This window comes from Canis lupus, chromosome 3 (genome assembly GCF_011100685.1).
Source record: "Canis lupus familiaris isolate Mischka breed German Shepherd chromosome 3, alternate assembly UU_Cfam_GSD_1.0, whole genome shotgun sequence".
NCBI classification, from domain to species: Eukaryota; Metazoa; Chordata; class Mammalia; order Carnivora; family Canidae; genus Canis; species Canis lupus.
The window spans coordinates 21,108,431-21,396,788 of record NC_049224.1 but is presented as its reverse complement, the minus strand read 5'-3'; the positions used below and the strand labels follow the sequence as shown (position 1 = coordinate 21,396,788).

At 35.6% G+C, this 288,358-nt stretch overlaps 2 protein-coding genes, 1 long non-coding RNA gene and 1 pseudogene across 5 annotated transcripts; 3 read left to right on the top strand and 1 right to left on the bottom strand.

The window, feature by feature from the left end:
• The first annotated feature begins 11,621 nt into the window (after nucleotides 1-11,621).
• On the top strand, nucleotides 11,622-12,868 carry LOC100685662 (annotated as a pseudogene).
• A 73,371-nt stretch (nucleotides 12,869-86,239) lies between these two features.
• RASA1 (RAS p21 protein activator 1) lies at nucleotides 86,240-194,541 on the top strand. Its single transcript, XM_038532397.1, has 25 exons — nucleotides 86,240-86,709; nucleotides 139,890-140,042; nucleotides 141,039-141,174; nucleotides 141,799-141,869; nucleotides 145,713-145,830; nucleotides 149,127-149,158; nucleotides 154,621-154,673; nucleotides 157,047-157,197; nucleotides 162,039-162,117; nucleotides 167,992-168,112; nucleotides 169,321-169,477; nucleotides 175,261-175,348; nucleotides 177,341-177,418; nucleotides 179,098-179,255; nucleotides 179,730-179,806; nucleotides 181,092-181,264; nucleotides 181,575-181,734; nucleotides 182,853-182,995; nucleotides 184,386-184,501; nucleotides 185,179-185,265; nucleotides 187,477-187,544; nucleotides 189,062-189,150; nucleotides 190,605-190,682; nucleotides 192,426-192,560; nucleotides 193,445-194,541. The coding sequence occupies exons 1-25, from the start codon at nucleotides 86,240-86,242 to the stop codon at nucleotides 193,526-193,528; spliced, it is 3,075 nt and encodes a 1,024-aa protein (XP_038388325.1). The 3' UTR covers nucleotides 193,529-194,541.
• Nucleotides 194,542-196,645: 2,104 nt separating this feature from the next.
• CCNH (cyclin H) lies at nucleotides 196,646-216,238 on the bottom strand. Of its 2 annotated transcripts, none has more exons than XM_038532398.1 (9): nucleotides 215,965-216,238; nucleotides 213,407-213,529; nucleotides 212,238-212,311; nucleotides 210,997-211,207; nucleotides 206,747-206,910; nucleotides 203,196-203,266; nucleotides 200,351-200,462; nucleotides 197,488-197,563; nucleotides 196,646-196,920 (listed from the first exon to the last, which is right to left on the bottom strand). In XM_038532398.1, the coding sequence occupies exons 1-9, from the start codon at nucleotides 216,079-216,081 to the stop codon at nucleotides 196,882-196,884; spliced, it is 987 nt and encodes a 328-aa protein (XP_038388326.1). In that variant the 5' UTR covers nucleotides 216,082-216,238; the 3' UTR covers nucleotides 196,646-196,881. The 2 variants fall into 2 exon arrangements, with proteins under 2 accessions (XP_038388326.1, XP_038388327.1); XM_038532399.1 differs by having other exon boundaries at nucleotides 197,503-197,563; nucleotides 215,965-216,235.
• LOC111095149 lies at nucleotides 216,049-232,690 on the top strand. 2 transcript variants are annotated; one of them, XR_005356758.1, is made up of 4 exons: nucleotides 216,049-216,290; nucleotides 222,420-222,563; nucleotides 224,369-224,491; nucleotides 224,596-224,803. It is a non-coding gene; the product is annotated as an uncharacterized LOC111095149 (long non-coding RNA). The 2 variants fall into 2 exon arrangements; XR_005356757.1 differs by lacking the exon at nucleotides 224,596-224,803 and adding an exon at nucleotides 229,042-232,690 and having other exon boundaries at nucleotides 216,052-216,290.
• Nucleotides 232,691-288,358: the final 55,668 nt, after the last annotated feature.

The window sequence follows — 288,358 nt, the reverse complement described above, 5'->3', positions numbered from 1 at the left end:
CTTCCCCCCTGCTGTCTCTCCCTCCACCCCACCCTCACTGGCATATGAACATGCTGCCTTTCTTAAATAATAAATAAAATCTTTTAAAAAAAGGACAAGATCCAATTTGTGATAGAATATAGGAAAACAGGCAGTCATATGCTTTTTTGTCAATACAAATTACTTCACCTTTTCTATGCAATAGATTCATATTGTGAATAAAGGATGACCATGATATTGTCAAAGAGAAGTCAGATTAAAAATAATAATAATGTGACTCTTTGAAGATATGAAGAAATTGTTAATTTGCTATTGATTGATATTGTGGTTTGTTTTGTGGAAGAGTTCTTATCTTTTAGAGATAAATTTGTTTTTCTTTTAAAGATAAATATTGAAGTGTTTACAGATGAAATGATAGGTCATCGGGATTTGCTTTAAAATAACTCAAGACTGCAGGAATAGCAGAAGGTAGAGATAAAGCAAGCTGGCCATATCTTGATAATTGTCAATGGCACATGAGTATTTGTTAGATGGTCTTTCTCTTTTTTATATATATTTTTAAAATGCCAAAAATATTTTAAGCTGTTTGCATGCTAATGTCCACATTTTGTAAGAAATAAGATTATGTATGCATTATACATTAAAAAAAGATGAAAAACTACTGGAAATCAACAGTGGTTATCTTGAGGGAAAACTTTAGTTTTCACCCCTTTGTTTCTCCATATAACCTGAAATTTTTACAATAAACATAAATTACTTTGATTGCTAGTAAAATAACTTTTTCATGAATGCATCCAAAAACAATTTTTAAAAACACATTCAGTGCAGTCACTTTAATCTTAGAAAATGGAAGCCATGAAAGACAAATTAATATATTTTTTCTAGGAAACGTTTTTATCCCCACATCTTTCACAATCTTATATTCCTTTCCTTCATTACGCCGGCTTTCAATTCAGAAATATCAATCATTGGCTTAGATTCATTTTTCTTCCATATTTTATTTTCTCCTCAATTTCTTTTCTTCTCTCTACTTGTGTATCTTGATATTAGGCCTTCATTTTAACCACAATTACACATTGTTAACTAAATCCAACATTTTGTCCCATCGTGTTTTCATCTGAAACCAATGAGAACTCACTTATAATATAAGGAATAAGCAACATAGAGCAAGATAAGAAATATTCTCTAAGATATTTCAGTTAGTCAGGTAGACAGCATTGTAATTGGGATTGTAAGCAGTAATGTTGCAGTCCACCAAAGTGAAACTGTGCTTCAAATGAGTTTTTAAAATAACAGTGGACTATATTTATTCCTCGCATTTGAGCAGAGAAGAGCATTATAAGAGCAAAGAGAAAAGTGAGTTTTACAATAAAATGAAGGGACGTGGGTGGCTGGGTCCTCTGCCTCCGTCTCCTCCTTCCACCCTTCAAGTTTGCAGGATATTTGTTTTACAATAATAATAAGAATCTGATCATTATCAGTATTATATCACAACACTGTGCTAAGCATATTCCACTTACGATCACTGATGCTCACAACCACCTCCACAGACTTACGTTCATGTAATCTAATCATATTATACAGGTGGAAGAAACTGAGATTCAGAAGAAGGTGAAGTATGTGGCTCAAAGTCACACAGCCTGGATTCAAATACTATTTCTGTCATATGCCAAAGCCTGTTCTTTTGGCCTCCACCACACTGCATTTATAGACAGAGCACATTATGTGGATTGATGGGGAATGAGATGGGGAAGTAGTGGGGGCAGGACAGTATGAGATATAGCAACAATAAAGGGAGAATAAATACTCATTTCAACTGTGATGGTTATTCTTAGTCTAAGTTTTCAGCAGTAAATGTGTACTATCACATTTTGAATTTACAAAGGCATGCCTCTTGCCATTTGCTGCATACCAATGTGTTCTAGGATGATTCATGAATTCCAAGGATGTTAAAACTAGAAGGAACAATAGAGATCATCTAATAAAATCTTTCCCCTCTACAAAAAAATAAAATAAAAAAAGTTTTAAGAAAATATTGTGAAGTGCCCTTTTATCTAGAAACTCAATTGCTATCGCTGTTTATGATACAAAAAAACAATTGGGTGTGAATTTGATACTGTTTGAAAACACCTCCAGTAGCATCCATATCTACACTCTAAGTACAGTGAATGTCACATATATTTGAGTAAATAGGTTACAGTGAAGAAGGGACAGGCACTAGAAGCCCAGGTCTTTGGTTTTACTTGTGTTTCTAACAAAGTGTATGATTTTAATCACTTAAACTCTCAGATTACTCATGAGTAAATAGAGGTAATTGGACTGCATTCCCTTCTCTTGAACTCTTTTAAGGGAATGAACTGTAGAGTTTCTAGCATTGTGGATATACCTCCTTTGCTAACACACAAAGGGGTGTTGTGGTTAGACTTAGAAATCACCTGTGCAAATGTTTTCTCAAAATATAAGTGAATCTATAGGTACCTCTTCTATCTTTCCAATGGTCTAGATTAGTAAATCAATAGAAAATACAAAGGAAAAGTATAGCAATAGTGGGGAAGAATATGAACAGTGTGAGATTATCCACTGCCTTTTTTTGTTTAAAAGATTTTATTTACTTATTTGAGAGCAAGAGCATTCACAGGAGAGAGGTGGGGCAGAGGGAGAAGCAGGCTCCCTGCTGAGCAGGATCCTGAGATCACCACCTGAGCTGAAGGCAGGCTCTTAAGGGACTGAGCCATCCAGGTGCCCCCACAGTCTTTTTATATAAATAGACATTTGTAACTCAGTTAAAATAATGTAAACTTAAACCAAGCAGAAGAGAGAACAGGATGAGCAAGAAACTGACACTTTGGGATCTGAGGTAATCAATACTCAGAGCTGCAGGAAGCTGCAGGTTAAACTGATTTGTTTAATTGGTTGAAGTGAAAGAAAATATGACTATATAGTATTTTCTGTATGTCCTCACTCAGATTTTTAAAAAATTAACCTCATTTATAATAAGTGATGTAACTTTCGTTATTAATATTCTGCATCTACTTTTTAAAAATCTAATTCAAATCGATCCAAAGTGGCTAAGTGAATAACCAAACACCTGATTCATGTAGTACCTGGGGGATTATGGCATTGGCTATATTTCCAAAGTCTTTGAGATAAATGGTCTCAATGTGAAAATATGCTGCTATTTTTACAGTAGCATCACGAGTGGCTAGCACCATTGGCATCTGGAGACCTACATCTGCAAATCTATGACAGTTGTATTTTTTGACCACTCTCACTCACCAATCTTGTTCATACATGCCTTATTCTTGGACTCAAAAAAGCATAGATTGTAGCACAGAGGACAGGGAAAAATTAACAATGACTATGCCTGCTAAGTTGTGACACAGCTTATTTTGTGGACAGGGAAAGGCACTATTTTAAGACCTGTTTACTGTAGAATATTGCATTTTCCTTTTATTTTGAGTCCTTTTCTACTTTGAACACTATTCACCTTATTTTTCTTTGTGTAGTTGCCGAAGCAAATTCTCAGGTGTGTTGTAGATAAACGTAACTAGAAGTCATGAGAACTGATTTATCCACCTTATCTATTGATTAATAGTTATTCATCTATCTAGCTAAGAAGTAGTGGGAGAGCTTATTTTTCAGAGTTTGAAATAATTGTTCAGACTGATCCTCTGAAAATAAAGTCAAGCTCTGAGAAATTTCCTTTAGATCTAATAGATACAAGGAAGTTAAAATACAGATGTAGCCACTTGTTTCATAGATAAACCTTTTGATGTGCCCAGTGAGTTGGATAGCATGGCAGTTCCATAGTCCATATTGCTATACGTTAATATACTCACAGGCACTAATTTATGAATATCTAAGTATAATAACATGTGCTAACAGAGAACCAAGCAGTGCTGGAACTGTCACCGGGTACCAGTGTAGACATAGGGTATAGACAGCAAGGAATGAAAATAGAAGAGATAGAGGGCAGGAAGACAGGTATAGTGGAGACAGAAAAAAGTGGGGTAAGGGTAGCAAAAAGTACAGAAAAGGAATATAAAATTTTAAAAAATATATGTAGTGAGAAGTTTCATGTCCATTATTTAATACTTGGCCATGTGACTTATTTTCTAATACTTAAAATTGACCTGCAGTCTTGCATCATAAAATCAACCCATATTAATGATTTATGTGACATATTTATAAAAATGGTACTTTTGACAGGTTTGGAGGTTTTTTGTTTTGTTTTTTTTTTGGGGGGGGGCTTTTTTGGGTTTTTTTGTATCATCACTCCCACTGAAAGAAATAGACACATGAGGATTAAGATATTTCTGAGTATCATTCAATAATTTTTTATAAATCTGTCTCCTGGCTACAAGAATATCTCGGGCAACTACTAGCATCCTTGAAAGGTAGTAATGTATAAAATAATTATAAAATGAGTTATTTATTAATTACAGAAATATTTCCTGTAAAAATGATTTCTTGAAATAAAAGCCTCTTTTTTGCAAAGGGACTAATAAATCCCTGGCTTATATATTTTTTATATTTCTATACTCATTCACTACATTTGCTAAAAGTATGGTAAACCTGAGTTTTTGCTGAAAGACTACATTTTGCATTTGTTTTATTTATGCATACATTCCATAGCTTGTTGGTTTTTAAATTCGTTCATGCCATAATAATTAATACTAATATGTTTAGTTCCTTTCTTGTGTCTGTACCCCAACGAATACTGTTTGAAAACAAACCTTAATTTAAACATAAAAACATTCTAAAGAGCAGCTCAAGATAGAACCAACAAATGTTCATTGGAATAGTCCGTGTTCTAATAATTAAAATGCAATTGATTGAAAAGAGAAAAGCATTATCTTATCCCTTTTGCGCTGTAACTGGTAGCATTTTAATTGGCCAAACCTTTGTTCATGTCCTTACATGGTTGTTGTTTGCATAGATGTTCACTCTATAATTGAAAACTAGAGATAAAAATCTCATTCCTCCTGGAAGATCCATTCATGTCACTAACCTCTTCAAATTATTTCTTGTTAAAGTTTTGGATGAATAAAATGCAAACACTTTGAAATACATTGTTTATCAAAACATGTATGGTACAACAATATCTCTGCTAAGATTTCTATATATTCCTACTATTCTAAAGGAAATATTCTTTTGATTTTTATGGCACATACCTCTTGGTCAAATGCAGAAATTGCTAGGACATATGAGAAATTTTATGAATTGAAATTTGGATAAAAGCATCTGTCCCAAGTCCCAGAATTGGTTATTTAAAAGAAGAAAAATAGAATATCTGAAGTTTCCAAACTGGAAGAAAACATGTCTATCTACTTTCCTCCTTCCGAAGACATAGAGCATGTTTATGCGGGCCCACTGTTCTCCAGAGCTGTCCTGTACCTGGATCTGCCCTATTGATCAGTTCTTCACCACTAAGAATTTAATTATGTTAAATGGATCTTAAGAGTTTGTTTGGAGTTTTTAGCAAGGAAACCCAGATCCTCCCATTCCTAGGGACCCCTCCTCTGTTAGAATGGAAGTCTGTCTTTTCTGTCTGGGTGTGCAGCTGACAAGAAAAGCATAGGAAGGCAGTGAAGTGGGAAGAGCATAGAGGCCAAGTTATCATCAGTTTGTGAACAGATCACTTTGTATCTTTATTCCATATTCAATCAAGGCCTTTTGTAGTATTAAAAATATAGGATTTGCAAGCATAAGAAAGAATGAAAATAATTTGGGGCAGAGAATCTTTAAGAATATCTTGTATAACACCATGTGAACAGCTACTTCTAGCCTTCCACCTCCATACTCTCAATAACTCACATTCAGATTAGCAAAAGAAACAGAATAGGGTTGTCATTGTTATTTTGAGAGAATGTTTCAGGAGATTGATTTCTGTAACTATGTAATTCCACAAAGGCTATATACACTGAGACTTTGTGGCCATCTTCATACCTGTAAGCTTGTGAAGTGGTATTAACTCCACTTTTATAAATAGCTAGGTAACCTGGCTTCTTTTAGGCCTGCAATGTGTGAGCCCAAGTGAATTTTCTTATCTTTGGTCAGAATAATTCTTTCCTTCAATAAATAGTGATTGACAAACCTGAATAAGACATAGTCCCTCACCTTGTCTACTTAAAAATATTCATGGGGAAAATAAAGATGTAAGCCATAACAGGCAAATAATCTATCTTGATCCTGAATCAAATAAATGGAAGAAAAACAAATGCAGTATCATGAACAATATGGTACTTTAGGCTCTCTCAGACCATTCCACGGAAAATGTAGTTACCTTATTGATGACCTTATTACATTTTCTGAATTAGCTCATGACCAGGAAGGCAAAAAACACTATTAATTCACCTTCTGTCTATGTAATGATAATTCAGACCATATCTCCAGATGCCAGTTCATTTTACTCATAATTACTAAACACACTATTATGTTGACCCAAATTACAAACCTCTTGCTTTTTATTTTTATTTTTTATTTTTTGGTTAAGACTTTATTTTTTTAGAGCACTTTTAGGTTCATAGCACAATTGGGGGAAAGATATAGATATATATGTATATCCCTGCCCCACACGTGCATAGCCTCCTCCATTATCAACAACCATCATCATTTGCTACAACTGGTGAACCTACATTTTGCAACATCGCTATCAGCCAGAGTCCATAGTTTACATCAAGGTTCACTACTGATATTTTCCATTCTATGGGTTTAGACAAATGTATAACATGTATCAAAAAACAAAAATAATAACAAAAACCAAACATGTATCCATCAGTATAGTTTCATGCCGAATAGTTTCACTGTCCTAAAAATGCTTTCCACCTATTCATCCTACTACCACCCCCAACCCTGGAAACCACTGATCTTTTTACTGGCTTCATAGTTTAGACTTTTCCAGAAGGTCATATACTTGGAGTCTTACAGAATGTAGCTTTTCAGATTGGCTTTTTTCATTTAGTAATAAACATTTAATTTTTCTCCTTGTCTTTTCATGGCTAGATAGATTATTTTTTATTGCTGAATAATATTCCACTGTCTGGATGTTCCAGAATTTATTTTCCAAATTTTGGAAATTACGAATAAAGTGGCTATAGCCATTTACATGCAGATTTTTGTATGGACATAAGTTTTCAGATCATTAGGGGAAATACCAAGAATTATGATACTGCAACATATGACAAGAGTATGTTTCATTTTGTAAGAAACCACCCAATTATCTTCCAAGTGGCTACACCATTTTATATCCTACCAACACAGTGAGTGGGAACTCTTATTGCTCTACATCCACACCAGCATTTGGTGTTGTCAGTGTTCCAGATTTTGGCCATTCTAATAGATGTTTAGTGGTATCTAGTTGTTTTAATTTTGCATTTCCCTGATGACATATAACGTGGTGCCTCTTCTCATAGGTTTACTTGCCATCTGTTCTCTTCTTTGGTGAGGTATCTCTTAGAGTCTTTGGCCTATTGCTCAGTTGGGTGATTTGTTTTCTGGCATTCATTTATAAAATATTTATAAAATATCAAATCACTGTGATTTACACCTGAAACTAATAGGATATTTTATGTCAGTTGTAATTCAATTTAAAAAAGAGAGAGAGAGCCTGCTTATATCAACTATTATTTGAGTAGAACAAATACCTGATTTTTTTAATTAGTTATGAGAGTAATGAGTTGGTGTCCTAGAAAATGCCAGTATCTTGGGGTTAGTGTGTTTTGTTTGGTACTGTTGTTCTATTTTTTATTTATTTATTTTTGTCTCATCATGGACTCATAATTTTTTATATATTCTGTTTAAATATTTATGTTCAAGTTGCCCTATCTTAGGTCGATGGGACCTCCTTCAACCTGTATTATGTATCCATTTAATATGACTGACTACATTAGTATTTGCTAGCTTTTTGTTTTCTGGCGTAAGATATCCCAGACTAATCTTGAAAGTTTTCTATTTCAGATTTAGAATCAGCTATTTCTGAAAAGGGTCTTGGTTCCTTTTAGTGAAAAATAGTATTTTGGGGGTTCTCATTGCTGCTAGATTGTCATTGTTTCTAAGCCTTTTCTAAGATTAGGGAAATTAGTAGAATCTTTTATTTGGATGGATGAGTGGGTAGAACCATGAGTGCTCATTGATATTTCCAGTTCAAATTTAAAATAACAAAATATTGGGGATCCCTGGGTGGCTCAGTGGTTTAGCGCCTGCCTTTGGCCCAGGGCGCGATCCTGGAGTTCCAGGATCGAGTTCTGCGTGGGGCTCCCGGCATGGAGCCTGCTTCTCCCTCCTCTTGTGTCTCTGCCTCTCTCTCTCTCTATGTCTATCATAAATAAATAATAAATAAATATTTAAAAAAAGAAATAAATAAAATAAAATAACAAAATATTTTCTTCTCCATGGAAATTTTTCTTTCTTAAACCATTAACTTATTTACTTAATACTCAATCCTATAACATACCTGAAATAACTTCAAAATAACAATATATCTAATAGTGAAAATTGGAACACAATTTTAAATGCCTATTCTCTTGATCCTTCCTCTTTGAGTGAAATAAAATTTTGATGTAATGCCTAAGATTCCCATATACATTGTAGTTATGCACCCCTTTAACTTCTCTTTGCCAAATTATGGCAGCCAAAATATCCTTCTTTATAAATCCTTCTAGAAAACCTAAAACCCAGCTATCTATGCTGTATATGATAACATAAAATTAGTCAATTATTAAAAGTTATGATGAACCCACTATTTGTCAGATATTGTCCAGGGTTCTGAGAATACATTCCTGTCACAAACTATTAATATGGACTAGATTAATAGAATTTAAATGTGGATATGTATGTACTCTAGTATCCAATATCTACAGTGGTTCCTCATGATACCTACCTCATGGTATTAACACCCTTGTGTAATCCCCTCCCACATTATGCTAGAGTTGATCTACTGGTATGACTAATAGAATATGTCAGAACTTCTGAGATTCAGTTATAGAAGACATTGCGGATTTCATCTTGGTTGCTGCCTCTCTCAGATCACTTGGTCTAGGGGATGCCAGATGCTATGTTGTTTATGACAAACATATTTACACACTGAATTTAGTTCAGTAACCATAGGCTTGGTTTAAAAAAATTGTATGTATCCTCATACAAGACAAGGTCTTAGCCTGCACAATGTAGGACATTAAATGATTAATACCAGTACATAAAACTGATACTTGAAGGTCCTTGTGAAAGAAGGGAACAAGTAAAATTTACTCCCCAAATGTGCCTTTACCCTGGTTTAGAGTTTGTATTCAAATTAACTGCAAAGTCCAGGAAAACCTGAAGAAAAAAAGAAAGTAAATAGAGAAAGAAAGAAAGAGAGAAAGAGTGTTGTCCTGGATTATTGGTTCTGACCAATATTACTTCTAAATATCAATGTGTAAATCTTTTTTTAAAGATTCTATTTATTTATTCATGAGATACATACACAGAGAGAGAGGCAGAGACATAGGCAGAGGGAGAAGCAGGCTCCATGCAGGGAGCCCGAGGTGGGATTCGAACCTGGGACTCCAGGATCATGCCCTGAGCCAAAGGTAGACACTCAACCGCTGAGCCACCCAAGTGTCCCTCAATATATAAATCTTAAATAAAGCTTAGGTTTAATAGAAAAAAAAATAAAAGATGAAGAAACCCTACCAAACTCATGTACAAGCCCAACGTTATCCTGGTAGACAAAGTTGTCACAAGAAAAGAAAATTACAGACCTATATCCCTAATGACATAGATCCAAATGCTCCCAAAAAAATGTTAGCAAACTAAATTCCATAATACATTAAAAGGATCATACACCATGATCAAGTGGGATTTATTCCAGCGATGCAAGGATGTTTCCACAAATGAGTCAATGTGATACAGCACATTAACAAAATGAGGGATAAAAATTATATGATCATCTCAATAGATGCAGAAAAAGCATTCAACAAAATCAAACATCTGTTTATGATAAGACCTCTTAACAAAGTTGGTATAGAGGAAACATACCTCAACATATTAAAGGCCATAAATGACAGGCCTACAGCTAATATCATATCAACATTGGATCAGGCATAAGACAAGGATACCCACTCTTCTGCTTTTATTCAACATAGTGGTGGAACTCCTAGCCATGGCAATTAGGCAATAAAAAGAAATAAAAGGCATCAAAATTGGAAAAAGTAAAATTGTCACTATTTGCAGATGACTTGAGACTATACACAGAAAACCCAAATACTCCATCAAAAAAACTGTTAGAATTATAAATTCAGTAAAATTGCAAGATACAAAACCAATACATGAGAGATTGCTGTGTTTCCACACACTTACAGCAGACTATCAGAAAGAGAAATTAAGAAAACCCATTTACAACTTCATCCAAAAGAATAAAACACCTAGGAATAAATTTAACCAAGGGTATGAAAGGCATATACAGTGAAAACTATAAGACATTGACGAAAGAAACTGAAGATGACAAAAAGAAATAGAAAGGTATTCTATTTTCATGGATTGGAAGAATTAATAGTCTTGAAAACATTCATACTACCCAAAGCAATCTCGGATTCGATGCAGTTGTTATCAAAATTCCAATGGCCTTTGTCACAGAAAAAGAACAAACAATCCTAAAAATATGTATGGAACCACAAAAGTTGCAAATAACCAAAGCAATCTTGAGAAAGAAGAGCAAAGATGAAGGCATCATGCTTCCTGATTTCAAACTTTATTACAAAGTTATAGTAATCAAAACAGTATGGTGTTGGCATAAAGATAGGGACATAGATCAAAATAACTGAATAGAGAACCCAGAAGTAAACCCATGCATATACAGTCGCTTCAGCAAATGGTGTTGGGAATAGCCATGTGGGGAAAAACAAAAAGCAAAAAACAAAAAACAAAAAACAAAAAAAGAAGTTGGGCCACTATCTTACAACATATGCAAAAGTGAACTCAAAATGGATGAAAGCTTGAACCTAAGACCTAAAACCATAAAACTCTGAAGAAAACACAGGTGGTAAGCAGCTGACACAGATCTTGGAGAAGATTTTTTTAATCTGACACCAAACACAAAGCAACAAAAGCAAAAATAAACAAGGGAGACTACATTGAACTATAAAGCTTCCGCACAATGGAAACTATCAACAAAATGAAAAGGTAACCTACTCAATAGGAGAAAATATTTGTGAATCATGTATCTGATAAGAGGCTTATGTCCAAAATATATAAAGAATACTTACAACTCAATAGCAAAAAAAAAAAAAAAATTCCAAATAAAAATGAATAGAACTAGAGATGGCAAACAAGTACATGAAAAGAGGCTCTGCATCATTAGAGAAATGCAAATCAAAACCACAATGAGATATCACTACACACTTACTTGAATAGCTATAATACAAAAGACCAGAAATAATAAGTGTTGGTGAGGATATAGAGAAAAGGGAAGCCTTAATGCACTGTTGATGGGAATGTAAATTGATGCAGCCACTATGGAAAACAGTATTAGGTTCCTCAAAAAATTAAAAGTAAAACTACCCTATGATTCAGCAATTCTACTTCTGGGTATTTATCTAAAGAAAACAAGAACACTAATTTGAAAAAATCAAAAGATCAAAATAGCTTTTCCATAGGAGTCACAGAGTTTGAGAGGATCATGGCTTTCTCTCCCTGCCATGGCCTGTGCACGCCCACTGATATCAGTATTCTGCAAAGGGGGAAGTCGTCTGGCAAAAATGTCACTTTGCCTGCTGTGCTCAAGATTCCCATTTGACCAGGTATTATGAATTTTGTTCACACCAACTTGTGCAAAAACAACAGACGGTCCTGAATTAGCAGGTCATCAAACCAGTGCTGAGTCTTAGGGCTCAAATTTCCAGTGCACATGGCAGTAGGACTCTCTAGCCAGGATACTTCTGGAAATATGTGTTGTAGGGGCTGTATGTTTGCACCAACCAAAACCTGGCACCACTGATGCTGCATTGTGAACACGACACAGAAGGGATATGTCATCTGCTCTGCCCTGGCTGCCTTGGGCTTACCAGCACTGGTCATGGATAAAGGTCATCAAATTGAGGAAATTCCCAAACATTTTTGGTGGTTGAAGATAAAGCTGAAAGCCACAAGAAGACCAAGGAGTCTGTTCTGCTTCTTAAGAAACCTAAGGTCTGAAATGATATCAAGAAGTTCTATGCCTCTCAGCAAATGAGAGCTGACAAGAGCAAATGAGAAACTGTTGTCGTCTCCAGCACATCTATAATGAGGACAAAAGTATCATCAAGGTCTTCAGAAACATCCTTGGAATTGCTCTACTTAATGTAAGCAAAGTAAACATTTGGAACCTTGCTCCTGGTGAGCATGTGGGAAGTTTCTGCATTTGGACTGAAAGTGCTTCCCACAGGTTAGATGATCTGTATGGCCCTTGGCATAAAGCTGCCTCCCTCAAAAGTAACTACAACCTTCTCATGCACAAGAAACTCAATACGGATCTTAGCAAAATGTTGAAAAGCCCAGAGATCCAGAGAGCCCTCTGAGCACCACACAAGAAGATTCACCGCAGGGTCCTAAAGAGGAGTCCACTGAAAAACTGAGAATCATGTTGAAGCTAAAGCCATATGCGAAGACCATGAGCCTGAATAACCTTTCTTCACGAAAGCAAGAATCAGAAACTCCAGATGGATAAGGCAGCAGCAGCGCTGGAAGCCAAATCAGATAAGAAAGGGGTTCCAGGCAAGAAGCCTAGAATAGGGAAGAGAGGAAAGAAGGCTGTTGGCATTAAGTGGAAGAAGCCTCTGGTGGGGAAAAAAAAATTGCAGATACCAAGAAAACAAAAGATGAGAAGCCTGCAGAAAAGAAACCCACCACAGAAGACAAGAAGCCTGCTGCATAAACTTAAATTTGTTTCTTCCATTAATACCCAATCACTTTGGACAGCTAGTTTTGAATAAAGATCTGACCAAAGGCAGTGAGTGGGAAGAAAAGATCAAAACAGTATGGTTACTGGCATATTCCATCCCTGTGTCCATTGCGGCATTACTTATAATAGTCAAGATATGGAAGCAAGCTAAGTGTCCATTGATGGATGGATAAAGAAGTTGTGGTATAATATACAATATTATTTAGCCATAAAAAAGAATGAAACTTTACCATTTGTTACAACATGGGTGGACCTGAAAGTCATTATGCTAAGTGAAATAAATCAGAGAAAGACAAATACCATGTGGTCTCTCTTACATGTGGAAGCTTAAGTAAACAAACAAACAAATAAAAACCCAAGCTCATAGATATGAAGAACAGATTGGCGGTTGCCAGAGATGGAGGGTGGGAAATGGGAGAAATGGGTGAATATTTTCTTAGTTTAAATAAATTGAATTAAAAATAAATTACCAAAGCTTAGCAATTAAAATCCAAAAGCCGATTTAAAAATAATATTATCAGCACCGAGAGAGAGAGAGATTTCATAAGCTCAAAGAAGGTTGAACATTAGAAAAACAATGAATAAAATCCAGTACATTATAAAATTTAAAAAGGATCATATGATCATCTTCATTGATGTAAAAAAGGCTTTTGATAAAATTCACACTGATTCTTGCTCAGATCATTCAGATGCATTTTTCTGAAACATTGTTAAACATAAATAGAGTACAGGCATATATGCACATGTCTCATCATATATATACAGACATACATATATTTACACACATATTAGTATATAAACATTTATATGTATATATACTTATATGTGCATATGTATATATCCATATATGCATCTATAAGCATGTGTCTAATTATATTAGTAAAAAATTAGCGGGGTGTCTGGGTGGCTCAGTTGGTTAAGCACGGCCTATGGTTGAGGTCATGATCCTACAGTCCCGGGATCCAGCCCTGCTGTGGCCTCCCTGCTCAGCAGGGAGCCTGCTTCTCCCTCTCCTCCCCACTTGTGCTCTCTGTTGCATCTGCCTCTCTCAAATAAATAAATCTTGGAGAAAAAAATTAGCATTTGTGTCAAATAACACTAAATATTGCTTAGAAGCGCATATATATGTAGTAAACATATAAAGATATAAATGGGAATGGAAAATACCAATTCAGGATTCAGGAGGAAAAGAGGCAGAATGAGATTGCCAAATATAATTAGGGTCCAACTTGTTTATAATTTTCTTTTCCTTAAATTGGCAGATGGGTACCTAGATTTTCATTTTTCTCTGTACAGTTTTTGCATGTCTGAAATAGTTCAGGAGAAAAGGAGATAAAAAGAGAACACACAAGGTTTTTGAAATAAAAATAAAACTCAATTCCGTTCTCATCTCTGCAATTTCCTAGCTGCAGGATGTTGACTAGGTTATTTAACTTCCCTGAGCTTTGGTTTCCTCAACTGTAAACTGAGGGTTGTAACAAGTTACTCACTTCTTGAAAGCATATTTCAGCATTTAGCAAACTAATAAATGCCTAGTATACACTGAAGTATTTGATAATTTTCCTGAATTGTTTCAATAAGGCCAGCATTAATTAAGTGTGTATATATGCATTCCAAATGTGTACCTGTGGGTGTGTTTACAGGGCATATACATTTCAGTTTCTTGGAGCACAGCACTTGGATCCTTATGATTTTACCATCCTTTTTCACATATAACCTTTTCTATTTTGCACTTCCTGTTTTAATTTTAAACATAGAAGGGACAATTTCCAGACAATCAATAGAACAGCTGCTAAGGGAAAAAATAGAAATGAAAGAGCTAAATGATTGAAGGTTGACACTTAAAAGAATAGTTTTGCAGTTAACAGCTGTGTATCCCAGAAATAAAACATCTGATAAATACATGATAACAAAGAGCAAAAATTGCTATCTAACATTGAGGATTCATAGCTGGAGGGCTGAGACTACTGAAAAACAATGACAAAATTTTAGTATTGACCTTAATTTTCTAAATGAGTTATAGTAACATGATAAGAAACAAGGAAAATATAATAAATCCCCTGACAAAGTCTAAATTGTATGGCATTTAAGCCATAAATGAGCACTGTGAAATATACTTTAGATATCATTTTAATCTTTTAAAACATGTTTCGAATACTGAGCAACAAATATAGGTCATCGTCAATGACAATGTTCTCTTTTGATTCTAACAATTTGTCTCTGTTCTTGTCCTCCTAGCCTATGTGGACAGACATCACACCACACCGTGGGTCCCCCTCCACACACACCCACACTTACCCCAGTTGCTTGTCTTTCCTCCTCTCGGTGGGGTAGTCCTTTGTCTTCTGTCTGTGAAGACAGCTTGTGGAATTGGAAAGCCTAGATACCCAAATATGAGGTCACATTTACTGAATGTAACAATTGGGCAAGTTTTTGCCTCTCTGAGCTTTAGTTTTATTATAAAATAGGTGTTAAAATGAGCCAAAATATAACACAGACCTTTAAGAAAAAATTTTGAAGCATCATTCAAACGCAAGATATTACTAATCTCAGGAAACTCTGTAAACTGGGTGGTAAAAAGGACCAGTTTCTAGGTAGTTCTTCTCCCAGGAAACGAAACAAAACTCCCTTAGACTATTTGGCTTCCTGTTTCTGTATCTCCCAACAACTGCAAAAGCAGATGTATATGAAAGTTTCTCTGTTGTCTTCCTTAATTTATATGTACTTTGAAGTTCATGTGGATTACATAAGCTTTTGTTTATTCATTTAGCAAATACTAATTGAGTACCTTTTACATGTCGGGTGCTGTACTAGGTGTTTTGGACACGTCCATTAAAAAAAACAAAGATCCTAGGGGCTGCTAGGTGGCCCCTTGGTCAAGCCTCTGCCCTCAGCTCAGGTCACAATCCCAGGGTCCTGGGGTGGAGCCCTGCATCAGGCTCCCTGCTCAGTGGGGGGCCTGCTTCTCCCCCTTCCTCCGCCCCTCCCCCCCCACTCATGTGGCTCAGACTTTGTTTCATTGAATTAAATTTGTATTTATTAGATAAAGCTATTTAGTATTTTGGCAGGTTTGCACTAGGAAGGGTTCAGACTTTTTTCTGAGAAATTTTAATAAAACATAAACTGGTTCCACCAAGATTATTTTTAAAAATTAAGACTATCTGATCTTTAGGGCAGGATTTTTTGAACAGTTGTAATTATTTTCTAATACCTTCTGTAATACATCATTGTGGTGTTTTATAGCACATTTGGGTAATAAATTTTGCATTCATTTTATCCAAATTCTGACATCCTATAGATCTGGCATTAAATTATTTTGTTTAGGATTCTACTTTTAAGTAGCTGAATGTCAAAATAACTTAAAAGGATGTTCCAAGAAAAATGAACAAAGAGAAAACAACCCTCCTTCAATTCGGCAGGCCTCTCTGGACGCACTTCTGTGTATAACAGAAGAGCATGTCATCATGGGATCTAGTATAAAGAGGGCATTTTAGAGTTTGCATTCTTTGCTAAGTAGGGGGTGTTAATTGGTACAGTTCAAAGAAAGAATCCTCAAATGTATTGTATTTTTATATATTCTTACTTAGTCTCTACCAGTATGCTGCGTTTTGATTTACACATTCCCCTGCTCCACCGCCCATGTACTCGCTCTCACTTTACTGGAAATGCTATGTTCTCTAATAGCAGTGGATAGAATCATTGTCACTTTCCCAACCTCTAAGCAGTAGACAGACATTTTTTCTGATGCCTTTCTTCCCTCAGAGGAGATCACGCTTGTTTCCCCTTCTTTGGGACAATGCAAGGCTTACACTGTGTGAAGCTCATTCCTCAGGTTCCCTTGAGAAGAGTTAAGTAAAATTGACAAACACAAACACTAGAAAGTTTTCTTCTGCCAGTTTTCAAGATTAATATAGTTCTTCTTTGACCAAAATAATTGTACTAACCAGTCATTCAATGACAGAGAATAGAGGAAAAAAAAAAAGTGGGGTATCTTGAAAACCATCAGAAAAAAAAAATCATGAAAATTATTAGCATATTGGACTGTATAATGAATTTGTCTTTATAAAATTAAATACATTTCCATATATCACAAAACTATTATAAATACAGATAGTATAACCCTGGAAAGAAATACAAGAAGTGTTTCATTGGTTGTCTCCACAGAAGGGAATGGAAAGATCAATTTTAAAGACAACAGGCTACCACTCTGATAGTAGCATAGTGAAATGAGCACTCTCATAAATTGCTGGTGAGTGTCTAAATTAAGCATTCTGTCAAGAAAGCAATTTGCAATATCAGTCAAAGACCTTGAAATTTTTCATGCCTTCAACCTTAGTAATTCCATTTTTAAGAATTTATTCTAAGGATATAAGCTAAAATGTAGAGGAGGGTTTTGGGCAGGTGTTTTGTTTTTGCAAAATTTGTTACTGACGTATTTTGTACAGAAGTGAAAATGTAGGAAAACTTAAAATTCCCAAATTAGATAGGATTAGGTGATCCTTTTCCTGTTTCCCAATTATTTTGTACATACATTTATTAAAACAACCAGCATCCTGAGATCTCTTCATTTGCATGGATACCTTCTCAAGAAACTGAGCTCTCAGAGTGAGACAGAATTTTCATGTCTGAGATCCCAGAGCCTACTCTAATAACTGGGGCTCACTGGGATCTCAGTTAATACCTGCAAATTAGTAAAATTTTACTTTATCTGTCATGCAATCCATGATGACCACTAAGATTATTATTTCTCTCCACCTCTCACTGCCCACACACCCATAAACAGAATAATTCATTCCATTTTCACAGTTTAGCAACTTAAGACTGTTTAAAACAAACTGAATTTAGGTTTGTCCATTTGTACATACAGATAGAGCTATTGGTCTGGTCATAAACAAACTGAGTTATATCTCAGTATATTATCATGACAAGTATTAATATAATCAGTAAGATAAGAGAAAATATTTCTCTTTAAGTCAGATTTAAGATTTTACATGAAATTTTCAATGCTTGGAAAACCAACCAATTCAATGTCAGATGGATCCCAGAAGTTATGTGAGGCTCATACAATGTGGAATAAAAATTACAGAGTTTAGAAAATCAATGTCATAGATGTATATATGAAGTTTCAGGCCATTTTCTATATCTTAAAAATAATTTTAAGCTGCTTCAAGAGGCAGTCTATTGAGTGTAAGCCTCCTAACTCAGCTCAATTACATCCCAGTACAATGAGAAAAATTGTAGGTGAGTTCACAAAACACTGTGGGAAAACTATTTTAGACTGTTATTGGGAAGTTGTCTGTACATAAAAGTGTAATAGCTGCACTTCAATCCAATTCTGGTCTTTGCAATTTACTCTCAGATGTGCCAATCCTCGGTAAATTGTAGGAGAAGGGAACAATGAAATGATTATTTACCTGAATTGTAATACATTCCTATCTTACTCCAGGAGTAGAATTAAATAAATCAATAAATGGAAGGGATCATGTGTAGAAGATTGAAGTGCTCACACATGCAACTTTTATTTAGGGTTTGGGAGTAGGAGGAGGTAGAAAATGATTTCAGTATTAACAGATTAGAATACTAGTGGAACTTTTAAAAAGTGTGAAGAATTAAATCCATTTAATTTCTGATTATCTCTTAATGTCATGTAAATCTGGATAACATTAAAAACATCATACATGAAAAAATAAACAGCTAAATGTTGGGCAAGAGAGAAAACTCACCTTAAACAACTCAAGCCATTCCTCTAGAAAGGAGAGGAACAGCAGAGAGGGAGGGAGGAATGAAGGAAAGAAGGAATTTAGAGCTTGTATAGTACCTAAGCCACCTTCTCATAGGGTATTGACTACCTCCTGACCAGATGGGCAGCAAACAAGCTCTTGGCAACCCTGAGGCAGAGACAATATGGTACACCAGGAGCATGTACTTTAAAGTCAAAGCTCCAGAGTTTTGACATTCAGTTTTACCATTACCAGTTTAGACAATCTGATCAAAATTTCTTTAAGTCCGTACACATGAAAACAGATTGTCTCTGTACTATAATATCTTATAAGGTAAAGTCATATATTTTCTCCTTATTCAGTGTTTTTCTAAGTGCTGCTCAGTAAATAATACCTTTCCTTCTTCTCAGAGCTGTAGGGGGGGAAAAGGATACATACCAATCAAAACTATATCTAATTGCAAACATCATTTTCTGAACTCTTCAAATATTTATTGAGTATCACATGTGAACCAACCACTCCACTAGGCACTGGGGGTATGATGGCGAATGAAAGTAGACATGGTCTTTCATGTACTTTAAAATCTGGGGGAAAAAAAAATCTGAGAAAAGCAATTGAGCAAATAGCAAGTAAGTTTTACCTAGATTTGGTTGCAGTTAAGACGGGTGTCCCTTAGGATGGAACGCTTGAGCGGAGTTATGATATATTACCTGGACTTAACCAGGTAAGAGGAGGGGGCTCAAGGTCAGGAAGAACATTAGGACAGAGGCAATTGTTGAAGGGGAAAAGAGAAGTTGGTAAATAAAGGTCAGGCTTGATTTTCATCTTAAATGCAGAGAAGTCATCAAAGGATTTTAAGCTAGAGAAAGGTGGAGAGAAAAGAGTAATAGGATCAGATTTGCCTTTTGAAAAATCCACTGTCCTAAGGTACAGAGAACCCATGGTTGGAAGGGAAGGGCAAAGGTAGATGCATTAGGAGGCTACTGCAGTAAATGGTGCAAATCTAAGTCCACTGTAAAACCTTTGGCCACTCTTTCCTCCTTAGGAGGCTAGGAAAAATATCTTATTTCCCGGAGAAAACCTCCCTTCTGTAGTGGAGATGGAAGTCGATTAGTTGAATACTTAGAAGATAAAATTGGCAAGACATAGTAGTAGATTGGATATGGTTACAAGACGCAAGAGCTAGTTGAGGATTTGTACAACTGGACAGGTGAAAATGCCATTCATTTGGGGAACAATGGAAACTTTATAGAAGTGAAATGGGTAGTGTTTATTGAGCACTTACTATGCAACAGTTATTGTTCTAAATGCCTTGCACATTTTATCAAATTCAGTTTTTTTTTACAACTCTATGATGTAGGTAGTACTACTGTGTTCTCCATCTTACAGATGAAGAACTGAGGCAGAGAAAGATTAAGCAACGTGTTCATTTACACATTGATACAAGTAGTGGATCTAGGTATTGAGTCCAGAGCTACGCTTTTCACCACTTTGCCATGCTTCCTTCCTGTTCAAGATGTGTTTCCCTTAGCTCAAACAAAAGGACCTATTTCTCCTTCCCAGCTCACCTCATGGCTTTCATTTTCTTTCAGCAGTCACCTCCAGTGCTTATAACAATAGCTTTCTAGTAGCTAAATTGCTATCAATTCTCCAGACTGAAAGAATTTCCATCTCCGCATTGGTATCACCTCACTGGGCCATAAGTTATTGCTGTAATTTGAAGCTGAGGGACACAGAGAAAAGGATTCCAATTTGCATTCCTCATGGTCCAATGCAGGTTCATGGACAAATGAATTTTCTTAGTCTGCTCAGACTGCCATAACAAGATATCATAGACTGGATGGCTTCACCAACAGAAATTTATTTTCTCACCATTTTGGAGTCTGGAAGTCTACGATGAGGATGCCAGCAAGGTTGAGTCCTGGTGAGAGTTCTCTTCCTGACTTTGAGATGGCTGTTTTCTCACTGTTTCCTCTTGAGGCCTTGCCTCAATATTTGCACATTGACAGAGGGACAGGGGGAGGGGGAGAGAGAAAGACTTAGCGCTCTCTCTCTCTCTCTCTCTCCTCTTATAAGGTCATTGATTCTATTGAACTAGTATCCCAGCCTTACAAATTTGTTTAACCTTGGTTACCTCCTAAAGGCCCTGTCTCCAAAAATAGTCACATTGGAGGTTAAGGCTTCAACATATGAGTTTGGGGAAACACAATTCAGTCCGTGCCATGGACCCAGGGATCTTCTTTAAGAAAGATAACACAGAATTGGGATCCCTGGGTGGCGCAGCGGTTTGGCGCCTGCCTTTGGCCCAGGGCGCGATCCTGGAGACCCGGGATCGAGTCCCACATCAGGCTCCCGGTGCATGGAGCCTGCTTCTCCCTCTGCCTGTGTCTCTGCCTCTCTCTCTCTCTCTGTGACTATCATAAATAAATAAAAAGCACAGTATCCACACATTTTCATTTTTCAAAGGTACTGTTCTATCCCCTCTGTTCTAATGACCAACTGTCATGGTTCACCCAGGATTGAGGGATTTTCAGGAATGTGATCTTTTCATTGCTAAAACCTAGACAGTTTGAGTAAACCATGACATTTAGTCACCCTAAATGTATCTCCTACCCTAAGAACATAGGAGATTCCTGCTGGGAAGGACTCTCCTCTTCCCCAAAAACAGAGTGCTTGCCCCAGCAGGTAATCTTTATTCTGATTTCAGGCAGAGTTAGATCTTCCTTCTTCCTCAGACTGAGAAGATAAAGGAAGACCACTGTTTAGAATAGCTTGGAACTCAGAGCCTTTGTGTTCAAAATAGGTGGCTGGTCCAGGGCTATAATTTGCTAATTTTATTTCTTAAGAAAACACATTAAAATGTCTATCCTGGGGAACCTGGGTGGCTCAGTGGTTGACCATCTGCCTTTGGCTCAGGTTGTGATTCCAGGGTGCCGGGATGGAGTCCCACATCATGTTCCCCTGCATGGAGTCTGCTTCTCCCTCTGTCTATGTCTCTGCCTCTCTCTCTCTGTCTCTTATGAATAAATAAATAAAATATTTAAAAAATAAAATAAAATATTTATCTTAATTACTGTGTTTTGGGTGCCCTTTAAATTTAACTCCTAAGGTTAATGACTCATTTACTTTACCCTAGTCCAGTCTTGTCAGTAGGCTAGGAATGCAGGTTGCTGGTGGCCAGGAACAGGTCCCTAACAGTACAGTACTTGGTCTCTCCTATCAAGTGCATCAAACCCTCCAACAAACTAAACTGAGGTCCCACCAGCCTGCCAGGTGAGCCCTATGATACTCAAGTACACAGTAGGTGAACGATATTTGGCTAAGGTGCTGGGACCTTTACCATGTTTGTGTTAAAATCATACAATGATGATTTGACTTTTGGAAAATAAATGTTTTTGTGTACACCTTTACTCCAGCAAAGGTGTATAATCTGATGCAAAAAATAGTGTGTTGTTCAAAAAAGCACAACTTTTGAAATCAAATGAGATCTCTGACATTGGCAGCTACTGTATTTTGGGTTGGTTAACTTTACTGAATCTCAGTTCTAGTAACTATATAATAAAGATAATATCTACTTCACAGACTTGTTTGTGAGAATTATATAAATCAATACATATAAAGCATAAGTCACCTACTTGACACAGAGTGAGCGGGTTCTGATTCAGGTCTCTGTCTCTTCATGTTTCCTGCCTGGTCTCCTCACTACTTCTCACCAAAATCATTTTTGTGACTTTAATGTCTGTGGATCTACAATTTTCTTAAGAGCACCCTGGACATATTTTCAAATGTTTTAGAAAGAAAATAGTTATTTTGTCATTGTACGCTTAGGTTCAAAGTATAGTTTGTTTTGTATTCCCCTGAACTGTTTGATGTCTGAAAAGTAAACAATCAGGCTAAAGGTTTCTAAAATCCAATATGATTAAAAAAATATTTATTGAGCATAGCAGTTTTTCTCTGTGGGTTCCCTTGATAATATTGGTACTCTGCTTCAGATTTTTAAATAAAAGAATGTTAAGTTAGAATGCTGCTGTGTTCTATGTTCTCCCGCAAGAGTTACCCTTGAGCAAAAGGACTTCCTCCCTTGCACTCTCTCTGTCCCTGAGCTCACCGCTCCCACAGTTATTTTTCTGCAAGTTAAAAAATTTCCATCATTATCACCTAGGAGAAAAACATTCACAGAACAATCTCAAGTATTTTCCAATTAAAAACAAACAAAAAAAAACTTGATTTAGAAAATGCATGATAAAAGAAGGTAATAGTGAAATGCTTCCCTGACCACTATTTTATGTGGTGTATATGGATATAGGAACAATGAATTTTTTTTTTCAACCTCTTGTTTTGTGCCTACAACAATATCTTAAAGAACACTAGATCTCAAAACAGACTACCATTAATAATGTCTACATTTCCCTGGGAAATAGGATACATTCATAATCTAGTTCTTTGCTGGTGATTCATTTCTTAATGAAATTCTATTATCTTATAGGAATAATGGAATATACTTCAGGGCCTGGTGCCATCAGATGCATTTTAGAAAATTACTATTTTATATGAGCACTGTTTTGCTTATTTTAATTGATGGGGCTTACATTAAATCATCGGAAAATAGATCTTTTAGAAGAACTAGTGGCAATGATCTTCATACATATTTTTTTTTTCAAAAAGTTCTAACATCATCAACTTTCCAATAACTTTGTGTATGTGTGAGACACGCATAAGAGACTTGGCTTTATCTTCTGACTTTTACTTAATCATAAGAGTTTAGGGCTAGAAGAGATCTTAGAGATCTTCTAATCCAACACATCATTTTAAAGACAATAAACACTTTAATGACTCGCCCAAGGTCAAAACGGTCGGGTGAGGCAGATCCAGAGCTATGGCTCAAGTCTTCTGGTTTCCAGACCAGTGCTTATCCCACCCAACTACACTCCTTAATCCTTACATTGGCCTGGCTACCTCTTCTGGCCCACAAATGTATTCATATGATAAGGAGAACTACTCACATGATAGTCCCGTTCAGGAAAAAGTGGGGCTGCAGGATAGCTTTAAAGTGGAAGGCTTAAAGAAATGAATTCTAATCAAATAGACAACACAAGGTATAAACATTTGTTGAAATTTCAGGCAAGAAGAGGAGCTCATGTCTCTTTTTGTTGTCCTCTTTAAGAAAGAAATGAAAAAGAAAAGAAAAAATTCTAAATGTCTTGAGTTTCAGGAAAAATGCTCTATTAATGAGTCAGACTCTCAAAATAATGTTAGCAAAGGAAGTGACTGTCAATGCGTGGGTGAGATTTTTTTTAGAAGTCACATGAAAAAAATAGTTCTATGTGTACAGTTCTAACATTCTTCCTCTACTCTTCAGGGCTTCCTCGAATGACCAGGCTGCCATGAACTAATTTATGTGTGTTCTGCTTCCTCAATTTCTGCTTCGTGTACCATAGGCCAAGAACATTATTATTTTTTTCTAGTAATCCATGTACATGTCTGTGGCTTTCCTATTTTCTTTTACTTTCCTGGGATGTCATTTCCCTCCTTCTTCTCCGTGTGCCAAAATTTTAGGCACCCTTCAACACCTGATTTGATACTACCTCCTCCTTAGAGCTTTTGGCAATCTATAAATGTATAATTAGTCACTACTTCCCATAGCACTTTTGTTGTATCTCTTTGAGAAATGAATCCAGTCTACCTTGTTCTGAACACCATGTGGCTGTCTTCCTTGTTGGATTCAGACCTACTTGAGACCTAAGAAAATTACTTACCTTTATATGTGCTAGGGACATGTTAAATACCAGGGATTCCAGAGTAAACATGAAAAAGTCCTTGGCTTCAAGAAACTACCTAAAATCTAGCATGGAAATATGATTTGGGTTACATTCCCCTGTCGGAAAGCAGATCTTGACATAAGGATTTGAATGCAAGTAGTTGATCTAAGTAGTGAGAGTGAGGAAATGAGATCATAGAAGGAAGAATGCCAAAAAAGAAGCACATTAATAATGGGCAGGTTTCCTCAGAAATAAAAAATAGAGTGGTGGTTGCCAGGGGCTGAGGTGTGGGGGAAAGTGGGAGATGTTGGTGAAAAGGTATAAACTTACAGCAGGAAGATGTGTAAGTTATGGGGAGCTAATGGACAATGGTGATTACAGTTAATAATACTATTTGTACACTTGAGATTTGCTAAGAGAGTAGATCTTAAGCATTGCCACCACCACAACAATAAAGATAGGGTAACTATGTGAGGTTATGAATGTGTTAATTAACTTGATTGCGGTAATCATTTTACAATGTATACATATATAAAATCATCACATTGCACACTTCACGTATATACAATTTCATATGTCAATTAGCCTCAGTAAAACTGGAGGGAAAATAATAAACAGGTTTGAACTGTGGGGCCTGCTCCTCCTGAAGACCTTCCAAGAATCCATGTAGAACGTGCCTGTGATTATCCCGAGATGAGAACGCTGGGGTCTAAATCTCAATTCTACCCTCTTCGTTCAAGGGTCGCTTAATGGAGGATTAACTCAAAGTCACTGCCTGCCAGATCTATTCTTAGGCCAAGCATTCCTCCAAGTAGTCGGAGAAGGCCCTGAGGCAGAGATAAAAGTGCTTGAGGCAGGAAGCCGTTGGCAGGTCTTGCAAGTGTCCACCACAGTTGCAGATGACCTTCAGGGAGGGCCAGGAGGACACAGGCAGAGCAGAAACACTTTCAGCTACTTAAACTGTTGAGTTTAAATAAATCTAGTTGCTACCCTTAACAAAATGTAAAGGCTGAGAAAGGACTGGCTTTACTTTTTTCTAAGGAAACCGAGGGTATTTTTCTTAAATATGCTTTCCTTACCAAACCAAAATATATATCAGATTTGATTTTCTGTGAATTACTGAGTTACAAAAAAAAATTTACTTTATTAGAATAAATTAGAATTAGATTGTTCCTGATAGAGGCTACTCTCTGAGAGTAGGTTTGTAAACTGCTTCTCGTCAGAAATATACTCTTTATTTTCCTTGACATTTTATCTTTCTTATTTTTAAGAGCAATACATGCTAATTATAAAACATACAAGGACACAAGAAAAAAATAATTCATTGTTTCCACCAAATACTTGCACAGAAAAATAACATGGAATCATCCTGATTGTAGTGCCCAAGCATTTCTGTGAACGAGATTAGCTCTAAACATTGCTTCACCTATGTTAGATGATTGATAAGCTTGTATTATGAAAGGATATACTTACTACCTGCTATTTTTCAAAGATTTAAATTACTTAAGCAGAATCAGTAGCCCAGAGAATACTGTTGCTTATGTTATAGACTCGCACAATTTTCAAAGATATTCATAGGTTATTTATTTCTAATTATTCCATACTTTGGTAAGAAAGTGCAGTCTACCTGGCATTCATATTTGGGACCTGCTGCAGCTTCATCCCTGGCCTAGTACATGACAATTTTAGTGACCATTCTGTAGAATCTGCAAAAGGTTCTATAGTCTCAGCTTTTTGGAAGAGTGCTTGTGTTCCCTTCTTCACACTGAATTTTTGAGGATTTCCTAGGTGAGAGTATTGCACACCATCTTGTATATACAGGTATCAATCAGACTCCTCAGTGGCATCCTACACGTACACCTGTTTGGCCAACTGTGATGCCCTGAGAGAAGGCATAGGTAGACTCTGCTCTCCTGTTTATTACGAACTTGAATCAACTTCTCCAAATGCCACACACAGCACGTTCAGACAGACTTTGCTAGGAGGAAAGCAGAATAGAGGAAACGTAGGTACAGAGTCCATATGTAGAAATACATCCCCTTCAATCCTAGTGCACACTAAACAGACGCAGAGAACACGCTGTGACGAAGGTGCTCTGACGAAGCATTCTCTTCAAAATCGAATTATACATTCACAGCGCACATTCATAAAGCATTCGTCAGTGTTTCTCATGAGGCCAACTGTATTCTTCCTGAAGCTGTCATGCTCCCTCAAGATTTACAGAGAATACAGTATTTTTTTTTAACATTTTATTTATTTATTTACTTATTTGAGATAGAGAGCATGAGCGGGGGGGCGGGGGGACAGGGAGAGGGAGAAGCAGGCTCCCCCCTAAGCAGAGATCCCATGCAATGCAGGCTAGTTGCAGGGCTAGATCCCAGGACCCTGAGATCACCAGAGCCAAAGGCAGACCCACTGAGCCACCCAGGCACCCCTACAGAGGTGCAGTGTTGATAAATGAAGTTGCAAGTGCAAAACAAGACATTTAGTCCTTGCATCATCTAGTAATCACCAAACGCGGATGAAAAAACTTTTTTGGGAACCAATCTGTAACTAAACATGTGATCCATTAAAAAGTTGCATTATTGATAGTTGTCAGTAGATTTCCTGTGCATTCTCTCAAGAACCAAGAACATACAAATCCAGAGATGTCCCTGTTACTATAGGAAAAAATATTAAAGAAGAATTTTTATTTAATTTTTTAAAGATTTTATTTATTTATTCATGAGAGACACAGAGAGGAAGGGGGCAGAGACATAGGCAGAGGGAGACCAGGCTCCATGCAGGGAGCCCTATGTGGGACTTGATCCCAGGACTCTAGGATCATGACCTGAGCCGAAGGCAGATGCTCAACCACTTTAGGCACCCAGGCATCCCTAAAGAAGAATTTTTAATGAAATAAACTTGGGTCTTAGTCAAATGCATCTTCCCTGATACTACTAGAGGCAAATCCAATAGTGAGGTCAAACACAGAGACTTTCAGATCAGAACCCTGTAAGTAGTGATAAAATTCAGCTCCTACACACAAACTACTTTCTGTTCTTTCTAGGAGGAAAGTCTTTGTAAAACTTGACCTTGCTGGCGCTCTATGAATTCAACACTGTAGCTTGCTCAGGGTTTAGAACTACAGAATTGTCTGTAAGGCAGAAAGTCCTGTACTTAATGTTGTTACCTTGGATGCTTTAGCTTTATGTCATGAAAGATCTCCGATTTCATGCTACATATAATTTGGTTTTAATATTAGAAAACTGCTTCTCTGAGGATATATGTTTGCCCCATGTTCAGACAGCAAACTCACAAACTTTTGGACAGTAACCTATGGCTATATTGGAAACTGACTACATTAACTTTGCCAGACAAATTTTTTCACTCAGGATAATGATGAGTTACCAGATGACATTGTTTCATAGTTTAAGAAACTGATATTCCTGTCCTGAAAGAGTTAATTATTACAGTTTACCAAGAAATCCAAATTCCAAGGAAGTAGTTTGTAGGTTAGAACAGCCCTACCATTTTCTAATGTAAACTCTGAGATATCTGTCCAAAGCCTATGGACGTTAGTGTCTATGGGTTTGGGTGGAATGGGAAAACATACCCATAAATTTCTTACGTGTGTGTGTGTGTGTATATAGTTTGTACATGCACACACAGACACACACATGCACACACACATTGCCAAAATTGAAAAAAAAATTCTTTTCTACTGAAGAGCAGCAGCTATTTTTTTTAATATCATGAGAGGCAGAGAGAGAGGCAAAGAGAACAGGTTATAATATAACTTCCCCTCTTTTCCACAATATTTTACTACTAGCATGAATTTACAGAAATTATGCAGTTCTCGTACTTCAATAGTTGATATTCCAAGCAATGTCATATTTAGGAAATAATTTCCTAGACCAAGAACATCCAAAGATAATAGTGTGATTTAGATCTAAGGCATATAAGGCTTACAGTTGCAGAGGGGAAAAAAGCAATTAAAAAAAAAAAGTGATTCATGTTGTCATTTACTTCGATCCAACGAGATAATTTAAAAACATCCTGAATGCCTTCACTTGTTCTAGCTAAGCTTTCAAAGGTTCTAGAATGTTACTGCTATAACAAAACAAACTAATGAACAAATAAAAATTTTACATAAAAAGAATCAAAGTTTCTTCCTGGAAGCTGAGGTGAAAGAATGGTCAGGAGTATTTTCACTCATTAGAGGAAGTATGACTAAAAATAAGAGGTATCAACAATTAAATCCTGTTCTAAGTTTTATTTAGCAGTTTAGAATAACTAAATTCTTAATGGCTTTAAAATTGATACTATTGAGTTGTTAGAGTAACATTTTTTAAATTACCTTTTATCCTTAAAAACAAACTTGTGAATCTACATTACAGATCCTAGAAACTAAAAACCAAGTGTTTAAATAAGTCAGCCTAATGTATCTATGTTCCAGACTATTCAGCTTCAGTGTTTCCTGTAATATTTGAATTACTGTCTATTACCAGAATACATAAAATAATTCATATGCTTTATAAACAGGTATATTAGAAACAATGTGTATACGTATATAAGACATGATTAAATCAGGTATTTTAGTAAAGAAATATTCACTGAGCATCTACTGTGTGCCAGGCACAGTGATCGATTGATTATCTTCAAAATGAACACTTTAAAATTATTTATATTTCATTATGTTTCTGGAAAAGATCTATGCTGTTTTAATATATTTCAGGTAGATAAAGTCTTATTTTAAGAAATGCTCACTTTTCTATCATAAGCATACAGCTGTACTCAATTATTTTTAAGTAGTAATACCAAATTCACATATTATGTTGGTGTGGCCTTTAGACACAAAAATGTAAATGCAAAAAGTAAAAGAACTGCTTATTAATAGGATAATATGTCTAAGCTCAGTTATTCAAGTATTTATTCAATTTGTTCAATGCTTATTCTGTTCCAGGAGTTGTTTTAAGCCCTGAGAATCCAGTTAACAGAAAAGAGATCCCTGCCTTCATGGAGCTTAGATGACGCTGCTATGCAATGCAAAGGAATCCATTTGCAGATTTCCTTATTATCTTCCTTATAAGCTCTTAGAACTTTGATTGCCACATTTTGCAATCAGACCCTATCCTGTACTTCACGAAGTGTTAATAAATATCAATCAAGGGACTAACGTGTCCTAAATAGAGAAAGCTTGCCATTCTGTTTTTAATTAACTCTAGATGGTAATGCAGATGGACAACTGTGAGTCAGATGCATTATTAGAAATGGTTAGTTGATCTTTACAGAAATAAAATTACATTATGGACCTTAGAAGTAAAAGAATATCACCAGTGTAAGAAAATGGGTTTTGAAGGTGTTCCTATGTGGTTGATTTATTTTAGAAATAGGTTTGTAATCTTTATACATAACCATTACTAATTGTTCCACTTGCATAACATATAATTAAGAGAAAGGCTTATACCTCCAACACTATTACAGTAGCAGAAAAAAATGTCCAGCCATAGGGCTAGGAACTGGGAATTGACTTTGATTTACACAATGGTAATTATGGTATTAACATCTAGAAATAATACAGACCATTCTAGTAGCTTACTCTTAGTTAAAATGAATCATTATAATGAATAACATTTTTAAACACCAAATCGCCATACCCTATACATTTCAAAAACATCATCTTTAATCTTCACGGCAGGACTCCCTACAATGGGGACATTATTATTCCATTTTACTGATGAGGGAACTGAGACTAAGGGAGGTAAAGTGACCCATCCAAGATCATAGAGCAAAGACAGCATTCAGCATGAGCATTTTGAATCAATGTATCATTTGTTCCCAGAAGTGCCCAACTCATTGGTCACTATTTAGCCTATCAGCCTCAGACCTGGAGATCAAAGTATAAAGTCCATAGTACCGTATGTAATTCAACTAATTAAAGAAGCATAAATAGTTTGGGAAAAAATTCAAGTATATCAGGGTCTGAGACATTTAGAGATTAGCTTTTTCCTTGGCTTTCTACTTTTCTTTGCATTCATCCGAAAAAGGAATGAGACCAAAAGCACAGATAATAACAACTCTTAGACCTTGTTATTCTACTATGAACGTACTTGAAGAAAACCTTCTCTTGAATTCTTGGAGTTAGGATTCTCAGACAATCCTATACTGTGACCAATGGGCTGAAATAAATAATAATAATAACCATAAGCCAGACATTCAGTATCTTAAATACAACTGAGTGTAACTGAGTAATCGCGAGTAACTAGTTTTGCAAATTCCACTCCTCCCCGTATAATATCACACTTGCTCCCCTAGTCCAGCTGTATTATGAAGAATAATTTACCCATGAAGTGAAATTTAGCATTGCAGGATACATAAAGGGGAAGAAACCACTTTTTCCATTGCCAGTGCCTTTTGGAGGTGATTCTAATACAAAATGTGTATTTTGGGTGGTTTATACTTGTAATGTGTTTCTTAACTAATAATGAAAATGCTCACTCGGACAGATAATGGAGTATGCAGAAGTAGATCTCAGTGTAGTCTCATAGTCTAGATTTTAGTAAATAGTGAGAAACAGCTGGAGTTTAGACTTGACAAATAGACACTTAAGGTAATAAAAAAAAATTGGCAGTAGACTTTGCCACAGTAGATATTCAAGACAGCAATTTCAAAATCCATTTGCCTTATTTTGTAAGCAGCCTTTGATGGAGCAGTTTCAAAATGGGTGAGATTCATTTAAATCATTTCCTCCACCCAAAGAACCTGACCTTGACAGACATGGGCTAAACGAATCTAACCTGTTTTTCAGTATCAGGATCTGGTGGGAAGCCAGCCAACCCAGAAGAAATAACAACTGTTTAGCATTAGGAGAAGCAAAATCACACATAGCAGAGCCAAGGGAAAATATAGTTAAGGGAGACACACTGATCTTAGTTAAAAATAGACTGAATTTGTAGGAATTCTCAGTCCCAAACCAACCTTTGACTAAGGCTACAGAGAAGAGGATAGTGAAATATGTATTTGGAAAGGAAAGAAATGGACTTTTCTTTAAATTGTTTAGTAAGTCCTTTAGAGGTGTGGTTTGGCTGAATGCCAAAAGCAACAGGGAGAATTTCTGGCAAATATTTTGCCATCCTGTACCTGAAAGCTGGTATATCTGTGTGATGGGATTGTGTTGGGGTAGCCTTGAAGTAGGGAGGGTTCCTTTAAAAAAAGGAAAAGAAAAAGTTTGAGACAAAGGTAATGCCAATCCTGGATATTCTAGACTAAAAGTAAAGCAAGAAGAGAAATGATACTTTCATTTCCACTTTCTAATAAATACTGATATATGGTCCTTAATAATATACTTAAATGAAATCTTTCCATAAGCTCACAAGAAATCTGAGCCTTTGGAAAATATAAAGGTATCTTTATATCAACTCTAAAACCATGAGAATAGAGCAGTTAACTAAACAAAGATTCTCCGCCTTCATCTTAAAATGAAAAAGCAGGGACACCTGAGTAGCTTAGTTGGTTAAGTGACTGCCTTTGGCTCCAGTCATGATCTTAGGTCCTGAGACAAAGCCCCACATGGGCTCCCTGCTTATTGGGGGGTCTGCTTCTCCCTCTCCTCCCCTTTGTGCTCTCTCTCAAATAAATAAAAATAAAATCTTGGGGAAAAAAAGGAAAGGCATTGTCTGAAGGAAGAGAAGGTGTATGCTCTACTGCTCAGAACCCAAAGTCTTTCTTCTATTTAGAACCCAAGATCTTCTCAACTCTACTATTGGTCTTCTCCTTGTTTTGCAACAAAATTAATTTGGATTTATTATATGTAAATGACAGAGACTGTTGCTTAAATTATTATTTTAAGAGCGTTAGAAAAGTCTCTCCATGTGACTGGGTGGCTCAGTTGGTTGAGCATCTGACTTTTGATTTTGGCTCAGGTCATGATCTCAGGGTTGTGAGATCCACCCCAATGTCAGGCTCTGCATGGTTGTAGAGCCTGCTTAAGATTTTCTCTCTCTCTCCCTCTGTCCTTCCCCCTAACATGCTCATGTGCTTAAGTGCATGTGCGCTCTCTCTATAAGAAAAAACCTTCTCAAAATTTCTCACATGGGCCTGGAATACCATGGTTCATTGGACTGTCATTCCTAAGGGCACATAATTAAGTGCACTAATATTCTAGAGGGAATAACTCATTAGTCTATCATGTGGCATAGTCTGTCATTGGTTGCATTCAATAGTGGCAGCTTCCTGAGAAGATATCCAATTGGTCGTATAGTACAGATAAACTTTGATTAGAAAGAAAAGGAAGGAGGACAGAAAATGGTCTTCAGTGATTTTTATTGACTGGAGAGACTCTAAAATCAGAGATGAAAATATATTTGTACAGGGACACCTGAGTGTCTCAATGGTTAAGCGCCTGCCTTTGACTCAGGTCATGATCCCAGGGTCCTGGGATTGAGTCCCACATCAGGCTCCACACAGAGAGGCTGCTTCTCCCTCTGCCTGTTTCTGTGTCTCTCATGAATAAATAAAATCCTTCTCTCTATATATGTATATAAAGACAGAGAGAGACAGAGAGAGAAGGATTTTATTTATTATATATATATAATTATTTTGCAAATTTTATTGCTAAAAAAGGCCTTAGAGAGTATCTGGTTCACACTGTTCAAAGAGAGGATATGGAAGCTAAGACCCAGCATGTTAAGTGATGTGCCCAATGTTACCAACAAGTTAGTAATAGAATCCCCTCCAAACAGCCAGGTCAACTTTCTTCGTTTTGTTCTACGCCAGTGTTTGCCCATCTTTGGTCATTTCTATCTCCTCTTCACCTTTTGCTTCATTACAATAACACTAACATTATCATATTTTTTCCAGAAATATGTTCTTTGTTTTTATTCAATATATTTACATGAAGATGAAACTTTATATCATTACCACAAATAGAAAACCAGAATCAGGGCAGTCCGGGTGGCTCAGCAGTTTAATGCCGCCTTCAGCCTAGGGCCTGATCCTGGAGACCCGGGATCGAGTCCTGCGTTGGGCTCCCTACATGGAGCCTGCTTCTCCCTCTGCCTCTCTCTCTCTCTCTCTCATGAATAAATAAAATCTTTTAAAAAAGAAAGAAAACCAGAATCATTTGCCATAAATAGAAAGGAACAGTAAATATTAATACAATGTAGCACAAAGAACAATACATGGTAATTTATGTTAGCCAGTGTCTTACTTGTTGAAAACTCTCAGAAATGTGCTATGCCTTGTTAAAATGGAGGATTTGAGTTTAGACATAGATTAACACCAAACTACAGCTTGATCCTTGATATAATCACAAGGATCAAAAGATGTTTGCAAAGAAAATGAAATGGTTTATTTTTATGATTCGACATTAATTTGTGCCCTATCCATGAACCTCATGTCACATTTCGTGCCTCTTAATATCACCTTGGATATTATCATTGGTAGATGTTGCATACTTCCAGAAACCACCACTTAGTAGTATTTTTGATCAATTAACTGAGTTAGATGATACTTAAATTCCATTGGATAATGCTAACTAAATTGCAGATTCAAAAAAACTGATTAATTACCTGATTTGACTGAGTTGGTGCTGACTTTTAAGTCAAGTGCTGACTTAAATACCAGCAGAGAAAGATTTAGGATAACACAGAAGTCTGGCTTAGGTGGACAATCAGCATTTTTAGGAATTGATCTATGGCCCTCAAAACACCCAGCATGGGGTGGCCTGGTTCTGATGGAGTCTTGGCTACTGACCAGGCCATGGGCTAGTACAGAGATATGCTCACATTCCATGCTCTCAGGATCTGGACTCTGCTGGCCTCCCTTTTCTACAGCTGGGAACAGAGCAAGCTGGTAGATGATGAAATGGAATCAAAACATATTTTGACAACTGAAATACCTATATACTCAAAAATATTTCATATGGAAAGTAATTATTAAATATGAAGCACATTTGATTCCAGTGACTTACAGGATACTGAACTACTTCAAATTATGGACTAACTCCTGACTGGTTACTAAGTTCTGGAAATCAGTTCCTTGGTTCAGCAGTAAGAGCCAGCTCTAGAAGCATCACCCCTAGACTTCAGGGCCAAACACTGGCCAACCTTTCTCCACTCAGTCTGCTTTCTACCCTTGTAGACAAATGAGTACACAGTTATAAATAAAGTGAAACTTTGCCTCCCCATCAAATAATAATAATGATGATGATGATGATGATGATGACAATAATAATAATAATGATAATTGGCATAGTGAATAAAGCATATAGAAGCCTGATTATACTAGTAAGAGCATTTATCTTGTAAATCAGAGATCCAAGTTTGAATACTTAGTTTTACTACCTAATAACTCTGAGAGCTGGGAGAAATCACTCAACATAGAATGTTTCCTCATTAAAAAATGACATATAATTATACTTTACTCATGGATTGTTGAGAATTAAATTGACGTTTCAAGTTAGTGGGATTAGACTAAATATTGGTTTAATTAATTCATATGCTCATTCATTAAAACTTCATAGTTCTCTAAAGTTCTCTATTTTCCCACATAATACTGTGAATAGCTTTTCCATACTCAAGCTCTAAAAAGTACTTTCCTTTAGAAAAATTAAGCACATAAGTAGATTTAAATATTTAGTATTTTAAGTAGGGGAACTAAACTGATGAAACCTACTCTTCAAAAATATGCTTATTGTCAACATTCGTCTCTTACTAAGTCTCATGGCCACTTCTCTAAAATTTTTTAAGTAATTTTTCTTGAACTTTGATAAAATATGACTTGTGAGCAATAGACCAGTAAACAGGCTATGCAAAAGTAGATGATGTTTCAAAATACTATTAAAGTAGAGTAAACTACACAACAAAACAGCTAAATTCATCCTCATAAATAATATAATTCTCAACAAATTTAATCTTCTCAATAATACATATTAAGGGATTAGAGACTCTTCCCAGCACAGTTATAGGTTTTAGGAATAGGAAAGAGTCCTTCAGGATGTCTCATATATATGGAGGCAGTGGGGTGTAAAAATAAATGTATATGGAAATAAATTAGACCAATCAAAGAATAAAGAACATTTAGCCCAGTATATGTTACAACTGAGTAAAGATTTTATTTTCATATCTTAAATTATATACTAGTTGTTTTCCTGATATTTGGTACTCAGACTGTAAAATATTTTTAAAAATTAATTATAGGGACTCCTGGGTGGCTTAGCAGTTGAGCGTCTGCCTTTGGCTCAAATCATGACCCCACGGTCCTGGGATTGAGTCCCACCTCGGGCTCCTTGCAGGGAGCCTACTTCTCCCTCTGCCTGTATCTCTGCCTCTCTCTCTGTGTCTCTCATGAATAAATAAATAAAATCTTTTTAAAAATTAATTATAAAACTCTATTTCCACCCTGTGTTACCTGGGAATAAAACCCCTACAAAAATCAAGTAATCCAATAACTCTATTCCTGTATGAACAGTTCTCACTAGATAATTTTGCTTACTGGAGTCTGATTTAAATTTTCTCTTTGCATCAAATCTCTTGTTTAAACCAACTCTACTGTGTTTGTTTGAATTTCAAAGTTGAACAAATATACATATTATGCTTAAATATCTAGAAAGGTGTTTCTCATAGTGCATTTTGACTGTTTTTATTAGAATCAGCTGGAATGTTTGTTAAAAGGTTGTCCCCCTCACCCCACCCCTTGGACTTCCCCACCCCAAGCTATTGTGTTAGGTGGAAAAATGGCCCCCTAAAGATGTTCACATCCTAATCCGAGAACCAGGGACTATATTATGTTAACATGGCAAGAGAGAATTTAAGTTTGGGGTAGAATTAAATTTGTTTGTCAATGACCTTAAAATATGGAGATTATACTGGATTATCCAAGTGGCTCAGATGTAATCACATGGGTTCTTAAAAGTAGACTAGGAGGCAGAAGAGAAAAATAAGTTGAGGAATATGTAACTACAGGAGAAAAGCAGAGAGATCCAGTATTACTAATTTTGAAAATGGATGATGCAGCCACAAGCCAAAGAATGTGAACAGTCTCTAGAACCTAGAAAGGGCAAGAAATAGATTCTCCTTTAGATCCAGAAAGAAATGTAGCCTTGCTGACATCTTGATTTTAATCCAGTGAGATGATGGTTAGCCTTCTAACCTACAGAACTGTGACATAATTTTATGTTGTTCAAGCTATTACATTTGTGGTAATTTGTTATAAAAGCAATAGGAAAAGAATATATATGCCAAATCAAAATCTCTGGAAATGAGGTCCAGGAATTTGCTTTTTATCAGTCTCCTAGATGACTCCTTTGTACTCCAATGTTCAAAACCCCAATATTAGTTTTGAGTTCTTTTTTAAAAATTGAAGATTTTTTTAAAAGGTTAATTTCCTCCCTTAGTCTTACAGGCAAAAAAGAAGAAAAAGATTGATCAGACTTTTTCTGAAAGACCTACAAACTTGGAGAAGTTAAAAAAAATAATAAGCTAATCAGTTTGTTCAGTGATATATACAGAACATTTCTTACAAAGATTTCTAAACAATTTTTAAAAGGTTGAGATATAATGGATTATCTCGTCAAGTGCTATGGGATTAAAGAAGAGAAATATTAACAGAATATTTGTGAAGGATTAAATGGGTTTTAAATAAATGGGACTAAACATATATGAAGTTTTGGGATGAGAGTATTTAGAAATGCAAAGATGTAATGTTAAGAACTGAGGTGGTACATTTTAAGAGACCATGAAACTAGCTTGATTAACACGTGGCAGGGGGCCTGGTGGGGCTGTGAGGAGACAGTGGCTCTGTAGGGAATTCTGGAAAATAAACTCAAATGGTTAGTGTGGATGCTGAATGCAGAAAGCTTTGTAGATTTTGCCTAAACTGTGGACAAATTGTTGAATAGAGTACTCTTGTGTGTTTCTAAGCATTACTTAATAAAAGTGGTCCTTATCGAAAATTGATCTGTTAGTGCTTTGTATAATAAACAAGACAAAAGTGCCAAGACAACCATTCAGGAAGCCTTAAAATAACTTATGCTTACAATGCCCAAGACTGGATTAAAAAAAATGGCAGATGCTAGATTAGGATTGGACACATTGCTTTGAATTGATGTTTCACTAAATATAGATGCAAAGGGATACATATAGAAATATTTATACATATGTGTATTTACATGAACTGGCATATATACATAAATTTCCTTGCTCTGTCAGTTGAGAGGACTTAAAAGCAAAATACTCCAGCAGCAATGGGCACACCCAGTGTCCAAATTTTGTTTTCTAATACCATTCTCTAATAAGGGAACTAGGAGTCCTTAAAGAAATGGTTGATTCTATAGGAAGAATAATGCCTCCTCCCACCCAAAGATGTCCACATCTAGAATTCCCAGGATCTGTGATTATGTTATTTTAAATGGCAAAAAGGAATTAAGTCAGAGATGGGTTTAAGCTTGCTAATCAGTTGACTCTAGTATAGGAAGATTATCATGGGTTCTCCATGTAGGCCCAACGTAATCACAAGGATTCTTAAATGTGAAAGGGGAGGCAGAAGAGGAGAAGCAGAGAGATGGCAGTATGAGAAGGAACCAAGCTGCCATTGCTGGCTTTCAAGATGAAGGAATGTGAGTCAGGATGCCAGCAGACTCTAGAGGATGGAAAAAGAAAGATAAAAAATCTCCCCTAGATCCTCTAGAAGGAATGCAGGCCTGTCCATATCCCAATATTAGCTCTTGGAGTTTTGACCTCCAGAATTATAAAGTGTATAAGGTAACAAATTTGTGTTGGTTAAAGCCACTAAGTTTGTGTTAAGTTTTTACAGTAGTAATAGGAAATTAACACAGGCAGGAAATATACTGGATGACCCTACAGCATCCTATAGTGCCAGAAAGTAAGGAAGTGTTTAAAGACACACAGACATACACACCAAGGAGGTATGCCAAAGGATATAGAAGCTAAGTGAAAGAGTTCCCAATGCCTAGAGTTGGAACAATTTGAGCAACCAAATAAGTAACATAGTATTGTTATAACCCCAAGTATAAAATAAATATCCATGAAGCCACCTTGATATATATATGTAATATATATATTTGTATATATAAAAATCTCCATGCAAAATTCCAAATAATTCTGTAGATACTCTACCCCCAACGAGAAGGAGCATGACTCCCCAATCCTTAAGTGTGGGCTTCCTTCCAAAGAATATAGTACAGGAAAAAAAAAAAAAAAAAAAAAAAAGAATATAGTACAGGGACGCCTGGGTGGCTCAGTGGTTGAGTGTCTGCCTTTGGCTCAGGGCGTGATCTCAGTGTCCCACACTGGGCTCCCTGTTATCGGAATGACTTACCACTGTTATTGTTAACCTTGATCATCTGGCTGAGGTTGTTTGATAGCATCTACTCTTGATAGGATGTGATGAGAATGGCACCTTGCCTCTGTGTTCTTCAAAATTCAGTATCTTAATCTAATTATGAGAAAAACATCAGACAAATCCCAATGAGAGGAATCCTACAGGATACCTGGACAATATTTCTTAAAACTCACAGGGTCATCAATAATATGTAAAGTCTGAGAAACTGTCACAGCCAAAAGGAGCCTAATGAGATGCAGTTAAATGTAATGTGGTATCCTGAATGGGATTGTGAAACAGAAAGGAAATTAAGTAAAAAAATTTAAAAGTCTGAATAAAGTATGGACTTTAGTTCAAATAATGCTTCAGTCTTGTTTCATTAGTTATGCCGTATGTACCATATCAGTGTAAGATGCCAATGGTAGGGGAGGTGGGTATAGAGTATAATGTAATTCTCTATAATTTTTGTGACTTTTCTGTAAAGCTAAGGCTACTCTAAAATACAAAGGTTACTTAATGGCAGAAAGATTTCAGAAGGAGAAATGTTTTATGCAAGATGTTAAAGGAAGTAACAGCTGGTTTGATGGTTAATTGGATAAAGTAAATGAAAACATAGAGTCATAGAGTGTTGCCAAAGATTTAGGCCTGAATGGTCAGGGGAATGCAATGCTGTGACAAAGAGGAAAAGTGAAAGAGGAAGCTTGCTGATAGTTGAGCAAATGGTAAGTCTGGGACACAAGAAATTTCAGACCAAAGTGGATAATTCAAGTATAAATATAATCAGCAGCTAGAGATAAAGAATTTGATTTTGAGTGAAAGCTCATGAATGGGAATGTAGATTTACATTTAATCAACCAACCAGCAAATATACATGGAATAACTGGCTGTTAAGTTCCCGCATGGAGAAGGGAGTATATACTAAAATGAAATCACTGGAGAGTCAAGGTTTATGTCTACATAAAGATAACAACAGAGGAATCCCTGGGTGGCGCAGCGGTTTGGCGCCTGCCTTTGGTCCAGGGCGCGATCCTGGAGACCCAGGATCGAATCCCACATTGGGCTCCCGGTGCATGGAGCCTGCTTCTCCCTCTGCCTGTGTCTCTGCCTCTCTCTCTCTCTGTGTGTGTGACTATCAAAAATAAATAAAAAAAAAAAAAAAAAAAAAAAGATAACAGAAAACAATGCAGTGTTGACTAACATTTAGGGGAAAAAATGCAGTGTAGGAGTTCAGGATAGTAGCCTGAGTGTCCATGCTGTCAGTATAAATGAAACCATCAAGGAAACAGGTAGTGTTGTAAACTGAATGGTATGGGCCCCTAAAATTCAAATTACTGAAGCCCTAACCCTCAGTGTGGCTGTTTTGGGGGCCACTAAGGAAGTACGTGAAGTTAAGTGAAATCATAATAGTAGAACCGTGATCCAATAGATCAGTGTCTTTATTAAGAAGAGACACCAGAAAACTGGTTCTTCACCCCCCACTGCCCTGAGCCTGCACCAAGGAAAAGCCATGTAAGGAGTAATGAGAAAGCAGCCATCTGCAAGCAAGGAATAGAGGTCTCACCAGAAACCAAATCAATAGAAACCTTGATCTTAGACTTTGAGCCCTGGAATGGTAAGAAAATAGATTTGCTATTTGAGCCTATGATAATTTGTTATGGCAGCCTGAGCAGACTAATGCAGATGGTAATAAGAGGGTAAATGAGGAAATGGGAATTGGAGAGTAATAAAAAGAAAACCAAGACAATGTAGCATCCAGGAAGCCAAGGAAAAATAAATCTTCATTTATTGCTTCCTAACTATTTATCAGGAATTTATCTTGTGCCAGACATTGTATTTGATCCCAAAGATACATAATATACATTTGCAAACAAGAATAATAGACAAATGTAGAGATCATGTTTACTGAAGGGAAATGCAATAATGAGTAACCACGTACAGTATGTATGTCTTGAATGGTCAAGAAAGAACTCTCTGAGGGAGACAACATTTAAGCTGAGACCCACAGAATGAAAATGAGCTAGCTCTGCAAAATTTGAGGTAAGAGTTTTGTGGGCAGAGAACAGGAAGTGCAAAAGCAGTGGTGTCAGAAAGCACTTGGGGAATTTGAAAAATGGAAGTGAGGCCAATGGAATTGGCAAGAGAGAACATGATGTAGCAACTTTGTAAAAGGTAAGAAGCCACATTATACAGTCTTATAGGCCCGCCTAAGAAGTATGGATCTATTTCTAAGACAGAAGCCGTTGAATGAGAACGCATGACATGGTCTGATTCATGTTTTTAAATAACTCTGATTGCTCTGTGAAAAAATATTTTTGAACAAGAACAAGGAAGGAGGCAAAAAGACCAATTGGAGAGCTATTTCAAATAGTACAGAAAAGAAATTTATGGTGGTTTAATCTAGGACAGTTGTGTATAGATGGAGGGAAATGACAAAAGCAGATATTTTTTGGTGGTAGAAACAGGAGAGGTGGATGATGGATTGGATATGGAGAATTGCAGAAAGAAAAGTTTTATTTAAGAAAATGGATGAATTTTCTTGTGCCAAATACCAAGATGAAGAGGAGTAGTGGAAAACCAGATTTGTGAAAAAAAATCAAAAGCTCACTTTTGGGCTAGAAATTTAATTTTGAAAACCATTAGTATATAGAAGGTACTTAAATCTATGCCACTGAATGAGATCACTTAAGGAGAAAATTTCTGATAGAACTGAAAAGAGGGCTAGATCTGAGCCTTGGCAAAGAAAAGGAGCAACAGTGAGATAAGAGGAAAACCAGGAGAGTGAGATGTCACAGAGCCAAGAGAAGAGAAGGTTTCAAAGAGGGTGTGTTTGGTGGAATCAAATGTGGTCAGGCATCAAGTGAGAGAACAGAGAAGATAGTTTTGGCAATGCAAAAACTGTGGGAGTCCTTGACAAAAGGAGTTTCAATATAGGAGTGGAAATGGATGCTGGATTAGAATTGGGTGAAAAATTAATTGGAAGTAATAAAGAGGACTGACACTATATTCAACAAGTTTAAGAGAAAGATGTAGAGAAATTGGGCAATATCTGCTAGTATGTGGGATCAACAGATGTGTGTATACTTCTTTTTTTTAACATGCGACATGCTGGAACGTTTTTTGGTGTGGTCTAGTAGAAAGGGTGAGAGGTAGAAGTGTCAAAGATCCAGGTCTGTGAGAAGGCAAGAAGGGATTAAATCTAGAGAAAACTAGAGGGATTTGCATTTGTTGTTTTGTTTTGTTTTGTTTTTCAGATTAATTAACTTATTTATTCATGAGAGAGGCAGAGACATAGAGGAAGAAGCAGGCTCCTGATATGGGACTTGATCCCAGATGCTGAGTTGAAGGCAGACGCTCAACCACTGAGCTACCCAAGCACCCAAGGACTTGCATTTGATAAGAACAGCGTAATTCTTTTCCTGTAGCCCCAGGGTACTGGTTCTATCTGGTTAGATTTAGGGTGGGAAGATGAGAGAGTTCACTTTTGATGCCTCTGTTTCTCAGTTAAACTCAGGAAAATGGGTGTTAAGGATGAAGAGAAGATTTGAAACAGGCATCTGAGAAAGTGGAAAGCAAATTTACTAGGAAGACATACATGAGTTCTAGGCAGCATTGAGTGGGCATTTGAAATTTTGTCATGAATTTCAAGAATTGTCAGTCTGCCGAGTTTTTTCTACTGAAGTTCAGCTACTGAAGTGCAGACAAGAAGAGGGATGTGGAGATTGCAGGTTGCTATTTGGTTAAAGACCTATAGCAATGCAAGACTAGGATGAGTAAAATAGACTAGGAGGTGATGGTCATAAAGTAGGATACTTTAAATAAAGGCGGGTTGCTTTCCCAGTGATGGGAAATGCTGTTGCTTTCCCAGTGATGACACATTCCAGTGCTCATGTGAGTGGGTGGCAAAGGTGGAGCTGAGGCAGAGAGTGAAGAAGGAGAGGTCAAGGAACAGAGAAGCTAAAGTTTAGTGTGGTTCATTCACATGGTTCTTGCAATCACTAAGAACAATAACAGGAATTAAGATGTACAGGAAGGCAGTGAGTCAGTAGTTGAAGTCTTAAGTGAATGAGGAAAAATGATTAGGAAGATAGTTAGGAATTACCACCAAGGAGGGGCCACAGGTAATAAAACTAGATGGGAACCTACAGAGTACCTGTTCAGCGAAGTTTATAATGATATTGTCCTAAAGACAGTATGGCATGGCTCTCTAAAGAATAATATATATACTATTATTTAATTAATACTTCCAACAATAGTTATCTTCATTTTTTATCACACACTCCTATCAAAGAATTTTGAGCATATCCATATTTATTTACTTGTAAATTACATATATGGTACTCTAAAGATATTTGTTACGAAAGCAATTTTAAAGGATGAAAATTTATATGAAATAACCTATGTTTAAAACTACTATTTCATGTTACTGTTAATATTATAAAATTATTTTGCTCACACTTGAAAATTATTATTAAACACTTTACAATGGAAAATACTTTATTTTTTTTTTAATCCTGTTTTAAATTTTGTAACTGAATGATTTGAAGGTCTGGTACTAAGTTTAGTTTATTTCAGTACATGATTATAATGACTTTTCTAATTGAACCAAAAAACTCACAAAACCATTTATATCCAAATGAAAGACGTATATTTTTTACTGTGTTTACCAAATTCTGATTTCTAATCCCATCTACCAAATATACAAAGGTTTTCAATAACTTTTATATGGTAAATTTTAATTTACCCTAATGTCAATCAGTTTTCCTAAGCCAGTTGAAAGGCATAATATTTTTATGTTTGTAACAAATGAATTTAAAATGCATCAAGGGCAGCCCAGGTGGCTCAGCGGTTTAGCGCTGCCATCAGCCCAGGGCATGATTCTGGAGACCTGGGATCGAGTCCCATGTCGGGCTCCCTACATGGAGCCTGCTTCTCCCTCTGCCTGTGTCTCTGCCTCTCTCTGTGTGTCTCTCATGAATAAATAAATAAAATCTTTAAAAATAAAATAAAATACATTGAAATTCTTTATTTGGATAACTGCGGATAAGTTGGAAAATTATCTTTTTAAGGGTACAGATAAGGGAGTATTTATAGGTGCTGTACTTAATCATTCGCAGTTATAATATTCCATAAAGCTGAAAATTTTATAAATGTTTATATACAAAATGTTTTCTCATAACATAAAGTTCTCTCAAAAACATTACTTTCTTTTTTTAAAATATTTTATTTATTTATTTGTTTACTTACTTAGAGCACACAAGAGCCCATGGAGGGGCAGAAGGAGAGGCAGGGAGCAGACTCCAAGGTGAGCACAAAGCCCCTATGAGACTTGATCTTACAACCCTGAGCCAAAACCAAAATTCTGTCTCTTGACTGGCTAAGTCATCCAGGCTCCCCCCAAAGTGTTAACTTCTTATTACTAAAATATATTTTTTCTTTAAGGAACAGATTAAATATAACCCTCTCCCCCTCAAAAAATTAAAAAGCTACTAGGTAAAATACACACTTGAAACAATTCTTTTTGTAATGGAAAATGATTTACTTATCTTGGCCTTACCAGCCTCTGGGGGCTCTGTACAGTAAAGTATTCAAGCAGCAACATACCCTGTGGACTTCAACCAAATTCATATGGGTACAATTTAACGGCATCTCTCCTCCAGCCTTGGGATTCTCTTTGGGTGTTGAACCATAAAATGCCACAGGACTGTGTAGTGGTCACATATGCACAAGCCAGAAGATCAAGAGAATTAAAGCCCCACAGGGTGAACCTTTATTTTAGATTGGGTTCTCCAGAGAAACAGATTAGTAGGATATGTGTGTGTATGTATATATGCGTGAATATATATATATGCATATATATAATGTGTGTGTGTGTATAAAATGAGGTCTACTGTAAGATATTGGCTTATGTGATGTGGAGCCTAGGAAGTTCCATAATCTGCCATCTGCAAAACTGGACACACAGGAAAGCCAATGGTGTGGTTTGAAATCCTAAGAGTTAGAGAGCCAAGGGTATAGATTCCAGTCCAAGTCTGAAGGCCTGAGAACCTAGAACAGTGTCTCCACTCCAGCAGTCAGACAAACTCTCTGCCTTTTTGTTCTGTTCACGCCTGCAGAATGCCCACCCACAATGGGGAGGAGGGCCTGCTTTCACCTTTCTACCAATTCAGATGCTAATTTATTCTAAAAACACCTTCACAGACACACCCAGAATAATGTTTAACTAGAGAGCTGACCATCTGGTGACCCACTCAAGGTGACAGATAAGATTAACCATCACAATCTTTGATTAACAGAAGAGGGTCAGAAGATTATTACTTCTCTCCATTTCTACCATCAAAGCACCATGAAGTCCTTTATACAGTCTCCTGGAAGATGAGCCCATGAGCCTGAGTTGTGGCATTTGAACCTTGTGGTGGCGAACTTGGTAATGCAAATTTGTGTTTGTCCTGTCTCTCATTCCCTGCCATTCTCCCCTTTTCTATCACTTGTAAACCCAGGAGATTGCATTGCTAGATGCAGATGTAGCACATAAGCCTTCCCTGCAGGCTCTAAACCCAAGCTGATATAAATATTTTTCCCTGACATAAGGTATAAACCTCTTATTGTATAAAATCTGTTCATAGTAATACCTCCTCTAATTATATGATATTTATGATGATATAGGAGATATAATCATATGACCTATTCAAGAACATATACACTGTGTTATGTGGTAATGTGATTTTACACAAATGGGAGTGCCAGTATAAAATCTCCCAACTGTGGGACTCTTTCATCAGTCATACTTCGCATACTGTGTGTGAAGTATGAACATCTGACCAAATACCTGATTTTAGTCAGATCCATATATATAGATTATTAGTCAATCCATATGTTAAACATAAGTGAAGTTTAATATCTCCACTTATCTATTGAATTGAATTGAATTGAATTGAATTGAATTGAATTGAATTGATTGTATGTACCCCTTCTTGAGGACATAGTGACAACTGTTCTAGAAGCTACAGCCAATGCCTATATTGCAAGAATTACCTCCAAGGTAGGGTGAAGTCATCAGACATCTCTGCTCCACAAACAAGGGGAGAGTTACAGCCCAATAGATGGAAAAATAATCATAAATTGTGAAAATTGATTTTATTTGCCTTTTGAAACTATAGAAGGCAATGCTTTAAGGCAGAGGATCCTTTGCTCAAACAGTATTTAATTTCTTATTCAGCATTTAAAAATAAATTAATTGTTCATTTTGAGATAAATTGCTCTATCAAATGTTTGTATATCATCTATCACTAATTTCATATTTTAAGCATAGCTATTTGAACTTCAATTTAAAGTATTTGGCATTACATATGTATTTATTAGGGATTTTTTAGAATTATATTTTATTTACTAGATATGAGTCATCTATAATTATTTAACATTTTAGCATTTAAACTGATATTTTTCTTTTTTTTTTTAAGATTTTATTGATTTAGTTGAGAGAAGAGAGCATAAGCAGAGGGGAGCAGAGGGAGAGGGAGAAGCAGACTCCCAACTGAGCAGGGAGCCCAATGTGGGGCTTGATTCCAAGACCCCAGGGCCATGACCTGAGCTGAAGGCAGATGCTTGACCAATTGAGCCACTCAGGCACTCCTAAGCTGATATTTGTCTATTTTATAAAAACTAATGTTATTCCATAAATTTAATTATTAATAATTATATATGCAAATATATTCTGTAAAACAGTAAAATTAATATTAATTAAGATGTATTCAATTCATAATGTTTTGCAACATTTGTGGAAAGTTTACCTCATAAAATGGGCAAAATTCTAATAACTGCATACTGACAAAGGTCAAAAAAAATCACAGATTATGTAAATATTGTTGTTTGAAGTTATAATTTATTTTATTTTTAAAGATTTTATTTATTCATGAGAGACACAGAGAGAGAAAGAGGTAGAGACACAGGCAGAGGAAGAAGCAGGCTCCGTGCAGGGAGCCCGACATGGAACTGGATCCCAGGACTCCAGGATCACACCCTGGGCTGAAGGCAGGCACTAAACCACTAAGCCACCCAGGGATCCCCTGAGGTTATAATTTAAATATCTGTTATAATTAATTGTATTAGAAAGTTTTTTGCGGGGGCACCTCAGTGGCTTACATTGAGCATCTGCCCTCAGCTCAGGTCATGATCTGGGTGTCCTGGGATGGAGTCCCAAGTTGGGCTCCCTTCTCAGCAGGGAGTCTGCTTCTCCCTCTGTCTCTCCCCCTGCTCATTCTATCTCTATTTTTCTCTCAAAAAAGTAAAATCTTAAAAAAAAAAAAAGGTTTGAGGGACACCTTGGGGGGTCAGTCAGTTGAGCATTTGACTCTTGATTTCAGCTGTGGTCATGATCTCTAGGTTAGGAGATTAAGCCTCATGTGGGACTTTGTACTGGGTGTGGAGCCTGCTTAGGATTCTCTCTTTCCATCTTCCACTGATCCTTCCCCCACTTGAGTGCGGTCTCTCTCTCTTTCTCAAAAAAAAAAAAAAAAAAAAAAATAGGTTTGATGTCTAACTTGACAATAATTGTATATTAATAGATATTTCACTCATAACCTCCAATTAGCAGAAATGTGTAGATCTTTAAAAAATTTTTCATTTTGTTCACTTTATATCCTTCCAGTCTAATATGACTTCCTTAGTGCAGCCAGTTATAGTATTGTTTTTACTAGTAATATACTACTTATTATAATGTTTATATTAACTCTTTAGGAAAGCAGCCTGGGTAGCTCAGCAGTTTAGCGCCGCCTAAGGGCCTGATCCTGGGGACCCGGGATCAAGTCCCACGTCGGGCTCCCTGCATGGAGCCTGCTTCTCCCTCTGCCTGTGTCTCTGCCTCTCTCTCTCTCTCTCTCTCTCTCTCTCTGTCTCTCATGAATAAATAAATAAAATCTTAAAAAAGAAAAAAACTCTTCAGGAAAGATGGTTCCAAATTAGGCCACTCTCTTACTGTGAGTTCCCAAGAAAGCATAGCCTGGCAACATATTATATGCTATTATTTTATTATAAATCCCAATATCAGGAAAGTAAGAGTAAGAAAACAGGGATATGAGGCAGGGGTGTGTTAGGAAGTCTCTGCTTCCTATCAAGCCAAACTGATTACTTGTCAAAGGACCATCTTCTAAGAGGCTACGTTAGTTATTATTTCTCCAGACAGTCCATAGGAGAAAAGAATTTACATGCCAGCTTTTATTTCCCATTGAAAAAATTCTTTACTGCCATTCAAAGTTGGACATGCCTGAGTTCTGAGAGGGTTCTATAGCCTTTCATGATTCAGGGGCAGCAAGGACCTCCTGGAGAAGAAGGTGAGAAGCAAATGACACAGCCATGAGGAAATGTGCTGTTGCATCGTAGCCGCAAGAAACTGGTTACCTAGATGGGGCAAAGCATAGCCTATGCGGTGTTAATTACAGTGGTGGTGGCTGGGATAAAATAAGAATGTCCGAGGAAATACCTAAGAGTTGTCCTCTAGAGTCACCATCTGTATATAATTTTTCCCTGCACTTAAAATTAATTGCAAAATTAACACAGACTTATTATTGAAAAGTTGAGTATTGTAGAAAGGAAAATACAACCAAAAATTACTATTTCTATTGTGTTGAATTCTTTTCCAATATTGTAGTTTGTTTCTTTTTATTACTCACATAACGGATATCTGACTTTTTCTAAAATTATTTAATGTATAGAAGCATACAATTTCGCTATAAAATTTCAAAAAAATAGAGATATATATAGAATTACAAGTGAAGAATCAACCTTTATATCTCAAACCTTCGTGCCCCCAAACCCTAACCCTGTCAGGAATAATAGTTTGATATAAAATTCAGCCAGACTATTTTCTGTGCATACAAATGCAACTTTATATATATGCATGTATAAATGTAAATATATATATCACATAAATTATATATTTTTGTTTTTACATAAGTGAGATTATGTGTACAGGTATTGTAATATGACCTGCATTATGACACTTAATTAGGTCTTGGATATATTTCTATGTGAGAATATTTGGAAATATGCCAACCTTTTTAAGTTTTAAAGTATTACATCATATGAATACATGTGAATTTCAGTCCCTTTTTAATGAGTATTTCAGTAGTTTTCATTTTTTAACCATTGCAAGCAAACATTAATAAACATGCATGTGTCTTTATACACATTATTATTTAACAGCATGGGTTCTGGACACAGATCTCCTGTGTTCTAATCCCAGCTGGGCCACTTCCTTACTGTGTGACCTGGATAAGTAAAAAATTCTCTAGTCCTCAATTTTTTCATTTGTAAAATAAACAATAATAATAACCCTTCATAGGGTCTTGTGAAAATAAGTATTGAGGATTCTAAAATACCCATACAGAAAGCAAACAATTCATGTTAGGTATTATTATGTACAAATATTTCAGTAGATATGTTTCTTAAGGGCAATTGATAGCTAAAGGATATATGCATAATACATTTGTATGGATACTGACAAGTTACTCTAAAAAAAAGGCAATACCTATTTTAACTGCCATTAACAGTGTATGAGACTGCCCATGTACTTACATCTTATGAACATTGGACATTATCAAACTTCAAATTTTTGTCAATAGGGGATCCCTGGGTGGCTCAGTAGTATAGTGCCTGCCTTTGGCCCAGGGTGTGATCCTGTCTCTCTCTGTCTCTCGTGAATAAATAAATAAAAAATCTTAAAAAAAATTTTTTTTGTCAATATAATGAGCAAAAACTTTTTTATTTTGCATATTCCTGGTTACTAGTAAATGTACTCTTTTTTTAAATTTTTATTTATTTATGATAGTCACAGAGAGAGAGAGAGAGAGAGAGAGAGAGAGAGGCAGAGACATAGGCAGAGGGAGAAGCAGGCTCCATGCTGGGAGCCCGACATGGGATTCGATCCCGGGTCTCCAGGATCGCGCCCTGGGCCAAAGGCAGGCGCTAAACCGCTGCGCCACCCAGGGATTCCCCCCCCTTTTTTAATTTTTATTTAAGTAAATGTACTCTTATTTTCATAGTTGCTCATTTGTTTAGTCTTTGCTATTTCTTCTGTGAGTTGCTTGTTCATATCCTCTGGTCATTTTTAGATTGGGTCATCTCTTGTTTACTTTTGGATACTTTTTTATATAATATAGATATTAAAATTTGATATGTATTATGTAGTCAGTGTTTTACATGTTTTATGATTTCCTATATCTTGCAGAAATTTTAAGTTTTATGTACTCAAACTACTGATAGGTCCATTACCTGGTTTCTGAGTCTGACTTAGTAAAGATTTCCCTACATAAGGTTGTGTTCTTCTAATATATTTAAATTAATTGGTTTAATTTAATGCTAGATTGTCTTGAAATTTTTCTATGTATGAGGTAAAATAGCTTCAGGAGTTTTTATCCTGTTTCATAAATCTATTCATATAACATTTTCACATTCGGGTTTGTCTTTATTCTTTCTTTAATTTTTAAAAAAGTTCTTTTATTTTTATTAAAATGACATATTTTCAATATAAAAACTTTAAATAATAAGGGAAATAGAAATAAAAACATCATACTGTCAACAAATTTTCATTGAGCACCTATTTTGTGGTAGGTATTGTTCCAGGAAATAAAGATCTAGCAATGAACAAACCCAACTTTCCTGCCCTAGTGTTTATGTCTCAGAGGGTCATAAATAATACTTTACATTGGAGTAAGTATCACCCCAGACATCTCTTTACACAAATATACAGATGAAAAAATAGTTTGATACAGAAAACATATTATAATGGGATTACACAGGCTAGTTCAGATAAAGTTAATTTTAGTGGCATTTAACAAAGATGAAAACTCCTAATATGACTAAAAGAATAAACATCAGATAAATGTTTCTTCATCACCAAATATGGCTTTAAAAAAAATCACTCTAGCTTGAGGAACTATTATTAAAATCACTGAGTTCAAAGTCACTGGACTTTTTAAATTTCATGTGTCAATTTTAGTCATTTTTGATTGACTCCCTAGTAATAAACAGAGGAAACCAGCAAGCTTAGAAGCTTCCTCTGTCTCCCTTTTATCACTTCCCAATTCCTAGCAGTGTTTACTTCACTTCATCAACTTGAATAATACCTATGCTCTATCCACTGACACAGTATCCACATTGTTTAGTTTTAGTTCTATATTTAAATAGACATTACATTCACTAGAGTTCTTTGACCACAGTCTCCCCATTCCTGAGTTTTATTTTGATTAATTTTTTTTGTTTGTTTGGATTTAATTGAACTGCAACTCTGTCCTGGGTCTCCAGCCTCCCAGCCTATCCAGCAGATCTGGACTTGCCAAACCTCCGTAATCACATGAGCCAATTCCTTTAAAGTTTCTCTTTCATTCTACTGTAGAAATATACAGAATTGCGTTATTCATTCACTCATTAAGGACAATTAGATTGTTTCCAGTATTTCATTATCAAAGTGGCAGCACGGGCCTGGTGCATATCTCTTTGTGCACATGTGCAAGATTTCCTACAGGACATAGAAGTCGATATGGATTTCCCAGTTTTTAGGATAAGAACATGTTCAGCCTTAGTATATATTGACAAATTGCTCACCAATGTAGTTTTGTCAAGGAGGATTGCATTTAGCTACAAGGGTAAAAGAATCTATCACAACCGATAGGTTTGCAATTCTCTTTGTCTTTCCTCCATGGCAACAGGGTAGCTGTTGCAGCTCCAGCTCAGCTATTGGGTACGCTCATTCTTTAATACAAATCAGAAAGAAGGGTGGACAGGATAGAGACAGCAAAAGTTTTCACAGGAACACCCCCAGAATATTTCTCCTTGTGTCTCATTGGCCAGAAATTTTCATATGGAGCTCCTATCTGTAAGCACAGCTGAGAGGGATGGGACAAGATTGCCATGACTGAATTAAGACTAGTCATGAACCATTATTTGGAACCCAGTTTTTTTTTTGTCCTGAACAAAATTGGACTTCTGCTCTTTAGGAAGAAAGGGGAATGGATGTTAGATAGGCAGCTGATGACATCTGCTATAGCAGTTGTACAAATTTATGTTCCTATTAGCAGACTTTCTGGTTTTGTGTTTTGTGTTGTTATGAGGTTGTGTGTGTGTGTGTGTGTATGTGTGTGTGTTACATGCTAACACATTAGGGGTTTAGTGGAGCTTTTTTTTTTCAGTAATTTCAAGTTTTATCTATCTGTTCTGTGTTATATGTAAACCCAATTGTTCATATTGGCATTTTCCTGATACTAAAATAGTTAGGCATTTTTTCATGTTTATTAGTCATCTGAGTCTCCTCTTTTGTGAACTGTGTCTATGTTTTATCTAGATATGAAGTTTTATCTATGTTTTATCTAGATATGAAGCATTTTATAAGTTGTATATATTGTAAATATTTTCTCCCAGTCTGTGACTTATCTTTTAATTTTATTTTGACATCCTTTATGGAACATAGATTTTAAATTTCAATGTTATCAAGTTGACAATATTTTTCTTTTGTGCCTGATTTATGAAATCCTTCCTTCTCGAATTCCTAAATTCTCCTATATTGTTCTAAAATTTTTTAAGTTTTGCTCTTTTCACTTAAATTTCATTCATTTGGAATATATTCTTACAAATAATTTGAGGCAGACATTGTATGTTTTCCCATGTGGCTAACAATTGTCCTGGCATCAGTTTTTTGAGTAGTCTGGTCTTTCTGCATTGAATTCTAATGCCATGCTTGTCATACACCAAGTCCTCACATATGTGTGTTTGTTCTTGTCTCTGAATTTTGTTTTATTGGTGTATTAATTTATCCCTGAAATAACAGCACATTTTTATTAATATATCTTTGGGATATCAGAACCTAGTAGGAAAATATCACATATTTTAAATACTTGATTCAACTATAAGTGTTGACAAACTGTATGTATTTACATGTATACTTATAAGCTTGGTTAACCTATAATTTTTCTTTCTCTTATTTGTTTTTCTAGTTTTAGTATACAGAATATACTAACCTTATAAAAGCTGCTGTATAATTTGCTTCTTTTTTCTACTTTTTATCATATTTTGTTGCAAAGAGGGATTTTTCTGTCCTTTGAAGTATTGGTAAAACCTGCTTCAGTATGTCTGGGCTTGGTGTCTTTACTTTGTTTTTGTTTTTTTTAAGATATTATTATTTATTCATGAGAGACACAGAGAGAGGTGGAGACATAGGCAGAGGAAGAAGCAGGCTCCATGCAGGGAGCCTAGTGTGGGACTCAGTCCCAGAACTCCAGGGTCACTCCCTGAGCAGAAGGCAGACCTTTCAACCGCTGAGCCACCCAGGCATCCTGGTGTCTTTATTTTGGATAGCTTTTTGCCTGCTGATTGAATTTCCTTGACTGCTATATCCTCAGACACAGGTTTATTTTTCTCAAGTTAATTTAGGTCATTTAAATTTATATAGAGAATTTTCCATTTGTGTTTTAAAATTTATTCTTATAAAATTTTAATAATTTTCTTATGATTTTTGATATTTTAATTTGTACCATATCTATAATTATTTTATTATCATTCCTGATACTATCTACCAGTGCCCTCTCTTTGAATTATTGATCTATCTTTCTGAAGATTATCTATTTTATTACTCTTTGAGAAGACCCAAGTTTTGGTTTATTGATCAATGCAGTTAATCAAGGACCTCAATCATCCTTCTTGTGGCACACAATCTTCATCATGTGGTCTCCAAGATCACCCCAGGATGGCAACAGAAAATGGATGATGGAGCAAATAAATGGCTTTTGTGTACCAGGACTGGAAGTGGCATAAATCACTTATGTCCAAATGACTTCAACTCAACTGTAAGACTTCTGAGAGATGCATTTGAATTGCTGTCCAGGAAGAAAAGGAGGGGGAAAACATTCTGTGATCATTTTACTCTTATTTCTACATGCAGAATATACTTATCTCCTCCCCAGATAACTGAATGTCCCTTCCAGTCAGTACCTTCAGCTCAAAATCCAAAATATCCAAGGAATGTGCAGTCTTCTCCAAATATGAATATTTGGTTTCTTCTGAAATGGAATTCTATGAACTGAAGACACAACTTATCTTTACCACCACTCCCAAACAAACATACATACATCTAATATAAAATATTAGATCATGAACTAACTATAATAAAAACTCTGATTAGTAAAGGGGAAAAATGGAAGGCAAGTAGCAGTACCTAGTACATATCCATCTCCAGCAACAGATATCCAAAAATCACTGAAGAATGGGGAGAGAGGGTCTGAAAAGTCATAAATCAAAAGAGTTAACATTAGAAGAGACTTAGAAGTGGCAAATATCTTTTGGACATATTCCAATGGCTAAAGGTCAACTCCATGATCCCAATAAAATTATAAGAAACCTGTGAAAGTATTTTAGTTGTGTGCCAAAAAACAAGAGGAGAAAATGGATATTGATCAGCTCTAGCAGTCTGTGTCATCATGGTGAATTGACCATTTTATCATTAAGTAATCAAGTTTTTTAACCCTAATAATGTTATTGCTATAAAGTGTTTCTTCTAATATTAGTGTTTCTCTGCCAAATACATTTTGGTTGGATTTTTTTGTATAACTGTTTTCATCCCATTACTCTTACTCTATTATTATTCATCTTTTGAGATTGTTAAATTTTAGGTGTGATTCTTGAAAAAAATAGCTTAAACTTAGATTTTAAATCCAATAAAATCCAATCTGAGAATCTCTGTATTTTACAGCTTAATTTAATCCATTTTCATTTTTACAAGTTTGATGCTGGGAAACAAATATCTTCAAAGACTAAACTATCATTAAAGATTTATTATGAAATAAAAATAATTTTCAAAAAAAAAAAGACAGAGGGTTTACTATTTGCAGACCATGCATAAAAGAACTGCTAAAGTATGTGGGTTGCAAAAAGCAATGTCTGTGTGGGAAAAAACAAAAGTTGGTAAATTTGACTAAAAACTATAAAAAAAAATGACTAATTTGAGGGTACTTAAAAACAAAGAGGACCTAAATACAATATAATTAAAGATGAGAGTGGGGTATCAAGCCTGAAATATTTCAAACTTGAATTTGGGGAGAACTGAATATGGGCTATGGAAATAGATTTGGCAGCTACTAATAATGAGTGAAGAAAATCACAGGAGTATTATTGGATGAAGCACTTCCTCAAGTTAATACAGCAAGGTAGACTGAAAACTCTAATGAAAGAACTCAAAGTATACAATGGCTCAAACTCAGTAACAATGTATTTTTCTCACACATAAATAACCTAGGAGAGCTGCAGGTTAGTGGCCAGAGCTGGAAAGGATTCATCTTCATGCAGTCATTCATGGACCCAGGTTGAAGAAATAAACCCTTCCACAAATAACTTTCAGGGTCACCCTGATCATTAACATTCTCACTGAAAAGGAAAGGACTGTCTGAGCATGTTGAACCTTTCTCAGTGCATTATGGAATCACATGATTTAGAAGACTTAGCTCTTCTTCATGATCTTCCACTTACTAACTATGAGTTTTGGAAAACTAATTTCTCTCTATATATATCTGTCAAATGGGGAAAACAAGAACTGCTTTGTCCCACCAGGATGTTATAAGGTAGAGATGAGATGAAATATATAACAATTTTGTAAATAACTATACTGATTACATTTTTACATGATCACTAATGGTCTTAGGATCAGAGTGACAAGGTCTGACCCAGGGTGTTTTCTTATTTCTGACATTACCTCATGCTCTTGGCCATGATTGTTGACCTTCAGGGCACTGCGCCAGAGATACCTTTCTGTGTTTTTATTCCGTTCCTGGTTTCCTGCTAGGATATTTTTTTTTACTTTTGTTTTTTAGTAAAATTTCATTCTTTAGCAAATGCATTTCAGCTTATTGTGATTTTTACTTTTTTATATAACAGAGTTTGGTCATTTATACATCTCTTTTAAATTTGTAAATCATTTCAAAATGACTAATTTAAAAGACTAGTAGAAAGGTTCAAAAGGTGCTTTATCCTTTGCAAAAAAAAAACCAAAAAAGTAAACTATTGCTGCATCTTAGTTATTAAAGTGTCTTTTTGGCAAAATTTTGTTAATATGAAAAGAAGGCATTATTATAAAGGAAACAACTTAAATTTCATCATGGTAATGAAGAACAATATATATAAATCTAATGATTATAATGTAATGAAAAAATATATGAAAAACATTAAGTTTTCCATGCTCATGTATGTTCCTTTATTTTCAGATCCCTGTTGCAGTTACTGGTTTACTCAGACTTTCCCTAGGAAACAGTCACCATCTGCCTGATTAGTCTGTTTCCTTGGTATCCTGCCCATTCTAGCTATTTAAGTTTCTGGTCTATTTCAAGAAATGCACTCATTAGGATGGTCACATCTGTTATCATTTGAAAAGAAATACACATATTCATAAAACATATAATAGAACCTTGATATTTTATTAGCTATAAACAGGAAAGCTCTCCTTTCAACTATCTTACCCTTAAATGCTCATAAAGGACAGTATGATCTTTAAGGTCCCTCCTTTAGTTCCATGAATCTAAAATAAAAAAGGAGTGCTGAAATGATCAAACTATAAATTATATATTTTAACTATGAACATGTTTATAAGAAAAAATGCCATCTGTTAAAAATAGTTAACTGAACACTAGAAAAGAATAATAAAAATGAAACAGGTATATTAGCCTATTCTGGTAACTTTATATCTGGATATTTTCTAAAGCTCCTGAAACAAGAGGATACTAATATCTTACGTATAATTTTTTCCCTTAACTTTCCCTAAACATGCTCCACATGGACTGGTATTTTTAAATATTTTTTTCTCTAATGTGTCCAAGTAATGAGACACATAATAAATAACTGACTCAAGTAGAATTCTACGATGGTCCTCCAAAATTCCTGGCCCCTATTGTCCATATATCTTTTCCACTTATTCACTCAAATAGTAATCTATGTAATACTATGAAAGGATTTTACAGATCCAATTAATGTCTCTAATCTTTTGACCTTAAGATGAGGGACCATCTTGGTGAGCCTGACTGGATCATATGAGTCTTTAAAAACAGGGTTTTCTCTGGTGGTCATAGAAGAAGAAGTCAGAAAGACACATCCTGACTGATCTAGAAGAATGTAACAATCAGACTGTGAATAAAGGCCGTATGGCAGGGGAAAATGGGCAGCCCCTAGGAAATAAAAGTAGACCCCACCTGAGGGCCTGAAAGAAAGCAGGGACCTCAGTTCTGCAGCCACACAGAATTGAATTCTGCCAATAACCTGGATGACCTTGGATGACAACCTGAGCCCCATATAAGAAGTATAGCGCCAGCCAACACCTTAGTTTTAGCTTGATGAAACTTTGAGAATTCAGTCATGTTGTCCTGGACTTCTGACCTACAGAACTGTGAGTCTGTAAGTTTGTGTTGTTTCAAGCTGCTAAATTTGTGATAATTTGTGCTACAGCAATAGAAAACTAATATATTGATCTATAGTAGGAATTCAGTAAGTATTTGTGAAATAAATGAATAAAATTTTGATATGCTACATAGTTAGGGTAAGATAATTTTAATAAAAGGGGCCAAGTGTAAGACTATGTAGATAGAGAATGAAGCCAACTGGAGACTATGGAACAGCCTTAGTGCCCTGATCAGCCTTCATCCTGCTACTTCTCTATGTCACCTTTGTTCCTTAAGCTCAATGTGCTATCGCAGCGGCTCATTCCAGCAGTAATTATGGTGGAGGCTGAGGAGATTGTAGTTAGAGCTGTAGCCACACAAGGCAACATATCACCATAAAATTCTTGTGATTCTAGAACTAAGTTCTTAATATTTTTAATAACCACACATCTTGTCCTATTCATATACACTTATGTGACATTAATATGTCATACTTAAATAGAAAATAAATCCTAAATTAAAATATGAATGGCAATGCAAAGAAAAAAACATGTATAATAATAAATATATCTCCATTAGTATTTTACGTTTAAATGAAAGAAGCTTAGAGTAAATAAGACTACAATCCCATCTCAAATCTATTTTTAATATAGTTGAACTATAAATTTTTATGTATTTGTGGCATGTGAAACAGGATTTATTTCATTTAGAATAACTATACTATTAAATTTAAGGTGAAATTTGCAATCAATATTCTGGAGTTTTGCCCTATCTTTGCAAATATGGCATATCAAATTGGAAAACATTCAAGTAAATATGCAATCCATACTCTTAGAAATCAGTAAAATTTCAAAGAGCCGTCAACAAAAGTTTGACTATAAGTTATTTGAAAGAAACTAAATCAGTGTTGGGTGGCTTGATGTTACATATAAAACTAGGTTATAGTGGATTTTAAAAGATGATACATAGCCCTTCTTAAATATTACTGGCTTCTTAGTATTATAGAAAATTGATACCTGTTGGTCTGAACAGTATTTATTTATATATCACTATTTTTCAAAAAGGATTTGAGGAGAATATAAATAAGTAAATAAAGTTGAATAAACATTAATAAAAAATTGGAAATGTTGAAAAGAAGCCAAATTGTTCATTTCAATGTCTAATATAGTTGTTATAATTGAGTATTAAATTTAGCTCTGGCTAAATATGTTGTAAAGAAGGAAATAAACTCTTATTAAAGAAAAAATTTCAGTGATCTTAAGTTTGCTATGATCTGGTCACTCCTGTGATTTCTTTCATTTCTTTTTAAATTAATATCACCCTTGGCAAGTATATTTTGGGCAACTTTATAGGTAGCTATTAGGAAAAGAAGTCAGAAAACATGTTATGAAAGTAACAAAAGGATAGAATAATAAATGTTCATAAAACACCAAGGCAGAAAGAATTGTTAGAAAACACTCTGATAGGGGTATGGTTTATGTAGTCTTGTCTAATCTGAGCACCAGAAGATTATCTTGATGAGATTATTTAACTATAACAGTGAGTACCTGGCTGAGTTCTTTTACTGTGATTTTTATAAATTTTTGTTAAGAATTTCTGAAGCTATATAGAACAATAGTTATATTCCATTACATAGTTCATGTAAGTGTATATATGATATATATTAAGTTTATATATATATTAAATTAGTGTGATATATAACATATTTAATTTAGTATTACATATATAAATCAATTAAGCATATTGACTTTAAAAGCTAATGTAATGGAGTTCTCTTCAATAAAAAAAACTCATCATTAAGGACAGCTAAACAATAATTTCTATTCTGGTCTTCCCTGGATTTCTCTTTTTGTACCATCAACCTTAGATTGACTCACTTGTGGTTAATTCCCTAGTTTGATCTTATTTCTTATCATGCAAATATCCAAACTGCCTTGATTTTATTGGAATAGGCTTAATAATTGAAGAAAGAATGTTTTAGGTGTAACCTGAACTGATATTTAGTCTATATCTACTAGCATTATGCCCTATGTAACAATATCTGTTTTGATTGGTTGTTACCCATGCATTACTAGTAGTCAAATATACTGACTATAGTCACCTGGATATAAGTATTTTCAAATAAACCTGGCCTACAAAGGTAGGTTATGAAAATAATACAAAAAAATATGAAAGTATTTTGAAAAAAAAATTAAAATATCGTTTAAAATAAGGTATTATCAGTATTACATTTAAATGTATTTGGTTGTCCCCTAGTACCAGAAAGCTTACCTTTCACATTGAGGGAATCTAGTATTAAAACAGCTTAAATTAAAGAGATCCTGAAAGGAAACCAAAACATTCCTAGGATAGTATCAGAACAAAGTGAACATAAAAGCAAGAGTATCGCTAGAGATAAAGAGGGAAATTTTATAACAATAAAGGGACTAACCCATGAGGAGAATATCATAATTCAAGATTTGAATGCACCTAATCACATAGACTTAAAATATGTAAAGCAGGGATGCCTGAATGGCTAGGTGGTTGAGCATCTGCCTTTGGCTCAGGTCATGATCCCGGGATCCTGGGATTGAGTCCTGTGTCCGGCTCCCTGCAGGAAGTCTGTTTCTCCCTCTGCCTATGTCTCTGCCTCTCTCTCCCTGTGTCTCTCATGAATAAATAAATAAAATCTTTTAAAAAATAAAATAAACTACATAAGGCAAAAAGTGGGGCGCCTGGGTATCCAGTTAAGCATCTGATTCTTGATCTCATCTCAGGTCTTGATCTCAGCTCAGGTCTTGATCTCAAGGTCATGAGTTTAAGTCCTACATTGGGCGTCATGCTGGGTGTGGCACCTACTTAAAACAAAAATATATATAGAGAAAAAAGTGATAAATCTCAAAGAAGAAATATATAAAACCACAGACATAATAGGGTACTTTAATAAACCTCTCTCAAGAGTCACTAAAACTAGTAGACAAAATATCACTATGGGTATAGAAAATTTAAACAACACAATGAACAAACTGGAACTAACCAATGTAAATAGAACACTACAACCAACAACATTAGAATACAAATTCTTTTCAAGTGCCCGTGCAGTAAAAATAAATAAAAGGCTCAAAGTGTGGAAATAAATAAAACTATTTGCAGATAATATGATCATGTACATAGAATATCCAAAAGACTACATACAAAAATCAATCCCAGATGAGTTGTAGAGCTAAATGTGAAAGGTAAAATATAAAGCTTCTGGAATAAAACATAGAAGAATATCTTCATGTCTTTGAATCAGGCAAAGCTTTCTTAAAAGGACACAAAAAGTGATAAACTAAAGGCGATAAATGAAATCTTATTAAAAGATATACTGGCCGACATGTGTGACCTCTGTGATCGAATCATCATTGGGGACCGTGAATGGGCAGCACACATAAAATCCAAATCCCACTTGCACCGACTAAAGAAGAGAAGAAGGTTGGACTCGGATGCTGTTGCTACCATAGAAAAAGTATTTCTTCAGACCGTGAGAAAGAGCTTAAAGAGAAAGGATCCCTAGGGCAAAATGAGAAAGAGCTGGAATCTAGTGTTTAAAGAGACATGTCCAGTAGCCTTTGCACAGATACTTTTATAGATGACTGAAGTATTGTGGGCCACAAATAGGGAATTCTGGATTTGGGTGAATGGCAGGAAAGGACCAGCCCCAGTGAGAAGATTAAGTGAACTCAACCACCAGTTCTTGGAATTCCACTGAGGAGAGAAGGACGTGGTCATGACATGGCACTTGAAAACTAAAGACTTTGACATTTTGTTGAGTTCTTCCTGTGTGATAATTACTCTCACTGCTGTCTTTACATTAAGTTAGGAGTCTATATTTTTATTGAAAGTTAAATTAAAGAAAAAAAGTTTCCAAGAAAAAAAAATTCGAGGCTGGGGGACTCGGAGCCACTGAGGCTGCCCAAGCTCAGGGAGCTGCTCAAGTAGCTGTCGTGGTCCGCAACAACTCAATTTTCTATTTATCAGAAGACACCATTATGAAATTAAGAAGGCAAGCAATAGGGTGGGAAAATATATTTGTATATATATTTAACAAATAACTCATATCCATAATATATAAAGAACTCAGATAAATAAAAAAATGACTGACAATGCAATAGATAAATGAATAGCAGACTTAAAAAGCCCTTCACAGAAAAAAAGTATATCCAAATAGCCAATGAAATAACAACTGGAACACATATGTGTCATTGAGAGTATAAATTGGAACACCTACTTTAGAAAAGTGGCAGCTGCTGGGGATTTACCCCAAAGATACAAATGCAATGAAACGCTGGGACACCTGCACCCCGATGTTTCTAGCAGCAATGTCTACAATAGCCAAACTGTGGAAGGAGCCTCGGTGTCCATCGACAGATGAATGGATAAAGAAGATGTGGTCTATGTATACAATGGAATATTCCTCAGCCATCAGAAAGGATGAATATACCATTTGCTTCAACGTGGATGGAACTGGAGGGTATTATGCTGAGTGAAATAAGTCAATCGGAGAAGGACAAACATTATATGGTCTCATTCATTTGGGGAATATAAAAATTAGTGAAAGGGAATAAAGGGGAAAGGAGAAAAAATGAGTGGGAAATATCAGAAAGGGAGACAGAACATGAGAGACTCCTAACTCTGGGAAACGAACTAGGGATGGTGAAAGGGGAGGTGGGCGGGGGGTTGGGGTGACTGGGTGATGGGCACTGAGGGGGGCACTTGATGGGATGAGCACTGGGTGTTATTCTATATGTTGGCAAATTGAACACCAATAAAAAATAAATTTATAAAAAAGTGGCAGCATCTACTAAAGCTCAATATATGCATGTCATATATTCTAGGAATTCCACATTTTGGCATAAACCCAACAGAAATATGTACATATGTTCCACAAAAGACATGGGTAAAAATGATCATAGCAGCACTATTTGTAACGGCTAGAAATTGGAAACAAGCCAAATGTCCATCTACAGCAGAATTAATTATTCTGGATTCGTACTACAGAATACTGTATAGCAATAAAAAAATCAATGAGCTGTAATTACCATAATGTAAATTAATCTCACAAACATAATGCTGAGTAAAAGAACTCAGATGTTAAAGAGAATATACTGTATGTGTCCATTGATTTAGGTTGAAGACGGGTGAAATCAATCTGGGCTGTTGGGAGTCAGGTTAGTGGTTATTAACGGGGTGAGAGGTGTAGGGACTGGAAAGGGGTTTCTGAAATTCTGTTATCATTCTATGTATTGATCTGATTGCTAATCACTCGGGAGTGCTCATTTTTGAAAATCAACTAAACAGTATAGATATTATTTATACCTTTCTGTTCACATGTTAGATGTCCTTGTTACCTTATTAAAAAGCAAAGCCTCACCAAAAAAAAAAAAACCTTCAAAATAATAGCACTTCACTGACCTGTTTCTCCATACCTGAAAATTTAATTTAACTAAACATTGACACTTAAAAGACTGTTAAGGCTGTTGCTAAAAACTACATATAAAACTACTTAAGCACTAAATATCCTTTTGAAATAAAAAAGTATGCTAATAACTTATAGATATCTTACTCCCACACACATGTAGTGTCATTCCTTTTTTGCAGTACCAAAGATGATTATTTATAATTATTTCATATTTGAACCTCAATTTGCATCTCAAACATGTGACTAAAAATATTCCTATTATTTTTTAAAGATTGATTTATTTATTATTTGAGATGGGGAGAGCATGCACAGGGCTGGGGTGGGGTGAAGGAGCAGACGAAGAGGAAGAGAGAGAGTCACAAGCAGACTCCCCACTGAGCATGGAACCCGACCCAGGGACTCCATCTCCTGACCCTGAGATCATGACCTGATTCTAAACCAAGAGTTGGTTGCTTAACTGACTGAGTCACCCAGGTGCCCTGTGACTAAAAATATTATGAATCAAAGTATATGATTAACAATATTAATATTGAAGAGAAGGTTATGGTTTGTCAGTGATAATTAATCTTCCAATAAAGTTGTTCTTAAACATTAAAATGATAATAATCGAGAAGCAATTTAGCTACTAATCCATGACAGAGGCCATTAAAGTCTAGGATTTGGAAAATTACAGATAAAGAAATATGTGAACTAGGGTCATCAGTCTAAAATTCAAAAATATGATACAAATAATGTGTAAGATAAAGAAGCATGGTGATTTATAATAAAGTTATAGGTGATGTGTTAGTTTTCCATTGCTGCATAAAAAATATAAATTTAGCAGCTTAAAAACAGCACAGATTGGGATCCCTGGGTGGCGCAGTGGTTTAGTGCCTGCCTTTAGCCCAGGGCGTGATCCTGGAGACCCGGGATCGAATCCCACGTCGGGCTCCCAGTGCGTGGAGCCTGCTTCTCCCTCTGCCTATGTCTCTGCCTCTCTCTCTCACTGTGTGCCTATCATAAATAAATAAAATAAAAAAATTAAAAAAAAAAACAGCACAGATTTATTATGTCACAGTTTCCATGGGTCAGGAGTCCAGGTACAAGTTAACAGTCTAGAACTTGGGCTCTCATCAGGTTGATATTATGGTGTCAGCAGAAGCTATGATCACTTCTAAATATTTGGGATCTTTTGTCAAGCTCATCAGTTATTGACAGAATTCATTTCCTTACCACTACAAGACTAAACTTCTTGCTTTTTTTTGCTGTCTGTCAACCGGGGACAGTTTGCAGCTTCTAGAGGCTGCCCACCATTCCCTCTCCACAATATGGCAATTCCTCAAGACCAGCAGAAGAATCTGTCTGTTCAGTTGGCATGGATGAAGTCTTACATGACATAACCTAATCAAGGGAATGACTATCTCATCATAATCATAGGTCCCATCCATATTCAAGGTGAGAGGATTCTACAGGGCTTATACACCAAGGAATGGGGATTTGGGAGGTCGTTTTAGAATCCTATTCACCCCCAAAAGTGCACGTTGGTCATATGATGTAAATTCCCAACATATGGAACATGTTTAAATAAAAACAGAGCGGTCTGTTACAATATGAAGATTAGAAAAAATGTGAAAGAGATATTTAAAGGAGGGAGGGAGGAAAAACTGATGATTCCGTGTTAAAAATTACAGAAATAAAACAATGTAAATACAAAACTACATGTACTAAACATTATCATGCAAAGTATAATATACAATTTAAAAATAGAGGGGCATGTGGGTGGCTCAGTCGGCTAAGGGTTTGCCTTTGGCTCAGGTCATGATCCCGGGGTCCTGGGATGGAGCCCTGCATCTGGCCCCCTGCTCCCGGGAAGCCTGCTTCTGCCTCTCCCTCTGCCTGCTGCTCTATCAAATAAATGAATAGATCTTTAAAAAAAATAGAAACACATTTGGTTTACCAGTATTTTTACTTTTTACACTAAAATAATTCATTTTAAGAGGACTCATGCAAGAATAAACTGATTTTTTTTTGGTATTTTACCAAAAAGATAATTCTAGAAATCATTTGCCAAAAAATATGAAAAATTATATTGTAGCCAACATACCTGTGAAACATAAGCTAATATTGAACTTGTTTAATAACTACAAGCATGTACACATATCTTAGAGCTTAAACTGGATTCAACATTTCTAAAATAAAATACAGCATTTTCTTCCCTTAAACAACTCTTCCTTCCTAATTTGTCTATTTTTATCGATGGCATCACCATCCTTCCACTTACTAATAATAGAAACTTCAAAGTCATCTTCCATGCCCTTCCCTACCGTATTCCTATAACAAATAGAGTCACAAAGTTTAATATCATTCCCCTCATTCATTAAATAAACATTTACCAAGGGCTTGCTGCCTTTAGGCACCATGCCAGGCACTAGAACTGCCACAATGAGTAAGTCACCAGTGGTTTTACAATGTTTCCTGTAATTTCCATTCTCATTGCACCTGCTTTATCTCAAAAGCTTAACTAGTTGTCCTGCCTCAAAACTCTCCTTATATTTAATTTGTTCTGCATATTACTGCCAGATGAATCGTTCATTCATTCTTTCATTGGCACCGCTATCAAGCTGTGATCTAAATGCTAAGAAGACAGCAGTGAATAAGACAACTGAAGCCCCTGCCCTCAGAAGCATATTTTCTAGTGCAATAAGGAAGATATATATATATAAAAGAGCATTTCATATAATATATTGGAGTGGCAATTATCCTATAAAGTCTTTTTCTCCATGTCATTGTCTCCATCTTCATTTGCTCCTAATGCTTAAAATAACTTGTTGACATTCAGAGCCTTTCTCAATGTGATTTGTCCTCCTTTTTTATGAAGTACCTTATTAGGCGAGCCTTCTCAGGTCCTCATTTTCCTGCTTCCATGCTCATGCCTTTCTTTTTACCCTCTTTTCTGGCTACCTTCTTCTCCCACTACCTAATTCTATCTAGTTATTCTCACATTTGCTCTGAAGTCTTTCCTGACTAATTTGAACCAAGGTGCTTTCCCTCTTTTGAACTTCCCATAGTATTTTTTAACTGTAATCATTGGGTTTTTTTTTAAACCATATATTTTCTGGTAACACAGTCAGTTGGTTTTTTGCAAGTATGTATGTTTCATATTTCCACCAGATCCCTAGCTTTTATTAGGGCAAAAACCGTTTATTTTGTATCTCGGTATCTCTAATACTAGTTTCAACAAAGATATCAAAAAGATAACTTTTCCCTCTTTAGAATTATCTCCTATTTGATGGGGCTCCTGGGTGGCTCAGTGGTTGAGCGTCTGCCTTTGGCTCGGGTCGTGATCCGAGGTCCTGGGATCAAGACCCGCATCAGGCTCCCTGCAGGGAGCCTGCTTCTTCTCACTGTACCTATGTCTCTGCCTCTCTTTCTATGTCTCTCATGAAAAAATGAATAAAATCTTTAAAAAAAAAAAAGAATTATCTCCTAATCGATATAGTTTGCTTAGATGTTAGTTATTCTCAAATAACCGAGCCATTTTATATACTATTTTTTTCCTCAAAAAGGGAAGAGTACTTCATGTAAAAAAACTAGAATCACTAATATGAAAAAAGAAAAGTTTTTGAAAAAAAGTATTGATAAATTCCTATTGACACTCTACAAAAATAACAAGACATCTGTGTCCAACCTATTTTTGTTCTGCAGAGTGCACTCTTTCTAGAGTTTTGTAATCTTCAAAGCACCATGGCTTTGACATTGTGGTCACTCACCCCATGATAACTATCTGTGTCAAGCACTAACCATACTCCAAGCACTGTGCTGGGCATTTTATAAATATTAGTCTTCAAATATTACCCTTATCCTGTGAAACTAAAACCCCCTTTCACTTCAAAGGAGGCAGACTTCCAGTACCAGCAATATGGCAATCTTTATCTGTAAAACCTCCAAAAAAGATGCACAAAAACCTGGTAAAATATAACAAACATCCTTTGAATACATAGCTGAGCTTGCAGGAAAGTAAAAGAAATCCACAGAGATCAAGTGTGAAGAAAAAACTAAAAATTAGAACTAAAAACTGTGAATTGGTGGTACTGTTGTCTTGGGTTGAGGCATGAGAGGTATTCTCATTTGTTGTAAGCATAGACATATGGGGAGGCAAGCCTCGGATGAGTTAAGATGGGGGGGAGGAGGGTTAGCACTGAGACCCTTTGTGAACAGATGGACTTACTGCAATCCCCCAAAAGGGTGAAGTAGAAAAAAATTAACTTTATAACACCAAAGACAAAGCTTGTCATCACACTGCATTCTGGGTCAGAAAACAAAGTCTCCTCAGAATTTGCCTGAGGATAACATTCAATTTGAGATTAGTGTTTTTCTCTCTAGGGCCTAGAAACCTCTAAGCCAAGAAATTCCCAGCTCTCTTGCCAACATCTTGCCTTTTATTTGACTAAGGCCTACACTCTTCTCCCTGTTGTCCATTAATATCAAAGCCAATAATACTCATGGGGAGAATTGCAGCAAGAGATACCAAATCAGTCTATAAAGTGATTCTCTCTATCCTTGGTAATATTCTTTGCCGTAAAGTCTATTTTGTCTTCCATTAATAGAGCTACACCACCATTCTTATGGTTAGCGTTGGTAGGATATATCATTTTCTGTCCTTTTATCTTTGTATTTTATAATTTGAAATGGGTTTCTTGTGATAGAATATAGTTAGGTCTTATTTTTTGTTCAATCTATCCAATCTTTGTCTTTTAATTAGCATGTTAGATGTGAGGAGACACTCTACAGATATCTGGAATTCTTTTTCTTTGCTGCTCTCCTCCTTGCTATTCTGATTTGTAATATCTAACTAGTTTCCTGGGTCTTCCACATTCCCAATTCCATTTTTTTTTTCACTTCAAAAAACCTTGCTGGGCCTTTTCTGTATGCCCTTTCATTGGAAGCCCTCCTAATTAAGGAGTTTACTTCGTTCATTTCCCATTTCTGAAGGACCATTGTCTTTGTCACTTAATGGTGTTGTCTTTTAAAACTGTTGTTTATATATCTTGTCCAGAACTTTAGTTGTTTCTGGAAGGATAATAAATATAGTTTCCATTACTCCATCTTGCCCAGATGTGAAAGTACAAACCATTCTAGAAGGACATCACACAGGATTCCCACAAATAAAGCTCTGCTTTAATGCATGGGTACATGAAAAAAATCACCGGTCATCAATTAAAGTCAACAAACACAACAAACAGCATGCTTAGACCCCAAGAACTTCAGAAAGTAGAATTATTAGTTATCGACTTTAGCATAAGTATGCCCAAATGATTCAAGATTTGAAAAAAACTTAGAGGAACACCTGGGTGGTTCAGCGGTTAAGCATCTGCCTTTGGCTCAGGGTGTGATCCTGGAGTCCCGGGATGGAGTCCCAGATGGGGCTCCCTGCATGGAGCCCACTTCTCCCTCTGCCTGTGTCTCTGCCTCTCTCTCTGTGTGTCTCTCATGAATAAATAAATAAAATCTTTAAAAAATAAAAATTAAAAAATTAAAAAACTTAGAAAAACAAATGACATTCTCAATAAGTATAAGGCAATTTTGAAAAAAAAAAACCAAACGGAACTTCTAGAACTAAAAAATATAATCATTGAATTTATATGTGTAGAAATAAAAGCCATTAAGTTTGATTTGTCTAAAATCACCCACCTTGTATGTGGCAGATCTGGAACAGAAGCTGTTCTAGGTAAAAACAATACCTGTGATCTTTTTACTAATACTGTATCTGAACTTAGAGGAAAGAAAAATGAGTGATGAGGGTTTCCAATATTTAAGTCTCCTCCCAGTCTTTGATTTAACATTAACTAATATTTGAGTCACTGAAAATAAAATTAACTTAACATCTTTTACATAGTGACCTTATACCCAAACTGCGGAAAAAGCGGAGATGTCCATCAACAGATGAATGGATAAAGAAGATGTGGTTTATATATACAATGGGATATTACTCAGCCATCAGAAAGGATGAATACTTGCCATTTACATTAACATGGATGGAACTGGAGGGTATTATGCTGAGTGAAATAAGTCAATCAGAGAAAGACAATTATCATATGATTTCATTCATATGTGAAATATAAGAAACAGCACAGAGGATCATAGGAGAAGGGAGGAAAAACTGAATGGGAAGTCATCAGAGAGGGAGAAAAACCCCTCTGAGAGACTCTTAACTTTACGAAACAAACTGAGGGTTGCTGGAGGAAAGGTTGGGTGGTGGGATGGGATAATTGCATGATAGGCATGAAGGAGATGAGTGCTATGTACATGATATGATGAGCACTGGGTGTTACATGCAACTGATGAATTATTGAACTCTACCTCTGAAACTAATGATGTACTAAATGTTGGCTGATTGAATTTAAAATTTTTAAAAAAGCAAAAAAAAAAAAAAATAGTGACCTTAAGAAGCAGCATTAACACACATGCTTTATGCTAGTGTAAGTGAAATTCATTTTATTGAATTGAAAGTTGAATAAAACTGGGCCTATTTTATTTCAGCTTCAGACAGACTTATGTCAACACATCCAAAATAAATAGATATGACTCTAAAAGCATATTATACATATTCTAATAATTCTTCAAACTTCATAAAAACCTTCTTTATACATCTTCTTTTCCCCAAAATTTCTTGCTTTCCCTGCCAAAACAAAACAATAACAAAATACAATTCCCTTCCTCATCTTCATATTGTTTTTTTCTCTTATCTATTCCTTCTGTTGCCATTTCTTTGTCATTTAAAATGGGTCATTTCATAGTGCAGGTCTTCTCATTTACATCTTTGTGATATACTTGAAAATTATTTTGATATTTTATGTATCTCAGTCTCTTTCGGCCCAATGTTTTTTTTTTTTTTTTTTTTCCGCTCGCTCTTTGTGTGTGTGTGTGTGTTTTGAGGTAGGGGGAGATGATGAGAATAAACATGATATAACTTTTGGCTTGAGTCACCTACTAGGGGAATCTAGCTTAGGAAGAAATCATATAACATTCACCAACATTTTTCTCTTGTTCTTTTAATTACCATTTTGCAGAACTGAATATTGATAAAAATGAAGCTATGAGATTAGTGGCTCAATGTGGCTTTAATGAATATCAACTGTTTTGTGTTTCATTCTTTATTTCAAATCAAAGAATATTTGAATCTTAGAATTGAAATGGAAATCAGAGGATAGATATATGATATTGAATATATTATATAATTATTATGATATTTAATATCATATATAGTATTTGTTAATTCATTAATTTGGGTCTTTAATAATCTAAATGCCATACCATTTATATTTTAGAGTCTAAATTTGCCTGAATAGCTCAAAATGATAGTGAAGAGAAAGACCTTTTGTTCCCCCCAAAAATAATAAATAGCTACAAAACTATGACATAATGTCCTGAAAGTTGGGGTGTGATGTTGACTCATAACAACCAGTCAGCCACACTCATGGAGTGATGTAATACAACTTTAGTTTAATGGAGAGACATTGTTTTCAAGAATGTTTGATAGTTGTCTTCAGATCCATTTTGTATTACCTTTTGAAGACTTTGTCTGGTTCCCCTTTCAGGCTTTTCCTTCCTCTTGGATGGACAAGAGTTATTTCCAAATGCTTGGAAAATGGTAACTTTATTTCCAGTTGTTAGTTGATACAAATGCATCCCTTTGAAGTGAGCCCTCCTCATCTATTGCTGGAAGCTCCTCCCCCATTGTTCTAAGGATCTTTACACAAAGTAAGGCATAAATGACTAATAAATGTTTAAAATATCATTATTTTCTTTTCATTATGGAACTTATCAAATGTACATAAAAGCAGAATGAATAGGATAATAAACATCCAACTACATCACCACCCATCTTCCACAAGTATTCATGTTTGCCAGTTTTATAAAAAAAATCACCTTTTCTCAAATCTACTAATAAGGGTTCATACTATTTTAAAGGGAATCTTCCTGTAAATATATGTTCCTAACCTGGATCATAACTATGAATGGGTGTATTCTATTTCTGTCTGTAAAGAGAATCATGGTCCATTCAGAGGAAAGGGGGGATACATGAAGCATATCTGCTCTACAGAAAGCAAGAAGTGATTCTTTCCTTTGTTAAAAACACAGCATTTGGGGCATGCCTGGTGGCGCAGTGGTTCAGTGCCGCCTGCAGCCCAGGGTGTGATCCTGGAGATCCTGGATCGAGTCCCACGTCAGGCTCTCTGCATGGTGCCTGCTTCTCCCTCTGCCTGTGTCTCTGCCTCTTTCTCCCACTCTCTGCATCTCTACGAATAAATAAATAAAAGATCTTAAAAAAAATAAAAATAAAAACACAGCATTTAACTACAAAAGGTCTCTGTTTAACTTTTTAAAAATGTAGTGTCAGAAATCTCTTTGACACCCAAAAATTTTCCAACAAATTTTTTGATAAATCATCATATTTCACATATATTTATGGAAGTTTCTTTTTTCCTTCTTGGTATTTCCACTCTAAAGTGGATGTTTACATAAAGTGGAGGAAGGAAGAGGTATTTCAAGCAGGTTGTTCTTGATCTCCCATTATTCAAACTTTTAAATATAATAGAAGCTTTCCCTGAATGCCAAAGATAATTAAAATATGAGAGTCCTAACATTACTTCCTCCTCTTAATAATACCTCACTCTGAGAATGAAAAATATTTTAAACCAGGGTAAGTATGTAATGGGAAAAAAGTAAAGACAATGACTAAGTGTATGAAAGGATGAAGTTATATTTAGGGAAAGAGAAAAAAAGTGGATGACTTTTTCACTCCTTATTCTAAAATAAATTCCAAGTAAGTGAAAGATTTAAACAACCTAAAATTGTAAACCATAAAAACACCAGAAGATAACTGGAAGAATTTCTAAAATTGGCACAATAATGAAGAAGGGCTTTTTAAAGTGACACAAATCCAGAAATCATTAAGGAACCCAAGTGGATCATAGGTCATGTTGGGTTGCAAGGGTGGCTGGGAAATTAAGTGTATGCCAAAGGGGAACAGGATTGCTAAAGATTGGCTTGGCACAGTTGGGATTCATTGCTCAGGATAGATTCATTGCCATCCTAATCAAAATCAAGATTCAGTTAGCAAGAAAGGAGGTAGGAGGAGGTTCACAGATAAACAACAAAGAAGATCTGCCATAATCACAGTGTTCTTTTCCTACAGAATTTATAAGTCTTGTCATAGCATTGCCTGGTTTTATCTTCTAACATTTTATTTTTAAAGATTAATTTATTTGTTCATGAGAGACACAGAGAGAGAGAGGCAGAGACACAGGCAGAGGGAGAAGCAGGCTCCATGCAGGGAGCCCAACATAGGACTTGATCCCAGACCCCAGGATCATGCCCTGAGCTGAAGGCAGATGCTCAACCGCTGAGCCACCCAGGTGTCCCCTAACATTTTATTTTAATTACAGAAGTAAAAAATAAGTGCTGATATATCAAATATTAAACAAAAATATAAATTATGAAATATTGCTGTAACAGAGCATAAGACTAATATAAAGTTTTTAGAAATAAGTACTGTTGTTATAATATGGAAAAACAGAATAGTCTTTAAGAAAATATTTATCTAGTCTATATAAAATGAAATAAAATGTTAATATTTTATCAAGTTATCAAAAAAATTTCAAATTTCAAATCAATTAAAAAATAATTACTATAAGGGACAGCAAATTGTTTTAGATGAAAACAAATCACAAATTTTTAATATTTTAGAACTTTTCTTCACATCAGATGAATGATATGATATAAAGCCTTTGTAGATGCAGAACACAGAAAAAAATAGTAATACATACAACCACGTAATCTCCCAAAACTTATTTAATTAGGTGAATTTATTCCTGTAATGTTATTACAATTGGTTTAGCAGAACATTTCAAAAAGCTGAACATACTATATATCATCTGAGGATGAAGATTATATAAGCAGCATATTGTCCATGATCTCAGAAAGCTCAGGAAATAAGATCATCAATACATAATGCATTTAAGAAACTTCAGGCCAAAATCATCTCATGCCTTGGTTAATGCCAAGTCTTAAAAGACTGAATATTTTACTTGAATAAAGCACAATTTTAAATAAGTCAAGCTATATGGATAGATCACGAATTTGTAACTGACTAGGAAATTAACATGGCACTGTTTTTTTTTTTTTTAACCTAATATATTTGTTTTGGTTTTTCTAATTGAAATACAAAAAACAAAAAACAAAATTTTGATATGTTTTTCTAGCTAGTTCAAGCATTTCCAAGGTATAGAGATTTAATGGATATCCTTTTCAGCAACCAAGACTTAAACAAATTTATACTAAAAACAAAAGTACAGATTCAGAATCAAAATGTATTAATAAAGCAGATGAGGAATGGCAAAACTGAAAATAGAAAATCAACTAAAATACCTCAGACCAAAAGAACAACTCCCAACCCAAACAAAAACCTAATTATCTATGCTATGTATCATGATTATACAAATTCTGTCTATAAATTGCTATATTTGAACCTAGCTGTGGCTATGTAGACAGTTATCTAGATTAATTCAGATTTTTAAAGCCTTTTTATTCTCCAATAATCTTCATAAACTTTTGGAAGATATTTTTGGTTATTTCCAAATGTAGCAGAAGCTTATTAATAATTCAGATTCTAAGCTATATAAACTTGCAACATTCTCTGATCTATTAGCATAATCCTAAATAACCATTACTTTTTACTATATTTGATTCTGTTATAGACCCTTTGCCTTTATTAGTCAACTTTGCTTCAGTAACAAGTGATCCCAGAAATGTGTTACTTAAAATAACAATGATGTATTCCTTGCTCATATTACATGTTTGTCAACAAGTTTGCCTGTGGTTTTGCTCCTATGTATCTTCTTATTCTGGGACTTTGACTGAAGGAACAGTCTTTGTGTAGAACACTTCCTTCCTTCCTTCCTTCCTTCCTTCCTTCCTTCCTTCCTTCCTTCCTTTTTTCTTCCTTCCTTCCTTCCTTCCTTCCTTCCTTCCTTCCTTCCTTCCTTCCTTCCTTCCTTCTTTTTTTGGAGAGAGTATGCCCATACATGTGACCAAGATGGGGGGTGGGGGTAAGGAGGAGAGTGTTTGAATGAGGAACAAGCAGACTCTGCACTGAGCACAGAGCCCAATGCAGGGCTGATCCCAGAACCCTGAGATCACGACCTGAGCTGAAACCAAGAGTTAGATGCCCAACCAAATGAGTCACCCAGGCACCTCTAGAACATTTTATTCTAACGGCAATGGAAAGAGCAAGATTATTGGCAGAAATATCCAATGGTGTATGTCATTTCTGTTTATATATCATTGGCCAAAATAAATCACATGGCCAAACTAAACAATAAGGCTAGAAAGTATATTCCATTGACAGGCAGGTACTATAAGTCACATGGTAATATGTGGGTACATATAATCAGAGAGCAACTCATGATGAGTACAGTCCACCAGTGCTATATTAGATTTAATATGTTGGAGTTATTAAAAAGAAAAAAAAAACAAAAACAAAACAGAAAAAAAAAACTCTGTCTTCGTGGCTTCTCACATCCAGTCATTTACAAACTCCTTTCAATTCCTTTCCCAAGTCAACTCTTAATATGGTTGAGTAAGGACTTGTGATCCAAGGTAAGTTAGACAATACTACCTGGGAACATGGTTGATTTATTTATTATTTATTTATTTATTTATTTATTTATTTATTTATTTATTTATTTATTTATGATAGTCAGAGAGAGAGAGAGAGGCAGAGACACAGGCAGAGGGAGAAGCAGGCTCCAAGCACCAGGAGGCCGATGTGGGACTGGATCCCGGGTCTCCAGGATCGTGCCCTGGGCCAAAGGCAGGCGCCAAACCGCTGCGCCACCCAGGGATCAACATGGTTGATTTAAATGGGCTCCATTAAAAAGCTTCATAAAACTTCCATCTTAGCCTTAGTCTACTGAAAGAACGTATAGATGTAATGGATTCCCTGATAAGTTGGATAAGTTGTTGTAATAATTACAAGAGAAACCAAAAGGTAGATTTTAGATACATGTGATGACTAGAAGAGTACTGTGATATACTGTGACTTTGGCAAGTAGTTTAAACTTAGAAGCTTTGGTTTTCTTATTTACTGCATGAATGTAAATAGAAATATCTATTCCTTAAGGTCATTGGCAGGATTAAATGAGATGAGATGACATATAACACAGAATAGAATTTTAAATATTAGCTCTTCTATTAAAAAAAAAACTTTTTAGAAATGCTTATTAAATACACTAGTGCCTAACAAATCTTTAGAAAACATTATTAACCAGTTGTTTTGAGTGTGGAAACAGAGACAATGGATTAGTTATGATCATCAAGAAGAATTTTATAACAAGACATACCAAGCTCTCCTTTATTTTTTGATAAAGTTATTAAATTGATAGAAAAAAATGCTACAGACATTCTTTTTGAAATTAGCAAGGTGTTTTTCAAAATCACTTATACTAAACATAGGAATAAGCTAAAGGTAGGCTAAGAGGACTTTTTTGCCTGTTGAGCAACTACACCTAAATAGTATTAAATAATGGATTCATGTCCATGTAGAAAGGTTGCTAACTTTGTCCTTGTTCTGTTCATCATATTACTGATTTGGATTGGAGTGATAATATACATTATTTGCTTTTCAAGTAATTGGGGATTGATCAGTCAGGATTCTCCAGAGAAACAGAACCAAGAGGAGAGAGATAGATAATAAATAGATGATAGATAGATAGGTGATAGATAGACACCTCAAAGAGAGATTTTTATTTTAAGGAATTTGCTTATACAGTTGTAGAGCTGGCAAGTTTGAAATCTGAAATGCAGGCCAGCAAACTGGAAACTTGGTAGGAGTTGACAACTTCTATTAACTATTAACCAAATCTTCAAAATACCTTCACAGCCATACCTAGATAGTATTTAATTAAATAACTGGCTAGAATAGCCTAGCCAAGCTGATACATAAAATTAACCATCATAGATACCAAAATGGTAGAAAAAATAGTCAATATATTGTGTTACATAATGTGTTTTTTTTTTTATCTTGAAAGCTGAAATATTCAACCCAAACTAAAACAATGCACCAGATTAAGTACTGAGCTGCAGGAAGATGGCAGTGGGGAGACTTGGCAAATATTCATAGGGAAATGTTTCAATGATAATTGCTGTAAATGCAGTGTTTTCCAACAGTAGAATGTGAATTTCCAAAAATTCTAGTTCCCTCCTTCTTCCTTCCTTTTTTATCTGTTCTTCTTTCCTGCCACAGAGATTTACTGAGCACTTACTATGTGGCAGACACTGCCCAAAGCAAGTGGAATATAGCAGTTAATATAGGCAGAAATCCTATTCTCATGAAGCTTATAATCTGTTGGTGGAAGTAGACAATAAACAAGTAAACAAAGAAAATATGCCATCATTTCAGGCACTGAAAAGCACTAAGAAGAAAAAATCAAACAGTGTAAGTAGAAGGTTTTTGTGGTTAGAGTGGTCAGTGAAGAACTTTATGAGGACATGATATTTGAGCAGTCTTCGAGGAAGGGAAGAAGTAAACCAGGTAAAACTCCATTGAAGAGTATTTCATATACAGGGCATAATAAGTCTAAAGGCTCTGAGATAGTAGGATTCTTGGTAGATATTCAGTGTAACAACACTAGAGTTAAGAAGTGGAGGTGTGTGGTAGGGCCTGAGGTTTAAAGAAGAGGCAGAGGCCAAGGTATGTAAGGCCTTAGAGATCATGGCAAGAAGTTTACATTTTATTACAGGTGATGGTAAGACTTCAAAAATGAATGAGAGGTGATTTGATTTGCATTTTAAAAAAGGTCATTCTGGCTAGTCTGTGTTGAACAGACAAGAGGAGAAAAAGCAGAAGCCAGAACACTTCTGTAAAATCCTCTTATGGAAGTTGAGGAAAGAGATTATGGTAGCTTAGACTGGGGTGGTAGCAATTAAGATTGAAATGAAATGAAATACAGGATATATTTTGAAGGCAGAGTTGAGAGGGTGCACTAATAAATTAAGTGTAGGATGGGACAGAAAGAGGAACCAATGATGTAATCTAGATTTCTGGCCATGAAGAGAGCTGCTGATACTATTTACTACATGGGGATACTGGGGGAAGAAGTTTCAGGTGTAGTAGATTCAAGACTTTCCTTTTGAAGATAAGATATTCAGATGGAGATGCCAAGGACAGTTTGGGATAATAGGAGAGCCTAGGGTTAGAGATATTAATTTTGGAGTCATCTGCATATATATGGTATTTAAAGTCATAAATCTGGATCAAATGATTTAGAAAGAGCAGAAGTTAGTGAAAAAAGCCAAGGGTACTCCCAACATTTAGAATTTAGGAAGATGTCTTGGACGACTTATTAGGCATCTTCAAGTGTTGTAATGGCTCTGGGTTTAACATAAATATAGAAACATGAACTAGGACCAGTGTAAGGACGTCACCAAAAATACATGTCTGCCCAATAAAGGGAATCACTTTCTAACACAGCTAATGCCATATCATATGAACCACTGAAAATGTTCATTTTTACAAAGTCACAGAGTTCTCTAGAAAGACCTTTTGTATTGGGAGGATTTAATAATAGATGAACTCCAATGTCCCTTTTAAGATCTAAGACTTGATGTTCATCTTTAGATTTTCGTTACCATGATAGTCTTCCTTATTCAGGTAACTTCAGAAGCTGCCTATTTGCCTGAGGATGAAATCCAAATGCCTCTGATTGGCTTTTTAAAGCCTCTATAACTTTGCCCTAACTTACAACTTTACCATTATCTTGCTTTCTGGTTACGTATTTTCCTCTCTAGTAAGGCTGTACCCCAACCCCTGTTCTTTTTTTGTTGTTTTTTTTTTTGTTTGTTTTTTGTTTTTTGTTTTTACCACAGGAAAATGTTCATCTTTTCTTCTCACCTTTCCTTATCTCCTTGCCTGGGAGATACTACTACTTTAGTATCTTTTACTACTAAAGGAGTTAACAAAGAAATAGAAGCTCAAACAAAATTTTTTTTTACCTTTTTTCCAGGATACAAACTGATTTGACTCTTCTGAACTACCATTGCAGTACTGTAACATGTTAACCCATGTTAACAATTATATATTGAATTACACTGTAATGTATTATTATGTTACTATTTCATGAGTGTATATCTCATCCTCTCAACAAGACTTTTATCCATTTTAGTGGATACAATTTGAGCTCCTATTTTGTTCCATTATCTGGGTATCTCAAATCCTCATAAATACCCCCTACAGGTAGGTTTAAAAACTGTCAGCACCCCACCCATGTTCCTTTGTCACTCACTATTCTAGTGCATGGTCATGGAATCTACCTAGTGACTGGGAGGTCTCTCTTGCCTGTGAGCATGGGACGTCTCAGAAGTATAGGAAGTTAAAAGAATCTCAGAGCAGCCTTCACCACAGATAGAGGGAGTTGGAGAATAAATACTCGTAGTTTCTTGGGATCACCTACCAAATAACTTATGATCCAGTTCTAGTTGGGATCAGCCTCTGTAGGAACCCAACTAAAGCTAACAGATATTGCTTTCCATACATGTAACAGATGTGAAAACTGAGACCCGGAGAAGTTAAGTAATTTGACCAGAGTTATAGAGCTAGCAGTGGCAAAGGAGGGATTTAAATCCAGTCTCTCTCTCCTAGCATCCCAGTTTGGGGGATGATACACTGTCTGCATTATTATACTGTAACACTCTGTGAACACTCAACAAAGATTCTGTTGAATTACTATAAAAACTATAAAGATTTCAAGTCATTTTAGTTTTTTTTCCCCCTAATATAATTTATATTAGTGTTAGATGCTGCATCTATTTATATGGCTACTTGATGAAATGTCTGTCTCTCTCCAAACTGTATGCTCCATGAAAGCAAAGACTACACCTATTTTGGCTTACCACTGTTTCGCTGGCACTTACTAAATATCTGTAAGTGGAAGCAAGGAAGTAGTGGAAGCCACAAATAAGCAGGAATTAGGAGACAGGGAGGTGTCAAGAGAGGTGGTTGTTAGAGGGGGTATGTTGAGCAGAGAAACAGAATACAGTAGTGACCAAACACTTGAGTCATGGGAATGATGCCATTGAAGGAAATAATAACATGGTCCTCATTCTTGAGGCATTACCACAAGGATTCCTGTTAGTTCCCTAAAACTGCTTCTGGGTCCTGAACAAAAAAGATATTACAGTTCCCTACGAGGTTAGACATTTTATTGTGGGACAGTTGTTTTTTTTTTTTTCCTACCATACTTCCCCAGGCATCCTTATAATAAACCACCATGACTTGAGGTGAATTGACCACACCTTTGGAACTCAAAAGCTTATAGATATGTCAATTGGAAATAACAGTATTGTTATACTTTTCAGAATTGTGAAAAAGACAATGCATGAGAAAGCACTTAGATGACTTTAACATTTTCTACAAATACAAGGACTGAATTTTGAACCACTTTTAATAAAGTAAAACATACTTTATTTCTTCAAAAATGCTATTTTAAAATCCATAATAGTTTTTTAGTCTTTTCCATTATGAATAAGCTATTTTATGTCCAATGCATAATCACCTTTGCTTCTATTCTATAATCTAGATCAAAATACATGTTAAAAAAGACAGGAAATATGTTTAATATTAAGCAATAAATGGAGAATCTTAGAAAACCACTCTCTGGTTAGCATTGCTCTAGTGATAATATGCATTACTGGGAAATGATGAGTTCTCATTCCACCTATGCCATGATTAACACTGAATAAGCCTCTTAGCCAGTTGTGCTAAATAAACTTAATAGGTCATAGAGTAAGATAAATTAAATGTAAAATGGCTCAAGTGTAACAAATAACATCCCATAGTACCTATATTTAACAGAAATAAGTTCTTTATTACAGACGTTCTCAAACCCTGGGATAGTAGGTACTGTCCATACCAACTCCATAGTCCTTGGACACTTACTTTTTCTGTACATTCGATAACCTCTCACTGCAAACACCAGTTAACTCTACTTGAGGGCTTTTTTCTAGCCCTGGGAGACACTCAGCTTGCGTAGAAGGCAGTGTAGAGGGGTTGCAGAGGAGATACTCTCAGGAGTAGCCCTCAATCAATGACAAATGGGAGCTGATGAGCAAAAACCAGTTTCTTTTTTTTTTTAATTTTTATTTATTTATGATAGTCACACACACACACAGAGAGAGAGAGAGAGAGAGAGAGAGAGGCAGAGACACAGGCAGAGGGAGAAGCAGGCTCCATGCACCGGGAGCCCGATGTGGGATTCGATCCCGGGTCTCCAGGATCGCGCCCTGGGCCAAAGGCAGGCGCTAAACCGCTGCGCCACCCAGGGATCCCCAAAAACCAGGTTCTTTGTCCCTTAGGTATGACAAACTCTCAGATGCATTGTGTTGTCTCCCAGGGCTCCCCAGTGGGACTGGGCCCCAGTTACTCACAGCAGTAACCTGCTCGTTAACACATCTTGTATTAGCTTCCTTTCCTTTCCTACTCTCTTTCTGAGGTTTCCTGTGACCACTTCCCAAATAAATGACTTACCACTCAAGGTTTATTCAGGGTCTGCTTCTGGAGAAGGCCAGACTAAGATACCTTGTCAGCAAACCAATGCCAAATTTTTTTTAAAAAAATATTTTATTTATTTACTCATGAAAGACACACAGAGAGAAAAGCAGAGACGTAGGCAGAGGGAGAAGCAGGCTCCAGGCAGAGAGCCTGATGTGGGACTTGATCCTGAGACCGCAGGACCACGCCCTGAGCCAGGGGCTGGTGCCCAACCGCTGAGCCACCCAGGCATCCCCAAATGCCAATTTTTAATAAATTTGTGGGAAAATGAAAAAGGACATAATATTTTATGTACTTTTCATGACAGCTGATTTATGTAATTCAAGACTTTCTTGAATTAATTCCTTCCCTTTTTTTTTCTCCCTCCCCCCAACCCCTTTCTTTCTGCCTTGAAACACTCTTTCCTTTTATGAAATAGAGTGGTAGGAAATAGTATTTAATAGCAACAATAAACCCAAAAGTCAGCAACTTCATAACAATTTGATAGTCTCTCAATTTTTGTTGAAGCTTTAGTAGTTTGTAAACTCCAGATATCTAGAAATCATTGCTCTCCTATGTGTTATATATCACTGTTATCTTAACAATTAGATAAAGAATGAAGAGGGGCACCTGGGTGGCTCAGTGGTTGAGCATCTGCCTTTGGCTCAGGTCCTGATCTCTAGGTCCGAGTATCTAGTCCCACATCAGGCTTCTCCCCCTGCCTATGTTTCTGCCTCTCTCTGTGTCTCTCATGAATAAATAAAATCTTAAACAAAAAAAAAAGAGAAAGAATGAAGAGAAAGTTAAAAAATAAAAAAGTGGGTTAACAGGTGAAATTGATTATTTCTTCAAGGGAAATGTGAATTGAGAAATAACTATAGTTAGAAATATCTAAGAAAGGTAGTTTTAGTTTTTGTGACTTTACTCACAACTTCTTCTGATGTACCTAAAACTCTCACCTTATTTTATCTATAATTAACTCAAGACCACAGTTTACCTTTTCATCATATAGTTATTAAGAAGACTATTAAAGATGCCTGTGTATTTATTGTACTAACTGAACTTAGAGATGGAGGGGGTTGCAACCTGAATTAGAGATTTTGCAGAACTTCTAAAGTGAAGAGGCCAAACGTGAGTTGGATTCCATGACTGTGCTTTAGGTGATAAATTATGGCTGACACAGAGTATGGTAATATAGCAAACTCTGAAACATAGAGTTTGGAAAACATAGACCTAGAGTCCTACTCATCCTGACTTTCCCATTTCCCTTGCCCCAAAACCGTCCACTTCCTTTTTTTCTTTTACTTCTCTCATAGGGCACAATCATGTAAAGGAACCAAGGTATAGTCAGGAAATATAGAAATGTTTCTGGTCAGAAGAAAATTGTAGGCAAAGAAAAACAGATTAGAAATAATGGAGGAAAATTTCAGTTAAAGAATAATGAAAAACTGGCAAAATAAAGATAAAAGCATAAGAATAATAAAAAATAAAGACATTTGTCTACTCTTCTTTCAAGAGAAAGAATATTTAGATCCAACTGCTCTAAGCTCCTTTAGCCATCAGAAGAGGGCTTCTGATGATTTTCTTTGAAGTTTATTTTACAGCCTCAGAGATCAGGCTATTATGCAATTTCTTCACAGTGGTTTTATAATTTTCATAAATCTTATTTAGTTATTATACCATATACTGTAATCTCTGTAGAGCTATTTACTTTTTCATCAAAATAATTTCCTTTAGCGTGTGTCTCCTCAATATTATTTTCTCAAAACATCTCCCTAATAAGGAAATGTGAGCTCTTGAGGACTTTAAGATGAGGTCAGCAAATGCAGAAGGAATATTAGGGCTTAGGAGTAAAAGTTTCTTTTGAAGATTTTTTTGGGTCATTGAAACCTTTTGATAGTATTTAGATGAACTTGGAAGTCTATTTGTATAGCTGAGTATGTACTAGGGCATGAAACACAATTTGGGATTCTTCAAACACAGCTGTAAGCTCTTTGTTACTTCTTGCTTAGTTTTCCCCTCAGAAACAACTCATATATTTGCTCTAAGCCCCCTGGAGTTTCTCTAAAATTGTATTACTGCCTAAGAAGTACCTTTTTACATACACAGGTATCAAGGCTGAAAAAAATAGGTTGGAACGTATTGCATTCATATTTAAGTTGCCAATAAAATCAAAATGAGACAATTTTTTTAATTAAAAATGTTTAGGTTCTTTTCACCAATGTCTTTGCCCAGCATTTTGATTATTTAAATACTATATTTAATTCAATATCTGTATAACTTTTCTAAAATCACAGATATCAAAGATTGTTTTACTAATGGTAAATGCTATTTTGAATTTTCCTCTTTCTTGTATATTGTTCTGTTTTTCAGTACCTCCTTGTTTAATATTATCTGTGAATTTAATTAACAGACTGTTTACTTCCCTTTGTTAACTGATGTTACATAACACCACATCTAATATCAGTTCCTGCAGAATCTCCGTAATGCCTCTCTCTGAATAGATATTTCATAGTTGTTTTTTTTTTTTTTAAATTGTTCTTCAGTTTTAGACTCATGAAACTTTAAGGAGTTTGACTCATGAAAGCTCAAAGAGTCAGGAAGTACAGTGGCCTAGAAAAAGAGAAAAGGAAACACAGAAGTAGAAATTGAGAGAGAAATTAGCAGGAGAAAAGAGAACATGAGACTATAAATGAGAGAAGCACAGAAGGTCAAGGTGAGTAGAAAAAGAAAAAAGGGAACAGACAAAAAAATAAGGTATAAAAATAAAAATAAAATGTCACTGAAGATAAAAGAGTGACTTGAGATTCAGGAAGCACACAGGGATTAGTAAAGATCAAAGCCTAGATCTGTCCAATAAAAGGAGTACATAAGATATTTGGAAGTGCCTCATGAAAGGCAAGTGGCAATCTCTTTGGATAAAAAAGGACTGCACAACTCTAAGACTGAATATATGGTAAGATATTGGTATTAGGTTGATATATGGACAGACACAGTAGGTTTTTCCTATGAGTTGAGCAGTTGATGTCCAAAGATGCAAGCTGATCTAATCTAGAATTAAAAGAATGGAGGCCTATCCAAAACTGTTGGCATAGATGCCTAGCACTGGGGTAGGCAGTAGGATAGACTATATGTTGTATTTGTGGTGTAGATTTGTAGATACATACACCTAAAAGGAACTAGAAAACAATACAACTCAGTATGTAATTGTTGTTGGACAGCATTAAATATTGGCCTTTAATTGCTAAAGAATTTTCAAAAGGGGAAAAGGCAATTCTGCAAATTAGAGTAGTAAGGCCGACCTGGCATCTTTGGCAGCACACGGATGATGTGTGAACACTCAGAGATCAGTGATAAGAGTTGGTGATAACCTGCCAGGCCTACATTCAAAGGCTGATGGTGGTAATTGGGATGGTAGTGTTGGAGGACTGGGATGCTAAATGCACTGTTGTTTTCAACCAGAGGCTACATGAAAATTTGTTGGGAGTGGGTGGAATAGGTACTTTGAAGTTTTCTTCTTACTTTGAGGGTCTAAGTTTAAAAGAAAAAATACCGTTCCAGGGAGGCAAGTGTAAGAAGTAGGACTGCATTATTCTGTTAAGTATTATGAAATTACTTCATTATGCATTTTCTCATTTCCCAACCACTTGTCTAGAATAGTAGGGCTTAGCAACACAATACCTACCTCTCTTATCCACCTACCTAATGAATGGCATGGAGTTGACTTTCTCATTTATTCTTCTTTCTTGAAGTGTTGCACACCTCCTCCTTGATTAGCATACTATAGTACAGTGATTCTTAAGTATGTCAACTTGGAGGGCCTAGTAAAACAGATTCCTGGGTTTTCCGTTTCAGAGGGTCTGGGATGGGGCCAAGAATTTGCATTTCTAACAGGTTCCTGGGATTACAGCTGGTCTAAGACCACTCTTGTGACTAATCAATCTTTGCTCTCTCAAGTGGTACACTGCATAAGAGGTAAGCACAATGAGAGTCCTCAGGATTAATCAAGTTTGTCAATGATTTGGCAAATAGGTTTGTGCAAACTTCTAAGAAAAGGAAATGCCTTGTGTGCACCTTGCCACCTCTTTCAGTGGCTTCCCTTTTTTTCCATGAGCCTGTTAGAGCCCCTACTCATCCCTTATGTACTCCTCTGTTGGTTGGATCATCTTTAGCAGAGAAAACATTGATCTCAAAGACCAATATTCGAAGGTAGTCAATGTGAGATTCCTCCTGGGAGAATTTATTTATTTATTTATTTATTTTTTTCTCCTGGTAGAATTTAAAAGAACAATATATGAATGCAAGGGGCAAATTGCCCGTACTGTAATTTCAAATAATGGGAGTGATTCTTCCACTTACATGAATGAACGCAATCGTTTATACATATTCTAGCATAAAAGAGGAAACAAAACCCATTTCTGGCTTTACTTAGGTTGAGACATCAGTTTATTGATAATTTTTGAAACTATGCATTATTGTCTCTGGCACTTTGCAACGTTGACATTGGCCTTGTTCAAGGTTCTCCATGCTTCACATATGCGTCCTGGAACAGGCCCCCTGCCTTCTGCACACAAGTGTTGTTTGTGGCACCCGCTCCTCTACACACGTCATTAGTGCCCAAGACCTGAGATGGCACAGGTAATTGTGTGTGTGTGGGGGGGGGGGGGCGGGGAGGGACATGACAGAGAGGAGAGATGGTGCTGTGAGTGAGGAAAACAAAACGTGTACGGTCTTAGAAATCAGAATTTGCCACTATTTCTACCAAAATTCTTAGCCCCCCCCACCCCGTAAGGCTCCCCTTATCTATTTCCTTTACTTCTCTTGAGTTTCAGAACGTAGTTTGAATTTTTTTTTTTTAAATACGTAGTGGGGGATCCCCGGGTGGCTCAGCGGTTTAGCGCCTGCCTTCGGCCCAGGGCGTGACCCCGGGGTCCTGGGATCGAGTCCTGCATCGGGCTCCCTGCGTGGAGCCTGCTGCTCCCTCTGCCTGTGTGTCTCTGTCTCTCATGAGTGAACAAATAAAACCTTAAAAATAAAATAAAATAAAACACGGAATAGTCATATAGTGATTTCTAGTATGCGACGAAAATCAAACAAATCGATAGCCCTGCCACTCCCCCTCGGCCCCGGGCCCCGGCAGCGCCGCTTCCTAAAGGCGTTATTTTCCACCAGCAGGAAGCAGGGCCCCGGCTCCGCGGCATCTTCCTTGCCGTCTTCCTCGGCGCTGCCCCCTCCCCTGCAGCGTCCCCGCCGCGTTCGCGGAGCCGGGCCCCCCAGCCCTCGGCCCGCCCCTCCGCGGCGCACGCTGACCCGGGGCGGGGCGGGGCGGGGACGGGGCGGGCGCCCCCCCGCGGCCGGTCCCCCGCACCGCGCGCCCCCGCCGCTTCCTTCCCTCGGGCCCAGCAGCGCGGCCGCCCCCGCGCCAGGGCCGCGCCTGCGCACAAGCCGCCCCGGCCCTGCTCCCCGCCCTTCCTCCCGCGGCCGGCTCCTCCTCCGGCGCCCCGCCTTCCTTTCTCTCTCTCTCTCTCTCTCTCCCTCTCTCTCTAGTCGGTTTCCGCGAGCGCTCCAGGTCGGCAGCCGCTCGGCCCGCTTCCCCGCCCCCCGCCCCTTCCTCTCCTCTCCTCTCCTCTCCTCTCCTCTCCTCTCCCCACCCCTCCCGCCTCCAGCCCCGCGGAGGATGCAGCGGCCGCCGCGGCCCGGGCCCCAGCAGCGGCACCGGCGGTGGCTGCGGTGGGGGTGGCCGGAACTGGGGTGGTGAAGCGGCGGCGGCGGCCGAGCGGGCGGCAGCCGCGCCAGCCGCTTCCTCTGTGCTTCCCTTCCTCTCTGGCGCGGCCAGGAAGTTTCTCACTAGTGTGCATGTGTGTGAGTGTGGGTGTGCAGGCTGAAGGTGCGGGTTGGCGTTGGTGCCGGCGGTAGGTTTTTTGCCCACTCGGCTTCCCGTAACCCGGGCCGCTCCGGAGCCTGGGCTGTGGCCCGAGGAGGGGGCGCGGCGGCGGGCTCGGTCCTTTTGTTGTCGTTTCCTCCGCCCGGGGAGCCGCCAGGGGGACGCGCCCGGGTGGGGCGGCTGGGAGCCCGGGCCTGCTGGCCCCCGGGGCTCCCGGGCGAGCGTAGAGCGGAGAGCGGAGCGGGCTTCAACATGATGGCGGCCGAGGGCGGCAGCGAGGAGGGCGGCCCGGGGGCGGCGGGGGCGGCGGGGGGCGGCGCGGCCGCGGGCTCGAGCGCCTGCCCGGCGGCGTGCAGGGTGAGGATGCCCGGCGCGCTGCCCGTGCCAGCCGTCGCCTGCTCCGGGCTGCCGGAGGCCGGCGGGGCCGCGCTGGGCGCCGGGCCGGGGGCGGGAGCCGTGGGGGGAGCCGGACTGTCAGGGGGAGGGGCCGGGGCCGGGGCCGCCGGGGCCGGGGGAGAGCCGGCCCTCGCCAAGGGCACCGCTTCGCTGGCTGCGGACACCTTCGGGGCGGGCGGCGCCTTCCCCCCGCTGCCGCCGCCGCCTCAGCTGCCCGCCCTGGGCGCCGCCGGCCTGGGAACCGTGGACGAAGGGGACTCCCTGGATGGACCCGAATACGAGGAGGAAGAGGTGGCCATCCCCCTGACCGCGCCTCCGACTAACCAGTAAGTGCACGCAGCCGTCCCGGGCCCGGGGACGCCGGCTCCTGGGCACAAGTGCGAACCCCTGGGACCTGCAGCTTTTCTTGCAGTTGCGATCCGTTGGTGAAAAAGTTTGGAGCCTTCGGGGTTGGCGTGCGTCGGGACTTGATTGGATCGCTCCTCTTCCCTGAGGGCGTGCACGCTGCCTTCGGCGTCTTTTGCATCTTTCTGGTTAGACCCTGGGAAGAAGTGAAGTTTTTGAGCTAGGAAAGCATGGAGAGTGGGGGGGGAGGGGGGGGAGGGGGGGCATGTGTATCCATCGGGAACCGGATACGGTGCTGCCTTTTCCAAGCCGAGGTTGCGTCCCCGGGGCTCAGCTGAGCTTGCAGCTGCCCGGGCCGTAGAGTCTCTCTCAGCCTGTGCGTGCATTCCCTGTTGAAGTCAGGTTATCCTTAGTCATAAGGCTTTGGGTATGCAAGTATTCCAAGGAGTATGGTATTGATGACCATTTTAAACATGCACCGGTCAGAAGGCTTTGCCTTTGTGGTGCTGTGCATCCCCAGCCTTTCGGAGGCAGAGCGATGCAGAAAAGTCTTCGGGTCTCTCCTGAAGATGTGGGTCGGCGAGAAAGGAAAGGAGTTCTGCGAATTACAGGTGTGGTGAAGGGTCTCTCTCCTCTTACGGGGTCTGTGACGTAGGCCGTGAAATTCCCATTTATTGATAACAGCCTGATCTTTTTATAGTTGAGGCTTTGTAAGCACAGTTCTCAAGTAAAATTGTCAATACTTCAATACTTTGTTGGTGGCCAGTGCAGTGTTCCATTTGGCAATCAGTTGCGACGGTATATTGCAGGGCATTTAGGGCAAATGGCTTTTTTCACACGGTGAGTACCTTCCCCTTGTTCCCTCCATAAGTGAACATAGGTGTGTGTTTGTAAAGGTGGACCTTGATGAGAGGAGAGTGTTACTGGGAAGGGGTAATAGATGGCAAAACCGTTCTTACGGATCCTTCACATCAGTTATTATCTGACCTTTAGAATTTCGACAGCCTTGGTGTATCAGAGGAAAAAATATTTGGTTCATATGATGACATTCACTCTGGACAATTGAAAGTATTTGTTTGTTTTGGATAAGCTTTGGAGGATTTAGAAAGGACTTAGAAAATGATTAGAAAAAGATTCTGTGATAATCCATTCTTAACCTAGGGCTACATCTTTTGATATTTAAGGGGGAAAGGTAAAAGTAGCCTGATTTGTGTCAGCCGTGGTATACTGCTCAGTAAGAGTTTAATTTTTTTGTCTAACTTTATTCCAACTTACCATGTTATGTGTTTGTTTTATAGACCTCTGAAGGTGTTCTGGGAGTGTGAAAAATTTGAATTTTACAGCACTGTTTACACACCTTCAAGCCTTTTTGAAAGAATCAGTAAATATTTAAGCGCTCACTACATCACTCCATGCTCAGCACTAGGGTTATAATAAAGTGCAACTTTTCATACTGAAAGAAGGCAGTCTTTTGCCAGTGTTTGTAACTGAGTTATATTAGGCATATTTGTATATTGTAGTTATAAATTTTTTTAAAAAAGTGATTTTGTGGAATGGTTTTAGGTTCACAGCAAAACTGGGCAGAAAATATAGTGTTCCCATTAGATTTTTCAGGATAAACATGAAGGAGTATTTGGAAAAATTTTTAGAAGTCTATTGTGTGAGGTTTCCATCATCATTAATATATATTTGGGAATAAAAATAATACTTGCATGACTGTATATATGAGAATCGTAAATGTTCTGAAAAGTATCCTCCATTTCAAGTATGTTTTTTAAATTTGTCACTGAGGAGTACAAATTACCCTCTTTTCTTTATCTTAGATATCAAACCAGAGTCACTGGAGGCAATACAGTGTAGTGTTTAAGGGTGCAAATTCTGAAGTTAGACAAGATTTGGGTTGGAATCCTGACTCTACCACTTATAACTGTGTGATCTTGGAAAGGTCAGTTTCCCCATCTGTAGAATGGGGATAATAATGGTACCTCCGTCATAGCATCGTTTTTAAGATTTAATGAGAACCCTGAAGTATTCAGTCAGCACAGTGCTTGGCACATAGTAAGTGTTCAGTAAATAGTATGCCAAAGTAACAGTAATATTTTATTGCCATTAAATTGCCTACTGATTCTATTGGTACAGGGAACTCCCTCACTGATAGTTACTTTAGGCAATGGTTCGTACTCCAGAGGTCTAGCTACCATGGTTAGCTATATTAAGAATTATGACTTCATAAAGGTTTCCATCAGGTTAAGTAGGTTTAGAGATGAAGTTCAGATCTTTTCTATGAATTCCTTTTTTTAATTTTTTTTTATTTTTATTTATTTATGATAGTCACAGAGAGAGAGAGAGAGAGAGAGAGAGGCAGAGACACAGGCAGAGGGAGGCAGAGGGAGAAGCAGGCTCCATGCACCGGGAGCCCGACGTGGGATTCGATCCCATCTCCAGGATCGCGCCCTGGGCCAAAGGCAGGCGCCAAACCGCTGCGCCACCCAGGGATCCCTGAATTCCTATTTTTAAAGGGCTTTAATGATTTGGTTAACTAATGCCAAATCTTTTGTAAGGTACTGAAGAAATGTTCTTCGACTAAGTGAATATTTGTTTACTAGTGAGTGGTCACCTTAGTTATTGCATAGCATGATATTAAGGGGTTCAGGTCACAGGTTTGAGTCCACAGTGGTTTGTTAGAGTAGAGTTCCCTTGCACATGGAGTTCAACCCTGTGTCCAGCTAGTTTGGTGCTGTTGGTCACAAGAGCCGTTAAATGACGATATATGGATGGACAAATGCAAATACCTTACTGCCATTAGTATTTTGTACCTTGTTTTTCTGCGTGCATGGTGAGTCATTGTCTCATGTTTATTACCGAGGGTTTTCATTAGTTTGGTTAAGGACAGAAAAGTTTATATAGTTTTAACTATTTATTTGAATATTTTCCTTTTACAAGTTTTGAGGAAAATTCAAAAAGCATAACATTCTTCCTATGTATTTTTATGCTGTAGAAGTTTCTGTATCTAAAATTCCCGCAGATTGCTTTTTCAAGAGAGAAAAAAGTTAAAGGAGTTTGTCACGGGACACTTTCTAATTTTATGAACTTACTTGCTTTTAGTGCTCCTGGTTATTTTTTCTCTTTGCTTTAGAAGTGAGGGTGATGGTAAAAGGAGTGTTTTCCTCTTAATCCACCTTCAATTATATGTAGAGATTTTAAACTATGAGCCTGCAGTAGCAGGATGCCCTTGGACTGAATCCAACCCACAGATATATATTGCTTTCTCTTGGTGTATTTTGGAACATTGAGTAATTAGTTGCCACCATTTAAAAATAGGAAGACTTCACATTTAAGAAGTCTCACTTTCTAGCATCACTTGCAAAATCACAAGATTTGGCTCTACCTGGTTGCTCTTCCTGTTTGTGGATTGCTAGAGCTGAGTAGTGTTGCCCCTTTTAGGTGAGTTCTGAGCTCTAGTTTGCTGCAGTCTTCACTAGGCTTCGTTTGCCTTTTGATATTATCTGCCTGGCAGGTTAGATCATACCCTGGACCTAAGATGAAGGCTTCTCAAGCCTGAAACTTGAAGGAAAAGGAAATAAATAATGTACAGGATACCTTTCTTTTCCTTAAGAAACATGTGACTATCTCTACAAAAATAAAATCATTCTTAATTAAGCCAAATAATTATTAGAGGTGAATGTTAGGACATGTAGCGTTCATTAGCTTTGTTACTAATTGCATTATAACTATGGGTGAGTCATTATTTCTTAATAAACATGGGGGGTGAGGATTGCAAAGATTAGTTGTGTACAGAGTGGTTGCTGACCAGGACCCAGATTTTTTTTTTTTTTTTAAACCATATTTGTATGCATTGTAGAGCAGTATAGTAGGTGCTCGATATAAGGGATAAAAATGAGTAAGATGCCCATTTTCTCAAGTCTCTTTTCTGGGGCAGTTACAGATCTAGTAGGCAGTTAAGTCAACCAACTTCTATAATTCAGGCTAGATTAAGATAAACATCATGAATGAAGTATGAACAAAGGGTCATGGGCTTTAAAATAATACAAAATTTAGGCAATTAGGATCAGTAAGTCTTTGAGGAAAACTATCAAGTATGTTATCCCTGTTGCTTATTTTCTAAATAAGACCTTATTGGTCCCCACGCCCTTTGTCTAATGATTCTATCATGTAAAAAAGAATTACAAGTTAAAGTAGTATAAACTTTTGACCCTGAATGTAGGGTTTGTCCTACTGAACTCCTTAATTATTTACCTGTGATCTGGAAGGAGGTTGAAGGAGATGCCTGTAGTCTCTGGGAATACAGAGCACAGCCAAAGGCTAGAATTGGTTTGGATCATTGATGAGGCACTCTGGGGAAACCAGGCAAACATGATTGGTAGAGATAAAAAGTAAAAGCACAGGAGCACCTGGGTGGTTCAGTGATTTAAGTGTCTAACTCTTGATCTTGGCTCAGGTCTTGATCTCATGGTCTGAATTGGAGCCCTGTGTTGGGCTCCTCACTGTGTGTGGAGCTGGAAAAAGAAGAAAAATGACAGCTGTAAATTAGGAAGAAGAAAGGGAAAGCAAAATGTAGGCCTTTCTGGTTGCTTTACCGGCCATGAGGGAAATGAGAGAATGGCAGCTCTAAAACCCAGAATGTACCTTGGTGGGGGTGAGACATAATAATTAACAATAACTGTCATTACTCCTGATATTTCTTGATTGCTTACTGCCTACCAAGAACTGTTCTAATTGGCCTACATGTGTTGTTTACTTATAACTAAACCAGTGTTTATTTGCACTTAATTTTGAAGGTTGAGCTAGGCTTGATGGGGACTGCTCCATATGTCTTCTGTTGGCTATAACATCCAAGGTGGCTTCTTAATTCATAAATCTGATGCATCAGCTGGGATGGCTGGACCAGCTGGTGGATAGCTGGGAATATGACTGCCTCTGTCCCTTTCTCCCTTTACCCCGTGCAGGTAGCCTCCCCCACTTAATTCGATTGAGCTTCTCCACAGCATGGAAGCTGGGTTTCATGAGGAAGGGAGCATTTCAAGAGGACAAGCTTCACCGGGCCAACACATATCAGGCGTCTGTATTCTTATGTTTGCTAATGTTCTAATAGTCCATGCTAATAACATAACCAGTTTGGATTTAGTATGGGTGAGGACTATACAAGGGCATCAGTACTGGGAGATGAGATTTGTTGAGGGGACCAAAGTTAACAACCTACCTCGTGTGTTATTCATATACATGTAATACCAGATAATACTAGGATAGGAGTGGTGAGGGATGAGGTGGGAGAAAGGGCAAGTACTTACAAGTTCTTTTTTTTTTTTTAAGATTTTATTATTTTTTTAAATTTATTCATGAGAGACACGGGGGAGGGGGGGAGAGAGAGAGAGAGAGAGAGAGAGGCAGAGACACAGGCAGAGGGAGAAGCAGGCTCCATGCAGGGAGCCCGACGTGGGACTCGATCCCAGGACCCCGGGGTCACGCCCTGGGCCGAAGGCAGGTGCTAAACCGCTGAGCCACCCAGGCTTCCCTACAAGTTCTTCTCTTAGGCTTTAACACGGTAAATTGTTTATTAAACGAATCAGATATCCTCACAATAGATTTTGATTCTGACCACCATTATCTTAATTTTAAATCACAGTTATGGAGTATAGATGCTGGTTATGGCTCAATGTTTGAATGTGCAGTGTATGGGTGGTAGGTGTAGCATCTTGAAATCACCTACAACCCATTTCAGTCATGAGCTAAATTAAAAACAGTTGTCAGATACAATTTACTGATAACTTCTCCATATGTCTGATCATATTTCAATGGGATTTGGTGTATGATTTTAGGCATTTCAGTGATTAAGTGATTTTTATGAGTAAAACAGTGAACATTTGGGGGAACAGAAATAGAAAAGAATATACAGTCCACTTGGAAGAGGAAGCATTAATGATAGAGAAGATGGTAAAATTAATCTTACAGATATATTGTACAGATAACATTTTTCAAACTGGAGGATAGTGTGGAAGAGTTTAAAGAATGAAAGTATTTGAAAGAATAAATTGAAATTTCATACTGTAATCCTCTTTTACTGGAGTTTTATAGGAAGTTTGATTAATTTTCATAGTATTGGTGTTTGTTATTGTAATCATAAAAGTAGTATGCATAGATACATAGTATTTTAGTGATGAAGGAAACCCTCATTGCCCAGATGCAGAAGCCGCCTGGGAGGCTGCCTAGATGCAGAAGTAGAGTGGTCTGGCTAAGGTACATAGGTAGTGGTAGAACTGGGACAGAATTTAGTTCCCGTAATTTTTTTTTAAATATTTTATTTATTTATTCATGAGAGGCACGGGGGGGGGGGGGGCAGAGGCAGAGACACCGGCAGAGGAAAAAAGAGGTTTCATGCAGGGAGCCCCGTGTGGGACTCGATCCCGGGTCTCCAGGATCACGCCCTGGGCTCCAGGTGGCGCTAGACTGCTGGGCCACTGGGGCTACCCAGTTCCGGTAATTTTTTAGATATGCTTAGATTTGAGTAATATTTATAGTTAATTTGGCCGGGGCTGGGAGGTGGAGGGTAGAAGATGAAAGGCAGAGGCCTAGGATTGACTAATCCTTTACCATATATGCTAGGCACTTTACAGAGATTATTTTAATTCTCAAAGGTCTGCAGTCAGATACTCTCCTCATTTTTATTGTTGGGAAAACTAAGTGATAGAATTGGAATTCTGATGCCAATACTATACTTTTTCCTTTGCCTTGTCCCCTTCCATTAAGTATAATACACACTTATTATGTTCACTCATAGAATATACTTCCGGGCTGGCCAGCCACTGGGTATTACGGATTGAATTTTGTTCCCCTAAAACTCATAGGTTGAACCCCAAGTCCCATTGTGGCTGAATATGAATAGGGTCTTTAAAGAGGTGATTAAGATGAAATGAGGTCATAAGGGTGGGTCCATAATCCTACTGGACCTTATAAGAAGAGGGAGAGACACAGAAGTGCACATGCACAGAGAAAAGTCCATGTGAACCCCCAGTGAGAAGGTGGCCATTTGAAGCCCAGTAGACTGGCCTCATTAAAAAGTACCTCTGCTGGCCCTTTAATCTTAGACTGGGCCTCCAGAACTGTGAGAAAATACATTTCTGTGGTTTCAGCAATCCAGTATGGTTTTTGTTATGATAGTCCGAGCTGACTGACACTCTGAGTAACCCCGTCTCTTTAACAATGGCTTTGGCTGATTCTGATGCATGTCAGTTGCACATTTACTACTTGAGAAATAGGGTCCTCATGTTTATATTTCCTATCTTCCACTGTAGGAAAGAAAAACTTTCCATGTACTTTACCTTCTTTCCTTATATGCTAGTGGTTTATTTCTCCTTTTTTGGCTATACGTGTGTTGAAAGATGGAAAAATTATTTAAATGCATGTTTGAGTATTATAGCTTGAAAAGGTCTTATATATGACCATGATGGTACCCATGGGAAATCCTGTGGGGGAGACATTACTTCAGCAAAATTTCTGTATTCACTCTGTGTTCCTTGTAATATTCGGTGTTACTTGTTTGTGTGTGTGTGTGTGTGTGTATATGTGAGTATTTTTTAGTATTATTTTGTCTGGATAAGTAAGATAAACACCTCATCAAGGTTTTACCAAGCTAGATTATCAGCTTAATACAAAAGATAGAACTCAGGAACAACAATGGAAGGCTAGGCATTGGACAAGGTATGTGGAGAAGGGTACAGAGCTTCCATGCCCTGTCTAGAGATGCTACTCTTCTAGCCACTCTCCCTCCTCTATGTGTTCACCAACTGGAAGCTCTCTCAGTGTTACTTTTAAAATTCCCCTTCTCTTACATATCTGTCTGAAGCTTAAGGGAAAGACCTAGAGATTCTTAACTCTTTTAAGGCTTCTTTGTAGGTATAACCTATTAGACTGGGTTCACAGCTAAGACGCTTATATAAAGCACCATATCTCTCCTCCATCCATGTCTACCCACCTACCTGGATATTGATTTATCTCTCAGATTTTTAAATTAAATTTTATTTTGAGGTAATTGTAGATTAAAATTTAGTTGTAAGGAATAATACAAAGTATGTGTCCTTCACCCATTTTTTTTCCTCAGTGGCAACATCTGGTATGGCAACAAGAAATTAATATTGATTTAATTTACATCTTCAGATTTCACTAGTTCTGCATACAGTTGTGTGTGTCTATGTGTTCAATGTGGTTTTAGTTCTATGCAGTTTTATCACATTGTGTAATCATCACTACAGTAAAGACACAGAGCAGTTTCATCACCACAAGGATTCCTTGTGCTGCCCTTCTTTCACCTCTCCATTTATCTCTAACTCCTGGCAACCACTAACCTGTTTTTCGTTTTGTCATTTCAAAAAAAGTTTTACAAAAACAAACAACAAAACCCCATGTTGTACAGATGGAATCATAAAGTATGTAACCTTTTGGGGTTAGCATTTTGTAACCCAGCATAATTCCTCAAGATTCATCCAGGTCCTTGCATGTATCAATACTTTGTTCCTTTACATTTGCTGAGTATTTCATGGTGTGGCTGTATAACATTTTAGCCATTCACCACTGGAGAACAATTTGGATTATTTCCAGTTTTGACTATTAGGAAAAAAAGCTATGAATATTCTTGTTTGTTTTTTTGTAAACATAAATTTTCATTTTTGTCAGTTAAATGTCCAAGAGTGCAGTTGTTGGATTGTGTGGTAATTATATGTTCAGTTATAGAAGAAACTGCCAATCTATTTTTTAGATTGGTTGGATGCTTTTACATTCTCACCAGTAACGTATGAGTGGTCCAGATTCTGTATTCTCACGAGCATTTGATACTGTCATAAGTGTTTCTTTAAGCTATTCTCTTGGTGTCTACTGATCTTATTGTGGTTTTAATGTATATTTCCCTAATGGCTAGTGGTGTTGAAGATCTTTTCATATGCTAATTTGCTATCTGTATATCCTCTTTGGTAAAATGTTCATGTCTTTTGTGCATTTTCCAATAGGATTGTTTTATTGTTGAGTTTTGAGAATTCCAAATATTACTCTATTGTCTGCTATGTGCAAATACTCTCATTTTGTAGCTTATCGCTTTTTTTCCTTTTAATGGGGTGTTTCTGAGAGCAAAAGTTTTTAATTTTGTTGTGGCTTAATTTATTAATGTTACTTTTTTTTTGGTTGTGTTTTTGGAGCCAAGTCTAAGAACTCTTTAGCATTGGTCTCAAAAATTTTCTATTATGATAGCTTTATGAAAGTTTTATACTTTAATGGTTTGCAGATAAGTCCATAGTTTATTTTGATTTTATTTTTATAAAAGATACATTTAAATTGAGGTTCATATTTTTACCTATGGCTATCCAATTGCTCTAGCCCCATTTGTTGAAAAGGTAAGTATCTTTCCTCTTTTGAACTGCTTTTGCAATTTTATAAAAAATCAATTGGGCATATATGTGTAGGTTTACTTCTGGGTTCTCTATTGAGTTCTGTTGGTTTATATGTTTCCATCTGCTAATATTGCACTCTTGGTTACTGTAACAATGTAGATATAGATAAGCCATAATACCAAATAGAGTGGTTCCTCTCACTTTTCAATATGGTTTGAGTTATTCAAAGGCTTATGTCTTCATATATAAATTTTTGAACAAGCTTACCCATATCTACACAAATTTTACTGAGATTCTCATAGGAATTGCATTAAACCTATAGATCAATTTGGGGAGAATTGACATCTGTACTATATTGACATGGTCTTCATTTAGTTAGGTCTTTGATTTCTTTAATCAGCATTTTGTATTTTTTAGTATATATATCAAGTCCTATTGTATGCCTCTTGTTAAATTTATACTTACTTTTTTTTTGTTTGTTTGTTTGGAGAAATTTTGTGGATATTATTTTTTTATCTCAGTTTTCAAATGTTCATTATCAATACATAGAAATGCGATTGATATTTTACATTGATCTTGTGTTCTTTGACCTTGCTAAAATTTTAACCTTTTAGTTTTTAGAGGCTTTTTACAGTATACTCTCTAATCTCTTTGCCTTTTATTTCTTGTGTTATTGCAGTGGCTAGAACTAGTACTGTATCGACTCACAGTGGTAAGAGCAGATATCCTTGCTTTGTTCCTTGTTTAGGTGGAAAACATTTAGTGTTTCACTATTAAATATGGTATTAAGTGTATGTTTTTTTGCGGGGGGAGTGCGTAGTTGATTAGATACTCTATCAAATCAAGGTAGATCACCTGTCTTTCTAGTTTACTGAGAGTTATTATAAATGGGTGGTGGATTTTGTCAAATTTTGTCAAATTCTTAGTGAATTTATATGATAGAGTTATTTTCTTTAGTTGATGTGTGGGGTTTTGTTTTGTTTTAATGTTGAACCAAACTTGCATATGTGGAATAAATCCTATGTGGTTATGATATATAATGTTTTTCAGATATTACTGAATTTAGATTATTGATTTGTTGAGAATTTGTGTCTGAGTTCATTAGAGAAACTAGTCTGCATTTTTCTTGTGATATTTTTGTTTTGTTTCAGTATTTGGGTAATACTGGCCTCAGATTGAGGTAGGACTCATTCCCTCCTTTTCTGCTCTTCGGAAAAATTTGTGAAGTTTTGACATTCTTTAAATATTTGGTTGAATTCTCTAGTGAAAACATTTCAGCTTGAGATTTTCTTTTTGAGAATTAAAATTACAAATTGTTTAGTGGTTGTAGGATTATTTATGTATTATTTATTTCAGTTGAATCTTGGTAGAACAAACAGTCCCTGACTTAAGATTTTTTTGACTTTATGATGATGTGAAAGTGAGACACAATCAGTAGAAACCATACTTGGATTTTGAATGATGATCTTCTCCTGGGCTAACAATATGTGGTAAGATTCTCTCTTGTGATGCTGGATGGTAGTGGCAAATCATAGCTCCCAGTCAACCATGCAATCATAAGGGTAAACAACCACAATGTATAACACTTAAAAGGATTCTGTATCCTTAGAACCATTCTGTTTTTCACTCTCAGTATTCAGTAAATTACCTGAGATTGTCAACACCTTTTTTTTTTTTTTTTAATAGGCTTTGCATTAGATGATTTTGCCCAACTGTAGGCTAAGGTAAGTTTTCTGAGGAGGCTTAATGTAGGTGAGGCTAAGCTCTGATATTTGGTAGTTCAGGTACATTAAATGCATTTTTGATTTGTGATATTTTCAGTTTACAATGGGTTAGTTGCATGTGGCCCTATGGTAAGTAGAGGAAGATCTTTATGTGGTTGATTGAAGAGTTGATTCATTTCTTCTAATTTAGGGGCATAAACTTGTTTGTATTATTTCCTAATTACCCTTGTAATGGCTGTAAAATGTTCAGTGATACTTTCTTTTTTTATCTCTGATCTTGGTAACTTGTACTTTTCTTTTTGTTTTGCCAGTCTTGCTAAAGATTTATCAATTTTATTAATTTTTTTAAAGGATTAACCTTTTGTTTCATTTTTTTCTCTGTAGTTTTCTTGTTTTCAGTTTTGTTGATTTTCATTTTTATTTTTATTATTTCTTTTCTGATTATTTTGGGTTTATTTTTTCCTGTTTTTCTAGTTTCTTGAAAGCTAGAAAGGAATTTAAGTAGGAATGTAAGATAATGATTTGAGAACTTTTCTCTTTGCTAATGTAAACATTTAATGCTATAACTTTTCCCCTTGGCACTGCTTTAGTTGTATCCCATGTCTTTTGATGTTGTTTTTTCTGTGTTGTCTTTTCATTTTTATTCAATTCTATGTTTCTTTTTAACTTTACTTGGAGACTTACTTTGAGATTCGCTAGTTGTACTTCTTGATTTCTGATTCGAGTCCATTATGGTCAGAGAATATTCTCTTATGATTTCAATACTTTAAAATTTGTTGATGCTTGTTCTGTGGCCCAGTATATGGCCTGTTTTTGTGAGTGTTTGTTCTATGGATTTAAAAAAAAATAGGTATTTGGCTTTTTTTTGGTCAAATATTCTATGTATGTCAATTAGATCCTTTTGGTTGATTGTGTTAGAACTTTAGAACTTTTAAGTTTTGGCTGATTTTCTGTTTAGTGTTTTAGGAAGTCTTGAAATTCCCAATGATAAAATTTGTCTGTTTCTCCTTTCACCTATCTGTTCTTCGTGTATTTTGTTAGGTGTGTACCATTTAGAATTGTTATGTATTTCTGTTGGATCCATCCTTTATCATTGTATTATGTTTTCTTTTCTCTCTAGCAATTGTCTTTGCTCAAAAGTCTAATATTAATATAGCCATTCTGCTTTTATTTTGTTTCCATGCATCTTTTTTGGTACCTTTTCACTTCTTATTTTAAGTGAGTGAGTTATAAACAGCCTATTTGTGGATCATTTCTTCTTAAGTCCACATTGGCAGTATTTGCCTTTATTTGGTATATTTTAAATTTACATTTATTTTAATTATTGATAATGTTAGGGCTTATTTTTTTAAAGTTTTTATTTTAATTCCAATTAGTTAACATACAATGTTATGTTAGTTTCAAGTGTACAATACAATATTTCAACAATTCCATATTCTACCTGGTGCTCATCACTACAAATGCACTCCTTAATTCCTATCGCCTATTTAACTCACTCCCCCTTGCCTCTGGGAACCAATCTGTTTCTTGGTTCATCTTTCTCTTTTGTTTGTTTTGTTTGTTTTGTTTCTTAAATTCCACATAGGAGTGAAGTCATGTGGTATTTGTCTTTTTCTGACTTACTTCACTTAGCATAATAATTTCTAGCTCTATCCATGTTGTTGGAAATGGCAAGATTTCATTCTTTTTATGGTTAAGTAATATTCCATTGTAAAAAAAAATATACTGCAACTTCTTTATCAGTTCATCAGTCAATGACACTTGGGCTGCTTCCATATCTTGGCTGCAGAAATAATGCTGCCATAAACACAGGGGTGCATGTATCCCATTGAATTAGTGCTTTTTAATTTTTTTGGGAAAATACCCAGTAGTGCAATTACTGGATGATAAGGTAGTTCTCTTTTTAACCTTTTGAGGAACCTCTATAACTGTTTTCCACAGTGGTTGCACCTGTTTACATTCCCACCAACAGTGCAGGAATGTTCCTTTTTTTCCACATCCTTACCAACACTTGTTTCTTGTATTGTTGATTTTAGCCATTCTGACAATGTGAAGTGATAGCTCATTGTAGTTTTGATTTGCATTTCTCTGATGGTGATTATGAAAATCTTTTCATGTTTCTGTTGGCCATGTGGATGTCTTCTTTGGAGAAATGTCTTTTCATGTCTCCCTGCCCATTTTTAATTGGGTTATTTATTTTTTGGGTATTGAGATTTATAAGTTCTGTATTTTGGATACTAACCCTTCATTGGATGTGTCATTTGCTCTTAGAGCTTCTGCCATTTTGTTTTCATTTCCTGTTTTTTCTCTCTTACTCATTCCTCTGTTTCGTTCTTTCTTCTTCTTCTTCTTCTTCTTCTTCTTCTTCTTCTTCTTCTTCTTCTTCTTCTTCTTCTTCTTCTTCTTCTTCCTCCTCCTCCTCCTCCTCCTCCTCCTCCTCCTCCTCCTCTTCTTCTTTTTAACATTTTATTTATCTATTCATGAGAAACACAGAGAGAGGCAGAGACCTAGGCAGAGAGAGAAGCAAGCTTCATGCAGGAAGGCCGATGTGGGACTTGATCCTGGATCTACGGGATTACGCCCTGAGCCAAAGGCATTGCCTTTTTTTTTTTTTTTTTTGAAGATTTTATTTATTTATTTTTGAGAAAGAGCATGCGTGAACTAGGAGGAGGGCCAGAGTGAGAGGGAGAAGCTGAATCCCTGGTGAGCAGGGAGCCTGATGCAATACAGTATTTCAGGACTTCAGGATCATGACTGAGCTGAAGGCAGGTGCTTAACCGACTGAGCCACCTAGGTGCCCCTTCTCTTTTCTTTTTATGTGTCACTTGAGCATTTATTAGTATTTTATCCTGATTTATTTATAATTGTTTTCAAATATATCACTTTGTAGTGTTTTCTTAGTGGTTGTACTGGATATTAAGATGTATATGTACCATAAGTATGGAAACTACCCTTCCATTTAGACCCCTTTACTCTCCCACTTTGTAAATATCACTGTTACGAATATTTTTTTACACATTGAACAGCTGATCAGATAGTGTTAATATTTTTTTTCCTGTTGTGCTAAAACATACATGGCATAAAATTTACCTTTTTAACCATTTTTAAAGTGTATGGTTCTGTGATATAAAGTACATTCACATTGTTGTGGTGCAGCTGTTAACCACCATCCATCCCCAGAACTTTTTCAGCTTGCCCAAATGAAACTCTGTACCCATTAAACATTAACTCCCCATTTCTCTCTCCCCCTGTTCCAGGCATCCACCATTTTACTTTCCGTTTTTATGAATTTGAATGCTCTACATACCTCATTTAAGTGGAATCATACATACAAATCATATTTGTTCTTTTATTACTGATTTATTTCACTTAGCATAATATCTGCAAGGTTTGTCTATGTTGTAGCATTTATTGAAATTTTCCTTTTAAGGCTGAATACTATTTTGGCCTCCTACATTTTGATTATTCATTTACCCATTGATGGACGTTTGGATTACTTCCACCTTTTGGCTCTTGTGAGTGATGCTGCTCAAACAGGGTGCATAAATATCTCTTTAAGTCAGTCCCTCCTTTTAAGTATATACCTAGAAGTAGAATTACTGGGTCATATGGTAATTCTGTATTTAAGTGTTTGAGGAATTGTCATACCGTCTGTGATGGTGCCTATATCATTTTACGGTCCCACCAGCAATGCACAAGGATTCCAGTTGCTTCACATTCTCACCATTACTTGTAATTTCCTGTTCCTTTCTCCTTCTCCTTTTTCATAATAGCTGACCTCATGTGCTATCTCATTGTTATTTTGACTTGCATTTTTCTAATGAGTGAGCAAATTTTCATGTGCTTATTGGCTATTTGTATATCATACTCTGAGAAATACCTATTTAAGTCTTTTGTCCATTTTTAAATCTGTTTGTTTCCTCTTGAATTACAGGAGTTCTTTATATATTCTGGATATCAATCCTTTTTCAGATAAATGGTTTGCAAATATTTTCTTCCATCAGTTGCCATTGTGCTCTGTTGATAGTGTCTTTTGATGTACTTAAGTTTTAAAAATTTTGATGAACTCTATTTTTTGGTTGACTGTATAATTTTTATTTCATCCATCAATACTATGATTTTAAAACTTATTGAGTAGTAGAAGGGTAGTCTGGTGAATCTATAGGTTTTACTCATTCTTGCTTTTCCCATTGTACTTTTTTCTTTCCTGATGTTACAAGATTCGTTCTTTTATCATTTGAAAGACCTTCCTTAGCTCTTCCTGAAGAATACATATGCTAACAGATTTTAGTATTCTGTTGCCTGCTTATGTCTTTGTTTCATTTCTGAAAGATAGTTTTGTCAGATATAGAATTCATGGTTGATTGTTCTTTGAGCTCTTGAAAAATTTTTGTTACTTTTGTCTGACCTTTGTGATTTCAGATGAGAAATCTGTTATTTGAATTCATGTTCCTCATAGGTAATCCTTTCTTTGTGGTTGCTTTTAAGATTTTTTTCTTTGTTTTCAGATGTGAAATGATGTGGCAAGGTATAATTCTTGTGGATTTACCTGTTTGGAGTTGTCACTTGAATCTGTAGGTTTTTGTGTTTCTACAAATTTGGAAGTTTTCATCCATTATTTTTATGAATACCTTTTCAACTTAACCCACTTTTTCTTTCTTTATGGGACTCCAGTGAATACAGAATTGGATCTTCTGTTATTGCCCTATAGATTTTGAGTCTTTGTTAGTTTCTTTTTAGTTATGTTTCTCTTTTGGTCAGATTGGGTAAATTCCATCCTCAAAATCGCTAATTTGTGCCATTTGTTATTCTTACTGTTGAGCTGTCCATTAAGCTTTTTTTTTTCTTTTTTTTTTTTAGCTTTTTTTTTTCTTATTATAGTTTTCCAGTTCTGTAGTTTCTAATTGGTTCCCTTTTATAATTTCTTTTTCTTGGCTTGGATTTCCTATTTTATTTGTTTTTTTTTTTAAGAGAATTTTTAATTGATAAATTATTTGTGATGGCTGCTTTCACATCTTTTTGAAAAAAGATTTTATTTATTTATTTAAAAGAGAGAGAGTGCACATGTATGCTCATGAGCAGGGGAGGGACAGAGGGAGAGGGAAGGAGAGAATCTCAGGCAGACTCCCTGCTGAGCACAGAGCCCAACATGGGGCTTGATCACACCACCCTGAGATCATGACCTGAGCTGAAACCAAGAGTAGGATGCCTAACCGACTAAGCCACCCAGGTGCCCTGTGCTTTCACATCTTTGTTAGACAATTCCAATATGTAATTCGTTTTAATGTTGGCATTTGTTGATTGTCTTTTTTTCATTCAAGTAGTCATTTTCTTGGTTCTTGGTATGATGGGTAATTTTTGGTTGGATGTTGGGTTTTTTGCCTATTATGCAATTTTAAAAAAAATCACTTTTACCCTTAATATTGATGAGTATATTTTTATTGTAGAAAATTTGGAGACTTGGAAATACAAAGGAAAAAAAAATCACTCTTTTTACTACCAAAGGTAGCTACTGTTAAATTTTTTGTAGATTATATACACATTATATACACACACACACACACACACACATAATATTCTTGAAAGGAACTATATTTGCATATTTCTATTTTCCTGCCATATAATTATAACTAGCATTTATATATATGAGCAAATTGAAGTAATGAGAGTTTTAGGTAACTTTCTTGGTTCACAAAGCTACCAAATAATTCAAACCAAGCTTCTGAACCCTAGGTCTGTACGTATTTATTTATTTATTTATTTATTTAAAGATTCTGTTTGTTTATTCATGAGAATACAAAGAGAGGAGAGAGAGAGAGAGAGAGAGAGAGAGGCAGAGACATAGGCAGAGGGAGAAGCCCGCTCCATGCAGGGAGCTCAATGTGGGACTCGATTCTGGGTCTCCAGGATGACACTCTGGGCTGAAGGCGGCGCTAAACCACTGAGTCACTGGGTCAGGTCTGTATTTTAAACCACTATGGAATACTCTATCTTGTTCTTTTTTAAAAAAATCACTTAAGATAAATTGTTTCAATAGGAGAATGAACTTCTTTGAGGAGGAATCATCAATAGATTAATAACATTCTTAAAATATTTTGAATAATGTTTTAGTAGTTCACTATATGTGTTTATAGATAATTTAAGTTTGTTTAGATACATACATAATATATTTTGGTAGTGGAGAAAGGAGCTTTGATATACCTCTGTTTATGCATTCGCATGAATAAATAAATTAAAATCTCCTTAAATTTGAATGGAAAGTATTAATAGGCCTTTTTTTTTTCTTAGAGATTTGTACCTCCTTCTGCTTCTCCCTTTGCCTGTGTCTCTCTGCCTCTCTCTCTCTCTGTGTCTCTCATTAATAAATAAAATCTTTAAAAAAAAAAAAGATTTGTACCTCCTTTAAGAGCATTAGTGTTTTTCTTTTTTTCTTTTTTTTAAAGTAAATCCTTATTACCCCTCCTTATTTGTTGAGGAACAACTGTGGATATTCTTCCCCATATTATTTCACTTAAGAGACCATAAGGTCACTCATTATGTACATATAGTGAGCTTGGTTGTTTGTCCATATCCGTTGAGTCTTAGCATGGCTACATAAGCATTGATTTAGAGAAAATTCCTAATCAGTGACTATATGAAAGCTAGTATATTTTATTGCCTTTTAGTTCTTAGCTAAGAAAACCAATCCAGTTACTACAGTGTAGTTACTACTCTATTTACTTATGGGACATAGTAATGCTTATGATTGGTGGTAAGAGGAATAAAATTTAAATTAATTTTCACTACCATTAATCCTTAGACAACGTATGAGTTGGGGGCACTGACCCCCGCAGAGTCAAATCTGTGTATAACTTTGGACTCCCCTAAAATTTAATTACTGATAGCCTACCGTTGACCAGAAGCCTTAATGATGATATAAACAATACATTAACACGTTTTCTATGTTACATGTATTTTCCACTGTGTTCTTATACTAAAGTAATCTAGAGAAAAGAAAATGTTACTAAAAAATCATAAAGAAGAGAAAATATACTTATGGTACTGTTCTGTACTTTCTGAAAAGAATTTGCATGTAAATTGACCTGTGTAGTTCAAACCTGTACTTCAAGAGTCATCTGTAGTTCTTTGAAACTCTATAAGAGTTGTCTTCATTTGTCATTGCTAGCAATTAGAGACAAGTTAACTATGTGATTTGATGTTTCTTTGTAGTCATTACATAAATTTCTCATGAAATTGAAAAGAAAGGAACACAGATCAGACTGACAAGAGACTGCAAGAGACTGCATCCTTTAATTAATACTAAAATTCCAGAATATCATCCTCAGAATGTTTTCATCATGAAACTATTTTGATAGGATTTTAAATATTTTTTTTTCTATTTATTCATTTGAGAGAGAGAGACAGACAAAGCGCAAGCCTGGGGAGTGGGAGAGGGAGAGGAAGAAGGCCACTCCCCCCTAAGCAGGGAGCCCAAGACATGGGGCTCCATCCCAGGACCCAGAGATCCTGACCTGAGCCCAAGGCAGACGTCAGCCATCTGAGCCACCCAGGTGCCTCTTGATATAATTTTAAAAGGGAATAGAGGGCAGCCCCGGTGGCCCAGTGGTTTAGCGCCGCCTTCAGCCCGGGGTGTGATCCTGGAGACCCGGGATTGAGTCCCACATGAGGCTCCCTGCATGGAGCCTGCTTCTCCCTCTGCCTGTGTCTCTGCCTCTCTCTCTGTCTCTGTCTCTTATGAATAAATAAATAAAATCTTAAAATAAAAAGTGAATAGAAAATAAAATAGTATCTTTAGTTTGACTTTTTTTAAGGAATCTATTCTCTGTGATGTGATGAAATAGCATTTAGCGCTGTAATCATACAAAATCTTACAGTGCTGTGGAGTCATTAATATCTTATAACAAAGTAGTATTGGATGCCTGGATGGCTCAGTGGTTGAGCATCTACCTTTGGCTCAAGGTGTGATTCTGGGGTCCCTGCAGGGAGCCTGCTTCTCCCTCTGCCTATGTCTCTGCCCCTCGCACTGTGTGTCTCATAAATAAATAAATAAATAATAAATAAATAAATAAATAAATAAATAAAATCAAATCTTAAAAATAAAAGTAGTATTGATATTTATGGAAATGGCATTATTTGCCTAGTAACAAGGACTGTGAGTACAGTGAAGAACAGTTGAACTATAATAGATTGCAGACCTATCATGTTATGCTTTAAATGTCACAGTAAGGAGCTTGTGCATTATAGTGTAGAATCCAGAGGGAAAGCCTTTCCTACTACTCAAAATAGTTTTTCTTGTTTTAAGATTTCAGTCATTTTGGCTTTCTTTTTCTCTTTCTCCCCCTCTTATCTAAGCATTTACTAAGATTGTTTTGTACCTCCTAAAGTGCTCCCAGATCTAATATTTGTTTTCTTTTTCTTTTTAAATATTCTATGATTTCAAACCCTCATTTTCTTTTTCCTCCTGTTGGAATAGTTTGTACATTTTCTTTGTTCTTCATCTCTTTCTCTGCCAGTTAGCCACTCTCCTTATCACTGACTTCCAAAAATTTTATTTCATCCAAGTAAAAATTAAGAAATTCATTGTGCTTTGTTATACAGAATTTATCTGGGTGCGTGTATGTGAAACTACAAAACAATGAAACCAACGTGAAGTATAAATTACTACTTACCTGTTCTTTTTTCTTTTTAATACTGTTCTACTTAAACATACTGGCAGAGAGTAAATTTAATTTGAGACTCCCATTAACTTGAAAAGCTGATTTGTATTAGCTGCCAGCATGATTTTCTAAAGACATATTTTACCATATTCTTTTTTGAAACCTTTCCTTCCATGAGTCTGCATCATCTGGAGAGTAGTGGCTTTCAAACTTCAGTTTAACCATCACTCACCAAAAGAAATAGATTTTACATCTGTGACCCAGTATACACATATAAACAGATATTTATAATGGAAACAAAAGTTCAATGAAAAAAATTTACCCTTACTGCCTATGAGGTACACCATTTGCTGTTCTGTTCTCACCTTTTTCACTTAATTAAAAGAAAATGCTGATTGTGACTTACTAAATTGATTTCTTGACTAAAAGATTGAGACCTGCAGGTTGAGACAAAAAAAAAAAAAAAGAAAGAAAAGAAAATTAAAGCTTACTTTAGTATGACATACAACAGGACTCCTACCCTGTTCTCCATTATTACATATTTTGTCAGTACCATACTGTTTATTCCTTAAATTTGATGTGGTATTTTGTTTCTCCAATTTACTATTTCTTCTGTCTGGAGTGCCCTTTTCTCTATCTTGATTGTGTGACAAACTGTCACTCATTTTTCTAAAATACAGCTGAGACATTACCCAAAGTAGTGTATCATGATAAAAATAAAGGTTTCTTCTTAAGCAGTAATAACAATGATTTCATCAAACAGACTTGGAAAGAAATGTTTTCTCAGAGAATTAAACCGCAATATCTCAGTTAAATGAACACAGGATGAATAAAAAATGTTTCTGGTTAGAAAGTCTCGGCGGTAATGTGGTTGGTGCTATTGCTGTATTTAAATAATGGGGACTTAAATAACATGATCATAATGGGTTCATAGAAAATGGAGCCATATAAAGGGTAAGCTTGTCAGTGATCATCTATGTTCAAAGGAGTGGGTTTTTCTTTCTTTCTTTTTTTAAAGATTGATTTATTCATGAGAGACACAGAGAGAGATAAAGGCAGAGACACAGTCAGAGGGAGAAGCAGGCTCCCCACATGGAACCCAATGCAGGACTCGATCCTGGATCCCAGGATTACGCCCTGAGCCAAAGGCAGAGGCTCAACTGCTGAGCCACCCAGGCCTCCCAGGAGTGGGCTTTTTTAAGCCCGAGGATGAAACTGATTTATATCTGGTGCAGTTATTTTTTTATTATGTAAATACTTATATTAAATATGTGAATTCTCTGTATTCTGAGATTAAGAGTCCTGTGATTCCCACTGAGCCAGCCAGCCACTCCCTTGAATTAATGCTATCTTTTTGTCCAGATTTTATGCTCCATGAGCAACCGTTTTTGTAAATTTTTATGTTGTGAAATTTCATATTTGCAAAAAGATTATAAGAAAATGTACCAAGTAACCATATTTCATTTACCTTTACATTTTACCACATTTCATTTATTTGATTGCCTTTATACCAACATAGTTCCACTCAACTATTTGTGAGTTACTTGCAGAGATCATGTCTCTTCACTCTCAAATACTCATCATGTGTTTTCTAAGAATAAGGACAGTAGCTTGCGTAGTCAAATAGAATGAATTTAACACTAATATTCATTTTTAGATACTGACCATTGTTCCTTTGTCCTTGATACCTACTTATTTATTTTAGTGAATTGTATTTATGTCTCTTTTAATCTAGAACAGTTCATCCACCATTTTTTTTTTTTTTTTATGACATTGACATTTTTGAAGAGTCCAGGACAGTTGCTTTGCAGAATGTGTCTCAATTTGTATTTGTTTGTTGCCTCAGAATTAGATGCAGGTTAACCATTCTTGGCAGAAATACTCCATAAGTCATGAGTTTTCCATACATCATATCCAGGGGCACACAATGTCAGTTGTCTTATTGATGTATAGAAGTTTGAACTTGGTTAAGATGGATCCCACCAGATTTGCCATTAAAAATAGGTAATTAATAAATAATGAATACTTAGTGATTTTAGTATTCTTTGATGCTTTTTACCTGAATCAGTTGTTACTTTGTTGTACTGGTATTATAAGATGGTGAGTTTTGTCCTATTTATTATTATTTTGAAATTTCCTAGTTGGCAGCGTTCATTACACAACCTTGGGATAAGTTTGGCTTCCTGCTTAATACGCATTCTGCAGAATAAGCTGAGAAGAGATACAGGCAGGCATTTTTGTTATTAATAGAAAAATTACTACGGTTTCTATATTAGTCCTTTGTGAATTTTGTTAGAATGGATTGACGACCTTGAGTCATCTCTTGAAACTTGACTAACTTGATTTTGAGTTATAGACCTTAGAGAAGTCACCTCGCCTATTGTGATCTCATGAAGTATGCTGGAGCAAGTTGATTCTGTCTAGCATCCTTTCATTTCATGTTTTTACAGTGACCATTTCAAAGTAAATAAGAGCCAGGGGTATGCATATCAGAAGGGTGTTGGATTTTATTATTTAAAGGTGATGAATAATTAATAGAAGTGCTGTTTGAGTAAAACAGTGAATGATTATAGATAAGCTTAAAGGAATGTTATCTTAACTGAATTTTTTTTAACTAATCAATGTATTTTTCAGAGAAATTTTAAGTTCAAGGCAGAATTGAACAGGAAGTACAGAGAATTCTCATTTCCTTTTCTCCACACATGTATACTATCACTCTGTATCACACTGGTACATTTGTTACAATCAACAAACCTAAATTGACACATCATTATCCCCCAGAGTTTGTGGTTTACATTAGGCATCACTCTTGGTGCTGTGCATTTAAAGGCTTTTTAACAAATGTAAAATGATATGTATCTACCACTGCAGTATCACAGGGGAATAGTTTTACTGCCCTAAACATCCTTTGTGTGCTGCCTATTCATCCCTTCTTCCCCACCCCACCCCGTGCTCCAAATCCTAGAATGTTTTTACTGTCTCCATGGTTTTGCCTTTTCCAGAATGTCATAGAATTGAAATCATACAGTATGTAGTCTTCCAGTTTGGCTTCTTATACTTAGTAATACATAATTATGGTTCCTATATGTCTTTTCATTGTTTGATATTTCATATATTTTTAGTGTTGAATATTATTCCATTTTCTGGGTATACCTCATTGTGTTTATCCATTCACTACTGAAGGGCATCTTTGTTGCACTCAAGTTGGAATGAATGAAGCTGCTTGTAAATATCTGTTGCAGGATTTTATGTGGCCATAGTTTTCTGTTCATTTGGGGGAAATATCAAGGAGTACAATTAACTAGATTATATGGTAAGAGTATATTTAGTTATTAAGACACTTCCAAAGTGTCTTCCAAAGTTGCTGTAACATTTTGCATTCCCACCAGCAATGAATGGAGGTTTGTGTTCTATGCCCTTTCTAGGATTTGATGTCAGCATTTTGGATTTTGGCCATTCTAAGAGGTGTCAGTCCTTTGGTTACATTTGTCTTTTGCAAATATTTTCTCCCAGTCTTTATCTAGTATTTTCATTGTCTTTCACAGAGCGGAAATTTTGAGTTTTGATGAAATCTAGCTTAGGTATTATTTCTTTTCTGAATTAGGTCTTTGGTATTGTATCTAAAAAATCATTGTCATCTAGGTTTTTTTTCTTGTATTATCTTCTAGGAGTTTTGTAGTTCTGCAATTTACATTTGCATCTGATACCTATTTTAAGTTAATTTTTGTTCAGGATTTAAGGTGTGTGCAGGGTTTTCTTTCTTTTTTTTTTTTTTTTTTACTTTTGAATATCCAGTTGTTTCAACACTATTTGTTGAAAAGACTATCTTTGCTCTGTGTATTGCTTTTCCTCCTTTGTCTAAGACCTGTTCACTATATTTATGTGGGTCTGCTACTGGGCTTTCTATTCTGTTCAGTTGATCTATTCATTTGGTTTTCCACCAATAGCACCCTGTCTTTTGTGGTTTTGCCATGAATCTTGAAGTCACATAATACCAGTCCTTCAACTTCTTTAATATTGAGTTGGTTATTCTTAGTCTTTGGCCTTTCCGTGTAAACTTTAGGATTAACTTCTTAATTTCTACAAAATAATTTGCTAGAGTTTTGATTTCAGTTGCCTAGAATTAAGATCAAATTAGGAAGATAGGACTTCTTCACAATACAGAGTCTTCCTATTTATGGTCATGGATATAGATAGTCTCTCCATTTATTTATCTCTTTGTTGATCAGAATTTTGTAGTTTTCCTCATATAGATCTTAAACATATTTTGTTAGATTTATAATTGGGTCTTTTGGGAATCTCTGGGTGGCTCAGTGGTTTGGCGCCTGTCTTTGGCCCAGGGCGTGATCCTGGAGTCCCGAGATCAAGTCCCACATCCGGCTCCCTGCGTGGAGCCTGCTTCTCCCTCTGCCTGTGTCTCTGTCTCTCTCTCTGTGTGTCTTTCATGAATAAATAAATAAATAAAATCTTAAAAAAAATAATAACTGGGTGTTTTGGATGCTGAAACAAATGGCGATGTGTTTTAAATTTCAAATTCCCCTTGTTCATAGCCTGTAATGGAAAAGCTGTTGGTTTTTGTATATTAACTTTGTATCCTGCATCCTTGCTGTATAATCTCTTATTACAGGATTTTTTTTCCGATCCTTCTCAATTTTCTCTACAGAAAATCATGTCATCTAGGAACAATGATAGTTTTATTTCTTTTTTCCTGATTCTATACCTTTTATTTCCTTTTGTCTAATGTGTTAGCACTTTCCATTATGATTGAAAAGGCATGGGGAGAGAAGATAACCATGCCTTATTCCTAGTCTTAGTGGGAAAAGTTCAAATTTTTCACCATTTGTGATGTCACTTGTAATTTTTTTATGAAGTTGTTTAAAGTTTTAAGATCTTTATCAAGTTAAAGAATTTCCTGATATTTCTAGATTTTTGAGAGGTTGTCTTATCATTAAAGGATGTTGGATTTTGTCAATTTTTTTGGCATTTATATGATCATGTGAGTTTCTTCAACTTGATGTGATGGATCACTTTAATTGATTTTCAAATGTTGAATTATCCTTGCATATCTGGGATAAATATTTGGTCATGATGTATATTTTTACACATTGTTGTAAGTGATTTGCTAATATTTCAATGAGGGTTTTTACATCTGTTCATGAGATATTGGTCTGCAGTTTTCTTGTACTCCTTTGTCTGGTTTTGGGTTCATAGAATCAGGAATTATTCCCCTCTACTTGTGTCTTCTGGATGAGATTGTAGAGAATTGGTATAATTTCTTCCTTAAGAGTTTGGTAGAATTCAGCAGTGAACCCGTCTGGGCTAGTGTTTTTTTTTTTTTTTTTTTTTTTTTTAGGATTTTTTTTTTTTTATTCGTGAGAGACACAGAGAAAGAGAGGCAGAAACACAGGCAGAGGGAGAAGCAGGTTCCATGCAGGAAGCCTGATGTGGGACTCGATCCCAGTACCCCGGGATCATGCCCTGAATCAAAGGCAGACACTCCTCCACTGAGCCACTCAGGCATCCCATTTTGGAAGGTTATTAATTGTTTATTTTAATAGGTACTCTCTTCAGAACATCTGTTTCTTGTATGAGCTTGGGCAAATTGTGTTTTTAAAATAATTGGTTTTTGTTTCATCTAAGTTTTTAAATTAGTGGGTATAGAGTTGTTTATAATGTTCCTTTGTAATCCTTTTAATGTCTGTAGGACCTGTTGTGGTGTCCTTTCCTGATATTAGTAATTTGCATCTTTTTTCTTTTTTATCTTAGCCTAGCATGAGGCTTATCAAGTTTTTGATCTTTTCAAAGAATTAGTTTTTGGTCTCATTGATTTTCCTCTATTGATTTGTTTTCAATTTTAGTTTTGAAATACTGAGTTTTGCTCTAATTTTTATTGCTTTTCTGGTACTTGCTTTGGGTTTAATTTGCTCTTCTTCTACTATTTTCTGAAGGAAGCTTAGGATATTGAATCTAGACCTTTTCTAATTTAAGCATTCAGTGCTATAAATTTCTAAGGACAGTTTTTGCTACATCCCATAAATTTTTAATGTTATATTATTTTAATTTTTAATTAGTTAAAAATATCTTAATATTTCTCTTGAGATTTCTTCTTTGAGGCATATGTTATTTAGAAATGTAATGTGTCATCTCTATTTTGAGGCTTTCAAACTATATTTCTGTTAGTGATTTATATTTTCATTCCATTGTTGTCGGAGACAAGACATTGTTCTCTACTTTAAATTTGTTACTTTTTTTTTAAAATGACCTGTAATGTAGTCTATCTTGATAAATTTACCATATGAGCTTGAGCAGAATATGTTATCTGCTGTTGTTAGATGAAATAGTCCATAGGTGTCAATTATATCCAGTTGGTGGTGTGGAATTTAACTATGTGTCCCCCTTTTTTTTTTAAAGTTTTATTTTATTATTTATTTGAGAGAGGGAGAGAGAGTGCATGTGTGAAGGTACACAAGTGGGAAGGGCAGAGGTAGAAGGAGAGGGGGAGAATCTCAAGCAGACTCCATGCTGAGTGTGGAGCCTGATGTGGGGCTCAATCCCAGGACCCTGATATCATGACTTGAGCCCAAACCAAGAGTTGGATGCTTAGCCAACAGTGCCATCCAGATGTCCCTAACTATGTCTTTTCTGATTTTTGTATCTGTTCATTTCTAAAAGAGGATTGTTAACTATAATTGTGAATTATTGTATTTCCCTTTGCAGTTCTATCAGTTTTGCTTCACATAATTTGATACTTTTTTGTTAGGCACATATGGACTAAAGATTGTCCTGTCTTCTTGGAGTATTGACTCTTGTATCATGTAATGTTTTTTAACTCTGATAACTTTGCTCTGAAGCTGTTCTGTTGGAAATTATTATAGCTACTCCAGCTTTTTAAAAAATTATTTTTTACTTTATTTTTACTTTATTTTCTTTATTTTTTATTTTTTAAAAATATTTTCTTTATTTGAGAGCAAGAGAGAGCATGAGCAGGGGGCGGGAGGGACAGACAGGGAGAATTAGACTCCTCACTGAGCAAGGAGACTGATGTGAGGCTCTTTCCCAGAACCCAGAGATCACGATCTGAGCCAGAGGCAGACGCTTAACCAGCCGAGCTACCCAGGCACCCCCAAAATTATTTTTTAAATAGTATTAACCTGATCTATCTTTCTGTATCTCCTTACTTTTTAAAATTTTTTTTAAAAAGATTTTATTTATTTGTGAGAGACAAAGAAAGAGAGGCAGAGAAACAGGCAGATGGAGGAGAAGCAGGCTCTACGCAAGGAGCCAGATGTGGGACTCCATGTGGGAATCTGGGTCAGGCCTTGAGCCAAAGGCAGACGCTCAACCACTGAGCCACCCAGGCGTCCCTCTTTATTCTTTTTTTGTTTGTCTGTTTTACAGTGTTCTCTCCCCCCCCCCCCCCCCACTTGTGGTGAGAACTTTCAAGATTTCCATCTCTTTTTAATATTTATGTATCTTTCTATTTAAAGTCGGTTTCTTGTAGACAGCATTCAGTTGGGTCTTGCTATTTGATACATGTGGCAATTTCTGTCTTTTAATTGGTGCCTTAGAACTTTGACCTTTAATTATTGATATAGTTGGACTAATATCCCTTTTAATTGTTACTGTTTTCGATTTGGTGTCCTTTTTTCTTGTTCCTGTTTTTATCTTAACACACTTTGCCTTTTGTGGTTTTGAGCATTTTATGTTTCTATAAATATTGCTTTTCTTCCTTTCTTTTTTTTCTTTCTTAGTTTTTCTGTTACACATAGATCTTTTATACTTGTCCCACAGTTCTCGGATGTTCTGTTCTTTTTTAAGGCGTTTTTCTTTTTTTATTTTCAGTTATGGAAGTTTCTATTGTTATATCAAGTTCATTAATTATTTCCTATCATTTCCAGTTACTAATGAGTCCATCAGAGACAACTTTCATTTCCCTTACAATGCGTTTTTATACCTAACATTTCTTTTTTGATTGTTTTGTAGAATTTACAGGTTTTTGTTTACATTGCCTTTCTATTCTTGCTCACTTTTTCCATGAAAACTCTTAGCATACTAATAACAAGTTTAAAAAAAAGATTTATGGTCTCATGATTCCATCATTCCTGCCCCAGCTGATTCTCGTTGTGATGCTTGCTCTGTCTTTTCAAATTATGTTTTTTGCCTTTTAGCATGTTTTGTAATTTTTTGTTGAAAAGTAGACATGATGTGCTGGGTAAAATAACTGGTGGATAGGTCTTTAACAATGTAGTGCTAAGGAGTGGGGGAAAGGAAGTGTTCTATAGTCCTGTGATTAGGTCTTAGTTCTTTGGTGATCCTGTGTCCCTGGACTGTGAACCTCAATGTTTATTAATTTGTTTATTTTTTATCCCTTTAGGTGGAACAGGATGGCTATAGAAGGCTAGAATATTTCTCTTTTCCTATATTGAAGGCTAAAGCTGGCTTGAGTAGGATATTTCCCTTCCTTTAGTGCTTTGGACTCTTGGTAGGACTCCAGCAGGTTTGACATTGATAAATTAATTTCTTATGGGTGCAGGCCTTGATAAGAATAGATTGCTCTGGAGATTTCAAAGTGGTTAATTTCTCTCTGCTTCCTAGAAGCATGAGGTGATTTTTGTCAGATACTTAATGTGAGGACCTGATAGAGGTCTTGAAAGTAAAAGTCACAAAGGTGTTGCTTCCTCTCCTCCATTACTGAGTCTCCCTAGAGTTTTTAATTCTTCAGAGTTTTCCACACTGAACCTCCAGTAATTAATTCCTCAATTGTGCTTTATGTTTTCCTACTCTGGTGGTGTTTCCTCAGGGAGGTATCTGCTCAGATAAGTTAGGATTCTCATTAATCACCTGTTTTCTTCTCAAGTTTGGGGGCAGTTGTTTGCCCTATGACCTCATTTCTCTGATGGATCCAAGAGGAATTGTTGACTATTCAGTTTGTTGAGCTTTTTACTTGTCATTCGGACAGAGTAGCAACTTCTAAGTACCTTATGTGCCTGACAAAAAAATTGCAGGTGACTTAAAGGATTGTTTTAAGTTAAAGGTTTTAAAGAGCTTAAAATGAATTTGGTTTATGGGTATTTTGAGGCTAAATCCTTTAAGAGAATGGTAGCAAAGTAAAAGACATATAGCAAAGTAGCAGCTTTTTCAAAATAGCAAAGAGAAGTAATTTGAATGAGAATATTTTTATTACTAATAGTAAATACTTAGATGTGTTTTTAAATAGTCATTTAGCTTGGGTTTCTTGTTTTTATTTCAGTGTATTCAAAGGTAAGTAATGCTTTATTTTAAAATATATTAATATATTTAATAAAAACTTGCAAAACAAGGTAGAGATTTTATCATTAGAAGAAAGTAGTTTGAACAAAAGAGGGAATTACTAGCCAACCAGTGTCCACTGTTTTGTGTTTCATAGCATTTCCTAAATTGTGCACTGCATTATTCAATCATAAGAATTAGTGTTCTATGACATTTTTGATAGTTAAATAATTTGGATCCATGTTCTTAGAAATCCAGAATGCATGTGGTGCAAGATTCCTAAGTTTTTATTGTGATAAAAAAACTTTTTCATTTAACTCTGCTTTTCCTGAACTTACTTATTAATTACTATGTTTAGTGAACACTGTTTGTGGAACGTGTTGAGAAACAGTGTAAGTAGCTATGTTTCTATCCACCTGGTGCTTATAGAGGAAGTAGTATATAGAGGAAGAACGTATACAATAGAGTTTGGAAACCTGAGCTGCTATTTTTAATGCTTTTAGTGAATCACTATTGGAAATTTTATTTAATTTCCTCTTGGTTCAGTTTTTCTGTAAAATATGGTAGCTTTTCTCCTTTTTTAATTTCCTGTGATGTTGGTGTTTCATAGTTATAAAAACAGCTTTTGTAAAGCACTTACATATAAGGTTAATTTGTGGTTCTTAAAGAAGAAAGTGAACATTTCACATCTACCTTTAGGTAAGCAGGTGACATTGATGTGAATTGTCACAGAAATCAGAAACCTGTATAAATATTGAAATAGTAAGTGAATCAAGTACATAAGTGAATTGCTTGTTAACTTTATGTATGTATAGGCAGCAGTGCTAATAACTTGATTTTCATATAATTTTTTTGCACATAAAATAGTATGTGGCTAGGATGAAATAACAATAAACAAGAATAAATATGCATTTTAGTGTTACTTATTAAGATTTAGATAAAAGAGGAAATTTCCCAGTGGGGAATCTTATCCTGCTTATTAATGACAGAGGTAGGATAGGAACATGACAGAAGAGATTTGGATAAAATCATATGCATTTGTTTTTGAGATAACATCTATACTTAGTTTAATTGCTTTGTACTAAGGAACTTAAAATTGTATGCGTTTTAGAATAATCCTTATGGTAATTGGGGATGAAAAAGCTTTTTATTTGAAGAGGGACTAAAGTATTCAGATGCTTTTTTAATCACTGAAAAGCTTAAAAATGACATATGATTGAAGTTTACATAATTAATGAATAGAAAAAGTGAAAAATGGTGACAAAACCCTGAGACATATAAAAATACACATGCCAAAAGAGGTAGAAGTGTGTATTTTCTGCTCTCTCTGACCTTAGTGGTCAGAGTTGTTAGTCACAGGCAGACAGAACAGATGAGACAGGACTAGGTCCTTGGTCTGTCATCCATTGACTCAGCTGCTAGTACTGATCATAGAGTCCTAGGCTATTGAGCAGAACATAACATTGCACAGTCTTGGCTTCTGCTAACATTTGGCAGTATTGGGTGTTAAGGGATATTGAGTCCAGGACGATGTAATAGATGAGGGAGAGGGCAACAGTTGGCAATATACTATTATGAGTGTCTAATGTGGATATAACTTTGCCTAATATTGTTTGTGTAACAAAATATGTTTAAGCATGGTCCCTTTTAATGTTAAGATGAAAGTTTTAGTAGAAAGACTTTTTCTTTATTTAGAATTACTTTTTTTCTTAAGTATGTGGTTAAGGATAACATATATTTTTTTTAATTTATTTATTTATGATAGTCACAGAGAGAGAGAGAGAGGCAGAGACACAGGCAGAGGGAGAAGCAGGCTCCATGCACTGGGAGCCCGATGTGGGATTCAATCTCAGGTCTCCAGGATCGCGCCCTGGGCCAAAGGCAGGCGCCAAACTGCTGCGCCACCCAGGGATCCCCTGAGGATAACATATTGAAGTACAGCATACATAAAGTTTAGCACCATAAGGTTTCATCTCGGTGAATATTAACAAGTAGTATCTATGTATTTATACATAATTATTTTATTTAACAAGTAGTATCTATGTATTTATACATAATTATTAGGTATTGTATATGTATGATACTATGTGTTAATATCTATTAGTATGTTACTACTGCCATTGCCACTACCATAATACCTATGTAATCCATCTTTTATTTTTAAAAAATATTTATCTATTTATTTTAGAGAGCAAGAAAGAGAGTGCAGGAGGGGTGGGAGAAGGGAAAAGGGAAAGAGAAAATCTCAAATGGACTCTTCAGAAGACTTCCTGAGCTAGGAGCCAGTTATGTGGCTCAATGACCCTGAGATCATGACCTGAGCCAAACCAAGAGTTGGATGCTTAACCAACTGAGCCACCCAGGTCCCCTGTAATCCATCTTAAATTTGAGAACAGAATATTATCAGTGTCCTAGAAGTCCTTTTGTGCTTGCTCCCAGTATGATACCTATGCCACCTCTCCCAAAGATAAACATAATCCTAACATCTTATACCATAGATTATTTTTGAATTTTTGATTCTATGGAAATAAGATTTTGTGTAAGGTGAGTAATATAGCACATATTCTTTTGTGTTTAAAAACTTTTTAGATTTGTCAGATTTATCCATTGTCACTCATCTCATTGCTTATACTGTTATACTGTGAGTATACCACAGTTTATTATCTTTTTTAAAAATTTACTTTCTTAAACATTATTTTTTTATTTCATTATTTATTTATTCATGAGAGAGAGAAAGGCAGAGACATAGGCAGGGAGAAGAAGGCTCCCTGCCAGGAGTCCTATGCAGGACTCCATCCTGGGACTTAGGGATCTCGCCCTGAGCATAAGGCAGACGCTCCATCACTGAGCCACCCAGGTGCCCCTATCTTTCTGCTATGGACAGACATGACATTTAAGTTGTATCCAGTTTTATATTAGAAATAGTACTACTGTGAACTTTCTGGCAATGTCTTTGTCTTTTGATCAACATATATATGCAGTTATTAGTTGTATACCTACAATTAGAATTACTGGTAGGATGTTCATATGGTAAGCTTGATAGATATTGTTAAATAGTTTTACAAAGTGCCAGTATCAGTTTACATTCTTAGTAGCAACATATGAGAATTCCAGTTACTCCACATTCTTGCCAACAGTTAATAGTGCTTTATCCTTTTCATTGTAGCTGTTTTTGTGGGTAGGTGATGAAATAGCCCTTGTGGTTTTAATTTGTATTTTCCTGATGTGAGGAATAATGATGCTGTGTATCTTTTCATATTTATTGACTTTTTTTTTGTTTGTTTAAGATTTTATTTATTCATGAGAGAGAGAGAGAGAGAGGGAGAGTCGGAGACATAGGCTGAGGGAGAAGCAGGCTCTTCGCTGGGAGCCTGATGTGGGACTTGATCCCGGGACTCCAGGATCATGCCCTGGGTGGAAGGCAGGGGCTCAACTGCTGAGCCATCCAGGGATCCCCTTTAATGACTATTTTGAAACCTCTTTTATAAGTTGTCTATTCAAAGTCTTCTGCTGTTTTTCTGTTGGTTTTTTTTTTTTTTTTCTTAGTGTTTTCTAGTTGTTTTTGTCCTCTCTATGAATCCTTTCTTGGATGTATATCTTAGAGAAGTCAATTTGTATCTTACCCTTTTACCATCTTAATGCCATCTTTAATGAACAGAAGTTCTTAATTCTATTATTTTATACCAATTTATATGTGTCAGGCTTTTTTCCTTTTTGATTGGTGCTTTTCTTTTTCTTTTTTTGGGGGAGGGGGCGTGTTTAAGAAATCTTTGCCTGTCCTAGAGGTGTGAATATATTTGCCTATCTTTTTTCCCAAAAGCTTTATTGTTTTATCTTTCACTTTTAGATGTAACATACATATGGAATTGATTTTTGTGTATGGACCAGGAAGAGGTTAACATTCTTTCTCCCCCCCCTTAAAAAATATGCATATCCTGTTGAACCAGCAGCATTTTCACCAAAAAAACATCTTTTTCAGGTTTTACCATTGTCAAAAATTAACAGCAGTCTATGATTAAGTCTTTTACATCTCGGTTCTTTTCCTTTGGTTTATTGTATTACCTTTGTAATAAGTCTTGATAAATGATTGCATAATAACTTTTCTGTAGGACCTTTAAGAGTCCCTCCTTTTTATTATTGAAATTGACAATTTATGACTTTTTTCTTCTGACTTGTCTTACAGAATCCTCAGTTTTACTGATCTTTCCAAAAATCAACCTTTAATTTTTCTTCTGAAGTTTTGTTACACTTTTGCTTTTTTTTTTTTTAAGATTTTATTTATTTATTCATGAGAGAGAGAGAGAGAGAGAGAGAGAGAGAGAGAGAAACAGGCAGAGGGAGAAGCAGGCTTCACCAGGGAGCCTGACATGGGACTTGATCCTGGGTCTTCAGGATCACACCCCGGGCCGAAGGCGGCACTAAACCGCTGGGCCACCACTAAACTGCTGGACCACTGGGGCTGCTGCCCATACCTTTGCTTTTGATTACATTAATTCTGTTCTTTTTGTGTTTTTTCATGTTTAACTCTTTGTTCTTTCACTAATTTTTTGAGGTAGATACTTAAATAATTATTGTCCATCTTCTTAACGTAAGCCTTTAAGGTCATATATTTAATTCCAAGTAAAGCTTCAGCTGGATGTCCCTCATAAGTTTTATATGTCCTTTTTTCATTATCATCCATTTGAATACTTGTTTTCCATTGTGATTTCTTACTTGACTCAAGAGTTCATTTCTTAATTTCTTCATAGTTGTTAATAGGTTTTATTTTTTATTTGTTCATTTGGTTTAGTGATTACTTCTTTGATTCCACTGAGGCAGGGAAGATAAGTCTGAATGATTTCAGTCCTTTAAACGAGGCTTTTTTTTTTTTTTAATTTAGCATATGGCAGTTTTGATAAATGTACCATGTTCATTTGAAAGAAATATATATTTTGTTATTAAATGCAGTTTTCTATATAGGTAATTATATTTAAGAATCTTGGTCATATCTTTTTATATTTACTGATTTTTTCTTTTGTTTACTTCTGTAGTCAATTATTAAAATAGAGAAGTTTGTTTCCCAACCTACAATGCTTTATATTTTGATGTTACGTTATTGGGTATATGCATTGTTATTTTAGTTTAAATTTCTGCCCTATGTCTAATAATACTTCTTGTCTTAAAATCTAGTTTGGCTAATATCATTTTTCTTTTGATTAATGCTAGTATGGTACAACTTTTTCTATTCTACTTTTGACTTTTCTGTGTTTTTTTATTTAAGATGTATCTCTCATAAATATGTTTTATTTTTTATCTCTTCTGACAGTCTTGATCTTTTAGTGGTTGCTTTAGAGATTACAACACATATTGACTTTCTGCAGTCGACTGAAAATATTTGCTTTTACCACTTCCCTAACAATGCTAAGAAGTTAGAATGCTTGAACTTTACTTACACCTCTTTCGCTTTTTAACTATTGTCCTAAATTTTTGTTGTACATAAACTTTAATACTCAGTAGATATTAATGGTTTATACGGCCAGTGTTTGTTTAGATTTACCCATGTATTTACCTGCTTTACTTCATAGTGCATTTCCATGTTTTCCTGTGAGGAAATATTTTTTCTTTTCTCCTTTCCCTTTCCCTTTCCCTTTCCCTTTCCCTTTCCCTTTCCCTTTCCCTTTCCTTTCCCTTCCCTTTCCTTTCTTTCCTTTTCTTTCTTAACTCAAGAACTTCTGGTATTTCTTTTGGTAAACATCTGTCACCAAATTTACTGTCCATCTGAAAACATGCTTGTTTTGATTTTGAAGGATTATTTTTGGGCATAAAATTCTAGGTTTGCAGTTATTCTCCCATGTGAAGATAATTTTATCCTCTCAGGCTTCCAGTATTTCTGTTGCAAAGTCAGCAAAGATTTTATTGTTATTTCTCTGAAGATAATACATTTTTCTTCTGACTGCTCTTAAAATGTAGTTGTTACTGTTTTTTAGTATCTTGATTATGGTGTGCCTAGATGTGGCTTTCTCTTTCTCACTTTCTTTTTTCTTACTGTGTTGGAGGTTTACTGAGCTTCTTGAATCTGGATTATTTTTCCTCGAGTCTGAAAAACTTTTGGTCATTTTCTCTTTAGATGTTCTTTTGTTCTCTTCTCTTTTTTCCTCTGAGACTTAACATATATGTTAATCACTTTAAAAAAATTATATCCTCTTTATCTTCTATGCTCTTTTCTGTTATTATCCATATCTGTATTATTTTTGTGCTTCTATAGGATATTTTCTATGAAAGCTAATCATTTGGTAGCTTCTTAAAAATATGCCTAATCTAATACTAATCTCTTTTTTAATACTAATCTCATATTTAGTTCTTAACTTTGTAAATTTGCTTTTTAATCATACCGCTTTTATGGTTAAATTCCATCTTTTTATTTATTTTATCTTTTCCTATATTTTTTTGAATTGCTACAGTCTCTGTTACTTTGCGATTTATTCATCTGTGGGTTGGAAATTGGTAATTTGTGGCTTTTTATTCCCCTTCTGATCAATTTTGCTAGAGTCTGTTGCTCTTATTAGTCTGAGAAACAACTTTTGATTTTTTTTCCTGAATTTTTATATTATACATTGTTGTTGTTGTTTGCTTGTTTGCTTTCTTTATTGGGTTCTGTCTCGTGATGTGCTCTTACTTTTTAAATGCCAGACATTGTGTTTAACATTGTGTTTAACAGTTTATAGGAGATCTGAATGATAGTTTACTACAGAGGATAGCTTGCCCTTTCCTCTGCTAAGCAGGTAGAATGCAGTTAATCACTTTATTTTAAAAAAAATTTTTAAAAATTATTTATTTGAGAGAGAGAAGAGAGAGGGGAGAGAAAGGAGAGCAAGCATGGGGTGGTAGAGGAGAGGAGCAAAAGGAGAGGGACAAGCCGACTGTGTTACTCTGCTCTGAGAGGGGAACCCAACGTGAGGCTCTATCCCACAACCTTGAAATCATAAGCTGAGCCGAAATCGAGTTTGACACTCAACTCACTGAGCCACCCATGTGTCCTGCAGTCAAATTACTTTAATCACAGAATTTTCAAATATGCATTTTGCTATGCAGAGTCTTTGCTAAGTTTCATTATCCCTCTAGTTGAGAATTTAGTTCCTCTGTCTCTCCTTTATGACTGGAATCCTCTTCAAGTCTCTCATGTGTTTTACCAGCTTCGTGAAACTATCAAAACCTCCACTGGATTCTTTTCCTCTAAATAGGACCCAGGCAGAAGACCTGGGTCATTTGCTTATTTTCTCAGCCTCTATGTGACCCCAGTTGGAAATACTCTGAGGGAAAAAATGGCAGTGTGGCTGCTGCTGGCGCTCTACTTCCTGTGAAATTTGGGCTACTCAGATTGTGAATGCCTGAAGTAACTCTGGGATGACTTAAAATGGACAGACTCCTTTTTTTTTTTTCTTCCTCTTGTATTTTATTTGCTTGAGAAAGTTATTCTTGGTGGAAGGATTATTATGCTTGTGAGCAAAGTTACAAGTATTAGATGAATACTTCTTTTAAAATAAACAAAAACCAAACAATACAGGAAAGTCTCCACTCCTTTATAACTCCTTAATCTCATTATTTTACCATTGCTATTATTTATATGTGTATTTGTTCATAAATATATGTGTAGTGCATGTTATATATATGTATATATGTGATTGTTACGAGTTATGTGTATATATATATGATTAGTATGAGTGTTAAGATTATGAAGTTTTCCAATAGGCAGCTTATGTTTGCATGTGGGGAAAAATTAAGTATGTATAAGAGAAATATGAAAAGAGAAAGACTAATAAGTAGAATATAAAAAACAAAACACATGAACAAAGAAATAACAAAGGTAGAAGCAGATCCATAAATACAGAGAACAAAATGGTAGTTGGCAGAGGGGCAGTGCAAAATGAGTGAAGAGGAGTTTGGAAATACAGGCTTTCAGTTATGAAATCAATGTCACAGAGATGAAAGGTACAGCATAGGGAACACAGTCTGTGATATTGTAAAAACATTGTATGATAAGAGATGGTAGGTACATTTGCGGTAAGCACAGCATAATGTATAGTGTTGTTGAATCACTGCTATACATCTCAAGTTTGTCAACCTATACTTCAATAAAAATAAATGTAAATAAATAAGGGATAAAATTATTCTACTACAGGCTTTAGGTTCCCTAATTATACTTTCTAAGGTCAACCATTTACCACTTTTTCGTATGTTTATTATTTAATGGTAAATTTTTTTCAGAACCTGTCTCTTTACCAAACACTGTTCTGGATGACTTAGAACAAATAAATAAACAGATGAAGATGGCTTCCCCTTTGGAGGTTATATTTTGCCAGGAGTAGAAAGACAATGTAATAAATTGTGCAAAATGCTAGAGGTAGTAAGTGCTAAGACAAAAAAAGAAGAAAATGTTGCTCACTTTAAAGGGGTATTGGGGCAGCCCGGGTAGGTCAGCGGTTCAGCGCCGCCTTCAGCCTAGGGCCTGATCCTGGAGTCCCGGGGATCGAGTCCCACGTCAGGCTCCCTGCATGGGGCCTGCTTCTCCCTCTGCCTGTGTCTCTGCCTCTCTCTCTCTCTCTGTCTCTCATGAATGAATAAATAAAATCTTAAAAAAATAATAATAAAAGGGGTATTGGTGGTGCCAGAATGGAAGGTGTAATTTTAAATAGGGCGGTTTGAATAGGACTCAGAGATTTTTTGTGAATTCCTTTAAATAGCAACATAGTTTGCTATTGGATGTACCTAATTTATTTAGTCCTCTAGCCATTAAATAATTCAGTTTTATATAATCATATTGTATACAGCTACTATGATAATCCTTGTGGGTTATTTGAGCATTTATGTGCATTTAATACTTTGCTTTACTTTTATTTTGACGTATTCATTTTTTTTTTTTTTTTGTGGAATAAAATCTCTGTCATCTTTGTGTGTATTTTTTTCTTTTTGGCTTCTAAGCACAGATTGTCATCTATCTAGATTCATATATATAAATCTATAGTTTTCATAGTTTCATTTTTTAAATAATTTATCTGGCATTTATTTTGTTATTTTTGGGAATCTAAGTTATTTCCAAACATTTAATTGATTATTGTAGAACTATTTATTGAATACTTTTTGTGCTGTGCCTCCCACTTTCTATTACATTTTTATATATAATAAAGGCCTTTTCTGGAATTGATGTGTGCATAGTAGTTTTCTTTTTATTTATTTTTTGTGTGTGTGTGCATAGTAGTTGAAAGATATTGTTGCTAATTGGGTACCTTGAGGAAAAGCTTTAGGGGGGAAGAAGAGGAAGCAGGTGTATATAATCTTTTGACTAGAGGGAAGACTTATGTTGTTTGCTATGTCAAGTAATGTCAAGGATTGATTGATTTTGAAAATTTACATGTTAGCTGGCTTGAAGTTCATTTCTTTGTGCATAACTTAAAGTTATCAGTAAGTAAGACTTAATAACAGCTAAAATATGTTAAAGGTAAAGAATATAGCAAATTGTTAAGTAGAAACAGGAATTTTAAAAGAATTTTAAGGAATTCCAGAAGCCTGTGATTCAACTAAGGAAAAATTAATAATCTAAAGAGAAAACAGTTGATCATCAAAATATTAGTAGGCAGAAGAAAGATGTCAAAGCTAGGAAGTTAAAACATTTGAAGCACGTCAGTAAAATATAATGTTTGATTTAATAAGTTATTTGGAAATAAGGTACTTGATAATAGAGTTGATCTTATTTATAAACAATGACAGTACAACCATGTATAAGAAATGGAGGCTGGGTGATCTTCGCATAAAGAAATAGAAATTAATCAAAATTTTGGTTATGCTGGTGATGGCCTTGTCTTCTGTATAAGAGCTGAAGTTGTTTGTGAAAGAGATTGGAATATCTTCCCTGGGATTGATAGCCTCTTCTAGTCTACTTCGACTGGGTATTAGTTCTGAACCCTACCTGGAGGGTAGGCTGGAGACCGTTTCAAGAGGTCTGTAATGTTAAAATGGTTTTCATAATACTAAACTCCTATTTCTGTTTCCACTTTGTTGATGTTGGCACAGTGGTGCACTGGGAGGTAAAACTTGTGGTATTTTAAAGTTGTTTCATGCAGTGGTACCATACTGTACTAGTTTAAGTCATTGTGTTTGTCATTGCCAGACACTGGTAGAAAAAAAGAAAACCAGTTTCAATTAAGAATATCTTGATGTAGCAGTAAGAATTATTTTAAGCTGCAGTCCTTGAGAGTTTGTCTTTTAAATATTTTGTGTGGTGAAATGGAAAATATACATAAAACTGTATTCATCAGTACACACATAATACTGTATTCCTGAGTACATTGTCTTGGGGAAAACGGTTGTGTGATTGACTTAGGAGCTTAACTAGGTGCTGCTTTTATGGCACACTATTTTTGCTATAAAGAATAATAGACTATGGTAATTCAGATTTGAATATTTAATGGATATTTTTCTTGAAAAAGAACAAAGCGAGCCTGTCACTTTACGGAAAATAACTGACAATATTTGGTGCTTTCAAGCAAAATTTGAGCTTTTAAATAAAAATTAGAATTTTAAGAACCTTCTATCTTTAAATTTGAGAACTTCCCAAATACTTAATGACTTTTCTGATGATACTGATGGTTGTTGTTTGAGGTCCCTTAAACCACCCTCCAGTTCAGTGATTTTCTAGAAGGACTAACAGAACTCGTCAAAACAGACTCACAGTAACCACTTATTATACAAAAGGATATGGATTAAAATCAGCAAAGGAAGAAAGTGCATACAGCAGAGGCAAGAAGAGACTAGATACAGGCTTCTAATTTCCTCTCTTGCTGGAGTCACACAGACCTGCTTAATTCTCCCAACTGCTGTGTGACAATACCAGTTGTCAATCAAGAAAGCTCACCAGAGTCTTTTTTTTTTTTTTTCTCACCAGAGTCTTAGTGTCCAGAAGTTTTATTAAGAGTTGGTCCTATAATAGGTGTGGAGCCCCCCTGTGGCTGACCTTAGTTACTCCATCAGTTTGAGTCTAGGATCCCCAACAGAAATCACTATGTTATCATAAATAATCTGGTATAGCCCAAGGTTCTTAGTAAACTAAGGCACTCTTTTTGAGCAGGTATTGAAAAGGCTTAGAGGTTATCTCCCAGCAGCCAGTCAAGGGCCAAACGTATATAGTTTGGACAACCCCCCCAAGTATGTTTTCTGTCTAGTGGTGTTATAAAGAATGTGATTTTTGGTATTATAAAATGTTAAAACTTGAAAGATTGTCATAGGCCATTGAACCAGTATTGTCAAATGACTATTGCATGATGCTACAAAATATACACGAGTAACTGATAGAGCAGTGGATTTTAACCTAGCAGAGTATGAAACATTTATAGGTATGGTTAGATACTATATTCATCTAACCTTTAGTAACTATATTAAGTAACAATCTGCATATACTATGAAGGAAAGCAGTAGCAGCAACTAATTAAATGTAGAAACAGATATGAATATCCAGATAAGGTTCTCAGTTTTATTTCTAATACTGCTAATATTGATATATACAACCCACATAAACAAATTTGTTTGGTGCTGTAGTTTTTTAAAAATCATGTGAAGGGGCAGCCCAGGTGGCTCAGCGGTTTAGCACCACCTTCAGCCCAGGGTGTGAACCTGGAGACCCTGGATTGAGTCCCATGTCGGGTTCCCTACGTGGAGCCTGCTTCTCCCTCTGCCTGTGCCTGTGTCTCTTTCTCTCTCTGTCTCTCATGAATGAATAAATAAAATCTTAAAAAAAAAAAAATGAAAACATGTGAAAGGACATGGAGACCAATAGCTGGTGTATAGGTAATAAAAAAGGATGAGATGAACAGCTAAACAAAGGGAAGTGTAGGCTTGTTACTGAGATCTCAGAGAGAACTGGAATCAGGGATTTGAACACAGTCATGACTCTCTTTTTCTCTTCTCTTCTCAAGAAAGGAAGAGAGAGAATCCTAAGCAGGCTCCACATCCAGTGCAGACCCCACCGTGGGGCTCAATCTCAAAACCCTGAGATCATGGCCCGAGACAAAATCAAGAGTTGGACACTTAACTGACTGAGCCATCCAGGCACCCCATGAATCTCCATTTCCATCTTTGTATTTGTTTAGTCCTGTCAGCTTCATTTTTTCTTATTATAGACTGGTTCTTCCAAGTGATGGGAAGTTTAGCAAACATACAACCTCCTCCTCACTTTTTGACCGTGCATCCTATAGTTTATGCTATCAGAGAAAGACTGACTCTTTTTTAGTTCGAGCGAGAACGGAGTACTTGAAAAGAGTTTGATTCTGCTTGGTTCAGGTACTTACCATGGAGTGATGAATTTTGACTAAGCCAAGTTCTTCAAAGAAAATGAAAGCTTCCTTAGAAACCATGTTGTTAAAATTGAGGAAGAAAGACCTCCCAGAGAGGGGGTGTGTTTTCCCTGAATGGGATGGCTGCCAAACAGGCAACTTCCAAATCAGCATCTTTGAGTTTCAGCAAGTTGTATAGATGATAGATATTATGGTAATTCAGAGTAAGGGTGCTTGGAATGTCCAGGTGAGGGAACACCGTGTTCATAGATAACAGAATTATATTGCAGTTCTTATTAATGGCCAACAAGCAAAAGCTTCCTTTTTAAAAAATCTAGGGTTTTAAAAGAGGTAAACTATCATCTAGGGTTTTCAGAAAACATCTCAATCTGGAATAAGTACAGTTGACACTTGAACAACACAGGTTTGAGCTCCACAGTTCCTCTAACATGCGATTCTTTTCAATATAGTATAGTAAATGTTTTTTTCTCTTCCCTGTGATTTTCTTAACATTTTTAATTGTAAGAATACAATGTAGAACACATACAACATATGCAATATTTGTAAATTGACTGTTTATATTATCAGTAAGACTTCCCAGTGGAAAGTAGACTATTTATTTATTATTTGTTGCGAGTGTCAAAAGTTACAGATTTTCCACTGTATGAGGTTAGTACCCCTCTAACCTTGCATTATTCAGGGGCCAACTGTAGAGTCCTGTTTGTTATTTCATGTTAGAATGCTTCATATGGGAGAGGATTGAAGAATTGTTTTTGCCATTGTTGTATTTTATGTACTAGTAATAAGAAGCAACTTGAGAATGACAGCTTTGTTTTCCATTAGTAATGAAGCAAATTAAATACTTCCCAGCAATTATGGTTATTTGTCTGGCTTAAGAAACAATTTTGATATAAAATAGAATGCACTCTAGGTCAAAGAACCCCCCTAATCTTTATAAGTCAATATGTGGGTTGATCCTTTGATTTCTGTTAATGAAAGTTCAAAAATTTTTTTTTAAAATATTTTATTTATTTATTCATGAGAGACACAGAGAGAGAGAGGCAGAGACATAGGCAGAGAGAAGCAGGCTCCTTGCAGGGAGCCCCATGTGGGACTTGATCCCGACACTCGAGGATCATGACCTGGGCCGAAGGCAGGTGCTCAACCACTGAGCTACCCAGGCATCCCAAAAGTTCAAAATTTTAATCAAAATATTCTATAGCTTCTTAGACAATTTATCTGTAATTCATTAAAATTTAGCAAAAATTGGGATAGTAGATGTTCAAATCTATCTACTGATACTTTTGTGGGTAGATTTGAGAGCTATTAATGTTTAATTTCTTAGTGGTACAGATACCTCGAGGCCAGATCTATTTATTTGAAGACACAAGCTAGAAGGGTATAAATTTAAAATCAATATAAGGAATAATTATTAGCTTGTGCTATGGCTCTCCTGCCTTTAACAAACACCCTGTAAGGTATCACTCACTGTTCTGGCCATGCTAAACAATTCTTTCTTTAGACAGTTACCATGGTCATACGATTCAGGGCCTTTTGGTTTCATAATGCACTTAAAGAAATGTAAAATATAGTTGTGGAAAAATTTTTAAAAGTCAACGGATAGCTTATTCTCATTTCTAGATGAGGAAGAGACAAATGTTAAGTTTGATAATGACAAACATAATTTAAAATTTAAACCTTTTTGGTTTTTTGTCTTTCTTTTCTCTAAATTCTGTACCTCTCTTTCTCAAAGACTGGAGCCTTTTGTGGTGGCCTTTGAATGCTAAGTGAATTAATGAATAGTTTATACCTGGTATTTGGTAATGCATAGCTATTTGTAGACTTGAGTTATTAGAGTAAAGTGTTTGAGCCCATGGTTTAGGAAAAGCCTGTTGGGAAAGTGAATCTTTCCACAGTTGTAGGAAGGGTTGAAACAATGTGAGAAGAGGGCTTAAACCAGAGTAATGGAGGAGGGAATGGAAAACTTGAGAATAATTTGTCTGTTGTAATGCTAGTGATGTTGGAGAGGCGGTATACAAGTTGGCACTAGTATTATGGCTAGAGAGATAGGAAAGAATCAAAGTTGGTAGTTTGAAGGTTAGGAAGGATGCTGATGTCATTAACAGCATAGAGAAGTAAAGAGGAAGAATGGGTGTGTGTTAGTAGGGGTAATTGCCAATTTTTTAGATTTGGCTATATTCACCCTTAAGTTGAAGATTCTTAGCAGGTACTTGTTAATTTAGGCCTGATACATAGGAAGAAAGTCAGGTTTAGTGAAAAGAAGTTGGAAAATTATTCTCATGAAGGTTATAGTTTGAGCTGATACTGAATAATATTATTACTAATTATTATTAGTAATAATATTCTGTGAGTAAGAATAATAGAGAACAGAAAACTGAGAAAGAATAAAAAACCTTACAGGAAATGCTTTAATTTTAGGATGGCCTTTGGCTAAAGTGCTTAATCTTTCCACCTTTATTTATTTAAAAAGTTATGTAGGAAAGAGACCTTGAGAAAGCACAGAGAGGGAGTGCCTAAAACATAGTAGGTGCTTAAAAAGTACTTGTTGAATGAATAAATGTAATTTGGTCAAGATATAGGGGTTTATAGGGGAATAAATGGGCACATTGTGGAGAATTTTGAGATATGGTATAATGCCCCCCCCCCCCCAACTCCCCAGGGTTATGTCTGGGACCTGATTAGAGAATAGAACTGAATATCTTGAACTTTTAAAATGTTCTTTGAGGTATATTTCCGTTTGAGGAACTGAAAGAAGTTCAGCAAGTAAGGTTGTAAGTCTAGTCTAATTTTAAAGCATATATTCTTTACATTTCTTTCTGCTAAGAATTTGATGTGTAAGCAATATTTTGAAAGTTTGAAGTATTCTTATGTTTTTATATCTGTATGTAAACTTTTCTTTGCCTATACTTTTCCCTCTGCCTAATGAAACTTTCTCACTTTCTCAGTCCCTTGCTTTCTCTGAATCATTTGCTATTCATCTTTTAAGTTTTGTTTAGCCATCCGTGTTTTTAGGAAGTGTATTCTAAAATCCTAAGACTGATGCTTTTCTCTATGCCCTCATATTCTGATACTTACTGGACCAGATTGCAGTTGCTTGTTTTGTCTATATTCTCCACTAGATCATAAATTTCTGTGTCATGGTGTTCATTAGCATTAACTTGTTTCCTATGTAGCACCATGGTTGGCCATTGTTTGTTGGAGATGGACTAAGTTAAAAGGCAATGTTAGACTAAGTTTGCTTTTAACCTTCAGATTCAGTGTTTTAAAGATATATTTTAAAATACAGGTTAAGAAATATTTTGGTTGTAATAGATAGCCACTGAATCACTATTTCCTTCAAAGTTTTAGAATGAACATTATGAAACTAAAGAAACTGTTTCTTTTTACATACAGGTGATTTACAACTCTGTTGCAGCAAGGTGGCTACAAGTCATTTCCTCCTGTTTTTCATGTGCTCAGTTACTTTTATGACACTGTAATTGTTAAGGTTCTAAGAATTGGTAGTTTTTGAGGAATGAAATTACACAGATAGAAGTGATTGACCATAGAGGTAGGAATTGATAACTAGCTTCCTGCTAGTAGATATTGTGCTTTTTCGTTTCTTCCTCTTTCGTTTCTTCCTCTTTCCTCATTTCCCTCTCTCCTTCCTTCCCTCCCTCCCTCCCTCCCTCCTTTCTCCTCTCCTCTCCTCTCCTCTCCTCTCCTCTCCTCTCCTCTCCTCTCCTCTCCTCTCCTCTCCTCTCCTCTCCTCTCCTCTCCTCTCCTCTCCTCTCCTCTCCTCTCCTCTCCTCTCCTCTCCTCTCCTCTCCTCTCCTCTCCTCTCCTCTCCTCTCCTCTCCTCTCCTCTCCTCTCCTCTCCTCTCCTCTCTCTTTTCTTCTTCTTCTTCTTCTTCTTCTTCTTCTTCTTCTTCTTCTTCTTCTTCTTCTTCTTCTTCTTCTTCTTCTTCTCCTCCTCCTCCTCCTCCTCCTCCTCCTCCTCCTCCTCCTCCTCCTCCTCCTCCTTCTCTCTCTCTCATATATGATTGGTGCATAACGTTTTTGGGGAGGGTGTGGCTTTTTCTGCTCTTCACTGTTACCTAGGGTAATGGGAGTTAAGGGTGATGAGAATGAGGCTATCTTGGTTGAGTGCCTTTTAATATAAATAAACTTTTGCCTGTGTAAGCATTGTGTGTTGGTCCCCATCTTCATATATTAGTCTTTTAGCAGACTAAATTGTTGGTGGGTAGATCACATGGCAGTGCTTTTCTTTAGAAGTACTCTCAGGAATTAACTCTTTTGGACTCTGTAACTATGTACTTTTATGAATAAAAGGAAATAGATTTTCTACTCTTGATTTGAGCTAATTAGATCTGAAACATATAACTAAATATACACAGGATATTTGCCTCAATGCACAAATATACTCAAGGTACCTAACATATATGCACATAAGTATTACATATACCTACTGTATACATAAGCATTTTTTCTCAAGTTTTAAGTGATGTAGTTGGACAAGGGTAGAAGGCATTTGAGGGGCCTTATGCTTATTAGTCCAGTGGTTTTTCAAATGAATTTATTAGTGACTAAATTTTAATGTCTATGCATAGTAATATGAAAAAAAGGACCAAGTAAAGTCTCTCAGTGTAAAGCATGATTTCTTTACTTTTCATTCACTTTAAAAAGTCAGTTTGTTATTCTTAATCATCGGCCCAGACTTAGTGACTGTAAGAAGTCTGTTGAAAGGAAAAATGGGGGCTTTAAGAGATGAATACTAGTTTTAGCAATTTTTTAAAAATATATCATACCATCTTGAAATAACCAGTTCAATTTAAAAAAGGACAAGCATGTAAGAAAATCTGATTAGCATCTTTGAGAATTACAGAAACACTTTAGGAGTTTGTAGTATGATCAGGCACACAGTATCCCAGGTGACTAGGTGACAGAAGGGATTTCTTGCAATAGGATACATGCAGATACAATTTTCAGGAAGGACGTTGGTGTCTGTCAGTGACATAATTAAGAGGAAGAGCATTGTGGAAAGTAAAAGTGAACTGGGAACTTGAATGTAGTTTGCTTTTTAGAAGGAAGTATGTTGATGGTGACACTGTTTTAATTATTTTCTACTGTAGTAGACAGTTTCCATAGAGGAATGTCAAGTTAGTATCAAGTAATTGTATAGTTTGAAGTGTCTTTCTTTATTCACACCAGCTGGTTTTCTCATTGCATAGGTTTCTGTATTATTTTTCCTGATTAAGAAAGACAAACTAAAGAGCACAAAAGCTCCTATAAGGCCCATCAAATGTCCTCTACTGATACACAACATAAGTTTATAAAAACAATTCAGGTGATTCCAAGTTTTAAAGTAAATTGGTTCCTGCAACGTGTCCAACTTGTCTCTTTTATTGTTGACTCTTGAAATATATAGTATCATCTTGTATGGCATGTTATCTTAGATAAACTGATTATGTAGTTTCTGATGAAATCAGCTCTGTATCTGCCTGTAAGATTTCTCAACTTTAAAAAACAAAACAAAGGAATGTAGGGGAGAAAAAGAAAAACCAAGAAACAGACTTAATTATAGAGAACAAACTGATGGTTGTCAGAGGGGAGGTGAGCCAGGGGATGGGTGGGATGGCTGAAATAGGTGGTGGAGATGAAGGAAGGCACTTGTGCTGAGCACCAGGTGATGTATGGAGGTCTTAGATCGCTATATTGTATACCTGAAACTAATATTACACTGTATGTTAACTAACTGGAATTTAAATAAAAACTGGGGAAAAGATTTCTCAACAAAAATTTACAAAGCTAGCCGAGAAAAATATATTACTTATTAAATTTCCCACTGTTTTCTTTTCCCTACCTCCTTAAAAGAAAGAGAAAAAGAGAGAGGTACTTTTAAATAGGAGGACATTAGATACTTTATTATTAAAATGCTACATTAGCAAAGTTTAAATCACAGTATCTCAAATGCATATTTTCTTTGTCATCCCTCCAGAGAATATATCCACTGGAGAAAGAATGGGGCTATCTGCAGGTTTTCTCCTGGAGTTGCCAGGAGAAATGGAAGAATTTCTAGTTTATGAATACAGTGGCATCTCCAGTGCCACTTAACGTGTATGATCTGTAATGTTCAGAAAAGGAATTTTGGGAGAAGAAATTTTCTCTTAAAAATAAGACTTTTGCAGAGACATTGTGTTCTCTTCCCCAAATTAGCTGGAAGGTGAAACAAGACTGGAAAATAGGAAGATAACTGGAGCTTATGTGATCTACAAATTAATTATCCATTATGCCAGAGTCATAAAATTTGGGATTTTCACTGATGAAATTGTATTAATCAGTCGTATAGTCTTTTATATGTATATATATAATTTTATATGTATTATTTCATCTAATATCAAGCCAACCTACTATGAGGTAGATGTTGTTATTATATGCCTTTTATAGAGGAGAAAACTGAGGCTCAGAAATTAAGTCATTTGCCCACACTTGTACAGTCTGGTGGCAGAGCTACAATTCAATCAGGAGCAGGGTGGCTCCAGAGTCTTTACTTAACCATTATGCAATTATAGCCTAGGTAGTAGTTTTTCATTTTTATATTTTTCTTTGAAGGAGTTTAGGACAAATCTGTAATTTATTCTGAGGTTAGATGAAAATTGTTTTCCATATTTCATAACTGATAGTAATAAGTAACAAAATGTAGAGGCTTGACCAGAATCATGGAGGTTTCTGGTAAGTCTTTATCTTTCCAGTTGGTTTAGTCTCTTCTGAACATGTTTAGGAGGTGTCAGTGTAGCCATCTCTCTTTGGGCTCCCTTGGTCTAAATTATTTTCATATTCATTTTAGACCTAGCTGGCAGTCTTCAAAGATCAGGACTTAACTTATTATGAACATTGAAGAAAAAAAAATTATTTCCCCAACATTATGGTTTATGATTTGACACTTCTTCCTTCATTCAACAAATGCTTTTCTTAATTTATTTTTAAAATATTTTAGTTATTTATTCATAAGAGACACAGAGATAGAGGCAGAGACATAGGCAGAGGGAGAAGCAGCCTCCCTGTGGGGAACCTGATGCAGAACTTAATCCCAGGATCCCGGGATCATGACCTGAGTCAAAGGCAGACGCTTAACCACTGAGCCACTCAGGCATCCCTCAACAAATGCTTTTAAAATTAATATTACTATGTGCCAGGTATATTCTGTGATTAAAATTTGCCATAAATGTAGTAAGTAGAGTAACAAATTTACATTAGGTAGTGGTGCCCATATATATTCGGTAATCTCGTGTTCCACTCAGAATATCCTTATACTCCAATACAATACCAGTTAGTTATTCTGCGTTCCTTAGAGATATTCCAGATTCACATTTTTAAAACTTATTTGAAAACAATCACCAGTGAAACTACCCTTATCAAGATATAATAAGACTTTGATTGTAAAGATTGTTAAGAAATAGTGGGAATGATTAAATAGATTTTTTTTTATTTCCTTGTAATATTTCTGCTGTAACTGTGTATAGTCAGAAAGTGTAGCATTTTTGTAAAATGGATCTTAAACCAATATCCACTAGGGGCACATATCCTCTAGGGGGTTCACATCTTTGGTATGGGGGTATGTTTTGGAAAGCCATATTACACATTTTTTAAAAAGTATTTTATTTATTTATTCATGAGAGAGAGAGAGAGAGAGAGAGAGAGAGAGAGAGAGAGATGCAGAGACCCAGGTAGAGGGAGAAGCAGGCCCCATGCAGGGAGCCCTATGTGGGACTCGATCCTGGGACTCCAGGATCACGTCCCAGGCTGAAGGCAGGCGCCAAACCGCTGAGCCACCCAGGGATCCTCATACACGTTTTTTATATAAAATGAATTTTATTACAAATTTCAGAAAATGAAAGTAGATAGCATTTTTTTTTGACTCGGGGTTAAATAGAATCTATAATGCTTCTCTGTGAGAATGTGACAGCTTAAGTATTCTGGATTTCCTGGTAGGTGAAATTTTATGTTTATCAAAAAGTTCATGGGTTAAAAAACGGTGTTGAGAGACATTGTTTTAAAGACCGAAGGACCAGTGCTCTGTGGATGTAGAGCTTAGGTTCTATAAAGCTGAAGTACTTTAATCAAATCATATCACATTGGAATTGTGATCTATTTATAAAATATTTGTTTTACCTACATATTGTGATACTATATGCATTTATAATAAAATTATTATTTTACCTAGCATGATACTGCTTTTTTTTTATTTCCAAGTTTTTAAATGGGAAAAAGATTGCATGTTGTAACCGCTTTTTTGAAGTGCTTTTTATTCTTCAATAATAGCTTTAAAATAGCTGTGCAGGTACATTTAAAATATTCTTGTATGATTTACCTTAATTTCAAATAAACAATAAAGATAATTCAAGAAAGTATGAGTTTTGATTAAGACAATTCAGTTTTGTTGGTTTGTTTTTTGTAGAACAGCCAGTGGATTTTAACAATGGAATTTCAACACTTAGAGTATCCAACTCAACTACATATATGCTCATCCAGGCTATTACTGGATAACTTATTTTCTATTTATAACCATAATCAATGACTTTTTTTTACTGTAGTTGACACACATATTAGTTTCAAGTATACAACTTAGTGACTTGACAATTACACAGTATGTTGTGTTCATCTTAAGTATAGCTACCATCTATCATCATAGATGGCTATTACAATATTTTTTTTAATTTTTTTAAATTTATTTATGATAGTCACACAGAAAGAGAGAGAGAGGCAGAGACATAGGCAGAGGGAGAAGCAGGCTCCCATGCACTGGGAGCCCGATGTGGGATTCTATCCCGGGTCTCCAGGATCACGCCCTGGGCCAAAGGCAGGCGCTAAACCGCTGCGCCACCCAGGGATCCCACAATATTATTGACTATATTAATTATAGTGTGCCTTTTGTTCTCATGACTTACTCATTTCAAACCCAAAGCCTGTATTTTCCACCTCCTTTCACCCATTTTGCCCATCCCCCCACTCCTCTCTGCTTTGGCAACCATTAGTTCTCTGTATTTACAGGTCTGATTCTCTTTAGTTTGTTTATTTAACAATTTAAAAAAATAATAATGAATTGACATATTTTGCATCATGTATTTGAAGCTTCCTGAGCTTTTGGCATAAAGGGAATTATTAGTATTCAAGAAACAAAATTGTTTAAGATACTGTTTGTCTTAAACTGAATACCTGTGTTAATGCCAGAATCTTACAGAAAGTACATAGAGTTAAAAACAAAATCACAAATATACTTTTATATAGTAGTAAAAGTTTTTAGTCAAGTATTTTTATGAATTAGTAATTGTGTAACACCTCAAGCCTTTTGTATCACCTCATGGTGGGTTTACAAGATGGAGATTAAAATGTTTTAATCTAGACATTTTGGGCAAAACAACAGAAATTTTAACAAATATAAGCTATATAAAAATAGGAGTTTTGCTTATAATTGTTTTTTTTAAGATTATTTATTTATTTATTAGAGAGAGAGAGAGACGGCAGAGGGAGAAGCAGGCTCCATGACGGGAGCCTGATGTGGGACTCGATCCCGGGTCTCCAGGATCACACCCTGGGCTGAAGGCAGCACTAAACCGCTGAGCCACCCGGTCTGCCCTATAATTTTTTTTTTTAAGGATTTTCTTTTGAAAGAGAGTGAGTGAGTGATAGCACAATTGGGGGAAGGGGCAGAGAGAGAGGGAGAAGCAGACTTCCCTGCTGAGCAGAGAGCCTGATGTGGCTCCATCCCAGGACGGTGGGATCATGACCTGAACAGAAGGAAGGCAGCCTCTTAACTAACTGAGCCACCCAGGTGCTCTGCTTATAATTGTTTTTAATTTTTGTCTTTTCAGTGTGTAAATCTGCCCCGTGGGATAGCTTCATTGCTTTAGGTAATAATGTACCAATTTCATGTTCTAAGGACATGTCCCATGTATTTTCATGACAAAATAAACTTCTAAATAAATTTTTTTGAATGGTGACTTTTAAAATCTCTTTATTTTTATTTTTTATTTATTTGAGAGAGAGGGGGGATCACAAGCGGGGGTAGGGGCAAAGGAAGAGGGAGAAACAGACTCCCCTGGTGAGCAGGGAGCCTGATGTGGGGCTTGATCCCGGGACCCTGAGATCACTTACCTGTGTTGAAGGCAGACACTTACCTGACTGAGCCACTCAGGTGCCCTCTAAATAAATTTTGTCGTGATCATATATGGTTAAATTTTAGCTCTTCAAGGAACTTTTAATCATCATTAGTCTAAACTTTTCCTTTTAGATTAAAAAAAAAAAAAAGCTCTTGAAAGTTGAATTTACTTGTCAGTAGCCTCAAATATATGATTGAACTGAGATTAGAATTTTAGAAGAATGCAGTGTTGATTATTCTTTGCCTCCTTTCTCTAATACAATTTATAATTATGTTCTTCCTATTCAGTTAAAACTAGCTTCATGATTAAGTTTTTCATTATTTTATTTGTCTTTTGCATAGACTTCAAATAAATGGGTTGGTTTTTTTAAAAGAAAATTGAAAATTCTTTTGATAAGTTTTAAGCTTTTTTTTTTTTAAATAAACTAATGAGTCTAGAATAGTTAGCCTTCCTTACAACAAGCCTACAAAAATAGGACTGTAATAGTTTTGACTATTGACTTCTCTTTAGATATTAAATATATCAGTACAATATGAATGTTTTATTGTTTTCCTGAGTGTTTCAAAAGAGACTACAAGTATCAAGATGACTTTGGATGACTAACATATGGAAGGTGTAAAAATATTTCATAATTATTTTGTAGAACTATTACCATGGCCATGTGAAAATTCCAATACATTTCTTTTTTTAAATTTTTATTTTTTATTTACGATAGTCACACACACACACAGAGAGAGAGAGAGAGAGGGGAAGAGACATAGGCAGAGGGAGAAGCAGGCTCCATGCACCAGGAGCCTGACGTGTGGGATTCGATCCCGGGTCTCCGGGATCGCGCCCTGAGCCAAAGGCAGGCGCTAAACCACTGCGCCACCCAGGGATCCCTAATTCTAATTATGCTTCTGTTTATATCAATCCATGAGTCTCTTATAGGCATAAATTGGTAGCGTGGGTGATGCTAGATTTATAGCCAGTCATTTAAGCAGATTATCTAGTAGCATGGTAGGTAGAATATATTTAATTTCAGAATAGGAAAGTTAAAGGAACAAAGGTATTATTTATTTCCTACATGTTTGTTAAATACATGTGAGGAATTAAGGTCATATGTGTGGTTATGGAGTAGTAGAAATAATCAGCTTCATGTCAAAATAGGAAATTAGAACAGTAGTCTTTCAACAGTGTCATTCTATTTTCCCATTCTAGAGCACAGACACTGAAATGGAATAGTTTTATTTTCTTTCAGGTACCATGTATTTTGCTTGTTATGTCAAGTGATAGGTATATACTTAGGTTCCTTAGTATGTAGAGAGATGGTAATTGTTTCCATTGTCTATCATATTCTAATTTTTCTAAATAAAGATTTGACTGTTATAAGTGTTTATATCTTCATGAGGTAGACAATCCTGGAGGGAGACAGATGGACAGACATGGAAGAAGTTTATATGTGAGATGATTAGCCCTGAGCTTATAGAACAAATTAGAAACTGAGTAAATGAATTTTTGAGAGAGGGAGAAGTTAGAAACAATTGAGTTAAAATTGGAATAACCAACGCAGAGTAAAGGGTAAATGTTTAAGTTACATTTAGGTATTTAAAACCTCTAGTGGTAAGTTTTCAACTACCAATAGTAATTTTATGTTTGCTGTTTGTATTCTAATGTCAATTTTTTTCCCTGTAGGTGGTATCATGGAAAACTTGATAGAACTATAGCAGAAGAACGCCTAAGGCAGGCAGGGAAGTCCGGCAGTTACCTTATAAGAGAGAGTGATCGGAGGCCAGGGTCCTTTGTGCTTTCATTTCTTAGCCAGACAAGTGTTGTCAACCATTTTAGGTAAGTATTTATTTCTAATATGAGGCTAGATAATATAGTTTACTTTGCTGTTCTTGAATATATCTGCCTTAATAAAGGTGAATGATTCACTCATATTTAAATGATGGGGAAAGTGATTTGTTTTCAATTAAGTGACTTAATCAGGTGATATAGAGTAGATAATTGAATGTTTACTTTTTTGGTTTAAAAACATTGGGCATTACTGTGCCAATCTCAAAAATAATTATCACTTTTAAAGTATAAAGAGCTATGAAGAAACTTTGAACGGTAAAGCAGAAATGAAATGTATATTTTTAGACTACAAAGTAATAAATTATAGGAAATAGTATTTAAGAGTCAAGATGTGTGCTTTTTCTTTAATTCATTTTGCTTTGCTGTTCTGAAATTCTTTATAAACATTCATGTCAAAGGTATGCATTTTTTCAAGTACAGATATCAAAGTCTATATAAATACATGTCCCTATGTTATTGTCTTTAATTTCATTTTTATGGGAGACATTGAAAAAATCATATGCTGCCTATGTTAACTGATAAAATGTTTGTATACCCTTGACTTTCAGATCTTAAAATAAATTTTAAGAGCATTTTATACCACACATAGAATGTAAAATTATAATCCTCTAAGTATTTTGAGATCTGTGAGCTACTCTTAGCCAGAGAAAACTTACTAAAATTGCTATTCAGCCTTAAATATGAAAAGTGAGCAGAGGTATATGAGGATAGATTTATAAATATTGCAGTGAGTTATGTAATGGGGTTTGGTTTGTAGTCACATAATGTATTTCATATCACATAAATACACATTTTTTTTGAAGAAATAACCTCAGGTAAATTTGCATTGACGTAGATATTAATAAATGGTATTATTGTAATGCAAAGATATAGTTAAAGGAAAACAGTATGAAAATTAGGGATTTATAATTTCTTTAGAAATTGGTCTTCAAAATTGGCTCTATAGGTTTTTGTTATACTGTATGTCTTTTCCTGTACAAATAGGATTATTGCTATGTGTGGAGATTACTACATTGGTGGAAGACGTTTTTCTTCATTGTCAGACCTAATAGGTTATTACAGTCATGTTTCCTGTTTGCTTAAAGGAGAAAAATTGCTTTATCCAGTTGCACCACCAGAGGCAAGTAAAACTTTAATAAAATAATTTTCAAAAATTTATTATTTCACTTTACTAATGAGGTTAGCTCTTGTTCAGTTTCTTATGGTGTTATTACATTTCAAAATATATTTGTTGTTTTAAATTTTAATTCTGGTTGTACTGTGAGCAAAACCGATTCCCTCTTAAAAAAATTTTTTTCTGTAATTTTCTATTTAAGTTGCCTTTTTTTTTTTTTACAATATCATATGGTGATACCTTAACAAATATTTTTAAGTGAATGAAGAGTAATGACTAATAGCATAGGTAATCCTGAAGTTGCTGCAAGATTCTGAAATGCCTATACATCATTAGAGAAAGGTTAATTTATGTGTTCCACATAGTTCATTTAAAATCAAGTGGTTGTTCATACTACTTGATAAAAACATTGGTTATACCATTAAAAGAATTTCTTTAAAGAAAAAACAGAAACAAGACAAGTATTTCTAGGCTTTGAGTATTTAGAACCTTACTAAAGAATAATTTGAAGGATCCTATGGTGTTCATAATGTGGATTTTTGTTGGTTTTAACTTGATGTGAACATACCTGATTTGACTTTGACATAAAGAGTTTATCTTTTGTAAAATTTATTTTTTTATGATTCCTAGCCAGTAGAAGATAGAAGGCGTGTCCGAGCCATTCTACCTTATACAAAGGTTCCAGACACTGATGAAATAAGGTATTTTATAACATAGTCTCATCTGTAGGCATTTGAATTAGGCATTTGACAGACTTTGAAAACTTGCTACTCTTGGACTAGGAAGGTTTTAGAATTTGAGGAAATAGCATGCAACAAGGTGAAAGTGCCTTAAATATGGAGTTCATTGTTTCTGTACTCCTGTGTTTGGCTTATTTGTTCAGAGAATGGATTTGGATCAGAGTGGCCACAGTGAAGATGGCAGGTGAAATAAATTCAGTTTTTATTAGACTGTCTCTGACAAAGTAAAGATAATTGTTATATTCTTTAGTTTAATTTTTATTAATATGTGGCATTTATGTTTCAAATGTAATTTGTACCTAAATGATGACTGAACTTCTGTTTACATGATGAGTGAATAGTTTAAGTATGGCATTGAACTACAGAACATAATAATTTTTAAAAATTATTTTTATATAATTTGATATATATAACTTGTTTTTATTATTTTTATATAATCTGGTGTTTGATTAATTATGAAATTATCAGTTCCTTTCTATAAGCTATTTAACCTTGCAATAGAAAATTTTCTTACTGGTAAAATGTTTACTGATTCTAAGTGTACAGCTTCTCACTGAAGTCAACAGCAGCATTTAAAAAACAGTAACTGGGGGGAGGTTACTGAAATTTCTGGAAATAGGATATTTTAAAAAACAAAGATTCAACTATCTGGAATCTCAGAATAAAGATTCCATTTTTATGTGATTGTGCATGAAGTAACAACTTCTCATTTAGTTTTTATTGGCATACCTTTATTTGTGATCTAATCAGGAAAAGCCAGTGAAAGAAAGAAGGAATGAAATGTATACAATAAAGAAGAACAGTGGTGAGCTACCAATTCAGGAATTTTGAATAACTTGTAAATTCCCAGTGTATCATCTAGGACAGCAGTTCTCAAAGTGTGATCCATGTAACCTTGGAGATCCTTGAGATCCATTTAGAGAATTCATGAGAGCAAAACTATTCTTAATAAGACTACCATATAATTTGCCTTTTTCACTGTGCCATTTACACTGATGGGACAAAATATCAAGCAGTAAAATTGTTAGTGCCTTAGCACAAATCAAGGCAGTGCAGTGGCACCAAAGTATACAGTGTTCTTTACAGCCACACACTTGGAGGTAAATAGTACCAACCAGTTTCCCCTCATATTTTCATATTTTTCTTGATGAGACTGTAAAAAGGTGGTTTTTTTTTCCTGCCAAAATCTAAACTCTTTGAATATTCTGTGTGGTGAATACGTTTTTAATCTTCAGTGTGACGAAATGTAAAGTACACACAAAGTATCTTCATTGCGTACCCCAGGTCCTTGTCTTGAGGAAAGCAGTGAGTTGAGAACTGAGCTAGCTTCTGCCTTTGTGCACACCCTTTGTACTTAAGAGAATGACAGGCAAACTATGGTTATTCTGTCTAGAGTATCTGTCTTTTTTTTTTTTTTTTTTTAAGAGTAAATCTATTATGTTACATTAGGGAGAATAACTGGTGATGTTTGTTGCCGATGACAAAATTTGAGCTTGCAAGCAAAAATGAGAATTTTGGAAATCCTATATCTGCTATCAGGAGTTTGATAGCTTCCCACATACTTCCTGATTTTTCTGATGAGATTGGTAGAGATGCTAAAGAATGTGATGTTTTGATTGTGTAAAATGTCTTTACATCTGGATGATCAGCTCAGTGAATCAGTATTTTTTAAATGATCAATGCACGCTGTTAAAGAATTATGCCTCGGTAAAGGTCTATGGGTAAATAGATGTTACTGAAATGGGGTACGGAAAGTTCATTGGTGTAGATTCCATGTTACAACTAACCTTCCAAGTACCAATTGTTGAGTTTTTGGTGTAATATCATAGAATATCTGTAGTTATCTGAGAGGCTATTGAAATACTCATTCCTTTCACAACTACATAATTTTGGCTATCCAGATTTTTTTTCATATGCTTTGAACAAAAAAATGTAAAACAGTAGATTGGATGTAGAAGGAGAAGAATCTAGCAGTTTGCAGTTAAGCCAGATGTTGAGATTTACAAAAATGTAAAACAATATTATTCACACTAAACTTGTAAAAAATAATTTTTCATATTCTTTATGTTATGTGTGATGAGGTATATTATTTTTTAAGAAATTAGTAAACATTTAAGAACATTTTAAATTCTAATATGGTAAATATCAATAGATACAATTCACTGTAAATAAAAGCCTATCAGAGTATCAGTTTTTAGGTATATAAAGGTTCCTGAGAGACCTTCAGAACTGACAACTACTGGTCTAAGAAGAAGAAAATTTAAATAAGAATTAGAATGTATAAATTTTAATTTGATCATAGAAATACACGGGAATGTATGAGTCCTAAAAAATTTGTATGTATCTGAAGTTTTTTTTTTTCTTTTAGGTAAAAATATCTGAAGATTAATGAGATTTAATAAGGCATCTTAACCTTTTTTGGGGAAAATGCAAAATAAAAAAGAATCTTATGTTTATATTGTTTGTGTTAGTAATCATTTTATTAAATTTTTTTCATTTTTGTACCATATATTTCATGTTCTAGAAACCACAGAATTCTCTTAAGACTGTTTTTGACCAAGAAATGAAACTTGTCACTTCACATTTGTCTTCTGTATTTTTGTCCATATGTATTCTCCTTTTACTCATAATTCTGTTCTTTAATGTAGTTATTTAGGAGATTGGTTCTAGAAAGGAATAATTTATTTGGTTAAGTAGTTATGTCTGCTGCCAATCAGTGAAATATTGGTCACTGTTAAGAAGAGTTGTAGAATCAAGATGAGATGCAGTATTACATGCTCATTGATACAGTATTCATCTAAAGTTTTCTAGTCTTAAACTTGTCCACACTGAAGTTTGTGATTTTTCTGGAGAAAAACAGTTTTTAGAAGTATGAGAGGAGATTTGCTAAATGGAACTTTGGTTTGTGAAAATTTAGACTGGAAGGAAAATTGATTAAGAAACCTGCAATAGATACTGATACAGATATAGGGTGAATAGCAGCAACCAATCAATCTTAAAACCTTAAACAATGAGAGGCATACATTCAGGCCTAAAATGAAAAGTTCAGTGAATTACTGGTGTTGATAGAGGGCATCAATATAAAACTTATTCTTCCTGTGATTTTTGTGGAGTTTGAAAACATATAGATTACAAGAAAAAGAAACTAGTTTGTGTATGCATCCCCCCACTCAGAAATTGATAACAGAAAAAAATGCATGCATTCTCCTATCCTTTGATACAACTTTCAGAGAACAAGTGCTATGTTGTATCATGGCTATCTAATTGAATTAAATAAACCTTACTGTTTTTTATGAGAAAAATGTTAGTTCTCATAAACAATTGCTGATAAGGCTAATTGTGCTTACTTAAATTTTTTCTAAAGTAACTGTATCTTGTGTATGTGTAATGAGTTAATTATATTATAATTTTATATCTAGCCCACATCTGAAAGAGTTAATTACATGGAAGCTTAAATTTTTAAGCTCAGTCTTCTTGGAGTTATTCCCTAAAGCCTGTAATACATATATAATTACTGTTTACAAAAATTATAATTTGAATTTAAGAGTAATCCAATAATGTAGATAGTGCAGATACCATTATTAAATCCGTTTTACATATGAAGAAATAAGATTCAGAATAAGTATCTTCAGAATTTTATGTATAGATGATACCAAAAACAGGATAAAAAATCCAGGGTATTTGACTTTAATTTCTTGCATTTTCTTGCATCATATTATCTCTGTACTATGGCACATGATTACTCAAATTTCCATGTTTAAAATTTTAGTTAAATTTTAATAAGTTCATAATTGCTGTTTTCAGTTTCCTAAAAGGAGATATGTTTATTGTTCACAATGAATTAGAAGATGGATGGATGTGGGTTACAAATCTAAGAACAGATGAACAGGGCCTTATTGTTGAAGACCTGGTGGAAGAGGTGGTAAGTTTTGTTCTTTTCCTCTCACTCTTAGAATTTTAAATATTATGTATATTTTTGGAACTTCACCATAATCAGGCAAAGTTAGAAATGAAACTTTGTTGAATGAAAAACCTCAATTTCCTAAGTATGAGGAATTTTTCATTAAAATATATTTACTGTAGTAAACATTACTAATTTACTGAAGTAAAGAGCATAACTAAGCTAGCGTGTTTGAATCTTTAACTGTCAATTTTCAGAAAGTTTTTATGAGTTTCTAAGAATTAAAAAAAAAGATGAACATTTGTCCTTCTTTGTATCTTTTAGTGGTCTTCCTCGTAAGTGAGGCTATGAAAAAATGATCATGGAATCAATCAAATAGGGTTGCACGTGTTTGCTTTCAGATTTGTTATCTCCCAAATATATGTACAATTTTCTAGTAACCTTGGAAAAACTTAGTTGTACTACACATTTATTATTATGTTTCTACATTTCCAGTATTCCCACTTTCATTGTCACCACATAATACATATCAGTAGTCTTTCACACAGTATAGATAATTGTGTGGTTTTTTGATAGCAGGTCTGCTTTCAAGCAGCATTTGCATTTCAGTGATAATACCCAGTATTACTGAATCCTATCAAATATATTACAATTTTGGAATTCATCCTTTCTTTTTGGATTTGTTTAGTATGATGGAATGGTTTCCTTTTTATAACCCTTGGAGCTACTGTTTTTAAATTATGTCAGGAACTTGGTAATATTCTGTGCTTTGATTATTTTCCAGGAAGATAGCAGTGGAGAATATTTTTCTTTGTTATTAATTCTCTTGATTAATAGATCTTGATAAGTAGAAGTAGAGCATATGAGGAAAAGTGGAGGGCAGTTGAGGAAATGGTATGATGCATTGCCTGCACATAGTAACTTGGTGGAAGAGCTGGGATTAGAACTCCTAATTTCTAGGTTAGTATTTGGTATTTTACAGTAGGGAGAGTAATTTATTTTATATAGGACAGAAGTGTTCAGACAGAAGAACCTTACTGTTTTGGTTTTACTACAAATTTCTTAGTTAAAACTTTTTTATGTCGGAGTTTTTCCTCCCTGCTATCATCCCCCGGCCCGATTTTTTCCTGACTATTTGAAGGATTTAGTATAGTTTAACTTTTCTCCAGCTCTTGGGATTCTGGGTCAAACTTAATAAGATAAACTTTAAGAAGGATAAGTGAAAGTTACCCAATGAGTACAGGAAAAAAAAAATCCCAATTTAAGATAAGGGCTCATGATCTAACATCAATAAAAGGAAAAAAAAAAAAAAAGAAGTTAACAAGTCAGCATGAATGAACAATATTATGTGGCTGCTAAAAGGAATATAAGCACTTTCAATTAATAGTGGAATAGTTCCAAGTTAGAATTAATAAACAGTTTTTACCCTAATAGTTAAAATAAGTTTTCATAATGATTTTCATTGGAGCATAGTGATTCCTTGTAGCTTGAAAAGCCATTTGGAGGTTTTCTAGATATCAGACATTAGGTTGGTAGTTGGATTTAAGGATTTTCCCACTGAAATTCTTTTTTTTTTTTTTTTAGTTTTTTTTAAATTTTTATTTATTTATGATAGTCACAGAGAGAGAGAGAGAGGCAGAGACACAGGCAGAGGGAGAAGCAGGCTCCATGCACCGGGAGCCCGATGTGGGATTCGATCCCGGGTCTCCAGGATCGCGCCCTGGGCCAAAGGCAGGCGCCAAACCGCTGCGCCACCCAGGGATCCCTCCCACTGAAATTCTAATTACTGTTCTCCAAGTACATTTATACTTTTATGCCTTAAATCTATAATGTAAGCTCCGTGAGGATTTTTGTCTCTGATTCAATGATGTGTATATCCACAGCATAGTATAGTGTCTGGCATTATTAAGCCTTCAGCAAATGTTTGTTGAATGAATTTCTTTATGCCTACACTTTCCTGATAACTCTTGCCCTGCTAGACTATTGCCATGTAAAATTTGATTCATCTTTATCAATTCAGCTCAGGTGTTGCTCCTGTTTTCACAGAGGATTTATGTCTTTCTTGGGCTAAGTTTCATCTTGTGTTTTTATAGCACTTTGTTAATTCTATATTTTATTAGAATTATTGTATTGTATTGAATTTATTAGAATTATTGTATAAAATTTATGTTGTAAATCTGTTCTATAGAGATTAACTCCTTTTGGGCAGTGATTATGCATTTTGTTTTTGTGTAATTTTTTTTTCTTAAGACATTCAGTGGTTATTTGATTTTAGTTCTGTCAGGTATTTGATGGGTAGGGAACAAATGGAGAGAAGCAAATCCATGTATATAGACAGACCATTTTTCTACTTTTTTCCTTTATTACTCAGTGAAAACCTGGTGCCAGGTACCCAGTTTTGCTGGGTACTAGGAGTACAGTTCAACAAATATTCAGTGAAAATTATATGTCCAGCATTGTGCTAGTGGTTATAGTGGTGGTTGGGTGTTAACAAAGAAGGGTTAAGATCTTAAGGTGGTTGTAGCCTTTATAGTGGGATGAGTAACACCGGTGTATCTTACCTAATAGGAATGTCAGAGTAAGGTAAACTTCAAAAGATGCTTAAAAAAAAGGGGGTTTTCTTTTCTATTCAAAGTAGAAGTTTATGTTTTAGAAGAGACTCTGTTTTACTGAGGACTAGTATTTGAGGAAGATCCTGTCTGGATAGTTTAGGTTAACAAACAGGAATAGAATATTCTAAGTTAAAAAGAATAAGCCAGTGGTGTGAGAATATAGTTTAGCACATCAGTAGTTATGTGTGTCCATTGTTATAGATAACTAAAGAGAATTGGTAATGGGAGATAGGAATGTAGACTTGAGTGATATGATAAAGGATTTTGGTTTTATCAAAGGAGGAATTTGTAGGGAGCAGAGAGGTATTACAGGTTTGGTTTTGTTTCTTTTAGTTTTGTTTGGTGTTTCTCACTGTAAGACAAAGTTGCACTTGAAACTGATAAGTCCAGATTGGAGTGGTGAGATGATGGGGTGGGACAGGGCATAGGGGTAATTAAACTCACTGGGTTGTGGTAGTAGTTTGAGAAAAGGGAGGAAAAGGGCCTGAATTACAGTAACCACAACAAGAGGAAAAGAGTGTAATGGTAAAGGGAGAGAGTTTTGGAAAGATATCTTGAACTGATACATCTTTCCTTGTATATGCACAAGTAAATATGAGGAACAGGGTAGAGGTATGTTTGCAGATGTGATTTTTATTAATTTTAATAAAAACAGATTAATATTTTAAGTTACATAAAATACTGTCTTAATGTCTTACCCTTTAGGGCCGGGAAGAAGATCCACATGAAGGCAAAATGTGAGTTTGTGTTAATTACTAAAAGGAAAAAGAAAATATGTTGTAAACCTACAAATTGGAATACTTAGGCCAAAATTTATTTTAAAAGAAAATTGCTACTTCTGAGGCTGACCAAAGAATTGTTTTTATTTTGGTGCAGGAACTGATATGTTAGTATTTTCTTTAGGATCTACTGATAGTCTTATTTTTAAATAATGAAGATGTCTTTTATCTATATGCAACTCTTCTGTCACTAAACTAAAGGCTTTTCTATAAACATTAATAACATTATAAATCATAATTCTTCATATTTTTCTTTTTTTACTGATACATTTATAGCATTTCTTGTTTTTGTGACTACATCCTTTGGGTATTTTATGTTTCAGTTTTTTCTTTTCTTTGTTTGTGTCTGTGTGTGTGTGAGAGAGAGAGAGAGAAAGGGAGTAACTTTACTCCAGATCATGGTTCTTTACCATATTAATAAGAATCTGCAAGGCCTTTCTTTTCATAATCTTTTCAGGCTGACTTTAAGTATCTTGTAAGGGCTAATTCAAAGACCAGGTATTACTATACTTGTTATTTGCCATAGTCTCATATTTCAGAAGTTATTAGCTGTTAACAATAATCTCCTATGGGAAATTTACTCTAATTTTGTTTTTGTCCTTGGAGATCTTTTTTAGTGTCCTGCTTATCACCTCATTTATTTGCATATTAATTTTCTTCTGAAGATATTAACTCTCAATTCCAATTCTATTTTATTCATATGATTTTAATAGAAACTGTTCATCTTTTGATCTCTTTTTTCACTGGAACTTTTTTTTCTTTTTACCATCCAGTTAGTATTTATGAATGGAATTTAAGGCTTGTCTCTCAAGTGGTTGCTTTCTCTGTTTTGTAACCATTAGAACACAAAAACATTAAGCTGAATTCTCTACTTTCAGTAAATCTCGGTTAGTTCCCCCCTTTCTTTAGATGTGGAACATATGAGATGTTTTCTGAGTTCATTTTCCTTATTCTGTATAGCTGTGTAACTGCAAAATAGGCTCCATGAATGAGTCTGTACCTTGTTATTTTTAGTGTGAAGTCTTTCCACTACCTATATTAGATTACAAATTCTAATTAATGTTTGGAAGGGACATACCAGTAATGTAAGCAGATGAAGTGAGTCAGGTGTAAATACTCCTCTGTTTTTCTCAAATTACAGTAATCTTGATCTTTGCTATTTTACCTCTTTGCTATATGGAACTATTTCCCTATGATACAAACAACAGCGCAAAGTGTGGTGATAAATGGCAACTAACATTCTTTTTTGTGAATGGTGTAATAAGTGGCCCAGGTTCATTCTCTTGCATATAGCTGTCCATTTTTTCAGTACCATTTGTTGAAGAATTTTTTTCCTCTATTGTATATTCTTGCCTCCTGTGTCGTAGACAAATCGACCATATATAATCATACATTATTTCTGGGCTCTCTGTTCCATTGATCTATAGGTCTGTTTTTTTGTTTTTTGATTATTACAGCTTTGTAATATATCTTGAAATCTAGGATTGTGATAACTTCAGCTTTGTTCTTCTTTTTCAAGATTGCTTTGGCTATTCAAGGTGATACATGGTTCCATACAAACTTTAGGATTGTTTGTTCTAGTTCTGTGAAAAATATGGTGGGTTTTTGATTCTGTAGATTGCTTTGGGTAGTATGGACATCTTAACATTTGTTCTAATCCATGAACATGGAATATTTTTCAATTTATCTCTTCAGTTTCTTTCATCATTATTTTATAGATTTTGGAATACAGGTCTTTCACCTTGGTTAAGTTTATTCATAGGTATTTTATTATTTTTGGTACAATTGTAAATGGGATTGTTTTCCTAATTTCTCTTTCTTCTCCTTTATTGTTAGTGTATAGACATGCATGGATTTCTGTATATTTAGTTTATATTCTATGACCTTATTCCATTTATCAGTTCTAGTAGTTTTTTTTGGTGGAATCTTTAGACTTTTTCATATATAGTATTATGTCATCTGCAAATATAGTGAAAGTTTTACTTCTTCCTTCCCAATTTGGATGCCTTTTATTTATTTTTCTTGTCTGATTGCTGCAGCTAGGACTTCCAGTACTTTGTTGAATAAAAATACTAGGAGTAAATATGCTTGTCTTGTTCTTGGTCTTAAGGGAAAAGCTTTGAGTTTGTAACCATTGAGTATGGTACTAGCTTTGGATTTCCCCTATATGGCCTTTATTATGTTGAATTATCTTCCCTCCAAATCTACTTTGTCCAGAGTTGTTTTTTTATATCATGAATGAATACTGTACTTTGTGAAATGCTTTTTCTGCTTCTATTGAGATGATCATATGGTTTTTATCATTTCTCTTGTTAATGTGGTGTATCATGTTGATTGATTTGCAAATATTGAACCCTACTTGCATCCCTGAAATTGATTTAGTTGTGTTGAATGGTTTTTTAATGAATTGTTGAATTCAGTTTGCTAATATTTTTTTTTTTTAAATTTTTACTTATTTATGATAGTCACACAGAGAGAAAGAGAGAGAGGCAGAGACACAGGCAGAGGGAGAAGCAGGCTCCACGCACCAGGAGCCCGATGTGGGATTCGATCCCGGGTCTCCAGGATCGCGCCCTGGGCCAAAGGCAGGCGCCAAACCGCTGCGCCACCCAGGGATCCCAGTTTGCTAATATTTTGTTGAGGATTTTTACATCTGTCTTTATGAGGGATATTGACCTGCAGTTTTTTTTTTTTCCTTTTTTTTTTTTTTTTTTTTTTGGTAGTATCTTTGTCTTGTTTTGTTATCAGGATAATGCTGGTCTTGTGGAATGAATTTAGAAGTTTTCATTCCTTTTCTGTTTTTTTTTTTTTTTTTTTTGAATAGTTTGAGAAAAATAGGTATTCACTTTTATTTAAATGTTTGGTAGACAGAATTCACCTGTGAAGCCGTCTGGTCCTGGACTTTTGTTTATTGGGAGTTTGTTGCTTACTGATTCAGCCTCATTGCTAGTATTTAGTCTATTCAGATGTTCTATTTTTTTCTGATTCAGTTTTGGAAGGTTATATGTTTTAGGAGTCCATCCATTTCTTCTAGGTTGTCCAATTTGTTTGCTATACAATTTTTCATAATATCTCTTAAAATCTTTTGTATTTTGATAATGTTGGTTGTTACTTTTCTTCTGTCATTTCTGATAGTATTTGAGCCCTGCTTTTTAATTTTTTTTTTAAAATGAGTCTGTCTGAAGGTTTACAGATTTGTGTATTTTTTCTAAGAATGAGCTCCTGGTTTCATTGATCTTTTCTACTGTTTTAGTTTCTATTGTATTTGCTTCTGCTGTAATCTTTATTATTTCTTTCTTTCTACTGGCTTTGGGCTTGTTTATTCTTCTTTTCTAGCTCCTTTAGGTGTTAAGTTTAGGTTGTTATTTGAGATTTTTTTCTTCTTTCTTTCTTCCTTTCCTTCCTTTCTTGATTTTATTTATTTATTCATGAGAGAGAGAGAGGCAGAGACACAGGCAGATGGAGAAGCAGGCTGCATGCAGGGAGCCTGATGTGGGACTCAATCCCCAGTCTCCAGGATCAGGCCCTGGACTGAAGGTGGCGTTAAACCACTGAGCCACTGGGCTGCCCATTTTTCTTATTTCTTGATGTAGGCCTGTATTGCTATAAACTTCCCTCTTAGAACATATTTTGCTTCATCTCAAAGATTATGGACTGTTTTCATTTTCATTTGTATCATGTATTTTTTGATTTCCTCTTTGAATCTTGGTTGACCCATTCATTGTTTAGTAGCATGTTATTTAGCTTCCATGTATTCTTCCCAGACTTTTTCTTGTGATTGATTTCTAGTTTCATACTGTTGTGGACAGAAAAGATGCATGATATGATTTTAGTCTTTTTGAATGTCTTGAGGTGTTTTTTTTTTTTTTTTTTTTTTTTTTTTTTTTTTTTTTTTTTGTGGGCTAATGTAATTTATCCTGGGAGATGTTCTGTGTGCACTTGAAAAGAATATGTATTCATGGTTTTTGGGATGCATTGTTCTGCAGATTATCTATCTATCTATCTATCTATCTATCTATCTATCTATCTATCTATCTATCTATCTCTGTTCCATCTAGTATAATGTGTCATTAAAAAGCACTTTTTTCTTATTGATTTTCTGTCTGGATGATCCATCTATGATATAAGTGGGATGTTTAAGTCTCCTACTGTTATTGTATTCCTGTCAAGTTGTTTCTTTTGTGTCTGTTAATAGTGACTCTATGTCTTTAGGTGCTCCCATGCATAGATACTTGTAATTGTTATATCCTCTTGTATTGTTCCCTTTATCATTTTATGTCTTTCTTTTCTCATCACAGCCTTTGTTTTTAAAGCCTATTTTGTCTGACATAAGTATTGTCACCTTTCTTTTTACATCTACCTTTCTTTTTACATCCATTTGCTTGATATTTTTTCATCCCTTCCCTTTCAATCTGCATGTGTCTTTAGGTCTGAGGTAAGTCTCTTGTAGGCGGCATATGGATGTGTCTTGCTTTTTTGTGTCTTGCAGTATTTTCACTTTCTAAGTTGTTTTTTAAGCCACTATCAAAAGTTATAGTAGATCCCAAGTTTTTATGGCAAAGTGATAGAGGGATGATCTGGAGTTGTCAGCCTGGCCTTAAGAGGTGTTAATCAGCAAGATAGATAATAGTCCTTCAGGTAAATGAGAAGAGATTCTAGGAAATTTAATTACTGATTAATTTGTAATACCAGGTTTGTTATTTTATTCTAAGGTAAATTTAAATACTTTAGTTATTATATGTAGTGGATCCAAACTATAATGCCATTTATAATAATTTCTAAATGTTTATTTTAAGTGTACAGAAACTAAAATACTCTAGCCATCTAATTTGTTAGGGCATTAGCTCAGATAGAATTAGGAATGCGAAGCCATTCATTTCTTTCAGTCCTTCTGGTATCTACTCTTTGTCATCACTCAATCTTACTTTCTGACTTTAATATGGGAAGTATTAATTAGCCATGTCTGTTTTCTTTCAAGAGAGAACTTACCTCTTATAATATGGGAAGGTCACTTTGAGAGTAATATGAGGAAAATTCATTTACTAATTTTTTTTTCTGGATAATTCTGTAGTGGGCTCTACCTATACCATCCTCCCTCCTAATACAAAGAAAAGAGAACCCTAGCTATGATGTAAGCATGCACAGTTTGTCATTATCAGAATTAAAAATAATTATTGTTTTTGTATTGTTAATATGGAAATTATGGTTCATACTGGTCCCTTATTTTTCTGTTTCGCTGAAGTTATATACGTTTACAAAGTGCAATAACATAAATGTAAAAGATGACAAAATTTAATCAATTGCTTTTGCATTTATTTCATTTTGTCAGCTTGAATTAAACTTATGTGGTTGTTTAGTTTTGATTGTATAATAGCAAAAAGGACTTCAGATTTACATATCTTATTTGTTCTCTTTTTAAGATGGTTCCATGGGAAAATTTCCAAACAAGAAGCTTATAATTTACTTATGACAGGTACTTGTATATTCACTTGCCTTTTAAAATAGCTTTATTTAAAAAGAATAAAAGAGCAAACTGACCATTTATCATCAATTTTGCCTTTAGTGCTCATTTAAAATTTAAAAATACTGTAATTTCTTGCCCACCACAGAGAAACTTGTATATTTTCTTATGCAGTGTTTTTTAGTTGAATACATCCATGTAGTATAAAACTCAGTGAAATGTTTCTCTCTGTCCCAGTCCCTGTTCTCTTCCCTACAAGCAGCACCAGACGAGTTTCTTTTTCTGCATTTTTATAAGTTTTCAGTGTCTGTGTGTATCTCTGTTTCTCTCTCCTAAACATACCCTTACACACACACACACACGCACACATACTTTAGGAACATGCAACATACTTTTTTCCTGTTAGGATATATTTTGGGAGATCATTCTATATCTACTTATATATAAGTTTTCATTATTCTTTTGAATGACCATAAGCTTCTGTTATATAAAAACCATAATTTATTATCTGTCTTTAGAGGAATATTGTGTAGTTTATATTTTTGGTTTTTTTGTTGTTCAACTGCAGCATATGTTCTTGTTTATCGTTGTGCACTTGTGGAATTATAGATTGTGCCTTATTTAAAATATATTATTTTAACATTTCTAAAAGTCTGGTTATAGAGATATGCAAAGTAAAAATTGACTTTTATTTTGGATTTATTATTTGAACTAAAAACTGTCCTGTCATCATTTATCCTAACATTTAAGACAGAATTAATTTAATTACCAAGTATCTTTTTCATAAACTGTACACATATGAGGATTTGACACAAGTTGAAGCCATAATCTATAATGTAGAAATCTTAGTTCTTTAAAAAACAACCTGTTTGATAGTTTCCATATATGGTGAATAAACTACTGATTATTAAAGATGTAATCTGAATTACTCTTTTGAACTGTGGGCTTTGGAATCTAATGTAATTAATTAATACTTGGCTCTTTTGTAAGATTTAAGGTTTTAGAAGTATTCAATTTTATTGTGAGGACCTAGATTAAGTAGATTAAAAATAAAGAACATGATGATACATTATGGGAGTAATAGAGACCAGATGCTCAACCACAGTGACCTGCTATCAGCTTTTGAGAGTGGGGCCAAAATATTTATTTTAAATTTATATACTTTTGAATAGAAGTTTATATTTTTGAACTGGATCCCCAGATACTTGAGGCACTCATTCTTGTTTTATGCATTTCAAGTTGAATGGAGCTAAACTTAATTTCTTTATGTTATTTTATATTTTCTTCGGGTCATGTGCTTTTTTAAGAATCTGGTGATTTTCTCCCTGAAAAATGCACATAATCACTAGCATGCACTATTTTGCATGAGTTCCTATTCTGTGTATTAAACATGAAATTATTTGGTAGTAAGTGTCTCAGCTAGATGATTGGAACTCTCAGTAATTTACATAAAAATTACATCTGATATTCTAAGTATTCAATGTGTTTTCCTAAAAGCAATCAAGTTCTGATCTTTTCTATGTCATTAGGACTTAAGGCAGAGGAAAGACAAAGTATTTTGGTGTTAAGAGTCACTGCCAATTGAAGACATTAGAAAGCCTTCTCTAAGATTAGTGTGAGAATCTTTAGTATATGATAATTTGTTTCTATATGACTTCTCAGGTTCTTAAAGGAAAGAGTGTACAGGTATTGATTTTGATAAGGTACACACATATTTCATTTTTGAATCTACCTTTGTAAGCGTTGGTACTATTTTATTACAGTTATTACTTTTTAATGTTTAATCAGAAGCATTAAGTATAGAGTATTCCTTTTTAAAAAAAAAAAGATTTTTAAAATTTATTTATGATAGAGAGAGAGAGAGGCAGAGACACAGGCATAGGGAGAAGCAGGCTCCATACCGGGAGCCCGACTCGGGACTCGATCCCAGGACTCCAGGATTGCACCCTGGACCAAAGGCAGGTGCTAAACCGCTGAGCCACCCAGGGATCCCCGTATAGAGTATTCCTATACAAAATTTACTTAAACTTTTTTTAGACTCTTCTTAAGAGGATTTATAAATAGAATGTGCCCATTTTGGCCAGTGTCCTCTACCCATGGTTAGATCATTTTTTCCAAGTCATGACAGGTATAGACATTATTAACCAGAAATCACTGCTGCTGACCTATTTTTATGTAATACAGACATGCACCATCATGGGTGGTTGTGACTTATAAACTAGAAAATACAAAAATGTGTTAAAATTGCCTTTATTATAAAACAAGTTCCAGGTGAAAATTTACATAGTTGATGTATTTTAAATGTAATTTATAGTTACATTTCTTAACACTGCTTCTTTTTTATTTGATAATTAGGAAATAAAACTAACAGCTTAATTTTTACAGTTGGCCAAGTCTGCAGTTTTCTTGTGAGGCCCTCAGATAATACTCCTGGTGACTATTCACTTTACTTTCGGACCAATGAAAATATTCAGCGATTCAAAATATGTCCAACACCAAACAATCAGTTTATGATGGGAGGCCGGTATTATAACAGGTGAGTTGTGAGAAATTTTAGTTATCTTTTTCTTTTGGCAAAAATAGTTGAAATCTCAATATTTAGTGTATCAGATTCAAAATTGCATAAAAGTTTGTGACTTTTTAACATTTAAAATTATAAGGCCTTTGATACAATTTAGTAGTAGTCATGTCCAAGTAGTAATGTCCAATTTACATTACATTCAGACAATGTAAAACATGAATGTAAGTTAATAACTTGTAATTTGTTTTCCTCTAAGATAATTTTTGTTTGTTGATTATATGCAAACTGTTTACAGCAAATGTGCTAAGTCCTTAACTATAGGATAACAAAACATTTGTTCTAAGATAAAGAAAATATATTACATTCTTCTATTAGGGAGACATTTCATTTTATTTATTTATTTATTTTTTTAGGGAGACATTTTAATAGAAAGAAAGTTATTTATTTATTTTTAAAGATTTTATTTATTTATTCATGATAGACAGAGGCAGAAACACAGGCAAAGGGAGAAGCAGGCTCTATGCCGGGAGCCCGACGCAGGACTCGATCCTGGGACTCCAGGGTCACGCCCTGGGCCAAAGGCAGGTGCTGAACCGCTGAGCCACCCAGGGATCCCTAGAAAGAAAGTTCTTAAAGAGTAAACTGAGACTTATTACAAATGTTACCCATGTTATTGGGTGTTCTCAAGTTGATATTTCTTGTTTGTGATTATTGGTTCCTACTTCTCATTTTAAAAATTACAGTTAAAATCATTGCTTATCCCATAACTCAGAATGAACTATAGCCACTGGAGCAAGAAAATAAATTAATCAAGAAACCATATGATAAGGCAGCCCAGGTGGCTCAGCGGTTTAGCGCTGCCTTCAGCCCAGGGCATGATCCTGGAGACCTAGGATCGAGTCCCACGTCGGGCTTCCTGCATGGAGCCTGCTTCTCCCTCTGCTTTGTCTGTGCCCCACCCCATCTTCTTCCTCTCTCTGTCTCTCTCATGAATAAATAGATAAAATATTTTTTAAAAAATAAAGAAACCATGTAATAGAACCTCCCCCCCCCCATATATTAGAAAAGAATCTTTCTTTTCTTTTTCTTTCTTTATTTTCTTCTGAATGTGAATAATCTCCCATATGAGTTAACTCTAGAGTGGTTTTGTCTTCCTTTTTTGGAGGCTTTTATAAACAAAAGTGGTGGCATTTGCCTAGTTTAATCCCTTAATACCACAGCAGTATTCTCCATCCCATTTAGAATTTTTCTTAATTCCAGCTTGACCTTTGTGTGTATAGAGATCCAGCAACTGGTTTATCTTAGAAAACAAAACAAAACAAAAACAAGTTGTAGTTGCTTGACAGAAGGCCCATGGACAGTTATAAGACATCAACTGGAAGATGTGAGTCTAGACGTTTGAATCCTTTCACACACCTTATACAGAAATGCTACTTGAGTGGTTTCTACATTAATAGTCCAATCTAGACATCCTCACGGAAAATCTAGCTACCTGCAATTTGAGCTCTTTATGAAGGTAAACTACTTTGTCCCGTTGTCCAGTTTTCTAAGCACTTAGAATATATAAAACTGTAAATTGAAAACATATATTCTTAATTGAATTGATAAATGTCCATGGAAACTTTTAAAGATAAAATAATTTACTTGGTTTATTTTTTGTCAGTAAACAAACTTCCTTATGATACACATTCTGCAAAGATGAAAATTTTTCCTACATAAGGGGGAAATCTGTAAATTGTATAAAGATTATCTTTTTTATTGATAAAGACTAGAGTGAAGCAGGAAGAAAGAAGTATTTGAAGTATATTTCTAAATTGCAAAATTATTAGTCTGCTTACAAAATGACAAAATTTTAAATACATGTACATGTTAATTTAGTGACTGTGATCATTCTCCCTAATTTTTTTTCTTTCTTTCTTTCTTTTTTTTTTTTTTTTTTTTAAGATTTATTTATGTATTTTAGAGAGAGAGCATGTGTAAGTGGGGGGGAGGTGCAGAGGGAGAAAATCTTCCAAGCCAACTCTCCAACAAGCGTGCGATGCCCAATGTGGGGCTTGATCTCACAACTCAAGAGATCTTGATCTGGGCTGTAATCAAGAGTCCAACGCTTAACTGACTGAGCCACCGAGGTGCACCCACACCCACAAATTTTCTTTATAGTTCTGTTCATTTGGTAAAGTTAAGGGGGATTGTTGTTTCTAGTATTAATATTAAAAATTTTTAAAAGAAATATTTATGTAAATCTGATGTCTGGGGAAAAAGGCAGTTTTATAGTTGTTTTGGAAGTATATATTTCAGCATGGATATATATATATGTGTGTGTATATATATATATATATATATGTACCATTTCAGCATTAGTGTCAGTAATAAAGTAAATCTTAGAAGATAAACCTTTGTGAGTTACTTGGCTGACTCAATTAGGAAGAATATGTGACTCTTAATCTTGGGGTTGTGAGTTTTACTAAGAGATTACTAAGAAAAGATAAATGAATTTTAAAAAGATACACCTTTGTGATTATCAGTTATTGTTTAGATATGAAAGTGTAAAGTTGAATTATCCAATATGGATTGGATGAGATTACTAAGAAAAGATAAATGAATTTAAAAAAGAAGATACACCTTTGTGATTATCAGTTATTGTTTAGATATGTAAGTGTAAAGTTGAATTATCCAATAAATGTTTATAAAAGAGCCATACTCTACTGTCTGTTCTCCCCATTAACTCAATATTAATCATTTGGTAAAGAGAGGTAGTTACGTCTGTTTCATTTAGAAACTGTGCTTTTGAGACATAACTCTTAACTTTCCTATAAATAAACTTTAAGAAAAGCAAGAGAAACATTTAAAAGCAAATATAATTCAGCAAGCATTTATTAACTAATTTGCTTTTTGAAATATATTGTATAGATCCTGTGCATATACATTAAAGAGAAAGTTCTGTGAGGTACAGGTTTATGAAAAAAGATGGTGGGCTGACTGTGGTAAGTTCAGGGATGTACACATAGGCATAGGAGAGTCAGTGGAAAGAGAGCAGTTGAGGTAGTGATGAGAAGGAAGAGAGAGAGGAAGATTTTGGTCAAACATTGAAGCTTACTAACATTTAGGGGGTTCAAAGAGAGAGACATGGTTTTATTTATTAAGTAAATTAATTAAAATAAAAGTATAGGATATAGTATCTTTCAGAACTCACATTTATTTCACTGACATATAGTGAACATGTTTTAGTTTTCTGAAATATAAACCTATCTGATTTCATATCTGAAACTTTCATGGAATGTCTAGGAAATTCTGGGTTGCTGTGTCTTCCTTGACTGTTTCTTTAGGTATATCTGGGTAGAATATAAAGTAATTTAAAAAAAAAATCTTGAAAGTCTAGCTCACTTGTAAGAATATTTCCCATTGGTTGTCACACACTTAAATTTGCTCTTGGGCAGCCTGAACTGCATTCCACAACAGTATCCTATCTTTGAGCTGCTAGACAAGAATTTACATTGTAACACTGAGAAGCTCCACAGGATCAAATGCATTTTATAGTTAATGAATCAGAAACCTTTGATATTTACTGTTTTATATAGATTTGATGCTTTTTCCTTTTGCTTTGAAACACATAGTCATCTCTATGTCTACAAATGTATTCTTTTCTGATTTTCTTTCTTCTTTTAACATTTTTGGATTTATATGTAGCATTAGTTTTCCTCTAAAAATGTATAACCATCCTTGTCTTTTTTAATGTTAATACCTTTTTATTTGTCTCATTTTGCACTCCTTCCCCTTGTGTAGAATGCTGCATCTGGTATTTAGTTCATATCCATTCATGATTGTTTTTCATTAATCCTTTCAAGTCTTCTATTTCGCTATTTTAACATTTGGTTTAAATTAATTTTGTAGTATAGCAGAGATATTTTTTCTTTGGAGACATATATATGTATATATTTGTGTGTGTATCTTTGGAGAGGGGTTTGTGTGTGTGTGTATCCGCACATATACATATGTGTCTCTGAAGATAATATATATATTTCAATTCCATCAGTAGAACTGGAAAAAATCAAGTGGAAGGTTAAACAAGATCTGTTTTTGAGAAATGTTTCCTAGGTGTCCCTAAAATACCCATTCCTGCAGGATATTAAAGGGAAGTTTAAAAGTCTAGAACTTAAATAGTTAGGACAATAAAATGAGCTACTGATTATACAGAAATAATATTGAGAAAAGTCATTATTATGCCTTTCTAAAATATGTGTTAAAATACATTATACAATGTCATTTTATTTTCAGTTTTGTTTGTAAAATTTCCTAAATAGTAAGAATATTTTATAGTGTTTATCAAAATCATCAATAAGCCTTCTCTGTTGTAGTGATAATCCTATATGTAAAGTTATCTCCTGGTCTTCTGTTTGTTTCTCCTTTTACTTGCTGTTAATATGTTTTACGATCTAACTCATCTGATTATTATGAAAGCTGAATGTGTGTTTTCATGATAAAAATTCTTAAAATCTACCTGAACTTGCTATATAAATGCTATTTCTCTATCAGTTCTTTCTCAGTTCCTCAGAAATACTCTTTAAAAAAAAAAAAAGTAGGCTTTTATTCTTTCATTACTTATACTGACTCTTTCAGTATGTGCATGCAAAATTGGAATCTCTGACTCAGGTATTCTGACCTGTAAACCAAATCTTGCTTTTCCAAAATAATGGAACTATTATAATCCTATGTACTATTGCTGTATTTGGGTTATATTCTTTGGGAAAAAACTGGCAAATACATAATTCTTGCCAACAGGGTCTTTGTGTATTTTCAGGATTTGCATTTTTTTATAAGACAAATTATGTCAATGTTAGTTATTTTTATTTTAACAGCATTGGGGACATCATAGATCACTATCGAAAAGAACAAATTGTTGAAGGGTATTATCTTAAGGAACCTGTACCAATGCAGGTCAGTGTTGTTTTTCTTTTTGCAGTAATAAGCATTTTATTTTAAAATGCATTTTTGGTGTTATGTTTTATGCACACAGTCATGCATTTAAAATTGGATAAAATTTAAAACTGCCATTACTCAGATTCTTTCAGAAAGTACATTGTAAGAGAATCACTTAGTTTTTATTTCTGTTGATTCTAGCCTTTGTGGCTTTTTGAGAATAGAAGCAGTGGTGGGACAGAAGCCATGTTACATTGGGTCAAGGAATGAATGAGTTTGTTGGAGGCAAAAGTGGAGACCACAAGGATAAATCACAGCTGGGCTTACCTAGGTGAGCTTGGTAAATAAAATGAAAATTAATTCTAGAAGAAGATAGGGTTGAGAGGGATTTAAACTTTTTATTTCATGGTTTATTTGGCTATAGATTTATGGTGAGAGAGTTTTGTGCGTGTCTGCATACTCTGTGTAAAGCCACTAGTGATGAGGAGGGTGAGATGTGGTAGTGGCAGTACCTGATGTACAATTTCCTAGGGCAGGCAAGAGTGGCTAAAATCCACAGTATAAGAAGGAAGATTGGTCTTAACAAGAGGGCCTGTTCAGTATTAGCTGCTTAATGCATAGGGTGATTGTTTAGTCTGTGTACTTAGACTTTCTGAAGAGTGGTGGGCAAAGATTTTAGCAGATGCTAGGAACAGGTATTTCAAAAGAGTGATTAGGAATTGTCTATGTGGAAAATGGAGGAATTGATACTTCAGGGACATAAAGTTTTTTTGGGGGTACCCAACTAAACTTCCAGTGACTGATAGTGTCTCTAGCGTCTCAGTTTTCCCTCCTAACATGTTAGTTTCAGAGGGTTGTCCCTGCTAGTCATTGAAGTTGCTGCGGTGGGGGATCATTTTTCTGATGCTTAATATCCATTCAAGAATCATCACCATCTTGTCACACTATGGTAGCTTCATTTCCTCATACTTTTCTGGTAGACTGTAAGGTCCATGAGAGCCAGGGGTGTTGTGTTATATTCCCAGTGTCTAGAGTAGCATCAGTGTTACTGAATGGATAACTGTTTGCTCTCCAGTAGGAAGCACCCACTTCATCCCCTCTGTATTATCACAATGTGTCTTAATATCGTTGTGCTTGTTGTTATCTCCATGTCCACCCCTTCCTCTAGGACTGTCGAAACACTGCTAGTTTTAAGATCCATCTCAAGTTTCACTTTCTCCTTGTTGACACCTTCCAAATAACGGTAGTCAGCCTTGATGTCCTGCTTTGGCAGTTTGGGCAGACAGTGTCAGTTCACTGCTCTGCTGACTGCATATTAAAATGAATTAAAAAAAAAAGTTGTTTTGTTTTTGTTATCACAGTTTATTTTCTAGAAGCACTGCTCAGGGTCTTTTTATTAGGGATCAGATGTGCCTTTACCTCCAGATGAAGATTGTGCCACTGTGTCTCACGGCTGTATCCTAAATTCTAATTCACGCTGGTTGTTAGAGTTAATGATGGTTTTAATTTGTTTCAGAAGTCTACAGATTCTGTCTAAAAATTAAGTCCTATGTTTTCCCATCTTGGATTTGGGCTTAGAATTTTTTAATTTAAAAATTTTTAGAAAAGTTTATTTTTTAGAATAAAAACTTATTTAGCACAATAAATAAGTAGTATTTGACCTTTAGTAAACTTTTGTACTTGAGTTATAAGGTTGTTTTAAGAATTACTTCATCTATATAGTCTGCTGCACTCTTGTGTTGTGGTTTCATAAGTCAACAAACCCCAAATTGTTGTCATTTGTAAAAGTGTCAATTAGTGCCTTGGATACTTCAGAAATAACTGATGCCAATTACAAAGCAATTCGGTTGCTACATAAAAACCATTAAATGCTATTTGAAGTCTCTTAATTTGAGCCTGGAGTTAAAAGTAGGTTACTGTAGAAGTTTGGGAATCAGAATATCCTTCTGATATCTATCCTTCCCAGCAGGCTTCTATTACAGAACAGAAAGTGTAATAATAACCTTTATTAATGGAAAAACTGATTAGCTCACTCCCCCTGAGGTGACTGCCTACCCCCACTCAGAGTAAGATGCTGGAATAGAAAGAACAGTTTTTGGTAGGTTTGCTTACTTTCTGGAGCTAACACTTGTTAAGACAGATGTTAGAAGAGAAGGAGCCTTTTGAGCCAATGCAGCCCACAATAAAATGAGCAACATTTTTTTTTTTTGTTTTGCACCATGATTTAGACACTGTTCTTATTAATTTATTTAGTTTTTCAACAACGTGTTGAACTACTGTACAATAGGGAAATAACAACTTAGGGCATCGAGTCTTCCTTGACTTCTTTCTCTCCTATGCTTTGTATCCATACTGTCAGGTACATTATGCTGACTCTGCTTTCCAAATCTAACACATAACCACCGTTAGAATCTGACTTTGTCCCCGTATTCCCTCTTTTGCCCTACGGCACAACAGTCAGGGGGATCCATTTAAAATGCGAGTAAGATCATTTCACTCCTCTGTTTAATACTCACTTGCACATGTTTTATATTTCATTTGGAGTGAAAGCCAAAGTTCTTAGAGTGGCTTCTCAGACTATAGATGTCATCTCATTAGTCCTCTGAACTTCTTACTACCATCCTCTCTCTCATTTGTCTCCAGTCATACTGGCTTCTCTGCTATTTTTTAAAATATGCCAGATTCTTTTCTGCTTTAGGATCTTTGCTTTAGTTGTTCACTCTGCCCAAAATGATTTTTTTTTTTCAATATCCACTTGCCTCACTCATTCTCTTATTTCTTTCAGGTTTTGTTCAGAAATTAGCTTCACAATGAGATTTACCCATACACCTTATTTAATACTGGTACTTGCCTTACCCTGTAAAGCGCTTAACCATTTATTAACATACAGTATGATTTATATATTGTTTATTTCTTTCCCTCATTTCTTTGAGGATAATCTTTGAGGAATCTTTGATTTGTTTGCTGTTGTATTTCAAGAACTAGAACAGACCCTGACACTAAACTAACATTTATTGAATTAAATGTATGGAAACATTTAAGACTTCTCTGGAACTATGTAGATTTCAGCCTTTTCTTCTGTCATCCAGTGATTTACTGGAGTTTGGAAAGCAAAGTTCTGTCCTTGGCCATAATTTCTTCTAATATATTAGAATCTTTCAGAAGTTGTAGATGAGTATATCAGCCTCCTCCTAATATAATTTAGAAAAGTGCTATGGAGATCATCCTGAAATCAGATATTTAAATCCAAATAATAGTATAGTTATGTCTTAATGCACACACTACAAATATGCCCATTCTGTAGCCAAGACTAAATATTATCATTACTGAAATAAAAGACTGAAAAGTACACATCCATATAACTGGGAAGGTAGTCATCACTGTTTATCATCTGGGTCCAGTGTATCCTTTTAAAATTTTTCTTCTTAAGTCATTTTATGAATAATTCTTAGAAGTGGGAGTAAAGATATAGTCCAAAAAAGTTAATAGAAAGTTTAATAATAGGAATTTAAATATAGCAAACTGAAAATTTTTTTCCATATTTCCTTGGTTATAAAGGCTTAAAATAGGCAGCTGTTAATCCACTCTCAGGCAGGGACCTGGAACGTATCCATCTTATTAAATCCTAATTCCAGATTTCAGATACATCTCTAATTAATTTTTGCTTTATAATTACTCAGGTTATTCTTCCCACACTTTCACGGTCAGAATCCAATACTGATTCCAGATGATTCTTGGTTTTTGTTCATGTACTTGAATCATCCATCAAATAGAATACTTTTGAAAACTTGTATGGTTTATATAAATTTTATTGGGAGAGTATAGTCTTCTTCACTCCATAGGGGTAAAATGTTTTTCTGTTTAGATTTTTAAACATCAATTACAGTGATAAATATGGTGAATTTTAAAATTTCTACATTATGTTTCCTTTCAGCAACCTTTGGATACAAAATACCTTTTGGCCACTTACAAATCATCTTAAATAAATCTTGGTGCACAAACATAAAAATTTAAAAGAACCGTTATTTCTTTTTAGCAAAACAAGACAGTCTAGATTCTTGTTACAAAATATTGCATGAAGACATCCTTCCTACTAAATGACTGACTAGATAGAAACACCCCATATCCCTCCCCCCCACGTAGAAATCTATCATTTATTCAGTGTTTCTTGAGTTTGAGAAAGTTTAAGGATACTGCATTAGAAGAATTAAAGTCTGAGATTTTTGCTTATCAGAAATCAATGTTATCATCACAATAGATCCCAAAATGCCACTACCTCTTTGCATTAGTCTTTTGATTCTTTTAATAATTGTCAAACATCTTCCTATGTCAATTTTTTCTCTTTGCTGTTAGCAGAACATTGAGAGTTCTGGGCTGTGTTCAGTGAAGGCTACTGAAAAGATAACACAGATGGTAGATGGGCTTTTATACTTTTGAAAGATGCTGCAACGGTTGGCAGCATAGTAAAAAAAAAACAAAAAACAAAAAACAACAAAGGGTGATGCAATAGAGATGGTTTATTTCACTCTTGCATCATCCTTTAAGTTAACAGTTGGCAAACTTTTCTGTAAAGGACCAGATAATTAAATATTTTAGGTTTTGCAGGCGATTCAGTCTCCATCTCACCTGTTGAACTCTGCCTTTGTTGTATAAAAGCAACTGTAGACAAAAGGAATGAATGTGGGTGTGTTTTGATAAAACTTTATGTCCAACATCAGGCAGTGGGCTGGGTTTGGTGCGTATGCCATGGTTTGCCAACCCTTCTTGCTCTTTAGTATACTTGAAAAGTAATTGTTGAATAATGATGAAATGATTTCTAGGATGATGAAATAGGATGTTTTAAGATACAGGAAAAATATGATTTACGAAAATCTCATATCTTAGATTTATAAAAGGATCAGAAAGACCCATGAAGTCTTTAAAAAATCATTCATTAAGTATTAATCCTTGGAAATAGTAAGAACTGCTCAAAAAAGAAACTAAGAAACTGAAATTAAGTCTAGTGGATCCCATTGATAATATTGGTGATTGATTTATTTTGGAAAGATCATTATAAAGACACTCTTCTCTTTATAGTCTCCCTGACGTCAGAAATATTTTTGTTACTTAGGAGGATTTAGCAGTTAAGACACATGCATCCATTCCTACAAGTCACAGTTATGTAAAACCATGTAGTAAGAACGATAGGCTATATAGGAAGGTGAGATTATGGGGTACAACACTCAAGAACCTCATCAGTAACACATAAAGATAAGAACCTAATAAAACGTAGTATAGTTTTTATATGTGATAACTGGTTAAGAAATGTTTAACCAGAACAATAAATATGGTACTTTACCTTGAAAAAGACCTGAAGCTTACTTGTGGAAGAGGCTACCACCAGAAGGGTTGTGATTATTATAAAGTGGTAGAAGGAGGATTATTTGAAATCAGATGGTGTTCTATCACCAGGTGTAGATGAATGAGTGTGGCATAGAATGCTTGGTGAATTGAGAGCTGTAAGGTATTAGAGGTATGTTTTCTGTATTCCCATGCATCTCATTTTAGCTGGGCATAGCTTTGTGCATTCATCTAGTCCTCCTCACAGATACAACTTTGCATAAGCAACCAGGTTTTTGTTTTATGCTTAAGTTGGCTCCCAGTTTATCAGTTCTCTTGGGACAAATTCATGTTTTCAATGTTATTTGCTGTAACACAATATTGTATTTTTGAGACTTTATTTGGAAAACAAAGGATCTCTTAATGTTGTTACATTTTTAGAATTTTAGTCTTAAAAACTTCTTTTAAATGTCATAGACAATCAGCCTGGTTTTTTAAATTGGTAATTTAGTAGATTTTATTTGATTTCTATCAAGAATTCATGAAATAATTTTAATATTTTTAAAAATTCAGGATCAAGAACAAGTACTCAATGATACAGTTGATGGCAAGGAAATCTATAATACAATTCGTCGAAAAACAAAGGATGCCTTTTATAAAAATATTGTTAAAAAGGGTTATCTTTTAAAAAAAGGTAAGTATTAACTTTAAAGATTCAATTTTAGTATTTTACCATTAATATTTAATAGACACGTTATAAATATTGGCATAAACGTTCCCACTGATGTATTTAATAAGTTTTGATATGAATTATTAATAATTGACCCTTGGTTAAAGCTTTTATAAGCATCGTTCAAAATCTGGAGTCTACAATAAAGAAGATGTATATATAAACACACACACACACAGTGCAATACTACTCAGCCATCAAAAAAATGAAATCTTGCCATTTGCAATGACATGGATGGAACCTAGAGGGTATTATGCTAAGCGAAGTAAGTCAATCAGAGAAAGACAATTATCATATGATCTCATTCATGTGGAATTTAAGAAGCAAAACAGGATTATAGAGGAAGAGAGGAAAAAATAAAACAAGATAAAATCGGAGGGAGACAAATTATAAGACTCTTAATCCTAGATAGCAAACTGAGGGTTGTTGGAGGGTAGGGGGCACTTAGAGGGATGGAATAACTGGGTGATATAATGAGCACAGGGTATTATATGAGACTGATGATTCACTGACCAATACTTCTGATACTAATAATACAGTATATGTTAATTAATTGAATTTAAATAAAAAAATCTAGAGTCTAGGTATATCAAGTCCACATTTCCAAGCAGAGTTTCATGAAACAAGCTTACATATTTCCAAGTGTGTCTTTCATTCTTGAGGTCAGTTCCAGTGCAAGATATTTGATTCTTTGCCCCCTCTCTACCCCACACTTCATTATTATTTTTCTTCTTAAAGAGAGACTTCTGATGACACTGGTCACATTCATTGTTTTGATATTTCTGTTTTATATATTTGCCTCATTTTAACATTCAGAAATGTAGGGGGTTGGTTATTAGGATGTGGAGTAGAAGAGTATTTTCATATGATTAGAGAAGAATTACTCCAAAGCAAGAATTTTAAAGATTTTTATCTTCATGAAACTTTCAAAGATATAGTTAAGGTACCATTGTCATTTACTCTGTGATTCATTAAAACAAGCAGTATAGCATAAGGCATTTTTCTACAGATAAATTTAGGTATTTTGTCATTTTGTAAGGATAGATGTGTGATTGAAGCTTTGGAATAAAAATGGATATACAATTTTTCTTTTCAGCAATAATTTTTATGATTTTAATATATATGGCTTCATAGTTTATTATTTGGCTTACAGAAAACTTTTTTTTAAACAGGCAAAGGAAAACGGTGGAAAAATTTATATTTTATCTTAGAAGGCAGTGATGCCCAACTTATTTATTTTGAAAGTGAAAAACGAGCTACAAAACCAAAAGGATTAATAGATCTCAGTGTATGTTCTGTCTATGTTGTTCATGATAGTCTCTTTGGCAGGTAAGAAATTAATTTCCTATTTCTTTTTGGAATTGCTTTAATCGTAAAATAGTGGATATGTTCATCATTTTTTGAAGCATAGCCAGTGGATTTTCAGAGTCCTAAAATCATCTGAAAATGTCCGATTTACTTTCTAGGGTGATTTCTGTCTTCCTTTTTTATTTTAGACTAACCTGTGCATGAAATTCCACTCTTGTATTACATAGAAATCTTTGGAATGACATCTCCTGTAGTTAAACATGGCTTGTGTAAGGCATGTTTCCTCCCTGCGCCTAGCCCCAGTCTTTTGAGTAACTCAGTGGGAGTCTTGTCCTCTCCCATTTTATCCCATTCTCTTTAACTCATTGCATCTGATAGTACTGAGTACACTCAGTTGTATTACTAACTTGATAATAAGCATGTTCGTAAAAAATTTGACATTAAGAAATAATTCTAATATAAAAACAATTGCTTCAGTAGGGAAAAGGAGAGTATTTTGGATTTGGAGTTGAAGCATTTTTTCTTAAATTAATTTCAAAGTTTTTAAAAAAATAAATATCAATGTGTAAGCTAAAAGTGAATCCTGACCATCACAAAGCACATGCAACTCTTGATTACTTTTAATTTTTTGATCAGGAACAATGGCCTGTCTTTACCTTTCACTATCAGTATTATTAATAATCCATTCTAGAGTCTTTTTTAGACAAACTTATTTTTATTACGTATTATTTTTAATAAAGACAATTAAAAACACGGTTTTTTACAACCTTTTCTGTTGTAGGTGGCATTTCTACTAAGCAAGTCTAGCTTTATCCTGTTTAAGTTCAGAAAACTTCACAAGTAGCTGTGGAACATACAATCTTGTCATTTCTTTTCTCCAGACATCATATTAGTGTTATTTATAATTTTAATAGACTTTTTTAAATGGTCTTCTCTGTGGGAGCGGGAAATGGATGCTGAGGAGACAACTGCATTATTCACCACCAAACATGGTTTATTTGTACTATGAACAGCTACAAAAGGGAAGAAATTTGGGGGAAATAGGTAATAAGAAATTGGTGGTTCTTAAGCTGAGTCTTGGAAGATGGGGATTCATTCATCTAGATAGATCAAAGCTTTCCCAACCAATGTGTCACAAATAGGTTATAGGGGTCCCTTGAGATATTGGTAGTTGTAAAAAATGTTACTGTTGTAAAATGTTACTGTAATAAAATACTAAATGTTTTAAATTTCAGAATTTCATTATTATAAAATATATAATGGAGTTCCTCAAAAAATAATAACTTAGATATTTTTTAGATGTTTAGATATTTTAGATATTTTTTTCATTGTTACTTCTTTGATTGGCTTTAATGTATAGATACTTATTTTACCACCAAGGGCAATTAGATGATTATAAAGCTGGAAAGTCATTAAAATCACAAGATAAAGACAGTAGGCTTAATTTAAAAAATTCAACCTATTAGGCCACTTAAGAAATGTATTGGGATAACTAAACCCAGTAAATCTTCTCTTCCTCAGCCTAAATATTTTGCATATAAGTTGAATGAATCAGTGGTACCAAGCACATTGTGTTGGCACCATATCCCTAAAGAACTGTAAGTTTTAAGTAAAAGTCCCTCTGTCCACACAGCTTCCCCTCCCAACCCCCTCCTTTCCATAGATCTGTTCCTACACTATCAAAGTATACTTGGGAAGCTTGTTAGGAGACCTTGGAATTAATAGCTAAAGCTAAAGCCAAAATGCTTCATGCAGAGTTGGAGAATTTGTTTGTTGAAACAGTCTGTATGGACATTGCTAATTGTATGTTTGAAGCCAAAAAGCAAAAGAAATAGAAGAAATATTATTTTCAAATAGTATTAGATTGTGTTCAGATAGTATTATCAATAAACGCATTGGTGAATCAAATGATAGGCTGTATACAGATCCAGAGATTACATTTTCACTGTACACTGATAAATCTGCAAACATTAGAGAAATACTTGGAGGTAAATTGTTGGCCATCCAAAGAAGTACCAAAAGAAATTATAAAATATGAAGTATTCAAAACAGTAAATTAATCCTTTGAAACAAAGAAGATGTTGTAGAAATAGTATTTAAGTTCATGATCAATGATGAAACTTCATCATTGGTTTTTACATCAAAAATTCATTCTGGAAAATAAGCAATACAGAAAGGCTCTTACATGTCAAAGTCTGTTTGTAGACCAGAATTCCACATTGAATATCATAAAATGAGTCTAATAAAATCCAAGCTGCTTCAGCTACACATGTTTTCACTTTCACGGGAAGAAGTGGGATCAGAGTACCACTGAGCTATTTGATACCAGAGTCCATAAGCTGTCCAAAAGGAGACTTCTGCTGATGTCTACAAGATCTACAAGAAAAAAAAAACTTCTTGGCAAATGATTTCCACATCACAGATTAGTTGAAGAATAGGTAAACTTCCTCAGATTTAGAAATACAACACAAAAATATATTAATGTGCTCTGATGGTTTATGGATTCAAAGCAGAAATTCAACTTTGGAAAAATGAAGGTAAAAAATGATTGATTCCCTAGTGATACTTAAAATTTGAATAACAAGAATCTTAGAATCATTTAGACTAATAAAAGCTACATCTGTGTAAAAGTGGTTGGGGAAAACTGTAAATTATTTTTGACATACTTTCTATGAACGGATGTGAGCGGACTGAAAACCAGTTTGCAGTATCAAAAAAAAAAAAAAAAAGAAAATGATGGCTAGAGTTAAAGAACAGGTCTTTTAGTGCAATTTAAAGAGACCGAATTATTTCTATTATGGTTACTATCAAGAAAGTAGTTTTAAGGAAGCAGAAAAGCAGTAAATACACATTTATCATTTGCTACAGGATCACAGCTTGCTTCTTGTGCAGAGTTTCTTGTTGAAGGTGGCTTTTAAGAATTTGACATTGAATTTAATGATACCAAGTCTAAACTTGGTGTTACAAATGATATGTTCACAGGAACTATGGTACAAGTCTTTTATTTTTAAAGAACTGAGTTTTTTCCCCAAAGTCTGCCAGTATACCATCACCAGCTCTATTTTTGAGGGCCTTTACTAGGAAAGAGATGGGAAGTACCAAGAAAGAGTGGATCCCAAGAAAAACAGCATCAGCAAAATATATTTCAAGGAAGTGAACAGATACCTCTACCAGATAGTAGGACTAATGAAAAATTGACATCAAATTATGTAACACAGAATGCAAATATCATGTACGAAAAGGGAAATAGTAGATGAATGCAGTTATCTTTTTCTTTGACACAAATGACTGGCGCTGGACATTTTATGCTTTGTGTCTGCATAGAACCCAATACGCTGCCTGACCTGCATTTGAATGAAATGTAATGTGAAAGGTAACAGCCCCTTGCAACACAGGTTAAATGACAGCATGCTTACTCAGGCCACGGCGAGGGAATGTTTAGGCAGCACTGCTCATTGGCCTGTTTTCCCGAACTGTTTTAGCTGCAGAGCTATGCAAGTTTTCCAGATTATTTTCAATATTAAGAAGTCACTAAGCACACCATTTCTTTACATTAAACTTACGACTTTTAATATTGCTTTAGTTTAAATATAATCATTTAAGAAGCACAGGTTGAAAGACATTTCAGTGAAAGAGTTACTGTAGTGAATATGTGGGAATGTTTACACCTTTTTTGTGCGCTGAATCTTTCATTGTGGCAATATTTATTATCTTCATTTAGGTATGATGTTTTCACTGGATATTAAATTTTTAGGTTGACAGTTATTTTCTTTCAGTGTTTTAATTAAGGATTATTTTCTGCCTTCCAACTTTTTCTTTTATGATTCTCTTTTAGAGATAATACATCTTTTTTTTCTCTTTAGGTATACTGTATTTCATCTTTCTCTGGTTGAGATTTTTCTTTAGATTTTTAGCAGTTTAACAAAAATGTGCCTACGGTAAATTTTCTTTAGATAAAACTTTATCCTAATATTTGTAGAACTTCTTCAGTTCAATACCTGATGTCTTTTGTGAGTTTTAGGAAAGCCTTGGTAACTCTGTCTTTACACACTTCTTTTGCCACATTCTCTTTCATCTTCTGAAATTCACATTACAGGGTATATCTTTTTTAAAGATTCAATTAATTTATTTAGATAGTATGTGTGTGCACAAGCACAAGTAGGGGCGGAGTGAGAGGGGGAGAGAGAATCTCCGCCAGACTCCCCACTGAGCAGGGCTTGATATCAAGACCTGAGCCGAAATCAAGAGTCTCGCGCTTCACTGACAGAGCCCCGAAGCTGCCCTAGCATATTCCATCTTTTACTGTGTCCCATGTATCTATGATATAGTTTTGTATGTTTTTCATAATTTTTTCCTTTATGTGCCTTAGGCTGGATATTATTTGTCTTCCAGTTCACCAATATGCTCTCTGCAGCTAAATGCATTTTTTGAGGTCTTAATTTTATTGCATTTTTCAATTTGGAGTTTCCATTTGATTCTTTTATAGATGTAGTTAGCTGACAAAATTCTCTATTTTATTACCTATTTTATTAAACCTTCTAATTACAGTTATTTGAAAGGTGCCCTTATTTTGAAGGCATGGGTAGGAGTCTCAGATGAAAGCCTTCCTTTTTAAAGGTCCTAAAGTCATTTGTCTTTCTTGGCAATATGAAACTGCTGAACGTGCTGGTTAGTTTTTGAGCCTCTTAGGGGCTCCTTCCTTCTGCTTAGTTTCTCAACTTTTTGCCCTGCGCATTTTAGGAATTGGCAGACACCTTGAAAGGAAAAGCTGTGGAGAAGTTCAGGCTCACTGTGATCTTGGCTTCTCCAGTCTGAGCTGCTTTGGTGGTTCTCCAGTGATTTCGAACAGTTGCTTTTTGTTTTATTTGTATTTTATGGAGTCAGGAAGGCCAGTGTGATTCAAGCCACTTTCAGAAGCTGAAGTATTCAGTTTGTACCTGTATTATTTTATAGCATTTTCAAAGCATGAAAGAATGGTTTTAAAAATAAAGGTTAAACTTGTACTCTGGGTATTTTGCCGTGGTCTTCTAATACTGAAGTAAAAGATACAATCTTTGGTTAGTGCAAGAAATAGGAATAACATTTATTGAATTTTGAGTTTCAAAAACATGGAGGCCCTTAATAAACATTTCATGATCATTTTCAAGTCTTGTTGGAAAGATAAAAAACAGATCTTCAAAAAAGATATAAACTACTATCTGATGTGGTACCTAATGTGGAATGAATTCTAGTATGGTGCATACTATTGGAGGACAAAGGACAAAAACTAATGTGTGCTGTATACCACTGTTGGGTTCTTTAATCACCAGAACAAGCATATGTGTGAGCAGGTGATGTTTCCATTTTAAAAGATGAGGAAAAATTGTCAGTTGTAAAGAAAAAAAAAGTTTCTAAAAAGTCACCCATAGTCCACTGAGAGATAACCACTAAGAACATTTTTGGTCTAAGAACATGTCTTTTTTCCAGCACATATAAATGTATAATATATATTATTCTGAAGTAAGGAGTTTAGTAACATTTAATTTTAAGAAAGTGTTTTAGATGAGCTATGTGCAATTCTAGCATAAAACATTTTTAAACTTTGAAGGGTAAAATTTCAGTGGTACTGACAAAAAGTTTATTAAAATGTATGCAGCTGACATTTTCTTTTCAGTAATGATCTGGACAGTGGAATATTGGTTCTCTAAATTAAGAATTATGTCAATTGACCTATATAATTATATGTTGTGACTTTTTTTAAAAGTTGGTGTCATTTGATGCTTTTTGTTAAGCTTCCTAATAACTGTTCTGTTTATATTTTAAAGGCCAAACTGTTTTCAGATAGTGGTTCAGCACTTTAGTGAAGAACATTACATTTTTTACTTTGCAGGAGAAACTCCAGAACAAGCAGAGGTAAGTTCATTGTTTTCTCAATTACTGCAAACCTTTACTTAGCCAAAGTTTCTTTTTAACTAGGAAACTTCTGCATTTATGATAAGTAATAAAAAGGAAAACTGAAATCTAATCATCTTATTATTTCAAGGAATGAGAACTTTGATGTGTAAATTTTTTTTTTTAAAGAAATGCAGAAAAACTCAGTGAAGGGTTATTAGAAATGAAAACTCCATTTTAAATTGACCTTTAAATACTTTGTCATGTTGAGGCCAACTCAAAGTGCTCATTTAAAGTCCTTTCTGCAGAAAGGTTATAGATATTCTCAGTACAATCGAAAGGTAAGGCAGTTAGTTTTCCTGAGAAGCAGTGTTATTCTTCACTGGGTGAACTCCAGGTCTAAAAATAGAAGTTCAGTCATCAAAAATAAAAAGTATTTTAGGAATTTTCTATTTTCTCTAAGTCTACATATGATGTCTTACTTTTAGCACTAGGCATTGATCCATGTGCAATGCCCTTCTTATAACTTTTATTAAATTTTAAGCATCACTGTGATGAGAGAATGTTTTAAAAAAAAACCTCTTGTTAAAAATACTTGGAATTCTTCATAATATTTCAGGGGTGGTATTTACTGGTATTTTGTACAAATATGATATTTTTTTGTTTGTACTCTATGGAAAGAATCTGAAGGTGGTTAAGAGGTCAAAGAAAACTTTATTGTAAATAGAAGATAATTTGCCAACTCTGGATATGGAGCAGTAGCTCTTAGAACTGGATCTTGGCTTGGGTCCTTGATTCATAAATTATGAAAAAGTCTTAGAGTCCAGAATAAACTTGATGAATGAGCCACATTATTTTATGGTTCACAACTGAATGTCCTGTTTGAAATCTTTGCAAAATATTTCAAATAAACACTGTAAACATATAACACAGAAAACCTTGTTTTGTGGGTATTATCCCTAATATTTAGATGCAAAAAGTAGAGTTGAAAACATTTCAGTAACAGATACATATTTTTTAAATGCTGGAAATTGAGTTAGTCAAGAAATTTAACCTTTGTATCCTATGCTCCAATTATTTCACCAGGTTCCCTCTTTCTCAATAAAGATGTGTTATATACTTCGGTAACATTTCAGTATAAGTAGAACATTTTCTTACTGTATTTATACGTAAACTATTTTACCTATTCTTTATTTCCACATACCACTTAAAGTCCAAAAATACTACCTGTATTTCCAGTCTCTGTTACTTTGGTGGCCTATGGGATCTTTGGTTACTCTCTTCTATTTCCAAAAGCTATAGTAATTGATTAGGGCGTATTTTGTTCTGTAAAGATGTCCTCTAAACATTCAGAGTTCAGACTGAAATAGTCAGCAAGGTAAGGATATAACTGAGTAAAGCAGCAGTGCAGAGCTTTTGGAAGTAAGTAAGCCAAAGTGAAATGTTTAGATTTATTTTGGATAAGCCTAAGATTGTTTTCTCCTTTCTCCAGACCACTAGATAAACATTTAAAAATACAGCTTCAATTTAATGTGAAAATTAGCATGAAATTTTTTTTGAACCTCATGTTATATTTGAAAAGCTTATGAATTAACCCAGATCCCCTTACACATTTCTACCTATATCATCATGGTCCAAGGTAAGATTAGAATGCTAGTCATGAAGTCAGTCATCACATGATCAGTTGGTTTTTCAGTCAGCCCTCCTTTCACAATACAAAACTGCTTAATAACTTGATGTGAATTATATTTTTTGTCTAATTGTCACTCGTGGCATACTTAACATTAATTTAGGGATTCAATAGAAATATAATTTTAGGGATGATTATAATTGTTTTGATCATTGTTTTATGGGGCCACAAATATATTGAAGTGCAGCATACTCTGAGTATAGAAATAGTAGTCTGGAGCAGGAAAGAATTCCTGAATTTGGGGGAAAAAAAAACCCTGGTTATTGAAAACTGAATAAACTATTGTATAGTATATTTTTTTGAAATGCTGTTATTTTTTGTAGGACTGGATGAAAGGTCTGCAGGCATTTTGCAATTTACGGAAAAGTAGTCCAGGGACATCTAATAAACGCCTGCGTCAGGTGAAACTTAATTTTCTTTGATTTCATGTTCCCACGTTTCGCTTTATTACTTTACTCTTTATTTCTATCAGAATTGTTTTGGGTAACCTTTCAGACACTTCTGAGTTCTTAAGAGAAGTTTATCTTTTCAGGCATCTTAAAGCCATGCTTTCACTTGGTTCAGTAACAGAAGAAATATTTATGAAAAAATATTCTTTATATACCTGCTGGGTACTTTAGTCCATAATGCCATCTTTTGAATACATACCAAAGATTTTTTTTTTCCTTCTACTTGAAATAACAATACCAAACCAACAGCCAGAAACCATTCTGTTGGGCACCTTCATTAGTTTTTTATTGAAAAAATTATTTTGGCCTATTTCAAAAAAGTACAACTAAAAGTAATTATTGAAAAGATCATCTGACTTTATTATTCCAAATAAATTTTTTTGTTTTTCACTTTATAGTAATTGCCTTTGAAGTCTGTTATGTAACTGTTAGGTAGTGTCCTGTCTTTGAACTTTAACATGTCGTACATGTTCAATTTATAGAGAGTTAATAAGCTAGACTTTCTAGGTGTGTAAAGTCAACTCTATACCCTCCGTATCTTTGCTTTTTTCCCCCCTGTATTGTTATCTTTGGATAGTTGGAAAAGGTTATTTTACTATTCTTTAAGTTTGGAGCAACATTTTGTACAGTATTATTGACCGAAGTGATTCTTGTTGTATTCGTGGAAATTTCCAGTAAGCTTTGTGAATTTAGTACAATGTTCTATTGCAAGTCAATAAATGGTTAATATTTAGATGATTACATTATATTTCCTGTAACCAAAAGTCTGACCCTTTCCCTAAGGACAGTTAATTTTACACATAATTATTATGTGTTCTCAAATCATATTTTAACATTTTGTAAGCCATGAAAAATCAGTTTTTGCAGATTGTGTCTTGTGTGAGACTTCAGCTATGAAGTTACCATTTTTAGCTATAATAGAATAAAAAATAATACAATAAAATCATAGCTAATGTGCCTTGAGCCCTTCTGCAGGCATTTTGCTATGTATTTCCATGTATTACCTCTAATCTTTAAAACAGCTTGCAGTGTAGACTTTATTCTAATTTTGTATCTGAGGAGGTGAGGTCCAGAGAGGCTGACTTGTCCTGCGCCATGCGAGTAGTATGTGCTAAGGGGGGAAAGAGACCCTCATGCTAGAAAGTGAATGATCTCTAAGTTTTGGCATCATAGCTGATGAATAACTGAGCTTCTTTGGATTTGTATCTTTATCTGTAAATGAGAGGCATAATCCGTGTTGTGAAAGTGTTTTCTGGCTGTGGAAGGTGTATAGATAAATCTTCCAGATAAGGATTTTGATTTGGGGGATGACAGTTGTTTACTTTTATTAATAAAAAAATCCTCCTCTATTTCATTTTCTCTTTTTTATTTTTTAAGTAAAAAAGGTGCATTTCATTAAATTCCTACAAGAATATTATTGGAGGAATAACTTAAAAAGCAAAACTGCACTTCAAGAAATAATTTAAATGCTTGAATGTTACATTGTATCACATAAAGAGGAAAATATAATTACAGGTCATAATGTCTGAAGAAAGGGAAAAAATCCGTTTTGGTATTTTTTAAATAATTGCTTTTGAAACATAACTCATAATTCTTGAAATCTGGGATAACAATTTTTATGTTTTTTTTAGGTCAGCAGTCTTGTTTTACACATTGAAGAAGCCCATAAACTGCCTGTAAAACATTTTACTAATCCATATTGTAACATCTACCTGAATAGTGTCCAGGTAGCAAAAACTCATGCAAGGGAAGGGCAAAACCCTGTATGGTCAGAAGAGTTTGTCTTTGAGTAAGTCTCACTTATCATTACATTAAATCTTCTTCTTTTACCCTATTGCATTTTCTCTCTCTCTCTCTCTCTCTCTCTTTTTTTTTTTTTTGGGTGTCTGTCTGAACTATCAGAACAAGGTACCAAGTCCAGGCATTTTAATAGTACTTACATTTTTTTCCCCTGCTTTTATTAGCAAAGTGCTATATCCTTGGTTTTTCACCTAGTTCCTAATAGGAATTAGTGTTACTGACAAGTTCAAAAACATATACCAAGACACATACAAAATGTTTATAATGGTCAAAGATAGGAGGAAAAGTATCATTTGCTTGTCTGCATTCCTGTATTTCAAATAATAATATGTTTGGAATCTAGTTTTAAATTTAGCATTTCAAATTGTTTAGTAGCAGAAATAAGGGACTTATTTGATACTAGAAATAAAAGAATTAGAATTTGAGGCCAGAATATTTTGTTAATTCTTTTTCTCTCTTCTAGTGATCTTCCTCCTGACATCAACAGATTTGAGATAACTCTTAGTAATAAAACAAAGAAAAGCAAAGATCCTGATATCTGTAAGTTGATGCAGAAATTTCTTTCTGAAGTAAAAATGTTACATACTTTTTTTCATAATGAAATGTAGTCTAAAATGAAAATTTTAAAAAGTGCAAATACTACAGTTTGACATAGTTTCTTTTCGTACTCCTAAAAATTTTGATTGAGAAAAAGTTTCTCTAATAAGAAAGAAAAGGTGAAAATGGCTAACCTGTGCATACTGTAAATGTCAGCCCTTGCTACTCAACTCTCTCTCCTCTTTCCTTTGGTCCCCAGAGGACAGGGGAGCAAGAGAACAGGAAGAGTGGCTGTCCTTCTGTGGTGCTTCCAGTATCCCTTCTTTCTACTTTTTTACATTTTTCCTGTTTTCATAGACTGTTACCTAAGTGGTTAAAAGCCCTCTATTAACATGTTTTCTTTAAATTAGTCTATGATTGTATTCATTTCTGGTGAACCTTATCGATCTTGTTTTCAGTTGGCACATCTTCTCCCACCCAGCCTGTTGCTGAAACAGGTGGCAGTGGGGATTTAGATCGCATCAGCGTGAGTTAGGTTAATACCGTCTTAAAAGTCAGGCTTAGGGAAAGAAGTGATATGCATTAACAGATCAAAGCCTGAATTTTCCTCTACAAAGTATTTATTCTTTCGTTTCTGTACTACTTAAATGCTTAACATTTTCTAGTGGTCCCCCATTACTTTTAAGAAAATCCAAACCCATAGTAAACACAGAGGAAAGGCCCTTCCTGTTCCACTCTTCCTCACTGTTGCTCTCCTAAGTGTATCTTTGGTATATTCTTTTATAGACAGACCAGCCTTCTTAGCGCTCATAAGTCATCCACGGATTGTAAAAGTGCCCACCATACCTTCAATTTGGACTGTACGCTGTTTCTCTGCCTTTGTACTTAGCTACACCTCCACATCCTGTTACATGTCGACTTAAGGGTTACCTGTTTGGAATGGATTTTTCCACGGGCTGAATTATATATTATTTCTCTGTACTTTGGTAGCATTAACCACTGTTAACAGCACTTACCACCCTGTACCAGGATTGAGTCCTTGCCTTACTGTGACTTCCATGCAAGTCAGAGACCATGTCTGTATCTTGCCTACCAGAGTCCAGCACAAAATAGGCATTGAGTAGATTAATGAAGCAGGCATCAAGTATTGAATTTATGTTACTACTGAAAACTCCTTTAAAGCATTTAACACCATAGAGAAGACAAAATGTCAGGAAAATTTACTGGTATGACAAATTACAGTGTCCTCTTTTTAGACAAGTAATCATTTGATGTTTTTCTATCAAAGTATTTATGCGCTGCCAGTTGAGCCGGTTACAGAAAGGACATGCCACAGATGAATGGTTTTTGCTTAGCTCCCATATACCATTAAAAGGTATTGAACCAGGATCCCTGCGTGTCCGAGCACGATACTCTATGGAAAAAATCATGCCAGAAGAAGAGTACAGCGAATTTAAAGAGGTATTAAGTTATTTACCGGTCTGATTATTTTTGATGGAATTAACAAATATCTAACATTTAAACACAAGATCCATTAAGTTAAACATAGTTAATGTCGTAGCTTAGTGCATGGTGGGAGGCATAGAAGGTTGAAAAGTCTTGTGGGAGTATGACACTGGTCTTAAGAGACTATAAATGTGTAGGCTGTAAAATTGTTTTTAATATATTCAATAGAACATATTTCTAAATAGAAGAACATAATTCCTGTGAATCTCACTGAGAATGTTTAATGCCGTGTACTTTGAACAATCTTTCTCGGTGTCCTTTTTAGCTTGTACTGCAAAAAGAGCTTCATGTCGTCTATGCTTTATCACATGTATGTGGACAGGACCGAACACTACTGGCTAGCATCCTGCTAAGGATTTTTCTTCATGAAAAGCTCGAATCATTGTTGTTATGTACACTAAATGACAGAGAAATAAGCATGGAAGGTAAAGCACAGATGTTTTAGTGTGATACTTTAAAACAAATCATCTTGCAAAATACGTTGTTATTCTGTCTTTCCTTCATTAAAAATTAAAGTTGGAATGTCAGTTCTGATCCTTGTGCTGGCTAACATTTGGTGGTTTCTGTCCTAGTAAATTATTCCATCAGAAGTCAAAAGAAAGTGACTTCTTAACCCTATCAGTGGCTCAGGGTGCTTGATTATTAAGCATAGTTTGGTGTGCCTACCAATACTCTCTTGTTTATATTTTACTTGCTAATTCAGTGCTCAAAAGTTGGGTGGCAGCTGCATTTTATTTCTAGCTTCTAAGTGGCCTGGACACACAGTGCTTTGTGACAGCTTACAAATTTGTCACAATCCCTTTCTAGCTAGCACTTTGGCTCAGTAACAGTGCTTGCTTCTAGGCTCCCCAATAAACTAGAAAATATAAAAGACATAAGATTTGTCAGGAAAGATAGAGTGATGGTTAAGATGTTACACTGAGATTGTCTTTTTTTGGGCAATATTTGTGTGTTTTACATTAATAGCTATTTTTTTTAAGGTAATAATTTATACTAGGATTTTGTGGGTCTTTTTTTCCCCCATTTTTTGCATTTAAAAAAAATTGGAAGTGTTATTGACATGCAATATCCTATTAGTTTCAGTTATACATCATAGTGCGCTTTGGTACTTTTATACATTACCAAGTGACCCTCATGATAAGTCTAATTATTCATACCACTATGTTCTTATTCGGAAATTAACCCAGAATTTCCAAAGCGAGGGCTCAGTGGATAACAAAGCTGAATTCTGATCCTATTTTTGTCACTCAGTGGCTCTTTGGTCCTAACAAGTCGTGTGACCATTCTAGGCCTTTGGTTTTTCTTATGAATATGGCAGTGTCAACACCTTTTCCTGTTGATCTAATGAAGTAATACAGTCCTTTGAAGAGTTAAATTTATAGAAATAAAGGGATATCATTATAATCCATACTTCAGTGCTGCATGCAAATAAGCATACTTAAATGGCTATGTTTGGGAAAAAAAAATTCATTTAATTTCTAATCTTGTTCACATTAGTACAATCCTTTATATAAATAATCTTTTAATATAAATATTTATGTAGATGAAGCCACTACTCTATTTCGAGCCACAACACTTGCAAGCACCTTGATGGAGCAGTATATGAAAGCCACTGCTACACAATTTGTTCATCATGCTTTGAAAGACTCTATATTAAAGATAATGGAAAGCAAGCAGTCTTGCGAGGTACGGATTTCATATTTTAAGTATTTCAGCAAAGAGCATATTTTAATAGGTGATGCTTTATAGCTAATTACATTTTAAGGAAAATATATTAGCTTTCTAAAATTATTCATCAGAGCATTTACACATTTTGAAATACATTTAGAAAAATGTTAGACAAAACAGACTTTTTAAAAAAGATGTACTTTGAGATTAAAAACCTCAAATTGTACCAGAAATTAATCAAATTACTTTCTCATTTATCCTACTGTACAAAGTATATGCTGCTTTCAGAAAGTGTACATGACATAAATTGGGAGTTTTGCTAGAGACTTTTGTTGTATAACCTAGTTACTAAGGTCTATGAAGCACTTCCTAATAACAGCCAGGGGTGTCCTTGAAGGTTTTGGGGGTAAAGAAGTAGGACATAATCCATTCAAAAGCAGATAAAAACATTCTTTTAGGATTACTAAGGCTTCAGTGTAAATTCATAATAAACCATGAAGAGAGAGAGTGGAATCTCACAGGACTCTTGTCTCATTTTATTTTGAAGCTAATTAGAGCAACTACAGAAGGAAGATACTAGATACATTTTTTAAAGATCTGATAGAAGCTTAATAAAACAAGGAATTGCTTTTGATGTACATTGGGAGCTGTCAGAGGCTAATTTTGCACTAAGTTGTCAATTTTTACTAATTAGCTTAAAGGGAAGAAATTGAGGATTTAGTGTTTAAAACTTGGGGTAATGCCATAGTTGGCCTACTGAAATGAAGTAAGTCTGCAGAGAGTCTCTGGCTGAGTCCTTAGATTCAGGCTAGGGAATTCAGACTTACGTAGATGAATCTACTCCACTGATTCTAGATCAGAAGTCTTAGATTTTCAAGGGCTACTGGAAAAATTTTGAGAAAGGTTCATTATTCTGTCTACAGCATTCAGAAAAGCCTTTCTATTTTAATATGAGGGTTGTTTCAAATATAATTAAAGATTTTATAATACATGGTGATCATTATTCTCAAATACTCAGTATATTTATGTGTATGTGATCACTAAAGCTGGATTTCTGTCTTGTAGTTGAGAATATTGTTTTAAAAATAAAGTCTAATCTAATTTCTGTGGCTATTAAAAATCTGTGGTAAATGAATAAGAGAACTTTATCACTGTTATGAATCCCAGAGCAACTAAAATGTTCTGAGTAATCACTGCTTATTGTACAGTTGAGTAATTGGGAATCAGTGGTAAATGAGTTCCATAGAGCAAACTACTTAAGAATTCCCATTTATACCCACCCCCCCCAAGAGCTAAAACAGATTGAAAAATGGAAAAACAGAGAACCTTGAAGAACTACTGTTTACCTTGATTCATTTGCATTTATCATTGCCAAGATGCATTTATATTAATTTATTCCTTCTCTTAGTTAAGTCCATCAAAGTTAGAAAAAAATGAAGACGTGAACACTAATTTAGCACACCTATTGAACATACTTTCAGAGCTTGTGGAGAAAATATTCATGGCTTCAGAAATACTTCCACCGTAAGTGGTGAAATTTTAATTTGACAAACGGTACTGCATTTTGAAAAATCTGTATTTCTAAAACATGTAAACTTTTGAACTATCTTAATGTTTTTTACTCTGGAAGTTTTTTTTTTTTTTTTGTCTTTACAAGGTAAACTGTGTTTAAGGCAAAAGAGTGACTTGAAGAAACCATGGTGGTGAAATATTTACATTAAAACAAAATTGTGTTTTCATACAGGCTAACATGTCTGGTTTATATAGTAACTTGGGTCATGAATAGAGACTTATAATCTCAGATTTGAGATCATAGATATCTTAGTTAAACGGACACCAGTTTGTACCTGCTTAATAGCTTTTAGTGTAAGTGAATTCACTTATTTAGGTAGAAGTTATCCTATATCACTGGAATCTGAACTTATTTCCGGTACTTTTCCCCGCATTAATACAGAGGCACTGTAAGAATGTTAAGATTTCTTCCAAAGTAAATGTAAAGAATTGACTAAATGATGATGAAAACTATTTGTTTTCCTTATCCCTTGCTGAGTGTGTCCTTCCTTCCTTGTAACAGAGTACTTTTTTGGGGGGAAAGGCCAGTTGCATTCATATGTGTATTTACTAAATTAAGCTTCTGGCAGCAATGAGATCAGCATTTTTCCCTTGGTTTGTGTATTGAGATGATTGTGTTGTTTTGGCAGGACACTGAGATATATTTATGGGTGTTTACAGAAATCTGTCCAGCACAAGTGGCCTACAAATACCACCATGAGAACGAGAGTTGTTAGGTAAGGCTCATCAATTTACTTGTTATATATCATTGTGTATAGTATGCAGAGTGGCTGAAAATTTGGAGTAACAGTATACAACTCAAGACTTTTTTATTTTACTTTTATCTCAGAACCCTGTTGAATATTGGCTGAGTTCGGACAGCTACTAAGTTTTAACTTTATTTTTGGGGGGACGTTACCAAGAGATATTTAGCTACTTTGTGCATTTCTGAAAACCTCAACGCTTACGTATAATCAATTCACTATTGGGAATTTTTATCCTGTGGACAGAAAGGTTAAAAGTTACATAACCAGCAAACTCTTTAGCTAACTTTATATAGTAGTAATCGTATACACATCACATTACCTACACGCATGTACATACATCTAGAGAGGAAGAAGAGGGAAGGGAAGAGTGGGAGGAGTGAAACAGAGCTTGATGTGGTGCTACCAAGGAAGAGCAATAACGGAACCACTGCGGTGCTGACTGATGGGTTTGTAGCAGTGGTTCTGTGCTAAGCTCCAAGCCAGAACCTCCAGTTCCAGTGAGCTTGCCACACAGTAATTAGGAGGAATTGCTTTGGGCAAGTCACAGGATGTTGTACCTCCTGTACGGCAGCGGGACACACTTTGATATCACTATTTTAACTTTTTCTGATGAGGAAGCAGATCTGTAGAAGTTAAAATTGTTTGCTTAACTTTATATAGAAAGGGGTCGTACTAAGGCAGAACTAAAGGCCAGCCTTCTAAGATCCAGTCAGATCTCTGACACCATTGTAGGCTTTTGATAGGTACACCCGGCCCACTGAAGACCACTGGAAATCAGTGTCAAAGCATCAGAGAATATAGGGGTCTACTAATAATAGATTCAGTAGAATACATCCTGCTGTCATGTTATATCCCATTAAAAAAAAACAAAAAAACAAAAACTAGACAACCACTGAAGACACCAATAGCATACATTTAGTTTTGAAAAAAAAAGTGTTAATCCTGCCCTCAACCAAAGTTTTGTAAAGAGGCTTCTACTTTCGTAGAGAATATTTCTCTTGGTTAGTAATGATATGACATAAGAACGAATGACAGATTCTCTATTTTTTCACTAGTGGCATAAGTTTCAGCACAGTTTTGTGTGTGATGTAAATTAAAGCCTCTGTAAACTGTTTCAAACAAATATAATTGTTAAGCAAACACAGCAGGAATTTCTGCTGTGTGAATCGTCTGACACGATAGGGTTTTTAAGGGGTATTGATGCCCAAGGTGATGATTTCTGTCCCTACTAACAAGCCTTTAAATATATATGTATGTATCTAGTATTCCTTTTAAATTTAAAATCACCTTTACAAATTCACAGAAAATAGATTTGTATACTGAAATTCTTTCATGATTAAATTATAGGTTATGGTTCAAATTCAAACAAGTATCAAAATGTTTTCAAGCAAATTTGTGCAAGATTCTTCATAAATTAGTTTAAAAAAATATTTAAAGAGCTGATAATTGTGTATTATAATTGCAATAAATGGTATCTGAGAAGTAACAATCATTTTCTAAGAGTCCAAAAAGTAGTAAGCTGTCATTAGGTTGGAAAGTAAATGTCATAAAGTTGACTTATCCTCTCTGTAATGGAGAAGGTGAAAAGTGAGGTCTTTTTAATAAAAGCTTTATATTTATAGCATTCTATTGTATACATTTCCATTTATCAAGAAGTCACTTTTCTCTACTAGAATGGATTCTTATTTTTAGGATTCACCAGCAAAATCAGTTATAATCAACTTGATTTATACAGATTTTATTTGGCTATTCTATTTAAATAAGGAAAGAAAGAAGTGAGAGAATGAGAGTTTTAGCACCATATAGGCCTGTCTCTATAAAAAGGATTAATTCATACTCCTATAGTATTTCAGAAAATCTTAGTGTTCCTAAAGCTACTGCTTCCTCAGAGTAAGTATACTGGAATAAATAAGGAGTTGTCAAGACAGTAAATGTTACAGATGTAACTTACATCTTCCCAAAATAAACTGAAAATTCCAAATTTGGGAAAAGTAAATAGTGTAAGAAGCAGAGATACACATACCTTAAGTAAGATACTTAAGCTATTTTCTTAAAACTTTGTTTGGGCTTTTTACATCAGTTCAAAGCTCATGGTTCTACAAGTATTAAAATTTTTGTTTATTATTTTTATGTAACATATATAGTAGTTTTCTAAAAAGAAAAAATTTCCCTCCCATTCAGTGGTTTTGTTTTTCTTCGACTTATCTGTCCTGCCATCCTGAATCCACGGATGTTTAATATCATCTCAGGTAATCAGCTTTTGATAAAATTTTGGAATTAAAAAAATTAGAATAAAATTTCATATTATTTGGTAAGGTTATTCATTTTTTCTTTTTCATCTGATTTTTTATTATTCTCCAGTTCTAAGACTTGATATAAAACATTCCAACGCATCCTTATCTCCTTCTTTCCTTTTGCTACTTTACCTTCTGCATTTTGCTGCTTTTCTTTCCATCTAGTATCTGAAACCTGAGGTGGCTTGATTAGACACGTATCACTTTTTCCCCATTCCCACCTGTGTCTCCAACTCTCATTATGATGATTTTTTTCCACTCTGCAACTTGGCTTTTTCAATTGGGAAGAGGATTCTGTGTTCTCTTAGCCCATGCCAGACCCTGTCACTACCATTGCAAGCTGTATTTTAAAGTCAAAAAGATAACTACAGTTGCAGTAGTACTCTGTGAATACTTGACAGTGGCCCTTGAGAGATACAGAAGTTTGTGACCAGTTAGATAATGTTAAACTCCAACAAACCAGATTTAGTTTGCTTACTGCCCATATGTCCATTATACAAGGACTTTCAGATGCCATAAGTTTCTTTCAAAGAAAGGTGAACAGTGTTATTTGTGACTACAAATGTAATAATGAGCCATTAAAAACAGAAGGAACCGGAACCATTTTTCTTTTAGTAATTAGAAGCTCAAAGTTGTGTTCAAAAATACTTTGGACTGCATCTTAAGTTTTACCTTATTATAGTCATCACATCTCTTGTCATTATCTTCTATTGCTATTAAAATGGTTAAAACCATGGTTCTATTAAGAATTACGGGTTTAGCATTCTGTTGGAGAGATTAGTTTATCTGAATGTTGGCCTCCAAACCACTAGGCAATACTCATTTACAGTTCAGCTTAAGATTAATCTAAAATCAGGCAGTCAGATAGACCTACCTATACATTTTTAGTTACATAATTCTGTTATGTTTCAGGGCTTATATGTTAATCACTACAGATGGATTTCATTTACACCATACTATGTATATTCTCTAGGGAAATGTTTCCGGACTAATCTTTACGGTTGATACTATTTTTTTTCTCTTCAATATATAGCAGAAGTCCCAGATTTTATCTTTGTTATTGAGCTCTAAAGTGATTTTGTAGTCATTTGGAGGTTGGTAATAGGGAATTGCTCAGATTGCAAATTGCTAACCTGAAGGGGTTGGAATTAGCTGTGAATTATCATGAAGCAGGTGTGTGGAGTGACAGTGTTTTTAGCAATAAAGATAAAGCTTTAAGGGAAATATCAACCAGCTGAGAATTGCTGAGTCTTGTAGCAGCAACTTTTCACAAACTAGAAGTATTAATAAATGTATTTAACTCCCCCCCCTTTAATTCAGGTTTTCTTGTGAATTACACAGGTCATGTCATTTCCAAGAATGTCAGTATTTTTAGCAGGAAAAAAATGTTTAAGTGTTAAACTTTATACTGCTTTCCCTGAAAATGCCTTTGGAGTCTGTGTCATTACCTGTGCCCAATTTTTCTTTTATAGATTCCCCATCTCCTATTGCTGCAAGAACACTGATATTAGTGGCTAAATCTGTGCAGAACTTAGCAAATCTTGTGGAATTTGGAGCTAAGGTAAAAACATTTTGATAAATCACAAATGAAACCTTGAGATGATAAAACCATAGAATATAAAGTTTTCAGTAGTGTCTCTTGCATAAAGACTATTACATTTTTGTTGGTATGTATGTCTTTTTAAAAATGTTACTATATTTTAGTAATGTATATTTTAAATGTATATTTTAATGAAATTTTAAAAACCACTGTTTTAGCAAGTATACAGAAAATTACATTTTCTATTTCCAATATATTCATATTTTCCTACTCTTAAATATAAAAGTAAGCATATTTTTAAATGTACCTATTATTTATTTTCACCATAAACATTTACTGTAAATAACTCAGATGAGGTCTTAAAACATTTATATGTGATCCTACATAAGGATAAGGATTGTTAATAATCTAGTAGTGGTTGTACCATGTGGCCTGATTTTGTCAGTATTTAACAAACTTCTTGCCATACCCGGAAACATAACAATCATTACATCATCATATAGCTGTTAAGTAGTCTTTTACTTAACATTTAGATGGCTTCCAACTTGTCACTGTTACAAGTATCCATATAGATTTCCTTTCAAAGTTTTCCAGTTATTTCCTTAAACTTAGTTTGGAGGAAAATTCCTAAGTAAGATTTTTTGCTTTCCAGAGCCTTGCCAAAATTCAGTATTGTTTATTTTTTGCCAACCTGATGGAATAATGTTACTTTGATTTTTCACGTCTGTTTCATTGGAATTGACTGATGAGGTCTTTATCATCTTCTGTGTATTGACTTTAAAAGAGCTTCTGTTAATACTAAACATTTTCTGTTTTACATCATAGCACATTTTTAAATAAGCTTAATATGTTGTTAGTATGAAGAGCAGTTTATTGTATGGCTTAGCTTCTGAATTTATCTGAATAGTGAGAAAGGTTCTATTACCTATTCCTGTTGCAGTCTTTAGCACACTGTATTTTAATTATATTCTCTGCTAGATTCTAAGCTCTGGGTTGGGCCCATGTTGATCTTGGCAGTTGGCAAATAATAGTTTCTCAATAATTATTTTTGAATGAATTACAGTTGACCTCTGACACACAGGTTCAAACTGCACGGGTCCACTTATTCATGGTTTTAATGTATTTTATTTTAGTATTTTCTTTTCTCTACCTTACTGTATTGTAATAATACACAATAGAATATATGTAACATACAAAATATGTGTCAATTAACTTTAGGTTATCAGTCACGTTTTGGGGGGTCAAGTTATTTATGGATTTTTGATCACTTGGGGTGGTGCTCTGGGTTTTATTTTTATCCAGAATTTCTTACTCTTTCACTAAAATACTCTAGTTCCTTGGTATAGCTTTTATTAGAAGGAAAAGTTAATTCTTGTGAACATGTACTGCTGTTGATGTACATAATCAGATACATAAGAATTCTTGCTACACATTTGGTTTTGATGCATACAGTAAGCTTTTTGTTCTATTTTTAGGAGCCCTATATGGAGGGTGTCAATCCATTTATCAAAAGTAACAAACATCGTATGATCATGTTTTTAGATGAACTTGGGGTATGTATATAATTTTTAAAGTACTTTGAGACCTATAGTTAACATAGTGAGAGTTAACTCATTTAAGCTTCTGACTCTTGATCTCAGGCTAGGAGTTCAGGCCCCACATTGGGCTCCACTTAAAAAAAAAAAAAAGCAAAAAGCTGCCTATTTTTGTCTACTTTCATAAGCAAATTATTGATTATAACCACTTATTTTTACACCAAATGGTTTATATCAAGTACTTACTATGGTAGCTTTTGTGCTTCTTGTGTTATTTTTTAGTATGTCTTGTTTTTCCATTATCCCTTTAGCTGGTTCATCTCTTTACTGCAGTACTTAGCTGTACTTGAAACAAGATAGATGACCCAGATCTGACCAGGTTAAATAAGTAAATGGACTGTAGAGTGAATGTTCTTGGGGCTTCACTAGGAATAAAACACATGGATTTAATACTATACTTCATTCAGTGGGACTACCAAAAAATCACTATTTATAAATTAATAGAAATGGTTATATATTAAAAAATTCCCTAAGACCCTGTATTTCTTAGTAAAGCTTAATTTTATTGTTATAGACCTACAGATACTGGGTCAGTTAAAAACTAAAGTATATTAGTAATTCAGTTCATTAAAAAACAAATAGGTTTATCAAAAAGATTCCCAGGTTAGCCAGGTGTTACGGCATTAGGGAATGCTAGGGTAGGAGACTGAGGTGCCCATGTTCGGCCTTAATGTATTCAGATCCAGTTAAAAATACAACCACACCAGTATGCTGTGCAGCTAACCAGTACTGCCTGAGTGTCCCTCATTTGCTACCTCAGGGATAAAACCAGTGTGAAAGAAGTTACTTGCATCCATACTACTCTTTCAAGACTCACTTCAAATTATCTACTTCAGAAGGGCTTTGATGGGAACTAAACCTGAGTCCAAGACCTTTTCATCTGCTTCCTAAGTATCCTCTGCAATCCTGGATATCCATGTTGCTATGGTCGGTTTACCTTTTAGAGAGACTGCAAGCTCTCTGAAGGCAAATACTGGTTCTCTTTCCCCTCTAGAATCCTCCATTCACTGAATGAATAAATGGGTAACTGAGTTAATTAACAAGAATGGACTATATTTCAATTGTTTGTTCATGGCATAGAAAACTATTTCGCAGTTTTTAGGAATGCAGTGGATTTAGTCAAAAGTACCAGCAATCTGAGCCCATGTTGAATTTTATTCCAAGGCTCAAGCTAACATTGGTGTTTAGTACAAAAAAGTACTAAGTTATTTAATGACCCTTAGCTGAAGATGCCATAATCAACACTGATCATTTCCACACATTACCAAGTGTTTTGGGCACAGGCCACAATAATAGCCTGATAGGTTCTCATCACGCTTCCACAGTGTAACTCCTAACTTATATAAACTGATAAATCTGGACAAACTATTGTAGCTCAAGTTCTGCTTGCATTTAATCCAGATTAGCAGTTACACTGTTTTGTGATCTATGTGCCAAATCAAAAAAACCCCGAAACTCTTGTTCGGTATTCTTATTATTCTGAATACCAATTAAGAGTTTAAGAACATTGGAGCCTGGTTTTGATGTGAATATTAAGGTCCCAGAATCTTAGTACTGAAGGTTACACAGCATCTTAGACTGTTAGGAGAAATGTAAGAGAATAAATATGTTAAAAATTGTTTATTATAAGCAATTAGGATCTTTTCAGAAGTGACTGTAATGATTTGTATTTCTAAAAGCAATCTTATCATTCCCATAAAGAATGTACCCGAACTTCCGGACACTACAGAGCATTCTAGAACCGACCTGTCCCGTGATTTAGCAGCACTGCATGAGATTTGTGTGGCCCATTCAGATGAACTACGAACGCTCAGCAATGAACGTGGTGCACAGCAGGTAGGTTTTTGCCAGCCTCCTTAACAGTGATGTTTGATTAGCACTTAAGCAGAATGTCAGCATAAGACTCAGAGAAGTAGCTGAATTGTGGTCAACATTGTTATTTTATCAATCAGTTATATTTTTAAGAATCTGAATCCTCCTCCCCAAAGATCTCGGACCCAGACTAGAAATGCGTGTGTTTGACACCACACAGCATGAACTCTCAAGTCAGTAGTGATGTGGGCTTATCACACGTACACAGCTCGTGGTCAAATGACTTGCAAGCTCCAGATTCAGAGATTCTGGAGTGTGGCCTTGAAAACTATCATTTCTAATGAGCTCTTCCTGAGTGCTGTTGCTGTACTGGCCAACCATGTGGCAGGGGCCTTGGAGAAGAGATTAAAATAAAGCATTGTATTTGTGGATTCCAAGTTTTCTTCAACCAGAGATTCTAATCAATCACTAGCAGAGTATGTGCCACTGGCCCACTTATGTGTCTGTGGTACATACAATGTCTTGCAGCTACACTGGACATTTTATTATTATGATCTGCCTTAATTAAAATAAAATTCTTATTGGAGAATTTGGCCTATTTTTAGGCCCAGTGTAGTTCTGATCCTCGATCCACTAAGGATAATAATGTCCTTTGTAATGATAAATCTATCTTCTGGCAAGTAGATATGAAAATGCCAAATGAATTTCTATCTAGTGTACAAAAATTCTATACTGAGTCAAGGACTTAATGATAGAAAGCATCAAAATTTTATGCTTTAAGTAAATGGTTAATATTTTATGAATTCCTTTGAATCAACGTGACTATTTACAAAATCCAGGTTCCCAGAAATTTGACTGAACTTTCATTTCTTTACTAATTATTTTCATACTATTTTTCCTTGTTTTAGCATGTACTGAAAAAGCTTCTGGCTATAACAGAACTGCTTCAACAAAAACAAAACCAGTATACAAAAACTAATGATGTCAGGTAGCAGCCTTGGCCCAAGTGTTCTGCTTGGATTCAGCATGCCCAACATGGTAATTCACATCAGTACAATGTCTCCTTTGCTCTTGCCAAAAAAATAGCACACCTTTCCACATTCCAGTGATGTGTGAGCTATGCAAACAAAATCCAAGATTCTGCTGGTGACTAAATGTGCCAGCAGCTTTGTAAGCTATCTGTGCAGGAAATTTGCACTTTTTCCACATATGGGATCAATCTTTACCAACATCTGAGCCTTTGTGTACAGATCACCTTTCACATGACAAAATGCTATGAGACTGACTATACCTTGAACTTGGAAAATATATTTTCAATACATCCAATTGCCAAAGTTTTGCTGCATCTTTGAAAAAGAACTATGAAACCAACTGACAAGGAAAAGGATTCTAACTGGATTGCTGACTGTTCTTACTGTAACTTCTTCCTGATTAGGAATATGACCGTTTGACTGTTCAATGACTATTTGTATTTACAGTTTTCAGAGTCTGCCATTATAATAGGAACAATCTTTGCTGTATACTTTTTTTAAAATACTGTGCTATTATTTCTCTTGCTGGAACTGTTGAAAGAAAATATGATCTATTGCTCATCAGCTTTATTTTTTAAACATACCACTTATTTTGTTGGAATTGTCAAAGACTGTATTTAGATCTCATGATGCTTTCGTTAAATGTTTACAACAGTAAATAGTTTGAATTCAATAAATATTATTGGTCACTGTACTGATCAATGCATGTTACCCATTCATCCATTCTGTAGATTACAATTTATTTTGTGTTTAAAAGTCTGGAATGCTTTTGTTGAAAGTACTCATTTCCAAATTGATTTTTTTTTTTTTTACACAGTTATCCATCTTTGAACTTCTGACTACTTGTTCTATCTGCTGCATATTTAGTTTGTATAGTTTTGCTTCTGTATATGTATTTTTGTGAAATATTCACAAGGGTTTAAGTTAAAATAAAACCAAGGGTTATCTTGAATAACTGATTACTTCTGTCTAAATACAGCTCAGCATTCAGTTTCATCATTCTCCTCCTCCTTCTGGGGCAGTTCAAATTTAGCACCAGAGCAAGGCCCGGAGAGAAGAATCACAATTCCTTCTCTCCCATGAGTGTGCAGGGGAGAGAAGGCCTACAAAAAGTACATGGCAGAAAAGCATTTTCCACAGTAAATAACTTTCCAAGAGCAACACTTCAGTTAACACTTTAAAATACAGGAAAAAAACAATCAGGGCTTTAAAAGATTGATGCATAGCAAAGGTGTCAGCTATTGGAGGCTGTTTCTTCTGCAGACGCAGGCGAACAGCCTCCTTTTCCTTGGTGTCTACGCAGTTCCCCTGACCTTTCCCGTCACAACTGCTTCACTGCCATGGCAGTAGCCCAGTTGGGTTACAGGACAAAGGACGGACCAGAAGGGATAGACCAGTGACCACTCCAGAAATGTTTCAACACTATGCAAAAGAGGGCCAAATCCTAGTGCGCGGCAACTTACTCTTACCCCATCCATCACTCATCAGTCTTCACTGATACTGACCTATCATCCTCCATTCCCCTGGCAGGAATTTCCTCTTCTGCCTTTGATATTTTAATGCTATCTTCATCTCTAAAGCTGTAATAGGAAATGTGTCATGTACCTTTGTATGCCTTGCAGTAACTAGTTGGGTCAAAGATGAAAGAAAACCACAAACTTTCTAAAGGGGTTGGGTAGGAGACTTTTCAGAAATAAATGTGGACCTTGCTCTGATACCAAAGCTTAGTGACCTAAAAGAGAAGCAGGATCAAAGGCATGAACACTACACAGAGACGAGCAGCACTGCTGCTTCACTTGGACTGCGTAAGAAGGTTGTCAACTTAAGCTTCTGTTCTATGTAAAAAAAAAAAAAAAAAAATCACGCTTCATGAATTTCATTCATTGTTCTACAATTAGAAGGCACTAAAAATAAACCAAAAAAGTCAAACTTTGTAAAGAATTAGAAGAATATTAGAATATAATAAATACTGCCCTCAAATACTGAGGTGGAATTAAAATGGTACCTGCACTTTCATGGTAAGCACGGCCTGGGATGTGCTGACGCTGAAGACAGCTGTGTAGCCATCAAACTCAGATTTACAGGGCTACTGAGTTTCTCAGAATTCCTACAACCAGGGATCCCTGGGTAGCTCAACAGTTTAGTGCCGCCTTCAGCCCAGGGCATGATCTTGGAGTCCCACGTCGGGCTCCCTGCAAGGAGCCTGCTTCTCCCTCTGCCTGCGTCTCTCTCTCAATAAATAAATCTTTCAAAAAAAAAAAAAAAAAAAGAATTCCTACAACCTAATTTTCCAGACAAAAATTTGACATTCATAATTTGGTTCCAACTTAGAAACTGAACAGTAAGATCACAGTTAAATACCTGAACAAATGAACACTTAGAATATGCAAGCACCACTCCCATTAATCCTATGAAAAGTAGGCATTATCTTCCCTATTTACATCTTGGAAAACTGTCACAGCTTTAGAACTCGACCAAAGTCACGGAGTGAAACAGACAGCCAAGGTCATACCCAAGTATCTTGGTACCATCATCTGTGCAATTACATTTTAGATCAGCTCACTTCAGTTTGAATTCAATGTTTTGAACGTATTTAATTTGAAAAGTTCTTAGTAACTATAACACCTGTTTATATAGATTGAATAATGTTAGTTTTGAAACGGAATATACAATTTGCTATCTGCTCCCCTACAGCAACTTTATCTTTTTGTCTAGACCGTATTCAAGACTACGTGTTTATCTGATTTCTTTTTTAGAACTTATTTGGTAATGATTTCAGGTAACTGAGGGGAAAAAAATGCAGATGATGATTACCCTGGGTTAACTGGCTTTCAGTTTCAGTTGAAGTACATTTTTGTCGTTCGGTAGTTCTATACAAAAAAGCTAAGTATATCATGATGACCTTTGAGACGGCATTTATAAAGGTTTCTAGAGGGCAAAAACCATGTCCTACCATGTTTAAAGCTGATTACTTGGTTTTATTTTTTGTAGACCTTTTTTTTTTTGGTGCCTTTATTCCCTAAAAGGATAGGTTTGCTTATTTTAAGACAATATAGGCAAATAAATTATAGCTCTGACTACTGTAGAAAGACTAATTTGATATTAGTCATGATGGGGTAAGATCTAAACCAGGTGCTATTCTGGGTCCTTTTAGAGCAAGTTTTATTTCACATAAAGCTATCTTGGAAGGGAAAAAAATAACAAATAGAAAAGTTTAATATACTTGATACTTTCACATTAATTCATTTTTCAATAAAGTTAAGATGTGCTTCATCCGTGTGATCAGTTAGCATTGAAAAGTCAATTTCAAATGGCTAGAGAGAATCTACGAGGTCATCGTCAGTCCATTCTTCCTAAGAAGGAAAGAGAATATAGTAAGAATGACATTACACTGAAGGATAACAGCACTGTTTACCTCTTCACGTTTCAGGAAAATCTTCCTTTCCCTCTGGTTACAGGAAGGTAATAAACTAGGAAAATTTGTAGAGTTCAATCTTCTAGTAATGTGGCTTAGTCTCACGAGACTACACCAATGACAGGAGTAAAGGTTATGATTGTGACTTTCTGCCTCTTATTATTAATTTATATCTGACATGTAAGGTACAATTCTTTGAAAAAGGTAAGAGAAGAATCCCTGAAGAGGCAAAAACCAAGCAAAAATTTAGCATGTTATCTCTATTTCTGCTGCTTTCCAGAACCACAGGAAGGATTCTTCATCAATAAACTATCATACTGATTCTGAACACGCTAAGATAGAAGTGAGAAAACCCCATAATCAGACAGTATACATCAAGAAGGATGCGAAAAACAAAAATGAAGGCTTCAAAGCCCACATCTCTAAGATACTTGTGTTCTGGAACAATAAAATCAGAACACTATGGTCATACCAGATTATCCAACAACAGTAACTTTAAATTTACCTTTGGAGAACATACCTCTTCATGTTTGGGTTTCTTTGAGACATAATCATCATCTTCATAGCCTTTCCTCTTCTTCCTGTAATTGGGCAGCCATCAATAAGTAATCTAAAACTGGGAACAGACACTATAAACTAGTAAGGTGATATGAAATATTCTGTGTGAAGAACTAAGCTGCAGTAGATGGAAAGAGATGAATTATGGAGAGGAAGACATTACCTTTCAAATTAATCTTTATGTTTAATGCAATTCTAACTAACATCCTAATAAAATTTCTCATGGAACCTGTCAAGTGTAACTGATGTGCAAAAGACTATGCAAAAATAGCAAAAAGAAACTGAAAGAATAAAGCGTGGGGCCTTTGTTCCAGTTATCATCAAAACACTATATACATAAGATAAAATGCTGTATTAGCAAGAATTAAATGGATCAATGATTGGAGCAGACAAGCAAAAAATGATGTATATATAGGAATTTAATATACAATGAATAACTGGGGAAAATTATCAACTTTTTAAAAATGGTGATAACATTATTTAATAAAAGTTAGTGTTAGAATTATTTGTGAATGATGTGAGGTACACATCTCCTAAGTGGTTTAAACAGCTGAACAAAAAGCAAACAAAATACGTATTACCTTAGGGTAAGAAAAGGCATTCAAATGGAAAAGCACAAAACAGAACACAAATCTCCCTATATATCACAAAGTTGAAAGAAACCAGAAAACAGCTGTAGGATATAAAGGAAAAGACGAGTATATAAAATATATAAAGAACTACAAATCAGTAAAGTAACACCAGAAAACTGCACAAGGGTTGTAAGGAGGAAAAAAGAAGAACTACAAATGACTGTTAAACACAAAAGCCTCAACGCCTCAGAGTAAGAGGGGAAATGTAAATTAAAATACCAATGTGATACAGCTTTCTCACCCAGACTGGCAAGTTAAAGATTGATACTATTATATGTTTTACAATATGTATGAAACATCCGAGACGAAAAACCTTATCTGATACACACATATACAAAAAAAAGACTGACAAAAGTAAACCAACTAGGTGTTGCCTCTGAGGTCACAACTGGATTTGGGTTTTGGTCAAAGAGAACTTTAGTTTACCTGTATTAACTGACTTTCGTAACGACAATACAGTTAATTGTGTAATGAAAAAGAAAGGTAAAGGAATTTAAAGACCCAGAAAACAAATATTTTTTCTGAAGTAGTGCCTGTCTGTGTTCCACGCACCAGTCGTGAACCATTTTCAGAATGCAAAAAGGTGAAGTATAGAAACAGACTGTGTTTAGAACTTTTATAGCAACTCCATCGATTAGTTTTATGACTATTTCTAATAAAATTTCAACTTATATTCTATTTCGTTTTTCTAGTAATTTATTGCATTTCATATTGGACTTTAAAAAAAGTCCTTTACAGGTGGTCTAAAAAGCCCTTCTCAAGTATTCGTGGAAACGCAGAATTTGCTTGACATACTACAAAAAAAGCACATAATAACTTTTAGAGTAAGAGGTACTCTGGCAATTAGGAATTTTGGACTATGGTCCATTCAGTTACCTAGCTAAGAGGGCAGATTAATAGTTCAATGGTCTAATCCAGAGAATGATAACATTTTCTTTAAATAGTCAAACAGCAAATATTTTTCACCATCTAGGCTACACAAGGAGTCACAACTACCCAACTCCTATCATTGTGTGAAAATAGCCACAGACAATATGCAAACTAATGGGTATGTCTCTGCTCCAGTACAAGTCTTTCTAAAAACAGGTAGCAGAGTTCACATTTGGCCTATGGGCCACAGTTTGCGGACCCCTGGTTGAAGCCCATTTAAAAATCAATGTGAAAAGAATATAATCACTGCTACAGTATTTTCATTTATTAAAGTCAACATTTCTATACTTCTCTGTAACCACTCTGTCATTTCTGTGAGTTACCACTGAAACCCAGGAGTGAGGTCTACCAATCTGAAGTTCTAGACTAAGGCATGCTTTGCCATGAGAGCTAGGCTATCATAATTCCCTATTCTGCATGATTCATAAATCCTTGGATATTCTTCACCTACAACTGTGTAGTTAAAGAACTTGAACCATGTGGATCTGGACCTAAAGGCTATGGAACGCTGTTCTGGTTTCTCAGACATTATGCATTTCAGTATATTTGCCAATTACAGAAATCAAAAACATATCCAATGGATGTTAACTGTAAAATATCAAGGCTAACTCCCACTGCATAATAAGGTAGAACTTTTGAATCAGAATGTATTCCACAGAAAAAAGTTTTCCCATTATTACCTGCCCAGACCCCCAACTTGTTTAAACCGTAAAAGATGAGGCTTGAGTGGATCCTTCAATTTGTAAAGCACAAAGAGCCCAAATCGTGTGATTCCCACAGTCAGCCTACAAATCAGAGACCTTATAGGTGTTCCTTATGGCTGCCAAGAGGATTCCGAACAGCACATTTTCTTACTGGTTCCATCTTCAATTTAAAGCTTACCCTGAAAGAAAATAGGTCAGCTTTTCTTGCTCCAGCTAATAAATAATTCTGAAACAGTATACCTGTTTTCTCAGACAAGATACCAGACCTGTAAAGAACCCAAATGTTAAAAGGGCAAGAAGAGGCTCAGAGATTCTCTAGAAAGACTCCAGAGATCCCACGGGAAGTAATAGGATATGGCCCACAAGCTAAAGAACACATTAGTCATATAGCAGGAGCTGTACTATGAAAGCCAAGCTGTTACGTCGTGTAATGGGTAAGTCATTTTTTTCCCCACAAAAGCAAACATTTACCAGTTAAATGATTTAAGGACAAGCTAGTCTCAATAACAGTTTTATCTACTGAATAATATTCTCATCTACTTACGTAATTACGTTAAGGGCAAGCTCAGCAGAGTGACATCTCTCCAACTTCTGTTTCAGAGCAGCAACTTCTTCAGATCTGGGTGGCTCATATTTTTTTACCAAGTTTCTCATACCTATATGGAGATAAAAAAAATTCATACTAGATAGTAAAAAGTCCTGTTCCCTAAGGGAGCTGAGTATTTTCCCATCTTATTATGGGAACAATAACAAAACTCTAGAAATGTGATTTTTCTTAATCAGGATTTGCAATGTTAGGCATTAAAATACAATGAACATGGGGATCCCTGGGTGGCTCAGCGGTTTAGCGCGCCTGCCTTCGGCCCAGGGCGTGATCCTGGAGTCCCGGGGTCAAGTCCCACGTCGGGCTCCCTGCATGGAGCCTGCTTCTCCCTCTGCCTGTGTCTCTGCCCACCCCCCCCCTCTTTCTCTCTCTCCCTGTCTCTCATGAATAAATAAATAAAATCTTTAAAAAAAAATACAGTGAACACCATACTTCAAATAATGGTAGCTGTCTGCTGCTTAGCCTATATCATATACAGCATAAAAATAAACATGTTCTACAATCTAATCAGTATTTTTACCAAATCCCACCGTAGTCGGTTTTTCAGGTCTAACGCTTTAAAAATCCATGATTTAGTAAACATGCTTTGTTCTCTACCAACAACTGTATTTATGACATTCTATGCTACAGATGGTGGCCCAAAGACTTTACTTCTTATTGACAAAGGAAACGAGTATTAGATGACGTGCAACAGGAGGATGCTTAGTAAAAATGTGTCAATGATCCTTTGCTTCAACAAAAGGCAGAAGCTATATAATAAAGCATCACCAAGAAAACAAAAATGTCCTCTTTAGGCTAGGAGTAAACTACTGTGTCAGGGACTTTACAACTGCAGAAATGTCCTTACCCTGGTCTGTTTATGTTATTCAACTGCAATAAACCAAAGAATATAAATCTCAAGATTTTTAGGGGAATAGGTTTATTATTAGCAGCTACATGCTCCAAATAGGTGGAGCTACTGGCTTATTTCGCATTGCAAAGCAGTGTTTTCACCTGAACTAATACTTGTGGCTCACTACCCTTAGGACAGTATCTTTGTTCCGAAAAATTATGAATAGGATAAGACATCTTAACATTGCGAAAGCTGAGTGTTTTGTCAGGAGCTACTCTTACTTCACATTAAAACAAGTGGAGTAAAATAAAGGTACAGAGAAGAAATCAATCAAAAACTATCAGCTGTACAATGAACATAGTGGGTTATCTTTAAGGCTCCTTTTACCTCCTCAATTTCATGATCCTAACTAATAATCTCTGGCCAAATCACAATTAGCTCTGGAAGTGAACCCTCTAGTGGTGTAACTGAAGACCTACAGTTTTATGATTCATAAATCACAAATCCATCACTCAACTGAAGCCCCCATGAGATCATTTCAGAGAATCAAGAAATGATAATTTACATGCCCTGAAGAAGCTTACCTTCTGAAACATAAAGCATATAAAAAGTACCCTCACTTACTACTATCATTCAAGATCAAGATTTTTAGTCGTAGTTTATTGGTTTACTCAGTATTTCAACTACATACTTAATTAACAAGGATAAATAGCACAAAGAGTTTGGGGGATACACGCAATTGACTTTGAATCATAAAGCTTAGTAGCCATGAGCATCAGTGACGCCCAGGCAAGCGTGAAGAGGAGAGGGTGGGTAATCTCTACTCAACCATTAAGACAGGGTTTCTTGACACTGACAATGCTGACAGTTTGGCCTTCTTGTGAGGGGCTCTATTTGTTTCCGGAGTCAGCTATTGAAAATTATCACAAACTCAGTGAGGCTTATCACAACATAAATGGATTTGGATTCTCCTCCAACAGTTCTGAAGCCCAGGAGTCTGAAATCCTTTTCACTGGGTCAGAATCAAAATGTCAGCATAGCCATGTTTCCTCTGGAGGCTCTAGGAGGAAATCCATTCCTTCTCTGTCCCAGCTTCTTGTGGCTGCCAACATCCCTTGGCTTGTGGCCCTATCACTCCAATTTTCAGTTTGCACCCTCAGATCTTTCACTGTGCTCTGTCGTCACAGTGCCTTCTCTGGATCAAACTTCTGCCTTTCTTTAATAAAGACTCCTGTGATGCATTTATGCCCTACCTGGATATCCAGGATACTGTCCCCATCTCAAGATCCTCAACTTTAACACATCTGCGGAGACTTTCTAAGGGAACATTCACGGTTTCCAAGGATTAGGACATGGGTATTTTGGGGAGCCGTTTCTCAGCCTATCAGGGGGCTACACCGAATCGTAAGATGTTCAGCAGCATTCTTACTTCTACCAACTAAATGCTCGTAGTAGCCACCATCCCCACCTGCCCCAAGTCCTGAAAGTCAAAAGTGTCCCAGACATTGCAAGAATCACACCCACTGGAGAACCAGGGCTTTTATAATAGCAACATGACTAGCAAATAATGTCTATTCACTAATTAAAGCTGTTTACAAAACAGAACTTCAAATTTTAAGTATTATCTTTTAATCTGGCTCCATTTAGATCTTTTCCTGTGCCTATCATATATCTGTGTACACTTTAAAAGAACTGTTTTGAATCTTAACCCTTTCTGAATCTTGTATTTTCACTTTCCTAGTAAGTTCAGTTTATGTACAAACAACTTACTTTCATGGAAGCTGTATTTGTTCATCAGTGAATGTATCCCTCATGCCTCCATGATACATTAATTCAATGAAAATAAATCTAAACAACGATCTATAGGATACCTCAAGTTAAATATCAAGATGATATTTAGAAAGTAGCTTTGTAATAGAAGAACGTTTTATGAAATCGTCCTGTTTCACTTACTTTTCATTATATCTAGTAACTGCGATAAGCAAGTTCTGTTCTCTTTCAGCATCAGACTTTCTGATAAATAACTGGTAAAGAAAAGAAAAAAGTTTTAATCTATTGAACCCATATAGCATCTTAAGAAACATGACGACATAAACTAGTTTCCCCCATGTGCATTTCATTAAGGGCAATTTTAAAAGTAATTTACTTCAAAAGTATTAAATAACAATATTTTGATTTCCACAAAACTGTATAATCTACAACTATTATAGTCTTAAGAATTTAATACAACTGAGTTTATTTATTTATTTTTTAATTTTTATTTATTTATGATAGTCACACAGAGAGAGAGAGAGAGAGAGGCAGAGACATAGGCAGAGGGAGAAGCAGGTTCCATGCACCGGGAGCCCGATGTGGGATTCGATCCCGGGTCTCCAGGATCGCGCCCTGGGCCAAAGGCAGGCGCTAAACCACTGCGCCACCCAGGGATCCCTACAACTGAGTTTAAAAGATGTTTAATGTTCGGGGTGTGCCTGAGTGGTTCAGTCAGTTAAGTGTCTGCCTTTGGCTCAGGTCATGATCCTGGGGTCCTGCGATTGAGCCCCACATCAGCCTCCATGGTCAGTGTGGAGCCTGCTTCTCCCTCTCCCTGCTGCTCCTCCTGTTTGTGAAGGAGCACATCTCTCTTACTCTATCGTAAATAAAATGTTAAAAAAAAAGTTTAATGTTCAGATTAATGTGTAAATTTTGTAATATATATTTTACATATATATGTCCGTCACAGGACAGACAAGTCATGATCTTGTCGCCTGCCCAAAGTCATAAAGCTGCAAAGTAGCAGAGCTGACTAAGGATTCTCTCTCCCCTTAATATCTAGTTAAGCTACAGGTGCTCTTCTCGAGACTAACAGGTTTCAAACCAGTTGAGAATATCCTCATGCTCTGCAAATCTATCACATCATATCTGCATAGAGTCCGAATCAAAAGTGTTAATACTTTTCCATAAATGGATATAAAGCCCAATTATCTGTTTTTCTCAAAACCAATGATAGCAGCATGAAAATAATTTCTGTATGTAAATATTTAGTTACTCTGAACTTGATCTATAATTGATAAATGCCCAAGCGAACAGATTTTGAAGATATAAATCATCCAACACAAGTGCAAAAAATTAATGTCTCTGAAAAATGGCAAAGTGAATAAATGGTGATATATAATTACAACAATAGACAATTCTTTAAGAAATTTTGTTGGTATCTTTTAAACTATCCAGATTATTTAAATAATATTACATAAATTTTGATAACTAAGTTTGATGTTACAACTTCATCATCAATGATGGGAATTAATTTTAGATATAAAAACAACTTCCTTAACAACTAATACATTTCTGGTTATCAGTAATTCAAGATAACCTTTTTCTCCCTAAAACCCCTTACACTTCTGGCATCTTCTTTTGTCTCTTTTTATTCTTCCTTTCCTTTCCACTTCTTAAGTGCAAGCGTGCTACATTGGGTTCTAAGAGCTGACCAGAAAAAAAAAAAGAAAAATAAGAGCTGACCAGGCTCTTTACCTCTACAAGCCTTTAAATTAGCAACTCAATCTCAATCCTGATTTTGAATTTTAGAGAATTTCAGTATTTTGATTTTTAAAAAAATCCATAAGCAAGCAGGAATACTTAACAAGTCAAAGTAGGAGATGAAAAATAAATCTTAAAATCCAGTAAAAAAGACAGAACAGAACATCCTATGAGTACTAATCTAAAGCATCATCCAGAATAGCACAAGGGCTTTCCCTTTCTGAAACCAGCAATAAATATAAAGGGAATTCCAATATATCCTCAAAATTTGCAAAGTAAATCAGAAGTTAAAAATGATCTGCAAGTATTTCCTCAAAGGAAAAAAAAAAAGTTCAACTGTTTATGGTCCCTTGGAAATTCAATAGTATATTTAATTTGCAATGAGCCCAAGTTACCACAATTTTAGTTTCCACTATCTGAAATTGTAACTACACTTCCAAGATGACATAAACTCTGATTTGGACTTTCGGATGCTTCATCCCTCTCCAACTACAGAAGAAGAAGAATCTCACACTGGAGAATTTGCATATATGCTGCATCAGACACAATGCTTCAACAGATTAATCAAATGTGTGGTTATCTGAATTGTGGGGAAGAGGCTTTCTTCTCTTGGAGAGTGGAAGCTGCACACCTGAACTCTACAGAGAGCAACCATCTGCTGGCTATCTTCCCTAACTAGAACAAGGATTGACAGCTTGGTTCATTCTAACCGTGCAGCGCATGGTGCAGGGAAGGGACTCGGTAAAGTTTTGCTCAATTAAACAAATGATCACTTTGGGATTAAATTATGTACATTTGGTGAGCTGTGTTTGTAGAGAAGAGGCATACTATAAAGTAAACGTGATTTACACGTAAGCCCACAATCCCTTATCTTAGATCTGTTTTGAAATTCATAAACTGTTCATGTTTTGGGAAGGGAAGCTGTGGAAAGTACCATGAAACATGCAACAGGCTAGAGATGTCTGGGGAAGCAGCTTGTCGCCAGTTACGTCCTTACTTCTCTGAGAAACATGTAAACACTCCCATTAGGCGGAATAAAGACACATCTGTTCATGTTTGCCACCACCATAATCCATGCATCATGAGATCATGGAGGAGGGTATCACAAACGTGGAGAGTGGAAAATTTTATCATCTTTCTCAGATTTTCTAGGACTAAGATTGGTCAGAACTTCAAAGTCAGAGAAACGGAGAAATCATCATAAAAACGGACACAATCTCATTTGCTACTGGCCTGTGCCTGAGTTACAATCAGTATAATAGGGATGCCCGGGTGGCTCAGCAGTTGAGTGTCTGCCTTCAGCTCAGCGCATGATCCTGGAGACCCTGGATCAAGTCCCACATCGGGCTTGCCCCAGGGAGCCTGCTTCTCCCTCTGCCTGTGTCTCTGCCTCTCTCTGTGTGTCTCAAATGAATAAATAAATAAAATCTTAAAAAAAAGAATCAGTATGTTTAATTAGCCCGTGCATAAGATATTGCGAAGAATCAAGTAAACTTAATTCAGGTGAAGGGCTTATGGAGAAGCCTGGTCCTCGCTGTGCACATATGCATCAGCTGTTGCTTTCTGCAGCTCAGGTGCACGTCATATGGACAGTCTCTAAAGCCTTATTCATTCAAAGGACCTTCACGGAATTCCACATGCCATACACGCTCCACAGCAGGGGAATAATGAGAAATCAAGGCAAACGTATTTGCTGTGTGCATGTTGCTTACCAGTTCACCCTCTGCTGGCAGCTCCATCAGCCCTTCAAGGATCACCTCCTTTACTTCTAGTTTCATCACAAAATGGATATCCCTCAGCTCAAAGATGCTCAATTGTTAAAGATTTCTTTAAAAGGTGATTTCATTTCTTCTCTCAGTGCCCCTCACCAACCCTCCCAACCATAGGAGGCACAGAGGACTACTGTCACAAAGTGAGTCTCACTTAAAAGCTGGGTCTACAGGCAGGGATAACCTGAGTCTGATCCAAGTTAAAACACAGATTAGTACCTTTCCATAGTAATTCCCGCTCGAGATGCACTAGATAAAATGGCAGTCAGGGCAATTTGGGAAGGTGTATATAACAGGTAAGCGTCGGTCAATGCGATTCTATTAAGAAAGTCATCAGCTGTTTTCCTCAACATCTCAGGATTCTCCATCATGGGATAGCGAGTCTAGAAATAAAGTATCCCAACGTTACCACTTTTGAGAGTTAACAGTAATAAGAGTTCAAAAATATTTATATAAACAAGAAAATGTTTAACAAAGGATTCTTTTATTTATAAAAATAACACCCCAGGGGTGCCTGAGTGGCTTCCATTGATCGGTTAGGTGTCCACTTCTTGGTATCAGCTCAGGTCATGATGATCTCAGCATCATGGGATCAAGCCCTGCGTGAAGCCCTGCATTGGCCTCCACACTGAGCAGGGAATCTGCCTGAGAGTCTTTCCTTCTGCCCCTTCCCCCCACACTCCCTGTTCTTGTACACTGGCGCTCTTGCTCTCAAATCTTAAAAAAAAAAAAAAGTAACACACCAGCTTAATCTTTCCACATATGATTGTTTTGTACTCAGTATCAGAATGTACCCAAAGTATAGTCATTAAATTCTGCATGTTTTAAGAATCTGCTTTTCCTCAGTGACTTTCAAACTTTTTAAAATCACAACCCGGGATCCCTGGGTGGCGCAGCGGTTTGACGCCTGCCTTTGGCCCAGGGCGCGATCCTGGAGACCCGGGATCGAATCCCACATCGGGCTCCCGGTGCATAGAGCCTGCTTCTCCCTCTGCCTGTGTCTCTGCCTCTCTCTCTCTCTGTGACTATCATAAATAAATAAAAATTTAAAAAAATTAAAAAATAAAATAAAATAAAATAAAATAAAATCACAACCCTAACAAGAAATATATGCTTTAAGAATCTGATGTTCCCAGTATAGTACTTGGCACTGTTCGGATTTATGTTAATCTTTCTTTATCCTTTTCCAGCTGAGGAGGAAGGGGAAGAGAGGTTTGAAGTTGACCTAAGACCTACATACTCCAAGGAAAAGGCTTTCCAGGCAATCCAGCTTTGATTCAGCTGCAAGGCCGTTTAGGAATCAAAGCACCACCTCATCTAGATTTGAAATTCCTGCTACTTGAAGTTTACTTTTGGGAAGAAGTGAATGGAAATGGATCTTGATTTGATTACAGAATTATTTTTAGAATATGCCCAGGAAATATGGAAGAGCCTGTATTTCCTAAAAACTCTTATGCTGTTCTCTAAATCCTAAACCCTCAGATCTATTTCAGAAATCCACATTCAAGTCCCAAGGCACTAAGAAATATCTTCTTTGCTCCACACAAAATATCCTGAGTCAACTGCAGTCACACTCAAATCTTATTCTCCTGAAATGGCTGACCTCTACTATGACAAATTCAGACATTCCACTCTGACCACAGTGCTCCTTTCCCTCAACATATTTCCTCAATTACTTCACAGCTATTCCCTGACTTCCTCTTCAGAACCTTTGGTCCCTTATCCCTCTACTTGCTCCTACTTACCAATGTCCACGGATCCTCATTTCCCTCCAGAATTCCCTGCCTCAATATGCTGCCAATATATTTCAGACAGAGCCTTAACAACGGCTGAATCCAAGCAATCTTCTGCTTTGTAACTATATCCACATTTCTTGGTGCTGCAATAGAAAATAGTACCACCAAGAGGTCTGATACTATTATTATAAATTCAAGTTCACTGACCTCAGGAGGACTTTCAACACTGCCTAGCTATGATAATATCCCATAGAAAAGTTCTCCCATTTTTCAGTAACTGGGTGTTCAACATTTTCCACCTGTCTCAACGTCTCTGGTAGTTTTCAGAAATTCCACCACTCTCTGTAAATGATCTCTGCCTTAAACAAAGACACACTATTTTCTGTCAGCCTCAATCCCCAGGGGTAATGCTGTCCTCAACCCATGCTTTCCTCTTTCTCTCTGTTCTAAGAGCTATTATTCTCTCAAGGCCAATTCTTCTATTTTGCTTTGAATCTCATGCCAATCCCTTATACCTTACTCCAAAGAGAAAGCTGAACTTATTTTTTACTTCTTCCTTTAAGCTCTCTCTCACTACTAGCTCTCCACATCAGTTTCTTCCACAAAGCAAAACAAAAGCCATCTCTCTCATCTCTTTCTAGGAGTTCCTCTATCTTCTCACTCATCTTTTTCCACTTCAAAGACAAGCTGTTTAATCCATGTCATAAATACCTGTTTTCTCACCTTCTATGTATTCCCCAACTGGCTCCAATCTGCTTTCTTCCTCCATGCTCTATGAAGACAAATGTCACAAAAATCGCAAATGACCCTTCCGGCACTCCACCCAGCAAACATTATCCCTTTTGCTTTTACTTTGCCTGAATTCTGAACAGGTTAGAGAGTGACCTGTGTTCATCTTCTAAAAGTACTCTACTTCTCTTCACTTCTCCAGAAAGTCCTATCTCTTTGGATATTTTCAGTCTCCTTACTAGCATCTTCTATTCCTCCAACTATTCTATATTTATTTATGAAAATAACTTATTTTTAGAGAGAGCAAGCAAGGGAGCAAGCATGAGAGCAGGGGGGTGGGGGGGGGGAGGGCGGAGGGAGAGAATCTCCAGGAGACACTGTGCTCCCAGAGCACGTGGGGCTCAATCTTATGACCGAGCCAAAACCAAGAGTTGGGTACTTAACCAATGAGCCACCCAGGCACCCTTCTCTAACTACCCTTTAAATGGTCCTTTTGGCCAACCCAGTTTAAGTTTTCCAGAAGTAACAACACCCAATAGCTTAGCCATCATCTCTCACTTCCAGACACTCATAATGTCTTGGAGGAATTGGAAATTTATTATGTCCCAAACCAGATTCATCAAACCCCACCCCTCCACTATCAATAAATCTCTTCTATGCCAGCGTTTTCTGTATCCGGAATTGAACCACCATCCACCTATATTCTTAGGCCAGAAACCTGGGGGTTCCTCCTCTGTTCTCAATCCCTACAGGAAGTAAATCCTCAAGCTCTAGTGGTTGACTAGTATCTCCTAAGTCCAGGAAGTTCTCTCTATATGCACAGCCACTGGATGAGTCAAGCCAACCACCATCTTTTGCTTGGACTACTCATAATAGCATCTTACTGGTATCCTTTCATCCATTCTAATCCATTCTCCATATTATGTCTGACGCATACATACGTGCAATAAATAGCTGATGCAGACTGATTCAAGAGCTTCCAAACAAAATTTTTAAAACTGCAAACCTAATTATGCCACTGCTCAGACTTCAGCCTTACAGTGGTCTCCCACTGCTCTATTCAAAATCCTTAATATCCCCTCCACAGTCTAGACTCTACCTTCCACCCAGATAGCACTCTGTGGCAGTCTTTTCCCCTCTATCTCTACGCTGTTTAGGTTCTTGCACCACAGTTTCTTGAATCTGGACCTTTGACCAAAGAAATCTAATTGGTGTATTATTCTACTGCCTAATTCCTACTCTTGCTCTGATTTTCACTCTAAATGACCCTTTCTCACGACAACCCATCTCATTCTAAAGTATCCTGTATCTTTCTTTCTGTAACACTTAGCACACTGAATATATGATTATCTTTCCCATTAGACTGTAAGACCTAGGAGAGTTGAGGCTGTTCCTGTCTTAATCCTCAAGCACAATGTTTTGGCATATGGTACACATACCCAAATTTTGCTACTCAACTGAGATGAATGAACCAGTTTTTGACTTCCATTTTGACCTCACTCACACTATCCAAGTCCCCTTTCAGGACCCAAACAAAACAAGTTATTTTTGTCAGGGTTCATTTACTTACGTTTTTGATGCCTACACATGCACTAAAAATAAAAATCACTTAGCAATCTTCTAGTTAAAATTAAGAATTTTTGTGGTTCTTTAAATCAGATCCATGGCAGTATACTTCAGAGTTAGAAAAGTTAACTTAAGTCTTCAAAACCATTACTCTAAACTGATAATAGTCCTCATTACAGTTCCTGGACCAATATGCAGATCCACTAAATGAGCAGCTCTGGTACTGTAGCCCAACAGTACGGTTAACAAGCCTTCCAGGTGGCACCGAAGTTTGAGAACTATAACATTAGAGATCCAAGCTAAACTCACATGTTAGAGCAACTCATGTTGTTACAATTAGGAATATTACAAGTTATAATAAAATTTTGATTTTTCTGGTTACAGAACTATAGCAAAGGTATACACTCTACTAGTTTACTTTTTATATCGACAGGATACCTTTAAATCAATGAGAAAGCCCTCAAATGGTCTATAAGGATTGTGGACAATAAGGTGGAAATTAAGTTGCTGTATAAGAAGCAGTTCATATTCCAAAATCTGTTCAAGTGCCTTCTCTTGTCCAAGAGGACTCTCCCTCAAATTTCCAACGAACTGTGGACTAGATACGTTGAATTCATCAACTTTGCAGGCCAAAAATGCACAAGTAAGCCTAGAGGAAAAAAAACCAAAGGGATAGGATGGGATCTGTACATACTTTGAGAAATATCTGAGTATTTTATTGCTAAAATAAATTCCAAAAATGCCTAATATTAACAGGTGACGATGCTAGACATTACAGGAAATTTTTTTTTTTAAAGAATTTTCTCTTTCAACTTTTTATCCATTAGAAGACTATAATTAGGTTGAACTGTATAATCTTGCCATAGCATTCAACCATAATTGACTTAATGGCAATTTCATAAAGTTCAACATAAATATCTGGAAAAATAACTGAAAAATAAGAGTACACTGGATCATGAAATGTAGATAGAAGAACACAGCAGTATACACAGATATACCTGGGAAGGAAGCAAGGTAAGAAAGGTGGGAAGAAAGGTAGGAAGAAAGGAACACCACCAGTGAAGACTCTGAAGGCATTTCAAAAGATTACCACCTCAGTAACAAACTTGGGAACTCTCATGGCTACTACCATAAATATCAAGTAAGAATCTAGTAATAAAATTACCATAAAAATCAAGATTGAAAGCAACAAGGGCCTGGCCTAGACTGATAGAAAAGGAAATGAAAAAGAGAGAAAATAAATAAGGAGAATGTGATTGATAGCAAGCTCTTTGATGAGTCTCATACTAGATTTATCTTTATTTTTAATGGACTTTTGTTCAATTGATATGAATCCGGAGCTATAAGACTTTTAAACCCACTGATACAGAAGGAGAAGAGGTACCACAAATGATTCTCAGCGGAAGCAACAAAGAGAAGAAAGGTGCTACCAACAGAAAGGGGTATTAGGGAAAGTTAGTATAAGAAAAACGGACTTTGAACAAGTTGAAGTTCAGATGCCATAAGTACTATAGGGAGGGAAGTATTACAGATATATAGGATATAGGAGTAAAAGGACAGTATAAATTCATAACAGGAAGCAAGTCTAAATTACCCTTTATTAGAAAGTCATTTCTTTTTTTCCCCACACAAATAAAGATTTTCTTAAATGAAAATCAATAAATTAGAATTATACTCACATTATTATCCGGGGGTGATATTCCATTACTGAGTTATTAAGATAAAAACGCTTGAAATACATACAAGCTGTACCCTATGATTAAAAATACATACATTATCAAAATCTATTCACACATCCATGTTAAATTTTGTATAAAATTCTTTTAAACTTACATATGCAAAAGTTTCTTTGAAAAAGTTTCTGATACAAATATAAAACTTAATCTTCTTTAATCAAATAAATTGTGATGAATTATTACAGCAATGTCACAGCCAAAAGACCTTTTCTTGTCCTTCCCCACCCACCCTGGTTACCCTTCCTATGGTCACTGAGTTAATTTTAAAAAGTCTATGTGTGTTTATTTTAGACTTCAGAATAACAAAAGCCAACTAGATTAGGAAAAAATGAAGGAGAAACATACAAATATTCACAGCTTAACCAATCTCGTGAAAACATGGACAGAATTAATACAGTTGGGGCAATAAGCCCTCTCTGTAAATCCACTTTGGCTCTGTGTGGTAGAACTATGCTCGTATTGCCAAATTAAATAGTAGAAGCAGCACCTACCATTTATTAACTGTATCCCATGGGCCAGATTCTGTGCCAAGCACCAAGCTATCATCTTTTTCTATCCTTACAACAGCTTGGTGAAGTATTGCTATCTCCACAGAGAAGGAAACTGCCTATCAGTGAGATTAACTGGGTCACACATCTAATAAGGAACACAGAGGGATTCAACTAAGATCTGCCTGTATTTTTAACTACTCTGTCATTTCACTAGAACCAATGAAATAGATACTTATCTATTTTTGGATTGAAAGAAAAGTTTCATGTGGGCACCTGGGTGGCTCAGTGGTCAAGCATCTACCTTTGGCTCAGGGAGGGTGTGATCCCAGGATCCTGGGAGTCTCCCATCAGGCTCCCTGCAGGGAGCCTACTTCTCCCTCTGCCTATGTCTCTGCCTTTCTGTGTCTCTCATGAATAAGTCTTTTTTTTTTTTTTTTTAAAGAAAAAGAAATGATACAGAATTCCTAAGTTAATGAATTTATCAAAAAATACATGAAATGACAAAAACATGAATACGTACATTTGCCTAAAGTGGGCAGAGAACTGTGTTACACATTTAGAAAAGTTCTGATTTCAGAAGTCAGCTAAAGGACATTACACTTTATCACTATTGTAACTTACCACAACAGACCTTGGCATTGCTGGCTTAAACACTGAACAGAATTCTAATAATCTCTTCTCATAGTATTTGCAGAGTATCATTTCTTCATGAGGTTCAAGAAAGACTGGATCATTTGGAAGAACCTTTAGATCAAAAGTTACAAATAAAAATTTAAAAAAAATTAAAAAAAAAAAAAAAAGGGATCCCTGGGTGGCGCAGCGGTTTGGCGCCTGCCTTTGGCCCAGGGCGCGATCCTGGAGACCCGGGATCGAATCCCACATCGGGCTCCCGGTGCATGGAGCCTGCTTCTCCCTCTGCCTGTGTCTCTGCCTCTCTCTCTCTCTGTGACTATCATAAATAAATAAAAATTTTAAAAAAAATTAAAAAAAAAAAAAAGTTACAGCAGAAGTTCAATGAAATGAATAATCTTAAAATACTTTTCTCAGTCCAGACTGCATTTGTATCTCCAACCAAAGGGAAATATACCAGATGTCATTTTTCTCTTTAGAGAACTAAATTATTACACGAAGTAATATTAGTGAAATATCTGATAAACTAAAAATGATCCTATTGTATCACAGTTTCTCAGAATGTCAGCTGGGCATTTACTTCAGTAGGGTAAAAAGAATCATGACAGAGGGTGTGCATCTGCTCACAAGTTTGATGTCAATCATAAATCAAAAAGATGATACAAGGTTGGGGGGGGGGAGGGGGGCCTCAGCGGTTTAGCGCCGCCTTTGGCCCAGGGCCTGATCCTGGAGTCCCTGGATGGAGTCCCGCGTTGGGCTTCCTGCATGAAGCCTGCTTCTCCCTCTGCCTGTGTCTCTGCCTCTCTCTCTCCAGTCTCTCATGAATAAATAAATAAAATCTTAAAAAAAAAAAGATACATACTGTCATTGGTTGGGAAGGTTTCAACATCCCTTTCTCAGTCATTAAGTCACATAGGCTGAGGTAAAAATCAACAAGTGTCTCAAGGATGATTATGACCCTTAAAAAAATAGTACCTCCAACCCCCTCCCCCCAAATAGTACCTCCTGTCTTTATAAACTCTCCACAAAATACCTAGATGGTTCATAAAACAATTTTAAAACAATTATATACTAGGCAGTGTTACTGGATTAATTATGTTTACCAAAAAAAGGGGGGGGGGGGTATGTTGAAGTCTTAACCTCCGGGATCTGAGTGTGACCTTATCTGGAAACAGAATCTCTACAAATGTGACTAGTTAATATGAGGTCATACTGGAGGACGGTGGCTCCTAATTCTATACGACTGGTGTCCCTATAACAACAATGTGGGAAGATACAGAGAGAACACTTTGTAAAGACAGAGATAGAAGCAAGGAACAGGGCAGCCCTGGTGGCCCAGCGGTTTAGCGCCACCTTCAGCCCAGGGCCTGATCCTGGAGTTCCAGGATCGAGTCCCATGTAGGGCTCCCTGCAGGGAGCCTGCTTCTCCCTCTGCCTGTCTTTGCCTCTCTGTGTCTGTCGTGAATAAATAAATGGAATCTTTAAAAAAAAAAAAAAAAAAAGTTGGTAGAAGCAAAGGAACACCTAAGTTACCAGAAGCTGAAGGAAGAAAGGGTCACCTGGAAACTACAGAGAATATATCCTGATGACAACTTTATCCCAGACTTCCGGCTTCTAGAACTGTGAAACAGTACATTTCTGTTGTTTTAAACCACCCAGTTTGTGCCTTTTTTTTTTTTTTAATGATAGCACAAGGAAACTAATACCAACTAATTTTATGGAGATGGCCCAGCAGGAATGGGTTCACAGATCCTGGCTCTGCCACTTACCAGTCCTGAAAAGTTATCCAACCACTCCATACCTCAGTTTCCCCGGCTGTAAAGCAAGGACAATAACAGCATCTGCCTGGTGGGACAGTTGTGAGGACTGAATGAGCTAACACACACTCAGAGCAGCGCCTGGGGCGCAGCCCGGGAGGTCCCCCTTCGGGGCAGCGCCAAACGCAGGCGGCGTGATACAGACGTCGGTCGGGCATCAAAGGGCCTCGGCCCCAAGGGGTCTGAAGGGCGGAATACTCGCCGGAGGGACGCTGGTGCTGGAACCCTTGGCGGAGCCCGTGGAAGAGGAGCAGGGCGGCGGGAGCTACGACGGCAAGGGCTCGGCTGGCAGGGCCGAGGCCTCGGGCGCCGACCACCCCCGCGTCCCGCCTCCGCCCCCCGCACCCCCGGGGTTCCCAGCTCCCTACGACAGAACCCGAAAGGTCAGTCTCCCACTTGAAGTCTTACAACAGGCTCCCCATCTCGTCATCCCGAACCGGACTCCTTCCTTCCGCCTCCAGGTGCGCGGCCTCGCCCTTCGCCGCCCCTGCGGGCCCCGACCTGCCCACTGCACCTGCCGCCCCGCCGGCCCGGAACGTCCCTTCCCAGGCTCCCCGCGCCGACTCCCCGCACAGCGCCCCACAACTAGAGCGCCCCAGAGCCTTGGCCTCCGCACGCTGCGGGTCGCCCCCCGAGGTCCTCGCCCGTGTGGTCGGGAAAACGCCCCGCGCTCCGCCGAGGCCGGCAGCGGGGAAGGGGGCGCGCAGGGAACCGGCCGCCAGGCTCCCTCACCTTCCCGTTGGCCACCGCTTTGCATTTGAATTTACGGTTGGCGTCGGCCCGCAGGCGCGCCAGCTGCTCCTCGCTCGCGAAAGTCCAGTGCCGCTTCTGGCTGCTGTTGTGGTACATCGCGGAGCCGCGAGGCAGGCCGCGGCGGCCTGAGGAAAGGACGCCACAGGGCACGACGCGGCGGGCAAACACCGCCTGGGCTACCACCGCGGTCCCGCGGAAACCGAGGGCGCCCGCTCGGCGGCGCCGGCGCGGTGACGTCCAGACCACGTGATATTTCCGACGGCAGTCGCGCTTCCGGAGCGGACTGAGAGGAAAACAGCCCTCGGGTAGGTCCGGGCGGCCCCCGGCACGCAAGTGGGCGGAGCCTAAGGGCACGCCCCCTTACGGTGACGCGAGGCCCTAGCCCCGCCCCTTCCCGACACAATTTAAAGGAGAGGCGCCAGGCAGGGGCGTCCAAAAGGGATGGAAGGTGGAGGTTGGGCGGGGGCGGGGGCGGGGGCGGGGGTGGGGGTGGGGGGCTACGTTAACAACTTAAGTGCGGTAACTCGAAGCGGCTAAAGGGCCTGGGAGGGTGTCAACTTTTAAATAAGGCGTTCAAAAAAAAAAAAAATAAAATAAAATAAATAAGGCGTTCAAGGGGATCCCTGCGTAGCTCAGCGGTTTAGCACCGCCTTCAGCCCAGGGCCCGATTTTGGAGACCAGGGATCGAGTCCCACGTCGGGCTCCCTGCGTGGAGCCTGCTTCTCCTAACGCCTGCGTCTCTGCCTCTCTCTAGGTCTATCATGAATAAATAAATAATTAAAAAAATATAAGGTGTTCAAGTAATGATATGCCCATTTTATATTTAATCCTATCATCAAGCAACTCCAGGCTTCTAGCTTTTTCATTTTATTTTTTATTTTTATGTATTTTTTTAGATTAGCTTTTTCATTTTATTTTAGCTTTTTCATTTTAAATGGCTACTATATATAAGAGAATAAGGTATTATACTGTTAATACTTTTTCTTTTTTTTTTGGTTGTGAAGATTATTTATTAGGCAAGTATTTTCTACCTACCACACACGCCTTGAGTCGTAGACAAAATCAGGCACAAACCCTGCTGCCATTTAGCTTACTCTCTGAACCCAATTTTCAAATTATTGACGCTTTTTCAAGTCAAAAGATGTGTTATCTAGAAAAGAATTTAGCACTGAAATGGGATCTTCAAGATCAATTCTGTTTCATATACTCTGAAGCAAAAATAACATTCCTAGTAGGCAGGATTTAATTATACACCTAGCAAATTCTCGATAGTCACATATTTGTGTAAACAGTTTAACATGGTTTATAACGGTTCCAGAAATGTTAAGTCCTATATCCAGTTTTCTGCTAATTCTTTTTCATATAATATAATGTATACATATTTATTGTTTCAAAAAAAAAAAAATAGAGTGTTCAAAGTATGCCTCCCTGAAAAGGTGACATTTGAGCAAAGGCTTGAGAGAGTTGAGGGAGTAGGCCTCTTGTGGGAGCAGTGGATTTGGGGGCAGATAGAACATCAGGGTCCCAAGGCAGAAGCATTCCTGGGACTTTTAAAGAAGAATGTGCCTCCTCACAAAAGACCGCCTCAGGGAGCATGGAACCGGGTGGACAAGCCAGATGCAGTGCATATGCATTCTCTACTCTTCCACCACTGCTGTGATCCTATCCTTTTCCCAGGACCTTTCCCCTCCCCTTCTGCTGATTACTAGCCAGTCTTACCCCACTTCCACATCTGAAGCACTATATAATGGTAGTTTTATGATTTTCTTGAATTCTCATCTTCATTATTGCCCCAGGGAAGACTTGCAATAAGCTACTGTTAATACGGACGAGATTTACAATTGCTATTGCTAGTATTTTCAAAATTGCATTTGCGAAACAAAATTTATATTGATTACAAAAACCTTTACTGGTTTTCTTATTTGTCCCATGTAGGCAGGCATACTTTATTCTGTGCAAAATTCATCACGTTAGAAAGATGGAATGAGCTACAGCAAATAGTTGGGTTTTTTAAAAAATAAAAAGCAGATAAAGAGGAGATGAGGAATTTAGGTCTTGAAAATTTGCATAGGTAAAAAGAGGTAGGAGGGTGTCTGTGTTCTATGAAAAAGTTTTGAGAGGTTTAAGGGAGAGCTTTATTTGTTTTGTTTTGTTTCATTTTGGTAGGTACAGTTGAGGGTAGAGTTTGCCAAAGTCATTTGAATTTCTCAAACTTGCAAATTTGTAATTTGCAACTTTTGAAATCCAGACACTCCTTAAACATTTGTTGGTAATATGGACTAGTAAAATGGCTCAGAAAAGAGAAAGGAGAAAATGTCATAATGTTAAGGTAGGACATGGTAAGTTAAGAGCCCAGTGCACTGTGAGCACCTTAAAATACTGTGTAATGGGGAAGAATAATTTTAAAGGAAAAACAGGGATGCTCGGGTGGCTCCGCGGTTGAGTGTCTGCCTTCAGCCCAGGGTGTGATCCTGGAGACCGGGAATTGAGTCCCACATTAGGCTTCCTGAACGGAGCCTGCTTCTCCTCCCTCTGCCTATGTCTCTGCCTCTCTCTCTCATCAATAAATAAAATCTTTAAAAAAAAATAAAGGAAAAACAAAGTTATAAAAGATAAGCAGGAAATGAGGGGATGTAGGTAAATTAGTATGTACAGAAGATCTTGACCCATGACAGTTTTGTATACCATGTCAATTCTTTTTGTTTTTTTCTAAAAGACATCTGACAACTCCTTTAATTTTATGTAAAGGAGAATCCAAAGATGGGCATTTGGGAGAAATAGGATAAGATTTCCACAGTAAAATTGCTCAGTGTCAGAGTTCATTTAGGAAGTCAATGTGAAAAAGCTGGTGGTGATGATGGAACTATTTTTTTTTTCCTGTAACAAATCTTAGCCTACAAAAATTAATACTGACCATATTTTTGGGATGTATAAGGAATTGTATCTAAGTTAACCAGCTACAGGATAAAATTATTACTGATGCCCTAACAGTGAGGCTCACATACGACTTCTTATTAAGATGAGCAGGCTGGATGCTACATCAGTCACTATGACAGAGTCACATTCCCCTGTCGAGCTCTTTGAGCACAAATTTATTCCTTGTGCTATTTCTACAGTGGAAGGCAGACTGTGGACATAGAACTAGGTGCCTTTACCTAGTTCCATTTCTAATTCCAACTAAAAAGTAGCAAGTGTTTCTTCCATACTTTTTATTTGTATAAAACTTCAAAGAAGAGAGAGAAATGAAAATTTCAAAATTATCAATACACACGGTCAGTTCCCCTCCACTTCCCACCCCAGTTAAGTCACAATTTCCCTGATACTAGCTGGAGGCATTTCAAACAAACTAAACAAACTGAAGAATTTATACTTTCTAAAAAATAGAAATACTGCAAACTTGAAAGCCAAGGTTATTTTGTTAGATACTACCTAGAAAGTAAATGTTAGCAGAAAAGATGACAATGAGTTTTTAAGTAAACACTATCTCTTTTATTGTGCTGTAGTTGTTAAATTGTGTTGCAGTTTGTATTTGTAGACAAACTCTAAATATTTTGACTGCATGCATTACCTCAAAACCAAGGACTGTGAATCTGAGATTAGATGATGCAGAACAGGCGTCATCTGGTGGAAAGTCTCTATACTTACCCGTGTGTGATGCCGAAGTTTCTCATGACAGCATTAGGAATTTCTCTTCTTGCTGTAACTTTCCCTCTTCTTCAGGCTCTACCCTAGTGCTCATAATGTTTTGGGGAAAAATAAAGAATATCAGACTGCTTGATCTTATGAATAAAAGAAGAAAAGGAAAATTAGAAGGGTGAGGGAATGAATGACCAATAAACATATGTGGAACTTGAATAGATTTGTAGTCCAATAAAACACTTTACTGAGTGACCTGATTAATTTATAGTTATTTCCCAAATACTTCAGTATACTCATATCCACAAAGTTTCTGATTTCAGGGCCATAAAGGCCAAAAAAAAAAAAGTGGCAGGGAGAATAAAGCATACCTATGCTCACACACACAAAAAAACCCCACAATATCTTCCTTCAAAATCTGACATGCAACTGTACCCCTTCAGCTACTTGACATGGGTATGTGACATTCTAAATATAGCTTGGCAATGATATTCAAAAACAAACTCTTTGCAAGTCTTTATGATATATGCAATTAGCATCGGCTCTAAAATCCTTTCCTATCCCCCCTCCCCCCCAGTTTTCACATTGTGACTCAAAGGAGCAACATTCAGCAAATACCTAGTTTCTCCAAAAACTGAGTAATAGAAAAGGAAGACAGAGCATCTAAAAATATCCTTGATCTAAATGTAACCCTCTCCCCCAAATTGAAACACTTTTTCTTTCCTTTTAGGACTGTTTAAAATTAAAGTGTAAAGAGGATTGACAACCATACTGAGGAACAAATTCTATAAATCCATATTCAGTTCCACAGTTTACTAAATCCCCACCATAGTCTAAATCTGGTGCTAATTGTTAGGTGGTGGTGATGATGGTGATGGAGACATAAAAGTGGACTATTTCATAGTCCCTATCTCAGGATAGGGTCTGTAGTAGAATGACTATGACATGTACAATAACAGTCCCCTCTCAATGACAGTAACTTTGGGTAGGGCTCAACAGAGAGTGGGATAGTAAGATTTCTTATCCCTAGGTGCTAATACCTGGTATTGATATAGACATGACCTTTATATGGTTTGAAACCCATGGAAAGCCTAAAGCCTAGTTCATTCAACCCGTATCAGTTATGGTTCAGTCCAAAGACTAAGTGTCTTTTCTGATAGGTAGGTGTGGTCAACATGAAAGTAATTTCTGTGTGGTGGTGGGAGTGGTATTTTAATCACTGTTAACCACCACCTTTCCAAAAAAGAGTTGGGTTTGTTCTCTTGCAACCATGTTTAGGAGTGATCTATTACGATCTTTATCCTTCTTTTATACCAATTAATCAATAGCAAATACATCTATTTTATAGAGTACCACGTAATCATTTCCAACACAATTTTATAGCAATTTAACAGGGTGGAAAGATTTCATTTGTGACTCAATAAATCTAGTATTTCAGCGCTTAGGATATGAAATCAAAATCCCAGCTTTACTACTTGCTATTGAGTATTCTTGGGAAAATCACTTCAATCTATTTTTCCCTAAGTTTTGTTTTTTGAACAGTAAAGGAAATAGTTGTAGATACCTAATAAAGTATCTATGAAAATTAAATTAGTTAATGCATTGGAAGACATAGCAGAGTGACTGGCTTCTACAAATTATTTAATAAATGTTAGTTATTACTTAATGGACACCTAGAACAGGCTGATGGAGGATATAAGTTATGTAAATTTGATTTTGTTATTGACATCGAGGGAGGCAACACTCCTGCTGGATGGAATCTGCGTGGGCAAAGTAGAGGGGCATAAAGTACAATGTGTATCTAGAGACAGAAGAAACATGGCTTGGTTGGAGAATAAGGTGAATTAATGGAGATACGAATTTGTAAGAAGATTAGCAGAGGGTGTTGAATGTGAAGCCAAGTAATTTGTATGCAATAATGTCAAAAATCTTGAGTGGGAGAGAAAAATTATCAGAATTGAAGTACTTTAATCTAGAAGTTATTTGTGATTGTTTTAATAATGAAGACTTTATGAAGTTCACATTAAAATAGAACAGGGGGTCAATTCTAATGGGGAGGCTCAAATATTTACTCTTTGAGTAGCTTTGTCAGATTCAGGAATATAAAGGTGAAATCCTCACTAGGCTCCCAGATATATATCACTTGTATCATACATATCATATATGATATATACTGAATGAAATGTAATACATTAATATGTTTTTGTGTGTAATTTTGGAGCATGACCTAGGAGTCTGTGTTTTAAAAAAAAAATCTTAGTTTTTTCTGATGATTAGCATTAGGTTTGGAAGTTTTTTGCAAATGTAAAATGTATAGAACTTGACAAAGCCCTACAGGTTGGATGGGGTGGTGGGATGAAAGAAAAGCAGCCAACTCTGAAGTAGTGACTTTGAAATATGAATGAATCTAACGGTCATCTGGGAGCTTGTTAAATGCAAACCAGAGGTTTCCAATTCAATACATCTAGAGTAGAGCCTCAGGAATCTGCACTCTTAAGTTGAGTTCTCTTGAGTTCGGTGGTTTTCAAACTTTAATGTTCAACAGTTGGAGAGCTTGTTAAAATACAAATTGTGGGGCCCACTATCCAGTCCTGGATAGGCCCAAGAATGAACATTTCTAACTAGTTCCCAGGTGATGGTGGGAACTTGAATTACACTTTGAGAACTACTATTCCAGTTGCATCACTGCAGTTGATTTTTAAAGCCCAGATAATGAGGAGAATGACAGTGTGCCTTATCATGGAGAGTCTCCACCTTTTCTACTGGGTTGAATGAAGAAAACTATACTTTTATTCCAGGTTACCTTTGTGAGAGAAAATAATGGGAGATGCTTATTCATTTGTTGGCCTTGTGTTTATACACATGCAACATGACCACAGTGAAATTTAATACCTATTTGAAGAAAAATTATTAATAACCACATTCCCACTGGCTAAAAAAAGGTAAGGAAAAAATTTCATTTTCTCACAATTGGATTAAGATATCCTTTGGTTATAGAGTAATAAAAATTACCAACCTCTTTAGTTATTATTCTTCTATTGCTGTTGAATTTAGCTGATAAAAATAACTGTTTTCAGGATCTCTATTAGCTGCTCAGACAGGAGTCGGTAAACTACAGTCACAGACAAAATCTAGCCAATGTCTATTTTTGCATGACCTGAATACTAATAACAGTTTTTACATTTTTAAATGGTTTTAAAAAATCAAAACAAGAGTAGTACTTCATGACACATGAAATTTTATGAAATTCAAATACTAGTGTCCATAACTGAACAACTGTATTAGGGTTCTCTAGAGAAACAGAACCAATAGGAATAGGATAGCTAGATATCCTACAAATAGATATATAGTTACTTATATACTTTTATAATTTATTACAAGGAATTGGATTATGCAATATGGGACCTGAGAAGGTCCAGGATCAGCTGTATATAAACTGGAGACCCGGGAAAACCAATAGTGTAAGTTCCAGTCCGGGTGCAGAGCATTAATGCCAGAGTTGGAAAAAAGTCAAGCAGAGAGAGCGAATTCACCTTTAACCCTCCTTTTGTTCCACTTGGGCCTCCGACAGATTGGATAAGGCTCATCCACACTAAGGAGGGCAATTTGCTTCACTCAGTCAATTCAAATGCTATCTTTTCCAGAAACATTGTCAGACACACCCAGAACAATGTTCAGCCGAATATCTCGGCACCCTTGTCCTAGTCAAATTGACATATAAAACTAGCCATCACAATAATAAAATTTTACTGGAACTCAACCATGCTTGTTCATTTACATACTGTCATTTATGGGTGCTTTCATTCTAAGTAGCAGAGCTGAGTAGTTGGCCTATAAAGCCAAAAATATTTATAATCTGACACCTTACAGAAAAAAGTTTGCTGACTTTGTCTAAGAGTGTTTTAAAAATTTTAATGTAAGTGAAAATCATCTAGGGTTCTTGTTCAAACGCAGACTCTGATTCATAGGCCAGGACCAAGATCCTCCATTTCTAATATGCTCCTGTAAGTAAGGACAGTGCTGCTAGTCGACAAATGGTGATTTATTTCTGTTATTGCTCTTGTCACTGTCCCTGACTGCAATGCCCCAAACTCCCTCTGTCTATACAAATTTCTTTTGAGTCCATCTAGCTTAAATCCTGTTAGTTCTGTTACTGCCCAAGTATATTAGCTTACTGTGTATATTACCCTTCGTAGTCATTGCACGTACTTTGCTTCACTCTTTTGGCCTTTAAATTAAGCCGTGTTGCCTTGTTGTTTGACTTTTAACTGCCCCAAAGACTTTTAAACTCCTTTGAAGAAGGGATCCTGTTTTTAGACATCGCCTATGATGCTCGTATAGTGCCTTACGTCTGGGAGATATTCTAAAATTATTTAAGTTAATAGCTGTCCTATGTGTAGAAAAGACCTTCCTTGTCAATAGGGTGTCATTACAGTAAATAAGGCAATATTCTTAGTCACCTACATTTTTAGAACTTTTTTTTTCTGCTTTAATAGATTTTGAAACATTTCAGTTGGTAAGCATTATATTTCTTCCAGAACAAACACAGTTTTGAGGTAAAATATAAACCTTTGGATTGATATATTAAATCAGATTATGGAATTAAAATTTAAATTTGGCTTGAACCTTTAGATGAAAAGTACAACTTAATTATGAATTGAAAAAGTGCTTATTGAGCACTGTGTCTGGAGACTGGAGAATTAGAAATGCCATGTTAATTTCACTAGTATAATAATCTCATTTTCAGAATTTGCTTGAAGGAGATATTGATAAATTACAATAGCCAATGATGTATGAAAGTTTACAGACTATGAAGATGTTTTATTTTGCCATTAAGAATCACACATTCCAAGCCTTTCAAGAGAATTATGTGAGTAGTTAAATAAGATGAGAAACTTCTACAGTCATAAAAATTAATCAACTTATTTTGATCTTCTTCTAATCAATTTAAAATTTCTACCTGAATTATTTCAGTATAGGCCAAGAATAGGAGTGATGTGATTATGAAGCTACTTTCAAGGAATCCTAGAGAGATAAAAAGCAATTGTAAATGTTTGGCATTTCAAGTCCTCAAAGCAACACTCTTAATACCTTCTGCCCCAAAACTAATGTGATAATTTCACTATTTAATAGACGTTAGACATAAGGAATGTAAATAAATACCTTTTTCATACAGATCGTATCCAAGGAAAAATTATAAAGAAATTTCATATGTAAAACATTGTATCGGACTTGAATAAAGTATTTGAGTTCCAAATCTTTTTATGCATCAACACATATTTTTCTTCTAAGCAACACGCTATATTTGGCTTTTTATTTCTACTGATATTCTTATGTTAACCACAACCAGGATCAGAAGGAAAAAAGCTATCAGCTGACTTGATACATCACAGTTTATCCACATGGTGGAGCCATGTGGCTAGATCCTGGAGACATCAGTTTTATTGTACTCATTTTGAAATCTCTCACGGTAAATCCAATCAAACAAATTTCTTGTTCCTGTATTCTGTTAGTTCCTGCGTGTTCCTTGGGTGCTATTTGTTTGCTTCCTTATCATCTATCTCAGCATAGTGCAGTCTTGTTCCATCCAGTCTTCCATAGCAGTGGTTCTCCCACATTGGCTGTACATTACAATCACCTGGGAAGTTTCTAAAAACCCTTATAGTTAGGGCTCTGAGGCTAAATGAACAGGTGTCTCTGCAGGGTGGGGTCTGAGCATTGGCAAGGTTCAAGTCTCCATAGGTGATTCTATCCTGAAAGTAAGGTTGTACACCAATGCATATTCTTACAACTACTATATATTTCTAAACTATAATCATGCCATTCCTCAGTTAAAGTCATTCATTGGTTCCTCATCAATTTTAGGATAAAATAAATCCTTCAACATAGCAAACAATCCTTATCACATTATCTTTTTTTAGTATCACCACCACCATCTCCTACCTGGCAACACACCAGGCTTTTTCACACCTCCAAGCTTGGGTTCACATCCCCAGTATCTAATACAGTAGGCACAAATGAATATTTATTGAATGATTAAATGAATACTATGAAATGGCTAGATCTTATTTAGGACAGAGATGTTTATTTCTGTCAAACTCCTAAGTGTTTGCTTACCTTTCTGTGGCTTGGAGTGCAGAATGTGGCACGATATTAACCAACAAACGTCAAATATATTCTAAAGCCGACACTCTTCTGCCAACTTATTTCATTCAAAGGGAACATTTGAAGGCTTCCCTAGGAACAGTTGCTTCAGCACTGTATTTCTTTTTGATCTAAATTTTTCAACTCCAACATTTGTGTTTGAGTCAACAGAGATTGAACTGTTTGCCTGTGGGTGATGATGCCCTTTAGTTATTCTTTTTAAATTAGTGGATCCTTGGACTCACTGGCTAGCCATTTAGCATCTTTGATCTTAAAATAGTTCTTACCTGGAAGTGTCAAAACCTTAACTGAACTAGATTTGCTAGACTGGATATTTCTGAAGAATATGTGGTTTCACATATTCTTCAGGTGTGGTTTCAGTCAGGGCCACCTTATCTACTGGGCAGCAGCAGACACAGTGCCTGGTGACCACAATGCTTTCAGAGGTCCACAAACATGTTTTAATATCCTTTACATCAAAATTAAACTTTTAGGTCAAAGAAATGTTTTAATATAAAAAAGGAATATATTTGTCTTTACACCAACATGATGATAAATACAATCGGTAATTATCTCTATGGAGGAAGGGGTCTATGAAGACCAAAGTGTCTTAGGTACAGGAATGCCAAGTGGCCCTGATTTCAGGAAAACTAGACAATGAGCCTACAGACCTAAGAAAAATTCTACCTCTCCATGTCTGCCACAGGATATAAATGCTTGATAGTGTCTACCAGGGTATCTTGGTCTTTATTATCAGGCAATCAACATCTATCCCAGTACACTTTTTTTTTTTTTTCCTTCAGGAGAGGAGGTAGTTGCTGGCACTCATCTGTCAAGTAACAGAAAAATGTCCCTCTAATCATCCCCTTAACCTGCTTTTTCACTATAGCACACACCTAGTAAGTCATTTGGCATGTAAAAGCCACTTTTTCTTTAACAGACACATCTTGATGTTGTTCTAATAAAAAGGTGCCAATACTAGAAATGAGTGCGAACGGTCATAGAAATAATACAGTTCTATCATGTACACTCAGTTTTCAGAAGCACTTCTCTGAAATGCCCTCTAGTGAAGGAGGTTACTAGAGTTTGCAAGTTTATGAAAATAAATGTTTTTGAAAGTGTTAATCATTGCAAAGAGCTCACATTTAGCTGAGCACCTTTGACGTCAAAATTCATGATTAGAATATGGATGGTATTTTTGTGCAATACTAAACAAGTGGTTTTGCTTTTCTAATGTAAATTCAAACATGCTGCTGAATGAATTAACTAGTGTTTCTGTGACACTGGATAGTCTTAATCTAGCTCTTTATTAAAGATAAATAATAAACTCCACTGCCTTTAATGGCCTTGCTGGGCAATCCCTTTTTGGTGAGAGGAGTATTTTAGGGTTGAAGATACTTGATAACTACAATGTGTTTAGAATACATTTCTTGGCTATTAGAGCATCATTTTTTTGTTTGTTTAACCTTAGGGCCATGTTCATATATAGTAGGAAGCTCTTGGCTTTGTGGATTCTGGCTCCCTAGGTGCTATTCAAGTATTTAATGCTTGAATAACAATTGATCTTCTTTCTTTGCAAAAAATAAACCAATGAAACTGATAAGGTTAGTTCATAATTTAATAGTAAAGGTGGATGCATAGCTATCTAATGCATCCTTATAGATATTTCTCTGATTGGTTTGCCTGACATCTTTCCCTTCTGGGATTTAAACTTGATATTTTGTAAAGATTGCTAATCATAGTGCATTCTGCTCACTGCTCACTGTGATTAATCCAAGGAGTGAGCACATGATATGTATTGTGTCCATCAACCTATCTTCCTAGGAACTTAACCTTAAGTTAGAAGGATGAGCCCTTTTATCTCAAGTGGCAAAAATTTAAGGATATGAGTCCAGGAGTTGCAAGTGGTGGATGGTGGTTCAGCCTTACACTATGAGTTCTAAACAGACAGAAAAAAAATAAATAAATAAAAAGAAGGAAAGAAACAGAGTTCTGAGAAGGGCTTTCACATGCTTAGGTCCTTGAAAAATCTTAGTTTTCACAGTTCTTGCTGTCTGTTGTTCTTATCCAATCTATAAGCTAATCTGGTGCCTTCTGAATATATCTTGAAAACACCCACCTTGTCCTCAACACTCTTTATTCTAGGCTTCTCTCTATCCATGCCTTTAAGTAGAATATTTTAAAATATTAACTAGGCATGAAATTTCAGACATGTTACTTGGTTGAAAAAAAATTGAGGATAGTAGGATCTTAGGATGAGATGACATAGTATATATCAAATATTTGATCGGGGTCTGGCATATGATAAATCAATAAAAATATTTTTAATTGTTATCTCTTAGTTACTTATACTATATACTTTGAGAACTATAATAATTAATACATATAATAACAGATTTTCCCTTGCTATCCAAAAGTAAAACATTCCTATGAAACTTCTGTAAGCTGAAATGGCATGAAGTGAAGGAACAGTTACCGTTAAATTTATATGGAAAATTTCTTGAGTATCCCCAGATCCCAAAAATAACCTCTTTTAGGCTTTTCAGATACCTTAGGACACATCTTGCTAACAGTTGCACAAAATAAATCTAGATAAAGCACAGTTGCTCACTGACACACTTGAATGCTAGGGTGGCCAGATGCTGAGTATAGTTTCCAGGGAAGGAGCTTGGCGGTGCTGCCTGTATGATGACTCACTGCAAAACAAACACTGAATGTTATTTTTACTTTTAGCCTTTTCTTATAAAAGTAAAACTTTTAGGGGCTCCTGGGTGGCTCAGTCAGCTAAGTGTCTGACTCGATTTTGACTCAGGTCATGATCTCAGGTGCTGAGATCGAACCATGCATTGGGCTCTGTGCTGAGCGTGGAGCCTGTTTAAGATACTCTTTCCCTCTCCCTCAGCCCCTCCCCCTACCAACTCCACTCCTACCCCTCGGCTCCCATGCTCCTAGAGCTGGTAGACATAAGGCATGGAGTTTGCAGAGGGAATAAGTGACTGTGCTAGGAGCCAGTAGCCAGGAGTGCATGGGGTAAAGCACACCCATGGATGCTAGACCAGAGGTGGTACTGTGGTCAGAAAAGAATTGAGTGAGAGCCCACTCACAAGCCCACACACATAGCTCAAACCCAGGTTTGGCAATGAATCCTCAGTAGCCCAGGCCTGAACTTACATGTGATGATAGAGTCAGCTGCTGTGGTACCTTTATGGCAACCCAATCTCATCAACTTGATCCTGCAAAGAAATGCTGTGCTATTGGGAATTGTCCACTCAACAGGCTGCACTCCTGGAACAAGGACCAACTCTGGAGTGAAGGACAACCCCATCAGCATGAATACCAGAGCCTCTCAGATCATTTGGTTCACTTTACACCCTTGGAAGAGGATTGGAGTTTTCCCCAAAGTGGGGAAGAAGAGACTGAAGACCTTGTGGTTCATGATTTGGACTCAGAGAATGCTGGATGGAACTGCCAACCGTGCCCAGCCCAACGGACCAGAATAGTCTTTAGGGAAGGCACTCCAAAGTGTGGGGCCTTTCTGGAACTGGACATATGCAAACTTATGCATACCCTACAGCCTACTATTTTAATGCACCTAATAAATCAATTCTAACTTTTTAAGTGTTTAAGTTTTTAGACTTGAAAATCAATTTATATTTGTTTATTCTTTACACTAGTTCTTTAAAAAATTGTACCACTAAGAATTTAATGTTCATTGAAATGTTTCTTTTAAAATATCAGTAATTTTCTAAGACCTTGATATAATTTATCAGTGAAAATAACATATTCCGTTTCAAGGGGATAAGAAATGATTTAGGGCCTGAAGTTACTTTTTTTTCCTGAAGTTACTCTTAATACTATTTCAATGTTTCTCTGACTTCTATTCAAATATTTATATTAATATTTACATAATCTATATAGATGGCTTAGCTGATCTGTAGGTGCTAATTAAAATAATTCTATGATTAATGGGTGGAGTTTTCCTAAAGCAGATGCATTATCTCATTAAACCATTAGACTAACTTGTATTTTTATAAAATTTTGCTGTGATCATGCCCATTATCTTATTTACTCCTCATAATTAGTATCTACTTATGATTAGCTGCCTTTGATAGATAAAAAATACTAAGGAGAGTGACTTACGATTATTGTCCAAGTTTATATATTTGGTATCATAGCCATGAACAGAACTAGGCTTTCTGGACTTCTCATCTGATGCTCTAGTGCTTGTGGTAACTATCATGTGCTTTCCCCAGGCATGCCTGTCATGGTTAAGTTAGTATTTATTCTGAGTCTTTTTCCAATGTTCACTATGTCAAAAAAGATAACATGTCATTTTTCTTTCTTGATGCCTCTATTGCTTCAAGGGAATATAGTTTTAATATTCAATAGTGAATATTAAATACATCTATTAAACATGATATATGACAAGAAATCTATATCCTGCATTCAGAATTTTACTGTTACCCAACATTCTGATGTGTGTGTCAATGCAGCGAACACAATGGATCCTCCTGCCAGTCACCTCTTAACTACCTAAATATCACAGCTTCTCAGGGCTTGAGGCAGGAGGATCTTGCTGCATTTAAGATTTGATGGCCCCATGTCCTTTTTCTTGATTTGGAATAAAGAACAAAAAGTATTAATATCCTTATACGGTAAGTGATGAATAGAACTCTGCTCCACATTTTCAAATAAGTGATACTGTCACTACCTGCCCTCAGGGTTCCAGCAGGGTTCTTGTCACTCCACAAGATCCCAGGAACTTACAGGTTCATTATGATCTCTTAGGTGTGCAGGCCAACTTTATATACTTAGGGGGTGGTACAGCCAAGGGGGGGTACAGTGAGAGTTCTAGAGTTGAAAAAACTGAACTAACTCATTTACTAATTGTGGGTTTTGGTCAATCTATCTTTTTAATTTCCATTTATACTCACATCAACATGTATTTTTTTCCTAAATGAACTTTCCAAGTGAGAACTGTTTCATATTATTCTTGAAATGACTTGGAACCTTGGCTTCCTTGGCATTATACTTTTACTATCAAAATGCCCAAGGTCCTAACAATGATTTTATGAGAGCGCATGTTCATCTGTAGAGGTTGCAGAAATTTGGTGACTTCTGGGAACAGCAGCTCAAATTCCACACTATTCCTTTCCAGTTTTTTCCATCTCATTTTTGATGAGAAAAAGTTCAGTTTTAAAAACTTAAAAAAATATATCTAATGTATATAGAAAAGAGAGATATGGCAGGATGGCCGGAAATGGCATACATTAGAAGAAATAGATGCAAGACTTTACTTTAAAAAAAAAAAATCCTGTTCATGCAAGTCAGGTCCCTTCAGGAAAATGGTGCTACTTGCCAAAATCCTCCACAGAAGATATGCTTGACGAAAGTGGTGCAGCCCTATAATATGTCTTATTGGCTCTTTTCCTTCTACCTCACAACTACTACAAATTATATGTGAATTTATTAAAGGGTTGGAGAAAATTAAAAGTAATGGAGAAAAGTCATAATGCATGTATTAGATACAGCTTTCTCATAGTTCAACAGGAAAACACTCAAGGATTTCCACATTTTGGTTCCCAACCTTATTTTATCCACAGATTTCTAAGGGTTTCTCCTTGGCAATCTCACCAACTAGTGTTAGAAACTCTACTTTAACCATAAGGGTTGATTTCACTTCAGATCTATTCCCTTCTCTCACAGAAGTATCTTCTTCCAAGTGTGAATTAGAAGAATCCCATACAGGTTCAAGAAGGACAGTTCAGATCTATCATTCACATTCCAAATCTCATAGAAAGGTCAAGAGTGGGTGTGGCCTTTCCAAGCTTAGCCTCTAAAAGTCTCCCAAATGGTGTGAGTTGTAGGTGGTTGTTTATTCTTAATGATCAGTGAGTAGCTGTTGAATCATACACACACACACACACACACACACACACACACACACACCTCAAGGCAGATATTAATGTTCAGGGTCAAGAAAGACTAAATTCATAAAGAAGAAATTTCCTTCCCTATAGTTTTTAAGAATACCATTATCCAAAATTTTTCCTAATATTAATTTTCATTCTTCCATTTCCAAATTTTGTTTCCTAAAGCTACTAGGTAAAGTAAATAATTAATATGCTAAATTCATATGGTGGCTTCCTTAGCTGTATATGACCAAACCAAGACATGGACATTATTGTTCTGAAATAATGCATCATTCTTCTCTATGGTTGTGGGGGTGGTAGACAGATGGCAGTGAAGAGGCAAGGAGTAGGATTAGAATTTCATTTTTTTCTAGCTAAGAATTGTTGAGCTGAATTGCTTTAGTTAATGTATGTATGGGGCTAATATCTGAAGTAATAGTTAAATAAAATTTGTTTTCTAGGAATATTAAAAGGTAAAAAATCATTCTGTTCTATGCTCATCAGTACAGTTGACCCTTGAACAGTATAGAGGTTATGGATGTTGACTCTCTATGTGGTTGAAAATCCATGTAGAACTTATCACTCCATAAAAACTTAACTATTGGTAGTCTACTGTTGACTAGAAGCCTTACCAATTACATGAATAGTCGATTATCACATATTTGGTATGTTATATGTATCCTATAAATATCCTTACCGTAAACTAAACTAGAAGTAAACAAGGTTATTAGGAAAATCATTAGGAAGAAAAAGTACATTTACAGTACTATACTTATAGAAAAAAATCGCAAGTATAATGGATCTGCACAGTTCCAACTGATGTCATTCAAGGGTCAACTGTGTAAAATAAGCTCTAAACTTGATCCTTAATTTAAGGTGTGCAACTAGAACTCTTAACACATATGTAGTAGAGGTATGGATCTAATTATTTACATTTTATTAAAGGATAGAATTCTTTTTAATGATAAATGTAATTATTGTAGTAACAATAAAGAAATATGTTATTTGAGACAACAAGGACTCAGATTGTGAATCTGCTATACTGAAGAGTACCTTTCTATTTTTTTTTTTTAGAAATAATATTATTTAATTTCTGCCATGCAAAAACATGGGAAGACCAACAACATTGACTAGGCAAATGCACATTGCTTAGGCAGGGCCAAAAAAAACCAAACCAAGCCAAACCAAAACAAAACAAAAACCCCAAAACAAAAACCCAAGATGTAAATTATAGCTCCAGATGACGTCTGTCATTTGCTTTGCAAGTAATAAATCCCTGAAATCAGAGCCAAAGGAAACCTAAATTTTACATTTGGCCAGACAGATATAAAGTTCCTTCAATATTAGGTCAACAATTAAACCTTTTATTAAGATGTGGGCAGCCCCTGTGGCGCAGCAGTTTAGTGCTGCCTTCAGCCCAGGGCGGGATCCTGGAGACCCAGGATCGAGTCCCACGTTGGGCTCCCTGCATGGAACCTGCTCCCTCTGCCTGTGTCTCTGCCTCTCTCTCTCTCTCTCTGTGTCTCTATGAATAAATAAATAAAAATCTTAAAAAAACCCTTTTATTAAAATGTAACATAAAATAATAACAGAACTTGAAATTTTCACCTGGACTCTCTTACTCTGGGTGAAAGTCAGATATAAAGTTTTTGACTTTAGAAATTTATATTTCTGTCACTATCTCAGTGTTTGAGTTAACTGTGTACATATTTTATCATTTCTCTTCTTGCATTAATATATTTTTGTGCGGAAAAATTCTTGCCTTTTCACTGATATATATCATGACCACATATTATTTTGAGTGTTTTTCACATAAACTCTCAAATTTTAACTCTGTGGCCTGGTAGTTTACATATTCCAAGCAGATGCTGTTTTAAATGGTTTAGTCTTATTTATGGGATGAAATGGTTTGGGCTTCTGGTGAAAAGTAAATCACTCACAGATATATCTTGTAAAAATACAGAATAAAACATTTATCTGGGCCTATTCCCTGTGTTACTCATCAATGTAGCCAATTAATACGTATTAACCACTTACAAAAGTGTAGGGCATATAGTTAAAGCTCAAGAACTGCTAGGCTCAAGGACTTGTGATACTTGCTGACTCCTGCCCTCATAATTGTAAAATAATAATATTGAACAACAATATTATTATTTAATAATAATATTAAACATTATCTGGGAGCTTCAAAAAGTCTCCATGGTTAGGCTCTTGACCAATTAAATCAGAAATTTTGGAGATGGGATTCAGGGATCAATTCTTTTCCAACATTTTATTTGGAAAACAGTCAAGCCTACAGAATATCCACTAAATAGTAAATCAACATTTATATATCCTTGTAACATTTGTTTAGATTTCTGTTTATGTAAGATTCATTTTTTTTATCCTTGAAACGTTTGAGTAACTTATTCTGAAATTATGAAATGTTACTTCCAAACATTTCTGCATATAACTTGAAGAACAAGGGCATTTTTCTATATAAGCACAACATAAAGACACCACTTAGGATATTTAATAATTATATATTATCTAACATATGGACTATATTCAAAATTCTCCACTAATCCCAATTAGATCCTTTGAATAGCTTTTTTTCTTTTTAAATCAATATCCAGTCCAAGATTTCAAATTATGTTAATTTACCTTGCTTGTTTTTTCTCCTTTAATCTAGAACAGTTCTCCAGGCTGTCATTGACCGTCATAAAGTTTGGTGTGTCCTTCAACTTGGACTGTGCAGGATTAGATTAGGTTAAACATTTTTGACAGGAAGACTATCTGAGAGCACATAGTGTTATTTATCGCAATACTGGTGATACTAGTTCTGAGGACTGGTTGAGGATTTTTTTTATAATAAAAATATATACCTTTGTTACTTTGTGACTGATAAGGCTATGGCACTTCGGGAAATGCTGAAGTGAAAGAATAGTAAATGATTGGGTAGAACTGCTTCCCTTAAGAAACAGGTAAGACCCTCAGGACTGGAGATGGCAGTCATTAAGGTGGATGATTTTTCCCCCTTCTGGTTTGAATTTTTTCTTATCTCACTTTGGCTTTTGTCTCTTCAAATCTCACTTTTGGGTGTTTTGGAAAAAATTTATTCTAAGAGAATCTATACTGAGAAAAAGTACTTTTCAAATTTTCTGCCTTAAAATTAATGAGAATACAAAAGTCCTCTGGCATTATTATTATTTTTAAAAACAAACCTGATCATGTGGTTATCTGGTATATTGGTCCTCTGTCACCTTTAAGGTATAGGAACTCTTTGGCACAGAATAGTAGACCTGTGCCTCAGTTTCTAGCCCCTACTATCCTGCACCCCATACTCCAGGCATTTGGGATTACTTTTTGTTGTAGAAGCCTCTCTGGCTTGACAAGACTGTTGCCTTCACTTGAAATGAGGGACCTTACTTATTTGCCTGGTGAACTTTTACCTGGCCTCCCAAATGAAACTCCTGTATTAACCCCTTTTTTTCATGTGATTACCCGCTTCACAGGCAGAGCTAATCATTCTTACCCCCCCGCCCATTGAAACTTCAATAAATGTCCTTCTATTAGGGCAGTCACGTGAGGTTTATTATTTTTTTTCCACAGTGCCTTCCCCTTGGGGTTATGAGCTCCTTGATGGAAGACATGTTCTTAATTTTATTTCCCTAGTTTTGAGCTCAGTGCTTTACATATACGCAGTGCTCATAAATATCTGGCAAATGAAAGCTATTAAACTGAATTACTGATTCAATAGCAGTAAGAACCTAGGTTTCATTAACGAGTTAGACTAACATTTCAGTTCTCTAAAATAATGTTTCCTAAGGTTCAGCCATGGTTTTGGCCATATCTCATACCACATATTATTTTAGTATTTTTATTTAAAATTACTTTAACTTCGTCTGTATCAACTTCTTACTAGACATGTCTGCTGAGAGAAGGGAAACAAAAGCAAAATGAACTTTTGGGACTTCATCAAAACAAAAATCTTATGCATGGTGAAGGAAACATCAACAAAACTAAAAGGCAACCTGTGGAATGGGAGAAGGTATTTGCAAATGACATATCTGATAAAGGGTTAGTATTCAAAAATCTATAAAGACCCCCAAATCAAACTCAAGACCCCCAAAATGAATAATCTAGTCAAGAAATGGGGAGAAGTGAACAGACATTTCTCCAGAGAAGACATACAAATGACTAACACATGAAAAAAAATGCTCAAAATTACTCAGTATCAGAGATATACACATCAAAACCACATGGAAATACTACCTCACATTAGTCATAATGGCTAAAATTAACAACTGAGGAAATAACAGATTTTGATGAGGATGCAGAAAAAGGGGACCCCTTCTATCTTGTTGGTGGGAATGAAAACTGGTGCAGTCATTTTGGAAGACAGTATGGAAGCTCCTCAAAAAGTTGAAAGTAGAGCTATCCTATGATTCAGCAATTGCACTACTAGGTATTTATTCAAAGGATACACACATAGTGATCTGAAGGGGCACATGCACCCAATGTTTATAGCAGCAATGTTCACAAGAGCCAAACCATAGAAAGACCTCAGATGTCCATCAGCAGATGAATGAGTAAAGAAGATGTGGTACATGTATACAATGGACTATTAGTCATCAAAAAGAATAAAATATTGCCATTTACAGTGATGGGGATGGAACTAGAGGGTATTATACTAAGTAAAATAAGTCTTGGAGAAAGGTTAGTACCATATGATTTCACTCATAAGTGGTATTTAAGAAATAGAACAGAGGAACATAGAAGAGGGAAAGGAAAAATAAAATAAGGTAAAAGCAGAGAGGGAGACAAACCATACGACACTTAACTAGGAGAACAAACTGAAGGTTGCTGGAGGGGAAGGCGGGTGGAGGGATGGGTTAAATGAGTGATGGGTATCAAGAAGACACTTGCGAAGGGCACTGCATGTTATATGTAAATGACAAATCACAAAATTCTACTCCTAAAACCAATAAAAAATATAAAGTTTTTTCATTAATATTCATAAAAAATAAAATTACTTTTAAAACTGAAATGCTTGTTTCTTAATCCCATCCAAAGCAATATTAGCTATGACTATCATGGTTTTGATGTGAGAGTTTTTTTAATGCATATCAAATATATATTCAATATATATTGAATGCTTCGATGAAAAGAATCGATGAAAAATTTTAAGCACCCTGCCTCTACAGCACCTAAAATCAACTTTTTGGTCTTTGACAGTACAAACATTATTATATTGGAAAATCTCTCTATTATCAGGCGTAGGCAATTCTTACAGACACACAGCTACTGCATATTTTGTAGCTATGAAGTAGATTTTATGACATTTGAGTTTAGAAAACCAACAAAACTTTATAGGCCAAATGAGTCTCCTATTCTTGATGCTTAAAGTTAGATTCAAGAGATATATTGCCTAACCAACATTTTTACTGGGCCATCACATTTTTATTAGCCTCATCCACTTTTTCAAATATCACCACAGTTGCTCTAGTGGCAGGCAAAAATCATCCAGATGTTGCTAGATTAGTCAATCAAATCATTCACGTAAACACATACACATATACACATATGTGTATGTTAGGTGATGCACAGAATACTTAAAAGCATAAATTCAACACTTGTCTTTGATGAATGTGGAGTTTAGTTGGATATATTAGTAATATCAAAGATGTTTAATCAAATAATTACATATTAGGTATAGCATACAAGAATACAGAATTTTATAATAGAGTACATAACTATTTTCAACTAGGAAGTCAAGGAAACCTTGATGTGGCTGATGTTTAAGCTGAAACTTAAAGGATGGGTAAGATTTAGATAGGGACCCTTGTGATTAAATACCACAATAAAAAAACACAAAGTGTATCCCAGTGGATTGATATACATCAATTTCACAGGTGTGAAACCTCAATGAGATATAAATGTGTGAGTTATCTAATGTGTCATTTTGGTTCTCTGAGAGTCAGACGCTGATTTGGAGTTAGAAGTGTAAGGGGTTTATTGATTAGAAACGTAGAGGGTTGGTAATGCCTATGAAAGGTAAAGCAGAAAAACAAAAGCTATATCATGGGGATGCTTTGATTCTAACACCTGACAGGAAAGAGGAAGAATTGGACAGTGAAAATCGTAGACTGGGATGTAGGTATGACAATGGCCTGGCCAACTTAAGGGTGAGGCTCTGATCAAAGATGGCCTGTTGCAAGAGTCCCTTGTGTTGCCGCATTGGGCAGGCCCTAGGACACCCACTGTACTCAGTGACTGGATAGGTGCTTCCCAGGAAAAACATAGCCTTGGCTCAAATACTGTGGTGAGTTTGGAAAGAACTATAGCTAGAAGCTATCATCTAACAGCCCTCCTCAGTACTGACTGACAAAAATCTTTCTCAAAGGGAGAGATGAGTGGCACACCTCCCTGATTGTCACATCTAGCAATGATTCTAGCCAAAGACATGCATGTGGATGAGATACCCTAGTCAGCAAATTAACCATGAAGATGTTTGAAAAGGATTTATTAAAAAATGATATAGGTGAAAAGTGGAGAAGCTAAGTTAAAATCATGTTCTGAAGTGATGTAATGACAAATATGAGATTTGATTGGTACAGGTATATATTTATGTATTTTCTAAATTGTTCAAGAGTAATTACGTCTGCTTATATAAATATGTTCTGTATAGTAATAAAATTCAAAACACAATGAATAAAACAGGACAAAGAATGATGTAGCAGGGTTATGTTGTTTCAAAGGTCATGTCAGAGAGTTATATAAACTGAGTAGAAGTGCATGCAAACATGACTCTGAACTTCCTTGGTGCAAATGAAAAACATAATCATTTATATTGATTCATAATATCTATAGGACAAAAATAGACCCATTGCTGAAGAAAAATCTATTTTTTTCTTCTGACATCACATGATGTAAAGGGCAACATCTTCACAATAAAGGCAGGGAGGAGTTACACAACTCCGATTCTTAAATTTCCAACTAGGATGATTAACATGATTTTATGTGGAGAACTATTGGTTAATTTGGTAAGAGACTTAAGAGACTTTAGAAGAAAAAAATTGACTGCACATCCTATCAACAACTCAAAATGGATTAGGATTGAAATCATTTCACAAAGTCGGACCCTGATCAGAAATATAAGCTACCCTAAGTCCCATAGAATTAGCCTGAGGAGCTATCAGCGAACCAAACCACGAATCTAGTCAAGAAGTAGATTAAAAAAAAAAAAAAAAAAAAAGGAAGTAGATTTTGTTTCTTAGAGTATGTACACAAGAGCTTCTTGCCCTAACCATTACATGTGTTTCACCATGTCGGCAGAAATTTCAACACTGAAAATAATTTAAAACAGATAGTAAACTAAATATTCATCTCTTTAAAGGAAGATATTTAAAAAGAAAAACCTGCATATAAATGAAGTCTTCATAGGACATTTAACCTATGGTACTTTTAGTTTTACCTCATGAAATCCTCATATAAAATCTATAGTGAAGATTTTCTGTTGATTTCATTTTTCTTTCCATGGTGGTTTCAAATTATATCAATGAATTCTTTGGTTCTCCCCTCATCAAATGGACCTTAATTCTCTCCTTATGTAGTACAACCTACTAATGAATAGAATAAAGCCCAAATGATGGTATATTTTAGGGAGTTTTCTTCTTAAATACATTTTGTAAATATGAATATATTCTCTAAATTTTAGCCAGTGCATATGACTGTTTTAGCAGTACTTTAAAAAAAACATTCAGAATTTTGAAAGAGTTACAACTGATTTGATCTCCTTATATTTTAAATGTTTCAAGTTTTTATTAAAATTCTGGTTACCATATAGTGCAGTATTCATTTCAGGAGTAGAATTTAGTGATTGATCACTTACACGTAACATCCAGGATTCATCACAAGTGCACTCCTTAATACCCATCACCCATTTAGCCCACCTCACTGCTCACCTCCCTTCCAGCAATCCTCAGTGTATTCTCTATAGTTCACGAGCTCTTTTGTCCTCTGAAAGGTGAGGCCACCTCTCCCAGATGCACTCTAAGAAGGGGAAACTTCTCTCCCAGTGTGTCCTGGGTATCCTCAGACTGTGCCATCAGCTGTGCACCTCAGACCTCCTTCTCCACAGGAGCCCTTCAGTGTCTTCTGGGCTTAACAACTGCCAGACCATGGACTTCTAAAACTCCAGTCTGAGCTCTGCTGGTTATAAAAATGATAATCAGTCCGTCTCATTTTTCCAGCCAATGGCTTTGAGGAAGTGTTTTCCTTGTTCAATCCTCTGTATGCTGTACTCCCTCCCTCTCCCTTTCTACGCAACACCCCCCCCCCCGCCCCCAACCTTCTCTCCACTTTCTTCCCTCTGTCCATGATCAGGGCTCTCTCCTCTTCATAGCACCTGTGATCCTTTTCTGCCCTAAATCATCTCTGTGCACCTCCTACATTCTACGCCTCTTACATTCTACGACGTGGCCTTCTAGTTCTCCTTCTAGTTGTGCAGTTTTTTCTAATAGTCTCAGATAGATTTCTTTGGCGTTTAGAATGATTTGACATTTATCTAGCTGTGTTTGAGGGATGAGGCAAGCATAGGGTCCCCCTCCTACTCCTCCATCTTAACTTCTCAACCCTGATCTCCTTATTTTTTGATATGCTGAAACTTTCTTAAACTCATTAATTTCTGTGGATGTCATTTTATGAGGCGGTATGGCACAGTGAGCCAAACTCTGCACCTTGTTGGGTGTGTGACCTTGTGCAAGTTACCCACCATGACAGTATGTCTGTTTTCTTCTCAATAATAATAACATAATATACTTCATAGGACTATTGTGAAGAGTAAATTAATTTATGTAAAGTATTTAAAACAAGGCCTTACATGTCTTAAGTCCTCCATAAATATTAAGGGAAAACAAGTTTAGAGGCAGTAGATACACTTAAAAAAATCATTTTCATCAGGTATACTCTAAAAGATATTTCTTAAAACAAATTTTTGGTAAATTTGATCAGTCAATTTTGCCATTCAGAAACTGGTTATTAGGCAAACTGATTATAATAGATTAATTTTCTATTAATTTCTGTGTTCTCTATTAATGATGATTCTCTATTTGTGTATTTATTGTGATTGTGCTTTAAATTTTTATTTCTTCAAAAATCATGCTCTAGGTACCATACATGATTAAGTATGTAGTTAGTATTCTGATAAGCAGTGATTAATATAAAAAGGTGTTGAAGATTTCAAAAAACGCTATTCAATGCACATGATTAGAAATCTGATTCACTGACCAACCAAAAGTATTTAATATTTTACATCTCCAACTTAAAAATGAAATATTAAGAACACGTTGCTATACTATTTTCAAACTTTTTAATAAAGTTACAGACATAGGTTGAGGAAGGTATGAGTTCTAAGTAAAGTTCAAGAATTCATTGGAGGATAAATACAAACCCTGAGTCTGTTAAGTGACAATCAATCCAGAGTTGTGAAAAACATCTTTGGCCTTGCAGCACTGTACAATATTTTCTAATTGTGTTTAATGGAAATATTTTTTTATCAGATCATTATTTAAGGTAGGGGAATGAGAATACAAATCGCTGCTTTGTTTGGTTTTGCTGCTAGCCCAGTGAAGACTGGACATTAATTAATAGTTAATAGCTGAACAATTCAAGCAGCCTGTTTTAGATCCAAAAATATTCTTAAAGATGGGAGAACCATATTAACTTCAGTAAGCTGTAATATCCAGCTGGTTCTGCTGATCCCAAATCACAGGATTTTTGCTTTGCAAGGGGCTCTGTAAATCATCTAGCCCGAACCTTCAATTGAGGCTATTTAAGGGAAGTTTTTAGAGACTTCAAAGGCTTCATAAGACCGTATATTTGCTAGGACTACTTATTACAGCTAAATCCTCCAAGGCTTTTGAATGTACCCATGTACTGAAGAAATTATTCAGCTTGTTGAAGGTCACTTATTAAAATGTGGCTCTGGGCTACTTGGTGAGAAATAAAAGTGTAAAAGGCAAGGAGAAGCTGGAGGAAGCTGCCCTGTTAGGGAGACTTGGCTGCTGCCTGGGCTCTGGCTTAGATGTGTGCAAGGACAATTTTATATACAAAAAGCAGGAGGCCAACTATGAGGAGATAAGGCATACTTGATTGTCACACATGAACATGATGCTACTGTAGTCTTCCAAGTTTTGGATTTGTTTGTATGGATTTTGTTCCATGATTTTCTGTAGCCTTTTTCCCCCCAGAGGAAACATTAGGTTTGAGAATTTCATCAAAAGAAATTTATGACCTGAATATTATAGATATTTACTATTATGTGCAATGCTTACAAAACTGAGACCCAAGGGTGTAGTCTTGCACTGGTGTAGAACTTCAGGAATGCCCCAGTGGGGGTTCCAGTTCTCTCACATATCCTCTTTTTTCTCTAGGCTTTTATGCTCCCTGAATCCATACTCCATTGGCCTGCTTTCCTACGTGGAGCCCAGCAGACACTTATCTCCTCCCACTACATGCACCCTCATGTGATAGGTAGTTTGTCTTTGGCTTTTACTGTTTTCCTCAAGACTCACCTGTGTAGATTTTGACCTCTTTCCATCTCAGAAGCTAAATGGGACATGCCCGAATGCACTTTCACTGGGGGGTTAGGGTGCAGCATGAGATGGTGAAGGAAAGGATACAAATTTCACACAAATTCTTGTTCCACTGGAGATTGTTAAAATATTAAAAATTATTTTACTATATATGCAGTCTCCTCCAAAAGCTCTTTTGTTTCTATGTATCAATGACTAACATGTGAACTAATCAAATGTAATCTATGTCAGCCATTTTCACCTCAAAAATGGCCCAATTGGCCCCAAAGTGTCTGGATGCCTCATGATAACTATGAGAACTATTACTAAATTGTATTTGTGATTCATGCCTAACAATGAAGTGATAATATTAAATTACAAACATTATGAGTAGAAGGGAGACAACATTATAAAGGGCTGTACCCTTGCAATAGATGATGAAGGAAAATAAAAGCAGGTAATTTTGGGAGAATGTAACTTTTTTCATATATGGCTTTGTCTTTGGTGCTGTGGTTCTACAACTATATTGGGGAGCAAAAACAGGTCACAAGTAGACAGTTTTGAATATTACCTACCTCTTCTGTTTCTCTACTGGCATGAATAAGTAGCTCCTACATTACATGGAGATTAAGGATTCATAACATCTGCAACTAATTTCTCAAATTGTCAGGAAAGGAATCCTGTTTTGGGTATTTATGGAAAGATAGTCTCTAGGGGAAAGAAAGAGAATCACAATTAATGTGACCAATAGCAAATTACTATTTTTGCCTCCTTAGTTCTTTAAAAATGGATTTGAATTTCTCTCTTACACATCTCAGGTATAACTAGGATTTTCAAAGCTGATGAAATAAACATGTAAAAAAGGAGCTCCAGAAGACGATTTGAATATGTCTACAGAAGGAAAATTTGAAGGCATCTGTCTGTAAGATTGGCTATAGGGGCAGTCAAGAACCTGATGATAGAATTCTGATTGGACAGAGATTTTGAGACAATTTGCTTCTGTTTTCAAATATTTGGTAAATTGCTATTACATTTTTTAGTGGTTTTTTGGTAATTTTATTGTGGAATTACACAGAATGTCACTCTTGGGAGCCTAGAAGAACAAGCCTTAAATTAATATGGCTATCCTAGGACATCTTCAGAGATGCTCTTTAAGTAGCAAGGTTAGGAAACCAGCTATCATTTGAGAAGACAAAAGAATGAATATATATATATATATATATATATATATATATACACACACACACACACACACACACACACTCATATATACATACATATATATGGCAGTGAATGCAGTATAAGATGAAGTGCCAGGTTTATAAAAGAATAAAGGAAACAGACGGACTCTGAATAGTCTTTGAACATGGTCTTATACCAAGCTGTGCCCACTAGTACACCTGTTTCATAAGAGTAACTTTTGTATATAGTTATTTCAGATTAATTTTTTGGTATTTTTTTATCTGAATAGTTACGTAATTATCTACTATGGCTGCAGCTTTTTTTTTTAATCACCAATTGTCTTCAGAATTTGGTAGACACTACTCTTTGCCATACATGTACACTCAATTTAACAATGTCTATAGAACACATGCAGTAAATACTGGAAAACCAAAGTAAAACAAAGTAGTAGAGGAGCTGATTATTTGATGTCTTATAGATGCACAGATGACAGGACTGTGCTTTTGACTATATTCATTCAAATCATTTGCGGTTTGTTATCACTTTTCAGAGTTTGGGGTTTTGCTTGTTTGTTTGAGAGTCAGTTTGGGTCTTTGAGTCGGTTGCTAAGATGTCCAGAAAAAAGCCAATATTGAGTTTGTAAGGGCAGTTACCTTTATGGCCTATGGTTATTTTACCAGCGCATGTCAGCTTTCTTTTCATTTACTCATGGTTTTATTCAGCTCACTGTTTCATACCTCAGCCTCACCCCAGGACCTAAGGGGTCTTAGTCTTTGTACTGGTTCTGAGAATCTACTCCTACAAAGTCACTTCACTGATTACACTGACTGCCAGTGACTGCCTCTGAGAAAGATCACAGGGCTCCATACTGACCCAGCAAGCCCTGAGACTCTGATGTGCCAAGCCCTGTCCTGTCCAGGCCTGACACATTACATTCTCTTCCGCAATCACAAGTGTGACTTGAAAATTGGTGTTTTTGCATACTTGTATGTGTGAATGCAGTACCTTGCAGCCACCAGCACATGTGTATATAGCAGTTTTAAGGGATTGGTTCTGCTTTTCATTTCCCAGAAGTCACTACCATGCAGATTTTCTGAGAAATGTTTATGTGTAGCAGGATAATGTTCTGGTTTTTGTCCTTTGTTTCCTGTTCTTATTCCATGCTGTGATATTGCCCTTCTTGAGAGGCAATGATGCCAGATAGTAGGATGGACAGGCTGAACACAAGGATTAGAAGGAAGTGGTTTCCCTAGCAACAAAAACCATGCAAGAAAAGCCACACTACTTATCCACTACTCATGTCTCTTTTCCTCTGGTTTAAATAATACCGAGGATCTGAATGCTAAGTACATATCTGATTCTGAATCATTCTAGTAGATGGAATTAGAGTGAACTGGCGTTGTTCTAAAAAAAAATTTGGAAATTTGATGAGTGTGCAATATACTTTTATATACTAATTGACACCTCCAAAATTATGTCTTTCCTATTAGTGTGTCATTGATTTTGCACTTTTCACAACATGGAGCCACCAAATAGTTTTCTCTCTCAAAAATGAAGCAGGTGAAACATTTGCAAAAAACCATATTTAAAAAAAATAAGAAAACTCGTATTATAGCTTTAATATTTGCCAATTACCCTTTCTATCTCAGTGGCTAAAAGAAAAGAAAGAAAAACCAATCTGTAGATGAAGTGATATGATAGGAAAGTCACTTCATTTTAGTTCTTAGTAGTGTTTCATTTTAAGGTCTTCAAATTATTCTTAATTCTGCACTTATTTTATTAATATCCTGACATCAGAGTACTAACATTTTGATGTGATTGTTAGTCATTACATAGGGACTGGCACTCACTCAAAAATCTGTCACTGTATCTGGAAACAACTATTGATGGAAGATCACTTGCCAAACTATTACTTCTCAAACACTGGTCCATTTTTGATAGAGCAGTTGTTATCCATTATTTTCTTAAATTTTCTGACTTACTAATAATTGGTGAAATCTACAGTAATGAATATAGTCATGTATTCCTGAAAAAATATTTCTGATTTGAGCAACACTGGTTAAGAGTATAAAATGATGCTAACACAGATATAATGTGAATAAAAAAAAACCAAGCCATGTGTGTGGTTTAAAATTTTCTAGAAACTATTTTTATAAAAAGGAAAAAGTGAAATAATATTTAAAGAAATATCTAAAATATTATTTATACATATAACCAATATAAAATTATTATGAGATTTTTATATTTTTCATGCTCAGTCTTCAACATTTGACTTATATTTTACATTTAATCTCTCAGTTTGGACTAGCCACATTTCTAATGCTCAATAACCATGTGTGGTTCATGATTACTGTATTGGACAGCACAGGTCTAGAACATAAAACATTATCAAAGGCATTTGAGGTTTAGCCTCTTAAAAGGATGCTGACCCTGTAGAAACACTATTTTTCCTAGTAAGATTTAAAAAAAATCCATCTTTTTATTTGTTTGGAAAAGTTAATAAATTGGCAATGTTTTCTGAATTTCATATTAGATGCTCCTAAAAAGTATTTAAATGCTCAAAAGAATTTTCCCAACATTCTTCCCAGAGACTGATTAAGGTGATGGTAATATAATTAGAGAGATTGGAAGTCAGTGGCAAATTTAGTTAATTCTGTTTATTCCATGAAATATTCTTGGAAAAATTTCCTTGCCGATTTAGTATATTGTGTTGTTATATTAGCATAATAGAATTGAGACTATCTTACAGAACATAGCTCTTTGCTGATTTTCTTTATAACCACTACTTTTGGAATGTGAATGTATACTGTGTAGATCTAGAATGACTGAACTGAGGAAACTGTAGGTTTTTCAATGGGAGGTTTCATTCCAGTCTCCTTGAGTGCAGAGAGATACTTGCCTTCTCAGAATGATATTCCAGAGAAGAAAAAGAGAAAGGAAGGATAGGAGTAGGTTTCTCCCTGCCAACTGGCCGAGTCAAGCAAATTCCTTTCTCTCTCGATTTCCTGTAATACTTAGAAATCATTTTCAGAAGAACTAGTTAGCAAAGATACAACTAGGTTTTTGAATAGTTTCCATGGATAAAGATATTGTAAAGCTATATAGAATAAATAAGGAACTATTATGTGAGCTCACAAACTAATTTATAAGCTTTCTATTGTCAAAGAAATTCCAGGCAAGTGTCTCATTAGGAGATCCTGCCCCTTACCATTTATTAATACTGTCAATGGCCCAACTAGAGTTCAGAGAGTATACTGTCACTAGACAACTTAAACAAGCCCAAACTGTCAATAATTAACAATCACCGATTTGTGAAGTAAAGGGAAAAATCATCTATTACAAAATGGATCAGATTCACGGGAGAACTAGACCTCTACATGTAAGGATCAAAGTGATTTTTAGGACACAGAAGCAAGGAGCAACAAATAATTTATGTATGCTACCAGTGTACAAATCGTTCAACTTACTGAGCCAATAAATATTTTTAGAACTACTATATGCAAATTGCTTGTCTTGGATGTAATGGAAGCTCAGAAACAAATCAGATGTGAATTCTACATTTAAGGATTTATAATTTAGTGGATCAGAAAATATATAAATAGCCATAATGGAGGCTTAGGAATCTTGAGATCTGAAGAAAAAAGACAGGGTTCAAGGGTAGGGGCTGATATTATCAGAAAAGAAGTTAGAGCACCTTCCTAGAGGAAGCCAACTTGAGCTGGCTCCTGATGAATGGGAAGATTTAGTCTCACAAAATAGCAGAGGGCACTGAGGGAAAGAAAATACCAGCAAAAGGAAGCCTCTTCAGGGAACACAAGAAAAATCTGATTCAGAAGTGATAATATATGTTTATGCATTGCTCAAGGATTCTGTTCTGCATGGAAAGAAATTTTACCTTGTTAATAATGGTGATTCCAGGCAGTTTTCAGCATCAGTTCAGACTTTTTAACTAAGGAGTCACTTTTAATCATAACTCCCAGTACAATAAATTCTATGTTCAGATCACAAGCTTGTGGCCATTTCTCAAGTCTGGTACTATGTCAGGGAGTCAGATTCATTAATTAATTCACTGCTTTTGTCTGTATTGGTGTTAGTGGCATTGAGGCTTAGCCAGCATAAAAAAAGAATATTTTTATCAGATGGGAAAAAGATATTAGTTAAAATAATATGAATTATATTTTAAAAAATAGAGGTAATTTGTTATCCAGTAAATTTTGGTTTTATATATTTTTTTAGGGTATTTTACTTACATGGTGTCTACAGATCTATAGATACTTTTCTTAGTGATTTCTTATATTACATTTAAATTTAGCTGGGACTCCTACCTGTTCACTCAAATTGGATAAGTATTCAGTCACTTTTATCCCAGTTATCCCATGGCTTGATTTTATCTCATTGATAACATAAACTTTTTACACCTTTACTGCATCAATACTAGGTAGCTAGCAGGTAAGTATCAATTTCTTTTTAATTCGTCTTCCTTGCTGATATCATGGCCCTAATAGTTGGGCTTCTTTTCTGTTCCCTCAATTATGCAATTTTCCCTGCAATAGGCCAAGATAACTTCTTGCAACTGAAGATAGCATAGACACTCTTTTTAGAATGGCGAAATACACATTGATGCCTTTTGTACCCTGTGTCACATCCCCTCAGCCTGCCTCTGACTTGAGAAACAAGCAATAGTGAATGCTTTCTATGCACAGGACCACAACTCACTGCAAGTGTCTAACCAGGTGTATCTACTTTTATATTCGAGGATTTTTGCGAGCATAGGACCCTTCAGCCAGGGACAGGGCAGTATCACATTGCAGGAGCATTAATTCCTCTAGGAGCAAATCTCAACTAGTAGAGGACTGGAGCTGATGGATATGCCCTAACCTCCTATATACCCAGGGATAGTTTTAAGATTATGATTTCTCAGAGTCCCCAGCTGAAAGAAGCCCCATTGCCCAAAACAATAACCAGTTCCCTAACATACCCTTTGCTTGTTCTTTTTCCCTGGCTCTCTACTCTCTCACTCCCAAATATACTACCCGTGCTCAAGTCAGCATCTGCTTTGTGAAAGAAGCAAATATCACCATTCTTAAACAGAATTAGACACTTAAAAAAAATTAAGGTTTAGTAACATGGTGACTAAAGAACTTATGTCAGGGCCCCTTGATAATAAACTGAGAAAATCTGAGCCCCATGTGTATAAGTAGATTATAATAAAAATATTAACTTATATGTCACTGGTTTTAAAGCTGGAATATATTCCCTAAAAAAAAAACACATCAAAATGATAGCTAAGTTCCCAGTTAACAGAAATGAATTAAGCTCACAAATAACTAAAAAAATAATTTAAGTAATAAATACAATTTATCCTGTTTTATGGAGTCACATAGCATTAGTTTGCAGGGGCTGCGATTATAAATCCTAGACTGGGTGGCTTCAATAAGAGAAATGTATCTTCTTACAGTTTTGGGGGCCAGAAGTCTGAGATCAAGGTGTGGGTATGGTTGGTGTCTTCTGAGGCCCCTGTTCTTGGCTTTTAAATGACTGTCTTCTCTCTGTCTTCACAGGCTCTTCCCTCGGTAAACATCTGAGTCCTAATCTCCTCTTTCTACAAGAACACAAGTCATTGGGTCAGATTCCTCCCTAATGACTTTAACTTAATTACCTCTTTTAAGACACTACCTCCAAATATACTCACATTCTGAAGTACTTGGGCTTAGGACTTCAACATATGAATTTGGAGAGGGACACATTTTAGCTTATATACACCTTTATCTTTACATTTTTACTTATCAACTATTTGATCCAGGTAAATAAGTAATAAAATAAGCACCAATGAAATCACAATTCAACTTAAGAATTAAAATGTTGTAAATACCTTTGAAACCACTTGTGGTCTCCCTTCATCTCGTACCCCTAACCCCTTCCCTCCAAGAAGTAGACACTCTGCTGAAATTTATCAATTATTTATTTACTTGTTTGTTTTTAAAGATTTTGTTATTTACTCATGAGAGACACAGGCAGAAGGAGAAGGAGGCTCCCTGAGGGGATCCTGATGTGGGACTCAATCCCAGGACCCTGGGATCCTGACCTGAGCTGAAGGCAGATGCTCAACCACTGAGCCACTCAGGTGCCCCTACTCGCTTTTCTAAAATCACACATGAATGTATATTTCAACAATGCACTGTGGTTTTGAGGTTTATAAAAATAGCCCCGCTTTGTATATAGTTTCTTTTCCCTCTCAGAGTCCAAGATTCCTCCACACTGAAGCAAGTAGTGGTTCATTCATTTCACTATCATATTCAGATTCCAGTAGGTGATTATACACATACATATGTATTCTTTCTCGTTTAAAGAATTTAGCTTTCCAGGATTTTGCTTAATAATTATACTGCCATTGTCATACATATCTCTCACGTAGGCTTTATACCCAGGAGTGCAATTGCCAAATTGTAGGTAATGTGATTATTCACTTTTGCAGGATAGTACTTAATTGTTTTTTAAAGTGATAGTGTCAATTTACATTCCCAAAAAGTATCTCAGATTCCTTGGTGATACGTATTGTGGCCAGTACAGGGCATTGACAGGTTTGTAAATTTATGCCAATGTAGATGTCAAACGATAGCAAATTGTCTTTCTAATTTACATTTTCCTTACAACTAATAATTATTAGGAGTCTCTTATGTTTATGAGCTATTCATATCTTCTCTTCTATGAATGCATATTTTCTTTTATTTTTTGGTCCATTTTTCTACTGAGCCTTTATTATTTTTTTTAGGGTCTTTTTGTGTATAGGAGTTTTTTCTGTACCTAGATATATGTCCTTTTCTGCTTATATTTGCAACTCTCATCTTGCAGTTATCATATTTTAAAATTTTCTTTATGTGTATTTTGAGGAGAAATTTTTAATTTTAATGTAGTTGAACTTAGTTTCTTCTTTTGTAATTATTTTTTTGGTATTGTTCAAAAAATTCTTCCCTATTCTAATTTGAATTTTTCTACTAAACTTGTTTTATATATATTGCTTTTGATGTCTTGTTTTCATGTATTGATATTATAAACATATTTCCTTTAAAATGTTTATGGTTTATCCTTCACATTTATATTTTTAATCTTTAGGTAACAGAATTTTGGGTATGAAGTAGGGACCAAGTTCCATTTTCCTTCTGCAGAAATCCTCAAGTGTCCTTTCAATGTTAGAATAAAGTCACCACTTTGCTTTTGTACCTATTGCTAAATACTCCAGTTGGAACTAAAACTTTATAAAAGGAGGAAGTAAATAAGCTGTCATAAGACTGTAATTGTATAAACAATCAGTAGTCAGCCATTTTGCTAGCTGAACAAATAGTGGTGGCTATAAAGGAGAAGGAAGAATGATTTCCATCACAAAGACAAACATCCTTTAATCTGCGTTGAAAGAAAGGAGAAAAAGAAGTAAAGGTGTGTCTAGTTAGGGTGAAGACAGTGAAATGTATCCTACACTGGAATCATTTATAACACACAGGACATTCACCAGCATGAATGTGGAATCAGAAACCAATTTTAATTAAAAAATCTGTATTTTTAAGAAAAACTATCTACTGTATTATTTGATTCCTTCGTCTTGTCAGACATACATGTAAGACAAAGTAAATGACTTTCCAAAAGACACATGGTGAGTTGGGGGATAAGCTGTCAGTATAGTTCAGGTCAGACTTCTAAGAGTAGTAGATCTAGAACCAACCAAACAAAAAGACAGGGACACCCTTTTTAAAAAAAATTCATCAACAAACCTGAAGACTTTTTTGGACTATTTGTTTGCTAAAGGTGTAGAAATGTAACCTGCTAGCCTGATGCAAAAAATGTATTTTGTAAATTTTGTTCTTTATGCTTACTCCAAAAAAGGAGATTAAGCCTAAAGATAAATTCTTCTACCATATTCCTAGCATGAGCAGATTTCCTCTTTTAAAAAAGCTTATTAGTTTGCTTCACAATAAAAACTCCTCTCTTGATAAACAAGTTGAACTTTCTCACTTCCAGTTAGCATGAATGGTTTTGTTTGGCTACTAACAATAGTTTAATAGTTTGAGGATAATAGTTTGAGGATAGCATAAAAAGTTAATAGTTTGAGGATAGCATAACAAAGTAATCAGAAAAAAAGGCACATGTTTAGCTTCCCTAGACTTCTTTTGTAGTTGATAAAATGTTAAAAAAAAAAAAAACCCAAAAACCTCACAAGCCATGATCCATGTATTTATGACTTGAGGTTCTGTAATTTTATTTTCCCTTGCAGAAGAAAAAAGACAATAGCTATAATAACTTATCTTATAGATAGAATTTTCATTATTTTACAGTGATGTTCTGTGTAGTATATGAGTTACAGTACTTGGCTGCCAGGAAATTATTTCTCAGAATATCTGCAAAAACAACTTTGCATCGGAAACTTGGAACTCTGAAGGAAGATTCTTCCTTTCTTTGAAACAAAATTATGGTGCAAATAGCTAGTGAGTCATCAACTTCTTAAATTTATGAAGTTGTATTCAAATGACTTCTTAATTTTTTGCATCCTCAGAACTTGATTTTATCTTAACATTGATGCTGTGTTGGATAGTAGACCAAACCATGAAATGAGGACAGATATTTTTATGGAGAAGAACAGGATGGAGTAAAAGGGAATCTTATTGGTAAGAATTTATCTTTAAATAATAATTATAATAAAAACATTAAATAGAAATGTTAAATAGTTTTATAATCTCACTTGAAAAATTTCTTTCATTCTCATCGATAAAGAAATCCTCAGCTTTACCGAAGTTCAATTTACATACAGTAAATGTATTCATTTAATGTAAACAATTCAGTGAGTTTTCACAAACACATATATCTGTATAACCACCACAATCAAGATAATAGAACATTTCAGAATCCTGAAAGATTTCCTTGTATTTTTCCTTAACTAGTCCCTCTCTTGCTCTCAACCCCAGGCAACCAATGTTCTTCCTATCACTATAGTTTAAATTTGCCTTTTTTAAAGAGTTTCATATGAATGAATCAGAAGGTACGTACTCTTTGGTATATAAAGTCTTCACTCAGAATGATGTTTTTGACATTTATTCAGGTTGTTGAATGTATCAGAAGTGTATTCTTTTTTTTTATTGCTAAGTAGTGTTCTATTGTATGGATATCATAATTTATTTATCCATTTATCTACTGATGGACAGTGACCTATTCTGACTTAGGGCTACTATGAATAAATAAATGAATAAATCTTTAAAATTTCATAAACAACTCTTTATGAGGACCTTTTTTCATTGTTGTTGAGGAAATACCCAAGAGTAAAATTGCTGGGTCAGTCTGTAAGTAAATGTTTAACTTTATAGGAAGCTGCCCAACTGTTTCCCACAGTGATTGTACTACTCTACATCTCTACTAACACCATATGAAAGTCCTTACTCCATACTTTTTTTCTTACATTTTGTATTATCAGTTTTAAAATATTTCACCTATTCTAATGAATTTGTGGTTATCTCTCATTGTGATTTTAATTTGCATTGCACAAATGACTAAGAGCGTCTTTTTAATTATTTATTTGCCATCTATTTTCTTTTGTGAAAATTCTGTTAAAATCTTTGCCTAATTTTAACTATATTGTTTCTGTTCTTGTTATTGCATTTTGATTTCCTTATATACTCTGGATATAGTCCTTATATATAGTTCTTACAAATATTTTCTCCCAGTGTGTGGGATTTTATTTTTAGTGCTGTCTGTTGTTGAGTAGAAATTTTAAACTTTGATAATATCAAATACACATTTTTTTTTGTCTTTTTTGTTCCTTTTTTCTTCCTAAGGAATTTTCACCAATCTTAAGGTTGCAAAGATTTTCTTCCAGAAGTTTTATAATTTTAGGGTTTATATTTAGTTCTATGGACCATTTCAAATTAATTGTTGTATATCACATGGGACAAGGATCAAGATTTATTTTTCTATCTAGTCGTTCCAATACCATTTGTTGAAAATACAATCCTTTCCTCATTGGATTACTTTCATGCCTTGTTGAAAAGTAATTGAGGATATATGATGAGACTCAATTTCTACATTTCAATATAAATTTTATAATCAGTTTGTCAATTTTTAACAAACATCAGTAAGGGATCTGACTGAAATTGCCTTAAGTCTATAGATCAATGTGACCAGTGGGGTATAATGTGTCTTAGCCTGTTCAGGCTATGATAATGAAATACCACAGACTGAATTGCAGTATTGCTTACAAAGAACAGAAATAGGTTGTTCATAGTTCTGGAGGCTGGAAGCCTGAGATCAGGGTGCCTGCAAGATCAGGTTCTGTGTTTGGTGAGGGCTTACGTCCAAGCTGATAAACAGCAATATTCCAACTCTAACTTCACATGGCAGAAGGTGCAAGAGAGCTTTCATAGGTTGCACTTATCAGGCACTAATCCCATCCACGAGGGCTCTGCATTAATCATCTCCCAAAGGCCCCACCTCCTAATGCCATCACCTTGGGGGTTAGGTTTCAATATATAAATCTGGGGTTGGAATCGTGTGGAGATACAAATATTCAGAGCATAGTACAATTCAAGCCAAAATATATAAGGAAAGGCAAAAATGTATAAAATGAAACTTGTGAAATTAATGTTAATATATTTTATTTAGCTCAACATATAAAAATATTTTCATTTCAAAATGTTATCAATATGAAAGTGTTGATGTAATCATTTACATTCTTTTTTTGGCAATAAGTCATCAAAATCTGGTACTCATAGCACATCTTAATTTATATTAGTCAGATATACAGTATTCAATAGCCTTATGTGGCTAATGGCTTCCACTCTGGGCAATTTATCAATGTGGGGGAAACTGACAGATTAACAACATTTAGTTGTTGATATTTATTATAACATTTTATTTTATTTTATTTTTTATTATAACATTTTAATACATAAGGTTTTAATTTTCATTAAGTTCAAAATACTTTCTAAGAGTTGTGAGAAGATGAAGTAGATAGATCCTAAAGTCACCTTGACCCATGGACACACTGAGAAAACAGCTACATCTATGTGACTAACAGTGAAAATGACCTGAAGACTAGCAGAACAGACCTTCTATGTTTAATCACAGAGAAAGGCTGCCCTGAAAAGGGTAGAAGGGGTGAAGACATGCTTGGAAACCAAACCTCTGGAATGACTAGCCACAAACAGGAGGGATACCACAAGCACAGAGAAGCAACAATATCAGATGTCATACCAAACACTCCTGACACTGGGGATCCAACTGGGAAGATCAGTCCCCTTTATACCTGACTTTGAAATCCACCAAGACCTAACTCTGGAAGCTTTAAAGATCAGTGAGCTTAAAACTCTGAGAGAGCCAAAGAGCTATAGAAACTAAGTCCATATCCTTAAAAAAATAGCACGTTAAATAACTCAACCTGAGAAATGTCACAGAAGCAGCAGTTTGAAAAGAGCCTGGGGTACATGTGAAGGAGACATATTTATGAATCTTAATCTCAGAACATGTTTTGAAGGGACAGGGATCAGTAGACTTCTCTGGGAACAAAAATACAGGTGGGCACCATTTATTTCTATCCCTTTCCTCAGCAGATGGACACTTACAATAGCCAGCACTAACACTGAAAGCCCCATCCTGGAATTTCCTCTGCGGACCTGCCTCACCCACCCCAATAACCTAGGCAGGCATCCCTTCAGATGCCTCCTGCTCTGGGCAGAGGGGAAGATAGGCCCATACTAGCATGCCTGCAGTTTCTGTAGCTGAACATCACAGATGGCTGTGCAGCAGCAAGTCCTGCCCTTTGATGTGTCTGCAATTGTGGCAGAGAGGCTAATTGCAGGCTGAATGCTAGGCCTTGCCAGCCTTACCCATCAAAAAGCACACAGATATTATAGACAGGTCTCTAACAGTGCAAAAAGGAAACCTTGACCAGTGCACCCAGAGCAGGCAAAGCTGGCACTGCAACTGACTAGGCCAAAGGAAATCATGGCTTGGGAATAACAGGAGGCACCTGCAGCCTACACAGGAGACACCTTTACTGTGCCTGGTTCTGATGACCAGGGTGAATTGCTCTGTAGGGCACTACAGGATCTCTTCTCCAGAAGGCCTCTACTTTTAGGACCAGGAGATGTAGCTGACCCACCTAATACATAGAAACAAACACAAAGAATTAGACAAAATGAGGAGCCAGAGGAATTAGTCAGAAATGAAAGAGTAAGACAAAACCACAGTAAAAGAGCTAACTCAACAGATATAAGAAGTATGTCTGAGAAAAAAATTCAAAGTAATAGTCAAAAAGATACTTGGTGGACTCTAACTGGACTTGGGAAAAGAGTAGACAGAAAAAATTAAAAAAAAACAGAACTGAAGAATTCAATAACTGAAATAAAAAGGTTAACTGGAGGAAATTAATAGCAGACTAGAGGATGCAGAAGAAAGAATCAGCGATTTTTATGACATGGTAATTGAAAGCAACCAAACTGAACAGCAAAAAGAAAAAAGAAAAATAGAAGGGGATAAGAAAACTTTGCAACATCATCAAGCATAATAACATTTACATTATTTACATTATAGGGATCCCAGAAGAAAAAGAAAAGGAGAAGGAGGCACGAAACTTACTTGAAGAAGTAATAACTGAAAACTTTCCTAATCTGGGGAAAGAAACAAACATCTGGGTTCAAGAAGCAAATACAGTCCTTAACAAGATGAACCCAAGGAGGTTCTCACCAAGATACATAATAATTAAAATGACAAAAGACAATGATAAAGAGAGAAATCTAAAAGAAGCAAGAAAATTGTGACATAAGGCAAACCCCATAAGACTATTGGCTGAGTTTTCAGCAGAAATTTTGCAGGGCAGAAAAGAGTGGCATGATATATTCAAAGTAAAAGTAAAAGCCTTCAACCAAGAATACTTTAACCAGCAAGGCTGTCATTCAGAACAGATGGACAGATAAAGAGTTTCTCAGACAAACTAAAGGTAAAGGAGTTTATCAGCACTAAAGCAACCTTATGAGAAATATCAAAGGGAATCCTTGAAATAAAAAGAATAGGCCATAACTAAAAATAAGAAAACCAGGGAAGAAAAAATTTCACAGGTAAAAGCCAACAAATAAAGGTAGTAGATTAATCACTTATAAAGCCAGTATGGATACTAGTGGCTTGGGGAGGGGCAAGACGGCAGAAGAGTAGGGTCCCCAAATCACCTGTCTCCACCAAATTACCTAGAAAACCTTCAAATTATCCTGAAAATCTATGAATTCGGCCTGAGAATTAAAGAGAGACCAGCTGGAATGCTACAGTGAGAAGAGTTCGCGCTTCTATCAAGGTAGGAAGACGGGGAAAAAGAAATAAAGAAACAAAAGGCCTCCAAGGGGGAGGGGCCCTGCGAGGAGCCGGGCTGAGGCCGGGGCGAGTGTCCCCAGGACAGGAGAGCCCCGTCTCGGAGGAGCAGGAGCTGCACCGACCTTCCCGGGGGAAAGGGGCTCGCAGGGAGTTGGAGCAGGACCCAGGAGGGCGGGGATGCCCTCGGGCTCCCCGGGACAGTAACAGACACCTGCGCCCCGGGAGAGTGCGCCGAGCTCCCTAAGGGCTGCAGCGTGCACGGCGGGACCCGGAGCAGCTCGGGGGGGCTCGGGGGGTGGGGGGCTCGGGCGGCGGCTCCGCGGAGGGGGCTGCGGGGCGGGAGCGCGAATCCAACAGCGCAGGCTCCGGAGCACAGGGCGCCGGGACATAGCCCAGGATCTGGCCTCCCCCGGGACAGGCAGAGGCCGGGAGGGCCCAGGACAGCGAGGACGCTCCTGCCCCAGCTGAGCAGATCAGCGGCCCCGCCCCGGAGCCTCCAGGCCCTGCAGACGGAGAGCTCCGGAGTTCCTGCGGGGGCTGAATCCAGGTTTCCAGAGCGGCCCCGCCACTGGGGCTGTTGCTCCTGGGGCCTCACCGGGTAAACAACCCCCACTGAGCCCTGCACCAGGCAGGGGCACAGCAGCTCCCCCAACTGCTAATACCTGAAAATCAGCACAGCAGGCCCCTCCCCCAGAAGACCAGCTAGACTGACTGACAACTTCCAGGGGAAGCCAAGGGACTTAAAGTACACAGAATCAGAAGATACTCCCCCGTGGTTCTTTTTTTTCTTTTTTCTTTTTTTTTTGCTTTTTGATTTGTTTCCTTCCCCCACCCCTTTTTCTCCTTTCTTTCTTTTTCTTTCTCTTTTTCTTCTTTTTTTTTCGTTTTTTTCTTCCTTTTTTTCTCTTTCTCTTTTCTTTCCTTCTTTCTCTCCTCTCTTTTTCTCCTTTTCCCAAAACAACTTGCTTTTGGCCACTCTGCACTGAGCAAAATGACTAGAAGGAAAACCTCACCTCAAAAGAAAGAATCAGAAACAGTCCTCTCTCCCACAGAGTTACAAAATCTGGATTACAATTCAATGTCAGAAAGCCAATTCAGAAGCACTATTATACAGCTACTGGTGGCTCTAGAAAAAAGCATAAAGGACTCAAGAGACTTCATGACTGCAGAATTTAGAGCTAATCAGGCAGAAATTAAAAATCAATTGAATGAGATGCAATCCAAACTAGAAGTCCTAAGGACGAGGGTTAACGAGGTGGAAGAACAAGTGAGTGACATAGAAGACAAGTTGATAGCAAAGAGGGAAACTGAGGAAAACAGAGACAAACAATTAAAAGACCATGAAGATAGATTAAGGGAAATAAACGACAGCCTGAGGAAGAAAAACCTACGTTTAATTGGTGTTCCCGAGGGTGCCGAAAGGGACAGAGGGCCAGAATATGTATTTGAACAAATTCTAGCTGAAAACTTTCCTAATCTGGGAAGGGAAACAGGCATTCAGATCCAGGAAATAGAGAGATCCCCCCTCTAAAATCAATAAAAACCGTTCAACACCTCGACATTTAATAGTGAAGCTTGCAAATTCCAAAGATAAATAGAAGATCCTTAAAGCAGCAAGAGACAAGAAATCCCCGACTTTTATGGGGAGGAGTATTAGGGTAACAGCAGACCTCTCCACAGAGACCTGGCAGGCCAGAAAGGGCTGGCAGGATATATTCAGGGTCCTAAATGAGAAGAACATGCAACCAAGAATCCTTTATCCAGCAAGGCTCTCATTCAAAATGGAAGGAGAGATAAAGAACTTCCAAGACAGGCAGCAACTAAAAGAATATGTGACCTCCAAACCAGCTCTGCAAGAAATTTTAAGGGGGACTCTTAAAATTCCCCTTTAAGAAAAGTTCAGTGGAACAATCCACAAAAACAAGGACTGAATAGTTATCATGATGACACTAAACTCATATCTCTCAATAGTAACTCTGAATGTGAACGGGCTTAATGACCCCATCAAAAGGCGCAGGGTTTCAGACTGGATAAAAAAGCAGGACCCATCTATTTGCTGTCTACAAGAGACTCATTTTAGACAGAAGGACACCTACAGCCTGAAAATAAAAGGTCGGAGAACCATTTACCATTCGAATGGTCCTCAAAAGAAAGCAGGGGTAGCCATCCTTATATCAGATAAACTAAAATTTACCCCAAAGACTGTAGTGAGAGATGAAGAGGGACACTATATCATACTTAAAGGATCTATTCAACAAGAGGACTTAACAATCCTCAATATATATGCCCCGAATGTGGGAGCTGCCAAATATATAAATCAATTATTAACCAAAGTGAAGAAATACTTAGATAATAATATACTTATACTTGGTGACTTCAATCTAGCTCTTTCTATACTCGATAGGTCTTCTAAGCACAACATCTCCAAAGAAACGAGAGCTTTAAATGATACACTGGACCAGATGGATTTCACAGATATCTACAGAACTTTACATCCAAACTCAACTGAATACACATTCTTCTCAAGCGCACATGGAACTTTCTCCGGAATAGACCACATATTGGGTCACAAATCGGGTCTGAACCGATACCAAAAGATTGGGATCATCCCCTGCATATTCTCAGACCATAATGCCTTGAAATTAGAACTAAATCACAACAAGAAGTTTGGAAGGACCTCAAACACGTGGAGGTTAAGGACCATCCTGCTAAAAGATAAAAGGGTCAACCAGGAAATTAAGGAAGAATTAAAAAGATTCATGGAAACTAATGAGAATGAAGATACAACCATCCAAAATCTTTGGGATGCAGCAAAAGCAGTCCTAAGGGGGAAATACATCGCAATACAAGCATCCATTCAAAAACTGGAAAGAACTCAAATACAAAGCTAACCTTACACATAAAGGAGCTAGAGAAAAAACAGCAAATAGATCCTACACCCAAGAGAAGAAGGGAGTTAATAAAGATTCGAGCAGAACTCAATGAAATCGAGACCAGAAGAACTGTGGAACAGATCAACAGAACCAAGAGTTGGTTCTTTGAAAGAATTAATAAGATAGATAAACCATTAGCCAGCCTTATTAAAAAGAAGAGAGAGAAGACTGAAATTAATAAAATCATGAATGAGAAAGGAGAGATCACTACCAACACCAAGGAAATACTAACGATTTTAAAAACATATTATGAACAGCTATATGCCAATAAATTAGGCAATCTAGGAGAAATGGACACATTCCTCGAAAGCCACAAACTACCAAAACTGGAACAGGAAGAAATAGAAAACCTTAACAGGCCAATAACCAGGGAGGAAATTGAAGCAGTCATCAAAAACCTCCCAAGACACAAGAGTCCAGGGCCAGATGGCTTCCCAGGGGAATTTTATCAAACGTTTAAAGAAGAAACCATACCTATTCTCCTAAAGCTGTTTGGAAAGATAGAAAGAGATGGAGTACTTCCAAATTCGTTCTATGAGGCCAGCATCACCTTAATTCCAAAACCAGACAAAGACCCCACCAAAAAGGAGAATTACAGACCAATATCCCTGATGAACATGGATGCAAAAATTCTCAACAAGATACTGGCCAATAGGATCCAACAGTACATTAAGAAAATTATTCACCATGACCAAGTAGGATTTATCCCTGGGACACAAGGCTGGTTCAACACCCGTAAAACAATCAATGTGATTCATCATATCAGCAAGAGAAAAACCAAGAACCATATGATCCTCTCATTAGATGCAGAGAAAACATTTGACAAAATACATCCATTTCTGATCAAAACTCTTCAGAGTGTAGGGATAGAGGGAACATTCCTCGACATCTTAAAAGCCATCTATGAAAAGCCCACAGCAAATATCATTCTCAATGGGGAGCACTGGGAGCCTTTCCCCTAAGATCAGGAACAAGACAGGGATGTCCACTCTCACCACTGCTGTTCAACATAGTACTGGAAGTCCTAGCCTCAGCAATCAGACAACAAAAAGACATTAAAGGCATTCAAATTGGCAAAGAAGAAGTCAAACTCTCCCTCTTCGCCAATGACATGATATTCTACATAGAAAACCCAAGAGTCTCCACCCCAAGATTGCTAGAACTCATACAGCAATTCGGTAGCGTGGCAGGATACAAAATCAATGCCCAGAAGTCAGTGGCATTTCTATACACTAACAATGAGACTGAAGAAAGAGAAATTAAGGAGTCAATCCCATTTACAATTGCACCCAAAAGCATAAGATACCTAGGAATAAACCTAACCAAAGATGTAAAGGATCTATACCCTCAAAACTATAGAACACTTCTGAAAGAAATTGAGAAAGACACAAAGAGATGGAAAAATATTCCATGCTCATGGATTGGCAGAATTAATATTGTGAAAATGTCAATGTTACCCAGGGCAATATACACGTTTAATGCAATCCCTATCAAAATACCATGGACTTTCTTCAGAGAGTTAGAACAAATTATTTTAAGATTTGTGTGGAATCAGAAAAGACCCCGAATAGCCAGGGGAATTTTAAAAAAGAAAACCATATCTGGGGGCATCACAATGCCAGATTTCAGGTTGTACTACAAAGCTGTGGTCATCAAGACAGTGTGGTACTGGCACAAAAACAGACACATAGATCAGTGGAACAGAATAGAGAATCCAGAAGTGGACCCTGAACTTTATGGTCAACTAATATTCGATAAAGGAGGAAAGACTATCCATTGGAAGAAAGACAGTCTCTTCAATAAATGGTGCTGGGAAAATTGGACATCCACATGCAGAAGAATGAAACTAGACCACTCTCTTGCACCATACACAAAGATAAACTCAAAATGGATGAAAGATCTAAATGTGACACAAGATTCCATCAAAATCCTAGAGAAGAACACAGGCAACACCCTTTTTGAACTCGGCCACAGTAACTTCTTGCAAGATACATCCACGAAGGCAAAAGAAACAAAAGCAAAAATGAACTATTGGGACTTCATCAAGATAAGAAGCTTTTGCACAGCAAAGGATACAGTCAACAAAACTAAAAGACAACCTACAGAATGGGAGAAGATATTTGCAAATGACATATCAGATAAAGGGCTAGTTTCCAAGATCTATAAAGAACTTCTTAAACTCAACACCAAAGAAACAAACAATCCAATCATGAAATGGGCAAAAGACATGAAGAGAAATCTCACAGAGGAAGACATAGACATGGCCAACATGCACATGAGAAAATGCTCTGCATCACTTGCCATCAGGGAAATACAAATCCAAACCACAATGAGATACCACCTCACACCAGCGAGAATGGGGCAAATTAACAAGGCAGGAAACCACAAATGTTGGAGAGGATGCGGAGAAAAGGGGACCCTCTTACACTGTTGGTGGGAATGTGAACTGGTGCAGCCACTCTGGAAAACTGTGTGGAGGTTCCTCAAAGAGTTAAAAATAGACCTGCCCTACGACCCAGCAATTGCACTGTTGGGGATTTACCCCAAAGATACAAATGCAATGAAACGCCGGGACACCTGCTCCCCGATGTTTATAGCAGCAATGGCCACAATAGCCAAACTGTGGAAGGAGCCTCGGTGTCCATCGAAAGATGAATGGATAAAGAAGATGTGGTTTATGTATACAATGGAATATTACTCAGCTATTAGAAATGACAAATACCCACCATTTGCTTCAACGTGGATGGAACTGGAGGGCATTATGCTGAGTGAAGTAAGTCAGTGGGAGAAGGACAAACATTATATGTTCTCATTCATTTGGGGAATATAATAATAGTGAAAGGGAATATAAGGGAAGGGAGAAGAAATGTGTGGGAAATATCAGAAAGGGAGACAGAACGTAAAGACTGCTAACTCTGGGAAACGAACTAGGGGTGGTAGAAGGGGAGAAGGGTGGGGGGTGGGAGTGAATGGGTGATGGGCACTGGGGGTTATTCTGTATGTTAGTAAATTGAACACCAATAAAAAATAAATTAAAAAAAAAAGCCAGTATGGAGGACAAAACACAGAAATGGTAAAAATCATTTATATCTACAAAAATTAGGCAAGGGATATAAAAAAAATGATGTAAAATATGACATCATATAAAATATAGAGAGGAGAGAAAAATTTCAGTGCTTTTAAATATGTTTGGATTTGTGACCATCAACTTAATATAGACAACTATACACATGAGATGTTTTATATGAACCCAATGGTAACCGCAAATAAAAAAATCTATAAAAGATACATAAAAATAAAGATAAAGAAATCCAATCATAACACTAAAGAAAGCCCATCAAACCTCAAGGGAAGAGGGCAAGAGGAAAGGAAAGAACTAGAAAAGAACTACAAAAACAACCAGAAAAAAATTAAGAAAATGGCAATAAGTACATAACTATCAAAAATTACTTTAAACGTAAATACAGTAAATACTGCGATAAAAAAAAATAAAGGGTGACTGAATGGATAAGAAAACAAAAACAAAAGCAAGACCTGTCTATAAGGTGCCTAAAAGAGACTCTTTTCTGACCTAAAGACACACAGACTGCAAGTGAAGGAATTAAATATTTACCATGCAAACAGAAGTGAAAAAAATCCAGTTAGTGATACTTATATCAAACAAACTAGACTTAAAAAAAGATTGTAGCAAAAGGCAAAAAGGGATAATATGTAATGATAAAGGGATCAATACAACAAGAAAATATAACAATTATAAATATCTAGGAGCACAACACAGGAGCAGCTAAATATACAAAGCAAATATTAACAGACATAAAGGGAGAAATTGACAATAATAGTAGAGGAAGTTAATACCCCACTTAGATCAATAGGTAGATCATCCAGACAGAAAGTCAATCAGAAAATGGTGGCTTTGAATGACACATAAACTAGATGGACTTAACAGATATACATAGAACATTCCATCCAAAAAAAAAAAAAAAAAAAAACAACAACAGTGGAATACACTTTCTTTTCAAGTGTACATGGAACATTCTCCAGGGTAGATCACATATTAGTCACAAAACCAATCCCAATAAATTTAGTAACATGAAATCATATTAAACATCTTTTCCCACCACCATGATATGAAACTAGAAATCAATTACAATAATAAAACTGGAAAAAATACAAATGCATGGAGGCTAAACAACATGCTACCAACCAACCAACAAATCAGTGTAAAAATCAAACAGTAAGTGAATAATACAGGGATACAAGTGAAAATGAAGACACAATGGTCCAAAATTTTTGGGATGGAACAAAAGTAGTTGTAAGGGGGAATTTTAGAGTGACATAGGCCTACCTCAAGGAACAAGAAAAAGTTCAAATAAAAACCTAAACTTATGCCTAAAGGAGACAGAAAAAAAGAATAAAGCCCAAAATGAATAGAAGGAAGGACATAATAAGAATTAGAGTGGAGGAGATCCCTGGGTGGCGCAGTGGTTTGGCGCCTGCCTTTGGCCCAGGGTGCGATCCTGGAGATCCGGAATCGAATCCCACGTCGGGCTCCTGGTACATGGAGCCTGCTTCTCCCTCTGCCTGTGTCTCTGCCCCCCCCTCCCCCGTGTGACTATCATAAATAAATAAATAAAAATTAAAAAAAAATGAAAGGTTTAAAAAAAAAGAAGAATTAGAGTGGAGATAAATGAAATAGAGACAAAAAACAATAGATAAGATCCATGAAACCAGGAGATGGTTCTTTGAAAAGATAAACAAAATCAATAAACCTTTTTTTCCAGACTTGCCAAGAAAAAAAGAAGACTCAAAATAAAAAATGGAGAAGAAACAGCCAACACTACAGAAATATAAAGAATTAGAAAAGAATATTATAAAAAATTATATACCAACAAAAATTCTAACAAATGTTAAAGAAAAGTTAATACTTATTTTCTCAAACTATTCCAAAAAATAGAAGAAGGGAAACTTTCAAGTTAACTCTACAAGCTTGCATTACTCTGATGCCAAAACCAGACAAAGATACTACAAGAAAGGAAAACTACAGGTGAAAATCCCTAATGAATACAGAAGCAAAAATCCTCAACAAAATATTAGCAAACCAAATTCAACACTACATTAAAAATATCATTCATCATGATCAAGTGGGATTTATTTCAGGGATGCAAGGATGATTCAATATTCTTAAATCAATCAATGTGATATATAACATGAATAAGAGAAGGATAAAAACAATATGATCATCTCAATAGACGCAGAAAAAGCATTTGACAAAATACAACATTCATTTATGATAAAAACTCTCAACATACTGGTTTTAGAGGAAACAACCTTCACTGTAATAAACCCACAACTAACATCATACTCGATGTTGAAAAACTGAAAACTTCTTTCTCTAAGATCAGGAGCAAGAAAAGCATATCTACTCTCATTACTTTGATTCAACAGAATACTGAAAGTCCTAATTGCAGCAAGCAGACAAGAAAAAAAGGTATCCAAATTGGTAAGGAAGAAGTAAAAATGACAGATGACATGATACTATACTTGGAAAACCCTAAAAACTCCACCAAAAAACTATTAGAACTGATTAATGAGTTCAGTAGAGTTGCAAGATATAAAATTAATATGCAGAAATCTGTTGTACTTTTTTTTTTTTTTAAAGTAGTCTTCATGCCCAGTGTGGAACCCAATGCAGGGCTAGAACTCAAAATCCTGAGATCAAGAATTGACTAGAGATCAAGAGTTGGGTGCTAATTGAGTGAGCCACCTAGGCATTCCAGTACACTATACACTAATAACAAAGTAGCAGAAATTAAGAAAACAATCCCACTCACAATTGCTCCAAAAATAAAATGCATAAGAATAAATTTAGCAGAGGGAGTGAAAAACTTATACTCTGAAAACTAGAAAATATTGAAGATAGAAATGGAACACAACACAAATAAAGATATTCCATGCTCATAGATTGGTTTAATACTGTTAATATGTTAAAATGTTAAAATACTCTTAAAATGTCCATACTACCCTAAGCAATCTACAGACTCAACATAATGTGTATCAAAATACCAATAGGGTTTTTCACTGAACTAGAACAAATAATTCCAAATTTTGTCTGGATCCATAAAAGGCCCCAATAACCATAGAAATATTGAGGAAGAAAAACAAAGCTAGAGGTATCACAATTATAGATTTTAAGATATACTACAAACTTGTAGTAACCAAAATAGTATAGGACTGGGACAAAAATAGACAGAAAAGGGATACCTGGGTGGCTCAGCGGTTTAAGCACCTGCCTTTGGCCCAGGGTGCGATCCTGGAGTCCTGGGATCGAGTCCCATGTCGGGCTCCCAGCATGGAGCCTGCTTCTCCTTCCTCCTGTGTCTCTGCCTCTCTCTCTATCATAAATAAATAAATAAATAAATAAATAAATAAATAAATAAATAAATAAATCTTAAAAAAAAATAGACACAAAAGATTAGTGGAAGAGGATAGAGTCCAGAAATAAACCCATACCTATATGGTCTATTCATCTATGATGAAGAAGAATATATAATGGAGAAAAGACAGTCTCTTCAATACATTGTGCTGGGGAAACTGGACAACTATGTAAAAGAATGAAACTGGACTACTTTCTAATACCTTATACAAAAATAAATTTAGAATGGACTAAAGACCTAAATGTGATACCTAAAACCATAACACTCCTAAAAAAGAAATCAAAGGCAATAATTGCTTGAATATCAGCTTTGATAACATATTCATGAATATGTCTCCTGAGACAAGGAAAAGAAAAGCAGAAATAAACTACTGGGATTACACCAAAATAAAAAGCTTTTGCAAAGCAAAGGAAACCATCATCAAAACGAAAAGGCAACTTACTGCATAAAGATGATATTTGAAATGATATACCCTGTAGGGGGTTAATACCCAAAATACAAAAAGAATGTATTCATGTTGACACCAAAAATCCCACTTAATACCATTAAAATTGGGCAGAGGACCTGAAAGGACTTTTTTTCCCCCAGAGAATACATACAGATGGCTAACAAACAGATGAAAAGTTGCTCAACATCACTTATCAGGGAAATGCAAATTAAAACCATTGTGAGATAGCACCTCACACTAGTCAGAATGGCTAGTATTAAAAAGGCCCAAAATAACCACCCCTGTCTTTATTGCAGCATTATTTACAATAGCCAACAACTGGAAACAATCTAAGTGCCCATTAATAAATAGATAAAGATGAGGTACAACGGAATATTACTCAGCCATAAGAAAAATAAGATTTTGTCAATTATGACAACCTAGATGGACCCAGAGAATATATCAACTGAAATAAGTCAGAGAAAGACAAATACCACATGATTCCACTTATATGTGAAATCCGAAAAGCAAAACAAAGAAAAAATATCAGATTATTAAATAAAGAGAATTAGTAGCCACCAGAGGGGAAATGGGTTGGGGGATAGCTTAAATAGATAAAGGGTATTAAGAGGTATAAAGTTTACAGTTTTAAAATAAATAAGTCACTGATATAAGTATAGTATAAGAAATATGGTCAATAATAATTGTAATAACATTGTGTGGTAACAAATGGTGACTACACTTATGGTGAGTCTTGAGTGAATATAGGTTTGTTGAATCAGTATGTTGTACACCTGAAACTAATGTTACATGTCAATTATATTCCGTAATAAAAGAATAGCAGAAAATACCTATCTAGAATCCATTTTATTTGAAGATTACATTGTTATCATTAACTTATGTTCCTGAAATAAATCAAAGTAAAAAACGAAAAAAAATGAGCAAAAATAATCAGTAAATCCAAAATAAGAGTTTATAACAAAATTAGCATAAAATCAACAACATTCTTACATATTCTTAAGTAACTGGTTAAGAAATATGATGTAATTCCATTTACAATAGCAATAACTAAAAATAATACCATACAGTTCCTGGTATAAATTTTAAATATCTACCAATAAACACTTGAGAAAATTACCTTGATATATTTGACTATAGATTGAAGAGGGATAGGGAAGTCTCAGAGATTAGAGGGTAAAACTAAAAATTGAGATGGGACAAAAAGGACTATAAAGATTTGCTTCACATTATTTTCTCCACAAGATCATTAGTCTTTGAAATTAGAGGCTGCTTTTCACATCATGCATTCCCAGAAGCTAACATCTAATATAAGATAGGAGTTAAATTCGTTCATTGAATTAATGATTTAAAAGTATTTTATTTCTAGTCATTTCTTCTTCGGTTCATGAGTTAGAGAGAAGTGTGTTAACTGCCAAATGTTTGGGAATTTTCCAGAAATCTGTTATGCGTTCCTATTTTAACTCTCTTGTACACACAGAACATGTTTTATCTGACTTCAGTCCCTTTAAACTGGTTCAGAAAATGCCCTACCTCAATGAATGTTTCACGTGCACTGGAAAAAGAATGTATATTCTACGATTGTGGGATATAATGTTTTATTTATATCAATTAAATGAGGTTGGTGCTGTTTGGATCTTCTATATTGCGACTAATATTCTTTTTGTTTTATCAATTACTGGGAAATGAGTGATAAAATAAGTACAATTGTGGACTTGTCTATTCTTTCAAATCTATCAGTTTTTGTTTCATGTGTTTTAAAGTGTTATTAGATATATAGACATTTAGAATGGCTATGTTATCTTGACTAGTGAACCTTTTTATCATTGTCAAATGTTATCACCAGTAAAATTCCTTGTTTTAAAGTCTCCTTTGTTTTACATTAATATAGTCCCTCCAGTTTTCTTACACTTAGTATTTCATGGTGTATCTCCACATCCTTTTAGTTATTTTTATCTTTATATTTAAAATAGATTTCTTATATATAGCATTCAGCTGGATCTTGACTTTTTAGTAGGGCACTCTTATCTTTTGTGTTCAGATCATTCATACTTTGTTTAGATGCTTTGTTTAGATTTGTTCCATTTGTTATTGGTTTATTTTCCCTTTTTAAATAAAATACTTGTTAATATTTTATTTTGTCTCTATTATTGGCTTGTTACTTATATGACTTTTAACATTCACACTAGGGTTTATTATATCAAACTTACACTTAACACCTTCAAATCATATCGTATCATTTATTTGTAACATATAAACCTTAAAACAGCATACTTTTTTCCCCTTCTGCCCTTGGGACAATTCTTGTACATGTTTTACTTCTAAACATGTGAAAAACCCCATATTATACTTCAAACAGTTACTCAGCCTTTAAGGAAACAAAGTAAGAAAAAAAATCTTTTATATTCACCCACATGTTTACTATTTTTTGGTGCTATTTTAAAATTTTATTTATTTATTTAAAATTAATTATTTTTTTATTGGAGTTCAATTTGCCACCATATAGCATAACACTTCGGTGCTATTTTTATGTTTAGGTCCAAATTTTCCATCTGGTATCATTTTCCCTCTGTCTGAACAACTTTATCATTTAATGCTATCTCAGTCTTCTAATGACAAATTTCTCAGCTTTTGTTATTTTCATTCGAGATAATTGTAGAGTTGACTTTTTGTCCCTCAGTATTTTCAAGACCTAATTCTTTGGTCTTCTAGCTTTTATAGTTTCTGATGACCAGTTTATGTTATAAACTTAGTCCAAAAAGAACTTACATGCTCTGACAAGGTGAATTTCCAGACACAAAAATGCTTTATTGTCTGTTTCTTCCCCATATACCAATCAATAACTTTTCTACTTTGTAGAATTCCACAAGATGTGCATGCTTACATTCTCCTATAAGACTAATCACTATGAGAGAAGGCTCTAAAACTCATTTTTCTTGGCAGAGAGTAAATCCCCAGTAAATGTTTTAAGTTAGTAAGTTTCTTTATGCTCATTACATTGCATAAAATATTTGGTTAGGACAACTTAGTTCTATCTGCTTTAGATGCCTAAAATACGGTAGCTAAGAATAAAGTCATTGGTTTCAAGTATAACAACAATAATAGGTACTATTTTGAGTACTTTGTATGTGCCAGACACTGAATGAATCCTGTGAAGTATGTATTATTATATCTATTTTATATATGAGAAAACTGAGGCTCTAGTTTATGTAAATTGCCTGAAGTCACACAGCCGGGGTGTGGAAAAACCAGGATTTAGATTATGTGAGCAAACCTCACGAAACATCTTCATAAATGTCACTTCTTCTTGGAGACAAAGAGATTATCAGGAATAGTTAGTATAACACTATGTATCCTGTATGTATGTGTATCATATGTACTTACATACAAGTCTGTGTTTCCTTTTAAAAATTTTAAGGCTTATATGAGGCTGCTAGGCTTCCTGAAAATTATTATTAAGACTTTCACGTGTTCCAGGGTTCAGAACTCTAAATATCTTATTTAGATATTTAGAACCCTTACAATTTCTTTTTTCTTTTTGAACCCTTACAATTTCAAGTGACAAAACTCCACTAAAGTAAATATAAATAATTTATTGTCTCATGTAACCAGTCCACAGCGTAGCTTTGATAAATCCAGATCTCTAAGTCTAAAGGGAAAGTGGATTCCATTCATCAAAGCTATGCAAGATGTGGAAATAGAGGCATATTCAATTCTATAGCTAAATTACTGTTCCCACAGAGGTAGAAGTTCCAGCCAGTTCGTTGAGAAATACTCAAGACAAAGACTATTTAAATAACAACATATTTCAGATAAATCATACAAACCATTATATAATCATAAGCTAGTTTTTCTGAAAATAATTCTCAATTTGGTGTTAAGAATTTGCATTTAAAAAGTGTCATCAGACTTTAATGCTATAACAGGGTTTAGTTTTTCGTAAAAGCTCATATCGCCTAAAGGATGCCAGCTACAGGTCAAAGAATATGTGACTTTGAAGACTGAACTCTCAATTTTAAATTCCTCTTTACTTCAGGTTACGTTACACCATAATACTAGGAGAGAGAAAGGCTGCATATGTTGTCAAACTTAATGGCAAAAGTTACATAGATTGGCTAATTAAATAATAAGTGGATTCTAACTTATATCGAGGTGAATGTCAGAATTCATCACTGTTAGTGTTATTTGACAGGGGTGATAAATCTTGTTCTCCAGGGTTGGTATTTTTCAATACCCTTGTGTATCCTAGGGCATTTCAAATACGCTGGAAGGGCTGGATTAGCAGCAGCCTGATTTACTGATACCTTTAGGGGGGCCACTCTAATTAACACATATCTGTGATCTTTAAATAGCTTAAACTGGATTTATGCAAAGTGAAAAAGATAAGGAAGATAATAGTATGTGATTATATTCACAAAGAAACTGCATATAATAGAAGATGCTGATGAAGGCTTGAGTGGGGTAAGAAAACAAAACTGTTATATTAAGAGAATTTCCAAGAATGAAGAAAGTGGAGACCAACTATTTTCAGGGCTTGCAATTCATTGCTAAAACTACAATGAGATTAATTTCAACTAGTCAAAGTCAACATTTAGAGTAGATGGCTGACCTGGATCTTAAATGGTACGAAGAAGTAAATGTACACAGATATTTTATATTTATGGGGTTCTTCTGAACACTCTTTTAGTTCTTTTCCTCCGTATTTTCCTCCTACCATCACCTCTACTTTCCTCCAGATCCTACTGCCTGAATCTGTTGTAGAAGTGACTGACCTCAAACTAGCCTGCAGGAAATATTATAAGCTCATTTATTTTCAATACAAAAATGTAGCAATTTAAAATAAGAGAGGAATAAATTTGTTACTAGTCTTGGGACCCTTCCACCCATTAGCTGTGGTTTCTATGAAGTCACAGGGATAATCTAGCAAAGACTAATATGATTTACAGAACTGAAAAAAATACCTCACGATCTACAGGGGAATCATGGTAAAGGTGATGCAATTTATCAAGCTGAGCTCTCAGTTCTGTAAAACTTTACATATACTAACTCTTTCCCCATTGGAATAGTTTTTACTTTGTGACCAGTTTAGCTTTATTCTCATCAACAAGGATGGAGGAGGAAACCTGCAAGTGAGAATTTTCACTGCCAATTTGGAGGTGATTGTCTTACATAGTCTTATTCTCTGAAGATTTGCAGATTGTGACCTCTTATGGTTCCAGCCAATCCATACTTAAAGATACTATTTGGGTCATAAATGTTTTCCCTCATATCTGGCACCAATAAATAAGTTGAACACCAAGGATATACTGATAGTAGATATGTTGAATTATGAAGAATATAGGTTGCTAATGAGAATGCAGAGTGTTTAAAGATCAGTACTAATTGCCACATAAGCATATAAGACATTATCTGTAGAATAAAGAGCAAAGGCCAGAGGACATTATTTCACAGTGTAACAATGGAAAAAAATGAAGGCCAGAGTAAAAAGAGAGATCTGGGTTAGCCACTGTAACTTCTTTGCCTGTGGCCTGGGCAACAAGATTGCTCACCTCAGTTTAATTTGTATAGACCCATTTTTAAAGTCTTAGGCTTAGATTTTTTTATTATTCAGTATTTGTTGAGCTCTATTTGGAGATCACCAAAATATACATTAACTTTCCCAAGTTATCAAAGAGCAATAGAGCGAAGCAGAAAGATTTTCTTATCAACTTTATCAATAAAAGCCAAAGCAGCAGTGGCAACAACAAACTTTTTGTGTTAAGTGCTCAGGATGAAGAAGAGCTTTCAGGTCAGCCTGCTAATGGAATTATGGTTAATTTCTAAATATTTCTTATAGAAAGAACTGTTTGAATAAGGTAGGTGCAAAACAAATTACTATCTACTTATGAATGATACTTTCTAACTTTTATTTTACTGAGGTCTTAAATACTTTTAATCATTTAGAAATACCTAAGTGTTCCTTTGAAAAATAATAGTTCAACCCAGCTAGTTCATGGCCTCTTAACTTTCTTAAAATTGGAGTCTATTAATTAAAAAAAAAAAAAAACTGAAAGTTTTTACTTTAAAGGCAATATCTATTATGAGTTTAAATCACTAGCATACTAATTTCTTACCAATTACTAAAAGAAGAAATATATACTTAAAAATGCCTAAACAAAATTCAAGGAGCAATGTGGATATGTGTAAGAAATTAATTTATTATTCTGAGCATGGAATGCTAGTATAATTACTATTATGCCTATGTGGAAGTTCAATTTAAAGTTACACAAAGCATCAGTATCTTTAAAAATTCTCTATTGTATATGTGGCTGAGTTCTCTCTACTGTATAAGCAGAATGGCTAGTAGACTATCTTTGCAGTTGAGGGGTCTAGGAGCAGAGAGACTTTCTTCCACTCTCAGTCAGGGCCCTGTTGACCTCCTTGGCAGCTCTGTAGCTAGCCCATAACACCATTTTTGGTAGTGCTACTTCCTAAGGTACCCCATGGCTGTCTGAACTCCAGTGAGTAGTCAAAGAAATGTATCAACTTATTTGGAGGATCCAAAAACCAAAGAGAGAAAGAACTTAAGATGAAAGACAACTGTTGGAAAAAAACAAAAGAAAGCTGATATTTAAAATATAAGTAAAGAACACTAACTTCACTTTACATCTTAAGGAAGAAGTAAACTAAACCAAAAGCAGAAGGGCACTTCCTCAACACAGTAAAGAACATTTATAGAAAACCCACCCCTCATAACATACTCAATAGTGAAAGAATGAAAGCTTTTTCTCTAACAGGAACAAGACAAGGATGCCTGCTTTTACCATTGCTATTAAACATTGCCCTAGAAGTTCCAGCCAGATCAATTAGGCAAGAATAAGAAACAAATGCATCCTAATTGGAAAGAAATAAGTAAAATTATTTCTATTTCCAGTTGATCTGATCCTATATATAGAAAATACCAAAAATCCACATGCAAAAAAGAAAAAAAAGGCTATTAGAGGTAATTAATTTAGTAATGTTTCTGTCAAGTAAATAATCCACTTACAATAGCATCTGAAAGTATAAAATACTGTGGAAAAAGGTGGTAAAATATTTATACACTGAAAACTACAAAACATTGCTGAATGAAATTTAAGTAGAACTAAATATGTGGAAAGATATCTGCATTCATGAATTGGAAGACTTAATACTATTATGTCATTACTATCCAAAGCAATCTATATATTCAATGCATTTCCTATCAAAATTCCAATGGCCCTCTTTGAAGAACTGAAAAAGGCAATCCTCAAATTCATATGGAATTACAAGGGGTCCCTAAAAAGTCAAAACAATTTTGAAAAGGAGAATAAAATTGGAAAACTCACATTTCCTGATTTCAAGACTTGCAGTAAAAGTACAATAAAAACACTATTTTGTGTTCTGTTGACAAAATAGATATATGTCTATGGGATAGAATTGAGAGTCCAGAAGTAAACTCATATAACTGTGACTAAATGATTTTCAACAATCATGCCAAAATCATTTACTGGGTGAAGAAACTCTCAACGCATACTGATGGTAGTGATTGGGTGGGGAGCCTGGAAGCTAATGGGTCTTCCTGTGGGCAGTTCACAGTTCAGTCTTTAGGTGCCTGTGAGAGTCTGTTTCCGGCTGTAAGTATTGCCATGACCTAGAAAGCATGTTCTTAAATGGTAAATAAAAACTCCATGAAAGGGGCACCTGGGTGTCTCAGTGATTGAGCATCTGCCTTTGGCTCCAGTCATGATCCCAGGGTCTTGGGATTGAGTCCCACATCAGGCTCCGCACAGGAGTCTGCTTCTCCCTCTGCCTATGTCTCTGCCTCTGTTTCTCATAAATAAAAAAGAAATCTTAACAAAACAAACAAATCTCATGACAGGTCAAAAGAGTTTCCCCCTGTGGGGGAAAAGGAAAATGTTTTATATTTTTCTAACTTTCATGGCATGTTTTTTCACTTTTTGAATGAGGGACCCTACATTTTAATTTTACACTTGGCCACACAAATCATGTAGTTGAACTTGGTCAGAAATGTAAAGGATCTATAACTTATGATTGTGCACATAGCAAAGACAAATTTCATTTTATGTAGGGTCTATGACTTAGCCTGGTAAGTCAGATAATTATTTTTTTTAAGTTTATGGACTTGTAAATATTTTCTATTTCTAAGTATCTTTTTATTTTCAGGATAGAGAAAGAGAAAGGCTATGTATAGCAAAGCTTTTGAATAAACACAAGTATTTTTAAGTTCGTGTGATGGTTTCTTCCTTGTATAAGACTCCTGGTCTGTATCAAATTGTGATTTGTAGTTTCCTATTAACTAAGGCTGCACAAAAGTATCAAAGGAGATTTATCAATCAGATAAAGGAGCTATAGTAAGCTGGGTAAAGATATTTGTGCAACAGAGCACCTCGGCACACCCTGGATAACACCCACATTAGCTTCAGCTATTCTGCCAAAGTGCTTTCTACATGTATAGTCCCAGGACAGTCTGGCTTGTACTTGCTGTGTAGAGAGCCCAGGGACAGTACCAATCTGTACCCACTTCAGCTTTAGCTGTGCTAGCAGGGTACACACTATGTGGAGAGCCCTGGGATCCCCAAAGCATGTCAGTCACAGCTCCAGCCAATCAGTGAAAATCTCCAAGCACACACAATCCACATAGGAGATGACCATATGTATGACAATTTCTTCAAGTTTAGGAGAAGTAGCTGTTTCACCCAATCCATGGAAGCAAACACAGGAAGTCAAGCAAACTGTAGAGGCAAAGGAATATGCTCCAAAAGAAAATACAAGATAAACTTTAGAAAAGGAATTAAATGAAACAAAGATAAGCAATTTACTCATAAAGAATTTAAAGTAGTAATTGTACAGATGCTTACTGGGCTAGAGAGAAAGAGTTGAAGTTAGTAAGAACTTCAATAAAGAGATAGAAAATATAAAACTGAAGTAGAGTTTAATACATAACTGAAGTTAAAAAAAAACACTGCAGGGAATCAAAAGTAGAATAACAGATGCAGAATAGTGTATCAGTGATCTGGAAGGCAGGATAAAGTACTAAAATTGGACAACAAAAAGAGAAAAGAATTTTTAAAAATTAGTATACGTTAAGGGATGTTTTGGACAACATCATGAGAATAATCAATCGCATTATAGGGCTCCCAGAAGAAGAAAAAAAAAGAGAGAAGGGAGCAGAAAATTTACCTGAAGAACTAATAGCTGAAACCTTCCCTAACCTAGGGAAGGAAATAGACCTCCAGGTTCTAGAAGTACACTGAGTGTCAGACAAGGTGAATCCAATGAAGTTTGCACCATGAAATGTCAAATAAGTGAATATGTCAAATAAGTGAAATGTCCAAAGGTAAAAAATAAAGAGAAAATTTAAAATCAGCAAGAAAGAAGTAAAATTTACCCAAAAGGGAAACCCATAAAGCTATCAGTTAATATTGCAGCAGGAACTTTGCAGACCAGGAGAGTGGCACAATATATTGAAAGAGCTGAAAAGAAAAATCTGCAATGAAGAATACTCTATCCAGCAAGACTATCATTTTAATTTGAGGAGAGATAGAGTTTCTCAGATGAACAAAAGTTAAAGGAGTTTATTACCCTTAAATCAGCCTTATAATAAATGTTAAAAGGACTTCTTTAAGTGGAAACTAAATGGTTATAATTAGACATAAGTAAATTATGAATAAAAAGATGTGAAATATGAGAGCGTATACAAAATATGTAGAGGAGCAAGAGAAAGGTTTTTTTAAAGTATATATTTGAACTAAAATGATCTTCAGCTTAATACAGATTGTTATATATTTAGGATGTTATATATGAACCTCATGGTAACCACAAACTCAAACTATATAATAGATACAGAAAAAATAAAGAGAAAGAATGCCAGACGTAAGACTACAGAAACTCATTAATCTCAAAGAAATAGAGGAAGAAGAGAGAAAAACAACAAAACTAGAGAATAATAAAATGGCATAGTACATACCTATTAATAATTACTTTAAATGTAAATGGCCTAAATACTTCCATTGAAAGATATATGGCAATGGAAAGGATGGAAAAATAAGACCCACCTACGTGCTGCCTACAAGAGATTCACTTCAGACCTAGAGACAGATGCAGATTCAAAGTGAAGGATGGAAAAATATTTAACATGCAAATAGAAGTAAAAAAAAAAGCACACACAAAAAAGCCAGGGGAGCAATATTTATATTAGACAATATAGACTTTAAAATAAAGACTGTAACAAGAGGTAAAGAAGGCCATTACATAATGATAAAAGAATCAATCCAACAAGAGGATATACAATGTAAATAACTACACACCCAATGGTGGAGCACCTTAATATATAAAGCAAATATTAATAGACATAAAGAGAGAAATTGGCAGTAATACAATAGCACTGATGTAAGTGGGGACATTAACACCCCACTTATATTACTGGATAGATCATTACAGGCAAAAAACATCAATAAAGAAACATCTTTGAATGATACATTAGACCAGATGAACATAACAGATAAATACAGAATGTTCTACCTCATAAAACACACAATACACACTCTTTTCAAAAGAACCTAGAACAATTTCCAGAATAGATCATGTCAGGCCACAAAATGAGCCTCAGTAAATTTAAGATTTTAAATCATGCCATGCATATTTTCCAATCACAATGTTATGAAACTGGAAATCATTCACAAGGAAAAAAGTGGAAAAAAACCAAACAGGGGGAGGCTAAATATGATACTCCCATCAATGGGTCAATGGAGTAATCAAAGAAGAATTAAAAAAAAAATACGTGGAGACAAATGAAAATGAAAATAAAAACACAATAGTCCAAAATCTTTGGAATGGAATGAAATCAGTCCTAAGAGGGAAATACAAAGATACAGCACTACTCCAAGAAACAAGAAAAACTCAATTTAACTTTATGCTTAATGAACAAAGAATAACAAACTAAGCCCAAGATGGGTAGAAAGAAGGAAATAAAAAAGATGATATGAGGAAAAAAATGACAGAGACAAAAAAAGAAAAGTCAATGATACCAATTTAAAAACAAAATTGGTAAACTCTTAGAGCCATACTCACCAAAGAGAGAGAGAGAGAGAGAGAGAGAGAGAGAGAGAGAGAGAGAAAGGACCCAATAAAAATCAGAAACAAAAGTAATAACTAACATCAAAGAAATAGTTTTATAAGAAACTATTATAAAAGTTATATGCCAACAAACTGAACAACCTAGAATAAATGGATAAATTCCTAGAAACATTCAATCACCTTAAACTGAATCAGAAAAAAAGAAATGGAAAATCTGAACAGACCAATTAGTAGTAATAAAATTGAATTGGTAATCAAAAAAACTACCAAAAGATAAAAATTCAGGACATGATGGATTCACATGTGAATTCTACCCAACATGCAAAGAGGACTTGGTATATATATATTCTCTTTAAACTATTCCAAAGAATAGAAGAGAAAGAAAGTTTCCAAGTACATTTTGTGAGAGCAACATTGCTCTGATATCCAAAGACACTACAAAAACGCAGAAACAACTACAGGCCAATATATTGGATGAACACAAATGCAAAAATCCTCAACAAAATATTAGCAAACTGAATTTAACATTACATGAAATTCACCACAATCAAATGGGGTTTATTCTGGAGATGCAAGAATGGCTCAATATTCAGAAATCAATCAATGTGATACACATCAAGGACACAAAATATAAAAATTATATGATCGCCTAAATAGATGTAGAAAAAGTATTTGGCAAAATTCAACATCAACTCATGATAAGAATTCAACAAAGTGAGTTTAGAGGGAACATATCTAAACATAATTAGGGCCATATATGACAAATCCACAACTAACATAATACTGAAAGGTAAAAGAGTTTTCCCTCTAAGATTAGGAACAAAACAAGGAAGTCCATTCTTGCTGCTTTTAATCAAAATAATCCTGAAAGTCCTAGCCATGGAAATCAGACAAGAAAGAGAAGTAAGAGGTATCCAGGCATCCAAATAGATCAAGAAAAAGTTAAACTGCCATTATTTGCAGGTGACATGACACTACACAGAAAATCTTAAAGACTCCATCAAAAAACCACTAGAAGTAATAAATAAATTCTATGGGGTTGAAAGGTACCAAAATTAGTACCTAGAACTTGGTAGCATTTCTATATTCTAAGTGAAGAAACCCAAAGAGAAATTAAGAAAACGATTCCATTTACATTTTCACCAAAAAGAAGAAAATACGTAGAGGCATAAACTTAACCAAGGAAGTGAAAAACCTGTACTCTGACAACAATAAAACATTGATGAAAAAACTGAGGATGACACAAACAAAGGGAAAGATATTCCATGTTCATGGATTGGAAGAATTAGTATTGTTAAAATATTTATATTACCCTAAGCAATCTACAGATTCAATGTAATCTCTGTCAACACCAATAGTATTTTTTTTTTTTACAGAACTAGAATAATCCTAAAATGTGTATGGAACCACAAAAGACCTCAAATAGCCAAAGCAATCTTGAGAAAGAACGAAGATAGAGGTATTACAATCCCAGATTTCAAGATATACTACAAAGCTAAAGTAATCAAAACAGTATGGCACTGGCACAGAAAGAGACATATAGATCAATAAAATAGCCCAGAAATAAACCCATGATTATGTTGTCAATTAACTTATGACAAGGAAAGCAAGAATACACAATGAGGAAAAGATAGCCTCTTCAATAAAAAGTGCTGAGAAAACTGGACAGCCACATATAAGAGGATGAAACTGGATGACTTGTCAACACCAACACAAAAATAAACCACAAGTAGGTTTAAAGACCTAAATGTGAGAAATGAAACCATAAAAATCCTAGAAGAGAACACAGGCAGTCATCTCTCTGATATCAGTTGTAACATCATTTTTCTAGATGTATTTCCTAAGGCAAGGAAAACAAAAGCAAAAATAAACTATTGGGAGTACATCAAACTAAAAAACTTTTGAACAGTGAAGGACACCATCACAAAAACAAAAAAACCAAACTACTGAAGAGAAGTAGATATTTGCAAGTGATATATCTGATAAGGGGTATCTAAAATAGAGAATGTATACATCCCCACACCAAAAACCATAATCTGAATAAAAAATGAGCAGAAAGGGCAGCCCTGGTGGCTCAGTGGTTTAGCGCTGCCTTCTGCCCAGGGCCTGATCCTGGAGACCTCGGATCGAGTCCCATGTCAGGCTCCCTGCATGGAGCCTGCTTCTCCCTCTGCCTGTGTCTCTGCCTCTCTCTCTCTCTCATAAGTAAATAAATAAATAAATAAAATCTAAAAAAAAATGGGTAGAAAACCTGAATAGAGATTTTTCCAAAAAAGACATACAGATGTTCAATGTCACTAATAATGAAGAAAACTCAAATCAAAACCACAATGAGTCATTTCCACATACCTTTCAGAATGGCTAAAATCAAAAACACAAGAAACAACTATTGGATAGGACATGGAGAAAAATGAATCCTTGTGCATTGTAAGTGGGAATACAAATTGGTGCAACTACTGTGGGAAACAGTAAAAAAATAAAAATAAAAAAGAAATACCATATGATCCAATAATCCTACTGCTGGGTATTGACACAAAGAAAACAAAAGCACTATTTCAAAAAGATATATGTACCTCTATGTTCATTGTAGTATTACTTACAATAGCTAAGAATTAAAAGCAACTTAAGTATCTAATGAATGCATGATACAAAAATGTGATATATATAAGCAACAGAATATTACACAGCTATAAAAAAGGATGAGACCATACCCCTTTTGACACTATGGATGAACCTAGAAAGTATTAGGCTAAGTGAAATAAGTCAGACTGAAAAAGGCAAGTACCATATGATTTTATTCATATGTGAGATTAAGAAAAAACAAGTGAATAAACAAAAAGCAGAATCAGGCCTATAATTACAGAGAAGAAACTGATGGTTGTCAGAGGTGAGGGGGATTCTGGGGATTTGGGACAAAATGGGTGAAGAGGAGTGGGAGGACAGGCTTCTAGTTATGAATGAATAAGTTACAGGAATAAAAGGTATAGTATAGAAAATGTAGTCAATGCTATTGTAATAGTGTATGATGACATAATAGCTACACTTGTGGGTGAGCATAGCACAACATATAGAGAAACTGAATCACTATGTTGTACACTTGAACCTAATTTAACATTGTGTCAACTATATTAAAATATAATTTTTTAATAAATACAACGGACTCAGGAAAAAATATTGCTTGTGCAGGATTAATAGCAAATACCATTCTAAATGGTGAAAAGTTAAAAACCAAGGTTAGTAAAAATGGACACCATTAGTATAATTCAATTTCTTTTGGAAGTCCTGGCAAATGTAGTATATCAGAAAATTCAGTGAGAATAGAGATCCCAGTACATATGAGATCAGTACCTATGGGATCAGTCCGTAGGTACTTCAATATACAAAAGATGATTTATCAATTATTTGGAAGGAGGATACATTTTTAATAAGTGGCAGAAGAAGCTATCCATTTGGAAGAAAAGAGAACTTATCGATCACTTTTCTATAACTACAGAATGTAATTGCAGGTGGAATAGAAAATTAAATGTGAAAAATAATTCCTTAAAATTTTGTGTTATTTGAGAGAGAGAAAGAGAGAGAGAGAGAGAGAGAGAGAGAGAGAGAGAGAGAATGCGCGCAAGCAGAGGGAGGGGTAGAAGAAGAGGGAGAGAGAGTCTTAAGCAGACTCCATGCTGACCATGAAGCCCAATGTGGGGCTTGATGGTAACCACTCTGAGATCAGGGCCCTGAGATCAGGACATGAGTCAAAACTGAGTCATGCTTACCTACTTATAACCTTAATTAAAGCTTTTCATCCTTGTCTTTGGACTCAGGTCGTATGTCACTAAAACATAAAAAAAATAAAAGTAAAGCCTCATTATTTTTTCATATCTTTGCCTTTTATTTTCTACAAAATAGGGAAGAAAGTATTTTGTTATAATATTTTAGAAATACAACATTCTATTTGAAATAGAGTCCCTGTCTGCCATTTTTTTTTCTGAAGAAATAACCTATTGCTTATACAAATGTCTGGCAGTTGGTAGTTTCTTATCACTTTTATATTTTAACTGATGATGTCTTGCTTGATACTTGATGGAGACCAAGAGCAAAGAGTTGTTTGTGGCAGAGAACAATGAATGGAAAAAGAGCATGAGAATGGCCCTGTAGAGCAGCATAGAGAGGGATCAATAGCCTTAAACAGTCCATAAATGTATATTTAGCTGAATTAATTCCTACTGCATACATTTTTTTTTGGTAGAGCAATTGAACATATTGGCTTGCACTGTATGAAGGATACCTGAATTCCTCAGCATTTGATGGACTATCAAAAGGGGGTCAGAGGGAGAAAATATTCATTAAATATGGTTCTGGTGCTATCTTGTCTCTTGAAAAATGCCATTCTCTATAGGGGTAAAGAGACATTGGTTTATTTGAGGACATCCTAACCATAATTTTAACATATAAGCATGGATTATTTTACTTCTTTCATGTGCCAATAACTTTTCTTTAAAAAACAACAACAACGACAAAAACTAATGGTCCTATCACTGCAGTTATAACTAAGCAATCATTATAGTGAAGGGCTTTTGAATGTTTAAAAATCAATTTGTTCCATTCTTAATTATCACCTGTCTCCTCTTCTGTTCACTTGGTGCTTTATCTCTCTTCATAATATTAAATAAAGGCCTCAAAAATAAAGACGGGTTGAGGACTAAGCTTGTTTTATTTAAAATGCATTCCTAACATAATACTAACCAGTTCTTAAAGGCCTGTGCTACTCTGGCCTTAGCCTATTGGTTTTAGAAAACCTTGATCATGGATGTCTTCTTTGTCTATTTAGGCCATAATTAATTGTATCAGTTATTTTCATAATCCATTGGTTCTAATACTCTGAGTATTTTAAGAAGCAAAACCAAGTTTTTCTTTGTTTCTTATTTTTAAAAAAGATTTTTATTTGAAAGAGAGAGAGCATGAAGGGGGGAAGAGCAGAGGCAGAGGGAGAAGCAGACTCCCCACTGAGCAGGGAGTCTGATGCAAAGCTGGATCTCAGGACTCCAGGATCATGACCTGAGTTGAAGGCAGATACTTAACCAATAGGTCACCAAGTGCCCCAGATTTTTCTTTTCTAAACAAAGCCTTTATTTTTAACTTAGTTTTTATAGTACATAACAAAATTTACCATTTTAACCCTTTTAAGTGTATGATTTGGTGGCATTAAGTTTAGTTAATTTTAGGTAATAATTAGATTTCATATATATAAATATATAAATATAAAAATATATATATATATATATATATTTATTTATAGGGTTTTTGACTCTTCGCTGTTTTTTTGGTTGTCTCAAAATTCCAATAAAATAAGATTCATGATCAGAGCTGTGAGTAGCTACCAAATAGCTTTTTCTTCATAGCCCAAATTCAGGAGAAATGATCTTTGGGCTATTTTCAAAGAAGGTGAAGTATTTCCTTTTTTATGAATGATTATTGAAAGTGATACTATTGAAATATAACTTTGTATTTAGGACACTGAGAAGTGGTTTTCTCTAATATCCTTTTTTTTTTTTTTTTTTTTTTTTTTAAAGTAGGCTCCACTCTTAGCATGGAGCTCAGCACATGGCTTGAATTCATGACCCTGAGACCAATCCCTGAGCTGAGATTAAGAGTCAGATGCTTAACCAACTGAGCCACTGAGGTGACCCAAATGTTCTCTAATATCTAATAGAATACAATAAAGTAGTAAGTAGACATAATTTCCCCCCAAAAAAGCATGACTTGCAGAATATTCCATGTATGTATTTCCTTCCAATGTTACATCTTATCAATGTGTAAATTATCTTGAGAGAAGAAAGGCCAAGGCCTATCTTAAATCTGGTGAAAGTTTTTTCAATTAAGTATAGAAAATACTTTTTTATGAGAAATTGTCTCAAAGCCAGATTTTCTGTTTTGGCATAGTGTTGACCTATTTCTCATCAATTTCAACATACTACTTCTGCTTTGTACTCATGATAATTTCTGTTTCACAACAGAAATTTAAAATTTTACTTTTTTCCCCCTAGATTTTTTTTTTAGTTGAAAAAGCAAATCAAGAGAGCTGTTAAGATATAATAATTAAAGGGGACTGGTAGTTAGAGTGAATGTCTGGGGCTGAAACCAGTGCTGGGAGAGCAAGCCTCATCTGTAAAGATATCTAAGGACTGGCCAGTCTATTAGGCTTATGTTAAACCAATTCTTTGCTCTGAATTCCTACATTCTGTTCTCCACTCTCTAGACTGGTTCTTTACTTCAAAAAGCCAGTGGTCTCTCACAACCTTGGATGGCCCTTAGCCTAATTCATGGCAATTTTTCATGGCCTATATGCTGCCAAATAGTTTAGTTTTTAATTTCACCTTCCCAAGAATGGGTTGCTAGTTAGATTTACTTTTGTCATAGCCCCCCAAAACTGAAAAAATTATAGTGCAAAACTACAAGTTTACATGTATGCATGTGCCCACAATCCCTAAGCATATTTATATGCTCTGAATGACTCGGATATAATTTCTTCTTGAGATGAGACTATAATGGAGATAAACCTATACTCCAATTTTTGTACTTGGAATTCTTCATGAGGCTTGTTTAGCATTAGGACTAACTTTAGAGTTCCTTCCATTGTTTGAGGTGCTGTCTGCATTCCTAATAGATGGTAGAAAATTCATACAATACCAGAGGCTCTCTTCCTCATCAACTCGTTGTAGAATGTCTGTGAATCTTAGTATTGAATGGTGTTGAGTTACTAAGCAGTGAATGTTATTTTAAAAGGGTTAAAAATTGTTAAAATGTGTTCAACAATCATCAGAGCAAGATATTTTCTTCTTTGTATGTAAAAAGAATCAAAAGAAATTGGCTTTACTAAATAAGAGGAGGTAGACTTTAAATGGTGTGGTCTGACAGTAATTTGTATTAGAGTCTAGAGGAGCACATTTGTAATGTCTTGTGGTAGTACATTTATCTCTTGGTGACAGAAGGAATAATTGCTTTAGAGAGCATATCAGTGGCTGTTTAAAAATTTAACTCTTTATTTCCTCACACCTAAAGTTACAAAATTGAAGAGGAGAAAAAACATTATGAAAAATATAATTTGCGCAGAACAAAGTGTTAGTTATCAGAAAAACATATACATTGTCTATTTTCAAGGAATGGCAAAAGGCTGGAAAAGTAATGAAAATGTTTTTCATTATATGTGGGTATTTGTTATTTATTTATGGGTATTACTAGCATATACTCATCACTTCTGCCTGTTTTGTCTCTGGAACATGTTTTTCAAGTTGAATATACCTACCTAAAGTGGTTTTTGCTCAAAGATGAACTGTGTCTGATAAGTTGTTAATTAGGCTCTGCTGTCCAATGTTCTCAAATTTGACAGCTTTAATGGGTTCTCGATTCCTGACTCCCTTTTATCTACATCTTTGTGTGAAGTCTGTTCATCCTTCAGGTCCTTGCTTTCCCCTGAAAGGATCTGTTGATATTTATGCCTCCCTTGGTGTCCAGACAATTTCTTAAGGAATTCCATTTTATTTCACCCCATCAAAGGTGCAGTGAGTTAGTACAAGTGAAGAGACACTTCAAACTAGGAGGAATCACATAATTTGTTGTTTAAACTGATCACTTCTAGAGTAAAATACATTAATAATTATGCTGGCACAGCAGGTGTAAACTGTCCCAATCAAACCAGGATGCATGATTATTTTTCTTCAAGGCAGCCAGGGTGGAAACAAAGGTAAGACACTACTGGAATCACATTTTTAAATATGAATAGAATATTACTGATTTGAGCAGACTAAGAGCCAGTAAAATGTCTTTGTAATCACCTTTGTTATTACCTTATGATAATCCAAAATAAAACATTAAATATGATTTATTTTGAATCTCTAAAGTGACTCAGTTTTGCAAAGATTACCCAAAGCAATCTACAGATTCAAAGTAATCCCTATCAAAATACCAATAGTATTTTTCACAGAACTGGAACAAATAAACCTAAAATTTTGTGGTATGGAACCACAAAAGACCTTGAATAGCAAAAGAAATCTTGAGAAAGAAGAACAAAGCTGGAAGTATCACAATACCAAATTTCAAGATACAATACAGAACTATAGCAATCAAAACAGTATGGTACCAGCATTAAAAAAAAAAAAAGATGCATATATCAATGAAACAGGATAGAGAGTTTGGAAATAAACCCATGCTTATTGGTCAATTAATTGTACAACAAAAGATTCAAGAATATACAATGGGGGTAAAGACAGTCTCCTCCATAAATGGGGAAGAAAAACTGGACGGCTACATGTAAGAGAATGAAATTGGGCCACTTTCTAACATCACACACAAAAATAAAACAGATTTGAGACCTAAATATGAAAACTGAAACCCATAAAACTCATAAAAGAAACTACAGGCAGTAATCTCTTAGAAACCAACCTCAGCAACATATTTATGGATCAAGGGAAACATATTTATTTCAGTCAAGGGAAACAAAAGCAAAATAAATTACTGGGACAACATACACAAAGAGCTTTTGTACAGCAAAGAAAAAGAGTGACAAAATGAAAAGGCTTAAGAGTACACTTATTGTGATGAGCACTGAGTAATGTACAGAATTGTTGAATCACCATATTACATACCTGAGTCTAATATAATAACACTGTACATTACATATATTGCAATTTTAAAAATTTAGAATGTAAAAAAGCAACCTACTGAATAGGAAAAGATATCTGCAAAAAATATGTCCAATCATGGGTCGATATGTAAAAAATATAAAGAACTTATACATCTCAAAACCCAAATAATCCAATTTAAAAATGCACTGGAGACCTGAATGGACATTTTTCCGAAGAAGATGTATAGATGGCTAACAGACATGTGAAAAGATGCTCAATATCATTAATCATCAGGGAAATACAAATCAAAGCCATAATGAGGTACTACTTCACACCAGTCAGAGTCGGAATGGCTGGTATTTAAAAAAAAAAAAACACGAGAGAGAAACAAGTGTTGGTGAGGATGTGGAGAAAAGGGAGCCCTCATACACTGTTGGCAGCAATATAAATTGGTGTAACCACTGAAAAACAGGACCGAAGTTCCTCAATAAATTAAACAGAGGAATAATACATGAACTAGTAATTCCACTACTGGGTATTGGCCCAAATAAAATGAAAACACTAATTTGAAAACATATATGCACCTCCACATTAATTGTAGCATTATTTATAATTGCCAAGATATGGAAACAGCTTAAGTGTCTATGGATAAATGAATGGATAAAGAAGATCTGGTATTTACATATACAATGGAAGTAAGCTATAAAGAAAAGAAAAATGAGATCTTGTCTTTTGCAACAACATAGATAGATCTAGAATATCAGGCTAAATGAAATAGAGAAATACAATACCATATTATTCTAGTTAAAAACAAAGAAATAACAAAAAGTGAGAAACATATCTATAAATACAGAGAATGGGTGCAGGGGGGATGTGCTAAAATGGTTAGAGGGAAGTGGGAAGTACAGGCTCTCAGTTATGGAATGAATAAGTCAGGAGGATGAAAGATACAACATAGGGAATATAAGTCATTGGCATTATAATAGCCACTGTATAGTGACAGATGGCAGCTACACTCGTGGTGAGCATAGGGTAACATACACAGTTGTTGAACCACAATGTTGTGTATCTGAAACTGATATAACATTGTGTGTCAACTATACTTCAATCAATCAATATTCTTGTAAACAAAGGCATTTCCTGCTTTTGTAGTATATAAATGAACAAGAAACATAATGAAAATGGTTTTTGTGTTCTTGTGAATCTTGACCATAACCCAGATACAAATACTTTGGGGATAAAGAAAACAACAACAACCCAATGTCACTGAACTAGTCAAGCAGTGCTCAAATAAACACAGAAATGAACAAAATAAAATGTAAACTAAAAAAAAAAAAAGACTATACACAAACACACACAAAATATACTCACTTTTAAAAGAAGTATACAAAAAAATAAATAAAAGAAGTATGCAGATACACACACATCTATCTCAGTATGATGCTGGTATTTCTTGAGGTGCTTGTATTTTCCTTTCTAAATCTATTGGCTTTGCACAATGTAAGAACATGCAATTTTGAAAGGGATTGATTTCTTAAAGGGGGCCAGTCATGCATTAAAGGAGAGGGCAGATTTCAAAACTAAAAATACATTTGTGTCAAATGATATTCAGCTTGTGGCCGGCACATAGTAGGCATTTAATAAATATTTGATGAATGCATAAATAAATGAGTGATGAATTCTAGCTTAGACTTTTTTTCTCCTGTAAGACCTGAGGCTAGCTAGTATTTCATCTGGTTCACGCTGTTTCTTCAATTTATCGAGGTCACTTTGAATTCTGATCTTCTCTTCTGAAGTGTTAGCAACCCCTTCTAAGTTGGTGTCATCTGAAAAATACTACCTGTATGAAATGTGTGACTGAGTTAAGCTAGGAGTGTCATGTTGGACATTTTCTTAAACTAGAACACAGCTGGAAAATTATTACACAACCAAAAGCATACTTCATTTCAGTCTTATCAGGCCAGCCTTGTCCACATTTGACTGATTTTTTCTGTTATCATCCATAACCGATCACTCAACTTCTTCACTAAATAGAAAATAAGATGCACGACGGAGCCTCATGAAAATTAGAGGACAAGAAA

What these genes read in the sequence shown, in the direction of transcription:
- RASA1 (XM_038532397.1), top strand. Translation starts at nt 86,240, where the DNA reads ATGATGGCGGCCGAGGGCGGCAGCGAGGAGGGCGGCCCGGGGGCGGCG. An exon ending in AGTGTTGTCAACCATTTTAG is followed by an intron (nt 140,043 to 141,038) that starts GTAAGTATTTAT and finishes CTGTACAAATAG; the next exon opens with GATTATTGCTATGTGTGGAG. An exon ending in ATCCAGTTGCACCACCAGAG is followed by an intron (nt 141,175 to 141,798) that starts GCAAGTAAAACT and finishes TATGATTCCTAG; the next exon opens with CCAGTAGAAGATAGAAGGCG.
- CCNH (XM_038532398.1), bottom strand. Translation starts at nt 216,081, where the DNA reads ATGTACCACAACAGCAGCCAGAAGCGGCACTGGACTTTCGCGAGCGAG. An exon ending in GCTTTCTCATTGATTTAAAG is followed by an intron (nt 206,911 to 210,996) that starts GTATCCTGTCGA and finishes CTTTATTTCTAG; the next exon opens with ACTCGCTATCCCATGATGGA. An exon ending in CTTGCCCTTAACGTAATTAC is followed by an intron (nt 197,564 to 200,350) that starts GTAAGTAGATGA and finishes GCCCAATTACAG; the next exon opens with GAAGAAGAGGAAAGGCTATG.